The sequence below is a fragment of the Lagopus muta genome, chromosome 1 (assembly GCF_023343835.1).
Source record: "Lagopus muta isolate bLagMut1 chromosome 1, bLagMut1 primary, whole genome shotgun sequence".
Taxonomy (NCBI): domain Eukaryota; kingdom Metazoa; phylum Chordata; class Aves; order Galliformes; family Phasianidae; genus Lagopus; species Lagopus muta.
This window is the reverse complement of record NC_064433.1, coordinates 127,562,302-127,850,659: the sequence shown is the minus strand read 5'-3', so window position 1 is coordinate 127,850,659 and position 288,358 is coordinate 127,562,302. Positions and strand designations below refer to the sequence as shown.

The window sequence follows — 288,358 nt, the reverse complement described above, 5'->3', positions numbered from 1 at the left end:
AAACAACATAGCCTTCCTTTTCTCTTCCCTTTACCTGCCTCTGATATATGTAAGTCCTTATGCATTCCAAAGAATAAAAGGCTAGCAGTAAAGAGTATTATTTATTACCATCCGTGTTGAGTGACTTAAGGCTTTTTCAAGAGTATATTGCAACTGAACTACAATGTTATTAATTCTGGGGGAGTTGGGATGTTGCATGCTCGGAGTCACATTTACATACCCAGATTTTTCTTCCAGTATAATGACTTATTCCTAAGTAAAACCAGATCTTAGTAGCTGTGTCTGTACTGCAGAAGCTGGGAATATTCCCAGCCCCTAGGCCCAGGTGCAAGCACTGGCCAGATGCCAAGGCTATGTCAGGACAAGATCAAGGTAACCTCATCCATTCTCAGCCCACACCTTGCTTATTGGAGGAGGAAACCTGGGCAATCAGCATCTCCTTTTACATCCCTGTGTCCTATTTCCTTATATCCTTAATCAATATGCCAGAACAATGTAGTTTGTGTATCACTATCCACTGAAAACTGTGCAGTTTACTACCTGGACTTTTGTATGCTAGGAAAGAAATACTGTGCTTCCCAGGTGTGTGTCAGTACGTTAGAAATCACCTCTGATACAACAGACTCTTCTGAGGGGTAGCTTTTAGGCTGCAGACAAGGAATCAGGATGTGCTGTCTTTCTTCCACTGGGGAGGTGGGATTGTGTTCCATATGCTCTGTGAATTCAAGATGTATGTCTCATTTCTGGAGGCTTCACGTGTTTACAAAATGTTTACGAAATGAAGGCAGCTAGTATGCAGAATGGGATGAAGGTGAAGTTTTCAATTGTTCTCTGATTCTCATGTTACTTTTAAGACAAAGAAATCATCTCTGGCTGTTATGTGAAAGGAGTACAGTGCAGAAATAAGTGCTTGAACTCAGGGACAGATTGAAACAATCCCCTTGAGCAGGAGATCACTCCTTCAATTAGTGGGTGCTGGATCAGAAGCCAAAAGACATTGCTACTGACAGTATTATCAGTACCTGGCTTTTCTTACTGCAGACCCAAAGTGCTGAATTCAAGAAAGCAAATTAGAGACATTTCCCACTGTTGTGGTAACATGAAGATATCAAATAGGATTTTCCTAATGACTATAAAGCCAAAAATCAAGTAAATAAAAGTTGTAGATTTTTTTGGCAAAAGATAAGGAAGGGCATCAGCTGAGAATTTAACAAAAAAATAGAATAGGCCATCTGGCCACATTTCTAACTGTTTCACTGAAGTTCTCAGAAGAGAGAAGCCTTTTCATCTACAGCAGAGCTCTGGGAGTATTTTCCTGTAAGTAATTCAACTTTCCAAGTTCAAAACCTGAAGCCTTAATTTTCATCCTTGAATTAATTAAGAAACAAGCATTAATATCCAGCTTACTCAGATTTTCCTCAGCCTGTTTTTAGACCTCTCTTCACTTTTGTTAGTCTTTCTGGGACTTTATGCCTGGGAAGCTTTCCAAATGGTTCCTATCTTCTTCGAATTTCATTGCTCAATGCTCAACATTGCTGTACTTCATCAGAGGTCAGTACTGAAAGGAACAGGATTACTTCAAAATTCTTGTTAGGTATGATAGTTTATTAATTACTACGGGTGATTAATCATATGGGGTTTGCCTTTACAGAATCCTTCGACTCCTGTTCAAACTATGAATCACAATTCTAAGTATAGTTCTGCAGAGTTCTGACTAAATCCTTTGTTCCATGTTCTATATTTGTGCAGTTAATTATTCTTACCTGAGCTCGTGGTCTGGCATTTGCCCTTATTTTATAGTACTTTTTCTATTTTTATAACATTTCTCTGTGCACCAGGATCCCATTGAACTCTGATCCTGCTTTCTTATCAACACTGTCAGCTTACCAGTGTCTTTAAATATAACAAGCACATTATTTATTCAATCCCCTACATCACTTAAAAAAATTACTGATAATATCACTCACTTGGGACTGATCCCATTAATCAATCCCAAAGTAGAGTCTTCCCATGAGTTTGACAACCATCGTATTTTCACCTAAATATTCCTTTGGTTATGTGAACTCTATGTGGCATTGTGCTAAAAGTTTCCTATAAGTCAAGCTATATGCCACGTATTGCTTCACTGTTACCTGTGGCAGAAAGAATTATTCTGATTTCATATGTTTTATTTTTATGGAATTCCCTCTGGGAATCACTCTTCTCCATGTTTCCTCTTAGGTGCCTGGCACCTCACAGCACAAACAAACAAGAACTAGGAGCCACGGTAGCAGAACCAGGTTTTATTGACTTAGATGGTGCACATTAAAACTGCTACTGATACAGCAAACCTTGCTGATTACAAATGTAGAAACAATTGCCTACTGGGTATGGCTGCATTGTGAGCAGAGCTAAAACAGTTAAAAAAAGGACTAGCAACTCCCACCTAAATTTATGTTTTGTTTAAATTGTAGCAATCGAAGAAGTTTGCTGCTGCATTGCCATTGGTGGCCTTAAAACAAAATCTTCTAACTACAGATAAAATCTCAGCTGGACCAGTCCTCCAATCCTGTCTGTGCTCTGTAACAGTTCTGGTCAGTCTTCCTATCCATAGACTGATGATTATTGTACTTCCACTAGGAAATATATGGTCAAGTCATTGTCAGAATGAATGATAACATCTTCTAAGGCTGTTTTGTGAGTGAAATATGTTATTCTGATAAAGGCCATTCTCTTAGCCCATATGGTGAATAGTGATTATATAGACATAAGATCAAGGCCTGGTGGTAATTTCACTTTCCAGCCTTTTTTATGTAGCAAAGTGATATACAGAATTTTTAAAATAAAAATTAAGATGGTCATCCACAAATTCAAAACTCACATATTTAAGTTTCAGCTGATTTTATTTTGTGTTTTTCTTTTAAGATGTAAGTTTTAATAAAATGAGAAAAAATTGCTCACCCAGAAGCATACCATGTTCAAGGACAGCAGATGAAACAAAGGCAAGCAAATGAAGCAGGATGTGGCAGAGGAGAGATAGAGTCTTGTTTCAGGAGTCCGGACTAGGATATAAAATTAATGGAATTTTCTCTTTTTTAACATCACTGATTTTCTCTCTGATGACAAAAACATTTCTTATGATGCACATGGAAAATTTCAGTCTTAATGGTGGCATTTTTTATCTTCTGAATGCTTGCTGAGACTGCCTACTTTTCTTTTAGAATGAACTTTATTTTTTTTTATTTAGTTAGTTCTGTTTTTATTTTATCTTTTTTTATTATTATTTTTTTTACCTGTGGGTTATTACTTGTAAGGAAAAAGATTCTTCAAAACAGTGTTAGAATTCCACCTGCCTCTATGGAGCTGCTGAATTTATAACTTCATCTTGCTCAGCACAATATCTCAATATGTCCTCTATACTTACAGAATAATTTTGTTTATAAAATGTTCTAGAAGTATATGCTAGAGAAATATATTCCAGGCTCATATTAACAATGATAAAATTTCCAAGCTCACAGCTATCTTTGTCTCATTTGTAAGAAAATAAGATCATTTTCAATCTCTGATATTTTCAGTAATTTTAAAAGTGCATTCTATTGTGTTAAGGTATGCCATGGGATCTGACAGTCTACATCCCAAATGAAACTTGGTGTTTATAATATCCCTGAACAACTGTGACAAGATTTACTGCATCTATTTATTTATGCATTTATTTTTCAAGTGTTCCCAGCTGGAGAAAAGAGTATTTCTATATTTTTGATGCTACTGATTATAGGTTTTCTAATGCTGTTTATGCTGAATTTTGCAAAATACTGAGCTAGAATTCTGGTACTCAGAAATGAAAGTTTGTTGTTTTAATATAAATATCATTTCCACAACACGAGTAACTCTGAGAATTATAATTTTAAGGAACTTCATATGGTACACAACAGAGTGGTATATATGACTTACTTAGATGCTCAATGTATAGGTTCAACTTAATGCTTTTACTAAACATGAGAAAAATGTTTTATTTTCATTATGACACTGGAATGAATACTTTTAGCTGTAAGAACTCAGAATATGGTGTTGCATTGTATTGGCTTGATAAGACTTGTCAGAGTAGTAAAATACATTCGTTGCTCTTTAGTAATTTCAGAAAATGCTGGGAGGTTACCTGGCAGACAGGAGATTATACGTACACATCTTACTAAATCTGCCTTCTCAGCATTCATCATTATGGCTGTACATTGGCCAACTTTTGTTACATTGGCACTGTTCAGATTCACTGCTTCTGCTTTTCCTGCAGCTTTTTTTGTTATAAGGCAACCAGAAAAGCTTATTTTTCCTGTCACCTTAAATAATAAGTTATCTACAGAGGTACAGAATATTCCAGTGCAAAAAGAGGGAGAGAATGCCATGTTTGTATAACTTGCCTTCTTCAGTCTGGTCAATTCCACAATACATATGGACCATGTTGTCATTAAAGTAAAGACCTCTTTACAGTAAACTGATTATAGGATTTACATCCATTTTCACTGACCCTTACATGGTTTTGATGGCTCAAAGCTTGCAATTGGACTTCTGGCCTCCTGTTCACCTTCAGATATTGCCAGGTGCCAGCACATGACAACTGAAACTGCTGCTATCTCATCATCTGCCTGAACTGACAGAAAAGTAAGTACCAGTTCATGCTTTTGTATGATGTTGAAATCACCAGAGAGAAAAAAAATATACTGGAAACCCCTACAAATATTCCCTCACCATAATAGAGAGCTATTCCAGTCCAATGCAGCAGAAGCCTTCACCAAGTATTCTTGAGTGCAGCACATGGCTCAGGCTCCCTCCAGATGTTCAGTGTCCAAGTAAAGGCTTCAAAGTAGATCTAGTAGCCTGCTTGGAAGTTAAATCTCAATTAGTAATCATAGAACCATACAGATTGGAAAAGACTTCAAGATCATCAAGTCCAATCATCAGTCTGACCTATCAAGTCCCATCACTAAATTGTGTTCCTTTATTTGGAGCTGGGAGTCTTTCTAAGAGCTGACATACCAAATTATTTACATATTTACAATTTTGTGTTGGCAGTTCCCCTGGATTTGTGACATACCTATCCATTTCTTTTGTACCAGTGTACCATATTCCATGTTCTTACTATTGTTGTTGGGAGCAAACATACAAATAGCCCTTGAAGTATAGAAAGAAATAATTATCAGGGACAGATGTACAAAAACAATCCTCTTGCTTACCTAGGTCACTATGAATGGATACCACACTCTTATGATCACACAGGCATGAGGCAAAACTTGTTCTCCTACTGCCTTTCCGAAGCAAGTGTATTAGGCTCAGCACCTTTGCATACTTTTTAAGAGTTTGTCATACTGTGTTTGACTGAAGAGACAAGTGTTCAAAGAATATGTCAACATTTAAAGAACAGCATTTCTTCAGCATCCTATGTTAAAGCAAACAGGATTACTGTGATTCCCTGTGGACATCTCCACACATTTGAGCTGGTTCAGGGTAAGCAGGATGCATCTGTGATGTATGCTTGCAAACACACAGGGGTTTATGTCTTGCAGAATGTCAGTGTAGCTCAGTTATGTGTCCTACTCTTTTTAAGATAGTCCCCAAAAGAAATATGACACATCCTTCAGACTTCCTGCTGTCCTGATGCAAATTAGCCATCACTGGCTTCAGCAGAGATTTTGTGTGCACAGAAAAGTCTCATGTCTGTACCAAGAAAGCAAAAACAGCACACAAACAGCACACCTTCTCTTGCCTTCTCATCTTCTTTCTCTTAGAATCATAGAATCATCGGATTTCTCAGATTGAAGAAGACCTTAAAGATCATCAAGTCCAATCACAACCTCACCATACCACCCTAACTCAACAACCCTCCACTAAATCATATCCCTGAGCACCACATCCAAATGGATTTTAAACACATCCAGGGATGGTGACTCACCCACCTCCCTGGGGAGCCTATTCCAGTGCTTAACAACCCTTTCTGTACAGAAGTGTTTCCTGATATCCAATCTAAACTTACCCTGGTGCAACTTGAGGCCATTTCCTCTTGTCCTGTCACCTGCCATCAGTGAAAAGAAATGAACCCCACTCTCTCACTGTAAGCACCTTCCAGGTATTTGAAGAGAGCAATAAGGTCTCCCCTCAGCCTCCTCTTCCCCAGACTAAACAGTCCCAATTCCCTCAGTCACTTGTAATAGGGCATATTCGCCAAGTCCTTCACAAGCCTTGATGCCCTTCTTTGGATTTGCTCCAGCATCTTGATATTCTTTCTGTACCGAGGTGCCCAAAACAGAACACAGTACTCAAGGTGGGGCCTCACCAGTGCCGAGTACAGGGATAGGATTACTTCCCTAGTGCTGCTCACCACACCATTACAAGCCATGACTACAAAGCACAGACCACCACTGACTCTTTGTCTGAACATCTGTCACTGTGCGATCCCTCCATCAGTCCTGCTGCCTGGGTCTGCTGATGGTTCTGTAGGAATACCATGTGGTCAAAGATGCCTGTCAGCTTAGACAGCATTTACATTTGGCATTTTGTCTTCAGTGTTTGTGCAAGATTTTCATGTCTATGTGAAAACAATGCTGTTATTTTTCATTTTCAGAGATGCAGGTAGGATTCTTTTAAGATAGATTCACTCCATGAATCTACATAGCTGTGAAGTAAAATTCTGTCTGTTATACTTCAGTGTTAATAATGTACCTTCACACCTATCTTCTAATCACTTTTCCATATCCTCCTTACTGCATGCAATGGAAGAGATGGTAAATCTTTGATGTCACCTTTGCATTGCTTAACAGGCTCCAAAACTGGCCAATTTCCAGAAATACTGAAATGTTCTCTCTTTGTTTCTAGAATGGTGTTTGCACCATTTTGGTGAGTGTAATTATGTCCCAAGCCAACTGTTTGTGTTTTTCTGTCTGCCTAATACATTGGATTTTATTGTATGCAGGAAATTCAATTTTGTCTCCTGCGTTTCATCTTCAGAGGTACACATGCAGTTTTAGTGTGTATTCATGTGACTAAATTAACATCAAGGGGCTAAATGTTCAGTTACTGTTAGTCATTTCAAGATCTGAAAGGAAAAATCAGAAGATAATTGTGGGTTACAAGAACACATTCCCTGTAATGGAGGTATGAAACAGATAAATATATTAATTTGCAGCGTGTTATTAGAAAGATTAGTATTCACTTTCTTCTTTAGAACACTTCCTTACTGTCTGCTCTGTCCCATTTGGAGCAAAAAAAGTACTGTAAGAGTAAACACTGCACCTCACAGAAAACAGAATAAATGTGAATAGACTTTTTTCAGCAAGCAGACGGAAATAGTTACTAAACCACTTACACAAATGGAGGCAGAAGTTCAGATTTGTTTGCTGTCATAATTCCAAAGGTTTCAAGGAGGTTATGATCACTTTGACCTCAAGAGATTCTGCTTCATTACCTTAACTGCAATGTGTTCATCTGAGTTTTCCCTTAACACTCTGTACCTTCTGTGGTAAGATCTGAAGGAGCAAGCCTCATTTGCCAGTTTGTCCTGTATCTCACTTTCTATGTTGTCGTTTGCTTTTTGTTTGTTTTATTTGTTTGTTCTGGGGAGTGATGGGGGAAGCAGGAGATATTTTTTACAGCAAAAGGAAAAGACCAGAGCTGATGATGTCAGGTAGCCAGAGATGAATGATGCTGTAGAATGCTGTGGCCTTTGAAGACATCCTCGGATTCATAAGTCTCAGGGTGTAAAAGAGCTTCCTTAGAAAAACAAGTGAAAAGCACTTAACTGCAGGCAATCCAAATCTTTTTTTTTCTTTTTTTTCTTCCCCATTTTCATATACTCTTGTGTAAGTAAAAAACCTGCTCTATTGAAACGTGTTATTTTACTATCATCTAGCTAATATATTTTAAAATAAAATTTCTTTACCAAAATGCAACCCACAGAAGTTAAAGAATGATCATATACCCAGGTAGTTTTTTTATAGCCAAATCAGATAGGAGACCAGTGGATGCAAATAATATCTAATATAAAACATAGTCTCATCAACATAGCGACATCACATAGGATGTTACTGCAAACTAATAATTCAACTTATAGAACAGAGGCCAAACAAAGAAGAAAACTAACTAAAAGAGTTAATGTCATCAGTGATTGCAAATTAATTTTAATGCTTTTATTATTTTCTATCCATATAATTGAGTTTTATGTAATCAGGCTTCAATCTCTGCTGCTGCCTTGGATTGTCCTTTCGATTTGACATTTGTGTCTCCAATCAGCATCATTCCGTGATCAATTCCTTCCTCCTTTCAGAGAGTCAAACTGGAATGATGTTCGACTGGATGTTGATGATTTCTTGGGAGGAAATTTTTCAGTCAAATGGCAATGAGGCACTAGCACGGGCTGTCCAGAGAAGAAGTGGGTGCCCCATTCTTAGAGGCACTCAAGGCCATGTTGGATGAGGCCCTGGACAACCTAAGCTGGTGGGGATCAGCCCTGCCCACTGCCTGGAGCTGGAACAGATTGGACTTCAAGGTCCCTACCACTCTAAGCCATTCTGTGATTCTTTGATTGATTCCTGACAGTGTAGGGTCCTCCCTGCATGGTTGAGCGGGCTCTGAGGCCATGCAGTGTGGGGTGCTCATAGAAAGGGTCTCATCTCTGTTGAGACATTCATGCAGAGTCTGCATGTGTATGGAGTCTGCATGCATTGGCAAGATTCACATAAATCATTCAAACCACTGCATTTTTAATATTTATTGTTTACACTTAGTTTGCCTTCTGCATCAAGCTGTTTTGATGCACTTCCTCAGAAGTATTATATTGCATTAAGTTTAATGAAGACTCAGTTTAAAAAAAGAGGAATAGAAGCGAAGATTCACAATGTGTGCTGAAAATGGGTACAATTAATATCTCACATTAAAGTAAAGCAATTATGTCTACAGGGACCCTCATTTAGAGGAGTACTTGCAAGTCATGTGGGAGCATTTGATCTCTTCATCTGAAGAAGGACAGGACACTGTTAATTTCAAGCAGAGACAATCACGTAATTAATTTTCCCAGCAGGAAAACAGAGTTCATTGAGCAAGTGAGCCCAGAGCTGTTAGTGCCAGGGAATAACCTCTGACATTTGATGTTACACTCTAACAACTAATGGCCCAGCTCTCTGCAATTACATCTTCATTCAGTACGCTTAGGAGTACACTTACTTCGAACCATAGCTTATATTTTGTTCTTCCAAAAATACCTGTATCTGTCACAGTGCAGGATCAGAAATGTTCATTTCAGCACTTTCAATGCTCATGTTTCCAAAATCTGGCTAAGTGGATAGAGTCAGCAATGTGTCCTCTCCTGAAAAAATGTTGAAAATACTGGGGAAGTTTCTGAAGGTTTTATTTGGCTTGTTTTTTATTTTCTGTGTTGTTGGGGTTTTTTTCATCTTTTTTTTTTCCCTCTCTTTAGACCCTATTTTCTCCAGAAAGATGATTCCTTTTTCACTCTTCATTACTTTCTGAACCATGCTAGATTTTCTTCCCTTTCCTGAGAAGGAAATTCTTGCAAATAATTCTGATTTCATCTTATTTTGTCCCAGAAAGCCATCATTTATTTGGTGCCATCATCATCTTCAGGAGCACTGAGCAAGAATAGAGCTGCTTCCTACCACCACAGTCTTTCAAAGTGATGTAACAGGAGGACACTGTTCTGACCTTTCTCTCCCATGCTCTACTTTCAGTACATTTTACAATAATGAGACTGGGACTATATGCAGCTAGCCTACAGCTGCATATAGCTGCTGATCACCTCAAAGTTCTACATGGCTTGTGTTTTTACTTCATCTCCTTTAAATGTGTTGGTACACAGTCCGTAGATTTAGTGCTATGACATTAATCTTATTTATGGTCTTCTTTAGAAAACAGCATTTCTGCAAGTTCAGAGTAATAGTAATGACAGTTCACACACAGAGCTAGGAAAGAGCAATCCTCCTCAGAGAAGTAGCTTTTTCACATAAATATTTTAATTTTTATGTGATACAATAACTGAGTGAAAACCAATACAAAAAGCATGTAAAGAAACAATAAATAAACAAGTACAAATGTATTACAGCTTACATCCATTGATAACAGTTATGCAAAGCAAAATGACTTTTCAAAATCCTAATTCTTACTTTTAAAGATCACTAACATGTAGCCAGTCCATTAATGCAGAAATATTTTCTAGGTTACCTAAGATTCAGTGCTCAGTTTTTAAAGGTTTCAGGCAACCAAAGTGAAAACTGCCTCAGGACTCTTCTTTTAATGTCTCTAATAATACGATAAACTGTAAGTGATAAATTACAGTTTACAGTTGAAGCTGGTTTTGCTTAGCTAATAGAAAGAATCAGCAGAGTTATCTATCTGACCCTTTCCCTTTATTTAATACCTTATTAATACTTATGGCTCTTGTATTCAAAGACATCTAAAATTATGTTTGTATTGAACAAAACTACTTTTAAAGTTATCTTATTCTCTAAAGTTGTGTGCTAAAATTCTCCTCCTGTGCTTCTGTAAGCCCATTTCCACTTAGCATCTTCTTCAAACCTTCATATTCAGTGAGATGGCTGTGAGATGTGAGGAGATGATGTGCCCTCTGAAAGATGGGATAATGAAAATCTTCATGCTGGAAAATGCTACTGATGAAAGATACTTCTTTGACATGCAGTATGATGTTGTTTTGCCATATTGAACAACTGTGTCTTTCTACAAAGAACTTAACAAATACTAATATAACATGTCCAATCAACCAGATTTTCATACTAACACATATTGTAGAACATATTTTAATGAAAAATTGTGAAAATCAGGCTGTTTTTGGAAATGATATTAGAGATTCACCCAAAAATTCACATATAGTCACTGAGTTTATGTCTGCAGTAGTTGATTAAACGGTGCCAGAGGATACTCCCAGACACTGAAACTTGAGAACCACTCTCTTGGGTAGTTCCAAGGTGCCTGTGGAGCTGGCATAGACCAAACAGCATTTTCAGTAGACAACAGGATCTTACCACTTTCTTTTAGAGAATGAGAGAGTTCAATGGGCCACCCCTTGCCAGCAGTTTTCAGAGCTGTGCCTTTAATGCAGTCTGTAGACATTTTCTGGAAATCTCCGTTTGTCTATTGGTTTGCCTGATAATTGTAAGTATTTGGGAAAGATTTATTCCAGATCTTAATGTGACAGACAGAGAAACAACTTTTCAGTCTTTTCGCTAAGAGCATCTTTCCTTTCAGGAGAAAATCCACATGCAGCAAGCAGCCTGGATGGACCAAGTATCTGTAGTGCTGAGTACTACAAGCTCACTTAAAAATTTAAGTCACTTCCCAAGCACAGTGACTCCAAATATAACCAAATCTGCACCCTCAGTGAAGGTTTCAATTGCAGAAAGCCATATCTTTGGTAAATCTGTCTGAGTTTTGAAGCTTTTGCTTCTAACCCCAGCAGTAACCCAACACACATACATACATGTTTTCATATCAGAGAAAAAATAAGGAAGATGTACGCAGGTTTCACAGAAAGATCCATGCCTTTATCCATGGTACAAGAACTGACTCTGTTGGTCTAAACTTGGGGTTTAGTAACAGCTGTCAGGGACATGGGGAAGAGGACCCTACTCCTGTCAGCATCTTCATGCTTAAAAGGTTTTGTTTTTTTTTTCTACTGGAGAGTACTCTCAATGACTGGATAGCAACAACAGGGGAAATGTATAAAGAACAAAAACATATCCTTTTAACTTCCTTTTGGTTGAAAAGTGCAGCACTGATCCATCAATGGCCATTACTCTTCTCCTTGTGATTTCAGTTTTGGGGTCATCTGAAGACGCTCATTCCACAGGTAATACAGGCAATGTCAGAGGGATGGTAAGACGCGACTTCAGTGAATTATAACAGCCACATAAAAATGACAGATTGCAATGACAAGCTGGTATCAGTAGCTGGGGAGAAAGTAAAATGAAATCCCTTTAGAAAACAGATTGCACAGAGCAGTTATACTGGAAGCTGCCAGTACCACAGGATGGCTTCACACATCTGATACTCCACCAGCAGAGGCAGATGGAGCTACGTGGTGTGCTGTGGGCACTAGATTGTTTCCCTTGCATGATCAAATGCATGGTCTGAAGCAGATAATTGTACGACACAGCTCTTTCTATCTCCCAACCTTCTACAGATGATCTTATGAAAAATAAATGATCAGGAGGAAACAGGATGGTATAAATGAAGATAACAGTGGTGATTTCTTTTGTAACATTCTTTCAGATCGATGAGTAAAAGAAAAAGCACTGTGTGAAAGCTAATTGCAATAATATATTAACACAACTGGCACACTGATGCATTGCAAGGTTTGAACAAGGATATTTTATAGTGATTGCAACTTTTAAAGGCAAAAAGACTTCCCAAAAGACAAGTATGGAGTTGGCTCTTGCTTGCAGAAGAAGCAGGATTAGGCAACCCTTCAGAAGTTTGCCTAAAGTGTTCTTTAGTACTCCAGTAACTCGATTGATTTTTATATTTTGTCTTCTAACTTTAAAATCATCTTTGAAAGAAAGTGACATCATGTCTATGTCAGCTGGAGAATGGCACAAATGTACCAGAACAGGAGTGACAGACTGCAGGGCAGTTCTAATTAATAAATAGCTTGCCTCTCCAGGCACAAAGTGGTTGGGCATTGACCCACCAAAGAAATGAAGCCCTTCTGTGGGTAATAATGTACTAATTAAAGCTGTGTATACATGTTTTGAGAAAGGACATAGCAGGCAGCAGTCTGGGAGAAGGAAGATTGCTAGAGCTTTTTTTGTTTTTGCTTTTTTTTTTTTTACTGCTTCTTCCTTTCTCCCTTTGCTGTGCAATTTTCAACCTGAGACTGAAGGGGAGCTGGCAGTGAGCAACTCTGCTGTAGCAATAATGAACACCATCACAGCCTTCGCTCCTGCAACACAAACACTTCTCTGGGCATCACTAGTACTTCTTTGGTATAACTATGCAACTTTTCTAGTATGTAGACAGCACCAATTAGAAATGGGGAGTGACTAAGAGCAAGATGGATGCTAAGCTTGATGGAAGCTGGGAAACAGAGGTGGTTTAACTACTGCACAGTGCAAACCAGCTATTCAGCACCTTCGATTCAAACCTGTTGTTCACTGCCATGGCTTCTGGGATCTTGCAGTCTGGAAAGTCTGGAGTCTACACCATGGGAGCACTAGGACACCTATTTCCAGAGTTTCCTTACAATCTGTTGTTTTATTTACTATTATTCAATATTTCTTTCACAAAGTTTCAGAAGGCTGACTCTCCTGTTCTGTGGTCCTCTTTGCTCTGTATAATTCCGTGAGCTCCTTAAAGATAGTGCATACACCAAATCTTTTACCTTGGCTTGTGCTCACATAGATTTCTGTCAATATTGGGTTTGTCATTGGCTTCCGCAGAGCAGAAGACATGACACACATGTCCACATCTCTCAAGTACGTTCACATCCTGGCAGTATTCATGTTTACAGTACTGTTCTCATGTCCAGCTGGTTTGGAAATTACCTGGTCAGGGAGACAGTAATGGAGGAAAATTGGTACACAAATAAGGAGCACATGGTACAAGCAAAATAGTAATTATTATTTGAAATTTGATCCCATCTGGTCTCCTTTTATTCATATGTATTCTTTGAGTTTCGATCAATCTTCTTTCATGATTCTCGATCCTACTGCTCCGAGGTTGCTCAAATATTTATCTGGTGCTTAGGGTTGTTTTTGCTTTGGTTTGATTTCAGTGTGTGTGTCTGGGCACAGTTTGCCCTTTGTCCCACCTCTAGCCAGCTTGCTTTGTCTGCCAGAGCAATTAATTCAGTAGTTCCACTGCAGCCAGAAACAGGCTGCTTTTCTTTCAAACTAAATATACCATTTCTTGGGAACAATGGATATCTGCTTCCTTCCTTTATCATTTCATTCTTGTACCAGATTTCCTGGCAAAGCTGGATTCCACCTGGACACACGTTTACCTTAGAGCCAGACCAAAAGATACTTAGTGCAAATAGTATGTTTTGCTTATTCTGGAGTTTTTATCAGAGAGAACAAAAAGGCAAATTTCCAAGGACCAGTGTTGATTTATTTCAAATTAAAGGTTTAAGTTATATATGAAATTTACAATCAAATTGATAGATTATAAACAAATTGATAAATTGCTCTCAAAGACAAAACTTCCCCTTCAAATCAAATTAACACACGCACACAGTAATAAGTAGAGTGGTGCAATAGAAACCAATTTCCATGGCAAAAGTTGTTCCTGTAGACCTAACATCCAAGCTGCATGTCGTTCAAAAAAATTTTTTTATTTGGATTAGTTCTAGTTTGGTCATGGAGTCTGAACATGCACTGAAGAGTGCTTTAGGCTCATCTTTCGTTTTCATTTCACTTGAAAATATGTGTAAATGCTAAGAACAATTTATTGACAAGAACCAGTATTCAGTATGTGGGAAAATTAGAAAATTCAATTCCTGTGTTTTGAACTCAAATGCTAATACAGTTGTACCCACTAAGTATTGTGTAACAAAATTGAGGAGATCCTTCCACCCCCTCAACTACTTCTACAATAAACAGAGTAAGATAGAAATTAAAAATGGTCTTAACATTTCTTCCTGACTTTACCAGTCACATTTTCTTCTTCGTAGGGAGAGCAGGACAGTTATGGCTCAGTACATGCAGAATACTACCAAAGCCATGTAAATATAATAGGTAGTTAAAAACTAGCTGGCATTTAATTGTTTTGCTGGATTCGTCTTGATTGCATCAGCACAGTCTTCAAGATAGGATTTTGGACAGACTAACACACCATGAAGAAGCACCACACATTCCAAGCTCACAACAGGTAGATAGATTCTGTTTTCATTGTGCCATGTCCCAAAGATGTTCAGGCTGTTCTGGTTCTCACTTTTGGATAGCGTGTACAGAATTAGAGAGCTCTCATGTTCAAATTTGTCACAGGCAATGGAGATGGAGATGTTTTAAGCTTTTTTCCATATGAAGACAGAGGAAGATCCTCAGTGATGCAGGACTTAGAATCATAGAATCATAGAACTTAGAATCATAGACTTAGTGCTACTGAAGCTCTAATGATGAGAAAGCTGTCCATTGAAACACAAATCTTTTGGAATCAATATCCTGTTTGATGATGTTTTCCTGTTAAAACTGAACATAAGAATTTCTGGATGCATTTTAGTGTATATTAAAACTAATTTACTTGCTTTAGTATTCTGTATTTTTTTTTATCTTTTTGAGACGCATTCTTTCTAATGGGAGGTGTCTCTGTCCCTGACTGTAGCAGGGGAGTTGGAACTAGATGACCTTATAGGTCTCTTTCAACTCAAACAATCCTATGATTCTATGAAATCTTTGTTTTCTGAACAGAGATATTTTGGAATTTCTTTTGGCTCAGCAAAAGTTTAGAATGTCAACTTTTTCTTTAATTTAGAGAGGAAACAGAGTCTGAAACAGATTTTCCATGAGAAAAAAATGCCTCTCATTAGTCCATCTCTGGTCTGTAACTTTCTATTAATAAATTTATTCAAAATAATGTTTCATTATGACTGGCTTTGGTGTTCTGAATTCTTCCTCTTTATATTGTATTTATCTCTCACCTCTATTTCTTCTTATGTACTTTATATGACTTTGGGCTCATACTGCAGCCTTTGAAGGCAATGGTAAGAGCAAAGCTCAAGACTGAGGTTCACAGTACTTGAAATTACAGCATACGGACTGATTGATTCATCCTCAGATTACCCTTTTGATTCAAGGACACTCCACTTAGGGAAAACATTCCTCCTTTGTGCTATCAATGGTAGGACCATGCCCATGGGCTTTCTGTAAGTGCTTTGGGCAGGGATATGTCTCCTTGCATTTGTCTAAAAATGACAATAAAACACAAGGATGTTGTGGCTGGCAGTGAAGTAATAATAATTCTGGATTTTAACTAGAGCGCACGTTTTGCATCCTTTCCCCTCTGAATTGAGTGCACACTTTCAAATGCATAATGTGCAGTCAAGTTCAAGCCACTAAAACCTGCCCTTTTAGAAATGTCTGTCTCAGTAAATTTACTTACAGAAATATAGATCATAAAGATGTTGCTTTCTTTAATATGTTTGAATTCCCATGCACAATGAATCATAATGCTCTGGTATTACACCATTGTTTTATTTCATTCAAGTATTTTGCAATACTGATCAAATTGACCTGAGAGCGCTGAGATATGCTGTATTATGACATGGTTATTTATACATCCACCTTACAGTAATTCACAGGTTACTTTAAATTTGCCAACAGAAATAAGTGATTTGCACCATAAACAAAATTTTCATTCTGGAATACAAGTTGGCTGTCTTATCCAATTCACACAGGAACATAAGTACTTACAACATTAATTCTTTGCTCTCCATATAGATTAGTTAGAAACAAGAAGTTTAATAGAGATTGAATTATTATAACAATACAAAAATGGCCTGCACTGAACCAAAACAGATTTTCAGATCGCAAGTAAGTGAAAAAACAGGATTTGGAATGTTCAGTCAAACATGCAGATGCTATGATGCGTCACGGTCTTTTCACTTGGCTTACCCTGCAAAGCAACTGATTCTTAATCTCCCTCTAGTAAACTCTTTATCTAACAACACTTTAGTCAATTAGAAAGCATGGTCTTTGAAGGCTATCTTTCCCTTAATAAAGGAGGCTATGAAGCCTGCAAGAAGGGACCCATAAATGTTGTAATAGTTATCTCATGTTTAAAAAAAATAATAATAATAGTTTTCTATAAAGGTATTATAAAAACAGATGTAAATGCCTACTAGATTTTAACATATTTGAAAACTGAGTTTTAGGTGACTTTTGTCTCATGACAGACAGACGTAAAACGTTGGGAAAGAGGAGGGGCAGCACTGATTTCTGCTCCCCATTGACTGTGAAAGGACCTGAGGGAACAGCACAGAGCTGCATCAGGGGAGTGTCAGGTTGGAGATTAGAGAAAGGTTGTGCACCAGAGAATGGTCAGGCCCTGAAATAGGCTCCCTGGGGCAGTGGTGATGACACTGGACTCTAACAAGTGTTTGGTCATATGATCTGATTTTTGGGTGGAGCTAGGAATTGGATGTGATCATCCTTATGGGGTCCCTTCCAATTCAGGATACTGTATGATTCCGTGCTTCCGTGTTCTCTAACTACAGTTGAATGTTTCAAAATCTCAGAATAAACAAACATTAAAAGTTACCAAAAATGCAGATATCTACCTACCATGAGGTTAATGAATGCTGTAATATGAACTATATTGCCTGACATACTGGAGAATGGAAAAGGAGAGCTGGAAATGTGCATGCATTACTCAGTAGAGTTGGAAGTGATAAGTGTTTAGAGAGCTGAGGGACTTAAATGTTAGTATTCAATTTTGCAACTTCTACACACTGTGACTCAGATTGCTTCTGAGACCTCCTCAGTTTCAGGGGAGAGCTTTTTGCAATAAGTCCTACTCAGTTTAGTATGGATTACAAAACTGAGCGGCAACACCATTTCTCTTTTCTCATGAGGACCGTTGTTCCACACAATTTTTGTTACTAAAAATTACTGGCTATCCTTTATCCTGAGAAAATTCCATTGAGTGAGAGTGTAGATTTACATACTCTGAATTGCCCTCTGGAGGAAGATTTTTCTTTCCATCAGGCCAGTCAGGGAGGTGAGGCTTACAAAATTAAAGTAGTCTTTTAATTGAGCTCATAAGAAGCTTCACTTTCTAATTATTTGTCTCTGATTTCCTTTTGCTGAGGATGTCTTTTGGGACACATTCTTACTTTCTCATACAACTCTGACATAAATACTTGACTTGCAATAGAGTCTCCACCACTAGAAGGATCTCATGCAGTTCAGTTTCCTCTTAATATTTGCGTGGTCGACTGTCTGTAGGCAATATTGCCTAAGTGAATGCATGATTTGAAATGAGGCAATATCATTTTAAGAGAGATTCAGAAATGTCTGCTTTAATTTTCAAATGAAATATTTTTGGCAGTCTCAGTCTTCTTTTGTGTTTTGTGTATGAATATTCCAAAACCCAGGGTGGCACAAAGGCTAGCCAAACTAAGCAGATTGGAAATAAATAGCAAAATATGGGTGAAAATGATTATCATATTTTGATAAAGGGTATTTGCTCTGGAAATCCAAGTCTATGCACTGTATTTAGTTAGGAACATAAATATGCCAGATGATCAACGGAGCCAAACTAGATCTATCAAACTGCATATTAAATGCAACAAATGATTCTTCAGTTCAGGAATCTGTTCCAGAAATTGCTGAGGTGAGGTTCATCTTACTTGATGGTAGTCATCCAAAATGCAGATATATGTCTAACCAAGTGGATTGTCTCTATCCTAGCCAGAGGGGAAAAATAAAAGTCCTAGAGAGCAACTCTTCTGCCATAGACATCTGTGTGAGAAGATGATGGAATTCCTAGATAAAGCCTGCTATGACTGGTTCACATATACAAGTTTTAGAAACTATCATCAGTGGCTTCACCAGTAGCTCCCAGTAGCACGCTTTTATGAGTCCTGAAAACTGCATTTCACTAATGGTGAGCTACGACTCAAACAGTGTATCTGATCTCATACATAGATAATGAAAAGCTCTGATAAAGAAATAGAAAAGAAGTACAATCAAATAAGACATTGGAAAGCTAAAACAATAGCACTACAAATGATTTAAATCGGTATGATCCCTTTTCTTACATAAACCTGTCTTGCAGAGAGGTAGTGCTGCTACCATCATTAACATTGGTACCTTTTTTCTGTCCATGCACTGCTTCAGCATCAATCTTCAACACAGTTTCTGATTAGATTTTCATACTGAGGTACTGTTTATGACATAGCTACCAATGGAATTTTCTAACACATTTCTTCTGTTAATAAGTAGCCATCTGTCAAAAGTAAATATTTTGTAAACAATTTTATTTACAACAGTTACCACCACCTTCCCTCTCTTCCCCCCCCCAAAAAATCCCCCAAGAAAGTTTAAAAATTTTCATATCCATGTGCAGGATAGAAATATTGCCAGAAACATAATCATAGCGTAGCAAATTGTCCCTGACACACAGAACTCTCATGATATGAGGGGAGTAGTTTGGAACAGATGTAAATCTGGACCTCTAATTTAACAAGTGTTTAAAGTTACAGCTGCTTTGAGGTTTTAGAAGCATCTTTCATTCTTTCTGCATTCTCCCAGTTCACTCTGCCCTCACTTCTGCAGGCACTGGGGCTGCTTCAAACAGAACACAAATTTGTCATCTGTATTTTTGGTAAGCGCTTAGCTTTTGAATATTTCATTTTCCCTCTCTGAGTAATACTTATTCTGATCCTTTCCTGCATTTCAGAGGATTATTCTAGACTGGATTCAAAACCTGGAAATAATGTACATGCACAGCTGACAAGATATCGCTGGCCGGGATGTGTACTGCCCTTGATATGGGCAGACAGGCTAAAAAACCTTCAGAACTCTGATCACTATTACATTACTGAATTAAAAGTGCTGATCAGTTGTCAAAGAATCACTTTTCTGCAAGGTATTTGTTTTACTTTCAGCAGAAAGTATAAAAATAGGTGTAACTGTTCAGAATCTAACCCCATGGCTTTTCCATCTGATATGATCAGAACTGACAATGACTGGTGACAGATGTTTTGTATGAAGGTCCAATAATGTCTGCAGAATGGGTACTTTATTTGCTCACAGGATTAATCCTTTCCCACTTCTTCTTTATTGGTATTTAATTAATGTCTGATACATAAAGAATGCATCCTTGAGATTTTTCACTTTGATGACTGTTAAAGTGCTTGGGCATTCAGCTGCTTTCTGTTATGAAAGATAAGCACAATGTCTGAATCATACTCTTTGCTTGTGTGAGTTTTTTTATTCACTCTAAAGAGAAATAAAATCTTGTGAAAGAGTATGACCATACCTTAGGGACCAAAATTTATCCTAAAAGCTAAACTATCCAGCTGGCACAACCTTTCAATTGGGGAAGCTGGGAGCTTCCCCATGTGAATCCTTTGGGGACCTACTATATACCCAACAGGTATTTCAGAACAGTTGATCGTAGGCCGCTTCTATCTGCAAGAGATGATCCTGCATCTTCAAGTGCCATTCTTATTAACATACATCCAAAGAGATGTCTGGAAAAACCTCCATGCTGCATGGAAGTTATGGGATGTGGTCATGGTCATCCTTGCTACTTATGTAGAAGCCCTGAAAGGAGTGACAATCCATTATGCAAACCGTGGTCATTGATACACTTTTGTGACAATAATGTTTTCATATAATTTCACCAAATCTTATGTCTTTCCACCCCTGGCAGCCCTTCTATTGTTTTATCTTGCCAAGTTCAACTGCCACACACCAAAGCATGCTCAGCATCAGATCTTCCCAATGGCTTTCCCCTACAGCAATCAGAGAATCATAGTACAGCTTGGATTGGAAGGGACGTCAAGGATCAACAAGTGCCAATGTCCCTGCCACAGGTAGTGTTGCCAGCCACTAGATCAAGTACTAGGTCAGATTTCCCAGGGCTCCATCCAACCCAACCTAGAGCACCTCCAGGGACAGGGTATCTCAACCTCTCTGGGCAACCTGTTCCAGCACCTTGCCACCCTCTCAGTGAAAAACATCCCCCCCTCACATCTAATCTAAATCTTCTTTCCTTTCATTTAGTTCAGTTCTGGGGGCCTGACACTGACAGCCTTACTGGCATGAAGATACTTCTCACTGCTCAAGCAGTCTTCTTCTCTAATAACAAACTAATCTTGATACTTAGAAAACATATCTATGAAAAATCTTGTTATAACAGTTCAAGAATAAATGCAGAAAACCGAAGTGTATGTCAGTTTTCTCTTTTTCAGGAAAATTACAATTATGAGTATTACAGTATACAACATGGCAACATGTGTTGTAATGTTTATGGATGTACTATGAAACTTCAGACACTTTTTTTTTTTTTTTCGTTTAAATCTCAATAGCTCCATTGGAAGCAATGAGAACTACATGCTAATTTGACATGTCATTTCCTGTCATCACTAAGACAGTTTTTGTATGGTTTTAATTGAAGCAGTGGAGCAGAAATATCATTCTAAACTTCAGAGCCATTCATCTTCATTACTTTGTTAAGAATGCTGTGCCATTACCACATCTTCAATCAACCAAAAAATGTCCTGAATAATAATAAGAGGATCAGCACCTTCCAAAATAATTGTTTGATCAGGTATGAAGCGTCTCTTTCATGCAGAGTTTTTACATTAATGATTGGGTTTAATTAGACTAATCATAAATCAGAAAGAAGAGATTCATTCTCAGCATAATAAATTGCTAATTACTAACTGCACAAAAAAGGTTATGGATAACGAGAACTTTTGCTATTAAAGCACAGAGCAGAACAACTTCCATTCCCTGCACATTTCCTGCGTTTCTTACAAACAATTGCAAGGCTCCTTTCAAGGCTTATTAGTCTCTCTTCCATTACACTACTCTGAGATAAAGAGGCAGCGTTAACACCAACAGTGCCACTGCCATTTACATAAAGGGTGTGCTATTTTAAGCAACATTCTCAAGTCCAGTTACGACAGACCCTTTAGAATTTCTGTTTTCCCAGAAATTTATTTTTCTTACCTTTTGATAACTTCTTCTTATTAAAACCTAATTTTGCAAAAAATCTGCAGGTTGTACAGATATATGTCTAATATGGTGGAGGTAAACAGACTGTAATAAAGCTGTCATCTAGAGATGCTTCCAGTGTGAAAGCTGACAGTTCTGCCCTAATGTACCTAATCCCCTGTATCCTAAACTGTGAATGTTCTTTATTCTACATTTTTGTAGTGGTGTTCCAGGCTGCAGGAGCTCAAAGGTACGATTCTGATGGCTGAAACTGGGGGAAATGTTTCCACTGACTTCACTGGAAGTAGGCTTCAACTGATGTACATGAAAGAATAGTACTGGATGTAGAGAACTGAAGGACAGTAAGATTTTTTCAGATCTTTACATTTTGAAAAGTAAGGAACAAAAGATACACAATGTGAATGTTCCTTTGACACAATGGAGCTATGGAAGCAGTACACTAGGAAAGTATTTTTTCAATATAGGACTCTTCTCCTACTTCCATTTTTTCTCATTTCCATGTGTGTGAATCCCTTTCCCCATTCATACTTACATAGATAGCCATACAATACTATCCGCTTGCCTGTTGTCTGATGGATTTGTATATTTATATATATATTTGTATACATCCTGTGATGTATTTGTATATAATCATAGAAAAATTCAAAACAAGATGATGAATGCAGAAGAATTATTTATTCATTTGCATGTAAACCCTGCAGCTCACTGCAATGACCTTCAGTCTAGCTCAAAAGCTGAAGCACCCAAGCAGCACAGAGCCCTGCAGAAGCAATCCAACCCTACAGAAGGGATGGAAGACCCCATGACAGTTGTTCCTGTCCTTTTTGCATGGGACCATCACCCAGTTTGCATCCCAGCAAGGCAATGGCATTGTACCTGCCCAAAACTTGTCCATCTCTGGGATCAGACCAGCTACTGAAGATTTGGTTACAGTTTGAAATTTCCAAGTACAGAGATGGCACAACCTGGCAGGACAACCTGCTCCATAGGGGGAAGGTTTCTCTTCTTACCATCTGAACCTCTCTTATTTCAATCTGTGCCTGTTTTGTCTTGCCTTACATGCCCTGCCATGAGAGGCCTAGGTCTGCCAAAGACCTGGATGTCCAAAAGTCCTCTCACATTTCAGAAAGCTGTCATTGCTCCCATCCTGTGTCTTCTGCAGAGTGATAATGGAGAACATACAGACTGTAGTGAATCAGAGTCCATGTGTTATTGCTAGTATAAGTTCTGCTATCAAACCTTCAACATGATGATTTCCTGGCTGGGGAGGGGAGGCAACCCACTTAAACATAATGCAAAAAACAGGACTGTGAAAATATAGTTCTAAATTAAATCATTGTGCACATTGTCTTAGTATAGAAATACATTATTGCTATTAGGAAGAATACTGTGTGTCTGCACAAAAATACAAACATATTGCCTATGTCTCATTCTTTCGTGCTAAGATTCTTATGAACAGTACAGTAATGGATCTGTTTTTTCCCCTATGCCCATAAGCAGTTCAATGAGTTTAAACCTAATCAGAGAAAAATTCAAAACAGAATGATGAATGCAGAAGAATTATTGATGCTTCACAAGCATAGATTAATTACTTTGTGTAGTTTATTGTTCAACTATGAGTTCAGATAAAAAGCAGAAATAAATGTCAATTACCTTTACAAAATAATTGCAATACTGACACAAGGAAATGCATTTCAAATTGTTACTATTGCAAAGAACTACTCAAGGACAGACTTCATTTGGCCTATGAGATCCCGAGCAGAGAAGCTTTAACTTTTTTGTTTTCACTTGATGTTGACCTTAGTTCCTGGAAAAATCTTTGGCATAAATTAGAGCAAGATACCTCTTTCATACAGGTTCACTGTATTGGTTAAAATTTGCAAGCTCCAAGTATATACTCTCCTCTGCCTTCCTGATCCTCCACCCTATTAGGCTCCCACATGGGAGGAAAAATCTCAAGAAAAGAATCCCTAGAATCTTCCTTTGACAATAAAATTGTTTTCATTGTGCCTCTTTGACAGCTGCAGGTATATAGAGTCTGATTTGGTCAGGTTAGATTTCCTTTAGACAATCTTCATCCCCCGTATTTATTATGTCACTTTGCTAAGGGCTCCTTTAGGCAGATTCCTTGTGCTCTATAAATAATAGCCCAGTTAAATCCTAAGCAGTATGGTTTTTTTTTACATAGTATGAGGACAGTGGTTCACAGTTCATCATTTTAATTCACCACCAAATTCATATCTGAAACTGTCAGAGGATGTAAGATGAAAAATTCCTCAATTCCTGGTACTAACATGATTTAAACATATCTTCTCAAGCAATCGCTTTTATCTCATTGTCTTCATTAAACACATTGCTTAATTTAAAATGTAGTTCCTGTTCCAATTGTTGCATTTGTTTTGCTACTATAGTAATAAAAGCAAAAGAAAAGAAGAACAAAAGAATAGCAACCGGTCCTTTGTGTTCCCACGGCACCATAGCATAAAGTCACAAAAGGAAATCCAGAATATAAACTCCATTAGAGACTGCAAGCTGTATAGATCTATCTCCCACATGCTGTGTTAAAAATATAAGCTATTACAAAGTGCTTGAAATGAGCAGGAACTAATTATGTTGTTGTTGTCCAGGTACTTTAAATGACTGTAACACCCTCCCCACAAGACATCACATTCTTGCTCCCACCAGTGCATACTAGGAAGAGCGTATCCATGCATTTTCTTCAAGTTTTCTTATTTTTCAGTTGAATGCTGAAAACCATTCTCCATGGAAATGATGCAGGTGTTGGAAATATGATAAGCAGGTAGACAAGTGGGTAGATAAGATGTATTTAGAATTTGGTGCAGAACCTAATGGGCAAATAGATAAATGTTTAATAGCTAGTTAGAGGAACATACCAGTTATCTTCAACAAGCAAGACAGATATTTTTGCAATCATGAAGCACTCTGGTATGACAAGTGCATTACGTGGCAAGGTCGTGGCAGTGAGGGGGGCTGCAAGGGTGTTCTTTATGAGCAGAACCCAGCACTGCCCCATGTCAGTGCAGGGATCCACCACTGTCAGAGCTGAGCCACGAGCAATGCTGAATGTGCTCTGGGAGATAAGCACTGTGGACTTTAGCTGCCCATCATGGCAAAACCACCACAAGCTGCCTTCCTACTGCACATATATCAGTATAGATCAAACAACAAGCCTGGAAAAACTCTGTCTGCATCAGGTTTTAACTCAAATAGTCCATTAAAATCAACATAATGAGTGAAAACCTTTAAATATAATGTAACTACGATATTCCGGGTGATTTTATCACTTTGATGAACAAATAATGATGTTGAACTGCCTTATAGTAGATGAGGAATTCAGCCCATCTGTCTTCAAAAGGCCATGCAGTGATAAACAAAAAATTCTTCATTACATTCCTGTGATAACAGTTGCACAGAACACGCTTAATGAGCACCCATATGATCTGCAGCCAAGGGAGGAAAGCTGGTATCACACAGTGCTCCTATATGCCCATTGCAGGCTGAACAGCTTCAGTGAGCATCTCTCAATAGCCAGCCTGGTCTTGATTTGATTTTACTGATACCATGGCAGTGCACTTATGTTGAGCTGCCCATTTCAGAGGAAATGTGAAAAGACTGTTTCACACCTATCTACATGCACACATCTATATACATGTATATTTATAGACACGTATAGAAATTGTACGGATATTTTTTTACGGATGAGAAAGCTGCTTTCTCTAAATAAATATGAATTTAAGTGAGAGTAAATTCTAATTTCTATTTTCTCATGCCTGTTTAATTTAGTACAATTTTCTTGAAATGATGATGCTTGTAAAATATTACCTTGTTTAGCATGCTTTAATTCACTGAATCATAGGATGCCTGAGGTTGGAGGGGGCTTCCGGGTCTCTCCAGGAGGCCACCCAGAGCAGTGTGCCCAGAGCCATGTCCAGATGGCTTTTGGAGACCTTCCAGGAGGAGACCCCACAGCCTCTGGGCAGCCTGTGCCACTGCTCCGTCACCCGCACAGCAAAGGAGTGCTCCTGATGTTCAGAGGAAACCTCCTTTGCTCAAATTTGTGCCTCTTGTCCTGGCCCTGGGCACCACTAGAAAAGCCTGGCTGCATTTTCATACATTTTGTTCAGGAATTTGTATGTACTGATAAGATTTCCCTGAGCCTGTTCTTCAGGATGAACCATCCAAGTTCTCTCAGTCATGATTTACTGGAGAGTTTCTCCAGTCCCTAATCGAAATTAGAATTTGCCCCTGTATCATCTAGTATTAACCTTAAACTTCAAGACATACATTTCTCACAAGTTGGCTGAGTCTTAGGGGTCTTTCTTATGGGATTGTTCACATTATACACAGTATGATTTACCAAGGGAGAGATGCCCCTTCACCTTTGACATTCACCCAGAGTAATGGTGAATCATTTTGTGGCAGCAGGCCCTCAAAGGGACATCTCCTGTGAAAAGGACAGTTTGTTCCAGTCAAACTTCAAATGGGCAACGTGGATTTTTTTTCCTACCAAATGTAGACTATTTTTTTTCTTCTTTTTAGTGCATGGCAAAAAATAGCTCTATCCTTGATCTGGAAGCCATTCAATTGCACCATGAATTTTAGGAATCTTTATCCAAACAGTGCAGTTCTTCTAGCACAGGAATTTAAAATCTCTGTTTGTGTATCTTCCACTGACCACCACTGCAGTGCAGAGATTTTGACTCTGCTATGGAAATGGGACATGGGGGTGTCCTGTTTGAAGAAGAGTGGTTGCAGTGCAGTCTAGCACAGATACCTCAAACTGTAGATATTTCCTATTCAACCTCTATTTCTTCTTTGGCCAATAACTTGCTGAGTGCCATTTGTTTTCCCCTTGGTGCATGGTGCATCCAGGAGAAGACTGCTTGTCTTCAGAGCCCCAAAGCCTCCACAGTTTTCTCCAGGGGAACTGTGACTGTTGTGCAGCCATGTCAGCTCCTCTTCCCTCAATACACTCTTCTTTTTCCTTGTGGCTTTGTCTGTATCTTTCTCTACATATTTTATTCCATATAAATGTGATACATTACAGTTTTCTAGCAGTTGTCAAGTACAGACCACAGGACATAGTAAAGAATCACACGCAAGAAGAATGGGAGCAGGCACAAAAAAAGGCAAATAGGTCCATGACAGAAAAAAATTACCAAGAATGCTAAGCACACTTCTCTTCAAGAAGTATGATATTAAATTCATGAAGGGTATGTTTGGAATCCTGATCCCACTGAGATTAGCAATGAGTTCCAATTCACCGAAGCAAAAGTTGATTTAATTTTTGAAGACGGCTATGTTGTTTATGCTTCGGAAGAACTTCAGGCCATTTTTGTTCTAGGTAGTTCTCAACAATATTTTTACTGAGCAAAAATTATTCTCTTTAGCTGCTTACATTGATTACAGATGTCAGCAATTTTCTGGATCTCCTCAAATACCTCTAATGTGAATAATATGATACGAAAAATATGACTATAAAATGATATCATGATATCCCTTCCTCATTTTCTCTCCTGATTTCTAACATTTCTATGGTTTCTATGCTTAATGAATAATAATAAAAAAAAAACCCTAAATCTCACATCTTCAAAAATGAGAGGGTTTACTGTACCCAGTAAAAGCATAATCAGTAGAACAAAAATGTATATTGCAACTCACAGAGAAACTGCTAAGCTCTGTTTATTTGTTCACATTATTTTTTTCTCAAACCTGTTCAAAGATGAGTTAGCCTTTTCTTGCTTTCAGAAAATTTTCCTAATAATAGCAGTCACAAAAACAAAAAACAAAACAAAACAAAAGAAAAAAACAAAAACAAAAAAAAAAAACAAGGAATAGATGGAACTAGTCTATGAAAAGAAAAAAGTAAAAAAGCTTTTTCTTTTTTCCTGAGTATCAGTTTCCTTCTTTGTAACTTTAACCTGCTGGAGAAATTACTACAGTTTTTCCAAAGAAAAGAAATCTAAGAAGATCATGCTGATGAAATTGGTTTAGTTCTGTTACCTCCACCAGATTTCAGTTTCCTTGTGTGGAGGAAAAAACAATTCACAACACGTAATGTGCACAGTATAGAAATTGCTTTGTCTTCTTTACCCATACACATTCTCACATCAAGATGAAGCCTTAGATGATCATGAAATACAAGGGAACAATAGACATCAGAAAATTCATTCCAATCTATCTAGCATGTTTCTTAATAGTAATTACAGCCAACTGCATTTTTCTTCTTTCTTTCTTCAATACAAAAATCCTGTCCTACGTTATTGACTGCAAGACAACTTTGTTGTGGCAGGGTAGTGATGATTTCAATTCAGAAATACAACAACTCAGATAGCATCAGCTATTACTAAGCTGCTCATTTCTGCTACAGAAAGCATTAACATTTACAAAAATCAACCCAAATCTTAGGTAGTTATAGGCAATATAGTTCCATAGTTTGAAGTGCAATGTAAAGAATTACATTCAGGTGTTTTGAAGGCCCAGAGGCCTGAATCTCTGGCATAAATCAGAAGAAATTCTACTTAAGAGCATAGATTTCTGCTTAAGTTAAAGTGACACTCAGACTTTTAATATTTATATCTCTGTTCTAAAAATGACAGCGGAAGATAGCTGGACATTGGTTGTCATTGCATCGGATTTTCTGCTTCCTTCATTGTTTTTTCATGCCTGGTTGCGTGGGCTGCAAAATCTGTTGTGAGTGTCTCACACTAATTCATCCTGATGACACCGGACATAATTTGCATTTTCCACATGACACGTAGTAGTTTTGTTTTAAATAGAGAAACCAGATTCATCTGACAAAATAGTGTTATTGATGCTAACTTTATAAACCAAGTATTTCTTGGTATGTATGACAGTGTGTTCCATGCATTATGGAGGACTGCTGTTTATCAGTACAATTTTGGTTTGCTGGAGAAGTTAAACATGACATAAAATAGAAAGCTATGGGAGCCTTTGTTATCATGCAAAGCTAAGTAAATTGGAAATTATTTATTTCCCCAAAGAGACCAGTGAATTGTCAAAGGTAATAGTGAATGTTCCAGAGAGCCAGTCAATCAGGAAAAATTATTTATAGCACTTACTGACTGCAAAAAATAGCGTGTTTTTGCTGCCCCCAAGATGATTGAAACCATGAAGGATCAATTTCACAAAGAGCCATAGTGGGGCATAATTTAAACAACTAAATCTCCTGCTGTATCTTTCCCATATATTGAACTATGGACTTCATTTTTACATCTCTCCACTATCATTTTTAACGTATTCAACATAAAACTGTAAGAAAAGTTAGTCCAAAAAAGTCCAGCCAACACTGTGTCCTCCAACAGTGCCAACCCAGGAGGGCTGGCTGCATAAAACCATTATAAGAATAAGCAATATTAGCATACTCAGAAACACTTCCTTAAAATGCTTGACCAGTCTTGTAGTTCAGAGACTTGCAGAGCAGGGGTGCTCTCTTTGCCTCTGATGATCACTCATGAATTTTTGGACCCTTAATTTGTCTAACTGCTTTTTGACTTCATGCAAACTTATAAACTGATAACATCCAGTTGTAAGATTAATGGGTTACATAAGCAATGTGTGAAGAACAGTCTCCTCTTATTTGTTTCATTATCTCCCCCTTGGATCTTCCACTGAAATAATAGTGAAAATGCATTTCCAGTTGATGTTCAGGTCACTAGACATATTACCTGTCTCAGATCTCCCTCAATTGTCTCTTTTCCCATCTCAGTCTATTTAGTCACTCCCCATTTAGAACCTCTCCCTTCCTATGGTCATTCTTGTAGCTGTCACTTGGTCTGTCTAGTATGCAATTTACCTGCTCTGAAATAGAAACGTAAGATCTTTATTAAGTGAATTCAAGACTCAAACACCCCATAGATTTGCGTTAAGCCATTATGAAGTTGCTTTGCTTCTTCTTTCCTAATATGCCTGTCATTAGATATACTTTCTGGCTACTGCTTCATGAGACAGTCATCCTTGCAGCCCTAGGGACAGCAGTCATCTCAGAGCAGCCTGAGGCTGTGGTGATCTTTGTATTTAAGCAAGAACTTACTGGATGACAGTATCAAAAATTCTGTATGTAGGACTTGATATCAGCATCATAGAAATCACTGGCAGTCTTACAGCAAGAAGATCAGTTTTTTTGTCATACAGATTTCTCTGAAGAAATTCTAGGACTCTATTTTTGGGCAGTTTTGGCCATGTCAGTAAATTTTCCCCATCTTCACCAACATACTTGCCTTGATGGCAGTGTAGTCCACAGCATAAGGCTCTTTCAGACTGCTGCTGCAGTTCTGATGTAAAATGTTTTGCATTGGAGACATGTTTAATGTTTTATACCCTAGTTACACTGGCTGAAGTGTTGTTGAGCACAGTGTGACACTTATTGTTTTAATCGCATTAGGCGCCATTTGAGAACTAAATTGTGTGCAGTTATTGAGGGCTCTTTATCTCTGAGGTTTGATTTTCCCACCTTCTTTCGGAGAATAAAAGGTTTAAATGAAGTAACCTGTGCAGAAAGCACTATGATAGGTGCTAGCAGAACATCATGGTTCCTTTTTAGAGAAACAGCCACCAAGTGAGTAGTTGTTTTTTTAATCTAAAGAAGCACATTTTTATACCTCACACTCTACTTTCAGGAAACCTGGATATGCATATGTATCTATTTTGCAATGTGAAGATATAATCAAATTTCCTTCTAAAAGCATTCAAAGTGCTGGGCCCTGAAGAAGAAGAATGTGGGACCAGTTGAAGGCTGAAATTTAGAAATAAGGTGCATAAAGGAAACATACTATAGACACGTTGTTTTATTTTAGCATGGTATTATATTGTTTTAATTTTTTTAATAAACAGAAACCCCATAAATCTCAGTCTATTTTCAAATAAATGAAAATAAAATAAAATACAAAAGGAATGGCAGCGTTTTGTTATTTTTGCTTTCTTCTTTGTGCATACAGCTGATCAAAAGTAACATAAAAACATAGCTTTGGCAGAATGGGTCTAAATTTTTATGTGTTCCATTACTGTAGGTAAAATCAGTGAAAGCGCATCATTTTCAAAGGACTGACTTAGAGGACTCAATGAGGTATCCAGAAAACTCATTATTATTGTCCTCGACTGTCAGAGAAAGTGTTAAACAAAAGCATAGAAAAGAGAGGAATGAGGTACACTGTTGTATGTGATTTCAAGAATACTTAAATTTTTTAAGCCAGATGTTGCTTTCCTTACTTGGCTCAAGTGCTTTGCTTCAAAGCTCCAGTGAAGACATTTGGAGAGGTAGTTACATCTGACCCTAAGTAAAGCTTGTTGCTGTTTCCAAAACTAGTAACATGTTGGGCTTTTTTCTCTTCATATTCTTATATCTTGTTTTCTTATTGACATCATTTTTATTTTCTTGAGTTAGTCCATATGATAACCTGTAACCATGTGGACAGTAAAGAGGAAGGATTGTAATGAAGGAGGAAGGATCCAGCATTCTCTACAAGTACCACTTGCCATCAGTGTATATTCATGCAGCCAGTCTCTTTCCAGAATTCAGGTGAAAGAAGAAGACATATGTTAGGAGAATCACATGGGAAAAGAGCCTTATCTCTCTGTCTATCCACCTTAACATTTTCCCATAGCATCAGTTGCTAAGCATTTCTAAATTAATTGGAACTGGCACTGATACTTCTAATAATTTATAGAGGAATGTTAGCAGCACCCTCAAAGCAGCTGCATGTACTTGTATCACCCCAGAAACTCATGGGAAGTGGTGCCTCTTTTCTTTTAAATTCTGAAGTTGGTTCAATTTCTTATTTATAATGGACAGTTTGATTAGATGCCCTGAAAAATAAAGTTGAAATGGTTGACTTCTGTTGGAAGCGTCTTTTAATGAAAAAAACAGCAACCTGCATCAGACTGAACTGTGGGCAGGAAGGCCTGAAGCCTACACCTGCAGAGGGACTTTAGGCAGTCAGGATGAGGGTTAGTGAAGCAAAATCGGGGCTCAATCATTTGCCTTGGCAGCATTCCCTTGCTGCTTCAGATTCACTCACCTTTTTTTGTAAAATTAGGGAAGAGTAAGCAATAGTTTGGCTCAGCTTGTAAGTCTGATATAAATTACCTACTAATCTGAGAAAAAAAATGTTACCAGAGGATTTTTGGATGCAAAACAAAATAGGCATTGGATTGGTGAGCTGAGTTGGTTTCAGTTTCTGCAATAGCGTTAGGAAGAATAAAAAATCAGGTGAAATAAGCTCTGATAGCATTTTTACTTCTGCAACTACACACTTCAACAGTGAATAAAATTACTGTCCATTTAAATCTGAATTTCAATTGAAATATTTATGAATATGAGCAACCTAGCGTGGCAGAAAAATGTAAATGATCTGGGAGAATTTAATGTACTTTCAGAAGGAAAAAAAAATAGTATTTTATTTTGCTGTCACTTTAAAATACCTCTCATCCCTGTGACAGTCCTCCGTTTTTCTTTCACGAAATCATTGTAAGTATGTATCCAAGGCAGAAAAAGGCTCTCCAATGACTTCTAAATCTAGGGCACCTTATAATCTCTGAGACTTCCATTGTGAAAAAGGGACACTCGTGAAACTAGGACACCTGTTGACTTTACCAGAGATTTATATTGAAAATTGTAATGTTAGAAGCAGATAGACAAAAATGAAATACATTTTTAGAAAGCTAAAATTATTCAAGAGTGAGTGATGGTAGAAATGGAATTTAGAAAGTTATGCACATGTATTTGCATTCAGCAAATATGCAGATGTCTGCATACAAGCAAATTAGGTGTTTCCATAAGCCCATAGGCAGTAAGGCAACAGGCATTTGCAAATAATAAAGGAATCACTTCTGGGCTAGGAGAGCTGAAGCTGTCGTACCCAGGAAAGCCATTACTCAGACCATAGTTTCTTGGGAAGTCTCAGCAGCATGATTTGTTTAAGGAGCTCTTCCCCTCCTTCCTTACACTTCCTTAGCTCTTCAATCCTTCTCTGGGCAGCCCCTAAGCTGTATTCACACCAGTTCTTCGTGAGGAACCTTCTGAGGACTGCCTTTGTGCCACCTGGGTTGACCAGAAATACACCCCACTAGACAAGTTCACTGACACAGTCTTACATGCCAGCTCCACAAGCAGTAGTGATAGCACAACCAGGGGAGCCATGGGGAGCTCCACCATCTATGGTCACTGCTGTAGTCTCCAAATTGAGAAAATCTAATGTGAGGGAATATGCTGATTCCAAATGAGAGCTGGTCCTTCATGGAGATGTTCTGCTTCACCTGGGACACAAGCAAATTAGTGTGCCCATTACCTACCTGAGCCATGCCAGGCAACTGGGGAAGTGAGTACTGGGAATTCAAAGAATCAATATATAAGTCCTTCAGAGAAACTATTTCTGAGTTTAGCAGACTTATCTCCAGTTGGCCAAGGATTTAGAGAGTAGGCAAAATGATCTGAGGAAATCTGTGCAAGTAAAGCTTATGCATACCAAATCTTGTTAGAAAACTTCACCATCCTCAGTAAATATACAATTTGCACTCTGCTTGCAAGTGCTGTGATGCTAATCAGCCAGGCAGGAGATTATTTACTTATTCAACTGGCTGAGTAAGACATCTTGGTGGAGGGGAGAGGGCCACCCTGGGGACAAAAGACTTTCTCGCTTTAGTGCTATGAGAGGAAAGATGGAAAGAGAATGGAAAAACACTCAGCAGCAGAACAAAGAATCCTGTTAGTTTTAACGAAGGAGGAGAGAGTTTCTTTTTTTGGTCATACCTCTCTAATACTTCTGCTACAAGCTCAAAGACTTCACTGGTTTAAGTTGTATAACCTTATAACTTGTCTGTGCTGTGCTACACCTAAACAATGCTTCTACACAAGCTATTATAAACAGCACTGACATCCGTCAATCTTCCTTGAAAATAACATACTTAATTATTAAAGCATCTTGGAGTCCTCAGCTGATCCTGGACATCTGTGGAAACTTGCTTGGTTTTGATTCAGTCTGCTGTAGCCCCACTTAAGGGTTGCCCTAATGGATTTTTCTGCAATTCTGGGGGTAGAAGAACCTTGTGGGGGTGTGTGTGGAAGAGAAAGAGGAAAGCAAGCCTCTCTATCTGGGCTTATAGGGCAGTTGTAGAGAACAGCACATGCACTAGCTGTCTTTTAGAATATACATGCACATTACTGTAAAAGCTGAGCATGACTGCTGATGGTAATGGAAAAAAAAAAAAAAGGGAAAAGAAAAGCAGTTCCTGTTTTCTTGGGTACTTTGAAGTTTGGGGATCTTACCAAGAAACCACAGAGTTCATAATGTATGATCTCAACTCCTGCCTTTGCTCTGTCAGAAGATTTGGCATCAACAGTGAAGCGGGGATCCAGTGTTCACAACGCTAAGAAAAATTGCCTATTCAAAACTGAGCACAGGAATCCTTCTGTCAGTTCTTCCAGGTTGAAAATGGAGGGAGGTCATTGTTCATTTAATTTAAGGACAGACATATGGAGCAAACCAGAGTGGCTTAAATCAGAAGGTTTTCAGAAGCCACTGCATTGTGACTTTTTAATTAAAAGTAGTTACTGTGGGACAATGCAACAGAGCTGTGTCTGTGCACTCTGTGAAAATGAGGCAGTTTCATGATTACTTATTAACTTCTACTCAGTATGTAACATTAAGAAAAGTATGAGGCAAGAGTACTAGTTCTCTGCAGAGTTATCAGATACAAAATCTGCAGTGCTATAGCTATTAGTCATCAAACACATATGATTAACAGGGATTTTGAGATTGTCCATCATTGTTAATATGGTCCATATTCTGTTGGTGTTTATTAGAGTCTGCTGTCAGAGCGTAGCACCTGGAGCAGTTAATCTACCTCAAGACTTACTGCTGTTTACATCTTGGCATTGAGAGTATATGCTTTAGAGGACAGAAACTCTCTCCCTCTCAATTCTTGCAATAACCAGCATTTGAAACATTCATATTAATTCAGAAGTGCAAAGTAGAATCAATTTTACACATTCCGACATAAGAAAATTTATCTCATTGCCTTCTGTTTGACCCCTCTCTTTTTTTAGTTCTTATTGAAATGCACAGTCTTTATCACAAAGGTTATCCTATCGTTCGTCTTTTGTATTTGTCACTGGAACAACTTGTTCTTGTCTATTGTATGAATATAGCATTTGGTTCTCCTTGAAGATCTCCTTCTACAACTTTCTCCTTAACAAGAGGAAAAAGTGATTTTAGTGCTGTTCCTTAAAAAGAAATTAAAAGAAAAAAAGAAAAACAGAATAAAACCTCATCATTCAACAGAACTGAGGTCACAGCCAGGAATAGATTAAGAAAGTAACTAAACCAGACTTGATAAATCTGCAGAAGTACTATGATGAATACAATTTACAGAAGCTTGTTATTCTTAGATTATGACCATCACTGCAGTCAGGAATAGAGCATAATGGATTAAGTTGTTCCATGCTAATGACAGCTGATGACAAATTCTCAAACGAGAGATGTCCTGTTGATGTTGTGGATGACCAGCCACTTAATTTTAATTTTTTTAATTTGAGCAAAGTAAAGATTCATAAACAGTTTTTTAACTAATAAAACTTAGAGCTAAAAAATAAGAAAAAAAAATATTACCCTTCTTAAAATCATATGCTGCCAAATCTGGTCAAAGGTCTCATTTTGTCGTAGAGGATAAACAGAAAACAAACAACTAAAAAAAATATATTTTTTCTATTCAATAGACATGAATAATTGTTAAGCAATGAACTAAAAAAGCATTAGCGTGGATGGTAATTTCCAAGTTCCTGCGTTTATTGTTAAAGTGCTCAAATACAAAAACGATTCACTTTTCTTGTTCTCAGGTTCCTATCAAGTCACCTGGAAGTCTGTAGAGTACATGTTCAAGAAAAGCAGGGGAACCTGCCCTCAAGAGGTAACTATTTTTCTCCATTGACTGTAGAGGGAGCCTAGAAACTAACTTTGACATGGTGTCTAACACTTTCTCAGTGTGGTTGAGGTGCAATTCCTCTTGCTTGTACATGCAGCTTTGCACATTGCAAACAGAGCTGGAGGGGGTCTCAAAGTGCAGGAGACAACTGTGTCTTTGTGTGTCTTCTCCCCTGTGTCTTTATTAGCTTTGCTCAGCAAACGTCCACATTCAGATTTCTTTTCACTGCTGTTATATGACCAGTTTGTTCCACCCAGATCCTAAATCGTCCTGCTTGGTACATCGGTACAGATTTTCTTAACAAGAAAAAAGTTTAGATGCATTACATTTTCATTGATTATTATCTATTTTAAATTATCATTTTTTCTGTGACCCGAATGAAAAATATCCTGCAAGTACAGAAATATGACAGCAGATGTTAGTCTTGCAGATGTACAGATAAAAACACACAGAAAATGGAAGATTTATCTTACTTGCTGAGCACTTGACAGCTGTTTAACACACACAACAACAAAAGAATTTTTCATCTGTATCAAGACTACTTCAGGGACCAACAGTCTGATATTTTACTGCTTAAAATCAATTCATACCCTTCTGAGTGTGATGTTCTCCCCCTGCCCCAGCCCGAACTTTTTTTCCCATACCCCTGCTCAAGCAATAACCATCATTAGCAGCGATGATGGCTACATGCTGCTTGAAGTGGATTCATGTGAAATGTGACAGAACAGCCAGGGGCTAATTTGAGCAATATGCACACCTAACCACAGCGCTGGTCAGTGTCCAACTCCAGCCACATTTGGAAGAATGTCCAACTCATGCCAAATCTGGAAGAAATTAACATGTGCAGTCGGCATGCAAATATGACTGCCAATCAATCATCTTACCACATAAATAGCGAGCAGCCCTAGAGCCCACTGAGCTCCTCTGTACAACAACAGGCTGCCTGACAGGATCTTCTATCAGGTAGAAATGTCTCTAAAGGTTGCTCTTGCTGCAGAGATCCCTTATACTTTGACCTCAGGAGATTACTTGCCACTACAGATCCTTGGTGAGTGCCTAACAGCTTGCTAGGCTTTGTAAGTATAGCTAAGATGTGCACAATCAATCTAGGATAGTGCACGTATAATCCTTCAGACATAAACCATTGAAACAGTCTGAGACTAGTAGTGGATTCATCCACACCTAGGCTTCTTATCTCTGTGGTTCAAGGAGATTAGAAAGCAAGTGTGCTCACTCTTCCTAAACTCCGTGAGTCAACCAGGGGGCCTCCAAGATGAGTGTTTAACTCCACTCTCTATGCAGTACATAATCAAGCCTACCTAACCATCTTGTATCTTGTTAAGTCACTTCTTTACAATTAAAAGAAGTTTTTGTTAAATCACTCTTTAGAACAATAAAAATGTTGCTTCTCTCTTACAAAGGAAGTGTGTAATTACTTCAGCAAGAAAACTCACTGTTTGGATCTAACATGGCACAAGAATAGAACTAGGCAACAGTGATTATTAGATTGTATTTTTTCAGCCTGCAATCCTCCTCAAGGCTCTCTTTCAGACAGTAAAAGAAGTTCACCCAAGATACCCATGCAGAATGACACTTTGGTGGTGAAGAATAGTATGGAATAAGTTCATTCCCATTAATTCAAAGTAATTTTCCACTCCATAATGGAAATAAAGCTTCTGGAAATTCACTGTAACTTTCAAAATTATTTGGGGACTGATAAAAGACACTTCAAATTGAGAAGGGAAAACAAAATATTTCAGTATTTCAATTTCACCAGGTCTCTTACCCAGGCTATGCATTCTCATTGCTCAGTCCAGGCTCTTCCCAAGCAAGTTTCTGTTTGTTCCTTTAGGTTTCATAGTGACTCTTTCAGCATCTGCAGAGCAGCCTGAAACCTTGTACAGCCAGGACACAAGCCCATTCTGCAAACATCTTTGAAAAAAAATATTAGTTGTTGAGTATCTTCTGCTTTAAATGGCGGGGGAAAAAGAATGATACATTGATGCCTACAGAATTCCTTACTTTTCTGGCACAAAACCCCAAGATTCAGTCATTACCTGCAATAGGCAATCGCCTTTTTTGTATAGCATCCAGAGACCACAGTTCTTGGTTTGCAACTCCTGTCAACATGCTTTACACATGCTTTGCTCACTTTGCTGCCACTTGTTATAAAGTTTCTGTCTGGTTGTTGAGTGTTATCTCTGTATGCTGTCTGTCTCTTGGTGAGCACATCTAGATTGTGTACAAAAGCACTGAGGTCAACATGTCAGCTTTTATTCTTCTGGCCCACAGAAGACATGGACTGCATCTAATGCTGAGCAGATATTAACATAAGGTGAAATGCATTGCATGCACTGCTTCATTTCTTACAGTCAACATACATTTATTAATATCCATGGCATTATACCATGGTAAACTCAACTGGATTAACAGAGGTGAGGAGGAGGATGGAGGCACTGGGAAGGACTGTGTGGCTCCACAGCAGTGGGAAGGGATCACTGGACCATGGCTCCCCTGCCAATGACTAGACACTTCCGTCTTGTATGTTCCAGCAGGTGCAGGAGCACTGAACTGAAAACACATCTCTATTATCTGCCTTTTCTTCCCCATACTGTCGGTGATGCTGACTCTTTGATTTGGCTTTTACCAGAAAATTGCCCTCAAAACAATTGATTGAAGAAACTGTAATATGTGCTGTCACCCAGTTATAAACACCTGCTACCTCCACAGATACTGCCATGAAGCTCACAGGGTCATGCCCATAGAATGACAAATAGGCCTCGTCCACTCCCACCCCAGCTTTAACCCCAGGAAAAGTCAGCTATCCCAATCTTCATAATTTCACATGGTTTCAGCCATCACTACAGCAGCTCACTGTAAGATATTTTCACTAGAATCTCATTGTGATGGTATTTATGCCCTGGAAGTTTGCACAGTGTAGTTCTCTGTGCATTCAAGCAGGATAATATAGTACAAGCTGAGGTAAGGGAGTCAGAGTACACTCATTTTACAGAGATACATCCTGGAAAGAGGAAAACAGCAGTTCAAAGGTAGGCAAATCTGAGCAATGCCAAGATATCAGCTATTCTCTGGTCAAATTATAGCTTTAGTATTTATTTTAGAGGAGATTCAAGGTGGGTACCTCAGTCCTCTTGCATGCACAATTGGAGACCTTGAAAGAACTTCCTCAAAGTTCATTACTCTAAATTGCTGCCTTTCCAGAGAGGTACACAGAGTCACCAGTCACCTTTCAAAGTTTTGACATGTGTCTTATCACATCAGTTAAATCTATGCAAGAAAACCCTGGGTTAGAAAATCTGCAGCTGTGTGCAGTAACAGTTAACTCCTTCCTCCCCTGCCTCTGGCTTCGTGTTCACCTCGAACAATAAGCCCAGTAATACACTGATTAAGCATAAATTATTTATAAGAGCAGAAACATGAGAGAGCACTGGGAACCGGCCCTCAGAAGGTTGTGCTGGTATTTTGCTCTTCACAGCTCATTTCTGTCTGTAGGATGGCTCAGTAACCCTGACTGCACAAGCACTGCAGCATTACATAACAAAAAGCTGGCTTTAGGGTGACTTCTGGTGTTCCTTGTCTATGCTCTGCTGCATTCTTCCTGAGCATTGAAGTAAACAGGGCTATGTATGCTTTGAAAGGAGTATCATTTACCTCTTTAAAGGAGAATTAATGGCCTTATCCCTAACTGTTTTCCTGTGTAAGCAAGGAGCATCCTTGACTCTGCTCAGCTCAAGGCAGCCTTTCCAGAGCTGGTGAGCAGATGTAGGGGACTTTGTAGAACCAGAATGACTCAGGGGCTGAGTAATGAGGTCCTAACAGTTCTGGGCAAGGACCATTTGCATGGAGGGAAAGCCAGCTTGTGACCCCTGAGCAGCTTCTGTGGTGCAGGTGCCTGAAGTCTAGGAGCAGGATCATGAAATGTATCAGACATAGCACAGCAACCTGTGTGGGATGAATAAGCAAAGTGAGTCTCAAGGCAAACAGAGCTTAACTAATCCACATGAATGTTATGCACACTGCAGTCGTATAAAGTTACATGACACAATCCTGCCCTCTTCAATGGCGTCATTTGGATCAGCCGGTCAGATGCTCTGAATTTTGGCAAGAATTTGGTTAGAAGCCAGCTTTGGGACCAAAGCATGTGAAAGGATGCTTAGAACAAGAAGCCAGCAGCTATTCAACCATCATTACAGCTGTTCCCTGTGAGGGAGTGAATTTTCAACGGGTAGCTTTCCAGTCATTTCTGGAAATGGATATGCTGTATGTCAGAGCTAGTTCTCTGATAAGTGGCTTCCTTGGCTGAATTTTTCAATTTTTGCTCCCTTTTTTTGTTTGTTTGTTTGTTTTGCTTGTTTGCCTGTTTTGAACTGAAACTTATTGAAGCTACATTCAGAAGTGGAGCCTGTGTAATGAGGATCAGCTTTTATTTCTCTGGTCCTCCGTTTTGTAATTCTTAGGCATGAGAATTTCTTTTCTCAGATGTAACATCAAGGCAGCAGAACAGCACGGTTTGATCCACGTTTAGTGAAGCAGACCAGAGTGAGGTATGGAAAATATCACACGGTCTTTTTACCCTGAGATGATCCTGCAATTTGTGCTTTAGCTTGTGCATAGCTTCACTGAGTTGTTTCTTTACCTACTCCCTTTTCTCCCCTTTTTGCCATTATTAATAGCACAGAAGGCTTTATCCAGCAGAGACGTAAGCCTGACACCATGTGGTCCTGCAGCATGTGTATACGTACTTTGCTCATTTTTGTAAAGGTGATAAAGAAGGTGCTACAATCCCAATTTTCTCCATTTCTTCATTTTGCCAGGCAATCTGGTCTCTATTTTGTTCTATTGAATAAAACGTGGCGTGCCACCAGAGATGGAATCTGCCTGCAAGCAAATGTAACAATGAAAGCTACCTCACTGTCTCAGAGTATCCAGGGAAATGTTCAGTTGAAAGCATCAGGACTTAGTAGTTCAAAAATTAAAAGAAAATAATACAAAATCTGCTAAGATGTCAGAAATAATACAGTTCAGATTGTGCTTTGCTGCATCACATTATTTCCTCTGGCACTATGTAATTCCACAGCATCTTTATTAATTCCGCACAAACCATAGTAAGATATCTCACATTAGTGAGCTGGAAGAAAATGAGTAGGCAAAATATTCTGGTGAATCCCAGAGAATATCAATTTTTTCAAAATTTTAGAATTGCTTAATACTTTCTGGTATGCATCTCTCACCTCCATAAGGATGGAATAGGAAGAATTCCAGCACATGAAATAGAAAAGTGAGGGAATGAGCTCAGCAGATAGTACCGATGGGTGACAACAAAACGTGAAAGCTCTGATCTGGGATGACTTAAAGGATATTGCAAGGGGGGACTTTTAAAAATACTTTTTTTCTATGTTGATGCTTATTTCTTAAGTTCTGGAGGAAGTACTCTGAAAATTTAGGTTCTCTTCTGAATACCTAAGTATTAAATTCTACCTTTTCTTGAATAGATGTTATCTTCAAGATTTATAGAATCTTTTTCTTCATGGGTATTTTTATATTTAAAATGTCCAGAGAACATCTGCTTAATTTAGCAGAGAATTTAGACTTTTCTGAAACATAGAGAACTTCACTGAGGTGCCGGACTTTCTTTCTGTACTGAGACTCTTGACAATACCAGACTCCAGCTGGAACAGTAAATACATTAAGCTTAAAAGTTGACTAAATTAGGTATTAAGCCACGGGGAATTTCCTATTACCTTTGTAAATGTATGTTTATCCTGCTGATTAAATGCCCTGTAAACATTCTTAGACAGTTACTCACGCGGGCTGAAGGAACAGAGAAAAGCTCCTACTTAACTGAATAAGTTATTCTGGAAATATTTTTATAGTAATAGACAGGCTATAAGGACTATTGTAATCTTAACACTGAGGGGAAAAAACAGCAGGATGCTGCTGTAGGGGTGGCACATCTGTCCTGTTCACGCTTCCCTCACCCAGCACTACTGAAGCTTAACTTGTCTGGATCCTTTCCTCACACTTACCACATAATAAGGTATTCTGATAATAGTTAAAATAGCACCATTGTTTCATTTCTGAATAACACAAATAAATAGGAAAACGCAGTAAAATGTTCTGCACTAACTACATGGAAACAAATATGTTTGAATAAAATATGTGCATAAAAAATGGGTGTACATTTGAATTTAAAGTTGCATTTTATTTTACCATCAAGTTTTAAACACAAATCTTAGGATAGAATTCTTCATTGTATAAATGTGCTTATAGATTTAGCAAATGGTCTTTGTATCTCTTCAATTTTAGTTTCCTGTTTTGGTGCATCTAGATAAGTCTCTTTTGGTTATGTAAAGATTCTTTTTGGTAATGTAAAGATGCAGCAATTTATGACACTTCTGAAAACAAAAATTGCAGTGAATATTGTTTGTCTATAAAAAAATATTGTTTCCCTTATAGTGGTTTGAGGTTTCACTTTTTTTCTTTTTTTTTTTTTTTTGCTTGTTTGTATTGTTACAGTTCAGGAATTCATGCACTAACCTGCACAGCAATGACATCTTTGAGAAGTATTGATGATGACCTAATAACTTTTAAAGGAGTTCAAGAGTTTGATGTCACAGAATCATAGAATTACAGAATCACTAAGGTTGGAAGAGACTTCTCAGATCACCTAGCCTAACAGTCAGCCCACCCCCACCATGCCAACTAATGATGTCCCTCATGCCCCATCCACACAGCTCTTGAACACCTCCAGAGACATTGACTCCATCACCTCCCTGGCCAGCCTGTGCCACTGCCTCACCACTCCTTCTGAGAAGGAATTTTTCCTAATATCCAAACTGAACTTCCCTTGCTGCAACTTGAGACCACTCCCTCTTATCCTATTGCTGTTACCGGAGGGAAGAGGCCAACCCCCACCTCACCATGACCTCCTTTCAGGTCGCTATAGAGAGTAATAATGTCACCCCTGACCCTCCTCTTCTCCAGACTGAACGATCTCAGTTCCTTCATTCACTTCATAGAACCTTCCATAGAAAGGAAATATTGAGGAGGGGATTGAACAGGACAGTGATTAGCCATCTCCCATGAGTGGAGCACTTATCAGTGTTCTTCTAGCTCCCCACTGTTCCATGGAGACCCCACCGGGCCATGCAGGCAAATACTCTTTCAGCTCAGAGAGAGTATTCTGTGCCTTCTGCTGAGCCTACAGGAATAAGAACTCAGCCCTGCTCAACACAAAAAGCTGCTCCTGCCTTCTCCTAATAGGATCCTTAAGCTTCATCTCAAATAAAGTTATCTTTTCTAGAATTTTGTTTGATTTCTTAATCACTTACACGTCTTGCTCTGAGACAGCAAAAATTGGTTTGTGCAGCTAGAACTGTATTTGGTTGCACATTCTCCTTCAGTCACCATTTTCTCCTTGTCCTAAAGTTACCCTTAGGGTACCATCCTACTAAGCTTTAGCTAAATGTTTATATAGACAAGGACACTTTGTTCCTTTATGATTCATGAAGATGTACTGGTCCATTAGCATCAGCAAGGGTAAAATCTAATTTTCCTTTCATTTAAATAAATCTTTTGCATTTGTGTGACTACATCCATCTGACAATCTTAATGTTGATGTACCTTTCTTTAAGTACATAAGAATCAAAGCAGGAGGACAAAATGTACGGTACACAGAGAGTTCTATAATTCTTATAACTGCAGAATGGAAAATAAAACAGACTGAGATAACACAAGGTGTTGATATATTTAGGTTTCTGTAAGGCATTTGAAATGTTGTACTGAACTGAATCATTTAGGAGACTGAATGATATGAGAGAAACCTGTCTTTCATTAGAAAGTTGATTGGTATGTCTCTACCTATAATCATAAAGGGTAAATCACTTTCAAGGGACATTATTTCTAATGAGATCCTTCTAGCCCTTGGAAGACAGGAAGATAAACAGACTTGGAAGATAAAAACAATTTTCTTGTGTTATTATGCCACTTTCTGATATTCAAAGACTGAGAAAATTCAGATCATAATGAGAACATGATTTGGAGGTATTCTGATTTGCTCAGTAAACTGAAAATTTTAGCACCAACTGAAGTGCACAGCCAAAGCCAAGAAAATGAATAAGACTGTAGGATAAACAGGATAACAGCTGCTAGCCCAAAAAGAAATGATTCAGGAAGAAAAATAGAAGAGGCAAATATTAAGATTGATATAATTTCTCATGTGCTCTAATGATGAAGAGATCAACACAATAAAGTGGATGCTAATATTAACAGATGGACTGTACGTAGGGACACCATGGGTGAATCTCATCTGCCTGAATGGGTGCCTAGTGCCCATTGTTCAGTATCCAAAACATCCAAACAGGTCTACAAAGATGACAGGGGACCGGTGAGAGATGAAGATCCCTCTGAAGTGGCAGCTGGAAGCTAGACAAGATAAACTAGTGCATCTAAATTGCCTAAATGCCTACACTTAGACAATCAAATCTTTCCTATATTACTGCTACATTTTAGTATCTATGCAAGTACTGTCAGGATATTGCGTTATGGTCTGCTTTCAGCAGCTCACAATAGAGTGTAAATGTGGCTCAGAGAAACCTGAGAATCTTGCAATGTGTAAAGAAATGCATCTTATCACAATAGCTTCAAGGAACACAACAAATTTTTAGGAGACACAAAATTAAAAATCACGTCTAAGGATACACAGTTCTTTGATATAAAAGATGAAGTTTTGCTAATTGCAAGCCAAAGCTAGATAGATTCTTAGCAACAAAAATGAGATGGGAGTTTGCACAAGTTTTTGTCAAGACTTATCATGGAATCATAGAATGATTTGGGTTTGAAAGGACCTTAAAGATCACTCAGTATCAAACCCTTGCAGTGGACAGGGCTTTCACCCACTAGATCTGGCTGCCCAGAGCCAAATCCAATCTGGCCCTTATTGGGCATCCACATCTTCCCTGGGCAACCTGTTCCAGTTCTCACCACCCTCTGAGTAAAGACTTTCTTCCTAAGACCTAATCTAAATTTCCCCTCTTTTAACTTAAAACCTTTCCCTCTTGTCCTCTCTCTTATAGCCTAGGAGATAAGAGTTTTGTTTGGTTTTGCTTTATAACTGGAGAATTGTGTTTGAATATTTCTCTAAAAGAGCAGCTCTAGTTCAAACATGAATTTACTTTTAGTCTTTGTAATTAATATAGTTAGATTTTTATTTTTATTTTTTTTTAATCTTATGAGCCTGCTTCATTACATATTGCAGTGATTTGAAAAACTGTAGATCTGGGTTCATGTTGACAGCAACCTAGACAGGCTTGAAAAATCTGTCAATGGAAATCTCATTACATTTCAACAAAGGTAAAAACTATTACCTTCATCTGGAGAGGAATAAATCCATGCAACAGCAGAAACTGAGGACTCATGAGCTGTAATGCAGTTGACTGAAAAGATCCTGAAATCCTGGTGATTGGCAGGTTGACCCTTAGCTACTAACGTGTCCTTCCAGCAAGGGAGGTCAACAACCTCCTGGGGCTGCATTAGGAAGGACACTGCCAACAGGTTGGAGGAGATGATCCTTTTGTGCTGCTTAGACCTGATAAGACACACTTAGAGTAACAGTTCCAGTGATGGGCTTCCCAGTGCAGGAGAAAAATGTAAGTACTGGAGATAGTCCAGCAAAGGCTCTCAGAGAGAAAGGGATGGAGCATCTGTGATAGAAGAAGAGGCTGAGAGAGCTGGAACTCGTCAGCCTGGAGAGGAGAAGGCTCAGGGGGTCCATATCCATGTTTGCAAAAACATCATTAGAGGAACAGTGAAGAGAGAACTAGGCTTTTCTCACTTGTGCCCAACAATAAAACAAATAGTGGACAAAAAATGAAGCACAGAGAACTCCAGTTAAGCTCAAAAAAACCAAACAAACAAAAAAAAAAACCAACAACCAAAAACAAAACCAGAAACACTTATTTACTATGATGGTGGCCAAATACAAGAACAGGTTATCCAGAGAGACTGTAAAGTTCTTCAAGATATTCAAAAACCACTCATATGCAAAACGAAGTGCTCTAGTTGATCTTGCTCTGAGCAGAGATTGAGAGTAAATGGTCTTCAAAGATGCCTCCCAGCCTCAGACATTCTGATATTCTGTGAAGTTTTTAACAGTAATATGTGAATACATTGCACATGCACACACACACAGAAATGGTATTAATCTAGCTAAGAAAGGAAATAAAGAAGAGAGGAAAAAAATGGAGAAAAAAGAAGGGATGTCTTTGAAGAAAAATGCAACATTTGCAAACACAGATGTCTTGATTTAAAATATAACATTGGCTTTAAACTTCATTTGAAAAGCCTTACTCTTCATTCTACCCTTTTGTTAATTGATTTGACAATTAATGAGAAAATAGGTTTTTAAGGCATGTGCCCCCCATTCTTTCTTATCAGAATGCACTGCTTCTTGAAATTGGTTAGAATTAAACCTGAAGTGACACTTTTAAAACACAGAAATTAGGTTAAAGAGTAAACAAATGCATTAATGTGTTCCTATGATGCCTTTCAGAAAAACAGAGTGTTCTGGAGAATCTTTGGAAAAGAATGCAAATAAATAAATAATTAAAAATATATATATTAAAAAAATTAAACAAAAAAAAAACATGCAAAGCACAACAAAGCTCATAAAGCACAACAAAGCTCTTTTAATCATTTGGACTACTGGCAGAACTTTTGACCTTTCTCTCATCACTGAACTTTCTGGTGTCAAAAGGAAAGGTCCAGTCCTAGGAGAACTTCAGCCAAATAAAGACATTTTAGAGGGCAGAAGCCATTTCCGGACAATCCTTTTTATAGACAGACTGAATTATATTCAGCACAAAGCTCACTTTTGTGGTTTATATAAATGGTGATTCATCGTTCTTGTGATTTACAGTTCTTCACATCTGAGTTAAGTACTCTCTAGTGCCCAGTCATTGTGAAACTACTTTACACTACCCACAAGTGAATCAAGGGTAAACTTAATTTGCACACGGCGTGAAAAAATGTGGATGACATACTTCATCCACTGACTTCTTGAGCAATCTAGAGAGTGTAACCGCAGGAGTGATTACCACGTGCTAGCAGGAAGAAAAAATGGGACCAGGAACCAGTCTATCCAACTCGTATAACTAACACGCCGCCAGCATGCAGTCCAGTGATGCAGCCTATTCCTGTTATTTGTGACCTTCAGAGGTGCTTCTTTCTCCATTGCACCAAGGGAGCTGCCGTTTTTTAGGAGGGTACTTCCCTCTGTGCCCAAGATTTCAGTTTTCATTACATATTTAACCAATGTGCACTGGATCCCACCACCTTTAGTGTTGTTTTGTTATCATAACGTGAATTCCATATTCAATGTCCTAGCCTGCCTGAGTTGCTAAACAGTATATTCACTTTTATTTTATTTTATTTTATTTTATTTTATTTTATTTTATTTTATTTTATTTTATTTTATTTTATTTTATCTATGATTACTGATCCAAGAAGTTGATGACTCTATCTACTGTGAAATCAAACCCTGCACTTACCTACCCCACACTCCCCAAGCTGTCTCCTCTACTGTAACTTCCAACAAACTTCCCAGCGTATTTACACTGTGGTCAGCATTGTCATCCTTGTGTACCGAGGACTCAAACTGACAACCCTTTTTACACTAGGGGTATTGGACTCACACTATTCACTTAAAACAAATTTTAACCATTTGGAGGTCAAAAACTCAAACTTTGGTAATTCCAGTTACAAGTCATTTGCTATGCAACAGAGATATATGTGTATTGTGCCAGAACACAGCTGTTTAATTTAAAATTAACTGTATGTTCAGCCAGGAGGAAGATATTTTCATGGGTACCTTTAGAGTAAGGGGTTGAGAAAATAAAATCACTGAGATGTTTCATGTGTCAGGAGAGGAAGAAAACTTCATTATGAATTAAATAATCATCCCAGCTGCCCTTTTTCCATACATTTCACACTCTCGGGTATAAATTAGGGATGCTCACTGGTTTGGATAAAATAAAAATAGATATTCACAAAGTTTTCATTATATTTCAAATCAACTAATTCAGAAATTTAAAAAGTACGAAGAGTCTTTGATTCAGATTGCTTTTTTAATTCTGTGGATTTTCTTGGGGTTGTATAATTCTGTGGGGATGTGCAGTATATTTTTATATTTGTACACCTCCATGTGCTCGGAAGTTCTCTTTAGATGAGAATGAATCTACAACTACATCAGACTATTTCAAGGTTTGCCCTTTTCCTGTGAAAGCTGTGGGAGAAATAGAAGTTCAAGTTAAAAGAGGAAAATCTGGAAAACCGGAAGGACTTCAGAGACTAGTGGGTGTATTTCTTGCCTGTTTTTCATGCCTGCAATAATTTTGCCAGTATCTGCAATAAAGCGAAGAGATGTTCTCTGACAATGTTTTGCTGCTGTCGTTGTTCTCTGGTTCTCTGCCTCTTGCACAAGGTCTCAGGTTCTTTCCCCCCCCCCCCCTCCCCCCCCCTAAAATTTACTTGTCATTTACTGTTGGCCATTAAGCTGACAAATGACACCACCACAACCGAGATACCTCTACCAGGCAAAATTTCTGGATTCATCATTAAGCCTTTGTATCCTATTCTCAATTCATTAAAAAAAAAAAAAAAAAAAGAAAAAAAAAAGACAAGTAAGCACCCATCAGCTTCTTGTTTACACAACCCCCAAAGAGATGAGGGAGAAAATAAGAAGCAAAAAAATGAGAATTTATAGTAAGCTCCTATGCTGCTTCCTGTTCACCAAGCCTTAACTTTCTTGTTGACTGAATGATATAGTAATATTGCATGTATTTGTCAAATAATGGAAAATTACATTCAGTTTTCTTCCACTACATTTGTCAGGAACATCTCAGAAATCACAACTGCAACACATAGGAAGAAGACTGGGGACTGAGTAGACACAGACAACCATCTTATCCTTAAGGCCATTTCTATGTCAGAATTTAGAATATCAATTGCAGCTCATGGAGACTTTTGAAAGTTGTTTGGGTATTGACACCAGTAAAGCCAAGGTAACGAGAGACTTAGGGCAGAATACAGAACCCATCAGGAGCCAAAAAAAAATTTTTGTTCAGTCAGTATCAAATTAGTATCTCTGCAACTCAAAGTATCAAAGTATCTCTGGAACTCGGAAGTTTTCAATGTGGTGGTTCCTTTCTACAGCTTTCTTCTTCCACACTGTACAAAGCAATGACTACATTGAAAATGCCATCACTGTTCTGCCTGAGAGGCTGGAGGCTGTACTAGAGGGCACATGCAACAAAGAAATAAAAACTGTTTGAATGAAGAAAAATTGAAGTTCTCATCCGAGATATATAGAAAATCAGACTGTTGTGAGAAGTATCTAGGAAAATTGTTGGAAGAATCCACAAGTATATAAGATCTAAGAAAAAACCTTCCTGATGTCACATCCAATGAATTTACCCCAAAGCCTTGTAACCATGCAGAAGAGGAATAGTGGGACATGCAGAGTTCTGAGTTGAGTAAAAGTCACCTCTGAATTGGTGCGCTCTTTTTCCTCTGCACTAGCATCCATACCTGGTGAAATGAAATTGAGCAGCATTTTATTATTTGGACACGAGCTATATATATAATATATATATGTATATATATAATATTATATAATCTTATTTATTATGCTATAACATATATATATTATTTTTAAAAAAACATCTCATTTAAATGTCTTTTCATACTTCCATGCCATTTGTTTCAGGGCTGTTTTTATTTCCACTAACCTATCTTCCTGGATAAACTGGGCATCTCCTCCAAATAGCTGGGCTCCATTATGAGCTGACACAAAAGACATCCCCATAGTTGATACAAACCTGCAGATACAGTGGAGACATATGGGGAGATATGGGCAGTCCTGGTATTTGCTTCGAGTAGAAGCAATAGGGATGAGGCTTGGCAAGATGCCTCCTTTGTGTGACACATTAACATCTGCATTCCTCTATTAGCGTGCAATATAACAAGTTGTGTCAAAGTAATTATTCTTCCCATATGTTTCTCATAGTATATCACCTATACAAATCTTTGCCAGACCACATACAGGATCTTAAATGCTCTTGAGAGAACATATCTGGATTTCTGAAACAAAACATCGAGTCCTTGCAGTTGTCAGAAATCATTTGCTCTCTTGACCTTTTTTTTTGCTTTTGCTTTTACTTCTTCCAGTCCTGGTTAAACAAAAAGATTTAATGAAGATGTCTTCAAAATCTTTTTCACTCCTTGTCAGTTCCCTCTACAACCAACTGTCATGTATCTTATCATGGCATGTTTCACTTCCAGTTTTGAAGGCACATATTTTTGTAGAGAATGAAGGCAATTATTCTATACATGGCAAGTTCCATGGCACTTTACTTTTCTTAAGGAAATAATCTGCATGAAAGAAAGGTCATTTGTAGCTCAAAAAGTTTTCTAAAGGTATTGATCACGCTTTTTAATTTATTTTTTCTTATGTTCTACAGAAAAGTATCTGAACATTCATCTAAATGGCGACACAGTTTCATTGCACACACAAGAATCAATTTGTATATGCACAGTGCTAAATATTTACTGAAGATGGATCATTCAGTGAGAGCTATTTAGGATTTCTAAAGCTTAATGGCCAATCAAGAAACACCTCAGCAATATTTTTGTGAAGCTTCCCTACATCTTGTTGCTGAAATTGTTGTGAAACTCAGGGGAATAAATTAGAGCAGTCTATGCTGACATGATTTGCCTTTTCTCTCCTCATCTCCAGGGCCACTGAAGTCAGGGCAGGAGTACCAGGTGCCAGAACCTGTTGTTTACTACTAGCAAAGACACAGATGATGGAAAACCTTAGTGCATCTTCCATCACAGCAAGGAAACACATACATGCATTGGTTTGCCAAAGTGACTTCTTTGAGCTTCTTGTTCTGTCATTCAGCAATAAACTTAAGAATGAGGACACAAAAGTTACTAGACTCCCTTGGAAAAATTCCCATTTGGAGCAGCAGCTGGAGTGGAGATCTCTGAGGAAGAGCTTTTGCAGTTTATACGCTAGGAAAGTGGATGTTGACCATTTACTCCTCTCCTGAATTTCTCTGTAGTGTTGGTAGGATGCAAGGTCAGTAATAAAAAAAGTGCTTAGCTTAGATATTGCTCTTCAGGCCTTTCAGATAGAATCACTAATATCTGGACTGACTAGAAGAAGTATAAGCTGTCAACAACTTAATCATACTGCAAACATGCAGTGTTAGATTTAGTTCCCCCCTCGATCCATTGAGAAAAGTGGTCCTCCTATTTATTTCCATGGAAACTATACAGATGCTAACAGCTCAATGACTCTATTTAATAGAGCAAATTCCCAGTTACACTTTTCAACACAGTCACCACCATTAGCTACGCATTTTCACCAGCAATGAACAAGAGCTGCATGCTACACTCCTCAAAACTCTGCATCAGCCTCTGCTGACAGTAGTGACTCACTTTCACCACTGCTGAAATGCACTAACCAATGCCTCACTGTGCTCACATCTGTTGTTTGGTCTCCCAATAAACATTCAGTAAGAACTGATGAATGTTAATGGGTGCCATTTTTTCTGCATGCAGGAATTCAGTGAAATACCTTTGCCTCATCTGTATGTCAGATGCCATTTTGTTCGACTACCCCTTTTTTGCTATGTGTGTCATGGCAACAAAATGTAATGAGATATTAATGAGAAGGTTCAACCTCTACTGTCATACTATTGACATCCACGTCTGACGTGGGCCAACACAGTAAAATAGGAGGTATTATTTTTGGAGCAGCCGTAGTACTTTGACATCCTGAATTTCCCAACATATGCTTTCTTTAGTTTAGAGGAAGAGGTGTTTTAGATGCCAGACATGGGGATTTGATTACCCCTTCAATACAAAAAAAAAAAAAAAAAAAAGCCAAGAGGAAAGATCTGTGTGGCTTCCATGACTTCAGTGAGTAGCCAATCAGGTCTTCTGCAGCCATTACACAGCTGTGACACTGAATCTCAACAGTCAAGAAAAATTTTATGAGTGCTTAGTGCTAAAGCAAAATTGCAGGGAAAACTAATATTTCACATTTGGATAACATGCAGCACAATAAACATTTGCCTGACATTCCGTAACTTGATGTGCAACAACAACAAACGTATCTTTTTATTGGTAATTTAAAATAAAGCAGGAGAAATGAAGACATAAAAGTGCTAAAATGAAGCATCTATCTGAAAGTTTGTCTACTGTTTTAATATATCATTAAAATCTACTATTCTCTAGTCTATTTTGATCTTTTAACATGAACAGCTTCAAACCTTTCTTTAATCCTAGTCACCCTCAGCCAGCTTGAGGTATTTATTGCTTTTTGCATTATTCATTATTTTATTTTACATACATTCATTAAAACAACAACAAAAAGTTTTGCACAGTAAAATTCACTTTTCCTGAACAAAACATGCAACTTGGGAAATGAAGAAGAGGAGCTGGAAGACACAATGCTACTAGAAAGCCATGACATAGTTGCTGCCACTGAAACCTGGTGGGATGATTCCTATGACTAAATTGTGGCTGTTGGCAACTATAAGCTGTTCAGAAGGGACATCTGAGGAAGAAAGGGAACAAGTGTTTCCCTCTACATCAAAGAACAGAGGGTGAAGAGCTGCCCAAGCCCCATGATCAAGCAGAACCTGTTGACAAAATCTTCTTCCTCCAGCTACAGAACAGCTATGATCACAGGTTCTTATCCTGCTGGGAGATTTCAACCACCTTCACATCTGCTGGAAAAGTAGCACTGAGAGCTGTAGGCAATCCAGGAGACCAAAATTGTAATGCGTTTACTTCTTAATTTCACATTTTACTGTTATTTCCTCTTCTCTGTATTCTTTCTTTTTAATGCCTATGTATGATCCTAGTTAAATATAACTACGTGTTTAAGCTTACAGTTATCTTATTACATACTTTAATTATTCTGTTTGCCAGAATAAATCCAGCCACATGTTGAACATAAAGCACCTGTACAAATGACTGGCAGCTTTCAACCTGTGCATAGCATCCATGACATCAACAGGGAACATAGGCTTGTTTGTATGGAGGTAAAGCCTCAAAGTGCCAAGATGAAAGGATGGCCAAATGAACTACAAAATGTTACAATATCATTAAGGACTGAGCAGCTAAATGTTTCCACATGATTATTCTGAAATGTTTCACCGATCAATATTTGCAAGTTTAAGGGCCAAACTGTAATTAGAGGTTAAGGGAAAGGAGCCAGGTGCCATGTGGTAACTGTGATTAGCTCTGTACCTAGCTGAAACCACCAGCAGCATGCTTGAGACAGCCCTCACACTGCCAGTTATGTGCTCAAAAGGCAGGGAAGTCAGGAAAGAAAACCAGAAGTACACTGTGCACTTAAAATCATGTGATATAAAATATTTGTCCAGTGTACTGGAATTTGGATTGTCAATATATGCTCTTTAACTTCATATTCACTCACAAGAAAAATGGTAAACTGAGTAAAATGAAAACAAATGACAGCAAGACTTTCTGTTCAGGTGTTGCCGTTTGTTTTTGTTGTTTGTTGTTTTTATTTTATTTTATTTTAAAATATTTGTCTCTTTATGCTTAGAAGGACTGGAAATGTAAACAATATCAAAAAATGAACATCACAGAGATCTGTGATTCACAGTTATCGAGCACTCATCCAGACGCTGCTGCCATGGAGAAAACTATTTTTTTTTTTGCATTTCTGAACTTCAAAAACAGGGAAAAGTTCCCAAATTATTTAATTTTTACCTCCTGCAGAGTCTAGCAGCAGCAGACCTACAGTCAAATCTGAAGTGGTTAGTAAGAAGAAAGGAGCACTTTTATTTAAACATAAAAGTTTCTTCTTCTTTTTTGCTGTCTCGCTTAACCCATCCTCCTTTGTACCTTGCCCTGCATGGTAGGGTAGCAATCACAGAATAATGAGCACTAATGAATTTTTGAAATGAATGCTGTGACTTGGCTGAACCATTTAAATATTAAAAGCATCCATTTGAATAATGAATGACAAAGAAAATGAAGGCAACCTACTCCTAGCACTTTGGCCTTTGAATGTCTTAAGTCTTATCATTTGGCAAAGGTGCAGTAGCATAGCTGACAAAAATTAGCAGACAGTAAAAATGAAGAACGTCATCTCAACGCATAATGTATTACACACTTTGAAAACCATCTGTTCTCCACTGGTTTTGCAGTAAATTTTTATTCCTGACACTGCTATATAGCTAAATAGACTGCTTTGAGTATTTATCTACATAGGCGTGTAGGAAGAGCATTCCAAAATCAACTTCTCCAGGACTATTTTAGTTGTTTTCCTTTTCAGGAACAGCTGTGAAATTTTTGGATGTGGTGTTAAATACAAGCAGGAAAAGTGACTTGTCTTGAACAGAGTTATGTGATTTTAAAATTTCCCACAAAAATACTATTTTGGTTGATTCAAAGCCAATTTAAAATTTTAGTCAGATTTTCCAAACAATAATTATTCCAAAAGTGAAATTTTGAACGACACCATCCTGATTTTTTTTTCATAAAACAGTTCCAAAGGAATTTCAATGCTTGCTTGATAACCTTGGAGGCAAGATGAAAGAAGAAATACCAAGGAATTTATTTAATGTCTTTTAAAATGTTAAAATGCTTGTCTGGAAAGTGAGAAATTATTTTTTCAAGTTCATATTCCCATTGCAGTTAAATGTTTAATGAACAACTAAAAAGCTCAATTTGAAAGGAATGAAAAAGCCTTAATATATAATTTCATATGGTCCAACAATTACAATCTTCAATCATTTACCTATTTTAAAACCAGTTTTTATTTTTATTAAAAGAGTTCTTTGTCAATTATTTTGCAAATCCACGTTGGTTTTGTCTGATAACTATATTGATAAAGTTGTTAGAGGTCAATCTGAAAATGTATATATAGATATTATTTGCGATGTAACAAAAAGATTGTCACTGTCATATCCTTAGTTGTATAATATATTCTTAGTAAGAAAACAATTCTTTGTCTTCCCACAAAGAAGAAATCAGAGTTATTAGAAGAAATAGATTTTTTTGTTGTTGTTGTCCAAGTATATAGAATCTAATTATCTCATTACTTACCAGAACTTGAAATCAGAGATTTTATGCCAGTTCACAGACGTAGAAAATCATAGCCAAGCACAGCTGCTTTCATAGGCAGTACTAGTATGATTTAACTTCTTTAATACATCAGCTTTTTTTCAGGTTAGGGGGCTTGAGAGAGTTGAGGTTTTCTTTAATATTGGGCTTTGTTGTGCTGTTTTGACTCTTTTCCTCATAAAATTTCAAACTGACAAAGGAGCATTTATCCATCAGAATGAAATAAATCTGAAGTCATTTTATTTAGACAAATTTAGACAAAAATATTTTCAAAGAGCTTTGCTTTTACTCAGAAGCAATATATTTTGAGGGAAAGTTAGTTATTTGTCATTTCTTCCAGAGGAAGAAATCTCTGTTAGTTTGGGGAGTAAAAAAAGGCATTAAATTTACTTTAGTATCTCTTCACGTTTCTCTCTCAAGTTTCATTATCTTCCACACCTTCCCACTATGTTTCCTGTCTGCTTTTTTCATGTTCTTTTACCAGTTTTAGAACCATTTTCTTCCTATGTTTTTCACTCTCAAGCTAATCCTGAAGGAAGCTTCTGTCTAACTAGCTCTCTGTCTTCTGTTCAAATAAAAATTCTTAGTATTCATTATTATCCACGAAGGATATGGTTTTTTACCTGTACTCTGAATGTGCAGTGGTATTTTTTACTATATCAGCCTCTTATTTATAAATGTATTAGAATCTGTTTCACATACTCGTGTTATAGTTTAGTATGAGCATTTTCCTTTACGTAACTATTTAAGATTCCTTAATTATCACCTAACACTGTCAATATATAATATTGACAGTAATAGCAATAGCACTTCTTTCTGGTCAGGAAATTACTACCAGTACTGGAACACTTTCTGGTATGGTCTTTGTATTGGAAGGAAGTGCTGGGAAGAGTCAAAATGCTTGGTCCTTAGAGGAATGCAAAGAAGAATAAATGCATGGTTGCCTTTCTCTGCCAGTAATCTTGCTGATGCTGATTGGGCCATTAAAAAAAAATAATAATAATTCCAATCAACTTCCTTTCAATTGAGAAATTAGTGTGACAGAGAAAAATACGAATACATAAATCATCCAACAGAGCACTATCCTGAACTTTTGCTCTTCTTTTTAAATATGATTTACACATGATAAACACAGGAGGAATGAAAATCAACCTGCCTTACACAGCTCCTGTCACTCAAATACAAACTTAGCCACTTGTTTGCAAACTTGCCTTTTGATGTCTCCGCCCAACTTCTGATAGGGAGAAAATGGTTTAACTTAATCTTGAAATTTGTATGGCTATGTGGCTTTGTCACTAGTTTATTCTTTTTCCAGCTAGCAAAGACATCTTGTGGGAGAAACATGAAAGAAATCATGTCTCAGAAATGTCCCCTGGACAAGACAAAGAAATGCAGTTGGCAGTTTACTTGCTTTCTTTCAAATATTCTTATACACTCTCCTAGGTTCAGGCAAATCTTCACTGTATGGGTGAAGAACTTTTTCTAATCGCGTGAGTGTCTGTGATGTGTAATTCAGCTTGACTTTCAGCATTTCTCACATTTCTCAGCCTCAGGTTATCTACATTTAGGAATTAAAATCTCTCATTAAGGGCATAACTTGCAGTATTAATTTGTCTTTCCAGTTGCATTACAGAAATCCTTCATCTATGCATTTCACCTTCAGGGTTTATCACTTATTCCTCAGTTTGTCTAAGAAGAATTTTTCAAGACTTTTTTCTTCTGGACTGTCCAACATCCCTTAATCCGCTACCATATCTTCATCCACCCAAGCTGTCTTCTGCTAGACTGTAACAGTATGGCAGTTCAGAAGTGTCTCCAGATCATCTTGTTTCTCCACTCTTCCGTTTCTCACTTCCAAGTCATCCACATCTCACCTTAGTATCCCAGCCACCTCTACGGCTTTAATCCTTTAAGAAAAATTGTTTCTACTTGATTGTGTACCTGCAAATGGAAGTTAAATCTTACTACCACCCACTCCTGTTACTATCATCAGTCCCTGTTTTACTTTTTTTTGCTATGCTTTTACTTTTCTCTGTTGGGAATGGAATAGGATAAATTCTATATATGTAAGTTAAATGTTCTCTTTGAGCATCCTAGACAGAAGGTGTAGAAAACTTTGATCCACTCCTGCGTAAGTTAAGCATGTGTGCTTGTCACAGTCAGTAGGGTTCTTCCTGCTATATTTGAGACCTTCTTAGTTTCAAGCCCATCTCTCAGTAGTGTGCATTCTTTGAACCAGCTCCTGTGTTGGAAATTTCTTTTTCTTTTTCCTAACAAGTATAATAAGGATGAGCCTCTTTCTAGTACCACCTTTATTTTTATTTGTAGCAGCTGCCAATGGCTACCTGGCTGTTTGCTCCTCTCTCTTTGGTGAACTAAACATGCCCTTGCCAACATATCTTCTGCCCTCACAAATACATTTTTTTCTTCTCTGAAGCAAAATTGTTCTCCAGCTCTGGTCTCTAGCAGCCTACATTTTCCTGTGTAGGCCACATAGACATGTTTCCAGGTTCAGTCTCTTATACCGGAGTTTGCTCTGCAGTGATGTTATGCTGAACTTAAATATGCCTGGAAGTCAAAATATCCATAACATTTTGCTGAGTATTACACAGTCCTCCTCTTGCACATCCTCAAATCCTGATGTAAATGCTTCCAGCCCATGTGCTGCTGACAAGGGAAGGGGAGAAAGTGATACCACTGGAGGATTTAGTAAAGTAAGTGTAATTCAGCAGACCTGAGGTTTTTTGACAGACCTTTCCTTTTTTCTTACAGAAGGATCTGTCAGGCTCACAAATTTACAATATGTTGTGGAGTCCTGAAGTAACTTAACTCATTATCAGCACAAGTGCATAAAGCTTTAACTATATCTTTAATTTTCATTACAGATGCACTTTTTGTATCTCTCTGTGGGCAAGAGGTTAAAAATAACTTGGATTTTTTCCCCTTCGCTTTATTTCTCTTTCCTGCTTCAAAAAGAACTAGTATCAGGTTAAGATCTGTGTAGCAATAAACCTTTGCCACTGGCAGGAATCTAGCAGTCACAAACAATTAGTTCTTTCTGTGAATGGTCCAAGGTTAATTTTAGCCTCCTAAACTGTCTCCTGCCAGATCTGATAAGTTTTCTCCTTTAGCTCCAGCTGTCTGGTCCCTGATGGGATTTGGCTACAAGGAGGATGGCATTATCAGCCCATTAACCATCACTAGCAGGGGAACTGTGATGCTGATGACTATTGATCACCTGTTCAACGGGGTTACCAGATGATGCTGAGCAAACCTGACACTTGGTTGTTTCTGTGGGCAGCTTTTATTTTTCGCAGCTGATGGCACTTTGCTCTGTGGCCTTGTCCATGGTGGAGAGAGCAATGCAGTGGGGCATCTCAACCTTTGCCACCAATAGTTTATGTCTGACTGCAGGAAAGCATCTGAATGAACATTTTGCCTCATCTGGGTCAAAGGATGCATATGATCCATGCAGTTGTCAGTTTTCCTAATCACGTGGCTTTGCAAATGCTTTTATTGGCAAAACAAGGAAAGGTTCCGCAGCTCTAAGCTGAACCAGGAACACCAGGAGTGAGCTTTCAAGCTCTGGAGGGATCTGCATAATTCTCCCTAAACTATGCACGGCTTGCACTGGAGCTGTGAGTTCGCTGTTTTCTTTTTCACAGCAGATAATTATGAAAGAAACTAAATAATGCCAGCGTTTCCTTCCTAGTCAAAGCAATATTACTCAGGCCTCTGGAGGCCAAACAACACTTGTTTGTTTTCTCTAAAACAAGCAGTCTGGAAAAAATAAATATTATGTTTCGTTTTAAGGCACAGTGACAGAGATTCTGAGTCTGAAACTGGGACCAATGCAACGTTTATTAAATAATTATTAAAATGTTCAATCAATTGACCAAATTAAAAATTAATTTTTTTGGTAGTATTTACCAGTTTATTTTCTTATTTTTGTACACGTAATGAATTTAAGAAGAATTTGGGAAGAGAAAAGAAGCAGCAGGATGATGATATTAAAACTGGTTTAACATACATATTTCTGAGGAGGAAGCTGTACCTTGAAATAAAGATTAAAGAAAAAGAGGTGGTTTAATATCACCTTATGGAAAGAAAATGAAAGAAAATGAGTTGCTTTGAAATATTCCTACTGTATCCTTTTTGTTTGTCTTGTCCTATGCATAACAAAACATAAGTAGATTTTCTTTTGAAAATATCTGTTTTCCCTTTTAATTTCAAGGTAAATTATGAACTTTAAAAAAAAATCTTAGTAAGACCTGCTGCCATTTAATTTCACAATTTTATCAGTGGTTGGAATAATATCCTACTTTATTTTTCAACATGTACTCTTCTTCTATAAGCATTCAGAATTTCTATATGAATACCTTCTCTAAATCACAGGGAAATATGTAATGAATCAACATTTTCCTGGTTGATCCAGAAAGATTTGGCGAAAAAAAAAAAATCCAACTTAGAAAGAAAAGTTATTGTTTCATGCCTTTCATCAGAATTGAAATGCATGCCAGTTTTCTGAAGAGAGCTCCAAGTCCTGGGTGATGGATGCCAAACTGGCTTTTAGATCAGACGTGCTTTAATAACAAAAAATAACAATAAATAAGAAGAGAAACATAGAAAATAGAAAAGAAATTAAAAAAATAAGTAAAAGAGGAAGGACTGTTTTCCTGTTTATGTGTTTGTTTGTTTATCTTAAACTGAAGATCAACATGACTGTAATGGTTTGGCTACTCAGTAAAAATTGTTTGAGGAAAGCATGAAAGTGTAAACTGAAATGTTCAGCCACCAGTTACAAATGTGTTTCCCTTGACTGCCAATTATTTTCATGCCTATATATTTGTGAACACTGCTTAGCTGGACTTCTCATCTCCCTGATTCTGGCTTTAGTTAGCAAAACTAAAATAAATAAGAATCAATTTGCAGTAAAATGCTGAAAGGATGAAATAATTCTAAACTAATTTTTATTAACTTCTATGCAAAACCTTCTTCCTTGCTACCTACAGACTGAAAGACTTTTCCCAATTTGTATAGTCTGCAGTTTCTACAAGATCTAAACACAATTCCTGAAAGCCTGAAAATCACAAAAGACCTTTTTGATCATGCACCATCTGCCATAAAGAAAGAAATGTGAAAGAAATAAAGAAATTTTGTTTCTGACAGAAATGCAATAGATGAATCCCAATCTTTCCTGCTTTGCTTTTTTGACAGCTGATTTCTGAAGGTATAATGCAGTAATGCTGGTAGGATCCTAACTGCTTCCATGCCACCGCTTTAAAATTCACTGATCTGCGTTCCTCTGTGAACTGCAAAAAGCTGTATAATCATTCCAGAATTGCCTAGTGCTGTAAAAATAAAAATAAATTTAAAAGTAATACTTCCCTTTATATTCTAGAGCTTTCATGTATGTTGACTTTCATTACCAAGAAAACCACCACTACTCTAGTAATAAGCCCATAAGTTTCATGCTATAAATTGTCCTGTAATCTACATTTAGATCAAGTACCTCACCTCACATAAAGCCTGTGAGAAAAGCTTGAAATGGTCAGTAATCAATGCAAACCTTCAATAGAAGCTGGTTCATTATGTATCTGGGGACTCAAGGGTCCCAAAGGGTAGGGGGAGGTGAATGGAGATCCTGGCTTAGTGGTTAAGGCTGGGTATAAAAGCTATGCTTTCAGACCCAGCAATTTTGAGGCTGTTTGTATGGGACTGATGTCTAACAGTTCTCACAGGAAGGACTGGAGCACCATACCTCATTCTCTGTTACAACCGAGTGTAGAATTGTCTCATGGGACATAACACAAAAGGGTTAGAAAGGGAAGGGACCAGAGGGCAGGCAAGGCAAGGCAAAGATAAAAAACTGTCACTCTTCTGTTTCTGAAATAAAGAGTACAACTTTCTTTTGCCTGACTGTGCTCATTTCCAGCTACTCCTATACAAGGAATGGCAGTTTGGCTGTACTTATGAAAATATTCATATCGTATCTTCCATATCTGCCTTACTCTATCTGGACTCAGTCCAACTTGCAACTGAGCAGGAGCAATTCGATCATTCTGGAAAAACATCATGTACCTTATGGTGCGATTCAGAAGTAGTAATTGTGCTTTGAATTCATAATTTATTTGAATGTGACAGCTTTCAACAGGAAAGAAGAACCAATGCATGAGAAATCACAGAAAAAAAAAATGCAGGGAAAGTTGACTGAAGATTACTGTGCTGATTTTGCATTCTTGTGGATATCACTTTAGTTCAGAAGATTCAGGGAAAACACTTAATCATAGTTTATTTTCAGGAAAAAGCTTTCCTTAGGCTTTTTAACATTCTGTTTGGAAGATCTGAAGCTGTGTCATGGTCTCACGCTGAGCATGGTAGGGAATGAATGTGCATACTGACTTTCTTGCCTGTAAACATTACGCATTTCTCCTTAAACATTACGTATGTTTACATGGTTATTGTTTTTGAAAAGCCACCAGAAAGCCTGTTAGACACAACAGCTCAAGACATGGCCACAGAATATAGACTTCAACTTTGCATTGAACATCACAAGGCTCTGAAAAAAACTGAATCAGGCCAAGTAAAATACAGTTACAAAGAGGTACTGCATTTCTCTGTAACCTCATATGTCCCTGTTCAACAGGCAAAAGGGGTGTACAGTAAAATCATGTTAAATGAATGATTGGAACACCTATCAGCGTCAACGCATTTTGTAACCTCTACAAATGCATTCTGGACTTCTCAACACTTCGTTTCTGATAAAATTATCCATTCTGTCTTACTAGACAAAGAAAACAAGATATAACTTGTAGTACAAGATGTAATTCAACAACTTTTAAACACACATGTTTTTGCCATGCAGAAAAAGGCAGCTGTACACAACTTCTTCAAGCTGTCATTCTGCGATCTGTTTCCCTTTCGTGATGGTTAAGTTCAGCGTAATCAATTTTGCACATAACTCAGGCAAGTGAAGTGAGCAAGCAACCATGGGCATGTCACTCACTAATTCTTATTCACTGACATTAGCATGGTAAATCAATGCTGATTTCAGAGTTGAATATTTTGCCTGTTTAACCTTTATGTTTCCTATCTATCTGTCTGCTGTCAGTTCTTGCCTCCTTTCTTTCCACTTTGTCATTAAAGTTTGTTGCACAGTGTTTAATTCTGGACACAGAGGAGTTATCTGTTAGCAAAATCTTCTGCCTTTTAGTTTTGTGGGGTTTATTGTGAATAAACAGTGAGGAAGTTATAGGGAATAGTAGGAGTGACCACTCTGTAAAGAGCATTTCAGAACGGTTGATATAAAAGCTATTCTGCACAATGCATTAGATGGAACAGTGAAAACTGTGATTCAGACAGTCCCTTCTGAGAAATTAGGAAAGAGCAAAGACAAAATGACTTCTGACAGCACATAAAATATTGAAGAACTGGCACAGAAATATATAACTCATGTTATGCCTTAGATGCCTTCGAAAGACATCCAAGAGAAATTACTGACAAATTAAAATGTTCTTTGAAGTGCTGGAAGACTTGGACAAGAGAAAATCCATCCTACATACACTGCCATCAACTGATAAAGGTTCACTTGGAGACTTTTTCAGGTTTTAAAGTTGAAGAGCACCTTACCTTCCTCCAGGCTGTGTAACAATAAAAAACTTCAGTGAGTATGTAGCAATCAAATCAGTGCAAATATGTTAGGTGGAAGTTTCAGGTTCTGACTCAGTAAGGAAGATTGAATCCTGGAGTCCTAGTTTCCTTGTTCCAGTGCCCCAAACATTTATCACAGTCTTTTACCAGAAGTCCATTCTACCCTAAGAAGTCCTTCTGAAAGCATTTAATTGCAACCATATGTTCCCATTAAGGCTTGCACAAGCCAACATTTCCATGTCTTGTCATCAATACTTTATCACCTTGCTATAACTGCCAAAATTATCAGAAGCACTTCTAGGCACAGCTAAAAGTACACTGCTCATCCCCAATTAAACCTTAGCCTTGGAACCAGTTGCAGGGCACAGGCAATGTGGCAAAGTAGCTGTGAATCCTTCCTGCTCCACTACAGGAAAGACATTGAGGCCCTGGAGCACGTCCAGAGAAGGACAACGGAACTGGTGAGAGGTCTGGAGCACAAGTCTTATGAGGAGCAGCTGAGGGAGCTGGGATTGGAGAAGAGGAGGCTCAGGGGAGACCTGATCACACTCTACAACTTCCTGAAGGGAGGTTGGGGTGAAGAGGGGTTTGGCCTCTTCTCCTGGGCAACAAACAGGACCCCGGGAAATGGCCGCAAGTTGTACCAGAGGAGGTTTAGGTTGGACATAAGGAAGAACTTTTTCTCTCAGAGAGTGGTCAGGCACTGGAATGGCTGCCCAGGAAGGTGGTGGAGTCGCCATCCCTGGCAGTATTCAAGAGGCATCTGGATGAGGATCTGTGTGATATGGTTTAGTAGCTTGTGATAGCAATGGTAATGGGAAGACAGTTAGACTAGATGATCTTAAGGTCGTTTCCAACCTTGTGATTCTATGATTCTATGATTCTACTACTTAAGGAGCACTGACCCCAAGTAGTCAGATTATTTTGCTCATCAACTCCTGCTATCATCTTCTCTTTCCCCAGTATTGCTTAACTTCTGTGGAATGCAGATGAACATGTTTTCTCTTGTGTTAGATTAGATTTGTCCTGCATGATACAAAACTAGACTTACTATAGATCAATAACAAATACTTGAAAACATTTTGGTTTCATTTCTGACCATTAGCAGTAACTGCTTTTCATATCCATGTATAATAGCCACCTTTATGAAAGTCCCTAGTTCTTGCTGTGCGTTCTCTAAGTAATTCCATGTATATCACAATCCCTCTCAGACTTTACAACTGTCACATCATAATAATTTACTGAAGCCCATAAAACCTTTCCATTAATTATATCTGCAGCCATAGAACTGCAGCTTTTCCTTCTGCATCAGCAATTCTGATTGCTTTGCCATAAGCACAACTGGGGGACAATTTTGTCCAATGGTACTTTGCCAATGAATTATGTGATTCTCACCTATGGAGCAGAATCAGTAAGAATAAAAAGAAAATATGGTATATGAAATAAAGAAAAACATTGAAATATGAGATATTTTGTGGTATATAACATTTGTTCTCCTTTGTAATGCAGTACTTCAAACAAGAACAATCATTTGATAGAGGGATGAATGTCACCTACTTCAACAGAAGGCTTCTAGGCATCATGGCAATCATATTATCCAATATTCATAAAAAGACATCATAAGTACATCACTTCATATACACTCCTCCATGAAAAAAAAATGCATCTGCTTTTTTTTAAGGTCTGTGTGTATTTCTGTCATCCTGTTGCAGTTTGCTTTGAAGTCGATTCAGATATTTCTACCATGATAAATATGCTGCTAGGCACTATGTAACAACCAGAGGTTTACTGTGAATGTTATGTGTAAATAGATAGTGCCTGTCCCATGATCAATAACAAGAGGACCAAAGGTAGTTACAAGAAACAGATGGAGAAAACACATAAGAGGCAATCTGGTCAGTAATGAAAAGCAGCAATTACAACATGCCAGCTGTCTGACTGCCAGACTTGTGGCACTGCAATAGAGTCAATTGTTGAGGAGAAACCTGCATACGGGCAATGAAATTGCTTTGACTATAGAACTTTCCACCATACACAGAGAGCAACATGGATGAAAAATCATCTGATACAGATCCCAGTATGTAGCTTTGAAAGGTGTCATCTTACTTGAAGAAAAAAATAAAAATTGATGAAGTGGATAACCAATATTTAAAATCACACATGGTTTGGGCTGCTGAGTCTAATTATGATGTACCTGGCCAAATGCGAAAGGAGAATGATGAGATTTTTCTAACTGTTTAATACAGAAAAGTTGTCATGAAACTGAGATGAAGAATGTGAGAAAATAAAAAATACCATGTCATGGCAAGGAATTTTTGGCAAGGCTATGAAGATTCAGACAGATTACTTCATTTCAAAGTTTTGTGTGAGACAACTTTTACCATAAAGGCTTGGATGATGTTGTGTTTTGAATTTTTTTTTTAATGAAAATAGTGTTGATAACACACTGATGAGCAGTGCTTACACAGAATTAAGGACTTATCAGTTTCTCATGCTGCCCTGACAGCCAGGATCTGGGGGGTACAAGGAGGTGGGAGCGGACAAAACCAGGATAGGTGACATAAACTGCCCACAGGAATGCCCCGTACCAGATGACATTATGCTTAGCAATAGAATCTAAGGTGAAGAAGGAAAAAAGGGGGATTTTTGGAGTGATGACATTTGTCTTCCCAAGAAAGCATGACTCCTGATGAGCTCTGCTTTCCTGGGAGTGGCTGAACATCTGCCTACTAATGGGAAGTAATGAATTCCTTGTTTTGCTTTGCTTGTATGAACAGCTTTTGCTTTTCCTAGTAAACTCTTACCTCAACCCATGAGTTCTCACACACACAAAAAAAAAGTCTGCAATTTCCATTTTATTTTTTTACAACAAAATAGAAATGCTGACTAAGGAAATGGCCAAGAAGATAAATTAATCTTTGTATCCTTATACGGGAAGTAGAGTACAGACATAATTGTCTGCTTTGGACTTACCAGTCTACAATAGTAAATAGTATTCATTTATATTCTCTCTTATCACTAACAGTAACTCGTCACAGAAAATGTCCCTGCAAGAATCAGAAGGACAGGGCAAAACTTTGTACTGTGGTCACTAAAAAGAAGAACCCTCAGTAAACACTTCTCCATACTTTTAAAGTTATGCACAGGATACCAAACCATCCATATGTAAATTCTCCAAAGCTTTCTCAGATGCTGCCTATGTACAAGTTTTTCTTTCCCCAGATGCATGAGGATATGGTCTACACTTAAATACAGAAATCTTGGCTAGCTACATCTTACTCCCCTGAACACACAAATGCAGAGACAGAAGCACAGTGCCATCCAATCTTGTGATTTTGAAAAACACCAGATGACACTAGGGGCACCTTGTTCTTTATAGTTACGCTTTGTTACATGTCCAGAAATGTCCCAGTTTTAACTAGACTGGGCAAAACAAAGCTGTATTTATGCCTACACTTAGTTACAATCCAAAAAACTTGTATTCCTCCATCTGAATTGGTTCTATAGCTGTCTCCCAAATGTCTGCCACAGTGGGTTTGCACCCAGTGCAGCTAAAGGTATGGATTTCAATACAAAGGGGAACAGGATGACTCACACCCTACCTGCTCAGTATCGTAACACAATGATGTTACAAAACATCTTAGAGCAGACCTCATCCCATCCTAACGGATTTCCAGCCCATATCAGCCTCTTCTTAGGACACTGTCCATCTCAGGAGGCCACATATGGACTGGACTGCTTAAACCCGCAGGTGAGGATACCAGCCTCCTCCAAACACATGAGGAAGCAATAGCTCCCAGCCTGGTGGTTTGGGTTCCCCATTGCTGTCTACTTCAAAAACAGGTTTTTTATGGTGTTGTGTTTTTTTCTGTTTGTTTGTTTTTTTAATTGGCAATGGTGGTTTGTGTGTATGTGCGTGTGTATGCTTATTTTGAGACACAAAACAGTGCGGGAAGCAAGACATGCGTGTTTCTTTCTTCCATCCCTCTGAGTCTAGACAGTGCAAAACACTCCCTTCATGTCTCATTTGTCCCCTCAGCAATACTTGTCTCCTATACTTTTCTCTCTGGTTCCATAAAATAAATATCTCTAAGCATATACTTATATTTGAAAAAAATCCTTACGGCTAAATATCACATATACAGGTACAGGTCAGCGCAACTTCATTCCAAAGTGATCCTATTGCTGTCAAGCATGCAATGAAATACTTGAATGATGATATATTTCCAATCAAATGGTGATGACTTGACATCAGTCAGGACTGTGGTCCATGCTATTTGATTGCTACATAAGAAAATGGAACCTTCAAGGTATATTAAAATGGCTTCCAAAATGTTGTGTACAGGTGCAGCAATGCAGTTAGAAATAAAACTGGAAAATCACACATCACATTTTATTTCTCGGAAGTATTTTTTGTGAGATCTCCCATTATGCCTCCTAGGAATGTTGCTTTGCAGATCAACAGCAGTGAGAAGACAGGATGCATCTTGTTAGCTGCATAATTTCCATTTAAAATTAAAATAAAACCAGTACTGACTAAGTTGTTCCTGGAACTTGTAAACATTTTCCAACCCAGCTGACAACAAACTTCAGCTCTGTTATGCTTCTGTGATCTCTCTTTTATTAAAATATGTAAATAAATGATGTGGTAAATTATCTCATGTCTAACTCTTGTCTTGTTATTAATCTAGAGGGAGATGAAGTTCTTGGAATGAGACAGGAAAGACGGAGAATACGAGACAATTAACTTATCTTCAATTCCACTGAAAACAGGAACTTTTTTAAAGTTAATATATATTTACTCATTGAAATATGTTTTTCTAATTGCAGAGGAGAGATCCCTTTATGATAATAATTTTTTGGTTCTTGAAGTGGTAAAGTAAAACATCCTGTCTTAGAGATTCCCGCAGACTGGAATTAGTCCTGAAGAAGCTCTCCAGAAGCATTACAGGCAGTAAAGGAATTTTGTCGTTTTACCCTTAACTCTCAAGGAAAAAATAAATATTTCTCACCTCTAAATAAAATTTTAAAAAACATATTAACTATTTATTCATTTCTCACCCCAAATGTTGTTGTTGCCCATAGGCACTTCCTGTCCCAAAGAGCTTGTAATTTATGTTTGCATATGATGGATGGGATGGGAGAGAAATAGGAAAAATGGAAGAATAATGCCTACAGGAAAAGATTCTTGTGAGCCCTTCGGTTTATTTTGCATATGTCAGAATAACATGACATACAAACATACATCTGTGTGCATGTTGAATTAAATACATGGAGTATGAATATTAGCTGTGGTTTGTCTAAATCTGTGTGTTAGTGCTACTTCTGCCAGCCTTGTTTGCGGGCAGAGGACTCACAGCAAGAGTGGAGAGGTGATGGAGCTGGTGCAACAAAAAGTTCATGTGAAGCAAACAGAAGATACTGGGGAGGAGGAGGAGGAGTGGATGGGACTGGGTCCAAGGAGCTGGGTCACAGGACAGGGAGACAGATAAATGGCAGAGGGAGAAAAATGGGGATACCTTCCTATGAGGCAAGAGCAAGGAGAGCAGGATACTCTGATTTTCTCTCAGAGCCTACAGCCATCGAATGCTCCCAGCATGTTGAGAAGTTGTACAGAAAAGGATCTCACGAAGCAATCACTAAAAGTTATTTCAGACAGAAGGATATGTGTGCTATGACTATCAATAAAATGCCAATTAAATAATACAATATAGTCAAGTCACACACAGTGCACTCAATAAAATCTTCTTAGGTGATGGGAGAACAGACAAAAATATTCATGCTGGCAGACCAAATGAAAAAGTGAAAATGAAATCCCAGCATATTTCTTCTCTAGTTACACAGGCTTGGTGTCTTTCATTAGGAATCTCTTTGCTCTCAAATGAAAGGGAGCTCATGAGAGCAGGGGAGCCAGGCTTCATTTCAGAAAAATGCTCCTCTGTGTCATTGAAAAACGATGGTTACGTGCATACACACATACACACAAACAGTTTCCAGCCATGTTGCCTACAAGAGCAGACATCTGCCTTTACATCTGAAAATGACCAAATAGTGCCAGTTGGCATTTTAGTTGGCAAAATGTGCACAAGTAGGGCACAGGCTCTGAATGGTTGTTAGCCCATTGAAAATGTGATGAAAATGTGTGCGCACGGGTGGCAGGAAAATATTTAATCATGATGGTTAAATACAAAATGCCTGTAGTTTGAGAGACCACCTAAGGGAGCATATTTAACCTAGTAAAAAATCCACAGTGCTTTGTAGCTTCAAAGGAGCAAATAAGGGGCTGGTTGTGCCGGCTGGATGAGTGGGAAGGATCACAAAGAAAGGTGTTTCATCCTCTCAGTGTCCACCACAGAAATAAGCAACACATTCCATTTGTGCTGGGTCAAGGAAATCTTGTTCAGCCACCAGCACCCACACTGGTAACCCAGGTCGCCATGGATGGAGAAGGGCCTTTCCTCCTTCCTTCCTGATGTGAGCTTCTGCGTGCGTCTGCAAAACACTCCAGCCTCTTCCTCTACGCAGTTTCTTTGACTACTGGGGCTTTCTAAGAGCAGTTCAGAAAAGCGGGAAGGGAAATAAGAACAGTTATTTTTCCTTCCATAATGTAGTGATGACAACCCAAGGCAACTGTTGCATGTCTGTGGGTGACTGCATCACTCCATAGCCTCTCTCGGCTGTAGCAGTCTCTTTCTATAATGGTCTCTCTTGACCAGCCCTGCTGCATTTTGCAGCTACCAGGAGCATTTCAGTATTCCCCTGGTGAGACAGACACTTCTGCATCGCATGAAATGCTGTAGCAATACTTCTACGAGGTATGACAGCAAATAAATGCATTCTCTTGTTTATTCTCTTGACACAGATTGTAAGAAGACAAAATGGCATGATGCTAAATTAATATATTTTAATGATTCTGATTATAACAAATAGGGGAAATGACACAAGCACAGTCCTATGTAATTAGACAGCAATCTTGTGCTCTTCTCCAAGTGCTGCAGCCTGCCTCTGAGATGAAGAATAATTTCTGTTTCCAGAGGCCTAAAATTATTTTTCAAGACACAAATCAAAATAATTTTCTCTTGTGCCTAATGTTTTTCAATTCTATGCAACATTAATATGAAGTTATTTATAAAGCTCCTTATCTGCAACCAGCTCTGCAAAAGCATTTTGGATAATACTCAAAACACGTTAAAACATAAAGCACTATTAAAAGTGCCCATCAAAGAGCTGCAGTAAATGTTTAGTTGTTGGGGATCGGTATCGATTTCACTGGAAACCATGAAGCTGACTATGTATCAAAGCAGTGAAAATTTTAAGCAACTAAAATGAAAACCTGAAATGGCATCAAAATGTCACCATTATGGAATTAAGGGCAGTGATTTCTAAGCACATGAGAAAAAGAATATTTCCAGAGGGTTTCAGGTATATCGAATGCTACTGTAGAGAGCCTGCCAGTTCACTGGCAGTTCACTGCTGTCAGAGCATTTTAAAGATGAGAGAATTTAAAATAGAACTGTTTTTTATTGTTGTCATTACTGGTGGTTGTGGTTTTTCTAGTTGGTTTGGGGTTTTGTTGGTTTGATTGGTATGTTTTGGTGCTTTGTTTAGTTCAATATTTCATTTCTTTCTGGTTCTGAGCTGAAAAACTCAAATTTGAAAAACTGTCATTGGGTTTGCCCCTATTTCTTCATTCTTTCTTAATTCTCTTTTAGAAAGCAAAATTCAAGACAGAAGCAAGAAAAAGCATGAGAATTGTAATAATAATAATAATATTAAGAATGAAATTAAAATGAATTATTTAAAAAGGCCCTCCACAAAAGCCTAGAGCATGCAGACAAAAAGATATTTAAGTTTTGAATGAAAAAAAATGAAATGGTTAAGAAAAATTTAAGGGATCGAAAATATTCACAATGTGACACTTTTGATCATTTTTGGAAGTCTTTTTTTTTTTTTTTTTTTCTTTATTTTCCCCCATTCTGATAGTGTAAGAAACAGATATCATTTTACTACTCATGCCTTCTCTTCTCTGTGCAGGCAGCTAATCAGACCCCTATTCAGCCAAGCACTGCATGCGTGGTTGCAAAGTTGTTTTAATTTGTAAATTTGACAGTAAAATAGGGAGTTCTTTTTGCAGATTGGACAGAAAGGACACAAGAAGGGCAAAACACAAATCTGTAGAGAGACTTGCAGCAGGCAAGTCAAGGGCAACCCCTTCAGAGGCAAATTTAATCATTCATCATCAATCCAATTTAGGTTGTGTGGAATATTAGGAGAGAGCAGTCACTTCTATTATATGGAGGCAAAGAAATTCATTCAAATCAAGCTCGCTTAAAAACAAGAAGTAAATGATTGTTTCCATCCTGTCTAATTCTAAAGATCCATTCACATCATGTAGCACCAGCTCACTGGATAAAGGAGATTCGGAGTTCAAATGATACCATGACTCTTGCAGATAGGTGATGGTTTTACCACCATCACTAACCTTACCTCACAAAGAGATTTCACCACATTAGGTTGCTACTTATATTTCACAGTTTTAGGGAATTTAATAGCCATGAGGAACCTGTGACTATGAAGAATGCATGGGTCTTCACCAAGTCCCTTTGCCAGAACAGATCATTGGTTTTGGTTACTTTCTTGGCAATTTCTCCACTGGCTTGAATTGACTTTTACTTCTAATCATTGTTCAGCTAACAATGGAGGGAAGTGGCTTGGTTGATTTCACCCTTCTAAGGCTTCTGTAGAAATCAAATTTGCAGCTGAGCCAGCGTAAGGCATATTCCTTACTTTGTATTCTTCACTTCCATCCCTTTCCTGCTCTGCTCTGAGGATTAGCATGCAATTCTGCTGGTGCATCGGCTTTCTGCTGATCTTCTCCTTAGGGAGAAATTTCCTGAATAAACCTCTTAAAATACAAGCAGGAACGGTCTCATTTCAAGGATCAGTGACAATTCTGAAAAGACTAGTGAGAGAAATTCTTCAGGACTGCTTAATTGTGTTACAGAGAATCTGAACCAGCCACTCACTTCAAGCTACTACTTTTTGCTGAATAATTTCACATGCAAGTAATTTTAAATGTGACCTCCAGTCTCTCAAAGTACCCCAGGCTCTTCTGCTTTTATATTACAAACATCCTACTTCTTGAAGACAACACAGTTACACACTTGTTTGAACCACAGTGAAAAAAAATATTAAGGCAAGCAACCTGCAAATGGAGCTACTTTGTCACCAGAGGAAGCCTGCACAAAATCGGTAGATCTGATCACTTCAGATGTGAGGTGGTTGTTTATTCACAGAGTCTAAGGACTGGCAGTGGTAGAAATTGGAAGTGCCAGTTTTTCTTTCCAAATGTGCCTTTAATGTGCAGCGTGCTTCTGTATATAGAAGACATTAGCATGCGTGTAGCCTCAAGAAAACAGTATAGGGGGAGCTTGGATATTCACTGCAAATTATTTCCTAACACTACAAAGGTCTGGGATTTTTTTGGCACCAAAGTATTGCTATGCAACCCTATGATTTGCCTTTTCCCCTCAGTGATTCAAAGTGACAGACTTTTAAACAGAATTACATCCCCGTAAGCAGTCTCCCGTGCTCTGGAGATGGGCAGGATGGCACAGACAATAAGGAAACATGACTGGAATACAGACACTACTGTCCTTGCTGTTTGGCTTCCACACACAGATAGGTGTTCAGCTTTTTTCCAGCAATGAAAGAACACTGTGTGCTCTCAATGCACTTTATTTCTGAAGCAAAACAGTATGTTTTTGAGTATGCAACAAAAACAGGGAAAAGGCTTAGAAAGGAAAATCTGAATAGGCCATTTCTTCTCAAAGGATGAAGTTTTCTGTTCTTGTGAGATTGGACCTTTAAGGCAGCTCAGCTCTTTCACAAGCCTATTGTTGCTATGCAAGAATGCTCCCATTATGGGCAAGTATTATTCTATCCAGTCTCATTCTGTACTCCTCTGCGGTGAATTCATAAATGAGAAGCAATATACCAATATGATTTTTGTAAGGAGGTTTCAGAATAGAAAGTCCTACTGTCACCACATGACTGCAATAGAATGAAAACATCAAACTCTTTTTGAGCATCAAACCTTCTGGAGGGGCAGAAAGATTTAGGTTAACACATAGCCTGGGACCATAGACACCTCTCTGCAAAATCAGTGTGTCTATAGGGAAGATAACTTGGTTGTTTTGTGTCCTTTACAGATAAAAACACTTTTCATGGCTACAGTAAGGATGAAATAGATAATCTTTCAGATGCCCAGAAGCCCATCTGTGACATTCATTGACATTCCATATTAAAGAACTGCTGAATGTTTGGTGTCTTTTGGGGTGTTTGTTCCATGCCCTCTATATACATATAGAACCAGAAAAAAATCCTGGTATCAAATTATGCACTGATATAGGTTCATCTGCTTCTCTGACAGGACTGGCCATTTATAAATTTATGAGACAATCAATTTCAAGCCTTAAATCTTTTCCTACCTTGCTTCCTGATCTAGGATGTCACAGACTTTCCACAATGCCAGCCAACTAACTGAGTGAGAAGTGTGGAGTGAGTTCAACACAGAGAATTTGTAATTAGCCTCTGTGGCTCTATTGCCAACAAGGCTTTAATCATCAAAGATTCTTTCTGAAGAAATTTGGATTTTACCTTTGGTGCACAAGATGAAAGATCTTCTTGCACTCATAAAATTTATAAGATTGTATTATTAATTTATTTTCCGTTTTTTTCCATTGTCAAGGAGTTGATTAGATCAATCTATGCCCGTGAGAGGGGGGCAGTAGGCCGCTAGCCTCCTCCTCCTCCCTGTCCCACCGGCCCCACAAAATGAGAAGGAAAAGGGATAGGGAGATGGGGAGATGGAAGCTGGACTCAAGGAAGGAAAAAAAACCCCACAAAAAACAGTGGCAACGATCTATGGAGGAAAACTTATTTTACTTAATGTGATATCAGAATGCAAAATAACACAATATAATACAACCTAATTGAAATTGAGACTAATAAATCAAATAAGATAGGAGAGAGTTCCTGAGACCGAGTCAAACCTGAAAAGCTTGGAACGGATAGGAAAGCACTCTCCAGCACCCACTGCAAGGCAGTAAGAGACCACCTCACCCAGAAGAGCCAGATCCCATGACTTCTGTAATGTACAGGGACAGGTACCTGGAATTGGAGCATTAACACATTAACTCCCAGTGCACTACATGATGTTATGATGTGGAATACCAAAAATCGGAAAACACAAAACCATGACATTCATGATTCAAATGTGAACTCACCTATGGTTAAACACACTGTGGCTTGTACTGCAATAGCGTGGAAAGATCACTAGTGAAAAAAGAAAAGGGGCAGGATGGATGCTTTTGACACCACAGCACCTTCCATGAGGAGAGGATTAACAGAAATCTCTGAGGTATGTTTGTCTTTGTATGGAGAGTGTGAAGCCAGGCTCCTAGGCTTGGATCTGACTAAAGACCTTGGTCCAATCATAGAATCACTCAGGATGGAAAAGACCTTAAAGATCATTGAGTCCAACCATGACCTCACCATACTACCCTGACTCCAACAAGCCTCTGCTAAATCATGTCCCTGAGCATCACATCCAAATGGATTTTAAACACATTCAGGGATGGTGACTCAACCACCTCCCTGGGGAGCCTATTCCAGTGCTTAACAACCCTTTCTGTAAAGTTCTTCCAACCTAAACTTATGCTAGCACAACTTGAGGCCATTTCCCCTCATCCTGTCACCTGTCACCGATGAGACATGGTCACAGTTCTGAGGGCCTTGGTCCTCCAGAGCTGAATCCAGGAATAAGTGAGCTTTTGTCATTGGGCATCTTCCAAAGGAACCCCAAAAGGTCAGTTTGTTTGATCCAGGAGCTCTCTAAAATTTTCATGAATCAAATGTTGAGCCTGATCTCAGGCCTTTGAAAAAGTAAGAAGAGCATATACCTAAATTTATTTTATGTGGTACATACAGCTCAAGATCAACTCCTTTTGTATTGCTCTTGGAGGACATAAAGACTTCATGAACAAATGTCTTACCTAGGCTAAAGACCAGGCAGATCTCCTGTCTCCATAAACTCCTGGACAGGTCTCCATAAACAGGTGTTGCACACAATTCAAGAATTCTTGGCTACGTTTTCACTGTTCTTAGCATACATTTCCCTTCTTGCTCTAAACTTAATGACTAACTGAAGATAAGGTAAAAAAGGAGTGGAAGCGATCTAGAATCTAGGATTTCTCTTTGTAAATAAGTGGACCACAAGCAATGCTCTCCTTGACCCATAGAACTCAGAGAACACAGAGAGTGAGATTCATTCTGTCTAAAACCTGAACATCTGAACTTGACCTCAGAAACTTTCAGTTACGAAAAAATAGGTGCTCTTAAAATTGAATTGTTTGCTTTTTCTCTCACTCGATACTGGCAGCAGCAGCCAGCAGAGTTCCTATTTAACTCTTACAGGAAAGCTTCTGTCCCAGTTCAGGAGTTTCAGTCTAGGTCAAGTGAGAAGACATCTATTTCTTCAGCCTGCTTAAGGACAGAATGTGGACACATAAATAATTCAAGGCTTCCAAGGAATTAGTAAGCTATTTCATCAGAGTAAAGTGGCACCAAATTTGAGGAGGTAACCTGCAAATCACAATTTTAAACTACAACTAAAATCTGAAAATAAGCACAAATTTTTAAAAAAATGCCCCAGTACTGAGTTGCGGTTTGGTTTACCATGTTCAGTTAAATGACTCTTAGTCATTGGATCTTCATTTTTTCTCTAAGTCTCTGAGGCACAAATCCAGACAGACCATGTTCACGTCAGTTCTCCCTTTCAAAAATTATGCTAAGAAGATCAAGATAGTCATTTACAAATGCCTCAAGCAAACAGAACATATGAGGAATTTATTTCCAAGACAAACAGGAAATCATAAATAATCAGAATCTCACTTTCTTGCACTTAAATAGAGACAAGTCAAAGATGTGACTCTCCAGGTAGTGATGTCTAAAATACCCTTTAAAAATAAATAGAAGGTTTCTACTAGCTTATTCCATTTTCCTCAAGCTGCTTAGCTGGGATTATGTTATTATTTCTTCTGCAGCTGCTTTCTCTATGGTGAATTTCTCCTTGAAGATTTCCTTTTTCCTGTGTATCTTCTATCATTCATATTTCATTGTCTCACTTTCTGTTTGAAATTGTCCCATTTCTTGTTATTTTTCTTAGAAGGTTTATTCCACCTCTGCCTCTCCTTTCTGTTCCTCCTTTTTCCACTTTGCTATTGTAATCTTGCCCTTGGTAAACTCCTACTACCAAAGCTCAGATGGACAAGATCTCCCACTGGGAAACTGCAAACACACTTTCTACTGTCCATTAACACTATGGTGAATGACAGAGTTACTGAAGTTCAGAGGACAGTTTCTCTAGGACCCTAAAATTTAGAAGCAAACTGGATGAGTGAGATTAACATTTATCCTTTTCAGTTTCCTTGTGGTTTAATCCCTTCACTCTACACTGTTTAGCTGTATCCTCTGGCTTCTTCTGGATCTTTTTTTCCAATAGTTTTTTCCTCCCTTTTAAGACTGGAGAAGTGGCAAAGACCCTCTCAAACATTATGGGTTTTAATGCCCCACATCAACATGAAACTTGTTCTTTCTTATGAAGCATATCTGGGTGAGTGCTTCATCTCTGGCCCTACCAAATACCAAGACACCGTAAGGAGGGTAGAGTCTGTGCTACTCTTCCTGCATTCATTATGAGCATCTCCTAATCTTCCTGTGTTCACAGAAAAGTCAGGTGCAGAAGTGAAACATTTATGTAAACAACCTGCTCCTGCAGTTTTTCCTAAATCTTACCTATTTTGCCCAGTCTTAAGAAAGACTCAAACACCCATGTCCACTCCCAAGGACATTTTTGCGCTGTCAGCTTCTACTTTTATGTCTACAGACACGTTTTTTCCTCCAACATCCAATAACAGCAAAAGTTAAAATGGTAAAGGTTGTCTCCAAAATAAAATATCCTCCTGCATGAACTCATATGACCTGTTCTGACAAGCAAAAGTCCATCACTCATTGCTCTTGTCTGTGTACATAAACCTGCTGAAGGTGAGCAGGGACACCAGCAGCTTCTGGACAGCCCAAGCTTCCCAGAATGCTTGCTGGCAGCACTGTGCTCACCATTATCTGTGCCTCATCTGAGAATACATCGTTAAGAAAAACAATCTATCATGTATCAGGAAGTGTGGGAGGAGAAGTATTTTTAAATAAAATTAGTCAAAAAAAGTCCTCAGAAGTGTTTGGCTGAAGTTAGTAGGAAAGCTGGTAGTTTATTAACCATGGGAGGTTTCCCCAGCTCTTGGAAGAGAGAGAATCAGGCTTGTGAAGCACTATGTATGTCAGCCTGGGAGCCACCAGTCCCCAGAGAATCACTACCACAGTGATCAGCCCAAATCCACAAAAATCAGTGTTGTGCAGACATGAATTTAAAGCGCTGAAAACAAGAAAGTGAACTCAATTACTGCTTGAAGGAATGAAGGAAGGTTAATCCAGACAATTACTCATTACTGCACATAGATGCATGCAGGCATGAAAAAATGAGGAATCAACACAGAGAAAGAAGGACTGGACTGTCCATTTGAGAGCAGATTTTTGTAATGCCAGAGACCTAGTTCTCTTAGAAAGAGACAAGCTCCTGAGGAGGCAGAAGGGAATTCCTCATTCCTCACACTGCACTGCAGCACAAGCCCATGCTGTGGTCTTAAGCTAGAGAGTCTTAATTGCTTCCTGAATTACACTTATTATAAAAGCCCTTATTCATTTCTCCTTTGTGTTGCAATTCAAGTCAGTGCACAGTTTTTGCTAGTGGCAGGCTCGCCTGGGGCTGTCAGACCTAAAACCCTTCTACAGTCTTTGTAGCTAGCCAGCATTCACTGGAACACAAAGCACACTCTCCAGAAATCCATGATGCACCAAGGGAATTTATTTCTGCAACAATCCATTCTGGTCACCACACTCACGTCCACTACTTTCTATATAACTGTCCTTGTCTAATGGGGATCCTATTTTAAAAATAATTCAATTATTTCTTTAATCCCTCTAATCCCATGAAAATTATTTCTGAGCCCAGCCCTGGATGGTAAGAAAATTTCTCTTGATGTTCCACCTAATTTATTCATCACTGGATTATTCCTCTTTGTGTCATCCCTCGCTCTGAGCTTTATCAGTGTTTTCTTTCTCAGTGTTTGCAGATAATAACTAGCACCTCTCTAGAGAGAACCAAAACTGGACTGCTTTAAAGAGAAAGTGCTGTACTGGCTGCATGCACATGGGATATATTCGGGCATTTAATATCTGGGTCTTACCTTACATAGGTACTGTTTGCAACTGCATCTGTCTCATATTCTCTTGGAGGAGAGACATCTGGGAAGGCTGGAGAGTTAGGCAGAGAGAAATGTTATGAGGTTCTACAAGGGCAAATGTAGTTCTACACTGGGGGAGGAATAACTGCATGCATCAATACAGGTAGCCTGCTCTGGTGAGGCCACATGTGAAGTCCTACTTCCAGTTCTGTGCTCCTCGGTTCAAGAAAGACAGAGAAATACTGGGGTGCTTCTGGGAGGGCTGCAAAGATGAGTAGGGGACTGGAGCAACTCCCTTGTGAGGAAAGGCTGAGAGACCTGGGGCTGTTCAGTCTGGAGAAGGCTGAGAGGAAATCTTATCAGTGCTTATAAATATCTAAAGTGCAGGTGACAAGTGCATGGGGCCAGGCTCTTTTCAACAATGCCCAGTGACAGAACAAGGGGAAATAGGAACAAACTGGAACACAGGAAATTCTGTACAAGCATGAGAAAGAGCTTCTTTCCTTGAGGGTGACAGAACACTGGATCAGGCTGCCCAGAGAAACTGTGGAATCTCCTTCTCTTGCAGATATTCAAAACCTTTTTGGACCCTTTCCTGTGCAATTGGCTTTAGGAAACCTGCTTTAGCAGGGGATTGGACTAGGTGATCTCCAGAGGCCCCTTCCACCCCCTGTAATTCTGTGGCTCTATGAGAGCAAAGGATAAATATGCAAATGTATGCACAAAAGTGCATACCAGCCATTGTCTGCAACTGCATAGCTTTCATTTTAAAATTATACCTCTGCTCAATGTTCTTCTGTCTCTTTGGAGGAGCTCAGTTTATTATTGGTTTTCTTTTTCATGTCCTACCTAAGAATTTATGATGCCCAGGACAGGCATCTGCTCTTTGGCCCTCCACCAGCTTGTGCCCTGGGCTGCTTTCCCAACAGGTGAGCAAAGTATCTCAGAGCTATACCAGTGCTGTGTTCTCCAGATGGGCATTCCCCATTCTTTTCTCTAATGAATATGAATCAGCAAGGTTCCAATTTAAAACAAGCCAAAACTCTAAAGCAGAAGAGGAATTAATACTGTAATATCAAAATATCCCAACAAAAATTTCTTGCTCAGCACTTGCCTAACCTTAGGAGAACCTGAATTCACTGAACTCACCTGAACTCACCCTGTCTCTTCTGCAGTTCCTTCAAGTGCCCCAAAAATTGCTGCTGTGCGCTATGGAGATCTTCTGCACCTTAACAGTTGATGCTTTTCTCCTGTACTATCTCTTTTCTGCCAGAAGCAGGCAGAGCCATGCTTAAACCTTATCAAGATCTGAGCCCCATTCTGAGTCCTTTTAACACCCAGTAGTAGGGCTGTGACTCCACCTAAGACAATGGGAGCCATTGGGCTTGTCAAACACTACATTCAGTGCTTGTTCAGTGCTAGGGCAGTGAGTGTGGTCCTTCCTCTACAGGTTCCCTCCAGTTCATCTTCCTCCTTCTCAAGCTTCCTCCTTCCCAGCCAGTGCAGCTGCTCTGTCAGGCTGCAGCAGGAGACTGATCCTGCAGAATAAAAGCAAGCTGGAAACCCCATGCTTCTACAGCCCCATGAAAGCACGCTCATACACAGCAGGGAGGGGCAGCCCTGCTGCACTCTGGACAAGGGATCCACTTCAACTCGTGCTCAATTTAGACGCTTGCATTGCTGCTGCTAAGAGCACTTGTATGCTATATTACCCACAGCCATTGTCTTATAATGTCTATAAGGGAGCTCTTTAATTTCTGTTTCATCTCAAGCAGCACCCAGGCCACCAAAATCCCATGAAAACACATCGCAGTACTCAGTTTCCTTCATGCATTTCTCTTTGCCTCCTGGGATCTAAATCCCTGACCTTCCTTGCCAAAACCCTCAGGCCCAGTGGTGTCAGTCACCCTTCTCTCCAGCTATCTAATGGACTGCCATAACAAAGTTAAGCTGACAGCAATTACTCTCAGGATCACTACTTGTGCTTTTTTTTTAGACCCATGGAAGAGTTTATGAGCTGCAAGGCTGCCATTTTCCCCACAGCTATACCATCTGGTCTAGTGAGTGATGCAGACCTTGTCTCGCTCATGTTCAGAAGGCACTGACAGCTACAATACAGGCTCGTCTAAAGTACACAAGTAATTGTCAACTGTGTTTAGTAACTTTGTATGAATTTTGGAGAAGGTAGATGGAAAATATGGAACAGGAAATTATTGTTGTGACTAGAAACTCAGAGCTGAAAGGCAGGCAGCTGTAGGTAATCAGGATGGAAAGCTACTGCTGTGCCATTTTAGAATTGGCAATTTGCAATCGAGAGATACATTTTTCTATCCTGCCAGCTGGAGCCTCTTGGCAAAGTGGCTATGTTTTTTGAAACTAAACAAATTAATCTTTCTTATTTTTCCCCAGAGTTTTGGGTTTTACCTCAAGAGGTTTGATCTAAATCTTTCTCTTACATCTGACTAACAAAAGACTTATTAAAAATGAAAGAGAACACAAGAAAAATAGGAAGAAATACAAGCATTCCTCTGTATTCAGCACATCAACTGCTTTTTGAACATATGAAATCTGATTTTCCTTATTTTCCATTAATGAAAATAAACAATTTTACATCAACACAGTTGATTGACTCCAGTTTACATTCCTATGAAGAAGTGCAGAGCTTTGATTTGTCTCGTCACACCGTATATAATCAAGTAATAGAAAAAATAGTTATCTTATTTGTAATACTCTGACAAAGGTCTTCTCCAAAAAACATCTTTTATTTTTAGTGAGTTTTGATACATGGTTTGAACTTACAACATATGATTGTTAAGCAGCATAGGCTTATTTTTGATTGTCCGTTTTAAAATATAATGTGATGTCACTATTGTTTTTCTCAGTAGATTATGTAGACAAAATAATTTTCTGATTAAGATGTGTTGAACAAAAAGTCTTAATGTTTGAATATATATTTCCCTTGGTGTTGGTGTCTATGAGAAACTCTTTCAGACATGGAAATCCTTTGCCTTTACTACAGATAAATACTAGTCTTCACCTCATGCTCTGTATGGTACCAGCTGTGTGTGATTTCACAACCTTTTTGTCACCTGTACCACCAGACTTTAGCCCTGAGTCTCTAAAGCACATGCTAAAATTTGGAGGAGCATGTTTAAAAGCAATTTCCTTACTACACCACTATGTTCAAATACATGCTTTTATACTAATGTAGTTTCCTGAATGGATGTGATGAGTAGTCTGACTGCAACGTCCCAAAACATCTGTTCTCAGGAGAATTAGGTCATGTAGGTTTATAGAGCTTAAGGGAAAGGAAAAAATTACAAATGTAGTCTAACCTATTACCCAGACCTGATGTTTGCTTTAGAAGAATGCAGGATACACAGGACTTAATGGGATCAGAACCTTTCTAAAAGTACTCTGGGGATACTTAAGTGTCAAGATTGTTCAGATGACCATGGAGATCTTTCCTGACCTCTGAGCCTTTGAAAAATAACAAAAATGAGTCTGCATGAATTTGCCAATGAATTAAGAGGTTGGCACTGCAAAAGGGTAACACCCAGAATTTGACTATTCCAACTGTACTGAACACAGTAGTGACCTTGTGTTACCAGCTATTGTGAAATGGAGTTTGGACAATCATGGAAACTATGAATCTCTTATGTTAAGAGGGGGTAAGTCATACAGCTGAGACTGAATTTCCCAAGTCCTGTGACCTGTAAGGCTGCTCTTCAAGGACCTCTTCAAAACTGATGTGAAGAGCTTTTTCTAAATAAGATTTGGATACCTGTTCTTTCCTTTTTTGCTCTGTTCAATTGGAAGCATGCTTTCCCATATGTTTCCTTCTCTTATTCTCATGTAGCCATCATAACTGAAAATAGTGAAGAGAGAGAAGAAAAAAACCCCACATGTTCTGTATCTTTCTATACAATCCAGGGGGGAGAGAGGGAGTTACAGTGTCATGATCAGAGCTGTCATGCCAAGTTGATGGGTGGAAAAACAACTTGTTTCCATCAGCTTTGGGAGGCATCTTCCACAAGCACAGAGGAGCAAAGAAGCTGGTTATGAAAGAGAAAGAGAGATGAAAAGCAAAGATGGGGAATTAGATTAGAAAGGAGATCTCCGAGATCCGAATTTGCTTCTCAAAATCATTGCTAGGGCCAGAGTTTGTAGCCAAGCTGCTGAAGCTTCAGCGCTGTGCTGAAGTGTTGTGCAATTGAGATCACTTCACCTCACAGGTGCAGAGAAATGTGCACTTACACAGCAAATCCTGCTGGGATAAGAGAAATATCTTCAGGGAAATTCTGTCAGAGTGAGAAATAAGAGAAGTAATCATAAAAATGAATAAAATGGCTGATTCAGTGAAATTATTTATGTTCCAGATAAGGCAGGACTATTCCTTTATCTATGGCTTTAATTGCTGAACTATGGCATATTTTCATGATGTCAGTGCTCTGATGCTCAATCCCTGTTGCACCTCCTGAATCAACAGCTCCAAAACCCGCTCAAGCATTCTTTAGTGCAGATTTAGGGCTTTAACTGTGGAAATAAATCATGATAAAAGAAGTGTTCTGAGTTCTATGAGACCATACATCTTGAAACAAATAAAGTGGGTTGTATTTATTGGGCTTTATGGGCCTGAAAAAAACTTAAAGCTCTACTGAAGTGTTTTAGGCAAGAAAGTTTGTATGGCTTGGAGTGTAGGAACAGAGAAAAAATAGACTGACTAGTGTGGTTATACTACCCATGTATGCCAAAAATAGCCTTTCAGGTCCCGAAGGCAGGAAGCTGAAAAATTGTACCAGGTTCATAAAGAGACAATAAAATGATTATAAGATAATGTATAAAGCATGATTTCTAATGAAAGATTCAAGGAGCTTAATCGTTTGATTATCAAAAAATGCCACAAGATGACTTCTTCCCTCTCAAGCCATCTCCACAGGGATGAGAATATAGGTTCTACAGCCCAGCAAGTGAAAGTGTAAGTGGATTAAATAAATAGCTGAAAAGCTACCTCTGCCCAGATGTGAAATAAAGCTCAAGTTTTTAAACTGGGCACAATTTATGACTGGAAAAACATATCCAAGGTGATATATTTCGCTGGAAACCTTCAAACACTTTTGACTAGAAGAGATGACCCAAATCAGAATTAGCAGATCTTTGTCCCATTGAAGATCACAACAGAAGATTGCTACTGTACCTTTTGAGCTACGAAACTACGGAAGAAACAGCCCTAGAAATGAAAACCTATATTCTCAGGCAATTAGGTTCCAATTAAAGCTGCCTGAGCCAACAAGATTTCGACAATTTACAGGTGCTAGGTGTTTACTTTAGACCACTTGTCTATTTTCTATCTGTGGTCAGCCACAAAGATGGCATCTCTAGCACGTGTCTCATTTAACACTAAAACAGATCAGAGGAATTGTCCCTTAGAAGTATTACATTCAATATAATCAGAGATGGAGCCTGTCTGGCTATCTATCCTGCTTTTAGATGATTTAGTGTAAGTGAAATGAATGCTATGCTCTTCTCTCAATATACTTGTACGAGAGGAATTTTTAGATTGCACATTTTCTTAGATTAATCTCTTTGAGACAAAGAGAGAGCTTTAATACATCAATAGAAGCATGAAGGTGCTTTCACTCAAGAGATAATGTTCCATGGCATTATCAAATTTAAATGATACAAGGTTTTTATAGCTTATTCTGCTATTAAGTGACATGTCTTTCTCCAGTGACTCTGGGGTGTCTCATTAACTTCAGCAGAGATGTACAGCGCAGCTGAGGGAAAAGTTCTCTGTAAATATTTTACATGAACTTTATTGAACGTAGTTTGGGTTTTCTTCTAAAGAACTGAGACTGACTTCAATAGATTTCCCTGGGAAAATAATGAACTATTTGGGCAATTCTCAAAAACAATGTTTTTCACTTTTTTTCTTATTAAAGATGCCTTAGACACATCATACATATTTAACATATGCAGGTCAGTATGGACTGTACCATGAGTTCCATAGACACGGCAAGCTGAAACTAGTTTTGTTAGTGGTTTCAGAAAAGGGAAGATAAATATATAAAATGAATCTGCTTTGTAGTGAAGGTACTTGAAGTCTTATCGAGACTTTCAAGCAGTGAAAAGATAGAAGGTGGGCTGTTTCCTGTTTTATACTCCTTAGGAAAGAAGTAGCCTGCTTACCATCATAATGTTGTTTGCTTTGCATTCTATATGTAAAATGGTGAACAGGTAAAATATCACTCAAGAAATGATACAGCCTTTTTTTCTTTTTTCCTCCTGGGATGAAGTCATCTTTCACTTTAAAGTGATTGGTTTCAATCTGCATGGCTTTTGTCAAAATACATAAAGGTCACTGCTATCTTTTGATTCTTCTGTGGCTCTTAAGTGCTTGTGAGAAAGGAATTCTTGGCTTGGCTCCATTTCCAAAAAGAGAGATGCTAACAAGCACTGATGGGTGCAATACGGAAGCTAACAACTACACAGATCTGGAAACAGCACACTTGGCTGCTGCTATGTTTTCTTCTTGGCAATGCTCAAGACTACTTTGCAGGCAAGCTAAGAGAAATGTGCTAAATCCCAAGTCTGCTCTAGTGTCTCAATAGACAAGGATTCTACTAGTTGTGAGTCCCATACCTACATCTTTGCTGACTTTTTAATAATATCAGTGACAATGTGTTTCAATTCTGCACACTCACCATCTTCAAATTGTTTCACCCTTCTCAGAAATCTGGTATTTGCTCATCTATGGTTTTTATTTAAAAGACTTTACATGTGATGTGGAATATTGTTTGGTTAAGCCCTCAAATAGACATGTCAGGGATACTCTTCAAAATATAAAGTAGTACTTCTACATATTTTTTGAATCTACAGAGTTTCTCTCTCAATACTTTGTCTCCTGTACCCAGTGTGCCTCACAGCTACTTCAGTGTATTGCTGAAGCACAGTTTTGTTTTAAGAAGGAATACAATTACCTTCAGTTATTCTTAAAATGTCTTATTGTCTTGCCTGGCCTTATATTGTGCAATTCACATTTTGCATTGACCTCTTCTGCTGATGCAGATTGGTCAATTCCCTCAACCTCCAACACTTTAAAATCATATCTCAGGGAACTCAGATATTTATCCATGTCTTATCTGTGACAGATTTCATGTTAATTTTACTGGGCTCTGATTTTGTCTTTCTGTGGTGACAGCATAGACCATGTCATGGAATGAGCAAGGACATTCTAATGCCTGAACTGTACAAAAGCCAAAGTTTGCATGATCACAGTTTATTTAGGATGAGGACTTAATTAAATATCTGCCATGTATTTTTGTATTTAGCACTAATATCACTGTGCATTTGGAAGATGCAATAGTAATTTTGAGGGCAAGCAATAGGGTTCCTTTTTTATATGGTATACCATAGCAATTGTGCAAAAACTGAACAATAGTTTTAAAATATTTACAAAACATTGTGGAAGTGTGGCTAGAGGTACTACATTTAGGGCTTCAATCAATTTTAAACTTGAAGCAAAGATTCATCTACCTTGTTTTGTGTGAATAACAGCACTTATTCTTTCAGTACATAGTTTCCCCACAGTTTGCAGATGAACTAGTTAATTGACATAAAAGTTAACACATTTATTACCTATGCAGGTTCACTCTTTAAGTAACGTTGTTTAAATAGCATCAGTACAGGTTAGGGGCTGAGCTGCTGGAGAGGATCTCTGCAGAGAGGGATCTGGGTGTCCTGGTGGGCAGCAGGTTGGCCATGAGCCAGCAGTGTGCCCTTGTGGCCAAGGTTAGTGGTATCCCAGGGTACATTAAAAAGCACATGGCCAGCAGGTCAAGGAAAGTGATCCTCCCTCTCCCTCCAAGGTGAGACTACATATGGATTTTTGAATTATACATTATTTTGAGTGAGTACTGATATGGAAATATCCATTCTAAAAGTGTGAGCAACGGGCCACCTTCATACAAGTAGAAATAAGTGCTCTCGCTTTGGACCTGAGGGAAATCTATGTATGACTTGTATGTGACTGACCTACTTTGCTTAGAAGCCTACCTGGCCTCCTTGCCTTTTAAGGAAAAGAGATGTCCTTTCATTATCTTCAGTTATCAGATCTATGTGTTCCAATATGAAATTACTCTCACAGAAAGATGATCTATTTTCCTGTTGTAAGGTTAGTTTGTCCAACTTCAGTTTACAATTACTGAAGTCTGATTTACCTTTCTTTGCAAGATTGAAAAGTTCTCAGGTTGGGTTTTGTTTGTTTGTTTGTTGCATATATATATATGCGCATCTCCCATAAGGACAGAAGCCATCTCTAAGCCATATTTTCTATGAAACCAGTCTTCAAAAATTCCATGCTCTTGAAATGTGAAGTGTCAAGGAATTCTTAGCACTGCTGTACGCAGCGGTAAAATCATTTTCTTGCTTCTACGTGTAGAAGAATCTACATATATATACGTGTTTATCTCTAAATAGATATGCTAAGGATTAAGTTGGATTTTTCCAGATGTCAGAGGGGAGGACTCACAGTGACATGCAAGGCTTTATAACAACACTGGATTTTGCTCAAGACAAGCTTATATGCCTGTATGACACTGCAAAGTAGACACAGTTCACCACTTCTAGTTCTTAAGATAATGCTTTTACAATTAGCTCAACTACAACTTCATGGCGCTGCACTGTTCTAGAAATCTCTGATTTTAGGACTTAGTTTTCCCTCTTTCAGGCATGATCTGTAATCTGTATTCCTGTATTCAGTATATATATCTGTATTCAGTTCACACAAATCGTTTTCAATGCCATTAAAACAGATTTCATGGGACTGAGACCACTAACAGAGTGGTTCAGAGTACACTGAAAGAGTGGCTAATTCCCTTTAGTATTTGCTATTTTACCATTCCTTATGCTACTCTGTTCTTTACAGAGAGGGTGATGAGGTCTTGCCCAGAGAGGCTGTGGATACTCGGTCTCTGGAGGTGCACAAGACCAGGTCAGATGGGGCCCTGGGCAACCTGGTCTAGTACCAGATCTGGAGATTGGTGGTCCTGCCTGTGGCAGTGGGGTTGGAACTTGATGATCCTTGGGATGCCTTCCAACCCAAGCCATTTTATGATTCTATGAAACTGGTTGTTTAAATATTGTGTAGCTTTGATAGAGTTAATCTTGAAGGTAATTTGGTTCTATCTAATTTGAGTAATCCTAGACATACTTCTAGCAGCAGTGATGCTCTGTGGGAATGCTATGGCAACATGAAAACGTTGGCTGTCTAGCAGGCTTAGTGCATCCTGTGCACGATCCGTGAATAAACAGAGGATTTTAGTTCCCAGGGTGTCAGTCTGGCACATTTCACAAACACTACATTCAGTTACCAAAAAAAGTCAGCCAGTCATACGGAGAAAGTGCTATAGTGAGTGAGTGATAAACTTCCTGCTGCTAACCCACGTACATACTAACTCTAAGGAGACAGAAATAAATCATGCATTACTTATTTCAGAGGGGAGATATGCTCTCCTTCAGATTTTTATTATTTTCATTCTTATCTGCTTTTCCTTGTTCATACTATTTTTTGTCTTGGCATCTCCTTGCTATTCTATGGGCATGTCAGTATGCTTTCTTTCTGTCAGATGTGTTTTCTCTCTAAACCAAAGACTGGAGATATGGTCAGTGAAACACCAGGTCTGAGCAAAAATAGAGCAAAGGGGATATTATTTTGGGGTTCAGTGCATAGAAACACATTTATAATGTTTATAATCTGCTGCAAATGAGAGCACAACAGTATTTTTGCATTTAGTTCTGTCATTCAGTGAATATAAGCTTTACATCCACCTATTGCTTTCCATCATCGTGTGTATCTTAAAAAAGGAAACGTGATGGAATTTATAGGATTGTGCTGCTTTTCCAGACAATATCTAAAATTAATGACATGGGAGAAGGCTGTTAACTGCAAGAGTTCAGGTTCCCTAGTCACAGAGTCCATACATGGTTGGAAAGTTTTTTCTGCCGAGGAGAGAAATTTGGGGGCAACTTCTAAACTTGACAGGAAGTTATTCCAATACTTTATCACATTCATGGTTAAAATGTTGAGAATCCAGTTCTTTTAGTTATTTGAGCTTGTAAAATCTCAAACTGTATTCACATATCAGTTTTGTTCCTCACTTCATAGATGTGAACATCCTTCTTGAATGGCATATACAGGTAGAACTGAACTCACTGTTCAAAATAAGCAGTATCTGAGCTCTCTATCACCCAGAAAAGAAATTTGCGGTTTATCAAATATAGCTCCATAAAAAATATCAGTTCCACTCTCAGTAACAGTAAAAAAAAGCCAATTATCTGTTAGGAATTCTTAGGAGAGAGATGCGTAATTAAATGAAAAATATCCTGTCACTTCTGTGTAAGTAACTCAAGTGGGTAAGCATGGACTACTTTTCAGTACGGAACAGAAACAACCTAAAGAAGACACTGGAAGTCTCAAACTCCAAAACCCTTAACAACACAGATGAGGTGGACAGCACTGTTCGATGTCTTTTGCAAATCACCAACTTTAGTCTTGAAACTCATATGAACCAGGTTTAACACTAACCAAAGGAAATGACTCTTCATCTAAGAAGGAATAGATGAGTGAACCTCCTTGCTAAGGAAAAGGCAAGAAATAAGTTTACATAGGCTCAGGAGAAATTGAGACAAGTAATCTATGCCCACTGCAGAGACAACAAGCTAACTGCACCCTCTGCCACAATGCATGCCAGCATTTTGACATTTGATCCCTTCCTCGTTCTTCAGATTCTTATTTAAACCTTATCTGAAAACATTTAAATTCCACATCCTGTCTTAAGACCATATTTTTCTAGATTTTACATATATTTTTTTTGTTGTTCTCATTTTTACTTAAAACCTCTGGATAAATTTTGACATATAAAACTAATGTTATGATAGAAACAATATAATTATAATGAATGCCAAATGTCTGAATTAGAATGAACTGACATTCAGTATAAAGAGTCTTAAAGATTAATGAAGCTTAAGGAAAGAAGCTGCAAGTTTTAAAACTGATTATGAAAGAGTAAACTGTATGTACAAAGGTGGCTTAAGTTCAAGATGCCATAGATACAGAGTGCTCACCAGGGAAAGTATTGTCTTGTTGAACAAAAAATGAAAACTCAACTCCGCACAAGGTTAAAGATTGTATTTTAATCACGGACTGAAACATCATGATTTACAAAACTGATGGTTAGATTTAAAACCAACCACGTACATCTTTCTGTGGGAATACTCCCCCTACACCCTAGCAGACTAGGGGTTTCAGTGAAGAACAGAGCTGTTCATGTTTGCCTTTGGGACTGAACGGTGATTTCCAGGATGATGACTGATGCTGCAAGAATTCACCTTAGATGCTTGCCAATATATTTCATTTACTCAGCTGGAAGTGGCTTCTTCTAGGGAGCTCTGCTGGATTCATCAGAAATCCCAACCATCTTGCAGCTTTCTGTCCAGAGCCTTCTTTGCAGCTCCTCATCATATGCTACGTCAGCTGATTTTGTCCTTTCCTCATTGTAAAGGTAACAGCCGCCAACTCCTTCCATCTCAGGTGATACTGCTGCATAGATGGTTGTAGAGGCTCCTTCTTCTGGAGTCTGCAGAACAAACAACAAAAAACAAATTCAGGAGAGGTACAAGACTTTTGTTTTGCCATAGGGTCTTACCAGTGACAATTAGTTTCCCTCGTTTTTCAACATAACCTCAAGCTGGTAATGATGAGAATGCCATCTATCAAACCAGCAGAGTACAGGTTCATTTTTGCCATAGCACTATTTTGTTATAGCTTAAATCCACAGAACAGGTACATGAAAACTGGTCTATTTTTTCAAGACCTCGTCAGATGCAGCACACAAAATTACTGAGTTTTCACAGTTAGAGCGAATAAACCCTAAAAGCAAACACAAATATTAAAATCCAAGTGCAATTACTCATTCTTTTCAAGGAAGAAAAGGCCTGTACTCTGCCTTAAGAAGATGAACACTGTGCTGTATGCACAATATGTTCACTACAACAGTATGACATGAGCAAAGTATGGTAAAAACCACAATAGCAATTTAAGCTTCGCCAGTTCAATCCAAGCAGGCAGGTAAACCAGGGAATTACATTTTATACAGAGCATAATTAGAGTTCTGCAGTGTCATAAAGTAAAATAGTGAAAGATTTATGATGTCTGATATAGCATAAGTATTAAATGAACATTATCAAACAAATAGCTGAGAGTGATAACTCCTTTCATCCCAAGGATATGTAAAACATTCCTTCCCATTCTGTGCTCAGAAGGATGATGTAGCTTATCAGTGAATTGATTTCAATGGCATTTATTTTCCTTCAGTGGAGAACATATTTACAACACATTTGATGTGTTTTGTTTTTATAAATCATACCGTTATGATCAGTGTCTGCTAGATAATACGGTGTCATTTTACAATCCTTGCAATATCATTCTATGAGTCATTAATAGTACCAGTGCTGTTTGTTGCTTTGTCTGCTGCACCTGACAGGATGTCTTTACGTGAAGAACTCACTTGATGAATGAGACAGTATTGAATAGGTTACTCAGTGACTAATTAAAAAAAAAAAAAGATCATTTGAAGCTTTTTGTGACAAAGTTCAGATAATTTTAAGAGGAAACAACCCATCTGTTTTCTCACTGCACACTAAATAGAGCACAGTTTTTCAGTAATCATTAGTTTATATGATGCATCTGGCATTTGGCCTCATTTACAGTTAAATCAGAGCCATGTCAAACAACACAGTAAGGCAAGGTTGCCCAAATGGAGACCTCCCTGGATGCCACTGGGGCACAGCACCCCCAGCACCTCTGAGGAAAACAAGTTCCCTGCACGAAGAGAGGTACATCATTACCCAAAATGTGAACTGCTGAAGAAGAAACTAACTCTGTTGAGGCACTTCCATGCCCAGAGCCACACTCTGTTTCAATACACATGTCCCACGGGTTACATGCCAAGCCCTGTCCAAAGGTGTTTGAGCTGAAGGAAAAACTACTGATGCCAACAGGCTGCTAAGAAATATTAAACCACCATACGTTCCTTCAGAGGCATATAACAGACAGTTTAGTTTCTACTATCAATTATCACACAAACAGAGTATCTCCCATTTCAAATACCATCTAATGAAATAAAATGATGAATCATTCTATGATTCTATGATCATCTATCCAGAGGTCTATTCTCTCAGCAAAATATCAGTCGGTATGTTACGAAAACAGTATGTTAGGTCCAGGTGACTTCTGAAGTATTTTTTTTTTGAGAAGAATGCTATATTGTGAAATTCCATCTAGAGAAACTGAACATTTACAAAGTGCTTCTTTATCTCAGTTTAGTACTCTGTTGCTACTACTTCACTCTTCTTTATTATATGGAAAATAGTGCTATTCACATCCAGCAGATTATTTAAACAACATAAAGTTATATGCATGCATACATCTTTTTAGGGTTAGGATGTCTCTAAAAAGTGGCTTCTGCGTGTTGACAAAAACATACACTGGCTACTATCATAATCAGTTACGGTGAGATATAAAATATCTTAATATTGTAAAGAAGAAGAGCAAAGGTGAATATAAGCATTCTTACTTTATTTCATTTATTCTAGATGACAGAAAAAACCCCAAAGTTTGTAACGTTCTGCTGTGCTTTAATTAAAAATCCAGTGACACAGATAAACCATTATTTCATGCAATGGTTCACTGGACATTATGTTCCTGACTTCAACAGCTCTCCAGCACAAACAAGTATAAATGTCAATGTCAATGACTTGCAAATTTTAATGACAGCAGCTCATAACCAAGATGCTTTAAAAAAAAATTGTGAATGTCTGTGGGCAGAATTCTGTGATTATGGTATTATAAGCAGAGTGTCATCTATATGTATCTTCCCATAGTGTCAGAAATACCATGTGCCCTTACTAATTCACTGGAAAGGGTCTCACAGGTTTTTCAAGACATATAAAGATTTTAATTTTCTTTGTATGTCAGGTAAGTTTTCCACCAAAAGGTTAAGTAAAGATTATACGTGCATTGAAAGTCTGTCGTTGGTTTTGTTCATGCAGCTGTAGTAGATATTTACCAAACTATTTTGTACTGCAAATTCTTTCTTATTCTTCAATATAAAGAAAATACAGAGGAGTCTCAGATGATGCTGGGTCCTCAGCACAAGTAAGACATAGAGCTGTTGGTGCGTGTCCAGAGGAGGGCCATGGAGATGATCAGAGGGATGGAGAAGCATTCCTGTGAAGACAGGCTGACGGACTTGGGCTTGTTCAACTTGGAGAAGAGAAAGCTCCAAGCAGACCTAATTGCAGCCTTCCAGTACTTAAAGGTATCTTATAAACACAACAGAGACCAACTTTTTATATGGGGAGATAGTGATAGGTAGGACAAGGGGGATCACTTTTAAACTAAAAGAGATTGGATTAGATTGGATATTAGGAGAAAATTTTTCACACATAGTATGGTGAGGCAGTGGCACAGGCTGTCCAGAGAAACTGTGGTGCCCCATCCCTGGAGGCATTCAAGGCCGGGTTGGACAGACAACCTGAGCTGGTAGGGGGCAGCCCTACCCATGGCAGGGGACTCCCCTTCCAACCCAAGATATTTTAAGATTCTATGGAATATCAAATGTGCTTACATGGACACTGCAAACAGTCTTATAAGCATAGTGATATCATCACCATCCATTAAGGTCAGTTTATGCAAGTTTTCACAAGATTTGTTTTTCATCCTGTGCACCATATCCATTATGCTGAGTATGAGGTCCAGTGCAAACTTTCAATTTACAGGGTATACAGGTACTGTTCTGGGAACCTTCTACCAGCTGTTGCTGACAGTAATTATCTAAACACATAGGGGAAAACATACTACAATATATCAAGTAATTAGTGCATACTAATTTAAGTTAGAGGAAAACAATATTTCCAGTACAAAGGGGAACAGAATTGCATATGTATGATTAATTAATTGTCTTATCCCATTTTTGGAGTGCTCAATTAATGATGAAAAATTTAATGTTAACTTACTTGAAGACCTCTCTGCTGTTTTGGCATCCTTTTTATTTTAATAAAGGTAAAAAGGAAGTGGTAAAAAGGAATGGCCAGAAGTGCCCCGGACATTTTGCTGCGTGGATGACCTATCTGTTTTCAGAGGCTGGAAGTGTAACTTCACACTACCTATGTACAGCCAAGTGTTAGATCTAGTGCACACCTACACGACAACAGCAACAAACAGAGACACACAGGTACATGCACAGGTCCTGCCTTTTTATGGGTTCCTGAGAAACTCATGGGAAGAAAGAAATGTGGAACAATGTACAGCTACTGTAGCATTTCATGTGTATCCAGACAGGGAGCAGAATTAGTTGTTCCAGCAGTGGAAACACTACTCTTAGTTGCCAACTCTTCTGGGAACCTCATAGGTTTTATTTTATGTGATATCTCAGTAAAAGATGAACTATAAAGCTCTTGAAAAGAAAATGGAAACACAAGCAAGAGACTAGAAACACATCTAACCTATGCTTAGGTACCTTCTAGAACAGAGAACATCTGATGGAAGGCTAGAGAAATTGCCCGCTACTGGTTGAACACTATAACCTATGAAATCCAGGATGTTTGCTATGATGCCCTACACAGACAGGAAAGAGTTCCTATCTTTGTGACTATGAAGTATTACTAAAATTTTAATTTTAAAATTACTAAAATCCTTTACTTTTCTCAAAGTTGCTCGTTCTGGGGATGTTTTTGCAATGTTGGCATTTTGCTGACTTGCCTCTGCACTGAAAAGCTGAACATACACCTCATCAGATGGATCATCTGGGATCATGGAGCACTACTACCAATACACATAGTGGGGCTTATCAACAGGAAGGAGAACATGAAATTACTGCTACTTAGCTTAAAAAAGTCATTTACCTACTTGCTGGCAGTTAATGGTGGGGTGAGATCCACTCATCTTTAATGCATCATTTGACTCTCAAGAATTAAGGCAAAGCACAACATGGAATAGTTAGAAAATATTAAAAAATGGGAAAGCTGGGATAGTGTTCCCACACAAAGAAACAGTGAAAAACAAATTTTGTTCCAGGTAGCACTGATTACCAGGATCTGTGAATTAGCCAATCAATGCAAGAAGAGATTACTTAAGGATGCAAGACTGGGGGGTGAAATAACAAAAGTTGCTCTAATGTCACAGGGTATGGACTAAGCACTCTTAACACACTTCTTGTAACTTTGGCAGTGTCTAAATCTCCTAAAGCAATACCTGCTTTGGAAATTTAAGCAAAAACTAATCAGCTAAAATGTATCATCTGAAACATGGAGTACTGAAAACAAAGAGTAGAATGGAAATCATTACAAGGGTGCAAGGTGTGCTCAGCAATCTTTGGTAAATAATGTGTAACAGCTGGATGTAGGTCCTGTGGCCAGGATCAACTGTCAGATCTCCAGGAGGTCAATGCCACCAAAAGTCTGCAGCACAGCTTTTGAGAGCTCTCTGCTGTCACTAGATGTCCTGGTTGCCATCTGTGTTCTTTCTTCCTATTCTTTCCTACATAGCTCACTATTATTCCATTTCTATCTGATTTCTGCCTTGATTATAGACCCACAAGAGATAAAGACGTTTTATAGAATATATGGCTCTCCCTGGAGAGTCTGCCAGCACCATCAAATTAATTTCTCCCCGGACCATAACTTGCAAATTCATGCCATAATAAAACTCTCTAGATTTCATCTTTAAAAAAGACAGCAACTACAAACAGAAATGGCAAGGGTAAAACGTAAAGCCTTTCTCCTGTCAGTGCTGTGGCTATATAGTAATCATTTTGAAACATGGATATTAATATATAACAGAAAGTGAAACACTGATGAATTAAGAACACAAAGCAGTTTTCAAACAAACAACAACAACAAAATAAAAGCTGAAGGAGCTTTTATAATATAAATAATTCATACATTTTCTGGGAAAGAGAGAAGCTTTTCTCTGAGCACCCTAGTATGAGCTGCTATAAAGAAAAGAAGCAGAGATGCCTGGCAAATAGACGCAAGAGTATCAAATCCTGAATCTCTCATTTTCTTCCTATTGAACCCAATTTTCCTGGAAAGATATTTCCAAAAAATCCAGATACACTGAGGGACTCAGAAGGCCCTCCTCTTCTTCGCATCAGACCCAAGGTAGGTGGCTGAGAGGCCAAGAGACAACGTAGCCCATGGAAGAAAGAAACCCTCTTGGTTGGACTGGGGTCACACTGCTGGGGTCAGCCTTTGGACCTAAGAAACAAGCAGGGATGCAGGCTTGAATGCTCGATTTCCAGTGAATCTTTTGATGGCGTCATCGGTGGAAGGTCTCACTTTGTTTTTGTATCAGGGCAATGCTTTCCGAGAAATCTGCTTTGCTGGAAAATTGCCAAGCAGCTCTGCTCTGAAGCCCTGGGATGGCTCTTCTGTCAGACTCAAAGCACGAGCAAAGGTTTACTGAGGACAACAGCAGCTGCAGCCCTGAGCCCGCCTCTTCCAATGCAGCTGCTCCAGACTGAGCAGGACCTCGCGTGTCACCTCAAGTAGCATCAGATGCTTATGCTATAAGGCAGCATAACAAAGCCCTTGTTGGCTGGCCAGCTTTCCGGGCTCTACTGAAAGAAATCTACACTGGCTGCAAATATCAGCTTCAACACCGAATTCACTTGCAGATGCCTAAATGAACAAAAATAAATTTAGAGGTCTTAATTTCAAATGGAATCTCTCTAACCTACAAGTGCAACATTGCCCCAGTGATTTTGAGTGAGCGTTTTTTGATTTACACCTTGCGTTTTCTAAGCCACTGGAATGAAGAACTAGAAGAACAATGTTTAATTTTAAGCAGTTTTCAAGCCAGAAGCAAGAACTCAACTTTACATAACTGCAGGGAGTTGAAATTTCAGGTCAAAGTCATTAATCATAACTGAATCCTTTGTTCACTTTGTCAAGTGCACTGAGGAAGCTTACTCCACCTGCATGTTGATTTCTAAGCTCATTTTGCAACAGACAGCAAGGTCTTCAAAGTCAGAAATGAGAAAGCACCAAAGCCACTCAAGTTACATTACACTTGTTACTTTCCTGAGCTCGGTAATAGCAAGCAAAGTTTGACAAATAGGACCCTGTTGCCCCAGGCACTGTGTGAGTATCCAGCAGAGACAGCCACTTGCTGGAAAGAAGTCAGGCAACAGCAGGAGGAAAGAGCCAGGAGACTTCACAAAATGCTGAAGATGCTTCTGGGGGTGTGGCACTCCATCTGGAATTACCTACTGACGAGGATGGGCTTAAATCACTCTGAATTATCCTGGGTACGTTTACATCATCTGACATTTTCTGCAATATCCCTATGAACAGACAGCCAGAGTGATCTACTGGTCAGGACAAATCTTACTCTAGACTGGAGATGGTTTCTTTGTTTAACACCAGTTCTACAGCCATTACAGCATCATGTGAGCAATTCAATATAATCTTCTTCATTCCTAAATGCAGACTGATCTATCATTAACTAAGAATGCTTCATTACAGCTTAGTATTCATGCTAGGAAAAAAGCTAAGGAACCATCTTGTTATTTTTTATCAGCTATGCAAGGCTTTAGTTCTGCTGGGTTTTGAACTATTACTATCTGAGAAATATAAATTAGAATGTAAGACTACTCCTCCCTCCAACAACTCTCTTACAGAAGCAAGCTCTTTGATAGGTAGTGGCCTCATTTAATAACATGCAACCAATTTCTTTTAGTTGGAAACACAATTTAAATATGAATCAAGATGTAAATATATCAAAATTAAAGAGGACGTACAACAACAAACAACCATGAAGACTGTAGAGCTTTCATTCCCTAATGCATTATTTCATACCAGCACATGGGTCATCTTCAGTTTGTTGAATTCTTACAAAAGAGGCCAGCTTTTGGGGAACATAGAAAAGCACTCAAAAGTGTTTGCTTATATTTGAAATGGCAGCTGCCTTTTTAATCAGATGTTGGCAGTGGAAGACACAACTTCAGATGCTGAAGATGATGGTCCTGGGAGCGTACACTTTTGAAAAACTTATTTTCATACCCAAATGCTAATGCAAAGTAAGTGTCTTGGATTTTGCAGAAAACAAATCTTTTAAGCACGGGAATAGGCTCCCCAGGGAGGTGGCTGAGTCACCATCCCTGAATGTGTTTAAAATCCATTTGGATGTGGTGCTCAGGGACATGATTTAGCAGAGGCTTGTTGGAGTCAGGGTAGTATGGTGAGGTCGTGGTTGGACTCAATGATCTTTAAGGTCTTTTCCATCCTGAGCAATTCTATGATCATATGATTCTACACATGGCTACTTCTGACATGTAGGCCCCTACCTTTACCTTAAATCTTTCACCTTCTGTTTAATTTTTGACGAGTCACTCTGCCCTTCTATGAAAATGGAAGCTGACACTTTTATCATCGACTTTACAAGTTTTTTTTTTTTTTAAATCAGGATTGCTAATTTTATTTTTACTGCTTATGAGCACTCTGGACAGAAGTGAATGGAACTCCTGAATCTTTAAAAGAACCACAACACAGAAATTCTTTACAAGCTGTGATGAGATCAAAAAGCTTAAGACTGTACAAAGCACAGATGGAATGAGATAAACCCAAATTAAACAGACTAATGTCTGTTTCACAGGCTCTGGTCTGTAGAAGGGATACAGAACAGCCCTGTGCCCAGTGCAGTTATAGAAGTCAAGTATTTCCCAGGGCTCCTGCTGGCACTGAGGTTGTGGTGAGAAGGTGCAAATTCCTTCCTGGATAAGCACAACAGGGAATATTTCTCCACATGTCCTGTCCTCATCCTGGATCGCAGCCATCACTTCCCTTCTGCTTTTACTGATTCCTTTCTGCAGGACTGATGTGAGATATTCCTGCAAGAACCTGTTCTGGCTGAAGGAAAAAGTTTCAAGCAGATATCCAAATGCCATTTAGAATCACAGAATCACCAAGGCTGGAAAAGACCTCTGAGATCATCCAGTCCAACCATCCACCTATCACTAATACTTCCCATGATAACATGTCTCTCAATACAAGATCTACACGTTTCTCGAAATGTTTTTTTTAGCACTGTTCATGCTCCAACTGGTCTGAGTTTCAATTTTACAATATTTCTTAAGTTAGGAAATAGAATAGAAAGGGAAGAAATCTAAACTGGAAGACAAACAAATGTGGGGAAGAAAGGGATTTTGTTCTGCAAACAAATGTTTCCTATAATTCCAGTTGCTGTCAACTTCAGCATTTAATCTGGAACAATAAACTGAAAAAAATATAATCAAGGGAGTTATTTGTTACAAACAAGGAAAACAGGAAGAGTTGACTTATCTTCTACAGAAATGTTACAATATAAATAAGAGAGAGTGGCTCATATTTTCTTTCTGACACAAACAGAATACAGAATCAATAAATAATTACAGATTATACATCCTGTGTTTTGATGAAAAATATGAACCCAGTAAGTTCAAGATATTCCTGTTTAAGTAATAAAACCCTTTAAAAAATGACAGTTATCTTCATTTTAATTGCACTCATCTTTCACCTGATAGAGCTTGTAAAATAAAGAATTACTCATCTCATAAACAAAACTAGCATTTCCTATTTTCTATCAGAACAGAATGCGTGAAATCACAGATATATTCTGAGGCCATACAATTATGGAGATGTCTACATAGCTCATCCTCCTTTTGGTTACCCAAGAGAAGTACTAAATTTAAAGGCGAAAACTATATTCAGTTGCAAATCAGCATAACATAAAGCTTACTAACCCACCAGAGTCAACCTGCTTTCAACAAACTAAAAAAGCAAACGCAAAGGAAGACTGAATTTGATTATTCAAATCAAGCCTCTTGGTGTGTGTGAGTGAAGGTGGATGTAAGCTCTGCAACATAAGTGGCTTTGTTTAAATCAGTCCACCCGAGGCTCTTTATTGTGCACTAAGGAACCTGCCAATGGTTGGAAATGTGAAGTGCCCAAAAACTGTGTATAACTTCAGACATGCAAATAGTGCTATTGATTTCAGTGAGATTAGTCATGTTTCTAAAATTACGTCAAACCAGATTTGAGGCATCTCATCTTTTGCCGTGGAGCTAAATGGAGAAAATATGCAAATTCTCAGTTACCTAAGGTCTGAAATGGAATCAGAAAGCTTCCATCTTGAAAACAGTTCCTTGTGAGCTTGAATCCATCACATTTAATTGGCTAAACAATCTGAAAGAAGGGAAAATTGTTGTATCGCAGAGGAAGATGTTAGCCTTGGGAGCCTTTGTATAAATTTACAAATTGGAAAAAAGAGAAAAAAAAGCAGTTCTTGCCAATGGAATAAATAAAGGGAAGCAAGGAAGTGGGATGTCCTGAAGGCTGCTTATTACTAACAAGTAGGAAGACTCAGACTTTTACTATCCAGTAAGGTTGTTCATTTTAATATCCAGATTTATTTCTAAGATATTTGGTAAATCACTGTTAAAGTAGCACATGGAGCCATTACTTTATGAAAAGCTTGGGGTTTTGGTACTGGATTGACTAAGGGCAGAGGCAGCTTATGGCCTGAGATACCGCAAAATAACCCAGAGACTTTTACGTTTGTGGAATTATCAATAGCCAGAGTAACGTGGTGAGAATTAACCTTTTTGTTTTATTAAGAGCTCCAGGAGAGTTTCTATTGTGCTTTTATTTACAGGTCTTACTATGAGGTTAGAGCAGTTGTTTAGAGTGGGAAACAAATACTGCCAGGTTCTCTGGTTCAATAAATACACTCTACAGACTCATCTGGTGTTGAAGTACTTTGCTTTGTTTAGGGAGCTCATACTGAATTCTTTGGTCTTTTAGCTGCACGTGCAAGTTTGCCTTGCGATTCCAATCGAAGAGCTGTCCCTGCCCGTGCTCGGTGATGCGCTGCAAACGGCAATGTTGCAGATTATGAAACTTGTTTTCTGGGAAAATTTCCAGTGGAATTAATGCAGAAACCTGCTGGGGTTTACTCGCAGCTTTTAACTCCCTGAAATAAAGGCTGAGGTCTGAGCAGAGACTTGGCTGCCAGCACAGACTGACAGAGCTGGGTAGCCCTGCCCCAGTCCTCTTGCACTTCCCGCGGCTTGCTTAAAATTCTGCTCTTCCCCTGCAAGTCTGCACAGCTCTGAAGCTGTCTATTGTTATTAAATACGTGCTCTGCTGTGGAATCGAGTTGTTCCAGCCGAGACCAGGGCTCTGATTCCCGGGTGGTATGCAAAACACATCTGCAGTCTAAACTTCCACCCATTTCTCCACCAGCCCTTCCACCATGCTCTGCGAAGGCCTGGCTGCTCCAGCCACAGCACGACGCATGCAAGGCTGCAGGGCTGGTGGCAGTGTGTGGTGGCAGAGTATGGGGACCACCTGCACATGCCAGCATCTCTCTGAGTTGCTGCCCTTCCTGAGGTGTGAGAGGCCCAGCCTGCCTTGCTCTTCAAGCTGACTGTGGGCTGCTGTGACTGCTGCTCAGTCCCTGAGCTCGGTAACAGAGCCACGATGGAGGAGCAACAGTTTTCCAGGCAACAAGGATACTTTTTATATAAAAATAATCTCAACTCTTAAAAATAACCTAAACACTTGGTCTTCAGCAATTGTACAAACTCCTTAGTGGCCAAAACATAACTGACCTTTACTTTCAAATCCATGCTCAATAAAAGAGGATTACAGTTGTTTGTGAACTTTGCAAAGTCTGTACCATGGCTGGGGGCAGGGGAAAACTTAATTTATATTTGTCTAATCCCTAATAGCTGCTGACAGCCTGTGCGAAACAAATAGTTTTAATTATTTTCTCCTTGCTGAATCTCAGGACTCTTCATTTAACCAAAAAAATAAAATGGCATATTAACCACCAATAAGATTAAAAGGAGAGTCATATAGTAGGAAAAACAGGAAATTGCAGTAACACCAAACAGTGACAAATATGTCCACTTCATTGCAGCACTGTCCTCAAAGAGCAGAACGTTTATAACCTCCCCATCAAAACAAATAAGAAAAACAAAACACCATCAGCAAAAAAAGCACCCTTAATGACTTTTGTGTTTATTCCGCGATCTATTCCTACTGAAAATGTCAATGTGGTCTGTGCAATAACTGTAAAATAAAAAATAATAAAGACCCCTTTCAGTTATTAATGAGCAATGTACGAAGCTTATGCAGTGGTATAAAATAAGTGTTACTTATTTTTATTGTATCCACTGACTCTTGAAAATGACCACAGAGCTAATTGATAGGTAGTGGCTGTATCTGAAAAGTCACGCTCTGTTTTGAGGGAAAAATGACTCCAATTCACAAATAATTATTGACACCCCAGAAGGTGTCAATAGGAAGAAGTTTTTCACACAGAGGGTGGTGACACACTGGAACAGGTTGCCCAAGGAGGCTGTGGATGCCCCATCCCTGGAGGCATTCAAGGCCAGGCTGGATGTGGCTCTGGGCAGCCTGGTCTGGTGGTTGGCGACCCTGCACATAGCAGGGGGTTGTAAACTCAGTGATCATTGTGGTCCTTTTCAACCCAGGCCATTCTATGATTTTATGACCATGCAGCCCATGAATCAATGCCCACAAGAAAACTTCACCTTATTCAATATTAATTAAAACAGTAACATCTGCTTTTGTTCCTTTGTCCCAGCATATTTTTTCACGCCCCTCTGTGAATGTACTAAGGGCTCGCTCTCTCTTACCTAAGAGATTTGCCAGCCACAACATGTTTAATTCCTTACCTCCTGTCGGCCTGCAATATCCCTCCAGGTCTTCAGATGAGTGAAGTCCCCCTGGTTCCATTTTCAGTAAATACTGGGGTGCTGCTCAGTCCATAAGGGACAGCATTTTGCACTTGCTCCTTAGACACAGAAAAGAGCACTAGGACTCACAGGGAAGGGGAGAAGACAGCTTCCCAGTGTTCTCAGTCTCCTACTTTTTGGGTCAAGGGTGGTTGGTTTATAGACTCACATGACATACCTTTAGTTTTAAGTAAGTTTGCTCCCTCCAGAACAAGCGTCTACTCTTTATTTAGAAAATGAACAGCTCCACACTTGCCATTAGAGCTGCTCCAACATCTGACAGCAGTTACAAGCAGTGTCTTATTTGAGGGAGACTTTCAAAGGAACACAGCCAGCTGCAACTAGAAAGCACCAGGCTTGGGCAGTCTACTAACCCTTCTGCAGGAGAATATGTCAATATTTTTTAATCACTAATGTAATAAAATGGAGAAAAATAGTTTTGGTTTTTTTTTTTTTCTCCAAAATTGCTCAAATTGTGGAAAAAACCACAACCTGTAAAACCAACCAACCAAAGAAATCAATCTATAACCACAGTAAGAAAATAGCGCTGAGGAACACATTCTTACAGAAAATGTTTCTCTAAGCAAAAACAGATTGCTAGCCTTCGTATGTTCTTTACCTCCTTCTCTGAACATGCTTTTCCTTTCAGGAAAGCTCACTCAGTTTGTTATTACTTTTATTCAGGTGAATATGAGAAATTACAAAAAGGAGGCTGAATACTTTCTCAACACTCAACTCAGCTGCAAGTAATGCAGAGCTTCTCTCACTCGCAGAGTTCACTACTGTGTAGAAAAGGAAATAAAATCTAAAAACACTTCTCTGTCCCGCTGTAACTGCCTCTCTAAAATACATCCTGATGTAATTACTTAAAAACTACAAAGAGAGACGGAAGCTCAATGAAATGGGAATGAGAATATAACCCAGATTATATATATATATATGTATAAAATATCTATGTTAATATATATATTAAGTTTGTATATATATATATATATATATGAACTTAAAAAATGTACTTATGGTGTGAGGAGCAGAAAAGCTGCTATCCCAAAGCTTACGAACAGAGAGCACTGCAGTGCCCACCCCCAGGTTACAATTTTAATTTTAAGAAAAGGTTACAGTCATCGATCATGTTCCACGTGTTGTCAGAAACCCCAGCCTTGCCTATTTTATCACTAAGAAGCCGTATTGAAGAGGTTCTTCAAGCGCCTGCAATGGAGGCTAACTGATTGCTCACCAGCTGCACCCCAGCTCTGTCCTTTCTTCCAATTCAAAAGTGTATTAACAGAGGATAATTGCAGGGGCTCTCATCCATAATATACACTGACAACAATAAATTGCAGATCATATGCAGTGGGTAAAATGCAGTACTAAAAATATTCTGTGTTTTGTATTTTATGCAAGAAATTAATCTATATTTTCTTATAATTACTAGGTATTGCAGGCAGTTGACATGGTTGAAATTAAGAGTGAAAGAATATTATTTAAAACTACATGATAATATCTGTATAACGTGCAAAGTTATGATGTTACATTTTTGTTTAGTACACAATTTAAAAATAATAATTTATTAATATACTTTTGTAAATGATAAGGTTCTATATTTGAAGGCAACTGATATTTTAACAAAGCAATTATCTGGTCTCCAAAGATTTTAGTAAAGAGACTCCAAAAATGAAAGCTATGCCAGGCTCTCACAATCTTGGTATATTTGTTTTTCTGCCATGAAGGCAGTATGTAACTGTAATAAGAAAATACCTGCAAAAACCTGTTAATATCCACCATCAGATGTTTTACAGAAAGAGGTACTGGTAATGAAATAAGGAAAAAAACCCAAAAAGTTCATATGCGCTTGCTTTACAGAAATACCTTTCACCTACCACACATAAAAATGAGCTTTTAATGCAAGAAAGACATTTGCATAAGGAAGTGCCTCTTGATAGAAATGATCCAGGAATGAGGTGTTCTTTACCAGAGAAACTATGCACTGTTTGCTAATCCTTGAAGTGGCAAAAAACCATAATCGCAATGGCATGATTCACTGGCAGACATTTCCATCATAAACATAAAAGAAACTCTGCAGGCTGCTGACAGCAATGAAAAGTGAAAGAGAGATTACTGAAACATAGCTAAATTTAGGATAGTTTAAGAGACCTATGTTTCAGTTCACCACACCATTTATTTCTTGACAGTTCAGATTTTTTGTATAATCCAAAAGATTTATTTTTAAAGCTAGGCATCCAGATCAGAGGGCAAAGGTTTAACTCAGTAATTTGGAGCATTAACAAGTTTTAGCTCTCATAATGCATCCATGATCAGCAGTTTGCAGCTGGACTGTTGATGTCATTTGAAGAAATGGGCTCCAGCCCTGAGCCCAGCTTTCCCTGTCTAAACTAGCATATCAGGGTTTTAAAAGTCAATAAAAACTAAAAACAAGTCAGCTCCTTTTTTTTCCAAATTTTTAAATGCACAGTCTAACTTTTCCATGAGAAAAACTATGGCAAGTAGTAGAGAAAACACCAGTGCAGGTGAGGCAGATTTGCCATTACCAAAAAGGGACGTAATAATTCCTCTTTCTTCCCCTCCAACAAAATCCCAAGCAAAGCTCTCTGCTCAGGCTGTTTTATGAATGCAACTCCTTGGCATGAAAACCCTGCTGCCTATTGCCAGTTGGAGCTCCTCACCTGACTTCCAGCTGGGATACAAGCCATCCCGAAGTTCTTTATCTCTCAGGGTCTTTAGGTGCAGACCACACAGCCAGGAAGGCACAAGACGATGGCCTTGATCAGCTGGCAGAAACACAGGGAAGCCATGGCCTCTCCAGAAATGTTACCCATTACCTGCTGCCACCCCAGCAGAGATTAACACAGTAACTATGCCAACTATCTCTACTGTTCTGTTTTCACTTTGGATAGGCTAATTTATTTTTCAACAGTACACACTACTTTCTTGACCAGAACAATAAAGAACCTACCCATCAGGGAGAGCATGGGACAGATTGCAAATCACATGTGCTGGTGCTGCTTCTGAGCACTGGAGGTGCTTTGCATGCAGTTCTCCTGGCTCCTCTGAGTAAACTGCTGTGTAGTGACCAGGACATGACAAATCCAGTTACCTTGGTGAAAACATTTTATATTTTCTCCCTTTTTCAACAAGCTGGAAACAGATGACTCACCAGCAATCTGTCTTTGACCCAGTGCTGTGCAGAGTGAGTGGAAACTCTGATAAGAGAAGTTCTCCTGTCAGAAGTTCTACAGACAAGGCACTAAGTGTTGAATGCACATAAAATAGTATTAACAGAGCAACAGCATTTATAAAAACAAAAGACCATGTAAAACTCTCTGCTTTCTGACTTCCAGATACACTTTCTGAATGGATTTCAAGCAGTACCAGCTGAATCTAGCAGTATCAACATTTGAAGTACTTACTGCCTCTAGAGACCTGCAGGCCCTCTAAAGGGATTAAGGTTCAGTGAATCTGTGCCAGCCTTAATCCACTTCTCTATATAATAGGCAGATAAAACAGGACACACATGCCACAAGCCCAAACCAAGCAGGAAATATAAAAGGCCAGCCCGAGATCAAGGAGAATCCCTAAGGAGCAGGAATGTACATTTGAAATACTTCACTAGGACAGTCCTCCATAAGGAGGATGTAAAGCCTGATCAGATAATCTCTGCTACAAGAACACACAACAAGAATGAGACCTGCATGCTTTTAGGTTTGGGCATCATTTACTTGTTTAGTGGTTCACTTGTGCAAAGCCACTGATGAAGTTCTCCCCCTCTACTCAGCTCTTGTGAGGCCCCATCTGGAGTACTGCATCCAGTCCTGGGGCCTCCACTAAAGGAAGGACGTGGATCTCTTGGAGTGGGTCCAGAGGAGGGCCACTAAGATGATCCAAGGGCTGGAGCACCTCTCCTGTGAGGAAAGGTTGAGGGAACTGGGATTGTTTAGCTTGGAGAAGAGAAGGCTCTGGGACATCTCATTGTGAGCTTCCAATACTTGAAGGCAGCGTATAAATAGGAGCGGGAATGGTTGTTTACAAGGATGGATAGTGACAGGACAAGGGGGAACAGTCCTAAACTGAGACAGGGAAGTGTGGGTTAGATATCAGGAGGAAGTTTTTCACTCAGAGGGTGGTGACACACAGGAACAGGTTGCCCAAGAAGGCTGTGGATGCCCCATCCCTGGAGGCATTCAAGGCCAGGCTGGATGTGGCTCTGGGCAGCCTGGTCTGGTGGTTGGTGACCCTGCATACAGCAGGGGGATTGAAACTAGATGACCATTGTGGTCCTTTTCAACCCAGGCCATTCTGTGATTCTATGATTCTATGAAGTACCAAAATTGTCCTGGAAGTCATCGACTTACATGCAAAGGAAAATGGGGATTATTTCACAACGGGGTTTTTTTCACTTTTCATGACTCATGAGAGTGGAGACAACTGAACGCCCCTCTGAGAAATGAACAAGTTAAATTCATAGGTTGGGTAGTCATAAAATTACCCTTTGCACCTGGGTGATGCACAACCTTGACAAAAAAAAATAAACGTGCTGCCCCATGGTGCCTTTTTTATGTTCATTCTTAGACCAACTCCACTTGTCAGAATCTTCGTAGTGTCTAATTTTGTTTTCAACACTGAGCTCCAAAAACAATGGCACAGCTTTTCTCTCTCTACATTTTTAATCATCTCAGGATAGTCTGAGACAAGTGGCAGACGTTTTGGAAGACTGCATTTTGCATCTCAAGAGCTTGGCAGGCAAAACTATTGAATAAGTCAGTCAGTGCTGCTCTCCATTCCCAGGATACATGCAGCCTCAGCGTGCTGCTGCCGGCTGCAGGAATACAGTTTTCTCAGTTTTACCCATTAAAATCCCCAACATCCCAAATATTTAACTGAGAACATAATCAGAATAAAATGAGTCACATGAACTGTATCTTGCAGTATGTCAGGGCTCTTTCTAAAAAAGCAAACACAAACGTTTAGAGATGGCAATTACAATTGCTGTCTTTACAAAATCTTTATTAAAGCCAGAGTTATTTAAGCGACCTTTGAATTGAAACTTCAAAATTCGAAATTGGGTGCCGGATGATCTGCTTATTAAAAAATACAAAAAACACTATTTCCAGTTATTTTTCAAATGGTTGATGCTGTTTGCTTTTCATGGTTCTCTCTCTTAAGTCTCTTGTTATGCATATGAAACTATTATAAATGGATATAGAAAACATATAACTGCCTATTTAAATGCCCATTATGTATGTGATAGTGGAAGCACAAGATGGATCATAAACATATATGAGAAATACATTTCATAAGCAACTGGGATTACCTCATCTATGGCTGCCTATGAATACATTTATCATTTGTTTGGTAAACTGTCTAATATTCTGAACACCTAGATGTTGCCATTTGAAGAACCAACGTGCCTACAAATTACTTCTTCTCTGAATATGTGAACACACATTTCTAGTTCCTACTCTCTTCTGTGCACAGCCAAACATGCGCTGTCTTCAGTCCTTTAAAAGTACCTCTAGTTTTTAAAGTATGACAGATTTAATATCCTGTATTTTGGGATAGGATTCATCTCAATTAAATTAATGACTTTTAATGATGTTATACAGCAGAGATGTCTACAGCTGAGCTAGTCACCAAAGGGCCCCTTTGTAGCTCACAGGGATAAACAAGCACTCAAAAGACTTGATTCATGTGTCCAACTGTGGGGTACCCTTTATCTAAAGGATAAAACAGATCTAATATTAGAAATGACTCCACTAATGTATGGAGATCACCGGGTGAAGAGCCCTGATGATGTGGGCATTCATGTTGCAGCCATTCATGAACTCCAGGCTCTGTCAGAGGTGGCTTCCAAGCTGCCTTAATCCATGGGAAAAGGCTATGTCTGCAGTTTCTTGGCAGAACTCTGCACATTCTGACAATTTTTGAAAGCTCAGGATAAGCACTAGAAACTGTGTCTGTGTTGTTCATAGAAGTTTCCTTACTTCACACTGAAAGATTGTATCAGTCTCCTTAGATTACTGATTAATTAAGGAATGCCACGTTTGGAGAGTGGGAGAAGAGTGGCTGTAAAACACCAATCTTCAAAACACTCCTAAGATTCTTTCTTTTGTAGTAAGAGGGGCTGAAGGTGATAGGGCTCTGCAATATAAATTTTTATCAGAATTTTTTTTTAATGAATCCATTACTCACAAACAGTAACAAAACAGCAATAAATTCAGGCGGGTCACCCCCAGGTAGATACTAACCGATCTGTAATGAATGAACACCTGCTGGTAAGCTCTGTGTGTATCAGTGCGAATACGCACTCCCACAATATCTTCCTCTCCATCTCCTTGTTTTATTGATCTACTATTTCCAAACTTCTGCTCACTTGCACCATCAGTGGCAGCATTTTCCATGGCTAAGCCAGTGGTCCTTCTCCTTAACTCAGTGTTATGGCTCTTTGATATGGAAGAGGCAAACTGCCTGTAACTCCTGTTACTATCCCTGCAGCGTGGCTCACGTCAATGGGCTCTGGGGTGTTCACCTCTCTTTTGCTCTCTCTCCCTCAGAAAGGTATCTCAGAGTTACTTGTATGAGAAAGGCTAGCAACTAGCCTGCATTCTGCTGCTCAAGTTTCAAACACCATTCTGTTATCTGGCAGAAGGAAAAATGCAATTTTAATTACGTTGTGATGGAGCTGGAACTTCCCCAGGTGCGTAAAGGAGAATTAAGAGTAGTGAGAGACTGTGCATGCTGAGATTTATGGGGTGAACAACCCCTAATTATAGATATTATGAATTGAAAACTGAAAGGCTAATAGTCTAGTTGAAATTTTAAGAATTCCCCAATCTTTCAACCTCTTTTTGAGGCCTCTACATTAGAAGTACTAAAGTACACTAGAAGTACTCTAAATTAGAAGTGATTTTCTCCCTCTTAACTGATAGGAATCCATACCAAGTTCCTGATACATATTTGGTACGCAGCAAATTATCCTTTTCTTTATTTTTGCTCCATTTTTATCAATACATTTAAGTGAGTATAGATTACCATATACACTTATTAGCTACATAGAAGGGAAAGTAGTATAAGAAGTGTTAGCAAGAAATAAACTGAAAATAGAAAATGTCCTCCCTAGCTAACTCTGTGGGTTCTGAATATGAAAATACTCAGTGCAGACACATCCACCCTGTGGCCCATTGGCCACAAGTAGTCTGGCCTAGCTCTCACTGTGGCTTGCATCGCCTGCTGCTGTGCCATCATGGCAGCAGCTCTTCCCTGTCACTCAACACCAACGAAACATGGGTCAGCTATTAACCCAATCTGGACTGAAACCAGGGCATGGGGTGCAGTGCAGTGCCAGCTCAAATGATGGCAAATAATGTTACGCATTTTGATACACTGGTAAAACACAGCCCTGTGAGCAGAGAATCATAGAATCGTTGAATGACTTGGGTGGAAGGGACCTCAAGGATCATTAAGCTCCAAACCTCCTGCCACCAACCTCCACATTTAATACTAGACCAGGCTGCTCAGGGCCCCATCCAATCTGGCCTTGAACATCTCCAGGGATGGGGCATCCACGACCCCTCTGGGCAGCCTGTTCCAGCACCTCGTCACTTTGTGAAGAACTTCCCCCTGACATCCAATCTAAATCTTCCCTCCTTCAACTTAAAACCACTTCCCCTTGTCCTGCCATTATCAACCCTTGTAAACAGTTGACTCTCCTCCTAAAGAATATGCAGCTGTGCTTTTCGTTTTGATAAAGGAATTTGAGAGGAAGTTTCAGGATTGCTGAAAAAATCATGATTTTTTTCGGTATATTTGTGACTTCATTTTCAGTCAACATAAATGCATTACCTATAAATTTTAAAATGGAATGTACAGAATTTCAATCAAATATTTGATTGTATTTCTTTACTGGATATTTATAAACCACCAGAGAGAAATACCTCTTACTTCACATTCATGTCTTAATCATGTCATCACTTTTTTGGTAGCACATACGTTTGCTAGCAATTATTTTCAAACATGAAGCACAGGAAGAGTAAAATTTCATCAAAAATCTCCAACAAACACCTTGAGAGCTCTACTAAGAATTGTGACTGCTGCCATTGAACAAGGGTGATGCGTTAGTTTCATAAAAACAAGGTCAAATATCTCACAAAATTTACGATTTTGTTGTTGTTTTGTCTGTTTTAATAAAAACCATTACAAATTATTATTTTTTTATTACTTACATACATTAACTGTATTATATAATTTATAAGTGCTGCTCCAAAAATAATGCCTCCTGTTGTATTACATTGGCTCTCAACATCAGAGGTGGATCTTGGTGGTATGGCAGTAGAGACTGAACCTTTCCACCAATATTCTATTACATGTCATTGCTGTGTGACAGATGGCAGCAGAGGGGCAGTCTCACACAACGGCATCTGACATGAAAGTGCAGATGAAGCAAAGGTGTGGAATTGCATTCCTCTATGCAGAAAATATGACACCCATTGACATTCGTAGATGCTTGCTTAATGTTTCTGTTGTCCAAGCAGTGTACGTGAGTACAGTGAGGCAGTGGGTGGTGCGTTTCAGCAATAGTGACAGCAGGTCATCTCCACTGGAGCAGATTGTTACAAGAGCAGCATACAGGCTCTTGTTCATCACTGGTGAAAATGAATAACTAATGGCAGCGACTGTGTTGCCAAAAAGTGCTTTATGGCTGAGAACTTGCTCTATTAAACAGTGTTATTGTGCTCTTTTCATCTCTTGTACTTTCCCTGGAAATAATTTGGAGACATTACTTTTGGAGCAACCTTCACAGGTATGGCCCTTGACAATTCTTTTTCACTCACTGTGGCCCAGGCAAGCTTAAGGGCTGGACATCTGCTGACGCACTAACAATGGGTGGGCTCACTTTTTTTTCATGAATTAACTGCTTACTTACTGCTTTTCCATTGCAGCAATCAAGAAAGTATTTTTTAAACTCCTGGACATAAACTGAATTATTTTCAGACAGAATGAAAAAATCTGCCTGAGTTGTCAAGATAAATCAGCAGTCCTTCACCATGCAGGAGACAGGAATAAACACTTGCTCACTCAATATAAACATCCTTTTTCAGTGTACTTCTCACCTGTTGGTAAAATCTGTTATAAAATTTTATTTATTTCACTCCAATTCTACATAAGCAAGTCTGGATTTTTACTGTATAAATACACACTGTATGGTGTAGGTTTACCCTGTGTTTCTTTATACCATTTCGCAAACTAAGTCAGTCCTTCAGGCAGGATTAGCTGTGGAAATAATTTTCTTGTCCTGTGAACATTGGAAAGATGGAAGATAAGTCTTCCAAATTCTCACTGTTAGGGAAAAAAAATCAAAAAGGATTACTTTCTCTTTTTAACTAAATGACTAAAACTGTGGGAGAGGACATGAGATGGATCTCTGCGCTTACTGCTTCACTTTTAGCATGCTCCATAGCCCTGTTTCAGCCTGTTCTAACCAGCTTCCTCCAAAAGGAAGCTGGGTGTGGTTTGGGGATAGATCACTCCAGCGGCTGCTCCAAATAGGTTGTATAAACAACTTCAATAGCCTTGACTCCCTCTGAAGTTCTCCAGCACAATCCCACCAGTTCTGCACTCCCCTGTGCAGCACCCTTACCCATTCACAAGCCGCACAACAAGACATGCAACACAAATCCTTCACTTTCATGTCACCAAAGCACCCTGTGGCAACTCTCAGTACATCTCATAAATGTTCCAGCTACTTTGACTTGAGAACACGCATAGAACCCACAGGAAAACCTCAGTTTTTCCCCACTGGGAAACAGGTTCAAATGCTATGTGGGTGTGCACTTACAATCAGTCTACTTCAGAAGGGTCTAACACTTATTAGAACAGCAAACACTCTGTGCTCCTTACCCTTCTAATTTAATAGTTTAAATAAAGCATCCACATATCCCCTAAAAAGCAGTAACTGGGTACCTACCCATGTCTAGGCATCAACATATGAGAAAAATTCCCAGATCACCAGGATTTGGTAACTTAAAGGCAGCCTGCTCATTTTCCTTTTCAGGTGAGTCTCTCCATCTTTCCCCCTAAAACTAACTGTTCTATGGTTGTACAATCAAATGTTTCCTAGACAAAAAAGAAGTCCTATGTCTCTAATAAGGAATGAAAGGCCCGAAGCTTAAATCCCTGAATGTTATGTACAAAAACAGAACCTGTTTTTTAAGTACTGGGATAATGTGGACTGCTTCCATCTCTCTGAGTCTGATCAGAATCCCCACTTTTGATCTGAAAAGCCTTTTGCAAAAATTAGCCATAATTAACAAGTTTATGCAAGGAGTTTTCGATTTCTGAGAAACTTCCAGACTACCTTTACATGACGACCACACACTCACATGGACTAAAGATGCTGGTGCTGATGAATTGCTGCTTTCAGCTGCAGAATTTAATTATTCTAGTTCTGTAGAGCTGGTGTTATTGTGTGGTGATGCTTTTGTCTTCTGACACCTCAGGGAAGAAGATGAAATGAAATTTGTACATTCAGAGTGCCAAAGGGACAGTCTGGATAAGAAATGCTGCAATAAGACCTGCATGACTATGTCATCTGGAATGAATGATGAATTCCGGTACTTTAGATCCTGTTTTCTAGTAGCAGATTGAAAATATTCTTTTTAAAAATGTTATGGGAAAATCACAAGCAAGCTTATTTTGACAGATGAAAGAAATGAGCTGGTTTATATTGCTTGATTTCTAGCCTGTATTCTTGATTCTGCCTTTTCCCTTCACTTTCACAGGCTCGTGGGTCACTCATCTAACTCATTTTCAGTTTGTCAGTCAGTAGTCACTCATATGGCTCTATATCTTTGTAAATGACAGCTGACACAAGACCCGATATCTTCTTTCCGCAATGCCTTCTAAATACCGATCTGAAGGAGTTGAAAGGACTCACTATATTTGATAACAGCACATTCACCAAGCATGTCATAAAGAAGATTTTGGAGTTTACAATACTGCTGTGCAAGAAATATTTCTCCATCAATAGCGTAATGAAGCCTTAAGTCGCAAAACAGTTCCTAATATTGGACATTATGACAGTCAACGTTTTTGTTTCTTTATTTATTTTCTAAGGCATTTTAATTGTATCAGAAGCAGAGGTCATCTGGCTTAAAAAATGAATATCCAGCATCTATAGCCAAACAAGTATCTGAGAAGGAAATGGTACCTTCTAGGCTTCCAGTTTGGACGCTACACATCACTAAAACTGGTGTGTTGCACAGCTGTCTGCATTTCAATTTGATGCCTGATGAATGTCTTTTTGGTCAGCTTCTATTTACTGAGCAGTCGTGGGGTAGAAATCAATTTGCTTTTTGAAGAATAAACAGAATTTCTCTCTTGCATGCAACGAATGGAACTCCCTTTTATTAAAAATGTAGAAAAAATGTTTTCAAAATGGAATTTTAATAAGCAAGTATCACTATCACTTTCCTGAGGAAGAGCAGTCCCACCACTTCTAAAAGGCAAGTGATAGCTTTGCAATTTTTATGACAACCACCAGCTCCTGTATCTTGGCCTATCATATTTCCACAGGATGCTTCTCATTCCAGTTTGTCAGGGCAAAACAGCAGAACAAAACAACAACTAAACAAAAACCAACAAACACATTTGGCGAAAGGTTCTTCCGAGCTGTTATGAAGAGCAGAAGACAATGTTCTGAAGTTCTGAGAAACCTAAGCTGTTAATACTTTGAGTAAATTACATGTATATATCGTGGCCTATTTGTAAAGCTGTAGGTTTATTTGCTTAGGCATCTAAATATCTCAAGGCAGCTCCGAGGTGGATGTTGTTGAGCTGACAGCCCTGCCTGCCACACCAAGCCATCTCACCGACAACACGAGTCAGGGCCATGCTGTAATCCCAAAGTAGTATTTGATTTGAATGCCACAGGGACCAAAGTGTAGGAAGAAACAGATTTAAAGGTAGTGGAGGCTCTGACACAATTTGGAATGAAATCAAACAACATGTTGACTCTCTCTTGAGAGAATGTGATATGATAAATCCATGATGCATTTCCTCACCAGTGTGATCTGGGCTATGTTTACTGTCAAGAGTGCCAGGTTGCAGCAGGTGAAGCAATTTCCTGTGCACATTTAGAAACCACTTTGGAATACTTCAGGGTGATAACAGTTGGTTTAGCCAATATGATTAAAGAGATATCACCTCCTTTTCACTGTTTTGCAGCCGTAATCCTAGAAGAAATACTCATATAAGCGCATTCGGGAATGAAATTCCAGGGGAGAAGAAATCTGTAACACCTACTCACAGCTAGCATTATCAGACAGGTGAATTTTTCTATACTTGCTTTCTCATTTTTCTCAAGGCGAATTTACTCTAGTGCAGGAGACCAACAGCAGACACCTGAATGCCTGTTCACAAAAGTGAGAATACTGGACACCATGCACTTACGGAGAACATAGTAAATCCTGAGCACATAAACATATCTTAAGCAAGAAGAGTAGAAGTTAGAGCTGTAAGTCCAAAGCCTGAGGGAGTAAAACAGTGAAAGAGAAGAGTGCCAGTAAAAGTTTCCCTCTTTCTTCTCTTAGACATACGGGAAAAATAGAACAAGTTTTATATAGAAATATAAAGATCTCAGCCTTCTTAACTGAAGCCTTAAGGATACACATCCTGACTTAAAGAAACAGTAGATGCATTTGATTTTCAGGATGTACAGACTTACTGCTTCCACTCAAGTCAGTATATCTGTCCTTCACCCATTGCAATGCAGTATTCCTTCTGACTGGTATCACACATAAAAAAATACAAAATGATCAGGAACTGTAGTCAGCATTACTAGTACAACTTTAAGTACCTGAGTCCTTCTTGTGATAAATCCACTCTTGTTTTATGTGTTCAGTGACACCCCATTTAGTTTCTAAACACGGTCGGTATAATACAAAAATGTCTCCCTTGGCACACCAATAAAACTGAACGGACTTAAGTGCAATAAACAAGACATTCAATTCTCACCCTCACCTGACACACAGGGTTTTGTCAGAATTTTGTGGCTCTCCAGTAAATGCTGCAGACCATCAAAACACCTACGTCAAACATTAGCAAAGTGAAGTTGGTCCGATTAAAAAACAACACCATTACTAGAGACTGCTATTTAAAATGGCATTCACAAGAGGCAAAACAAGTTTAGCACATACATTTTGGCAATGCTGTATTCTGATTCTTTAAGAATGCACTACATACTATGAGCATTCCTATTACAATTTTACTGCAATCTTCAAGGTGTTCTCAGAAGATACTATTCTTTTTTTTAAAATATGGACTTGTTTGCATCTTATTTTACAGCCACTCTTCCACCCTCCAGTTTCATTTCTGAAATTAAAGCTAGTGACATTTCCATATCAAAGTTTAAAATTAATTTGCTTTGTGGAACATGCCCCTTGATCTAAAATACTTCATCCTAATTAGGATATTTAATTTGCTGTAATGGAATCAGCTTCCATTCACTTAATCCAAAACTGTGTTCTGAAAGAGTACATTTTCTCAGCACAAGTCCTTGTAAGGCTTTTTCACATCAGAACAGTGCACCTGTGCAGCTAAACTGATTTCAGATTGAATCTACTTATACCAGTACAAAACATTATTTGAAGTTAACCTTGAATGGGTTTGCCTCACTTTTGAATGAGTTTTATAAACAATGTTCAGTTTTCTAATGTAGATTAGGAACAGAAGACAGAAAGTAATATACTGTTACAAATACATTTTAGAGCGGAAGACCAAAATGAACATTCCTCCATATTCCTTAGCTCAAATGCCCATCATGGAGTACATCCAATTCCCACCAACAGTTTTTGTCATTTGTACATCTTCCTTCTTTCCTGTGCCCTTTTCTCTATAACATGTTGCATACATGCAGATCGTGCCAGATCGTGCCTGCTTCTCATAACAGGACGTATGAGGTATTTCCTTGGAACACTTTGCATATTCTGGCTCTGTGTTAGAATGCAGTTTTGTTACCATGCATGCAGCAACAGGGACAGATCAGTGGAGAGAGTCAGTGCATGGGCAGAGCTACAGACAAAGGGGTACGACTCCTCTCACTGTGAGCTTTCTTTCCACATAAGCATTTGTTCTGGGCAAGGCTTGTCTTTGTCAATGTTACATGTCTCATCAGTGCAGAAAAGTGCAATAAATATAACATCATAACACACTCTGAAACATATTCAGCTCCATGCTGACTGCAGCATTCATGATGTAGAGATTCGGCAACGAAACGATGGGAAAAAATAAATAAATGTGTACCTTGAAAAATAGCCAGGCAGTCATCCATTTGACCACTTTTACAACCCAAAAGACATGCTTGTAGAGCTCAGTATTCACTACTCCAGGGTCTACTACATTAGCAGTCACATGGCTTCCATTTGCAGTCAGAAGATGCTGTAGTCGATAGGTAAATAACACAAGGGCAAGTTTGCTTTGGGCATAGGCTCCATGGGGTGAATACGAACATCTGTATATGAGAGAAAAAGAAGGAGGGTGGGATATGCATATGAAAAGGAAAGAATCATGAACAAAACAGAATTGCACAAACATCCAACATACTGCACTTGGCAATAGCCAGCAAGCTTTACACTGAGTCTTCTTCCACAAGAAAGAGCTTGTCAGTAGCAGGAGTGCTGTTTGCTGCAATTCCAATGATTATTCCATAAGATACCAAGTTTGATTTATGAAAAAAAATAATACAAATTTACACAGTACCTGCCAGAATCACTGGCAGAAAGCACTGAGGTGCCAATCTGCAAAATACCTCCACAAGTACCCTCCCATTCCTCACCACGCTGTTCCTACACACGCACACACCATATTCCCACCAATAAATCCATCCCCATCATACTGCTTCTGGTTATTTTTTTTTGTGTTGCAGCATGACCTGCTAGCTTCTGATTAAGGCTCCCATACTGGACACAGCACAGATGATTAAGGCAGTGGTTGCACCTGCCCTGGTGACACCAGGTTACGCACAGCTAGAAATGGATGTGAAGATGGGGCAAAGAGAGTGGCTGTCAGCATGACCAGAGTTATGTCATACGTAGCCCTTACAGCAAAGGTGGCTGCCTCACTCTGCCAGATAAGGTACAGCAAAGGCACACAAACACACAAGGAGTTAGGGCAAAACCACCTGCTGAGCATCCTGTTTGTCTATGATCTGGATGCTAAATCTGCCTCTCTTTCAAGTCCAACTTTTCAAGAACCACTGATTAGATAGTTTCACTTCATGCAGACAGCAATATATATTTTTTTTAAATAAGCAGCCTAGCTCCAGAAAAATTAGCTGGTATGTCACTTAAAACACTCCTCCCAATAGGGGCCTCATCATCATTCCTACAAATTCCTGTGCATTAGTAATTCCCTCTCCAAATTACTATGGGCCTTTCATTTAGCCTTATTTTGTGCATGTGTGCTTGTCAGAACCAGAGGTAGCTCCTAACGTTACATCCATCTCATAGGTAAAGCGGGCAGGTGCCTAAAACAGTAGTCTCCTGGGGGCAGCAAAACTGCAACAGGCTCCATACTCATCCCCATGCCCATCTCCATCTGCATCCCCATCCCTGTGCCCATTTCCATCCCCATCCCCGTCCCTTCCTGCTCTGCAGGAAGACCTGCAGAGCAGTAACACTGCTGCTGCTGTCCCTGTGCAGACAGATGTAGCACCTGCTACTGTTGCTGATTTTCTGTGATTGTTATTACATGCAGTTTTATTTTGAATTAATAGAAAATTCACCCTGGCCTTTTTGTTGCTGTTGTTGTTTTTTGTTACCTCATTCTTGTTTAACACCAAATTCAGAATATCTTGTACACCTCACAGAAGCCACTGCATGCTTGCTAACAGGCTGACTCTGCAGAGCTAAGAAGCAATTTAACTGTTAGGCTGTCTTAATGGATTCAGAAACTGTGCGACACGATGGTAAATCTTACAGCTCAGCTGTAGGAAGTAAAAGACAACAGTGCTGAACTTCAAGTGCATCCTGCTCTTTTTATTTATTTTTTGGGCTTTTTTTTTTTTCCCTAGTCTATTTTTTTTTTTTTTTTTTTTTTTTTTTTTTTTTTTAAGCAAAACACCAACAGGCTGCAAAAGCATTATGTAATTTGAGAGAGGATGAAAACAGACAGCTGATCATGACCAGCCCTTGCACCAACCAACTGCCCCAGCTGGGTAATGCAGCTCCATCATTATAAAGATATCACCTGTGCCTCGTGGAAAAGTGGCTATTTTTGGGATAAAGAACAGTCACTGCACAAATATACGTAAATGTGACTCGGCATTAGTCAGGAAATTGCAATTACCTTTTAAATTCAGAGATGTCCATGCTCTGATCTGAGGTACTCAAAATGTCACCCCCCTCAGGCACATTTCGGCCCCTGCAACTCAAAGGGCCAGATGCTCAGCCACCACCTTCTGTCTCATGCAGCATAACAGTCTCACACTCCCCACAGGAAGCCCTCTCAGCTGCAGCCACCTCTGGCAGCCAACTGGCAGCAGCTGCCACCAGGATGATGGCAAACCCCAAGCCAGGGCTCAGGACAAACTACTATATCAAATTAGAGTGATCTTGCACAGCAGCTCACAGGGAAGCAGGGCCAAGACTGCTTGGACTTGTTCTACCTGGGTCACACCTGGCTATCAGTAATCTTCAGAAGGCAGTCCCCATGACTTCATGTTCCCACATTTTGTGCCACTGCTGTTTTCCTTACCTTGTGGCAATGAAGCACGAGCTACAAGGGCCGGATCCTCAAAAGCCTTGTACTTTGCATAGATAACTATGTCGGAGAAACACAAGCGCTCAGAAGATATAAAAAGCTACGCAATCAGTACGGAAGCCTTTTATATCCCAGAGCAGAGATGCAAATGATTTTCAAGGCAGCAGGAAATCAGACTTCAGTACCATACTATAGATAGAAAGGACACAAAATTGGATATTAGGAGCAGACACTTTGATAGAACTCCTACAATGTTTACCAGCTATCTTTCCATTTCCTCAGTGTGTGTGTGCTCTTGGCTTTCCAGGAATCTGGCACCACAGGACTATTCAAGACAGAAATAACCTGTGGCACATAATTGGCTGTTTTAGTTGTACTTACACTGAACAACTGTTTTGCTCATGAGACTTTGTCTTACTAGGTTCATTTTGATAAAACATCACGTTGGGAGAAAAAAAATCAATGCTGCTCACTTGACTTCATTAGATTTAGTCTTGACTTCATGAGTCAGAAAAAGAGAAAGGAATATGCTCCTGTACCTGTATCATAATTGCATCTCTCATGCACATACATGTAGTCCATGCATAGAATAATATCAATTTAAACTCCATACATCTGAAAGTAGTCTCTCTTGGTGCTTTATGTTCTCCATGTACATTTTCTACACTGAATGATATTATAGTTGTCTATTAAACAAAACAATAGTGTTGACACTGTGCATTTCCACATTGCTTTCCTATTCTGAAGGCTATAAAGGTTGTCTGAAAAAAATGTTTTTATGAGAAGCTAACTGAGGCACAGCAGGAGGCAGCTTACCAGCAGACTGCACTGGCACACCATTGCCCAAGGGATACTAGGTGATGCTGGAACTCCTGAGAACTCAGGGTTCCACTACTTAACAGCAAGGTAGGCTGGCACTCAGTATGCGAAAATCTGCCTCCTAACTGGATGGCCTGACAGGTAGAATCATACAGACATAGAATCACAAAATGTTTTAGGTGGGAAGGAAGATCAAAGCTTACCCAACCCCAACCCCTGCCATGGGCAGGGCTGCCCCCCACCAGCTCAGGCTTCCCAGAGCCCCATCCAACCTGGCCTTGTGTACCTCCAGAGATGGGGCACCACAGCTTCTCTGGGCAGCTGTGCCAGCACCTCGCCACTCTCCAAGTAAAGAATTTATTTCTAACATCTAACTTAAATCTACCCTCTTTTGGTTTAAAGCCATTCCCCCTTGTACTATCACTGTCTGCCTGTGTAAGAAGACTAGTAGCTGTGTCTGGAATTGAGAACCTGGAAGAGCTCATGCCCACCCACTTGTGTGAGCAGGGCTGTCTGTGGACCACTCTTCCCACAACAGAAAACAGTCTCCCCTTGGAGTTGCTGCCCTGCAGCATTTTGCCATGTTGATGCAGATAAAATAGGGCAAAGCCCAACTCACTTAATGGAAAACCATAGGAAGAGCTAAGGCAGACAGAATTTAATTAGTTGCTTTGAAATCCAGCCAAGAGAGTAGCAATGCACAAGACCTTCTTCTTCCTTTTAAAATAATATATCATCAACAATTCCGTAGTGATGAATTAAGAATTGGGATAAGGCAGGGTATGCGTTTTCTTGCGGGTCGATTTTTAACAGATTATTATTTGTGGCTTAAGAATTTTTTGCAACGTAGGCTGAAAAGTTTATAATTGCAAAAAAATTGAGAGAAGAAGAGAAAAGGATTGGTTTGCATTTCTGCCAGAACAAAATAAATAGGTATTAAGTTGTGGAGTGAGAGAATGCCTTGTGGTGTGCTGATTTTATTCTTTATTTCCACCAGAAGCTGATTTTACTGCTCATCCCCATGGTGCTTTCTTCAGTAGCAGTCTCCTTAGCATTGCTGGGTCAATGTACTTGTAAAAAGTAATGAGAAGCCAAATTTCAAACCGGAGCCTGCAGTGGCTAATTAGATATTTAAGCACGGAGTCTGTTGCTCTCCAGTTCCGAAAACCGGATCCATGTTTAGCACTTCCCCTGGCAGCTAGGCTTACTCTGGTTTCTTTTTTTGGCTTGCTATAGTCAATCTGTGTGCTGTAAAGGTCTCCCATTCATCTTGAGAGATACCAGGTTTAGTCAAGGACATGAAGTCAGATCAAGTTCCCTAGTGAGTATACAGGGAAGCAAAACTGCTGCTGTGCACAGGCCACTGCCTTCACGCCCGCTGCATGCAGGCTTCCCAAGCTGCATTCCGCTTTTTCTCATTCACTAGCAGTTGCTTTGGCACTGTGCACACATGTGGAAGGGAACAGATGCAGCATCTTTTCCCTTCCACGGAGCACCTTGCTTCAGCAATAGGCTCAAAGAACCAGTGGCTGCCCTGAGCAGCACACAGCTATGTGTAACCCGGCTGCAGCTAGCAGTGTGGTGTGACTTGTACCTCGCTCACACCGCACTGCTCTTGCATGTGTCATCTTCCCCTCAGCTGTCACCACGCTCCCCAATTTCCCGTGTGTTAATTCGCCTGGAGGGCAGAGTGTGTTAAGATCCAACTGCAGAACAACCAGACTGCAATGCGCTCCATTAGAAGACAAGTGATGCAAAATGTGGGTGACATGCTGGGGCTTATAATGAAAGGCCACACAAAATTTCAATGTATGCCTTAGGATGAATCAGTGAATTAAGCAAAACACAGACTTGATGTATTGAAATGACTTAAGTCTCCTAATGATTTATGTATTAATCTTGCAATATATCATCACCACTACTTAGTCAAGAATATAAAAGACTATTATTAAGCACTCATAAAGATTTCACAGTCTTAAATTTCCTTTCTCTGGGGAGTGCAGCACAAGGTTTTTAAAAGATTTTGCAGTTTATGTTAAAACAACTGGAGAAATATAATGCAGAATACAGGTATGTCTTTTCTGATTATCATAAGTAGTTTTTTTTTCTCTAACAAACCAAAGCTTGAGTCCTAAATATAAATCAATAGATTTAAGCAGACTTCCTGACAGTACTATATATATTTAAGCCAGGAACATATTCGCTGAGCCTCATCAACTGTGATTTTTCCTTCGTCAAAAAAAATAATACAGAGAGATGGAAAAAAGAGAAATGACCAAGTTACCACCAAAAAACTGTATCTTGCAAATTGAAAGAAACACACATGCATTAATAAAACAGAACTAAAACATAGAATGCTTACATGCCCACTGGGGAGATACTGGTTGTAGATGGACAGTTGGACTAGATGATCTTGGAGGTCTTTTCCAACTTTGATGATTCTATTATTCTACTTACTTGTATTTTATTAGAGTTATGTTTTGTACATAGTTGTCCTGTTAACAATTGATGCTACTATGACCTACCTTATAGTTACCCCTCAGCATACTCCCACTGAATGCTCTAGCACTTATAATTGGAATGAATATAGGTTCAAGCATTAGGGCCTCCAGGAACCTCTGATGTTGGAAAGGAAGAAGACAGGTCTAGTAAATGAAATGGTTAGCTGTACGAATACGCAGCATCCAGTGACCAGCTCCTTGGAACAGCATGTAGGAAATGCAGAGTGAACATAAATTAGCCTATTGTCTTTGAAGGACTGTGTTTACTGAAGAAAGGTCTTTATTGTACAAATATTTATAAAAAGCAAAACAACCAGGAGCTTGTCATTCTGGGCATTACTGTCATCCTGATGGAATCAAAACATAATTGACATTTGGCTGATCCCTCCTCTTAATGGCAGGCAGGTAAGAGCCCTCCTGATCTGTTCACTGCCTTGCTGCAAGCAGCTCCACTCTCTGTGCTTAACACACTTCTAAAATGTATGAAGCATTGACTCAGAGGCTGGTCATCTCAAAGCCTGAGCAGAATCACTACATTTAAAAGAACCTCATTTTTCTGTTTGTGAATAACGGGCGTTAATTTTTTGTTGTTGTTGTTGATTTTAAATATTGATGATCAGTTCAAGTTGCAATTACTGTAATTCCATTCTCTCAGAAATAATAGTGCTTTATAAAGGAGGAAATAAATTGCCCCTTCTGAAGCATTTTTTGAAGTCCGTTCATAAGGTGCAGAGTTAAGTACTGGCTAATATCTGAAGTGATATTTGAGCATAATGATTTCTCTTCATTCTGTTAAAAATCTCCATTGAATGAATGAATAAATAAGTAGAAGTAAGCAAGTTGTTGCATTGCTGCAGTCAGAAAACAGAACAAGGCTCAAAGACCTACATTCTGTGTCCTTGTGCCTCTCTTGAGTGATTGGGAAATATCACTGGCACGTATCTTTTCATACTATATCTTGGATAACATGGATCTTAGGTTATTAAATATTGTCACGTGTCTTTCAACATTATCTCTTGGATTTATATCAAGAAGAGCTCTGTGGCACCCTCTACACATTTGTGCAGAAAGATTTTCAGTTCTCCTGCAACAGTGCTTTCAAACTGAAGGGAGTGAGGGGTATTCCTGTGATTTTTTGCTTCTACAACAGTGCACATAGGGCTCAAAAATGGACCAGTAATAACTTAATTCCAAATCTTATTTCTATTTTGATAAAATCACATTAAACTTGGGGTAGCCTTCTGCAGACCAGCTTTTCATTCTGGGACTGAAAGGGAATTCTAGAGAGTGGTTATGCATACTAAAGTGCTGGCATTTCAAATCCTGCACAGCTTATGAAATGTAGCTAGCAGATTTTAGGTATATTGCATAAAACTTATTGGTCCATATATGAAGATAAAGTTCCATTCTGTGATGGGCTGAACACACTGCACCACCTTGCACTTGGGAAAGTGATGTGTTCTGCAAGAGCAAATATTTGACGTGATGCAGGACAGATCTGCCTTACAGGGGAAAAGTGGCTTGGATGTGCACTCAGACAGCAAAGTACATATTCACCACCAAGATGAGGACAATGTTGTGTAGGAAATCTTGTGTCATCACAGTCAAAACAGAGGAGCAACACAACAGTAGCAACTCTGGCACTCAAAAATAATTTCAAAATTGTTTTTTTGTTTGTTGAAACAATCTTACAACTTCTACTTCTCACAGGTTTTTTATGTGCTGACAAGAAGAACATCAGAGATTCAAACAGAGAGGTTAAACTTACCAGCACTCAGTGCATAAATTAAAACATTGTGAGAAACAACCTCACAAAGACTGTCAGCTATTCATCATGAAAAGTCTCTGTTGGAAGTCAGCTAGGTTAAAGAAGAAATACAGCTGAAATGCCAACAGGTATAGGAGAGATTAAAAAGTTGAAGTTTTCTGCACCCATGGTATGGCAAGGCAGAAGATGGAGGGCCTCAGCCACGAGAATTTCTTCATACAGTAAAAGCAGTCCTGTGAATCATCTCTTTCAACTGCATGAGGATTGCTGTGCCACAGTCTTTTTTCACTGTGTTAGCTTGGATTCCCCTTAAGCTACAATAGCTACAGAAACCTCTCCCCAAACTGCAAGAAACTAGGAATGTACTAATATCCAAAGTGGCCCATAGTCAGCATTACAGAGTGGTTATCTCAAAGCTCCATAAGACATAAAGACAGCAATCACTTTCTCTGTCATGTTGCCTTACAGTTCTTTGGTTTGGTTTGGAATCTATTTATTTATCTATTTATTTGATCTCCCAATGTTACATCACTCTGGAACACCATGAACAGAGTTCTGTAATCAAAATCAGACTCCAACTCCCTACTTTGTGCCAATGAAAGAAAAGTTGCAAAGGAGAAGAGCCCCTACTTTCACGTGGACATTTCTGTAGCGATGTCTTCCAGCTGGCATCACTGTTAAGGGCTCCTACACTACACTGCAATCCGCAGGCACATCGGTCATCTCCTTGTGTGGCTGGAATAGTGCTGTGTGCAGCCAGTCTCAATGAAGCTACGACGACTGTAAGGCATTCTGGCAATGCTAAAACTGCTGGGGGCTACAATATTTGACTTTTACAATGCCTTATCTAATTTAGGAAGTATATTTTTCATAGAAATCAAGTTTTTTAAAGAAAACTCTTTAAACAAAAGACTGGTGTTTCTGCACAGATGTATTCAAGTAATTATGCTGCTTTTGGACAGAGAATGTTTTGCTTCACTGAAAGAATAGAGCCTAGGATGAAGACTAGAGTAAAGTTTAAGCGTTATCATATTTAACTACGGAGGCAGAAATCTGCCTTTGTCTCCTATTTCACTTTTTAATCCTTAATGCGTGTTGTGGTATCAGAGATGTGTGCTCGTGAAGAACCATCAGCAATAGCAGATGTGAACCCAGACAAGAAGCGTGCGTGGCACACTGTGCATTTTGTCTGATTCCCTTAACACATCATTCTGGGGGTTCACAGGCAGTTGTACCACCCTCCCCAGGTACACCATGCAGCTCCAAGGACAGTACTGCTGAAAAGGTATTATGAGGCTGGTGGCGTTTAGAGCAATTGAGAGGAATGCTAAAAGAAATAATTGCCCACAACCTGAACTCCAAAGCTTTTAAGGTTCACTTCGCTTTCATCAGTGGTTTTGCTCAGAGGGAGATGTTAAACTAACCTTCACCTCTCAAGAGTGACAATCTGTCTCCACTCTGTCCTCTCTGCAATTCCCTTTCGCCTTCTCTGTCACACTGGTGCAGTCCATTAACTTTCACATTATCACTGAACCGTCCCGACGTTCTGGAAAACAATGTGCCTATGAGATCCTTGTTCTGTGCACTGCATGGAAGAGTTTTCATCTGCTCAGCCCACCAAAGAGAGAGAGGTTGAATAGCAGGAACACCCATACATCTAATATCTTCGAGCGTGTCACAGTTTTGAACTAGTTCAGAAACACTTTGTCCTATTAAATCATTAAGCATTATTAACAATGCATTGCTAAGACCATTAATCCCTTTTAGACAAGGAGTTTAACATTTTGACACATAAAGTAGCTACATTTAATTTCCCTGAAGACATTGAAGTCGGGCATGATAGTAGTCAGACAATATTATTGTTCTTCAAAAACCAGTGAACCTTAAAAGTATTTTGATTAAATGGAATGGAAATATACCAATAAATGTAAATAAATCTTTCTAAAGCTGGCATCTCAAATTAGATATTTCTTCATTACCAGCTGCAGGAATGGATTGGAACCACCTGTGATCTGCAACATGAGGAAGAGATATGCTGTTTGTGAACTAAAACTATCTCTCAACTGAAGAGAGAATTGGTCTTCTAATCTAATAGCTATTTTTTAATTATTATTTTTAATTAACTTACAGTATTTGAGATGTGAGCCTTCGCCAGTACTCATGCAATTGAGCAAAGAATCATTTGACAAATCAGCAAATCCTTTTGCGTTTACAGCGCAAGGTTTTTGCAAAGAAAGACTGAAATGCACTTACATGGATGTATTAAGCACTGGAATACTTACTGCCACGCTGTAGGCGTGAAAAGTAGGAAACCTGAAGAAGAAATTATACTTCTAACTGAAAACAGCAGTGTACTGTAATTGGTATTGGTTTCTGTCAAGGGAATGTGATTTATTTTGCAAATAGAGCAAGAATATGCAATAGAAGTCATTGTGGGGCAGCTGTTTTAACAATACAACTCAAAAAAAACCCACCCATATATTTCCCTAATGAAATAAAATCTAAAATTACATATATCTATCATTTTGACTAGAATAATCCTTTATGATTACAATATCTGTTGTTTTCATAGCATTTTATTAAGCATCAGTGCAGTAACATTGCTCTTTATGTGTAACTGTACTGCATAAAATGGATTAACAAATAAAAGGGTAATATTTAAAATCCCTCCTGCTTCCTCTTTCAAATTTTCCTTTATCATTAAAGAACTGGAAAACAAAGAGTACTACCATGCTATTACTATAATATATCAGCTTCATGTTTGCTTTTGTTTGATTTGAAGATATATTACATATATAATGTCTTCCAGCCAGAGAATTAAGAAACTACTAGTGATAGATCAGTCATGAAAAGGTATGGAAGGAACCAACTGGGAAGTTAACAAAACAGTTATGAAAAAATGTTGACTCATCAAACCATTCTTAAGAAGAAAAGCAAACCAAAGCTAAAACCAAAACAAGCTAACAAACAAGCAGACAAACAAAAGAAAGATTTAAACTCATGTTCATCTTTAAAAAAATGGCATTTGAAACCATGAAGATGCTTTACTCTCAGAGAATGGCTTAGAAATTGAAGGTTTGCAATTTCAGTTTGATTCAACAATATATCAACAATGTGAATGACAGTGTACATTTAAGGGTAATTACAGAGAAACTGGAAATAAAACACTATTTGGCCTGAAAAATGATCCATATTTTCAAAAATAATGTGAGATTTTAATTTTTTGTTGCTATCTGAGGACAACATTTTCAAAATCTCTGCAATCTCTATGTCATAACCCTAAACTTAATTGCAACTTCATTTACCAGCAAATACCACGTATGCTCAAGAAGAGATGAAGGACACTACTGAAGAATAGGAAGCCTTCAGACACTTTGCAGGACAGATTTTCCACACTGTGTGACAGTTTCTCTGAAACGCTTTGCAAGAGGAGATTAACTGGAACTGCCTCATCTCCCCAGCATCCTCCCAGGTCCTGCACAGGTTCTTTTTTGCCCAATTTTTACACCAGTTAGGACACAAATGTGACAGCTGGGAATTTTCGCAATTCTTATCACTTCAATCTCAGTTGTCTCTGACATGACTCACGCACTAAGGTTACAGTGAAGAAACACAGACATCATCTGGGGACTGAACCAGCTTGGAGAGTTACAAAAAAAATGTCATCTCCTTTCATAGTAACAGAGCAGAAAAAAAGAGAGCAGAAAAAAGTGTGACTAACTGTTCCTAAATATACAGGCGACGTGAACCAGAAAAGTAGCTGTATTACTATGGCTGGGGAGTTCATAAATTTATGATTCACAGCATTACAGAGCCTATTTGGCATGCAAAAAGAGAAGATGATGAAAGGAGTCGTTAGTCATGGAGAAAGAGCTAGACAGAACACACAGTGATGCTAACCGCTGGGAAAGGATGCGTGTTCAAGTATGACCAACAACCTGGGAAAGGGAGTAAGGTCTTTTTTTGCTCACTTTCCAGAAGATCCTTCTTACTTTGGTAGGTAGAATACTTGAAAGAGTGCCTTCCTTCCTAGCCTGGTAAGAGCACCGTGAACTCCTGTGCTCTGTTCAAGCCTACCTCAAATGGAGGGGATGGCACAACATTCTTCACACGTTTTCTGAAGCCAGATGACCATATTTTGTCATGGCCATACTTTTTTCTTTCCTCATTTTAGAAAGCATTTTAAGCAGGCAAAGGAGGAGAAAAGGACATAACAGCTAAGGTGTTCCACTGTTGTGGTGCAAAATGTCAGCATGCAATTGCTTAGATTACCACCACTGAAATGCTTGCAGATAGCTTTTCTGTTAAACTTTCACCTCCTCAAAAACAGCAGTGTTCGAAGTAGGGATGAAGGAGAATGATTTGCCTTAGGGATGCCCTTGTCAACTCACGTGATTTCTGTTGAAAATGGTCTGGATCTAAAAGACCACAAAGGTGTTTGATGTTCTTCGTATAACCTTCAGCAAAAGAACTGGGAGAACAGTCATTGCTCTTGTGCTTTTGCATTTTCAATAACACACATGAAACAAGCTATGCCTTGCCAGTTTGGAACAAGCTCTGTCCTGCCTTGATGTACCCATGCTGTGTCTCTTTCACTAGTGTGTGTGGGAAGAGGATAGGTGGGAAAGAGGGAAAATGACACAGGTGAGAAATGGGACTGGGGCTGGAGGATAAGATAAGCAGAAAAGAAATGGAGAGTCGTATATGATCTGTTGAGCACAAATAAGATGAAGAAGGAAGAGAAAAAGATGAGACAGAGAGGGAAAAGGCAATGGAGAGGAAAAAAAGCTGACAAGATACAGGTGAAAGTGAAACTGCAAACTCAGAAATCAAGCAGGCAAGCATGAAAAGAGATAAGAAAGGAAGAAAATAATTGAGCGTGCAAGGAAAATCAAGGAACATTTAAAATAATGTTTCCACCAAAAAGGATCTGAAAAGAGAAAACAGAGGATAAATGAGACTGATAAGATGGCAGAATGCAAACAAAAGAGGAAACATGGAGCAGAAAACTGCCTTTAATGCTGTTCCCGGGTAAGATATTTTGACAATTATTTGTTTTGATGTGGCCCTGTAGTTACTGTGATACAGTTGACTTCTGGCTTCAGATCAAAATGCTGGACATTAAGCAAAAGCAAGGCAAGCTGGGAGCAATGGCCACAACTGTGATTGTCAACCCGGAGTCTTCTGAGTGGGAGAATGACTGCACAGAAAATCTGTGGTAAAGCAGACAACTGCACCAGTTTATTTTCTCCTTCATGTTAAAAGTCCTTTTGCCTTTCCTTCTTTGCCATATGTGATGGATAGATCCCTCCTCTGCCACCATTACTCACCTCCAGTTTGGATACTAGCCCAACCAAAATCTAGAAATAATGGGACAAGAGTATGGTAAAAATTCAGTCTGCTGCCACTGGTAATTTCTCCAACACCGAGTATAGCTCCCTTTCTCCAATGTGAACAAATGACTCCAAATTGTTTGGCTGCCTTCCTGCAAGGTAAGGACTTCCCATCAATCAAGGAACATAGACCCAAGTTACAAAATGAACTACAGCCAATAAGTCAATACAAGTCAAGATAAGGAAAAGCCAGTGCAATTTTTTTAAGGAAGATTTTGCATTTAAAAGGATACAAAAATGAGGGATGCTATCACTGGAAAACTGTGTCAGTCCATGGGATGCTGTCATATCACAGTGCTTGCCATGAACGTCCTTACTGCATCCATCAGAGTTTCTAAATGCTACTCTAAATCACAAGGCGACTCCAAGGCTTCACAGTGTCAGCAATGCCTTGATACTCTGCAGCATCCTTCCAGAGCTGCCAAACCACTCACTCATGCTGTGAAAATGTACCTGAATGCACCAGCAATCCCACTGAATGCAGCAGGACCACTTATGAAATAGCAAGCTATTCACCCGCGCAGGGGCATATCAACAGCTAGGTTAAAAACTTCAGGACTGTCTTCTTCCATCTGAACAAAGAAGAGGTTTGAAGTTGAGTTCACAGTCCTTTCTGGAAGCCACTGAGGTGCGTGGTGCCTGAGGGAGCACGTATTGCTGCCTCCTGCAAAGCACTGAAAGTACCCACATGGGAAAGAGAACACAATATTAGCCAGTCTGCCCTCCTCTGTGTCTGGAATTCAGAAGGGAAAGATTTGGCACAAAAGCTGCAAATCTCACCGGTGCGTATTTTTTTCTTCTCATAAGATTGGTCATGTTCACGCTCAGCCTGAATTTTTCTAATTAAAACATCTCTGGTTCCCTTATAATATGAGTTAATAATAATGAATCGCAGATAAGGATGATCCTAGTCTAAAGAGGCACAGTACAAGGCTTTGCTATAATCAAAGAAACTACTGTTATCTAGAGCCATGGAACAACCACATTTAATTTTGCATTCTGCACTTTACCCCAAAGAAATACTAATTACACTCCTCCTTAGTCCCCTTGCATGGTGCCATTCAACACATGCACATCAGAAATGATGAATATAGACATCAAGTGAAGAGTAAGGATAATTTCCTGCAGTTGTTTTACAAGCAAGAGATTAAACTGCCACAACCCTGCAGAGTTTAAGCAGTGTGCTTGTAATAAAACTGATGCTGTAGTATGCAATCAGAAGTCTAACACAAAGTTTTACATGCTTAGTGCAGCATTCATATGTAAAATGTATGCATTGAAAACAGCCCGGCCCTCTAATTTCAGTCTTTGTTCCAAAGGCCAGGTGCCTCTACAGACTTGCTGAAGTCCTTGTCAAAGGACTGAGACAGATTTTCTGCAGGGAGATGACGCAAAATCCAGGGTACCTTCATGCAAGTAGCAACTCTTTGGAGTCCATCAGAAGAGAGATCTAATCTGAGGTCAGGTCAGATCAGCACATCACTTCCACATGTGACTGCATGTGACAATCATAAAATGTATTATCTCAGCTATCCTGCTCATTCCTCATTTTGTTAAATAATTCTGCACAGAGATATCTACCACATCATTTGATGTATTCCTTATGTTACCAGCATCCCACAGATATTACTTCACAGTTTTCCTACATGAAAGTAGTTGGGAAGAATAGAGCCATGCAGCTCCATGGACCTTTGCTAGGCCACATGTAAAGTGCTGGGATCTCAATGATCTCCCTGTTTTCTGTTCTCTCAGGGAAGTGCAGAGGGCAACACAGGCAAAAAGCAGGACTTGAGCGCAGAATCCTTTGAGGTGGAAGGGATCTTTGAATGTCATCTACTCCAATTCTCCTGCAATGAACAAGGACATCTAGCATCTGCAGTGCTTCACCTTCGCTAGCCTGTGAGGGCTGAGGATAGCAGGGGAGATTGGAGAAGGGCCATGGCAGAGGAGGGGGACCAGGAGATGACGAATGAGGGATGTGAGGATGGAGCAGGGTGCATCAGGTGCCAGCTGGCAAGGATGCCCAGCAGGAAGAAGTGGCAGACTGGATGTGGGCTTGGGGAAGCTGCAAGGCAGACAGGCAGGTGTGTCCAGGCAGCCCTGCCATAGCCCGGCCCCTTGGACCTCTCACAGCCCCACACTCAGCCAGCCCCAGGTAGGCAGCCACAGGCATCTGCCTGTACCCTTCAGGGGGCAGGATGAGAGCTCTGCACCTGCTCAGTCCAGGAGAGAACTCACACGTCATGATGAAGCCTGTTAGCATTCACCCCAGCCATTTTAAAACATCCCACTTACTCTACCTCCATGATTAGGCAATGAGGAATCCAGGCAGCACCATAGCCATTGCTGCAATGCGAGCACTGGGAAGGAAACAAGGTTTCAAGGTTCATAATAAGAGACTGCAAGCTTTGCTCAAGTTGTAAGCAATTGCTTGAGAAGCACTGTTAATTAAAAACAAAACAAAAAAATTCAGCACTAAAAATCCCACAGTTTATCCTGGAAATCACTAAGTACCTGACATGGATTGGTACCTGCTTTGTAAGTCGTCCAGGTGCAATTCGCCTACATAATGGGTGGCTGATGAGACAGTGACGATCCTAGCGCTGTGACTGTGCGTTCCTGATTGCTTCAGCGTATCCAAGAGGAGGTTAGTCAGCAGGAAGTGTCCCAAGTAGTTCAAGCCGAAGTGCTCCTCAAACCCATCCTCTGTCTGCCTTTCAGGGACCAGCATCACCCCCGCTGGAGGAGAGAGGGAAAAACAGTTGATTTATTTGAGAGGAGAAGCTAGACAGAAGGAGCACGGATCTCCTGCTGCACAAGATAAACATGGCATTTAGAGCAGTGAACGACTGCTGATGGCATGTGAGGTGTAAAGCTGACACTGACTGATTTCTGCTGAGAAAAATGTCAAAATCCCCACTTGCATTCCTTTTGCCAGAAGTCGGGTAGAACAGCTCTTTCCCTCCCTACCTGCAGGACTACAGGGATAAACAAAAGGTGTGAAAGGGTTGTGAAAACATTAAAAGCTGGTTTAACCCTCTGCTGACATGCCAGAATTCAACACTGCAGGTCTTCAACAGTAATAATTCCACCTGGAAGAGGAGGGTGATCCCAACAACTCTCCCTCCATCAAAGAGCTCAGGGGAGCAGGGACAAGACCAAGCCGAGCAGCAGATCTGGTCTCCCAGACAGCTTTCTGCTGAGCCCTGGCTGCAGTTTAAAGATCTGCTGAGTCTTTGTCTGAAATCTGCAACTTCAATCTCACTGTTGTGAGTGAGAAAAGATGTTGTAAATTTACCCAGTATATATTAATTACTGTGTTTATATGCAGCTGCATATTGAAACAACTTTCTGAATGCTTATTTTGGCAATAGTTTTGCATATATTTCTAGAAACCACAATTTTCTAACTCAATGCTTAAAATAGGCACCCACATCCCTCACATGCAATGTTGATTTCAGCATTTTGCAGAAAATCTTGAGCTAATGTGTGAACTGTACCGTGTACTGAAGCTGTGTGGGGGTTAGCTATCTCACTCAATTATAAAGTGGATTTTAATGTTATAAATTATTCCTATTTCATTAAAATTTCATTATCACACGAGTGGACCTCACTTCTGTAATTTAAATGCAGATATACGTGGTTCATAGAGAATAATGTTGCCAGCCATTTATCTTCTCACTAATGCACATGACTGTGATACAGAAGAATGGCTTCCTCTGCTCACAGACATAAAAGGATCTCAGCTTCATCCTCACACTACTTCATATGCCCATTAAAAACCCTTTAACTTACCTCTGCTTGACATCAGACTGATATTAAATTCCCTCTTAAAATTACTCATGCTGTCTGTCTGCATCTCTCCTTCTTTAAGAGGATTCAACCATCAGACGGCTTTGCTGAGCCACTGCAGCTCAGGTTGAACAGGTTGTACTTTCAAGATCTCTTTAGCATGGCTAATACCTATAGTTTCACCTGTAGATTCATCTATGGACTGCCAGCTGCTTAATGGACACGCATGTCAAAAATTGCTGGCACTGTGAGGAAGCGCAGTCCAGAGGAAAAGAAGAACATTTTGTAGGAGTGGAGATTAGCCATGCTGTTGTTGTGCTGCATTATGCAGTCAGGGGAGAGAATGAGCATGAAAAACTGGGAAAATTAAATGGTTAAAGGACATAAAGAAAATGCATAAACCTATGTTATGCATCTGTAAGATGGAAAAGAAAATGCAAGTGAGGAAGGGAGCATAAGACAACTGGAGAAACAGAGTGAGTGAGTGAGGAGAAGGAAGGAGAGAAAGCATAGGGGCAGAAAGGAAATAGTACAAGTGAAAGGCTTGGGTGCAACACAGCACACATGAACAAAGCCCTTCCTCCACTCCGCCGGCTGATGAAATCAATGAGAGAAACAAAGTGCAGATTACACGCCTGGCCTCGATGCAAGCTCTGACTGGTGTTATCTCTGTCATCACAGCCACTTTCCCAGGTCCCTCAGAACGATGGGAAAACCCAGTCACCGGATGCGGCGTCTCTGCATGACAAACCTCATCTTTAATAATGGAGAGACACAAATTAGAGGCTGTCTGTCTGGGTGTCCCACAGTATTCTCATTCCTCAGCAGCACTTACTCTGATGTATGGTGCAACTGCTCACAGAGCTGTGGAACAAAAACACTTCCTTTTCCTCCAAAACCTGCAGATGTAGCATACAATGACATCTGAAACAGAGGCCTGGACTAAACACTGGTGTGAAGCTTATGGATGAACAGATACTGAGGCAAGCTCTGTTGGAACTTGGAGCTGTCCTTTTTTCTGGGATGAGGAAAGGAAGGAAAGGCTGGGAGGGAACCAAAGTCTCAGCCGGCTGCAGTGTGAGTTTTAGCAGAGATGGAGTTTGGCATGAGCTGCTGGAAGGCAGATGGGAGCAGCACTGCATCTGTGAGTACTGGGGCTGGTACAAGGAAATGATTTGCACCTTTCTGGGGCTCATCCTGCCTTCCAAAGCTCTAAAACTTGGAAAAGGAGGAAAACAGTTTGTAAGATGTATATTAGCAGCAACACAGATCAACTGGAAGTCCAAGACAGAAAAAGAACAAAGAACAGCCCTTGCACAGCAAAGCAGATGTGATCCCCAAATGCTGCCTCTTGGTCTCCCTGAGCTTTGGGTCACTATAAGGCCTTCCAGTAAGCATACAAATTTCTGCTGGCAGAGTCAGACAGAGGGATAGAGGAATTTGTCCAGGGAGAAATGCTGCAGGTGGGTGCTACAGCTATTCAGCTGTACCACAGAACCATTAGGGTTGGAGAAGACCTTCAAGATCATCTAGTCTAACCATCAACCCAACACCACCATGTACACTAACCATGTCCCTCAGTGACACATCTACACGTTTCTTGAGCACTTCCATGGACAGACTCTACCACCTCCCTGGGCAGCTTGTGCCACAGCCTCATCGTGTTTTTCGAGAAGAAGTTGTTCCTAATGACCAACCTAAACTTTCCATGGTGCAAAGCACAGCCAGCAAGCAATGGCTGTACAGACCACCATTGCTCCCACTGGCCCTATTCTGCACTGACTCCCCTGAGCAGAAATATGGTCAAGTGCTTGAGCAAGCACAACCACTCTCGCTTGGGTTTGCTGCTGGTACAATTCCCGTTTTCTCTTCAAGAGCAGATCAAATACTATTAATAATAAAATCTTTGAAAGACAGAGATTTTTCTGAACACCTTTGACGTGGTTCATATCAAGGCTTTCAAAAAATGATGCTCTGCAATTTGAAGGCACTTTCTCTCAGTTGAGGAGAAGCCATTTTAGTTCTCTGAGAGTGAGTGTGCAAAGCAATACCCAACAGAAAACTGAACTTGGCTGCTTTTCTGACACAAGGAAAAAATATTCTTCTTCTTCTTCTTTTTTTTTTTTAATTATTAACTACCTAACATTCAGTAGGTACTAAAAGTGGTATGCTATTGATTTTCCTTTGTCCAGAAATGTCATCAGCTTTACTCAAGGGCCTGAAAGGTAACTCAAAGAATGAAAGCTGCTTCTATTTTTAATTCTTTAAATTAATCCAATACTATTTTGTATGTATTTTTCTTTTTCTTTTTTTTTTTTTTTCCATCTTACCTATTCACTGTGAACTAAGAATGGTTTTGCTTATTCTTCCAGTGCAGAATAGTACCAAATATCTGTCTGATTTTAATTACCATTAGTCTCCGTGGTTTTTTTGGAGTGCATGTGAAGTTTGAAGAGGCAGCATGTAGGCCATTAATTCCAAATGCCTCAGTTCTGATACAACCTTTCTTTATACTCTTTCCTCAGATTTAGTTAGGTTGTTTTCAGACAAAAAAAGTGTCACTGATAGGACCATGGCATTAGGAAATAAATTAATAAGTAATTGATTAGCTGTTACTGAAATGTTCAGGAAAGAGGCTGACAGCATGCATGTAGAAAACTGCCAGAATGACACACTGGTGTGAGATTTTGCAACTATGCTGAGTGACTGTTCTTATTACAAAGTAATACGTTTCAATGTGCCACAGTTATTTATGTATTGTAATTTGTAACTTAATTAATAAGCTATAACATTTAAAAAAAAAAAACAAAAAACTTATCATTTTATTAAAATGAGTAGGCAACAGAGAATGGAGGATATTTTTTCTTGAAGAATGAATGTAACTCCAGAGAACTGTCTCTGCAATCATTCATCTATCATGACTGCCTATAAAAATTTCCAATGAAGCTATCTGGGATCCATCAATGAACAAGTCTTATGTGATTTTAACAGTATAATGAATCTAAAAAGTATAAGTTTATGAGAGATGAAAGCATTACTGCCCAGGCATACCACATTTTTATTGGCTTATATAAGAAGATTTGTATCATGCTTGCTTATGCTGGAGATGAAGGTAAACACTGTTGTAATTCCTGTATCTCCAGCTGCACAAAACATCCTTCAACTCTACTGTAGATTTAAAAATACAAGCATTCTATTCGTTAAGATTTATTTACAGTGAGCTACTTGGAGGTTTTAAAGCTACTTCTCTCAAGAACACTTAAATGAAAAATAACATGGTTAAGATTTAAAATCTCTCTTCCAGATGCAGATCAAAATGCCTTTCTTCCTAGACAGCTCATAGAGCTACATTTGGATGCAGCATCCCCACATGTCAGCCTGTATGTCAGCCTGTTATTCCCGGCAACCCAGAGGGCTGGTCAGCAGTACAAGAGATCAGTTCTATGAGTGATGTCTTCACAGCAGAAGAAGAACCTATGTAACCACATTTACCTAATTCTTGCTGTTTGCAGGAGACACATTCTCAAGGTTAAAAATGAAGAGAAAGCATTACTCCAAATGAAAGAGCAAAGCCTTTTCTACGAACAGATTTTGTGTTTTTCCCTCCACGAGTGCAGGCACACAGGGCAAACCTCCGCACTAACAGAGTTCTCAAATTGCACTAGCTTGCACATGCATACACCAAAAGTTCTACCAGTGGATCTTTCTAGCTATACATCAGCACAGTCTAGTTCTCTCCTAAATATGCTATAGTGAACACCACCACCTAAATTTTATGCTGTAGTATAGTGATCTGGATGGCACCTAGAGTCCTACCAGGGGACCAGACCCTCAGACACCAGGGCATCTGTCTGTTCTCAGTGGTGGGACATAGTCTTAGCATGCATGGACATACCTTGGAGGTGACTGGACACCTAAATGTAGTTTTGTTCACTGCTGCTAGAACTGAGACCTGGGCTGCAGAGCAGAAGTGTCCCCAGGTTTCCCTTGCCTCTTCCTAGAATCACAGAATCATAGAATGGCCTGGATTGAAAAGGACTTCAAAGATCATCTAGTTTCAACGCCCCTGCTGTATGAAGGGTCACCAACCAGTAGACCAGGCTGCCCAGAGCCACATCCAGCCTGGCTTTGAATGCCTCCAGGGATGGGGCATCCACAACCTCTCTGGACAGTCAGTTCCAGTGCACCACCACCGAGAAGAAGTCCCTGCCTGCATTCTGCTCTCTCCTCTATCCCAACATCAGGTGACCCAACATCAATCTCATCAAGGAGCAGCATGTGTGCATTGGGAAGGGGGGAGGTTCAGCCCCAGACATTCTCACCAGTTTCATCTGCCTCTCCCCTGCAAATAGTGAGTTCACTGTCCCTAATTTTCTTACCTAGCTATCCTAGTCCTTTGTGCCTGATCCCATGGGATCTCACCGTGCCTCCTGCATGTGCTTCCACTCACACACCACTCTCTGTTCCCTCCGGTCCAAGTCTGATTTCCTTATGAGGCTGGGAATCTCCAACCAGCCTCCCCTTCCTTGGCTCAGCTTCCACCACAGGTGACACGGGAACAGGTGGAAGTTAATTTGTAAAAGTTTTATGATTAGTCAGAGGCTAAACAAAAGAGAGAGATTATAATGAGGTCCCAAATAAAGTGTGTGTTTCTTCATCCTCACTACCAATCCCAACTTCTCCCTTGCTACTTGCTCCCTTTGTATTCCTTGATTGAGTAATATATGCTACATTCATAGTTTAAAAGTCTTTCAATTAGAAAACACCAATGTTCTGCCATTGGGTGTTTCCCCATCCTAAAGGTTCTCATCTGACTCTTCACTCTTCACTCACTCTTCTGCCATCTTTCCCTATTAACCTCTCAGCCTGACTGTTCTAAACCCTCAAATCCTCAGCTGACACTCTTCTAGTTCAGTTCTCCACACCCTGGCTTCTTGTATAAATCTCTCTCTTGCAAGTTACAGTCTTGACCCATCTGCATTCAGACTGGCTCTTCCCTTTACCACAGCTAAACAAGCAGCAGCCAGCATGTGCAGAGAGATATGGGCAGCAGCAATGCGAGGTCACTAGCTACACCAGCTCATCAGCCATGTCTGTGAGACATTTAGGTCCAGAGAGTGTAGAAATCACCTTCCTTCTCCACAGCTGTGCCTCAGCTATGAATCAAAGCAAGACCTGCGCAGTCCCAAGTAAGGACATGCTTGGTACAGGCAACTCTTTAGCTGTTAGAAAGTTAAAAACAGTTTTCACACTGAAATGCTTAACATGTTTCTGTTTCAATGCAGCATGGGAATGTTCTACTGGTGCTGAAGATTTCATCCATCTCTGACACAAAGGCAGCATCGTGCCAGTAATCAAGTCCCAATTCCAAAATATGATAACATGTGAAGAGCTTTTTTAAAGAAACTTGCCATCAGTTTTGGCATCATAAAAAAAATACATGATGTTTTTTCTTGCTCTTATCTGAAAACACATAAACTCTCTTATCTAGCATTACAAATATTAAATAAAAATAAATCAGCCTAAGACAAATAGCTGGCATCAAAACTTTTAGCCTACACATTTGAAATTGTTCTAACTGGTGAGGAACTGAAAAGTGAGCAGTGCCAGCTGATAGTGTTCATGCATTACTATACAACTGAGAAGTGGACTGCATTGGTTACGCCAACAGAGTTAAACAATTGTGTATTTCCGGCAAAGACAAGTTAAAGGGGAAAAAAAGAAAGGAAGATGTAGTCCAGAGGAGGGCCACTAAGGTGATCAAGGGCTGGAGCACCTCTTCTACAAGGAAAGGTTGAGGGAACTGGGACGGTTTAGCTTGAAGAAGAGAAGGCTCCAAGGAGACCTCATTGTGACCCTTCAGTACCTGAAGAGAGAGTATAAACAGGAGGGGGAACAGCTCTTTACAAGGGTGGATAGTGATAGGACAAGGGGGAATGGTTTTAAACCAGACTGAGGGGGTTTAGTTTGAATATTAAGAGGAAGTTTTTCACACAGAGGGTGGTGACACACTGGAACAGGTTGCCCAAGGAGGCTGTGGATGCCCCATCCCTGGAGGCATTCAAGGCCAGGCTGGATGTGGCTCTGGGCAGCCTGGTCTGGTGGTTGGTGACTCTGCACATAGCAGGGGGGTTGAAACCCCCTGATCTTTGATCTTTGAGGTCTTTTTCAACCCAGGCATTCTATGATTCTATGATTTTAAGATTCTATGGGATTGTCTCTATTCAAGGATGATAACAGCAAAAATTCAAACCTTACAGGGTTCAGCAGAAAACAGGGTATATAATACCTCTGATTCGCTTCTGGATTTAGTGTCATGCTGCAACACAGTGGATATACAAGAATACACGCTAGTTCCCCAGAAAAGGTATCAGCTTTGAAAAGAAAATATGATCCATAAGTGAGGTTTTGGTTTTACACTAAAATAAATCCAAGCATATGTTATCATTTCTGGCTAGAAAAAAGTAAATAAATCCTAAGTATATGCTCAGTAAATTATTTGTTATTTGTGGTGGCACAGTGGTGAGTTATCCCACTCACAACCTGAAAATAGGAAAGTCAATCATAGTTTTTTAATTCAATAGAAAGTTCTCCTAGAATTAAAATACCTTGTTTTGCACTTTGTGTAAAAAATATTTTACCCAAAAGCTATAAAAAGATTAAGTTAGAATAAACCATGGCCTATTCCTGCCTCTCAGAAAAGCCAGTGGCAAATGTCCCAAACACTAAAGCAGAACCAGTTGGGTTTCCTAATCCATCAATAGCTGAATTTTGTATCTGTCTTCTACTGATAAAAAAATCGTATTCAGGACATAAAAGGAAGTGGGTCAAGAACCTGCAGCATATGGAGCCTGAGATATTTCCTTTTTCATAAAACGTTTGATATCCCAGACACAGAAAAAGCTTTGGAAATAACTAGAAAGACAGAGATAACATCAAACAAAAGTCAAGATTTTAATGAATACAATCCTTACAGACTGACACTCGGAAGTAACCCAAAGGTGCTCTTCTGACATATTAGTAATTCAAATAACAAATAAACCTCTTACAAGAAATCTGATATCTTTATATAGGATACGTTTCGTTGTGGCAGACAGCAGTGCTATCCAAGCACAACAAAAGCTCTAGCTGATGACTGTAGCTAAAAATCTGGGTGCTAAGTAGATGTGAGCATTGAATGACTCTTGGTGGCTCTGGACTAGCAGGGCTGGGTACTGTCAGCAGGAGCACAGTGATGTGATACCTGTGCCCAGGCAAGCTGCCTCCGGTACCCAAGGCAGCTAACACCTGTAAAGTGCAGTGTGATTAGCAAACCTCCACATAATTTCCAGTCATCTCTCTAATAAAGATAGCGCTGCTGAGAAATCTGGCTGAATGCTTCATCGGTCTTAAAAAAAATCTGGTTATAGAACAAATTAATATTGTACGTTACTGTTCATACGACTCTTCTAGTTTTTCCCATCATCTGTGGGAAATTCATTTTAAACCAAATTCAGAGGACCTTTTTCAGCTCTAAACATGTCCCAAAGGCCCAGCTCTCATGATGTCTACTATCACCCACCACATACGGGCAAAGGACCAGCTGTCTTTCTGCTTATTTTCCACTATTTCTCCCTGTTCTCCCTGCCTGTCCTCCTTTTTCTTCTCTTTCACCTCATCTTCAATTAAATATTGCTCTAATTTGTCTTCATGGCAGTGTACAGATAAAAAATGATCCTGCAATCAAGACACTGGAATAAGATTCATGTGAGACCAGTTCCTGAGTTCACCATAGCCTCCTGTATGACTGGAGGAAAAGCATTATTTCTGGTGAAATCCAAGTTCCGCTGGAGTCAACAGCAATCCTCCTCAATAACTTTCCCTCGGGGAAAGTTCCCCAGTGATTTTCCACTTCTCTGGGTTGGTTTCTCTTCTCTCCATTCTATAGTCTTAGCAGCCTGCAGCTGCTACTGAGAGGGGAGCTGGATCTTATCAGCGGGCCAGGATCTTTTCAGGATCTCACTGCCATAACATAAGTAATCATGTTTAAACCTAACCAATCCACAACATCTGTAAGTAAGTAAGAACCTACAAAACTGCTTACTTTTGTTACCTTTCCTTGTTCCTAACCCTCAAATCTCACATTTATTCTGAAGATTTGTTCTTACAAATACTCTGTCACAACAATAATTTTATGTGTGACCAACCATGACAGCATCCATGGGACTTCTCCATGCACATGGTTCAATGCAAGGGATTTGCCCACACTCCACATGGCTGAACTGCAGGTAGGTAGCACAAAGTAATATATCGATATTTCACAAGCTTACCTACAGATACAGCTTTTATTCTGCAGTAGACACTAAAGAGGGAAGATTATAGAGACTTATGCAACCTGTCAAGAGACTGAGATTTCTCAGACGATCTACAAATTATGGATTATGGACCTCTGAATTATTCACTAGCTCAGAATTATTGATTTTAAATTGGCTCATACAGATTTCAAACCAAAACGTATTAAATGTAATCTGCTTACAATTGGCTAATAATATACTGAAATCTCTAATTTTTTTTCTGTTTGTGTGCATGCCAAGACATTCGCTAAATGTAATTGCATTTCAGTCTTTTTCTGTTCTGTAGGCCAAACTACAAACCATTTGGTAAACTGCAACAGAGAAAGTAGTTGCTATGTCGTTTTTAATGAATTAGACAGCATTGCATTTGGTACTGTTGTCGCTAAAGATGTGATTTTAGTATTAGCTCACGTGGTTTTAAGGTCATTAAGTACTGCAAAGAACACATAAGTAAAAGCATTATCTGAAGGACATCTGGAAATTTCTAGCACACAGAAAAAAATGATTGATTCAATTTAGAAAAACTATCTCTCACATGAATCAGTGACTACTGTTTATGGAATTTTACATGATGTTTACATCTGTTCCTTCCGCAGCTTCATGTAGATAGAAGTCTTTTCAATAAATCCTAACACTATTTTAATGACTGTATTAGATGATTACACTACTGTAATGCTGTAACATGCTAAATGCTCTTAAAACAAACAAACAAACAAAAAAACACAAAGAACAACAACAAAAATTGACATCAGTTGCAAATTAGTGAACTAGAAGATGCATTATTCTGACTTTTTGTCAGGTTAAGTTTTCTAAACTGTATCCATCCTTCTGTAGCTATTTAGCTAACCTCTTTTTCACTTTTTTTTTCCCTGTGCAGAAAATGTATTATATTTTGGTGTCACAACATTTTTTCCCTTTTTACCACTAGCACATTTTGTTTTTTTTAAAGGATGTTTATGCAATGCCATATTTGCATCTTTAAACATGTTTTGTTTATTTAAAAAAAAAACAAGAGCTGAGCATGCACATTACTGATGCAGAAAGCAAAGCAATGGAACATCAGGCTTTTATTTGTCAGCTGAAATCATGTGTGCATTCAACCAAATTTTTCCTTTCAAATTAGAAATTAGAAAGTTAAATGTATATGCTAAAGTCAACTATAACAAAAAGAGAAGAGGTGACTACAGTGCACTAATCTCCCCTTTGAAAGCCCTGAATGTTCATGTTAGACTTCTTAAAAGGCCTGAAGCAATTGGATACCTAAACCTTACTGAAGTTCTTGTGGGATCTGAATGTCTTGCTCTGGGAGAATATTTTGCAACTCAGGAGTTTGGCATTAAATTAATTTCCAACTAGATCTTGAGCCAAGCAAGTGATGGAGAGCAGATACATTTTTCTTTTTTAAATCACCAGCAACCTCAGAAATTGCAGAATTCCATCATGTAGTACTGATTATTTACCTAACATAGTAATTCATTCCAAATCACCTATATTTAATAACATTTCAATGTTAATTACATAATTTGCATTATTGCATAACGTTAGAACTCTCCTCTGTTCATCCTGAAATGACCGTGTTTTTGTTAGGCTCACGAAAGCCCACATAAAATATCATGTACTGTCACAAAAATAAATATTCATGCAGATATGATGTGGACAGATCACTAACATAGAGACAAGATTGTATACATCAATAAAAGATTTTAACTTAAAGCAATTAAATAACACTCATATATTGTGAAGAGAAACGCAATGTAACAGTTCATGTTGTTTTTACATTAAAAACAATAAAAGAATACAGTCTTTATTAATAGAACTCTTGGTCCTGTGAAGACAGGAACATATTTGTTAGATTTCCAGTGTTGTGATTCAGAAATCATGGATCCCACACAAAGTCCATTTTCAAAACCTAACAGAAACTTTCTATTACACCCAACAGACTTCGGGTCAGGCTCTTAAAAATATATGACTTCCTACAAATATACTGACCAGATGTCTGGCCTGAAGGCTCTACCTTCAGAAAACAAATATTCTTGAAATCAAGAGCGCTAGAGCTTCAAGTTTGGTACGCAATAACAAAGTACTACACGATACTAACAAGTCTACAATTCCAGGTGCATACATTGAAACAGAAAATCCATCACGTCTTTTCGGGAATTCTCTAAGCCATGTATTAGCCATGACAATTGTCTTGCTATTTACAAAGTTTTCTGACAGAAAGCATACATGCTTCTGACAAACATACTCAATAACTTGTCTGTATAAAGAAAAGCTACTGCAAGCCCTGTCCTCCTGGGGACCCAGATTCGTTTCTAGAGGATTGCACAATGGAGGCAGAGAAGCTGGTGACTGCAATGAGTTTTTTGAGTGGGTAGTGCCTCTAGCTCTGCAGCCCACAATGGTCTGAATCTGCTTCCTCCATGCATTGCATAACAGTGAACAAGCTGCATAAAAGAGAAGGAGAAGTGACAAGAACAAGACTACTAATTAGCCCAAATAACAGCATTTTTCTTGTATGTGCTCAGTACCGATGGAAAGTCAAGACAAGATGCAAAGGTTTTTGCCTCAGGCCATTGCATACCAATTAGATTTTTTTTTCCTTATATATACCTTGAGAACACACGGATTTTCACCTTAACACTAGGAATAAAATGGAATGCTACAGATTATTTATAGCAGCAAACAAAAACGGCCATAAAATGGGGAAAAGAGCTTTTCAAAGTGGAGGATGGTGATATGCCAGTTAATGGTCTGAAACCAACTTAATTGTAAGGGAGTCTTTACAGCAGCTTTGGATGGGATCACTTCCTTGATTCTGTTAAAGTCTGAGTAAATAACAGGGCCAGACCATTCATTTCAGTCTTGCTTCTAAAAAGATTTTATTTTTTTTAACAATTGAATCCCTTTCAAGCTTTAAGTAGTTTTTAACCAAGCATTAAGTGAAATCACGTTTTTCCAGTAGGTCATGAAAATCACAGAATCCTACAATCATTTGAGTTGGATGAGACCTTTAAATGACACTTGGTCCAACCCCCCTGCAATGAGCAGGGACTCCTACAGCAAGATCAGTGCTCAGAGTTCTGCCCAGCCTGACCTTGAATGTCTCCAGGAACAAGGAATCCAGCACCTCTCTGGGCAACCTATTCCAGTGCCTCACCATCCTGATCATAAAGAAACTTTTATCTTATATCCAATCTAAATATCCTCTGTTTTAGAAATAATTTCCCTTTGTCCTATCATAACAGACCCTGCTAAAGAGTTTGATTCAGAAAAATATTAGTCTGGAACTTCCTTCCCAAAAGAAGCTTTGGGTCTTTGGCCTTCTATTAAGCATATCATGAGATCTATTTTTATCTAACTTAGTTTCTTGACTAAGAAGATTCATCTAACTGCGATTTTGTTCTTCCCGCTTCAGCAGCAGCTAGGGCAGAAGCTAGCCCTTTACTTCAGAAGGATTTCCATCCATGCTGTTATTTTAGGCCCATCATTTCTCCCACGCTGTCCCAAGCCCTATAACAAAGCCCTGCCCTTGCTCTGGTAGGAAACTAATAGAGGTTAGGGGCTGCCCTCAAAGGTCACAGACACTTTTGTTCCACAAAATTGTACGTGTTCAAGATGCAGTTTTGTTCCTATCTGTGTAACAGCCTGCACTGTGCATCTTTAAAAGAAGGCATGTACAACAAGGGAAATTTTGTAGCCAGGATTAGATATCCATTACTGTTAAGTTCTTCACAGTTAAAATAAAAATGATAGGGCTTTTTGGCTAGTGACATAAAAATGAACACTTCCTTGAATATTTCATAAATGTTTCATATCAATCATGAAATATTCTTGAATTTTTATTGCAATAGTTGCCTTATTGAGAGCTCTTCAAGGCATCAACAGATGTAACAAAATCATTTATTTTGCAGCACGTTTGCCCTCACCTGGACTGAAGGGTGCACAAGGAAAAAGAAAGTGTTCTTTGGGATGCCTTAATAAAAACACATGCAAATAACTGGGAAAACAAGAGCAGTGGCATATAACAGCAGAAAGTTTCTATAAGAAGCCTAAACTGTTGCTGGAAGGTTTTTCCCCCAGTTAAACACATAGGAGAAAATTCCCCTTTAGGAAAGTGCACATTAGGCATACAGGGCTTCGGTGGAAAATTATTGTATGGGCTAGTTTCCAAAAAATATTGTGGCTGCAAAGAATAATTAGATGGCAAGTATTTGCATAACAAAGTTTAAGTCCCTAAGAGTAATGAGATTCATTTGATAATTGTATGACTGTAAGATAAATATCGTCCTTTTAATTTGTTCTGTGACCACTGAGGATGCATCTTGATGGACAACCTTCCAGCAGCAGCTTGATCTGAGCAGTGACTGCTCTGAGGCCTCTGGATACTTTACTAGATCGTATTTTAAACAGACTGACCCCAAATCCAGTTCACCACAAAGACACATTGAACGCATGTGTTCATACAGGGAAAACACAAAGGGACTAAAGGTCCAAAGGTGAAAAAGCTGCTTTTCTACAGCCATGAAGTACATTTTTCCTTTGCTTTGCTTCGTTTTAAGCAATGCTCAGATTCTGCTGCCACTGCATGAGTTTTAGTGCTGGAAAGCTAAGCAACACAGCAAGCAGCCTGTGATAACCTCATAAGGAGACGTGGCACCCAGGTGCTCAATGTGCTCAGCTGATGCTCATACATACATTGCAATTTAACTCCTAGAAGGACATCCCTGTTAATGCAGCAGTGCTGTAACCTGCTGTTTGGTTCAGACAATCAATCCAAAATGTGAAGAGATAGCAGAAAGGCCTGTTTGTCACATTCCCCCCATGCAGATGTGTTAAAGAGGAATGGAACTCACCATTATTCACCAGCACATGGAGTGGACAATTCTTTGCTCTAAACTGCTGCACAAATTGCCGAATAGACTTCATGGAAGCCAAATCACAGTATAAAAACTCCACTAGGAGAAAAGAGAAGACAAACAAACCAGAGTTAGGACAGTTACAAAAATAAGAAAACACTTACATACATTATCAAAGACTCCTGGAAAGTAAAGATTTTAAAACTGAAACTAGGTTTTGAAAATTATTAGTAAGGCTGTCTGGTCTCAGAGGATTCCTTTCTTCTCTTTCTTCCTTCCACTTGTTTACCAACAATTTGATAAACAGACTACAGCACAGCACAGGCTGTAAGAAGGGACCTTTCTCACTACTCTTATCTCCAGTACATCAGTGATGTTCACCAGATTGTTTCATCCAGACACAATCAAGGCTGGAAGCTGCACCTATAATGGTTCTGTGTAACATATTTGTACAATACGGGTTGAGGCAGGCTGCAGGCACAATTCCAAGCTAAATAACAGAACGATCACAGTTCTTATTAAAATCCTTTACAGAAAAACATCTCCTTCAAATCCCTTTGGTTTTTCACAGTACGGATACATCCTGAATCTAGACAGCACTAGTCTGTGGCAATGCTCTTAGTGAATTTATATAATTTTTTCAGTAGCACTTCCAGAAACAGGGAGAGTAGATTCCAGCTTAAAAACACTTTAAATTCACTTTTTTTTCCTAAATGATTGTAAAGTCACATCATTTCAACAACCCTGACTCATGTGAATAAGACTGAATAACTTAAGTTCCCTACAGACCTTTAGGAAGTTTGCAATTTTTCTTAATTTTACCAACATCCTACAAGTGGAGGTGGCAAGGAAATGCAAAAGTCATTAGCTCCTGTTAAAGAACAGAAGTGATCAAGTCACTCCTCTTGAGGGCTGGAGGCTATGTGAAACTGTCACTGCAACTGCTCAGATACACACAACTTGGCTGTAATAATTTATTAGTAAATAATATACTGGAATAATCCTTTCTAATACAAAATACTCATCTTGGTACAGAAAACATTGGGTTTCTGTCAGCTGCAGTATTTGGTGGCACAGTGCAGGATCCAACCAGCCTTTTAACATTTGTATGGATTGTGGCAGTGTTGGTTACTCTTCTGTTTTTTGTTAATGCCACTATATACTGGAGGGGAGCAGGACCCTGAGAACAACTAATACATTTTAATTTCTCCCACCATCCAATTTCAAAATTCTCTTTTCTGCACCACCAACAGCACTTTGGTGAGATAACCGAACTAAGGTAAGTGCATTTCAGACTGACCACTACGACCTCATCCTTCCTGGAAATTCACTTTTGCTACACCTGTCCCATCTGTCCTCCCTTAATCCTGTGATTTTGCAGGGAAAGAGCTGTCGTCTGTTGTGACTGTACAGTGACTAGATCAATGGGTGTGACTATCATTACTAAGCTTATTTATTTGCTTACTTGGGAAGTGTGTGCTCCTATTTTATATTCGTAAAGTACTTTCCATCAAGATATCAGAACCTGCTTTTGAAAGGAAAACAAACAGAAGCCCCAGACTCTTCTTTTTCTCACAAGGCAGAAATCTTAATAGCCAAAGTTCTTATTCATGGTCATTCATGGATGGTGGGCCTTCCCCAGCTTCACCAGAGGCAGCACCAGGCTGCCTGAGATGTCACCCCACTCGGCAAAGTGGGTCAGAGAAGCTATTCTAAGTCAATCTCTGCAGGGCTATGAATAGGAACTGAGTTTCTTCTTTGTCTCACAGTCTCAGTACTTTGTTTTAATATTGTGACGAAGAATTATACATGTGGAAGCTAAAGATAACAATTAGTATTTGCATTAATTCAAAGTGTATACAAAAATACTAAGTAAACCATTAAGAAAAATGCCTTTATTAAAGACCAGCATTTAACAGTGTGAATGAATGACCAAACCTGAACTTGAACTCAGAATGAGCAATAGGCTTTCTGTGTAAGTCAGGTATGAGCAAGGAAAATAAAAATGCATAATAACAGCAAGCAAACTGAAGTATAAGCCGAAATTAATGTTTAGACATGTCACTTTTTATCGTTTTAGTCTGTCTGCCAATAGACTAAATTATTCAAGTGCCTATCACTCAGCCTTTGTGTTTAATGGTATACTAAGTCTTAAACATTAACCATTTGTTTCTTTGCTGCACATCATTAAGAATAAAAACAGAGAATATGATATATAGTTAGAATATCAGAATATCTATATTTATAAAGTATCAGAACTAAATATATAGAATATCTGCAGCTAATTGTACTGAAATATCCTAATTTATAACTTCTCCGATTTTATCTCCTCCTATTCTTCCCCTTTCTTTCAGATACTTCTAGAATGACAGAGGTATGTTTCTTTCTTCTGAAGGATATGTTCCTTATTCTTATGTAAACAATCTCTCCAGTGAAAGCGAGTCGATATTTGTCAAACACCAGTGAAAATATTCACTGTTAAAAATACCTTACCATTGTTGTGCTGTGATGACTCAGTTGTCTGAAAATTATTATTTAATAAAATATAAAAGGAGAAGAATTTCCCAAAAGACATCTAGAGTTACCAATGTTATTATCTGCAGACGGGCAGATACATATATGATGGTGCTGCAATTGCTTTCTTTTAAACATGCATCTGTCGCAGCATGTTTTCAGCAGCCGTTTTTCTGGCTCCTCCTCAGTAGATGTGTACGAATCCCACAACATTATGGTGGTTCACAACACATGGTACCACTGTGTGCCTACACAGCTCAGTGTCTGTTCCTCCTCTGAGCACTCTCAGCTCACACCATGAGCCCCACGAGAGCCTGATCACAGAATCTCAGAATCACGCTTCCCCACGTTTCTCCCTTAGGGTCAGCTTCCCACTCTGCATTTCAGTTCGGCTGCTTCTACATGTTATTAGCATGGGATTCATTCAAAGGAAAGCCACAACTCTGCGCAGAGTGGCAGGGAGTGACAGTTCCTCCTTCCTAATGGGAAGACGACTATGGAAAGGATTGCTTTGCCCATTTGCCACCTATCTACCCAGTGTCTGAAGGTGCAAGTGGGAGCAGCTACTCCTCCAGCTACACACAAGGAATGGTTCCTCAACAAGGTCAACACAAATGCTCAGGAGCCACAAATCTGTGCTGCAGAACATGTTGCAAAAGCTCCACATGGGCACGCTATTTTGTGGATGCTGTATCCCAAGGGTGCATGGAGGAGTTCAGCTGATCATCTGCTCTTCTGCCTCACTGTTATATTTTAGCATATACACAGGGCAAAGAGAAACTTTGTCCTGCTCATAACAGAACAGACTATGCTTCTGAGCACCTGCATGGTTGCTGTTTATTAGAAACTGCTTTTAATGAGGTGAATATCAGCTGGTGCTGTGTCGTAAAGCTGAAGAAGCAATGTCAGCAAGGTGGCAGGTGGAGAAAGAAGTGGAGCAAACACCAGCAGGGATAAAGCATGAATCAGGAGGAGAAGACATAAAATGGTTCTGGCTGAAGCCTCCTTTGCTTTGGTCACTGTACCACCATTGCTGACACTAATAAACAGTGTCCTTGGCTGGCCCAGTCTTCAAAGACAAGCTTGGTATCTCCTTTCTCCATTTCTGAGGTCCTAGGGACCTCTTTCCCTAAAGCAAGGTGTCCTAGAATCAACCCATCTTTCTGATCAAGTCCTGTTCATCTGCATGTTTATTTGCATGCCTTCCAGCCAAGAGAAAAGCCATTCTCAATCAAAACAGGGCTGCCAAGAGCTGGGGGTGAACTCCTGAGCAGCTGTAAATCCTGACCAGCTGAGCTCAAAAACTGCAGCCAGAAACCTGGCACTATATGACAACACCGCAAGTGGAAAATGCAAAAGCAGTTCAACACTGTTAACACACCTCTGGAATCTATCAGTCACAACCTGGGTGCATGTGTAAGCACACAAGCCCCTGTCAGCAGAATGTATCTCTTCTTAACAGAATATTCCTGTTATCCGGGATTCGCTCAGGGGATGGGGTGCAAGTCTGCACAGATGTACATGATGACAGACTGTTTCCAAATGTCTGCAGAACTCTTACTTTAAAAGGATTGCTAGGAAAAAAACAAGAAGCAAAAACAGGAAAATGAAGTGTGTACCATCCAGCTGTGTATCAGTGAGACAATCATCACAAATCCAGCCAGCACAGCATCTCCTATTGATGCTGTGTTCCTGCCCTTGTGCACTTGATGATCTCTCCGGCTTCTGCACCACAGGCAGTAGCACTTAAGATTCTGCCCTGCTCTGCATAAGGAGCCAAGATTCACAGAAATTAAACATTAAAGTGATTAATGCATAGCAAATTCTATTGTGCACAGTGCTACCTGTGCACTGGTTCAGGTTCACCCTTAATTCCAGCCGCACTAATGGTGACAATTCACAGAACTCTGACTCCTATTTTCCAAATTACTTTTAGCATTTATTGTACCAAAAATGTTGCCTGTTGCTTGCTGGACACCTTATAAGTCTCCCCCTCTTCCTCTCTGTCCTTTATTGGTCAGAATAACACTGTGGCATTTATCCAGATCACTGATCATTCATGGACTTTGACAGATGATGAAAAAAATTATCGACCATAGCTAACCCCTGTGCAGATTTAATGTCTGAGGTAATGTTTTTGATAAGCCATTGAAGAAAAGGACAGATGGAACACATCCATCTGGCAAAGTGTGTAAATGCAGTGCCATGGATTAAAATAGTGAGCATATTTAAAGACATACAGCTAGGGTATGATCATTAAAAGCTACATTCATAACTCAAGTTATACTAGTTTGTCTGCAGCCTTCCAGAAAGTAAGCGAGAACACCTACATTCAGCTGCAAATTCTCTGAGTCACTCATTTGAGTGCCACCAAGTTTAGAACCACAGAATCAGAGAATAATTTGAGTTGGAAGGGACCATTAAAGGTCATCTAGTCCAACTCTTCTGCAATGAACAGGGACACCTACAGCTAGACCATGTTGCTCACAGCCCTGTCCAGCCCAAATCTGTCTCTGAATATGCCCAGGGAAATGGGGTATCCACCACGTCTCTGGACAACCTCTTACCGTGCTTCATTATTCCTTATTGTAAAAAAATTTTTCTTTATATTCAATCTAAGTCTTCTCTGTTCTAATTTGAAACCATTTCCCCATGTTCTATCACAACTGACCCCGCTAAAGAGTCTGTCCCTTTCCTTCTTATAGCACCAAAAGGCTGCTATCCAGTCACCTTGGAGCCTTCTCTTCTCCATGTTGAACAGCCCCAGCTTTCTTAGGGGAGGTGTTCCATCCCTTGGATCATTTTTTTGCCTTCTTCCATACATGCTCCAACAGATCTATGTCTCTCCTATACTGAGGACTCTGCATATGAACACAGTACTCCAAGTAAGGTCTCACCAGTGCAGAGCTGAGGGGCAGGATCACTTCCCTCGTCTTGCTGGTCATGCATCTTTTGATGTAGCCCAGGATATGGTTGGCCTTCTGTGCTGCCAGGGAACAGTGCTGGCTCATGTCCAGTTTGCCATCCATCAGTACCCTCTGGTTCTTTTCTCTATCCTTACATTCCAAATTGTATTGATAGATTAAAGGTAGTCTGAAGACCTATCTTGGGCCTCATGCTACTGTTTGTGAGCAGGCCCTGGCTGCCATTCTCCAGACAATTCAGTAAATAAAGAGCTTAGCACTGGTGTTCATGATATAAAGGAAAATTCACACTGAGCAAATGTTAGAAGTTCATGCTTCCCCCTCCCCCAGGGTGATTTGAACACTGTCTGCTCAAAGAGGTATTAAAAAAGAGGCGTTTTGTGGTGCTATTACTTAACTGTGTAGCTTTAACCTACTGTACTAAGAGAAATGAGGAACAAAAATATTCAGCCTTCCAAAAGATACTTTTTCTTTCAGACATGGAAGAGTAAAATAAAAAAGAAATTTGTCCTCAGAAACCAAGTGAACAATCTTTCACCTTCATAGCAATGTTTTCACCTTCATAAGAGAAGTGTGTGTCTAGTCCAGTAATCCTCTAAATTGTTAAATTCAACAAACACTCTGATAACTCTTTTGCACTGGTTAATCAAAGTAAGCCAATTTTCAGGGTAAGAGCAGTGTTCCAGTTCCATTACTGCTAGTTTCTTCAATTATTTCTGGATTATTAGATCACTACAGGAGGGTTCCCTGAGCAGCTTCACTGTTCATGCTGCCAGAGAATTGGGATGTAACAGCAATGCTAAAAGGAGGCAATCCATGTAAAACACCAGAACAGCTTGTCTGTGACTGATAATTGCAGCACAAGATGACATGTTACTTAAATGTATGATCATTTTAGCAGAATTCCTACACTGCAGTATAGCATTATCAAGGTTTTCCAAAAATAATTTAAAAAAGTAGTTCTTTGTTGTATAATATTCAGTATTTTCAGTTCAGCAAGTAAAAGAAATGAGCTGCAATCAATTTGTAAGAAAATTTTAGATGATGGTGGAAGCAGGACAAGATTAGTGAGATCCATAGCCAGCTCTCAGAGTGAGAAAGGTTATCTCAGTTTCCTGTGGGTAAAATTTCTTCCAGATTATTGAATGGGGAAGCTTTATTCTTCTATAAATAGCAAATGCAATCATAGATACATGGAACATTTCCTCAAATGCCTGATGGAAATTACATTCCATCTCCCTCTTTCTCTCTTGAGTTTAGGTGCTCGTCATCCAGATTTATGACTGCAGAGAAACAAAGTCCTCTGATAGCCTCCCTTGTTGCTATAGGAAGATTTTCTTTGGTTCTACCCCACCAAACAATGGTTTCGGGAACCTTTCTGCCATAATTTATAGTACCTGCTCTTCTATCTTCACGCAGGTTGAAAGCAACTGTAAGTTCAGCGGCTTCATAGCCCCATTCAGAAACTTCTGAAAAAATGGTGGGAAAATGATGTGCCCTCATCTGTCTTGAGCTAGGCTGTTATTTGGAAAAAAAATAAGATGTGATGCAGTGGAAATGCTTTTCAAATCTCTTTTCAGAGCTGAGGAAGGCAGCACTGATCCTGCTCAATGTTAAGTATGTTTTCTTCCCTCCATGAGGAGCCAAAACAGGAGGACAAAATCAGGTAAATGCCCTCTGCTGCAAAGGGATAGGTGAGCTCACAGTGGGCTTTGGAAGAGTCGTCATTTAAGGACAGAAGAATAGATGGTATAGAATAACCCCATTCCTATTATATATACTTCAAGGTCTATTTTCCTGGTAAACAGATTTTTATATTACATTTCAGTGATGTATTTTGTGAATTGCAGATATGTTACTTTTTCTCCTTGGATGACATTTATTCCTTGCAGTGACTTAACACTACACTGTGACTTATTTCTCATTTAAAATCCCAAAATACACAGTGTGTATTCGAGACACACATTCTAGCGTCCCTATATTGACACTCCATTGGGACTGAATTTCAAGTGAAGAGTTGTTTGGGAGTAATACTGTGTCAAGATATTAAAGAAGATAAAAACCAGCAAGGCTTTTACAAGGTGACAAAATGGAAAGGTACTGTAGAGTGAGCTAGGAGTACGAATTTCCCTAGAAAAGACACTGAGTCCTCAACTGATTTAAACTGACATAGTTCTGTAAGTAAAAGGAGGTATCGTTTCTTTCCTATTTCTAAATTCTGGACTTGCATACTACCAATGTATCTTTCAGGTGGTGTAACTTAAATTTAAGACATTGAATCACTTTCATAATTTGATGATCAGGATTTCCTGGACACCTACATAGAATCATAGAAAGAGCAACAGTGAGGACCAAACAAATCCTAGCAATCTTTTGTTGGCAGCCTTCTTCAAAATATTTTATTGAACATGCTCCCTGACTAAAACATGCTCCAGCGCTCCTCATGAGTTTTTATCCCCTTGGATTGCAGCATTTCTTCTCTGTATGAAGGGTACTGTTCACAAGCAAGTGTAATTTATTTATTCAAAATAATTTCTCCAAGGTAGCCGAACCCTTTAATTTAGTTTCAAATCAGCTACCTTGTTCATGACATTGCATCCTTAAATCTTTCTTCCCTCAGACTCCCTAATTATTTTTTTTAGTGAAAGTTGACTTTCTTCACCTTATATAAGTCATGAAAGAAACCTTCAGCATTCCGAATACGGAGAATAAGAAAGACAGAGAGAAGAGAAAGGAAAGGGAAGGGAAGGGAAGGGAAGGGAAGGGAAGGGAAGGGAAGGGAAGGGAAGGGAAGGGAAGGGAAGGGAAGGGAAGGGAAGGGAAGGGAAGGGAAGGGAAGGGAAGGGAAGGGAAGGGAAAAGAGCTTCAGTGAAATACAGAACTTTTAAAAAACAAAGGGGTCACTTAAACAGGGCTACCTTAATTATGGGCGTGCCTACAACCATGCTATTTGTAGAACAGATTTCTTTTAGTTACTACAGCAAAGAAACTACAATTCCAATTAGCCTGGTTTATGGAAATAGTTCAGATATAGTTCAGAATAGTTCAGAGCTGACAATATTCCTGTACTTATAGTGGCCTAGAACCTACCCTGGTTTTAGGCCACTAAGATCACTTGATCATCACTGATGTGGATCTGGCTTCTTCTGTCCCATTCTGAATGCAAATGTCTAGAGAAATGAGCTGTATGAGTTGTAACATTCAGTCACTTAATTTTTACCTGCTGGCACAGAATTTTTTTAACATAGATTAAGACCTTCTGTGCTACCTTAGGGTAAATACCAAAGGTTTCTATCAAAACTCACAACTTGCCTGTCTTAGTTTACTGTGCAGGTACTTCTCTCCATGAGCCAATACCAAGTATATACTTGAGGACTGGAAAACAAATCAGTCTCAGTAGGATTGCTGGTCAGCACTGCACCTAGATACTTCATAATAAATCACATTTTCAATTCTTGACCAAAGTTTAATAGCAGAGAATCATTAAGTGATGGCAAACAACTCTCCTATTGGCTACATTTCCTGAGAAGAGCTGGCATTTTCTGTGTATGACTATTTATCATTTCAGAACAACCATAATATAAGCTTCCAGCGTAAAGAATAATCTTTGTAGTATGCTTTGGTATTACCATGAAAGTATTTCAGCAAATATTCTGTTCTACCCCCTCTGAGTAAACAGGCAGAGGCTGATAGTGTCTCTTCATTGGAATTCTTAAGGACAAAAAGCTCACAAAGTCAAGTGAAATAACACAAAGAAGAAGGGAATAGTATTTCCAAGCTTCAAACAAGAACAGCTTAGAATACAACATCTTTTGTTCTGGCCATTAGAAGTGCCCATAATTCATATTTCAGAAAACACCACCATCTCTTTCCACACCAGTCTTCTGCTGTTTTTCTTGTGTCAGTTCCAGCAACAAAGTGCTGTGTCAGAGCAGATCACAGTTTACGCCTCAACTAGCTTCATTCTTCACTCCTTCTACACAGCTCTGCTAGTACAACTGTTTGCCCTGGCTCCTGCCAACCAACACCTGGGATGTTATCTGTACTATAGCAAAGGAACATAAATTGCCTTGGGCGGCACTGCTGTCATACCTTCCTACTTCTCCAAGAATCAGGAGGCCTGGGCTTGCTTTCCCCTTTTCCCCACATCTGATACTAGGTAGTTTCAAGCTTAAGAAGCCTTTAGGACTGTGGAGGGCTTCTAAGGAGTGATTCATCTGACCTGTTTCACAGATCTAGTTTAAGATGAGATGAATCATGTCCCACATCTACTTATTGCTCTCCACAGACTGCAAAGAGAGCTTGGGGACACTGACTCAGATTTAAACCTCTGAGTTATAAACCTCAAAAATTAGGTGATTTGAATCCCAGCCTTCAGATTCAATTAATAATGAGCAATAAAGAGAGAAAAATCAGAGAACTGGGCATGCATGCAGATGACTCAGTGTTATTCACTGTACACAAGATTAGGAAAAATAGAATGAGAACTTTCAGGAGAAACTTGCCAAAACATCTCAGATAGCTGGGTAACACAGTGAAAAGTCTTACTTCAAAAAGATAAGGAGTCTTGCAGGGAGTGTTTGAATTCTTTTCATAGCATGAATGCCTCTGAAATAACTCTGACTTCTCAACATAAAAACTGAAATATTATTACAGACCCTAATTGATGAGCACATCTTGAGAGTGGAAGAAGGTAAATATAATTGTGGTGTGTGGGTCTGGAGTCATTATGTGTATACAAGTGTATAACTGAGACTGAGCTTAAGTAAACTGAGCAACACGTTACCATTTCTAAAATAATGACAGTATAACTTTGCATCCCAGGTAAGCACTGGCAGTTTTGCTGCTGCTGTATAAACCATACAGCTCTCAGAGATACTAATCTTCAGCAGAGATCTTACAACTTAGCTAAGTTATAGGAAAAGGAGGTGCAGAAGGATAAAATGTCAAGAGCAGAACCAGAGCTTCTTGAGTTTCTTGATTTCTGTTTCAGAAGCTGCCCTGTACACTGGATTCCACCTCCTTTCTCTCCTTATTTCCATACTAAGAGATCAGTCTTATTACTTGCAGGATTGTATTCATACAATAAAAGCTGTTTTTCTGTGGGTTTGTTGCTGTTGGGTTTCTTCTTTTGTTTTGTTGTTTGTTTATCTTTAAGAAACCTTAGAACCTTTTTCACTGTAGCCTTGTTCTGTTATTTACTTTGCTATTCTTCTTATCTCTTTTGCTGGTCCTAAAATGACTTCTACCAGGATCATTCTAATGCAGTGTCTCTGTTGAGTGATGGATCTTTAAATAAATCCTCTTTTATAGCAGTTTCCCGTTAATGCTGACCTGACCTGAAATTTCAGGCAATGTAATTCAGAGCAGTTGTGCGAGAAGTCACAATGCTCTTCTTCTGCAACTCAATATTTAGTGTTATAGTCATTTTCTTTTCCTCCTGAAGACAGACTGGCTTTTGGACATCTTAATAATTCTTTTAAGCTCAAGGACGGAAGGTTTAGATTGGATATTTGGGGGAAGTTCTTTACTCTGTGAGTAGTGAGGTGCTGGAACAGAATGCCCAGAGGGGCTGCAGATGCCCTGTCCCTGGAGGTGTTCAAGGCCAGGTTGGATGGGGCCCTGGGCAGCCTGGTTTAGTTCCAGATCTGGAGGTCAATAGCCCTGCCTGTGGGAGGGGGGCTGGAATTTGATGATCCTTGGGGTACCTTCCAACAAAAGCCAATCTGTGATTGGGCGATTCTATGATTCTTGCTTTCAGGAAATGCTCATCCTGTGGATTTTCCAGCATCAGCTCATGCTGATAACCCTTTTCATGAAACATGATGTGGAATTTTTTCCCTTCATTAAAAAAAAAAAAAAAAAAAAAAAAAAAAAAAAAAAAAAAAGAACTCTGGGAATGAAATGTCAGCCTGAAAAGAGTCCAATGTCATTTAGAGGTTATTTGGGAAAGAAATGGGTACTTTTGACCACGTAAAAGGCTATTTTCTTAGGAAGAACAAAACAGAACGTTTTTCCCTGAAAGTTCAGGAGCAGTACCAGATGAACAAAAAATGGTGATTTAGTTATACAGGAATGATGTTAGAAGCAACCACTATGCCTAACGCTCTTGAAACCAGGTCTCAGTAACCAACAACAGATGTCACAGAGATGGCTGTGCCTGAAGTTTCACCTTTATCTCTTCTAGGTGTTTGTCTCTTTACCTCTGATTTAAATCTCTGAACATCGGGAAGCATTACTGTGTTGTGCGGCCCTAAATTTTCTCCCATCTCCAGTATGAAGAAGCACAGCTGAGAGGTCCAGCTTTGACATTTTAAACACTACCAGAAAATACATTCTGTAAGTGTGGTGGTCCTATCACCGCTGCTGATAGAACATAGAAAATCTGGCTTGTGGGTTATCTGAGCCTCAAAAGCTCCCTAACTCCTAGGTCCCACTGCAGTAGCTAGCAGGTTAGAGGAGAAGCTGGGGCAAAGCGCCCTCAGTCCCTGCAGCTGAAGCTGTGCCACTTTGTGAAAAGGATGGCTTGATTACCATGGAGCAGAGGAAAGCAGAAGAGCAGCCACAACGCAGGTGATGCCAGGGTTCTTCTGAACAGGAGAGCTGTGATTTTGCAGCCTCAGTCTTAGAGCTGCTTATGAATTTTACGTTAAACAATCCTTGGCTGGACCACTTCCCATCCCAGCTGATTAGATGTCTGACACTGGGCTCCGAATTGCCCTTTGTAGATCTAATTTCAAGTTATTTCTGCAAGTTGCATTTGGATGAGTGAGTCCAGTAGGTGCTTTGGGAAATATCTCTAATCACAGAAAAGGTCACTAATGGGAGAATGGAGAGCAATATTCATAGTTATGGTTATTGTTGACCTCAGAAAAAGTTAAACTGCAATCTCAAAACTTCAGAGACCTTTCCCCTGACCTATCTAATCCTGCAAGTATATTATTGAGTAACTCCTGAAAGAAATTCTTGAGTTTTCTTTTTTTTTGTTTGAGCTGCTACTAAAAAGCTATCTCAGAACCCAATCATGTTGATTCAGTGGAGCTGCTGGTTATTTTAGCTATGACTATTTTATTTTTGTTTGGATCTGCTTGGATCGCTATAGATAGAAAGCAGCTTACAGGGAGGCATAGTCAGGACCACATCCACAAGTACATGCTAGAATTAACATATGAATTGGCTCAAAGGTTCTGACCTCTTGAGAAGCCTCTCTTTCCAACATAAACAGGGAAAACATTCCAACTCAGGCACCTGCAGTAAAGGAGGAGAAAGCTCCTCCTCCAGACCTGAATTTCTCTTCTGTGGAAGGGCACAAGGTGAGGGAAACTGCTAATGATACCACAGTGACAGCAGCTGAGTTTGCCACGTTGAGTTCAAGAAAGAAGTTCAAGAAAGAAGTATACAGTAGAAAGTATGAGAAGCATATGAGTATATTTCTGTGAGCAGCTGTTCTCCAGTTAGCAAGGGGGAAACCAGCAGTAGGAAGAAGAGTATATTTTTTGAAGTGATAGTCACAGCACCACCGTTTCCTCCAGGGACAAACTTTTAAATGGGAGGAATGAGAGAAAATAGTTTCTCATTAGTCTGTTTTATAACCAAGTACAACTTAAATATAGGCAAACTGGATTTTTCTAGTTTTTCGTTCTTTTACCCAAGAAACATAAACTCAGAATTCTTAGCAGGGAATTAATAATGTATGAAATTATTCTCCCTACCCTTTCTGATGTATGATCAGTTTGGTAAATGAAGGAGCTAGAAATTCACCACAGACCACTATTTCCAGTAAGGTGACAGCTGTACTCCTGACACTGTGAAGAGAGAGCACGGCAGCTGGCAGGACTTGGGAAGGGTTGTTTTTTTTTTTTCTTCCTAGTGTTTAAGCAGCAATTTTGGGGAAGAAAACCTCCTTTCCTCTCTGTAATGGGAAAAAAATTAGGCAATAATTGTTATGCAATCAGGTATGCTCATCTAGCAGACTGACTCTGGCAGTACTGCTGATCTGAATACTGCGTTTCAAATACGTTTTGAATTGCTGCAGAGCTCCAGACGAGCTGAGCCGCAAGATCAAAAGGCTGCAATGCAAAATGTTGGTGCAGCATGCTGCAACATATAAAAACCACACTAATGGAGCTCAGCAGATGTCCACCCATCATAATACATCCTTCAGCCCAGGTTTAGGGCCCAGCTCAACTTGCACACGCAGAGGGCTGACTCAGGCTTCCAGCTCCAGAATGTGCATTGAAGGGCCCACCCAGGCACGGTCAGAAGAGAAGGCCCCATGCCTCACCCAGGAAAGGGCAGCTCAGCTGGGCCAGTGCCTATCCAGGAATTTGTGTCAGGAGAAGGGAAAAAAGGGGAAGCAGGTGCACAGCAAGATCCTGAGCAACCACTGGCACCAGAGCTGTGCACTTCTTCCGGCTGCTCTACCAGCACATCACTGATCTCTCCAACCACTGCTCAGGGAACCAAATTAAATTTGGTTAGCTTTGTACAAAGCTTGGGAACAACACATTTTTAATGGGCAGGTAAAATGCTAATTTAAGGATAAATTATATATTTGGGTTAGCAGCTTGGCTGTTTTGTTGTTTCATTCTTTCAGACTACTTGGACAGCAGCCATCAACACTCTGTGATTTATCTCCGTTTAATTTTTCCACTTTTTCAGACCCTTGGCTGTTGATAATTCAATTTTTGGCAACTGCAGCCCTTCACTTCCTATTACAAGTTATACCCCAAGGCAGACATACTGCCATCTGTCCTGTAATGGTGGTGGTAGCTAGTGGATATGAAGAGGCAAATGTCCAGATGCCGCCTGGGCTCTGAGGCAGCTCTAAAATGCAAATAATTCTTGGATTAAAAGTACTTTTTGAATTCAAATATTAGCCACTCAGAAACATTAGGATACTTGCCCCAGGGACTCCCTCCATCCTGTCGTCTGCATATTGCTCATCCCAAGAGTTCTAGTGGCTGCAGAAACCTAAACAATTCCCTCCGCCTACTCTCCAAAGTCATCAAAGGACAAACTGGTCTTCATCCAGCCATCCTTCAAACACACTTCACTTCCTCCCTCATCCTCTCCTCCCAGTCTTCATGCCCTCCAGAAGAAATCTCTCTTCAAGAGGTTTGTGCCTATAGCAAGCCACAAACTTGTGCTTTGCCAAGATGCGCTCCTTGCCCAGCTACTGGCAGCAGCTCTCCGCCACCAGCACAAGGTGCTAGGCTGGGTTTCAGACCTGGGAGGCAACATTCTCTCACTAGAAAGACCCACAGCCATTCAAGTCTTGATCTGAATTGAAGGAGGACGAGCAGTTTGTGGACAGAAAGTTGGACAGGAGCCAGCAGTGTGTGCTTGCAGCCTGGAAGGCCTACAGTATTCTGAGCTGTAACAGAACAGGGGTGGCCAGCAGGGAGAGGGAGGGGATTGTCCCTGTCCACTCTGCCCCCATCTGGAGTTCTGAGTCCAGGCATGGGGACTTCAGCAAAGAAAAAACATAGAGCGGTTGGAGTAGGTCCAGAAAAGGACCAGAAACACAGACAAAGGGCTGGAGCACTTCTGTGAAGACAGAATGGAAGAGCTGGGCATGTTTAGTGAGGATAAAAGAAGACTGAGTGCTGCACAGGTCAGCACCAGGGTAACCCATCTTTCTGACTTTCTGTGCAACGTCAGGCCTGACCCAACAGTTACTCATTCTGAGTTAAACTCATAATTTCACGATGAGCTACAGCAGACCTTTATAAGCTAGCAGCAGGGATAAAGTAGCGCTGAACATGGATGCTATGTTTTCTCCACAGGGCTGGTTGTCCTGAGATACAGAAAACACACGTGGCCAAGGCTGCATTTTCCTGTTCTCTGATAAGAAAGGAAGACCAGAGTGATCAGACCTACATGATCACCAACGCAGTAGAGGGTTGTTCATGACATCACAGGATAATTCCTTTGTTCCCTTCTATACCTCTTCTTGGATAAATATTAAGATGTATTGCAAGTATTTTGGTATTTCCTGAGCCCACCTAATACCATCCAGGCAGAGTTTCATCTTGCTCCACCAAAATGGCTCAGTATCTGTCTAATAACTTATCTCAAAAGCTCATGGACTTTTCAGTGAGAAAGCTGTAATTTTTCTCCCTTCTCATAGGCATAATACACATCCAGCCCATGTGGATGATCTCTCATGGTACACAGTCCTCATTACCTTTCCAAAGAGAATGAGTTGAAGCAGAAAAAATTCAGGCTCACAAACATCCATTTTCTATTCCAAAAGTCACGAAGAAAAAGGTAAAATGATTACAGATAGTTCTTATAACTATTCTGGAAACTACTGTGTTGGTTTTTTTTCTTTGAAGAAATCTATTTGCCATCTCCTGAGCCAAGTAAATGAGGAAGAAAGGGTAGCCTGAGCCAAAGAAGAGAGAACAATTTAATACATTTGGGCAACCTGGAATGTAATTTTGCTGGAGGGCAATATTCTCTTCCCACATCATTTCATTTTTGTGAAATCAAGGACTTGGTACAGCTTGGGAAGGCTTTTTAAGGTATTTTAATTTCTAACAGAAAAAAATAATCATCACTCTTTAAGATGCCTGACTTGCATCTTAGAGCTAAAAGAAAAAAATAATGTAGTTCCAAATTGCTATTTTTTTTCTTTAATCAACCCTATCTTGATATTTATATTCCCTTAATATATGCAGAAGTTACGTTTTCTCTGCATAAGCTGTGACTCACACTCATGATTTTATACTGCTTTACATTAGGACTGTTTTCAGATCTGTCTCAAAGAAGCATGCATTCAATGAGCACATCAGCAAAGAAAAACTTATAAAAACTGGAAATATTCGGTAAGAATTATCAGTGCTGCCATCTATTTTACTGCTGGCAACTGTGGCTACAATACCAGCCTATGCATTTTCACTTCAGTAGGAGTAAGCTGCAACCATTAAAAGGCAAAAAGGGTGCAAGAAAGGGTGCACTCCAAATTCATTTCAAAAGCTACAGGTTATGTTTCACCTATGAATTTGAAACAAAAACATTTGTACTCTATGCAAAGAGCCCTTCCGCACTCCTTGAGGTTGATGTAGTTTGCCCACAGTGGCAGCAGTTTCTTATTCTCCTTGACCCCTGGCTTATTGTTCTGAGTGAAGTGAGCCCCTATTTAGAAACAGCTGGTTAATCTTCCTCATCTTTTTCCCAGGAGTAGGAAGGTGGGACACACTGGGAAACAGAAATGTGAGGCAGTATCCTTCCCACTCCATGTCACTTCTCCTCCACTTCCTTTCACTAGTTTCCTATTTCCATTCTTTCAATCCCTCTTTAAAATCTTTTTTTGTTTGTTTGTTTTTTGCTTCTGGTAATAGAAACAACAGTGTAAATTATCCTCTTCCTCTTCCCAACTATGTGCTCTCTTCTGCAGCTCTTGAATGAAAGCAGAATGAAAAGAGGTCGAAGAAGATGTGTCTAGTACAAAGCAGTTGGAGCAATCTTCCTAGTAGCTGGAAGTACATATTTCAAGAAAAAAAATGTGTCATTCCTGGCAGAAAAATCAAATCAATCACTTTAAGATTTTGTTTTAACTACACGAATGAAATAAGACCAAGCTATTAGTGGGAAAGTGACAAAACTAATGACTGACACAAGTGAAAAACTTACCCTCTACTTGTACAATTTAAAGAACACGTCCGTGCTCTCTAAAAGGTTATCTGAATACTCTTTCTGTTACATGCTGATAAGCTTTTGATTGTCACTTATTAAAAACAGTTGGACTCAGAAACCAAGAATTTCCAGGGAAATTCTTTGTATTAAAAAAAAAAAAAAAAAAAAAGAATAATTATATATATAGTAAAATACATAAAATTTATATAAAAGAATAATTATATAATAACATTTTTTAAAAAAGATATTAGTTCCGTAAACCTCTAAAAGCTGTGGTGCTCTTTAAAAGCACAAGCAAGGTGGAAGAAGGAAATTTTAATCTGAAATGAAAATCCAATGGCTTAATAAGAGTTCTATCCATATATCTAAAAAAAATACACACCAAAAAAAGCCCAACAAATCACAGCACACACACACACACAAAAAAAAAAACAACAAAATTGCAACAGAAACAAAGAACAACAGAAAAAAAACCAACACAGGTCAAACAGCATATCTGAGTTAGTGGAATCTTAAGTATGCTGGTCGTAGTAGCATCACATATAGACCTACCAATTTCATTTCCTTAGGATATAAATTAATAAGAAAAAAATACTTCCAAAATGTATTTTTCTCAAAATCATTTAACAATTTCTAGAAACAGCAGCAAAACCTTCACTATTATACAGTTGACCAAAACTTACTGCTTTCACATTTATCTGCTTTCACTCAAACACTTGGAGAGGGAAACACAGACTACAGATGCTCATAAGAGAACGTCTTAAAAAAGACATAAGTCACAAAAAGCCCTGACCCAAGTATGTAGGTGACTTGGGAAAGGTTACCCTGCTAATCCTGCAATATGGTTTATGTATTTAAAACATCACACTATTAGAAGAGCCATAGAAAAGGGTTGCTGTGTCCCATCAACAGATAAACCTCTGTAGACCCTTACTGCAGTTACTGCTTAGTGGGATCCCTTTGAAGCTAAAGGATGAGCTGTCCTGTGGGAAAACATCAAAGTAGCCAAATAAGGATGCATTAGTGTGGCAAATTTTCACTATCAGTTTGCAGCTCTGCTTTCCTGCAAGGCAACTTGGACAGCACACCAACGTGCATGAGAGTGGCCCAGCAGATACAAACGATGTAGGTCATGATGGTAACAAATGGTGAAACTATTAGATCATAAGCAAAGCATAGAACTGAAAAAAATCTATTTCATATCACATTATCAAATCTACCTGAAAAGAATGCAGTGGGAAAAATGCTATGAATTTTGAAAAAGCACTGAATTATCAGACCATGCAGAAGACATCTCTGTAACCTATGAGCTATTTCCTGGTCATTTATCACATTTATTCCAGCACTCTGTCCTTGAGTCATTAAAATGTAGCACCAGTTTTGGTAATACCTGGGAAAGCACCCAGTGCCATTTGAGCTACCAGAGCTCAAACTACAAGAGCAGTTTGAGACCAAGGTTTCAAACAGTTTTGTAAAATTGCAGGAGTATTCCTAGAAGGGTTAAATACTGCAAAATAATTATATACCTTTGTAATAAATTCTTTCTCTTGAAATGCTAAAATTGATCTGTGACAAATAATTATTAAGAAATCTTATGAGTGGAAGTACAAGGGTGATTTTCTAAATCAATTTAATGGCTGGCTTATTTTAATTAGTGGTAAGTTATTTACTGCAAGTTCTTTAATCACCTTCTATTTACACAAGGGAGTCCCAGTCTTGCCTGAGCTATAGAAATCACTGCAATAATAAACAACAAAGACATTATCTAATCCTTATGGTTTTTGTCTGCTATTGTAGAAGAGAGAGCAAAAGAACTGAAAGACTCATTTTTGCTTTACTCAATAAAGTTAACAAGTAAGCTCTCTGCAGTTGAAGACAGGAAGCATGGATTGAACAGACCATCACAAACCACGGGTATATCCACATGCACTGGGTCATATCCCTTCATAAACCCATCGGTTGCTGTTTCAGAAATGAGCCTTTTCCCTGGCATTTAAGGGAAGGATGACTTGTCGTCTCCCTGCTCCAAATGGTGGGAAACTTCTTCTAACCTGCAGCCTAAATCTGTTCAAGGCTTATTTATACATCACTATTTTTGTAAATTTTATTTACTGTAAATACATGTGTACCATTTTACTATGTGGCCCACTGATATATCCATGGGCAGCAAAAGTACCCTTGCATTTAAGTATTTTTGGACAAAATCAGCCTAATTCACCTGGTCTTTCTTGCTGTTGTTTTAACTCTGAAAGCCTCTATGTCAGCCTGTGCTCACCTTAACTAAACATGCAGAGCTCTGCACTGTATAGGTTCTGATATTTTCCAATTTTCTGTATATCAAAACAACTTAGGGTCATTTATCTTTTTCAGAGATGTATGAAAGTACAAGCTGCTATACCGGTGGCTTATATTTGTTACCTTTAGTCATGTTAATAACTCTGAAAACACCAATGTCCTCCTTTTCTTCAGCTGTTTTTAACGGATGAGCTCTGAGTTTACAGCTGTGAAGATATTTTACATTACAGTTTAGGGAAACCTTTTGATACCAGACAGACGAAAAGTATTAACAGTATGAAGATTACTAGGATTGCATACTCTGCTGAATTTCATTACACCACATAAAACTTCATTTGAAATGATTACAATTTAATATCAGTGCAGTCAACTAAAGCATGCTGAAAAATCTGCGTTAAAAATCTTTAAAGTCGCATCATACCAATCCAGGGAAAAATCAGCTATGACAGGCTGGGAAAAGTTCACATTTAAATAATGCTCTTTGTCATCCACACAGGGCAAAGTCACCACCAAATATCACAGTGACTTTAATACATTGTCTCTTCCTTTTTTTGCTCAATCTTTGGGGGTATATAGGAAGCAAAATGGAAAGGCAGAAGAAAGGAGAGTGTTTGTAGGTAAAAGCTGCTGAACTTCTCACAAAATTGGTAAAACCAGATAAAACATGTCAAGAATGAAAAAGAAAATGAAGGCAGCTTTCACAGGAATAAAAGCTACAGTCATGCAAAGAACGCAACAGGAGTAGTTAGTTGGACTTGATTTAGTTGAAAGAAGGTAAATTAGCAAAGTTCTGAGCAACTTTTTTCAAAAACATTTCAGGTGCCACCAAGAGCTACTAGAAAAGATAAGCACAAATTGTTAAATAGTTTTTTTTTTTGAGTTGGAGTGCCTGAATTTATATGAGGTGGAGTTCTTTTCTTTTTTTCCTCTTTTTTAGTAATAAAAGATTTCAAACTTTGTCATGTTACAACATGTAAATGGTACATAGCTAATGAAGGGCTGTGCCTCCATTTCTAACTTGCATTCTAATCAGAGAAATCAAAACGCTTTTGATGCAACATCCCAGCCACCAGTAGCACACTGCATCTGGAGATGCTCTGGCCTGGCCAAACTCCTCAAGTAAACACCAATCCTGGGTCTATGTAGCCTTGAAAATAAATCTTACTTTCCTGACTGCAAGTTTCTTTAAGCAATGATTTATTTGTATCATTCCTATCTTCCTGTTGATAAACAATACGAACACAAGTATGTATAACACTTCTACATTTTGTGTGCTTCCTTCTCTGTCATTATCATAAATGGTCCTACTGATACGTCCTATCACAATTTCCATTCATACATTACATCTCTTTTGACAGATGACTGTTCCAATTTCCTACCACATCCTTTCCTATTACACTCCCAGGTACAATGGGGAACAAACAGATAATTCAAAAGCTCCATCATGCTACTCCTTCATATTTTGCAGTTCTTACTGAAAGCACTTGCTTCTTCCAGTGTTCAGAAGTTCCTGCCCTGGTTTTCTGTGCAGGCTTCCTTGATTTTACCCAGGGTGGTTAATGAAATCCATCAGCCCATGACTGATGGCTACATCAACATCCTCATGTCCTCCAGTTACCTATAGAGTCAAATGGCCCCTTTTTGTTGCCCTAGTCTCTATCCAGTTATTTAAACATACATACATCTTGCTATATATTCCGTCTCCAGCATATCAGAACTTGGGCAGTCACAGCAAGCAGTGGAGCATTACAGAGGCCATCATTACCTCCTCTGACCCAGGACCAATGCTCAGCATGGAAAAACTTGCTTTTATCCTGCCCCCTCAAAGGCTATGAGCACAATCCAGAGCTTGTGTAAGACTCACTAGACAACAGTGCTGCCACTCATGAATATATTCTTATTCTACTGTAATGCTTATGGACTCAAACACACAAGGTTAATTTAAATGGATGAACAGCAAGTAGATTGTGTAAGAGTGTTTTTTGTTTTCTGCTTTTCCCTTATGAAATTCCATTACGTTGGAAAGCATCTTAATGAAATGCATACAGGAAACAAGCATAAGTTGCTTGAAAATTTGTGTTAATTATACATTAAATGCAAGTTGAGTATGCAGCAGTCTGATCACAGCACTTAAGACATCTATCATCTGACGTTTGATGATAAAGACAACAAAACACAACGTTTTTGTCCTTCTTATGGTCTTATAAGAACATTAACTGGCTCACTGATAGGTATGAAGTCATAGAATTATAGGATATCCTAAGCTGCAAGGAACCCACCAGGATCAACAAGTCCACATCCAAACCTAAGTGGGGTATTCAGAGTTGAGGTATTTCTGTATTTTATCTCATACTTCAATTCATTTGGACCACTTTCCCAACACACTCAGCACTGGCACTATTTCTACTAATTAACAAATATTTTACCCTAGGTATGGACATAATTAAAAAAATGATGAGGAAATTTACAATAAAACTTCAATCTATAAAGAGAATTTGGCAGTAAAGAATCTACACTCCAAACTTCACTGCTTTGGAGAGCTCTTCAGCATCCTTATGGCGTGATCTTTCAAAGGAAAAACTAGAAAACTGGAGGGCGACCTTATTTGACTGGTGTATTAGGAGTAAGAGAATATGAATATTTACCGAGACTGTAAGAATAAGTAAGTGTGACAAAAAAAATTATATTTCCCACCTCTTTTGTTCAGTGATATTGATTTCTAGCGGTGATGTGGATCTACTTTCTTAGTTCTCATGAGTTAGCCAGTTTTACATCTGTCATTTATCTTGATGAGGAATAGACAGCGATGTTAGTGTTCATTGTCTCCTGTAAAAGCAGTGTCCAAATTTAATGCCATTTATTCACAGGAGACCACATGCTTTGTGCCTGCCATTCTACTTCTATTATGATGTTGAAAAATGATACTGATTTATCTGTTCATTTATCTTATCCTTTGTGTTTTTTTCCTAAAAACTCCACTGACCCATCTAACTATCTTGGTCTCTGTCTTTTCTTGTTTACATCACAAGTTTTCACAGAGACACTGTGAACTCATTGATTTATATTTCAAAGCAAGAACACTCTCAGAAAGACTAGAAAACACGAAAAATCTTCTCTTCTGGAAAATTTCTGTACATATTTTATCCTTGTTATTAAAGTCAATTTCTCATTTGACTTGTTCTGCCTTTCACTGGTGGACAGAGGTCAGATAATAGCTGCTTGAGTTTTCACAAGAGACTACGAATCATACAGTCACCTTTATAACCACAAAAAAAAAGAAAAAAGAAAAAAAAAAAAGTATTTAAACTGGTTAGATTTCAACTCTATCTAACATGTTTTTGTTCTTTTTGTTATGCTTTCTTCCCCACTACTGTTAACAGCCCTTTGGTTTCAGTACCTTTCGAATTTTTTTCTTCCAATTTACAGCAATGGACTGTGCTGTTCCAGGAAAATCTACAGGGTCAGACAGAAACTGAACACAGATTTTTTGCCTGGGGTCTAAACTGGCAGCATGCAAGCTTGCTCTGGTCTGAAATCTGATGTAGAGCTGTGCTTAAGCAAATACACTTGGCAAATACCTGGGTAACACTTCAGTTTCCCTCTAAGGCACTTTATCCAGTCATTTCCTTGATCCACCCTTACACTTTCCCCAGTTTTTCCAATACCTTATGTGTGTGTATACCTTTATGTATATATTTTATTTCATCACATCTGATTTTCTGAATGTCCTATAAAAAGGAATGCATATGAATGGAATGAAGTGTTTTAATGTGTTTCTCATTTCTTAATTTTATACTAGCCTGCATAAAGTGTGCATTCTTGATTTCTTTAATCCTAGTTTTTTTTATCTTTTTTTTTTTTTTTAATAGAAAGAAAGAGATTGGTGCATAAAATTAATGGGCATAAATGAAAAAAAAAAAAAAAAAAAAAAAAAAGAGTTAAGGCAAGTCCTTGACTTGCCTACTTACTTTAGTGCAGCCTATGGGCCAGCCCAGTTTAATAAGGTTAATAGTGAAATTTTTCTAATGCAAAGCAAGCAATTTAACAGGTATGTAATTTGGGGGGAGGTGATAATTTTTTCTTTCTTTTCCAGGCCAAATGTAGCCCTGCCAACTGGAGCCACTTCTGCCCCTGAGAAGATGAGTACTTCCAGTGAAACATCAGGAGACCATTTTCTATCCAGAAATTTGCATCCACATCATTTACGCAGCTCAGAAACAGTTGACCACAATTTTCATGAGCATTTCCAAGTAATCTTCCTTGGCATGGGATCAAGAGCTAGGAAGATACGAAGCAGTTGAAAAAGAGAGGAGGTGACAGGATTAAAACAGAAACCAACTCGCTCTGGCTGCTACAGGGAGTGCCTGGATAATGCCTTGTTCTACATCCGGATTGGTGAGGTGACATATTATTCTTTGAGCAATTCTTCCCCACATGGTTTCTGCTCTTGCAATGAAATTACCTGCGTGCCCACAGCTCACCACATGCTGGATGGGCAAAACAATACCCATGACATGAAGGTGGCCAGGATGCTGTCTCAGATGGTTACAGCCACAGAGACATTAGCACTCACGGCACCAGGAAGGCCGCAGGAGGGTATCATGTAGTCCAAAAGCAATGCTTTTTGGAAATGCCATGCTGTTACAAAACCAAGAATATAGTTTTATAGGTAAATGAGTTGTCGTAGACAACTACTGCAAGGAAATAGCTATGAAAAATATGTCAGAGCTGTACTGCAGGGTTTCAGTGGCATTTTCCTCATACTCATTATTGAAATTAATTCACAAGACTTGCCACAATATGCTGATAGGATATAGCTGTAATACTTTAAGCTGCTGTTAAGAATTCAGAACATGACAATCAAACCAGACTACTTTATGTATGATTAGAACATTTATTTGCTTGTTCAACGCAAAATTAAGTAGTAAAAGCAACCAGGAGCTGGGAAGGCAGCCAAGCAATAAAATTGATTGATTGCCCAAATACAAAAAAATCACATCTACCACTTTCAAACATTCTCTCAAAAGCAGAAAATCATCTGTTCAAGGTTACCTAACAACCTGGTTAGACAGGACAGTGAATCTGCTGTTAAACAGAAGACAAAGGCTTGTCTATGAGGTATATCGAATGGCTGCTCAAAATTGCATGCACCTCCATAAATTTGTCTCTGTTTAAGCTGATCACCAGAAACTATTCAGGAATGTCATTTTTTTGTTATTTTTTGACAATGTCAGATACATGGTTGTGTCTCGAGGAAAAACATACCAGTCATATAATCCATGTTATTTGCACAAAAAAAATGAAATCTCAGACTTCATTTTGCTTTGCTATTCCTTCTTTCATAAGAACATAGATCATTTTAACACATCATAGATTTTCTTGTTTGTATGTTACCACCATCCACAATAGTATTCAGCTTTCAAATTGTAACTCTTCCTCCTGTGCTACCATCCTACTCTCAAAGTCAACACTTCCAAATCAAGTGTTAAACATGTTTATGTTAAAGACAAACTGAAGAAAACTAATCAGGTTTCGGTACACTCACAAGTAGACTTTGCCTGGCTGGTATTTTCAGTCTCTAGTTATCACCAGAAGAATAAAAATCACTTCATAATGTGTTTATATATCATCTTAGAAATAAAATATTTTCATTAACACAATTAACCTGTTTTTCATTGAAAGATCACAGCTAAGAAACCTGAATTCAATCTCAGAGAGGGCAATCCACCTTTCAGTCACAGTCAGATCAGAAGTGTCTTATCTCCATGGACTGCACCAAGACCTTAGCTGTGCATGCCAAATTCTCTTTGCTCTTTATTATTACTTGTGATAGGTATAGCCAATTTGAGTCAATTCATGGCAGGCAGCATTCAAAAGGATTCGGTGCCTCATTTTTGCAGGAGCCATTGCAACTCCAAGCTATAAATCTGCTTTTGCAGGTTCTGATTAGAAAAAAAAAAAGTACTGCTGACAGGTCCAGAAAGTTGCAAGAATGTTTTTCACGAGAGAGGTTGCTTATGAGATAAAAGGATGTCATTCTTGAAGCTGTACGAACAAAATCTAACATACATATGGCAATAAATATCTTCAAAGGCTTTTGTCAGTCTTACATAACCAAAATTAATTTCACTAAAACTTCTACTTGACTCTTAAGTGGTTGGTTAAACAAAACACTGAAATAAACCTCCTACCTGCCTGCTTAAAGTAAAGAATGATGTCTGAAATAGATCTGATTCACATTAATTACTTAAAATAATAAAGCATCGTGAATTTCACCTCTGTTTTGAATGGCCACCTTTGTATCGAATGGCCATTACTCAGCAATCTGAACTGTAAGAGCTGCAATGGTCCTTTTGGTTTTCAAATTACGGTTCAGCTTTCCATACCACTGTAATTACTGCAGCTGCACTGCTGCCAACAAAATCCTAGACTTAGAGCTCAGGGCTATGACAGCACATCTAAGTAATCACCATGGGATACTGGGCTAAACTCAAACAGGTTTCTTTTTTATGAGCTGTATACATGAGCAAAAGCCAGAGCATGTTTAAACAAAGCAAATCAATTCAAGTCAAGTCTCCCTACTTAACAGATTCACACAGCTTATTAAGATGAGCAAACATGCCTTAATGAAGAACACCCATCTTCTAAATGAGAGGAACAAGGCCTCAGTTATACTACTTAGGCAGAGCAGGCCTAGCCTCAGTTTCAGACTGTCTCAGCACTCAGGGAAGTCAATCCACTACAAAGCGAGTTCACTGCTGACTCTTTACTCCTCTTCCAATCTGTTTTAGTATTGCTTTGCTACCCAGCAGAATTGTCATGGTTACATCACGACGCCCCAGTGTGATGCACCCTTTGCAGGACAGCACAAGTAATGGCAATGGTGAGTAAGCCTTCAGCTGGACTTTCCAAATGATGGATTGGCTTCTTTCACTTTCACCTATGTCAGCGTCTAGAAAATCTAAGAATACTTCAGAAGCTCCAAAAGTGTGGACAAATACCAACTCTACGGGAAGATTTAGATTAATATCATTATTTAGTAGAAACCGCCACCATCATTTCCTATAATGAAAATTATTCCCTTCATTTTTGCCTTCCCACTCCAGGACAACTTCTCCAAGTTGTCAGTCTAAGTTGGTTAATGTTGGTGTCATCACTGGACCGTGCCATCTCATATTCTATAGATATCTACTATATATTGATCAGTTCTCAAATAAAACTGTAATATCTCTAAGTTGACTACAAGGTACCATTGCCACACTATGAGCAGTGAATTCTCCTTAATACTATAAATGTTTCACAACCAAAAAATACTCACGTGCATAGATCTGGAGGTAACAGTTCCCAAAACAGGGACAATTTTTTCCCTTAGATTAGACTGCAATTGTGTATGAATGTAGCCAGGATATTCTTCCATATTCTGCCTTTGACAACACACAGCTGATCTCCTTTTCCTTGTCTTTCTGGCCCAGTTGTGACTGTAGACAGTATATGCAACAGATGTTGGGCTCAATGATTCTTGTGAGTCCCTTCCAACTCAGGGTACCCTATCGTTTTTTTAGTCTAATAGCATAAAAATGCTACCATTTTGATTTGTACCACAGAGACATCTTACCCATGGTAAATTTGCCTAGATGAGTGACTAAAGCTAAGTGGAAAACTCTAAAACAGGAATTGAGAAATCCCTGTCATGGGCACTGGCATGGGTATGTGGTTTATAAACACAGACACCTTACATTGACATACATCACAATCATAAATGAACTAGTTAATTCATTATGCAAATTTTTGCAATTAATTATGAAATACATGCTAAAAAGTGCTTCATACTCCAAGGAATTTCAATCTCTATGAAAATGATTAATTATGGAATTGATAACTAGATTCATCACTTACTGGGAAATTAAATAGGAAAATACAGGAAAGGAAAAAACAATTATTACATGACACAGCAGCTTCATGCAGAACAGAATCAAGGTAGAATTTCAAACAAAAAGTCCATTTCGCTTTAGAGGTTTTTATGTTTATCTTTGTTAAAAAAATCTGACATCATCATTTACTGTGAACAGTACGTGTGCAATCTTTCACGTTCCCTCTCCGGTTGCATCATCTCTCTGACCACAATACCTGAAGATATATAATTATGTATTATATATTTAATAAAGAGAATTTAAATGAAGAATATGCTAAGATGAAGTTGTACTGAATGACATTAGAAAGCTCACCAATATTCCTGAACAGATAAAATTAGCATTTTTTTTCCACAACATTAAGACTCTGTCATGGAACGCAGCTCACAGTATATGCATTTCTCTGTCTTGTATTCAAATTATCTCAGGGCTTTTTCTTGCATTGTGGCTTTATGCTTACAGATAATCATGACAGAATAGACAGCTGTTGCCCAGGTAATATCACTAACAGGAGCCCTGAACCCCACCAGGCAATCAAAATGTACGATGAATGTAATGCTCTATCTGCCACATGAATAACTGATTCTATCATGCACAGAAATATTTTAATACTTTATTTTCCCCTCATCTGTTAAGAGATACTCTCTTTTGCTGTAGATACACATGGTTTTGTGGTTATTGCCATATACTGTCATGCTCTATTGCATATAATTCATCCACAGACCATGAAAAGAGAACTTCTCAGGTACACATGGATTGACTTCTGGAACAAGCCACAGAAATACAAAGGCTAACTGCTGTATATCATATATGACAAAAACCCTGGTTCAGTCTACCTTCTTGAAGCAAAGACATGTAACACAATGGCATCGCAGAATCTTCCACTTCAAACATCTTAGATGTAAAAAGTAGCTTTTTCCTCGATGAGACAAGCCTACATCACTAAGTATTCTCTTCCCCATGTGTTTCCCCTTGACTTGTTTTCTTTCCTTCCTGTTCAGACTTCCTCTTGCACCAGGAAATTCTATGCAATTTCCTTTATAATTTTGTGCACCATAAACGAAGCAGAGATTCACTGGCAAAATAAGCCTGGAACTTTTCTTTTTCCAGATATTTCATGCAAAACACTATCTTCTCTCTCATGGCAATAAGAAAGCTAAGATCCTACAGTTTGTCTCACATCTTCCCCAGATGGATTTCTGCCACATATCTTTTCTGTCTGTACTGGTTTCAGAAGAATTATTTTAATAAAGTACAGGTAACAACATATCTGAACTGCAGCCTTGCATCTATGGCTTATTGGAACTCTTTTCACAACATACAAGCTCTCACTAACATGTCAGATAACTATGATGATGGTTTTGGATGCAAAGAAAAATTAAACAAAAAGCTCTTCTTTATAAGTTTTCACCTTTTATAAGTTTTCACTGCTCACAGGTGATCTTCCCTCTCAGTATTGAGTTGCCAGGGGTTAGTTCAGGTGAGTAGTAGCCTATATTATTGGAAGTATTTACAAAGCACAAACTAATTCCTTATCACGTGTGCAAGTCCTGAAGTGACACACATAGAGCTTGGCATTCTTTGTGCTGAAGTTGATAAGTACATTTACTTCAGGGGGAGGAAAAAAAAAATCCCGTATTGCCCAGTTTCTAAGCAGAATACTTCTGACTCCCTTAAGTGTCATAAAGGCGAGAATGATGCCTCTGCAACACATATAGGGGTTTCTTTTTAGATATAACTGCACCTCTTGGATACAGCCAAATAAGAAAGAAACTGATAAAAGAATCTGAAAAATGAAATAGAAAGAAAAACACTGTAATTCACAAGACCTTTTGGAATGAAGCCTCCTGCTGTAAGAAACAGGACAGAGAATAGAGAAACGTTTGTTTCTGTTTCTGCAGGCTTCCAACAGTGTGGTTCAGGCTGGTCAAACTGATTTGCCACTTTGTCTTGTCAGTCAGTTGTGTGAGACGGAGGATGAGGATTTCCACCAGCTGGATGCAGCACAACAAAAGACTAGCAGGAACTTTACCAACAACAACAAAAAAATAGGTATTAAAGGCACTAAACAATTGAACTAAGAGCTTCCTTCAGAGATGAAACTGAGAAAGAAGAACTGCTGTGGAGAGAAGAGGGAAACAGAAAGTTCTTTTCTGAACCAGCAAGGATGGAGAAATCAAGAATGCACACAGAGAATGGTCTCCTAGTAGGAAGTACCACAGTGAGTGTATGGCACACAGTTTCATCAAAAGAAAGAGCCAACATTGATCACTGCATGGTGTTTCCTTTAGGAAAGCAGAATAAAAGTATCTTTGCACTTGCAATAGAAACATCAGCATTTAGTGAGAATAGCATATGTTGATACTCCCCCTGCAACATCCTTTGGAACGTTCAAAAGATGAAATAATCTCAGGGAATCTGAAAGCACACAGTATGGAAGTGGTGCGATGAACTAATAGTTGCACAGAGATACTAGAGAAAGCCACCCAAGGGAAATGCTACGTGGCTGCTCCACAGGCTGAGAAAGAGGTCACAGATCAGTGAGTATAAGACAGAGAAATGTAAATTGCTTTCAATTTAAAACAATGACATTGGAGCTGCTTAACCTGGCAGTGGAAATTCTGTGGGTTTATGGTTTTCATGACAATTCTGTGTCATCCAGAAGCTCTGGGAACGATTCTGCAAATTCTGGCATGATCAATAATTTTCAAAAGGTGACTAAAATAACAGAAGTGTAATAAAATACAGCACTGGGGAGGATTAGCTTGTTTGGAGAAAGTGCGTTTGCCCTGCTTGGTCAAACGAATATTCTTGATGTTGTCCAAAAAGAAAAAGAGATTGAGCCAACAAACAATTGCCTTTCTAGAACAAACTAATTCTAGCTGGCCAACATCCTTGTCAGTACTGGAGAAATAAATATTTAGTAAGTGATTTTTGCAGTAGTACCTCGAAGCTGTAAGTATATGCCCAATAGCCTGAGAAAAAAACATTCATCTATCAAGAATATTACTGATCTTGCATAAGGATACTGAAATTTAACCAAGATATCTAAATTACACTTTCAAATTATAATGCTTTCGCAAAACATACATTGCAGTGAAAAACAAAAACATACTCTCATTATAATTTCATTAATGCCAGTGGTAACTTTGGCACTGCTACAATGCATCACTAAAAGGATTTGCTTAAGCATAGTGTACAGCACAACCAGTAGAGAAAACTCACTCACACAGCTGCTCCTTAGAAAATACTCAGAGAGGAAAATATGAGATATTAATAGAGAGGAAAATAGAGAGGGAAATACGAGATATTAATTTGCTTTGTAAAGCTAATAAAGCGTATTGTGTGAGGAACTCCTCTACTCAAAATTTACTCTTATTTAAGCTTGTTGCTCTTATTCTTTTGTTGAAACCTGAAGATCTATTCTGTCATTCACATTCAATCAGTCTACTCACATTGAGAAAAGTACCATTCAAACAATTTGGACACTGAGTACATCATTTTACAAAGATAGCTCAGCCTTCCTGAATTAATGCTTCTCCTTTGTCTTCATACAAGACTGCTATTGTCGTATGTATAGTGTATTCAAAGACAGTCTTTGAATCTCTGCTGTACTTACAATACTACTGTATTGGGAATATATGGTGTTATTTATTAATTGAGTCATTCAGTACTGTAAAAGGGATAACACTATTGGTGATAGGTGGACGGTTGGACTGGATGATTTTGTAGGTCTTTTCTAACCTTGGTGTTTCTGTGATTCAGTGATTCTGTGACAGGCCGTCCTTTCGATCCACAAACCTCCTACACAGTGCATGAGATTTCTCCAAGGTTGAATTTTCAGGCTTCATGCACTACTAGAATGATAGAAGAAAAGAAAGAAGCTAGAGGCATTTGAAGAGCATGACAGCTCAGAGGAGCGAGCAATCTGCAGATCATCTTTATGACACAGCTAGAATAAGTCCAGGAGTGCTCACCCAGCTGCAGCCTAAGGGATCTGCCAAGCAGCCAGCTGCTGCTATCTGGCATCTGGGATCTGCGACGGCCATCACAAAGCACAAGAAAGGGGAAGAGAAGTGAAGAGTGATGTGAGGTCACCACCAAAAAATAAAAAAATCAGCTCTCTTTCACCCCAGTCCTAATGTGATTTCTTAAGAAAGAAAATTCATTGCAGTCAAAAAAAAGATGAGGAAGTCTCTGTGCAGTGCACAAACACAAGGTAAAGTAAGACCTTGCAAATGATGGTAAAGTCATACAACTATTAGAGAAACATTATTACTACTAAAAGCAACGTGGTATGCCCCTATCTGACCTGCAGTTTTGTTGCTTACTGTTCTGTTTGCAAAGATTACCATGGCTAATTCGCGCCGGGGGAATAAGCGCGCCTCATTTCCATGGCTAAGTCGTGCTCTGAAGCATTACAGCCCAGGAACACAGTTCTTCCCTCAGAGAAAGCCTCAATCTGGTTTTCCCTGCCCACCCACCAGTATTTACAGTGCATGGACAGAGCTGCAAGCAGAGAAGTGATCTGCATGAGAACACACAGCACACGGTCAGCCAATCTGGGGAGGGAGAAAGCAGCCCCCGCTGCATCAGGACAATGCCCCTCACACAAAGACAGGACCTCTGACTCCATGTGAGACCAGGTGCTTGGGATCCATGCACTGATGCAAATTCTGGGTATCAGTGTTTTTCAGATCTCTGTGAGATGCAACAAAAGAAGCAGGGAGGGCTTCCAGATCACTGCACAGAGCTGCTGACAGCAGCTTTGTATGGCTTATTCACCTCACCTAGGGTTACTCCATACATCTCGATATCTGCTCATCCTCATGTGACCCCCCTCATTCTCCCATGACGGAGAGCATTTCAGATAGGAGTGATTCAGATATGTCTGACACAAACTCTCAAAAGCTTTAGTAACTGTAATTTTGTAGAAGCAAATTGCCTGCCTGCTCCTCTAAGCTAGATCAGCAATGTGTCCCCTTAGTCACTCCATGATGGTAATGAAGCTCTGAACTGTGGCAGTCATTCGCTGCAGGAGACTTTGTGGGGAAAGATCATGGATGGAGAAAGATGTCTGTACCCCGCATCTGTCTCTGTGGCAGTTTCTACATTTACATTTATTGGGAACTAGCTTTGGGCCAGATTTTGTCATTCCTATTCAGAGCAAATAGCATCTCACTGCATGCCTAGTCCCAGGGGGCTAGGTTGAGGCAATCTGGATCGTTCTGCAGTGCTCTTCCCGGTATGAGGGATTATTTTTTCTGTCTGGCTTAAAAATGATTTCAGCTGCACTGCTCACAGACGAAGGCAGTGTCCATGGTGGTGGCATACTATGACCTTTGCATGGGAAGGAACATCTCTTAAACAAGCCCTCTGCTTGCAGAAGGGGCAGACTGCGTTGCTATGAGACTTGGAGCATCCTCATGAAACAGAGAGAGAGGGAAAGAGAGAGAGAGAGCAGTAAAGCACGTCCGCATTGTATGGATGTTTCTATGCTGCTCACACACAGCTCACCAGTCAGTACAGACAGACAATCTCTCTACAACAAACAGAAGTATGAAAGATGAATACTTGGTCTTTGTGTTGGCATCAGACAACTCACTGTTGCACTGAATTACATTTCTGGAAATTCCAGAACTGATCACTATAGGTAACATATGCAGTGATCGAGACTGGATGCTTGCACAAGGAGCACCTCTCTGAATTCAGCCTTGACCATGAAGCCATGACCAGCATCCCTGCAGTCCTTCATAGAGCTCAGGACGACTTCCTGAGGCAGTAAGGAATACTCCACTGCAAAAAATCAAGTGCATGCAATATTGGTACATAAGCTCTAACTAGACATATTCATAGATAATGGGCCAACAGATCAACCACAGAAGTAATTCCTTTTTGTAATTATTTTCTATTTTTTGCCTTTCCTCTTCAGTTTTCCTACAAGTTCTTCTCAGAGTTCCATATAGAACAGTACCTCATTGATGCATAGTTGCTACTTAACACAACTACAAGGCAGCCTATGAGATTTTACCAGGTCCATAGATTAAACAAAAATAAACACACCTCTCCTTGAAACAACAATCAAGCCTAAAACTTTAGAGCTTTGGTGCAGTTCTTAACTCCTACATCATATACTCTGACACATTTACCTGACGGAAGAGAAGCAAAAGGAATGGAAGGGAAGCTTTGCTGGCCTATTTCAGAAGTCCATGAGGGAACTAAAAGAGGTCACCAGACACAAAGAAAAGTATAAAATGTGTAATTTCAGTACCTTCAGAAAAATAATAATAAATTTGTTCTTGTTATAGCTTCATCGGATTTAAATCTCTATGATGGATCCTTACCTAAGCCATGTATTCCATACATTGCAAAACTGATTTCATGCCCTTTATTTCTGCTTTCAATGCCCCAAGTCCTCCCCCTCACTGCCATGAAGTAAACCCAAAGCTACAAAAACAGAAAATATAAATCTTAGCATTATAAATGTGAAGCCTGGCCTTCTGTGACTTTGGCAAAAATACTCTCATTCTGGAGGATCCAGCAGTGTTACCACCAGAGGAAACTGCTCTCTCTTCCCATGAATGATGGCTGTGCTAGTCTAGGCAGACAGGTCCAAGTCCCTGGGAGTTTGACCTCAGCCCTGACAAAAATGAATGAATGGGGACTGGTGTGTAACATACAGAAAACACTGAACGGGAAAACTCTTTGGGTCTGGAATGGGAAAACGTTTGCCTGGTTGGTTTGTTTTTTCTGGGGGAGGAGAAGGGTGATGGTTTAATAGAACATTGAACCACACTGTGATTTTTCTCTTGTGGATCTTCCGGCTCTCCAGCACAATGGGCTTAATGGATCAAAACAGGATCAATGCCTCAAAAAGCAAAAGAAGGGGGAGTTCAGTGGATTCCTTTTTGTAACAGTTACCCATGGCTAATGGCTTTGCTGGACTGAGGCCAGCTACCTCATCGTATCACTTGAGCTCGTCTAGTAGCAGTACGGATAATGTTTGTTACTCTCTCCCTTATTTCATAATGATAATAATAATAGAAGAACATTTATATTACAGACACAAACTCCTGTTCAGCAAATTGAAATACTTCATTATATGTTTCTGACAAGATTCAAATTGTTGTTTCATTAATTCCAACCACTTGTCTTCTCTCCAAAGAAATAAATTATGCAATGCACCAAAGGAACAGAAGGAGAACAGGAGTGACATGTCACCTACAGCTGTTTAAATCTGCCTAGTTCCAGCTAGTCACTGACACTGCCCTCCTTAAAGCAGGTGTCTGAGGTGAATAAAATTGTCCTTTCCATGTTCTGACCTCTCTCCTTTCACTAGCGAAGGTGTTTGGGTGAAGAACTTGCAGCACCCAACCAACCCTACAGCTGGCCACATGAGCAAGGCAGCGTTAAGGAGATGGGTGGATAAGATACCATGCACAAACCTCTAAAATATACCTCTTCCTCTGGAACAACCTACCTCCACAAATTTCCTTCAACTTACATTATACTCATTTTTCCCCCTTGAGCACCAATTTTAAGAAAATCAAAGCTCTCAATAATATTTCATAAAATGTATTTTAACAGTATTTTAATCCTACTCTGTTTCATAAGGAATGATTAAAAAACATGTTCTTAATGGGCTCGACTTGATGATCCCTTCTGACCCAAGTAATTCCATGACAGCATGCCCTGAATTTTGTTCACTATCCAAAACTTACAAGATTTTCTCTCAGTACAAATTAAGGCAATGGTTAGTATTGATGAGTGCCACCTGTCTCACCTCACCAGTACGTTGCACCTCCTGGACCAATTAGTTTACATACAGCCCTTCAAGGAGAGAGGGAAAAAAAAAAAGCAATGTGGGTAAATGGGAAAGTAGCAAAAACATAGCTAAATCCCCACTTCTGTTGTCTTAAAATCCCACGTCTGAGCTATTACTACTGCACAGTTTGAAAGGCTCTACTTAGAAACCACATTTTTGTTACAAATAAAATCATTGCTTTAGCTAAGCATCTGCGTCTTTCCCTCTGTGCGTGGCATCGGAGGGAGTATATCTAAGGATATAGAAGTTCTAATGCATGTTAAAGGATCTTATTTCCGATTACCTCCAGACTCCTGCCTTCCAAAGCCTTTCTGCAAATCTGTAGAAAAAAAGGCAGGGAAAAATATGTTTCTGGTACACAGGTTCTGCACACGAACACCGCTGCCTTTATTTTGAAGCTGCATAACAAAACAAATGGGTATTATTCAAGCATGGAAAATACAATTAATATCCTGCAACATTTTAGGCAGGAGCTATGTGCTACAGGTGGATCAAGGAATCCAGGTGCTTGGAAAGCTGTCCTCTGCCTTCTTCAAAGTTTCCAAAACCACACATAACTTTGGAGCTTTTTCAAACCGCTGCTTTAAAACACCTGGGCTGTCTCAGCTCCTTTTGCTAGATACTGCCACAGGGGACTATTGCATATTCCTTATACATGCCCTGATATAATGCAGAAGAAAAAAAAAAGTGATCAGTGACAATGTGAGAGCCAGGAACTCTCAATTAAGATCATATCAGCTCAGAAACAACTCATTTTTTCTCTTTTATCCCTGCCAGTTCTTAATTAAAACAGGTAAGTAAGTACATAAGATTGCTAGAACTGAATTTGGAAAAGCTGAAATTCCAAAAGATGAGTTGTTATTGACTTGTTGTAGAAGAAACAAAATATTACTTATTTTGTGAATCTTCATTTTCAGCTTGTGTAAGATTAATTCCTAACTGAAATAAACCTTGATTTATGGTTCTGCCTGAATCACTTAGTGAATTGAAGCTTTCAGATGTTCACTGTAACAATAAATAGTACTTTGAAAAACAAAAACACCAAACAAAACATACTCATTAATTGAGAGTCTGAAATGACTGTAATCAACAAGATCAACCTTCACTCATCTTCAGAAACAGTTTCTATGTTTCATTCGTCCTTCTCCCCTTTCTGATACTTTAACAAAATGCACCAGGACTCTGAAGTGACCTTTAATCAACAATTTAAATCACTCATGAGGCTTAATATAGAGTTCCAATACAAACTATTATTTATCTATCATACTAAAAAAGTGAAGAATCTAGGACTACTCAGTTAATGTGCCCTGCAGAGACAGCATCACTCCAGCTGCAGTTGGCATCCTACAGCTGTTGTGCGCTCATTCATCACTACTGCTTCTCAAAACTTCACACTGTTTCTTGGAACAACACACTGCATGAAAAAGCAAGTCATAAATCTTGAATTTATCTAACACTGCATGCTCACAGGTATATGCATCACGTTCAGCTCAGTTCAGCTTCATTCCCTCTGGTCCTATCACTAATGACACGAGAGAAGAGGCCGAACCTCAGCTCACTACAACCTCCCTTCAGGTAGTTATAGAACTAGTGAGGTCTGCCCTGAGCCTCCTCTTCTCCAGACTGAACATTCCCAGCTCCCTCAGCCGCTCCCCATAAGCCCTGTGCTCCAGACCCCTCACCAGCTTTGTCGCTCTCCTTTGAACCCGCTCCAGAGCCTCAATGTCTTTCTTGCAGCGAGGGGCCCAAAACTGCACACAGTGCTCGAGGTGCGGCCTCACCAGAGCTGAGCACAGGGGGACAATCATTTCACTGCCCTGCTCCTGCTGGCAACACCGTTCTGATGCAAGTCAGGATGCCATTGGCCTTCTTGGCCACCCGGGCACACTGCTAGCTCGTGTCCAGCCGAGCATCAATCAATACCCCCAGGTCCATTTCCTCTACACAGTCTTCCAGTCACTCCGCCTCAAGCCTGTAGCGTCGCCTGGGGTTGTTGTGGCCGAAGTGCAGGACCTGGCATTTGGCCTTGTTGAAACTCATCCCATTGGCTTCAGCCCAGCTCTCCAGCCTGTCCAGATCCCTCTGTGGGGCCTCGCTACCCCCAGGCAGATCCACACTTCCAGCCAACTTGGTGTTATCTGCAAACTTACCAAGGGTGCATTCATCCAGGTCATCAATAAAGATAGTGAAGAAAACAGGCCCCAGCACTGAGCCCTGGGGAACACCATTCAAGACAGGTCACCAGCTGGATTTAGCTCCATTCACTACCACTCTCTGGGCCCAGCCTTCCAGCCAGACCCTTACCCAGCCAAGCCACAGGCCACCAGCTTCTGCACTCACTCCTTCACTTACTCCGACAAAAAGGAGAAAGACACAATCTAATTGATCCATATTTTTTCTTACATGCCGTAACATTTACTTAGCTTTACTTCCTAAAGCTGATGATCACACAATACAGCTTTCCCATTCTCTGCCCTGCCACAACAGCTACTTGCTCTGCATCTAACTGCTTGTTCTATCATCCTATCAGTGGAACTAAGACACATGGATGCTGATGTAGGCAATGCATAGGATGCCTTCTGAATAAAATGTCCTGCATCCAAATACACTACACAGCAGCAGCATATACCTGCGTTCTTTATGCCTCCAGCTTCTTGTTCTTGCAACCTGCAAGTTCCATTCTTCTGCTTTAATAGGTTCAGTTCAATTATTACCATAAGATGGTTGATTTCAGGCAACAGATCACTTCCAAATCATGCCTGTTTGTCATATTTTAGCATTTACTGTTCTGCTGATGCACTTCTGAAAACAACTCAGATTTTCAGCATCAAATCTGTTTGGGCTCTGAGGAGAACCCTTTCCTATGCCCCTGATCTAGAGGCCAACTGATGGCACTGTTTATCAGGAGCAGAGCCATTGCCTCCACATACTGCCAACTCTCAGGAGAAACGCAGTGGTTCCTTTGCTTTCTATCCAAACAACTGGTAGGTGCCAGGTGCAGTGAATTTTCTGTAAAACAGGCTGAATAGACAGGTGGTGGAAGTTGCTGACTATACAGAAATGTTTAGCTTATCCAAGGCTTGGGAGGATCATTAGGAATTTCCCGAAAGACCAAGCAAAAATATGCAATTAGGCAACACTTAACAGAGGAATGATTACAGATAAATGCAAAGTGTAACACGAAAGTGAGAGGAAATAAACATTCTGGATGAATGTGACCTCTGTAAAACAAGAAGCTCATTAAAGAAAGAACTGCAAAATGTCTTCGACTGAGGAGAGGGCAATATGGTATACAGCAGTTAAGAACTCTCACTTGTTGCCTGTAACTGCCATGCATTAAAGATAACAGACAATTATTTGCTTGAATATAGAGACATTTTTTGCTTGAATTCACCCCCTAATAAGAAAAATGCAGTTCAGACTAATCACACCAGGAGCATCATTGGCTTACGCCCTTTCAAGACACAGAGATTCAAATTCTCTGTCAGCCAGCACGAAGACAAAAGATAACTGAATTCTATTAATGACCAACCTTCACAGTCTATTCTCTCTAAAAACTGGAGCCCAGTGCTGTATGTTCTCTAAGCAGTAAAAAAGATTAGCATATATGAACCCTAGCATATATCGAAATCAGAGCACTACACACAGAGCTACGCAGGCTAAATAAGAGCTTAGAAGCCTTCAAAAAATCCTTGCAAATAACCATAAATTCACTGAAAATAAAAACATGAAGAGGTACATATTTTAAAATGTGCAGCTCATTTACTGTTCTTACTGACTGAAGAAATAAAGAAAATTAATTGCTGGGATTTTTACAGGAGTTAAGCACATACATGGACAGAGATGGCATCTATATGCACAGCTGTTGTGATGCAGAGTTGAATGGCCCTGAGATTCTGGGCACAAATGGATAGCCTACTGCAGTAAAAGTACTGGCCTTCCTGGGATACCTCAGTTGAGACACCTCAGAGTAATTGCCTAGGTGAATTGCTGGAATTGTCCCTGCACTACTAAGGCTGGAGCAAGCCTCCAATTATGATAGTACACTGAAAAAAAAGCAGCAGAAATGGGTGGTATTCTTCAAAATTAAGAGGTTGAATCCTTGGTTCTGTTCAAAGTAATTGAAGTTTTGCTACTGTTTCCAAGAGCTGATAGAACTGGAGCCCCAAAATTTATTTAGAAGGCTACGATACTCCAGAAAGGTTGGAAATGTTTAGATGGAATAATCAAGCAGCTTTGTGATTCATGTTTATTGAATGTAATCATTCAAACTGTTAGATGTAGAATCCTTGACATTTCTTCTTAGTGTTGAGTCAATATGAAGTTCTGTTCTGGCCATATTATTATGCTTAGCTTTGTTTAGTGCTCACTTTATAAGGAGGAGGACTTCTTGACTTTCTGGGTCCCTAACAGTGGAGGGATAACTGAAAAAATAATGTGAAGAAAAGAATGATAACATTAAGGCTTTTTTCTCTGTCTATTTTCCTAACATTCCAATGTGGTTTCACAGGTTTCTACCTGCTTGTTGTTCATGTTCCACATGAACATAAAACCACTAAAAGAACTTCCAGGATTTTAATAATGCTTGAGAACTGGGTCAATATGTGCTGATACAAGCACTTCAAATGCGTACACCAGCATTTGCCACAGAAAAGGGAGAAAAACAATGAACAGAGCTTTAGAACTTCAATAGTGGTAATCTGTAATTCCTTTCAAGTTCTCATCTTACCAAATACACCAAATACCAGACGTTGGCAGTACAATGAAGGGCTGTGTCTCCACACCACTGCATGGACACATGACTGCCCTCTGTGGCTCATGCTCTCTTGAGCAAGCCTTGTGTCCCCTCTGCTCTTTTAAGATGCTTCAGCTTTTCTGACAACTGGAAGACCTCTGTACTTAAGCCAATGGCCTTTATTATCATTGACAAATCCATCCAGCTGCACTGGGGCAACAGACTGCCATACTTTCGCCATTTCCTTGGAAGCTGTTGAGTGTGTGTACTTACAGTCACGTGGTGACATGTGTGGAGCACTGCTTCTCTGAGAATAGTCAGTACATGGAGGGCTCTGGAGCTTCCCAATGCAATGCTCTCCAGACAAGACTGCTTTCCTGTCATTGATTTCTTTCAGCATTACTCAGTGCCTCTGCCAGCAGGGAATATAAAGGTGCTTGACAGCAATGGATGAGCCAACAGCTCTCATAACAAAAGCAAACAAGTTCCACGTGAAGGAGGAACTGGCTGGGGACAGTGATGGAAAGTCATAGATGGATAGCTCAAGATTAAGCTCATACTCTTAAATTGTTGTCTCCAGTCACTGGTACCTATTTTTCCTTTGAAAGTCAAATTCAAAATATATAATTTTCAAGTTTATTAAATAAAAAAAAAAAGTAAACAAGAAACAGTTAGAAATACATAGAATTGGGACTAAAGAAGAAAGGTTTGGGGAAAGGATAGAGGAATGATTCAGTGGGAAGAGAGAAGCCAAGGAGACGTGGGGACAGAGGGCAGGAAGATGTTATTTCCTTCCATTCTGAAAAAAAAAAATACTTAATGATTCAGCCATTCTTTTTCTGGTTTGCAGTTGAATAATAATGAAATATATCTATCAGGCTTTTCCCAAGGCTAGCGTGATACCTCTTCTTAGGACAATAACAGCCACTGGTTCTAACATGTCACTCTTACTTTGTGGTTTTTTTTTATTTGACTGCTTTGAAACTAATTTAACAGAAGAGTTTCCAGAGAAAAGATATCATGCAGTACAGATACACAGTGTGTACTCTTCCAATCCCCTACAAAATCAATGAAGAAGTCTGTTTTTTCTGGTTCAGCAATAGGTTTATGTCTCCCTCTCAAAGACCAGCAAAGAGAAACAAAATAGACTTAACATATTAGATGAAAAGTGTAGACTAGCAAATCACACTTTCTTTAAAAATATCCAGCTTTTCTGACCGTGTGAGCACCATTAACCTGAGATCAATTTTTAAACTGAAAATGTAAAGGTACAATAAAAGCACAGGCTGTTCCCATTGATACTTACCATAGTATGCAAACCAGACATTGTGAAGAAATTGCTAGCAAACCCCATGTTAGGCAGAATATGAAGGCAGAAGCAAGTTGTGTGGTACAAAGATGTATTTTTCATTTTTAAGAAAAGAAAAAGAGGATGAAAGAGAGACTGGGGGGAAAGGAGAGGTAGAGTAAAGATGGGAGGGAAAGGTGGGGAGAAAATACAAAGGGAGAAGGTGAGAGAGAGACAGAGATGGAAATGCAATTATGCCAGGAACGCTAAATGATTTGGAAGACCTTCAGAGAAGATTAGGAAAGTTATGTACACAGAAGAGAAAGGGAAAAAAAGCAATTTTCCTTGATGGAAGGGTATGGGAAAGCATGTAAGCTGAGGGCTAGACCAAAGCCAATACCTTGTTAAATACTGCCTGAAGAATATAAATGAGACTTAAAGCATCAGCCTCTTGTATTCTTTTTCAGTCCAGCCCTTTGTTGCCATGCTTGTGCACTGCAAACTAGCATGGCTCAAAAAGTTGTGTCACTGTTAACAGGGGCACGATTGTGTGAGAGTTTCTCCACTGTTTTAGTGTGATGAATGCAACTCTGAACAACTAAGTCCTGAAGTGTGAAGTGACTCCAGCTGTTTCCTCACGGACTCATCTACTACAGTCTGATTAACATATAAGGTAAACAACAAACCAGACACTGCACCTCGTATTTTCTGAGCATAATCATACATGTCCCCAGACTCAACATGGCTGTAACTTCTTTCCAGGTTCTTCATCACAGTATTCAGATGATTCTCAGTCCTTTTCCACCGCTGCTTTTCTCCCTAGCCTTCCTTTTCTCTCTCTCTTTAGCATCTCTCAGTTTTGTTGATCTTATTAATTTGGATTCAATGTGTTAAACACCTATTCCAGTTTAAATATAACTGTACATTTAAAAAATATGGCTATTCAGAAAGAAAATGGAATACAGAATCTGGAATTTGCATTGCGTTTTGTTTCCTCCTGTCATTCTGACCTTTGTTTTCCTTTTTCCCCTATTTTCTCCGATTATACCTGTCACATCCATCTGTTCTTTGAGAGTACATTATATCTTCCTTTTCATAGCAGGATGCTGATTTTTATTTTATTCAAATAGTAAACTATACAGACTAATGATAACCTGAAAATAGTCTGCAAAACAAAGACGTTTTAAAACCACAGAGGGTCAAATAAAAAGTCTATTTTTAAAGTCAGATAACAATTTATTGTTAATTGCTTGTAAATGTATACAAACCCACTGAGACTTAATTCTTGCTATATCATCAGTTACAAATAATCTTACTTGGCGCTAAAAAGAATACAAACACTAACTTTGTCTTCTTTGACTACTAGAAGATGTTGTGTTTGTAAAAATCCCATTCTAATCTTTTATTTTACAGTAAAATTTAACAACTTGGTCAATGCAGAATCAAAGTGGAAAAAAATTACTTGTGATTATTCCTTTTTAGATAACGCATATCCCTTGGTAATTTGTACTGCTTGCCCAAGGTGTTCAGGTAACAGTGCCTCTCCTTCTCAGCTGTGAGGGAATATGCTGTGCCCTAGATGGCCGAGGATGTACTAGCTGGGTTGATGTGATGCCAGCTGGGGCAGTGGGGCCATGAAGTCCATCCACAGGATGAGCACACCCTCAAAAGGGTTATACAAGATAATGGCTACTGGGCTGTGGAAGATAGCAGACAGCAGACCAAGCTGCACATAGGGACAGACCCCCAACTGTTCTATTCCCTTTTGTCTCTGACCTATTACTTACACAACTGTCCCCTGCAAGTCCTCATGTCACCCTGAGCCCTGGCTCCCCATGGCACATGCTGCTTCTTGCCGTGGGCTGTAGGAAATTAATTAATTGCTGTCCTGATCTAGTTCTGCTGCCTTACCAATCCCTACACATCAGGCTGGCTGTAGTGTTCTGCTGAGCAAAGCACTGGTCGGCCCCTTTACTTCCAGCCTCTGAAAACAGCCTACATGCAGAGCCTTTGGTGGCATAAAAGCATGGGTTTTCAATGTGCACAAATATTGCAAAATGTTATCTTCAGAAAATAAGGTAAATTTATGCTTAAGAGACCGCAGCATACTGATGCTAGATTTTCATACAGCATAAGAATGGTGTTTCTGGCCTACCCTTGTGAAGTTAATCTTAATGCCAGTAATGCCAGAGTTTGATGAGATCTTCTGCATCTAAAAGGAAAAGCACTCTGCCACAGACACCCACTGAAGCCCGTGTAAATGGCACTCATCCTGTATAAATAATAAGCTTCAGTAAGAGCACAACAGCACTCCCTTTAGGGCTCAAATTCCCACTGACAAATACAAACCTGAACTTAAATTCTCCACCACCCCTCAGCACTTTTCCCTGCACTGAGATGAAGAAAAATCCCAGCAGCTGTGCTCCGCAGCACACAGCTAATGTGGGTGCTTTGTCCCGTGCCCTTCCTTCAGTGCAAGCCACACGTTCTGCTCATCAAAGGGGAAAAGGACAGAATTATCCACTCAGCAATGTCATTTTGGTAACCTGCACCTCAGGATTTATTCAGTTTTAATTTGTAGATATACTCATGCTGGTTAATATGAACACACCAATCAAATTTATACAAAAAGTCCCTATTTAGCAGATGCTACATGAATGCTGCCACATTGTTCTCCTATACAAGCAAAGACAAATGTAGTGCTTTATCCTGCTAAGAGGACACATAGGAAAAGATGCTGCTTTCTGAACAGCATGTGTTCAGCGTTACAATTCAAGCAAAAACGGGAAAAATCTATACTCTGTCTGCTGGGCTGGCTGAAGGGGCATCTGGAGAAGCAAACACAGTATAGTTATACAGCACTAGTAGTTGTCACGGTAACAACCGGATGATGATTACGGACTAAAAATTCACACCATATATCTTTCAAGACCCCAGTCTTTAGCCAACCATTTGAGATCCCATTAACCTAAGCAAGACTGTCAAAGAGAACTACTTGCAGTAGCTTTATAAGATGCACCATTTCAACATCAAATGAGATTCTCTGACATCTCTTTCTGGCCTGCCGTTTCAAGGCATAACCTCATCCTGGCACTTGGGGCTTGCATCGCCTTCTGCATTCAGAAGGAAATCCTACTTGAAGACTTCTTTTATTTTGGCAATAAACAATTTCGTATCATCTCAAAGACGGAAAATATGCCAGACTGATAAAATATGCCAGTCTTATCTACAGGAAATTTCCTATTTGTGGCTGCTTTAAAACAAAAGCTTGTTTTTAACAAAAGCTTTGCAAAATTCTGTTTACAAAAAACAGTAATAATAATTAGTATAGTATGCATTTGGTAATCAACACTAAACATTGATAAGCAGCAACATATCAATTCCGGAAGATAATGACTGCCTTTTAATAGTACAGTAGTCTGAATATCGAAACTCAAAATGTGTTGGAATGAAAACCATTTGATCTGGATTGACCTGATCACAAACTATCATGCTTCAAGTTAATCCCTCCTTCTTGGCAGGGGCACTTTTCTCTCCTCTCTCCTTCCCTTATTTTGCAGAAACAAGGGCCAAAATGTTTTCTCTTTCCACAATAAATACTCCCATCAAAACAGATACCACCTCTAGGAAATATTGTCATTAAAATTGGTTTCAATTAAAGTCACAAATTTTTTGCAAGCATTGGCAGGTCTTGAATTGTAAAATACAATCTAGTAGCAATATTGCACGATTTTGGGTCGGAAACAGAACATTTCACACACCTTTAGTTCAGAAGCCATCAGCTACTGTGATAGTTGTGAACAAGAGGAATTGGTTTTATCCTTTTCACTTTCCTACCCTGCAATACATATGTGTTTATTTTTTTTCCCTGTCATAAAAAGAAACCATCCTGAGATCCATGTTCCAGGAAGTGCAGTAGCTGAAAACTGTTCAAAAAAGCAAAAGTATGTGAACATAATTGAGCGTGGAGTACAGTGAGATGAAATACGAAACAACAGAATATCCTGCCCAGAGCCATGGAGATCTCTCCTAGCATAGGCCCACAGATTGTCCATGCTTGGAAGGCAAAACAATGACAAGGGTTATCTTTCTGCTAGGTTGAACTAAATGTTGGAAAGATAATTATATTTGCTTTGTTTCCTCAAGTTATACTGGTTGTGAAGAGCTACTCCGAACCAGCCTGAAATCAACTGTAATGTTGGTAAGAGAAAACTGTAGCAGAGATCATGTTTAAAAGAGGACTTAATACACAGCCAGTTATCTTGGGGAAATTAATCAGATGCTGGTAACATTTCATATCACATGGCGGAGAAATACCACCTCAATTTAAAATCCAAATCCAGACATGATTATCAGACATCTAATGATTCTCATGTTAGATGCCTTGATTAATTCACGTGTTTATCCATCTCCTGAGGAAGATTTCTTTTTCTCTTACAAGCAAGACTTTATAGCACAAAGCAGCAGAAAAGACTATAAAAGTGCTCTGGCACTACACGTTTCATTCAAGCCTTTAATTAGGCTGAGATGCATTCTGAAGTACACGGGCATGCTAATTTCCATTCTGAATGTGAAGATGTGGCAGAGATGTCACACATTATGTATTCTTAAACACATTTTATTCACATTTTATTTGAAACTTAGGTAAAATATATCAGTCTATGCCCTGGGAAAAGAAAAATAAAAAAGGGGCAAGCTATTCCAGATGCATGGGCAATGTTTTCAGGCCTTTTTACACAGACTATTGCTCTCAAAATCAAAGTTACTTCAGTCTTCCTTCTTTTCTTTAATATTTTATCTGCTCAGACAGTGGTTTGTTGTTTTGTTGGGGTTTTCTTGTTTGTTTGGATGTTTTCTAATGCTGCTCTCAAATTTTTCTCAAATAGGTATTTTTCTCAAATACCTATTTTCTAAGACTGCATTACTGCCACATTATTGCTGATCTTTCCATTATTTGTGAGTAAGAGTCTTATTATGGGCACTGCATGTAGACTGATGTAATTCCTGGATGAGTTTGCATTCTAGAAATGGGTATCAGTTCCAGTTCTTATACTCAGGGCATCACAAGCAGTGCTTTATACCACAAAGATAGAAGGTAAAGACTGGTAGCCAGCCAACAGGGTTTCACATATTTCTGGATGCTAAAATTTCACAGACTCACAGAGCACCGCTGAGAAGCTCCTTCATCTTTAGTTCCCCTGTGGGGTATGAATAAGCACAGATAAGGTTCTCCTAAGCCTCCTCTCCCCTAGGCTGAAGGTTCCCAGCTCTCTCAGCCTCCCCTCACAGGAGAGGTGCTCCAGGTGTGTTCAGTCAGCCACCTTTACTACCTTCCACTGGGGCCTCCTTACAAACAGAGCTCACAACCCATTTCAGAACTGAAACCCCTATTTCAAAGCTACTGTTCTTTGTTGTTGAAAAATGACCCTTGAAGCACAAGTTAAGCATGGACTCACTAGTATTCTCCATTCAGAAGTGCAGAGGCCTCAGGAAAAAGCTCAGGGCTCCTTCTGGAGCCTTGCTGTCCAGCCACTGTGATGCCTGTGCTTCCTACACCTGAGTGCTCCCTATCTGGGCAGTTTCTTTTCAAGTCAAAGGTCACTGTGCTTTCCAACATTGGAAGCTTCCACTGATTGCTTCCACTGCTACTCACAAGCCCAAAAAGCAGCTAGGAAGGGGACACTGCACCATGACTGGAAGAATTTGGAGCCAGCAATGAAACACTGGCATTGTCTGCACGCTCAGGTCTACCGATTTACATTCAATTCACCTTTGGAAGGTCATGTGTGCAGTCCGTAAGCGCTTCAAATATAGCTCTGATTTCCCAGTGTTTACTTCAAGCCACGAGTTTTCCACAGTTCTGACAGCTGGATCCCTTATGCAGAAGTTGATGGTATTTGCACAGAAAATATTCTACTTCCTATAAGAAAATTAACTTCTGAAGTCCTACATATAGCCCATGGAAGATAGGATTATATAAAGTAGATCTTGGAGAAGAGATACGAAAGCATTCCAGAGAGAAAACAAATTGCTTTTTTCTTGGCTTTATCTTTCAGCATTCTTTGGCAGCTTTCTCGAGGCCAGAGACAAGGTCTGGAAATAGCTCACAGAACCTGCCTGTAACTACTGCTCGTGAGTGAAAAAATAATGGCACGTTATGGCAGGTGTCAGACCCAGGAGCACCTCTATCAGGCCGCTGCTTGGCACCATGACTCTAGTTACACAAAAAAAGATCAAAATCATGACAAAGGGTGAAATGGAAGTATTTTCAGGCTTTGCAGAGGCAATTTCGTTTTAAAATCCCTGTTCTCTACCTTTCCTTTCAGTAAGAAAGCACAATCAGCAGAATTCTAACCTCAGAACTCTGGTCCCATTAGTCACACAAAGCATAGGTGATTTATAGTCAGAAAATCATTTCAAAACAGCTGAAAGCATTTTGCTATTCTGCCTACAGCGACACCGGTGCACTTCTTTGTCTCTAAATTTCAATTAGAAATAATTTAAATAAGAAAAAATCATGTTTCCTAGTGGCTGAGCCTGTTAATGAAATGTGTTTTATACTTGCAATGGAAATGGGAACTTAGGAAGCTAACAGGCAGAGCTTGTGTCTGTATTATGAATACATTTTATGTTTGAAAGACTTTATCTTCATCGCGCTAATGAGATCTTCAGCTTTTTTTTTAAACCATATTTGTATTGCTGTTAATGTCTGAATTACCACCCTGTTAACATGACAACTCATATTCTAAGGTGTCTCAAGAATCACCAAAAGTAGGGGATTCTGTATTGTTTTAAATATCAACAAACACTGAGATGAAAAGACTTCTAACATGTTATGTTATGTCAACAGGAGAACAAAAAAGACAGGAACAAGCAACAATGTTTTTGCACTGAAATATTACGTAAAGCAAACAGAAAAGATTGACAATTGATTTGTGAACAATTCACCTAGATGGTTTTATCAAAGGGCTTTGGAGATACCTTTTTATGGATTAATACAGAGCAAAGAGGCACCTGCTTCACTGGGTAAAGGATGTAAATGGTATGAGTACTCTTATTTGCTGTGTTACTTTATCTGACTCTAGAAAAGGGTCTTCTGTCCCTCGTGCACATGGAGGACCCAGTCCTTACAGACTTGGATTAAGCTTAACACATAAAATACTATTCAAGATTTAGGCATTTTCATATAGCTTGAATATACTTGAAATAACCTTAGACTAGCCCATAGGAAGAAAACTAATCTTGATCCTTAGGCAAGAATCTTCGAGTGACAAGACAGAAGTGCTCTGTAGTTCCATACAGGTCTCTGCAAAGTGACACGCTGTCAGATAGAGACTTCGTTACTCCTCTCTCATATTGTCACCCTGTCTTTCAAGATACATCCATGAACCCAGAATTCAGTCACACAACTGTAACAAGGGCAGAGCTTGACCTGACAATGCTAAGTACTGATGATAATACATCAGCAGGAAAAATGAAAACATGTAGATGAAAGCTGTTACTGCTGTTGCTAAAAATCACTTTAAGACATCCTTGCAGGTCTTTCAGCATCGGCAGTGGTAGAAAAACAATACACCAGAGGAGGGATGTGGTAGAAGGGACAGAGCAGCCACATTAGATATTGCCATGAACACGGCGTGTCACACTTTAATAACTGCTACACCACTGAAAACAAATTGGACATGAGCAAGCATAAATCACACAAGCTTATGCACATTTTGAGGTAGATAACATATCTCAACCACAGATATCTTCTACTCATTTTCACCAGCTGGATGCACTCTTCCATAACGACATCTTTACACTGTCCTGGCCCATGCAACCACAAAAACAAAATCTAAAAGTCTGGACAAAAACAAATCTAAAAGTTTGGAAATCTGGGAGCTCTAGGCACCTAACTTCTGTCCTGCAGGGAAAGCCAACAACAAACAGCTATAAAAAAAATTAAAATTGGTACTTCACAGACAAGGAAGCCCCAGTGGAGCAACCACCCATGAGGAATTCTGCAATTACGCTTGGCACCTATTGACTAGATGAACCCCCTCCTCTTTTGGGCAAACTCTTTGTTCCCAGATCTCCGATAATAAGGAAGGTCTTCTTGCTCACTAGAAGGCTGTATACCAAAAGGGAGCAAATGACCTTGTCCTCTCCTTATTCCCTGGCTGAGCCATACATAGTGCAGACATCCCTAGAGAAAGCTTTGGGAAAAGGCCAGGCTCGTTGAATGCATGCGAACTGCAGTGTTTCCAAGATGATATCGTTCCACCTACTGCCTGGCCCACACTACCTTGATGTGGGTCAGACTGTGAATGACACAATTTGGTTGCCTCCATGCTAACCTCTGCATTCCTCTGACTCTCAGTGAGAAAGTCTCCTCTTCCTTTCTCACTAGCTTCAAATGGAAGCCTCATGAATGCTGTAAATTTAGTGCTTAGTTTTATAATTGTGGTTTTATTTGAATAGCCACAGAAATGTTGGGTGAGATTAAACACAGGCCTCTCCTTTTGAAGAGGTCTTTGTTTAATATGACTTTTACACCCCATTTTCTAACTTTTAATTTTTTCTCCTTTGAGTCTAGCTGCAACTCCAGCTCCTACACAGCAGTTGTGAGAGCATTTCCTTGCTACTATGCTAAGTAATATTTGTGCAAAAACTTTTGCTAATTGCTGAACCTATGCTGGAATGAATAAAGCCTTCATTCATGTTTATATATTAGTTTCCAATATTTGTATGTGTGTAATCATCAGGCTAAACCCAGCTTTCATTTGCAGAGATGGTAATTGAGACACACTACTTAAGTGCATTGAAAGGTGTTTTTTTTTTCTAGTATCATTCACAGATATGGTTATCAAAGAAATTTCCAGATCCTGTAAGTCAATGCGATTTGTTCAGAGCTAGTAACTGTGGTAATGGCTGCAACAACAGGTAATCAACAGGTAATTTTGATCAACAGAAGTGAAGCTAGAGCACATTTTGTGCTGGAGACCTGACAAGTTGCTAGGGCTCTTATTTCAAAGAAGCTTTGAGCTTGCTCCTGTGGGCTAATGCTTTTTTACTGCTGCAGCTCATCTCCCACTCAGGTTAGTTCTGTGCAACGAGAATCCACAGCCTGTTGCACCCTTCATTATGCAGACAAGAGCTCAGCAAGCAGGCAACAACTGAGTGTTGCCTGAAAAGTGCTCTCCTGGTCTGAACTCTCTCACTAATACAGACAGGCACACCCTACGCGTACGTTTGAAACCTATGTAATTAGAATATCTCTGTGGTGATTCCTGGCCATCAAAAACTTTCCCAGACAAAACTGCTACTATTAACAGTAGAAGTTCCCAATTTAACAAATGGAAACAAGATAAATAAATACCCACATCATTCTGGTTTCACCCAGCTTTACCTTTCACATTGTAGCAATCTGTTACCCTCAGTCAGCTGGAAATAGTACCAAAAGTGATAATTATTTTCATGACAATGCAGCACTTCCCATGGTCTCTTCTGGATATCTGATGGCTTCAACTGCTTTATAGTGGAGCAGTCTATGACGGTCAAACAACCTAGGTCTACCATGCCTCCCAGGATCCATGCTTTATTCCCCCCCTGTTCATCTGCCTACCTCCCTTCCTCATCGTTTAAGTTTAGCAACAGGTAACTCAGCACAGAAACCAAAACTGAGAGGTGCACCTGAAGAATCTGGAGTCAACAGGAATGGGGAATAAGGAACCAAGGAGGTTTCTGGCGTAGTAGCATGGGAGAGAATGTGCAGTATTAGAGGTGATATGACATATTGCTTAGATTTTATATGTCCTATTAGCATTATCACCTCATAGAGGAACTACCAGAACTTCCTCCTTCTCCAACACTCTTCCATCTCTGTGGTACTGGCTCTAGTTTCAGTGCCTGCAGCATGGGAAACCAGGCTTCCTGCCTCCCTTTACCCAAAACTACTACCAATTGTCTCTTCATGTCTTGCTCAGCTGCTGCAAAAAAAGCATAACCTCTGTTACTGCTCATCAGCTGCTTCATAAGGAACCATTCACATACATGCTTTGAATCTCACTTGTTCTTGAAGTGAGTGCAAATTATGTCAAGTAGACTTACTTACCTTTAGAGAGCAGACAGAGCTCTAGACAGACAGTGGGGCAAGAAGTAGAAGGATAGTATCACCTCTGATAACACTATAATTACATGCATTCAACAAGCCTTTTCCCAGAGCTGTCTCTGGTGATGTCTGTGTTCTGCTCAGGGAGTCAGTAAGGAGCGGACAAGATCTGCTTATTTTTGCTGTATAACAAGTATGCTGTGGCCTGTGTGCTATGTACTAAAAATGCTCCAAAAAGAAAGAAAAAAAAAAGGAAAACAGTCAAGGCAATTGATCATGTTTTTATGCAGTGACTAAAATGATGTTGAACAGTTAGCTGCCTTTGAAAAGGTGGCATGTTCCCACAGCTCAATCCTGTAAAATACCTGCATATGTCTTTCAACAACATGCAAATTCACTGATTATCAAGAACACAGGACTGCTTCCCAGACTTACATAAATCCTTTATTCAGTGTAATGCACTTGCAAATATAAATACCACTCAATTGGAGGCACATTCTGCAAAGGCAATACTCCTCCAGTTTGTTTTCAGGTCAAATATATCAAGACCTGAAACCATTCAAAGTTTCATAGTGTTAAAGAGGTATTTGGACAATGCCTTTAGTAGTATGTTTTAATTTTTGTGTAGCCCTGCAGCAGTCAGGACTTCATGATCTTTTAGGTCCCTTCCATCTGAACTACATGATCCTATTGCAGTCATAATTATAATGGGGAACAACTTCAGTCAAGTTACATGCAGTTTCAGCTTCCTCAAACTGCGAGCCAGATATGGACAAAATTTCTAAATGAAGGTTAAAGCCCATTTTCTTCAGAACGATCAGGTAAATCTGTTATCACAGAAATGTGAGCAAGCAAGTTTATTCAACTTCATGCAAGTCACATGATGTAATTAATTCCAAATGTTTTTGGTCTCTGTACAGAAACTTCCAGCAAAATATTTAAATGATGTAATAATTATCTTTTTGCTTTCATGATCCTTCTGACTATGCCTTAATTTATGATGCTTTCAACTAGCATACATGTATCCTGAGGCTACCATTGGTGCACATTTATTTAAGTCAAAAGATAAATCTTAATGAAAGGTTTTTTTTTAACACAATAATTACCTTATTTTGATCATCATAACAGTAGTTATTAGAGGCACAAAAACAGAATCAGATCTCAGAAGAAGTCATGAAGATACTAAATTGGGTGGAGTACCAGTACTGCCCTATTATTTTGCCAAGAAATGATACATCAAAGTGGCAGCAATGAATCATCACACACTACTAGGAACTACACCCAAGGAACCCAAGAGATGGAAATACTAGATGTACTAACCTCCATGATAAATTGCAAGTTATAATTGCACAGCAGATACTTTGCAATATATCTTTTCTCAGATATGAAGCCATGCTCTCCTTATGTCTCCCTCAACATGATCTCTCATCAGAATAAACTACAACAAATTCAAAAGAACCACAAAAACACAGGAATTTTGGACTGATATGATACGTCCATCTTTTTAAGAAAACTGCTTTTTTTTGTAAAGGATTAAAAACCCAACGTGCCAAATTACACAGTTAGGCATCCCTGCTCTTTTACTAACATCTTCCCTAAAATCACCATATTACAGGATAATGCACACCGTGAGAGGTGAGGATAGCAATAAAAAAGAGCACTCCTTCCCCTGCTCTCAATCTCTCTGTAGTACAAATGACTACTAGTCTGATCTTATGCCAGACACAGAACCATCGCAGGCACATACACGTGCTCCAGAAAAAAATACAGGCATAAAGAGTTCCCTGAAGAAGAGGATACAGTGTGTTACCTTTTCCAGTCAAAGTTTCTTCTTTTATTTTCCTCACCGCTTCTTGGCCTTCTCTCTCGCTGTTTCCAGCTGTCACAATATAGAAAATACAAAATTAGTGATGCAAACCAGGAACAGTTAATTGTATGCCAGCCATTGTTATGGGTTAACCACAGTGTAAAAGTTAACCAGGAAAAAAGTTTTAAATGAAAATGCATGATTCGTGACTGTCAGAGCAGTAGAAGTCTTCAACACCCCACTGTTCACATGAGTTCTGCTTGTTCGTCTCATTCATTCACACAAGCTATGACCACTTGCTGGTTGGACCAGCTGAACGTGGATGTCAGTCTGAGAGCCAGGTGAGTTACATCACATTCAGATTCTAAGACATATTTTCTGCAAATGAGAGCAGACCACTCTCTGTCCTTCTCCAAATGAAGAACTTCACAGCCAGAGGAAAGGCCCCGCAAACCTGGTCTGAATGCAAAGGAAAAACCCCATCAGTGCTAACAGAAAACATGATTAAACACCAAATAAAGGGTTTTCTGCCACTCAGCCGAGGGGGACAGTTGTACACTTGTTTGGCAATTGTTTTTTGATAATTTATATCAGAGGGAAAAAGACAAGCGCAAGAAAAATATTCTGTTTGCAAGTACAAGTTAAAGTTTTTACACAAAGTTTGACATTCCATTTATAAATCCAGAAACATTTTTCCATAGTATGAAGCATAAAAATATCTAATTATTTATTATGTAAATTGGATACTAACACTGATATCTACTTTGCACTTCATGCAGTTGTCTTTTTTCCTAACTATACAAAACTCTTCCCTGGTTACTGCACAGCCTTTATTTATACTGTAACCCTTTACAATTATCCTGTCCTCTCATTCTCCTGTTAGATCCGTAGCAGGGAAAGAATCACAGCACACAATCCATTGAGATTGGAAAGGACCTCAAGACAAAGCTCAGGGGTGATCTCACTGTGACCTTCCAATGTTCAAAGGGAGTTTATAAGCAGGGGGGAAATCAACTTTTTACATGGGCTGACAGTGACAGGACAAGGGCAAATATAGTTTTAAGATAAAAGAGGGGAGATTTAGATTAGATGTCAGAGGCAGATTTTTCACTGAGAGGATGATGATGCACTGGCACAGGCTGCTCAGAAAGGTTGTAAATGCCCCATCCTTGGGGGTTTTCAAGGCCAGGTTGGATGGGGTCCTGGGCAGCCTGAGCTGGTGCCTGATTTGGAAGTTGGCAGCACTGCACCTGGCAGAAGGGCTGGAACTTGATGATCTTTGAGGTTTCTTCCAACCCAAGCCATTCTATGATTCCGTGATTCTAAGATTCTATGAAATAGGTCATCTGGCTCAACCTCTTGCTCATATTAGTTGGTACGGGCTTGTTAGATCTAAATTTATAAAATGAGAACATGCTTTATATTGACATATTTTATCTATTAATCTGCATTAACACGATCTCATAAAGAATGTTCCAAAAGTGGGACTGACCCTTTGAGACTGATCACATGCTATCCATTGGTTGCACTAGCTGAAGGTACAGAGCACTGGAATGAGATTTTTGGGACAAGTTGGCCGCTGAGGAGGTAGACAAATGCATTATTTTGAGAATGGACAGTTTGCTGTGCATCTGTATTTGAGCAGTAAAAAACACTGATTTGCAACACTGGTAACTGAAGGAAATATGTATCTTTATCTTGATGATATGCAAGAAGACTCAGTATTTAAATATATGTAAGCAAAATAATAATATTTAACATTCCAGATACCGAAGAGAAGACATAAAACCTAGGGTCATTCTGGCCTATAACTGTTCTTTATAAATTACATTAACACTGGAATTATATTACTCAGACAGATAATAATAATAACAGATAATAATAGAATAAAGCAGACCTTCTCAGTATTTCTGTCTGTTTTTTTTTTCCCTTGAAATATCCAGGGTTTTACAGAACAAAAATATTCAGCTTGATGCTAATTTCTATAAAGGGATGCAGTGTCAACAAACAAACCCTCCGGTAAAATTGCCACATCTGGGGGAATCAGGGCAGATGTGTGATGGGCAAGGGATCAGTTTTCCTCATCGTATCGTCCAAAGTGATTTACAAGAGTAAGGCCTCAAACTCAGTGTGTTATCACACGAGGTAGATGGTTGGTTTTGAAAACAAACGTACTTTGGTGCCAATTCCATGAAGGACTGATGTGATTTCTCTTTCACTCAGCTCTCCTTGTGCAGAGAACACGCTTATTTAGGCTTCAGTGACTTGATTTGACTTTACTCTCAGTATGTTCACTTAATTTGTTCTTTTAAGAGAGCTTGTATTCACAACAGATTTTAATTTGCTTTATTTTGCTGTTATATAAATGGTTATTCATTAAAGCTCAGCACCCTCCAAATGAGTTCATTTTATTCATATTTGCATGTTTTTCATTCTAGACCACTGGGATAAAATAATTACTTTGTTAAACAGTCATCTCAAATGTCTGTTTCCAGCCTGATTCAACAGAGAGTTTAAAAACTAGGCCCTGGAAGCCTGAGTATCTTAGAATCAAAACTGCCTCAGCTACTGTGATAGAGGCTTTTGAAACACGTCTTTCAAAGAAGAATCTGTAAGAGAGACTGAGCAGATGACCAAAATCCTCACAAAAATTCAAAAACACGATCACAAAGATACCATAAGACTGGGAGAGAGATCTACACCTCTACGTTTGCTTAAAATGATCAGTGTCCCCTTGCTGAGGATGGATGGAAGAATTAAGGGAGACTGAATAACTGTACTGCTCCTCTTTGAGTACATCCTTGTGGGATCCACTAAGTAAAATGAATGAAAAAGGTATGAAAAATAGAAACCTCCTCTTCAGTGCTACATTAATTATTCTAAATTAGAAGTAATTAAAAATAATAGTAATAACTTGTAAAGACACAAAGACAGCAAAATTGGTTTTAGGGCTGTAAAAATCAAACATAATTTGGATATCGTTTTGACAGTGATGGCCTGCTGAGGGACTCAGCTTCCAAGCCCACTGAACAGGAATGAGTACAGTGCTGTAAACTAAGGAGAGTGACAGTTTGTTAAATGAGGGTAAAATTCTTAATGTCATCAGGTCCTCAGCAATATAATTGTAACAAATGTTTAGAAAACTTTGTGATACGCAGGAGTAGCCACTTGCTGGACTTTCTGCCCATGATTCAACATAATTTTCATACCTTCAACATGACAGATTTGTCTAACTCAAAATGTATCCATGTCAAACTCAGTAGCATCTACAGCATGAGATCTGCCTACTAAGGATTCAAGTGGAATGGAGGGTAGGATGAGAAAGGAAGATAGATCATGTTTTAGTGCAGTGAGAAAATCAAAACAAAAGCTTTAAGAAAAAGATATTACATGCCTTGAAAGCTTAGATTATCACAGGACTTAAAACTGCAATAACACTGTTTTGTTTTGTTTTTTCATGCAAATGTAAAGTGTCTATGGGGAGCTCAAAGTGGTTACAGTTGTCTCAAGAATTGCTTATGTACGTAAGCTGTTCAATGCCATGCCTGAGGTTTTCCTTATCTGTCCCACAGAACAGTGAAAAATGCAGGTGCAACTGATTCAGTAACAACACTAACTACCATCAAGTCTGAAAATAAAACTAATAACATAAATTCCAGCCTCAATGGACAGACATCATACCAATGGAATGAAAAATTCTAGTCCTTAGTAAAGTATAAAGACTCATATTGGAAAACAAACAAACAAACAAACAAACAAAAAAAAAAAAAAAAAAAAAAAAACCCATAAATTTAAATACATCTTTTAGTCCAAAATTGATTCCCCTCTTCAACATTTGCCTACACAGGTGTCACAAGGCAAAGCACACTGAACTAAAGACACCATAGAAGTAAACCAAAAAATACTTATCAGAAATAGGAGGCTTTGGATCTTACCCTAGAGATCAGACCCTGACATCTTAACAAGTTTAAGCAGATTCTAACTGAGAGTTACTTCAGAGATTTTAACACAACTGTCACAGAGCATGGCCCAGTTTGAATTGGATGGCAGTGACAAAGCCCTTAGAAACCTAACACGGCTGAATGAATCTGTGCATTAGAGGAGCACTATCACTATCACTAGATAAGGAGACCTGATACATTTATAAGCATTCTTTATAAAACATTCCTAATTCTTCTGAGGATGAAAATCTCTCCAAAAGGACAATTACTAATCACACTCATAACTGATGTACAGAATCGATCCTGGTAGAAAGCAAGGCTTTTTCCAATTCTTTTAATAGAAAGGGAGTTTGCCATCTTGACCTTTCAAGGCAATGTACAGCAGGCATTAGCAAGAAATTTAAGATACTCTCCGAACAATGACACAGCCTGTAATGCATAAGGTTGCTTGGAAAGAATAAAAGCACAAATTCAAAAAGCCAGATTTAGCAAAGGGAGAATTTCACAACTTTCAGCAAATGAACACCAAAACAAAACACAAATAAAGAGCTCCTGAGACAGACAATAAGCAGATCCAAAATGCTCAGGACGTTGTGGTGCAGAGATACGTGGAGGCTGAGGCCACCTTTGAGGCAGTGTGGCTCTCAACTGACAGCAACCTCCTCTCTTAGTTACCCATAATTATACACCACTTAATCCCTAAATAGCTTTTCAGAATTAGCAGCCTCTCCACTTCTGCTATGATACTTGGGGAAGGGGAGGGAAGGAAAAGTGGACTTGCAGATGTGATAATCACAATGTAAAGATCTTAACTGATCTCTTCAAGTAATCCAAGTTTATGGCGTCTATAAACTCTAATGCATATACACACTTACAGGAGAAGCTTGGCACTATGGTAATTAACTGTATATAAATATACCATGTGATTAAGAAGATGTGTACAGCGATCCTTAGGTGCCTTTGTGCATGATATTGTGCAAGATACAGAAGTAGTTCCAACTGTGAATTTGAATTAAGGAGACTCTTCAGTGCAGCATAATCCTCATTATGACTGAAAGGGAACTGATACAAGTGGAGCACAGGCCAAAAGACAGGGTTTGCCAGGGCACCCAAAGCCTCCAGAGAAAAACAAAGTAGTATCAGCTCATGTTATAAGGGTTATGGTTTTATCAGCGTGTTTGGTATGGTACTGCATAATAAATACAGTGTGTCTAGGAAAGAATGACTGTCCCCAAAAGCTCTGAGGGTGACAAACACGAACTCAGAACAACATGAAGGTTTTAATGCTTTTTTTTTTTTTTTTTTTAATTAAATAAATTTATCAAAGAGTCTTAGGTCTCACCCATAAAACTTCCAAGTCATAAATTTCTTATTCAATGCTTGAACTTGTTGTTTAGGTATAAGGATATGTCCTGGTATCAAAAGGCATTAAGAAAGTGATACAAAGGATATACACATCCTTTGCCAGTCACTGAACAGTAGTCACAATTGAATACTTGACTTCTTGATGTTAAAGGCAAAAATATCACAGCAAGAATTCCATTTAGAAAAGAAGCAAAACTGAGTAAGGAGGATGACAGTTTGCAAACAGAAAACAAATTACCATTATCACCTCAGGTTTCATCAACCCCAGCAGTAACAATGAGAAGATGAGAAAGCCCCTGTTCATCAAGCCCAAGATACATCCAGACAAGTGCCCTGTTTCCAACAGCATCAAACAACAAGTGTTTAAGGAAAAAGTTTCAGCGACACCATTAAGTGCAGAGCAAGGTTTCTTAATACATCCTTCCAGATGCAAGTAGTTTAAGAGGCTTCCTGAATCAAACCTAGCCTCTCCATGAACTATCCTCCATTTCATCTAACTGCATTTTCAATGTGTTCAAGCCCTTGGCCTACAGAGGGTTCTGAGACAACAAGCTGCACGACTTACGACACATTTAACTGCATTAGAAAGTTTGTGCTTTCGTTATTTTTGTCTGTTTTTAATTGTTGAATGTTCGCTACTTTGTTTACAAGAAAGAACATAACCCCTTCTTATTCACTTTTTCTATACCATACATAATTGTATAAAGCTGTATGATATCATACCTCAGTCATCTGTTTGCAAGCAGAAGAACCTTTGTTCATCAGCCCCACCTTGCACAAAGCCACCCCATATCCCAGTTTTTTCCAGTTCTACCAGACTCATTTGAGTATTCACAACAGGTTCAGCCAATCATGCCTACAAAGGAAGAGGGACACTTCATGTCCTGTTTTTGTTTTCCTTCCTGCTAAGTAGTAACATTTTATTGGTTTTTATGACTGGCGGCGAATATTAAAGATGTTCTGCAGAGAAGTTTCAAAAATCACTGGGCTTTTTTCTTTTCATTTTTTGGAGCGACAGCAGTTGATTTGGATGTTATTCCTGTAAATATTTGTGGCCAAGAGGGCCAATGGCATCCTGGGATGCATTAAAAAGAGCGTGTCCAGCAGGTCGAGGGAGGTGACCCTTCCCCTCTACTCTGCCCTGGTAAGGCCTCATCTGGAGTACTGCGTCCAGTTCTGGGCTCCCCAGTACAAAAAAGACAGGGATCTCTTGGAAAGAGTCCAGCGGAGGGCCACAAAGATGGTGAAGGGCCTGGAGCATCTCCTCTATGAAGAAAGGCTGAGTGAACTGGGTCTGTTCAACCTTGAGAAAAGGAGACTGAGAGGGGACCTGATCCAGGTCTATAAATATCTAAGGTGTGGGGGGCAGAATGGCGAGGCCGGACTCTTTTCAGTGGTGAGTGGAGACAGGACAAGGGGAAATGGCCGGAAACTGCAGCATAGGAAGTTCTGCACAAATGTGTGCAAGAACTTCTTTACAGTGAGGTGACAGAGCACTGGAACAGGCTGCCCAGGGAGGTGGTGGAGTCTCCTTCTCTGGAGATGTTCAAGACCTGCCTGGATGCCTACCTGTGCGACCTGCTGTAGGGAACCTGCTTTGGCAGGGGGGTTGGACTTGATGATCTCTGGAGGTCCCTTCCAACCCCTACAGTTCTGTGATTCTGTGATTCTGTAATATACAACTATATATTCTATCCATCCTGTCATCACCCAGCCACTCAGTATTATGCGATTCTCACTGCTATTTGTGGCTGTCAGGACTCACAAGCTGACATACTGACTGGGGCAAGAATGCTCCTCTTCACCTCCTGCTCGGAGCAGGGTCAGCTACAGCAGGTTGCTTAGGTCCATGTCCTGTCAAGCTCTGAGTATTTCCCAGATTGGAGGCTCCAACACCATTTGGGAATCTGTGCCAGCGTCTGGCCATCCTCAGTGTGAACAAGTACTTGATCATACTTCAGAAGAATTTCCTGCATTCCGTTTTGTACCCATTGCATCTTGGCCTGTCACCACACACTGCAGAGAACAGCCTGGCTTAATTTTCTTTACTGCTCCCATCAGGTGTTTATACACACAGCTAAGATCCCCCTGAGACTTCCCCTCCCCAGGCTGAACAGTCCGTGCTCCCTCAGCCTTTCCTGGTGGGCCAGATCTTCAAGCCCCTTCCTCACCAGTAATCAGATCAGTTTGACTGTCCTAAATTCATTTGTGCAAAATGCATCATCTTACTGTTCAGCCTTTTTCTGTAACAATGTTTTATAAATACACTGAACATACCTCTACAGGATCAGGTCCCTCTGTTTCATCCCAGACCTTATAAATGATTCCAGAATGTTAATTTCTGTTTCCTAATCAGCTACTAAACTGCAAGAACTACTAAACTACTAAACTCTCTCTTATCTACTTTAAAATCTCTTGGCAGGAGACTTGCCAAAAGCTTTTGAAAATCAACATTTAATTAATTCACACAGTTCTTGACTATTTCAAAGCATTTAATTAATTGACGTGTTGAAAAAAGCTGCGCCAACTTTTCCAAAGTTTATCACCACATATTTAACTGTACTTATTATAATGCCTGCCAATAACTGAAGCAAACAGTTACAATCTTTAAAGCCACTTATTAAAATGAGGCTGCTTTTTTTTTTTTCCCCCTCAAAACTTGTGAAAGAACTTCATGCAGTGATCCACTCTGTGTCACTTTGTTAATTGATACACTTTGGATAAGCTTCTTTACCACTGGAGAACATTATTCCAAAATCCCAGCAGGAAGGTGCATTTTCTTCTCTCTGGTTTCACTTCAAAGCAGATTTATAGAAGGTCTACATCACTAAACTACAGAGAGTTTATATAACTTCATATCTTTAAAAAAAATGCATACAATGTACATAGATCATCTTGAACACAATGCCTCCTATTGCTTTCCATGGAAACTATGATAGAAAGAGCATAATAGCACTATCTGATAGATCAATTTTTCAGCTACAAAACACCTTTTTTCAACTCCATTTGTTATGCATTTTCACTAGTGATAAACAGGAGTCTGCATGCCATGCATTCTCTGTATCTTTGATAAGCTTGTTGCTCTCTAAGCCTCTTCAATTTTTATGCTATCCATTTTTAAATAAGCAGATAGGAACTCGGGCCAGTTCTTCTGGTGTTAGCACATGAAGGATTTATACAGCCTCAAATTCACAGTTTGTTTTGTTTGTTCATTTTTTAGTAACTTCTAATATTAGATTTTTCACCTGCAATTGAGCATTGACATTTCATAGAGCAGTCAATTGTAGCCCCAAGATCTTCCTCTGAAGTGATGATGGTCAGCACACAAGCCATCATTTCAAAACTTCTCCTTTTGCAATTTTCTCTGTGTCTATCACACCATATTTGTCTGCATTGAATTTCATGTGCCTTTGAACACCAGGTATTCAGCCTCTTCTGGCCTTTCTGCAATTCTTCACAGATAGCACTGGTCTTTACCACCCTGAATAATCTAATACAATGGGAAAGACTTGATGCTTCACTATTTGTCTTTTCTCTACAATTACACATCAAAAGCCTGGGCTCTAATATTGGACTCCATGGGTACACATCCTCTACTGTGAAAACAGACATTTATGTTTGTGTTCTGTATATCACACAATCTATGAACATTACAATATTTCCTCTTATCCTCTGAAATGTGCTGTTCCTTAAGAACCTGAAGGTATTCTGCCTCAAGGCTTCTACAAATCCAAACAAACTATATTAACCTGAATCTCATCCACTTACCTTTTTACAAACTCAGTTAATCTGAGCACTTTATAATCTAATATTTGATTGAAATACATTTCTAATTAAGACCTGGTGTAGGGAACCTGCTTTGGCAGGGCGGTTGGTCTCAACGATCTCTACAGGTCCCTTCCAACCCCTACAATTCTGTGATTCTGTGTGATTCTGTGATTACTAGCCAAAAGTGAATTCCTGTGCTCTAAATGTCTTTTCAAATGCTTCTCACTATATGAATATAATTTTTAAATGTCCCAATAAATGCTGTAGTAAGTTTGTTATACGTAAGTAGCCTTAAAATGTTGCTAAAAATTTTACAGGTGAAATGTTTAGAATGAAGAAACATAAAATAAGACTTCTTAAAGCAAAGACGGTGACAGTCTTCAGACTGAAATTAGAGAGTAACGCATTCCACAGAATTCTTACAGACCTGGGAGGCTCTATGTGGCAGCGTACCATTTTAAGCAGAGTTTTTCATAACCCTGGTAACAGTGTACTAAAATGTAAAAAAACTGAACTGAAAGCCAATTACAAGACAATTTGCCTGCATTTCTGCACTCTTCACACTGAGTAAAGGAAAACATCCAGTCCAAAAGGCTGCTGACTTCTGGATGTTTCCCGACTACTCCTACAACCCATTCAGGCCTAACAAAACACAGCAAAAATTAGGAAGACAATACTTTCCTAGAAATAATTATACATTTTATACTTCTATCTACTGTAAGAAAAGACTATTAAAGTCTCCCACACAAAATCTGAGCAACTAAAATTAAATCAAACTGTCTTTGTAAGGAATAATTGCACCATCTCAATAGGGTTTAATTATCCTTCTGAAGTCACTTTGTAGTATTATATCATATAAAAATTGTCTGATATCTGGCACAGAGAGTCCAGCTCGAAAATTGGAAACTAATCTGAACCAAAAAGATGACAAAAACATCTCCTGCTTGGTCTCTTGCAGAGTTTACAGAGATGACAAAGTGCTGATTCTGGCTGTGGAAGTACATGTATTTATGCCAAAATTTCCTTGCTAAGATAATTCACTCAAATGTATATACATAAATTGATGTACATAATGAGATTATTGCCTTTAGACTGTGAGACAGTGATATACTCAGACACCAAAGACTGATTGCACTGCCACAAAACTGGTGATTTATACCGGGTAGCACATGTACAACACTGTCAAGTGCAAAAGCATGTGATTTTCATTCACCATTTACAAACAGAAACATCAAAGCTTCTCTATGAGATGTCACCACTCTTTTTTTTCCCCAAGTTTTCTCTTATTAATTTACAGAGGGGGAAAAAAAATAAACATAAAAGGAAAAATCAACCTAAAGCTCTTCTTTAAGTCAGAACTTTTAACATGCACTCACTTCAGTGATGAAGGATGGAAGGGATGCAAAGAATCCCTTTGTCAGCAAGTTTGCTGACGACACCAAGCTGAGTGGTGCGGTTGATACGGTGGAAGGAAGGGATGCCATTCAGAGGGACCTCGACAGGCTGGAGGGCTGGGCTCAGGTGAACCTAATGAGGTTCAACACGGCAAAGTGCAAGGTTTTGCATTTGGGCCGGAAGAACCCCAGGCACCTGTACAGGCTGGGAGGAGTGGTCCTTGAGAGCAGCTCGGCAGAGAAGGACCTGGGGGTCCTGATGGACGAGAGACTGAATATGAGCCAGCAGTGCGCTCTGGCAGCTCGAAAGGCAAATGGGATCCTGGGCTCCATCAGGAGAGGGGTGGCCAGCAGGGACAGGGAGGTGATTGTCCCTCTCTACTCGGCTCTTGTGAGGCCCCATCTGGAGTACTGTGTCCAGGTGTGGAGCCCTCAGTACAAGAAAGACATTGAGATTTTGGAAAGGGTCCAGAGGAGGGCGACTAAGATGATCAGGGGGCTGGAGCACCTCCCCTATGAGGACAGGCTGAGGGAGTTGGGCTTGTTCAGCCTGGAGAAGAGAAGGCTGCGGGGTGACCTCATTGCAGCCTATCAATACCTGAAGGGAACCTACACCCAGGAGGGGAGTAAACTCTTCAAAAGGGCTGACAATAGCAGGACTAGGGGAAATGGATCCAAGTTGAAGGAGGGAAGATTTAGGTTGGATGTTAGGGGGAAGTTCTTTACTAGGAGAGTGGTTAGGCCCTGGAACGGGCTGCCCAGGGAGGTTGTGGATGCCCCGTCCTTGGACGTGTTTAAGGCCAGGTTGGACGGGGTCCTGGGCAACCTGATCTGAATGTGTATGTTTGGTGGCCCTGCCAGGCAGGGGGGTTGGAACTACATGATCCTTGAGGTCCCTTCCAACCCGGGTGATTCTGGGATTCTGTTAATTCATGCCTCCGATCAATCTAAATTCAGACTCACAGAACCACGGCCAATACCATGAACCAGAACTGGACTAGGCTGGTGGTCATTAAAATACCTATGACATCTTGATTTTCAATGTCCTTACTGATAAGAGAATATTTATTTGGAATCCACACAAAACACCATCTTCAGTATCAGCTACAGATCAATAAGTACCAAAAACAGCATGTCATTTGCCTCCTCTGAAGAAGGAAATGCAAGCTTATTTATCGAGTAGTAAGTTGTGTAACAGAGCAGGAACTCTCAGCACAGCTGACTCTGAAAGCCCACCACTGGCAGCTTCCTTGCCATGGGTCCCGTGCTTTCCTGCAGTAAAAACCTTGCTCACTGTGAGAAATGGTACTGCTGTCTGCCAGAAAGCCTCAATGAAATCTATCAAAATAACTCACAGAAAATTACTTTCATCATTTCAGCATTTGTGCTGACCTTTTTCCCAGCAAGTGGCTGAGGACAGGGCTAGTGGCACTTTGCAGACCAGCCCTGTGCAGCGGTGCTGAGATTGGAAAGTAAGAAGCTGTGAAAGCACTCTGCTGGCTGTAAATGCTCTGAGGGAGACCGCTGCCCTTTTGTATTGTGACTAAGCATATTCCATCAGGTAGAATGCTTTCCACTTCTATTTGTCTTGATCATTTCATTGTTAGATTGGATTTAAATGTAAATTACTCAAACACTAACTCCACTAAAAAGTGAAATGGAGTCAAAATCACATCCATCACAAATGGTGAATCATCTTCGCATTAGACATTCAGGTTTAACTCATTTGCCCGCTGCAGGGATATCATTCTTTACTGCTAAACTTTCCCATTATTTAGTCTCTGCAATGGGAGAAAAGCTTTCAGTGAATGAGTACAGTTAACCGTGAGCAAAAACATAAGTGTGATCCCCTTCCTGACCCCAAATTCGCCTAACATCCATACTTCTTTTCACATCAGCTCATATTTACATACAAACATATGGTGAAAACATTCCTACACTAGAAAGCTCAAGCACACTTCACAAAATCACAAGAAATCGTAGGTGTTGGAAGGGACCTCTGGAGATCATCACATCCAACCCTCGGATGGAGGTTCTTCCCTACTGTAGGTCGCACAGCCTGGAGCTGAGAGTGCTCACATACCAGCAGGCATACTCTGAACACATTTGTCCTACTATAAGCAACAGGGATGGAAGGTCATTGCATTTAATAAGTTTTTGAGACTGTTTTAATCTTGTAGCTGGAACAAACCTTGAGACTACCCATCCTACTGAGAGGGCTTGCTTGCTCTGAAGAATTTCACAGGCAAAGAAGATGGCTCTGACTCACTAGACTCGGTGTTGAGGTCAGAGTTTGGCTGAAAGAATTAAATCAGTTGAAAATCTTACTCATCAACTGCTTCCTATAATTAATTTCATTAATTTACACTTCTAGAGATTCATAATGCAATTATTAAGGCTGGTACAAATTAAGAGTTAATGGAAATGCGTACATCTGTCAGCACCAGAAGAAACAGCAGAGCAAGGAGTTGAACGAATGCCCTTTATTCATAATAAAGGGCACATTTCAAGGATGTTGTTTATGTCAAGATGATCGTACAGTGGACTTGCCAGCAGATGACCATGCTCTTTGACACCAGGAGTACAGCACTGAGGTTGTAGCATATCACCTATTTCATTACTTTTCCTGCTAGTACAGACCAGAAAACAGACCATGAGATAACGCCTCCAAAAGGCATAAAAGATCTGTCCATGAACTAGCTTGTTATTTCCAACCAAGAACCACAGATTAAAGAGGACTCGGCAGCTGACACACTTTGTCCCAGGCTGCACATGAGTGAGGCCCATCAGACCACATATTTTTGTGCTTGTGAGAGCGTTGCTGTGAGTGTGACTAAATGAAATCTATGAGATGGTGATGGTGAATAGGTAAGATCAGTTTGCTTGTAGATTCTGTAAAAACGATGTAAATATTCCCTTCCCTTTCCAAAACGTTTTGCTTTGAATTTCGCTACACAAAATCTAAATATTAAACATTACATGCTATGAAGTCTTCAAAAAAGTAGCAATGTTCTGCACTTCCCCAACTCTACGCAAAGAGGAGAAAATTGGCCTTTTTGTTTCCTCACCAAGTCCATTCTGCAGTCCACCTTCAAGATGAAAAATGACTTCTTTATTGAAATATTAATGCCAACATTAGCTACATCTCACTACATTAGCTGTGCCTAGCATCTAGCTACGTATAGCAGCATCTGTTTGCCTCTTACAGACGCTTAGTTCTGACACATCTATTAAAATTTGTATGAGTAAGTGGTATTCTGCATTACACCTGCGCACTTCCAGGGCAAGTCCATTAGTGTTACTTACTACAGAACACTGAAAATACATGGCTAGTATGTACTTATGTGCTTGTGTTTGTTTGTTTGTTTTTCATTTTCTTTCAAAAGATATGTATACAGGACCTTAGAGAAAGAGAGCATGTTCTGAATAAAATTTAAATAGAATGCCATCACCAGCTTGCCATTGTGATACAAAGCTAAACTTCAGAAGACTTACAGCGTAGAAGTTGCAGTGTTTTCTTGAAGTTAAAGAAAAATATCTCACTAGCATTGTAGCAGAGAGAGGAAATTCTGAATTCTGGGCTCTTTTTGGAGTTCCTATGGGAATGCACCTATTCTAAGTTCAGATACCTAATGACTTCTTAAACTAACACAGCCACCGTACAAACACTTTAAAATTTATGAGGAGAAACAAGCACTTCCAAAAGATGACTTGTCCATCCTATTTCAGGCTGAGACGAATGAACCTCTGAGAAGTAAATGTGAGATTTTTACATGTTTGTTCCTCTGCTCTAGACAAAAGAACACAGATCATCCACCGCTAAACAGTGGAATATTCCTTGGAGGTTTTCATTAGTTTACTTCTTACTGAAAATGTGAACCCTAAAGTTCAAGTTCATCCTTAGTTAAGTTCAGAAATGAGTTATTATTTACATAGTGTCCACATTTTAAAGTCTTTTCCATGACCTTCTTGTTGACTTTTCACATAAAGTACTTCAAGTCTTCCAAGTTTTGTATTTAAAAAAACAAAAACACTTTTCTTTAAAATCTTGCAAAACAAAATATAAATCAAATTTTCATTTGTGCTAAAAGTCGACTCTTCCCCTTGCCATCTTTCCTCTTCCATACTTATGCTTATACTGGAAAGAAAATACTCCATAAAAGACACAGAAAATACTTTCTAAAACAAACAAAAAATATATATTAATATCTTGGAAATAATGACTGTACCTATTATAACGTGCATGCCAAGTCTTGCCAAATGCTTCACAGTATGGTAACCAATTCCTTTAGCACCTCCAGTCACTATAGCAACTTTTCCATTTTGTGTAGGGAAAACTATAGGAAGAAAAAGAAATAATGCAAAGTTAGGTCATAGCAGTAACATGATGAAGAACTTAAGATGCAGCTGAAAGAGACGCACACTTAACAATCTGTCCATCAAAAATATTGCCTTAACTTTGTTAAGGAGCAGCCTGTCAGCTGTTAGAAGTCAGCTTTGGGACTGTTTACTTCATGTAAAAATTCAATTGGCAGCATGAAATCCTGCAAAGTTCTTGCATGACAAAGAGCAGAGTCCAACATTTGCTCCACTAGGAGCACGGAACACAGTGAAGAGCTCAGCCAAAGCAGACACGTCCACGCAAAGGGCAGAAACCAGTCCACCTAATTTAATTGCATAACTGAATACTCTGCTTGTGGAAAATCACAGACTTCTGGTCCCCGAAGAGATGAGAACATAATTTTTGCATTATACCACAGATCCGCTTTTTCCATCCACCACAGCCCTCACTGCAGAAGCCATTTCTGACACTCACAAAGGATTCCCCTATCCACACACCTTTGAGCACAAGAGAAGAGATGGTCAGGTGGGGCACAGGCCCTATCCCCATTGTGTACCCTTCTGCCCTATTAACCCTTCTGCCCCCAAAGGAACCAAAAGGTGGTGAAATGCCCATGTCCTGTACTGACGCTGGGAGCGAGGTGCTTTGGCCCTTGTCCCAGTGCTAATGATGGGCAGGAGTGTTGCAGCCTTGCTCAGATGGGACCTTGTGAGGAGGTCAGGAAAGTAGAATCCCAGAGTCCTGCAGGTTGGGAAAGACCTTCAGGATCACCAAGTCTACCCTCCCTCCAATCCACCAGGTTGCAATACTATAACTCCATTCCTCAGTGCCACAAAGGTGAGCGGGGCACGGATGCAGGCTGCACAGCTCAGCCTGGCAGGAAGCCTTCCTGCTGTACAGGAAAGCAGGATCACTCCAGCCATGTGGGAGCAGAGGCTGTCATCTGTGAGAGGTTTAATTGAACTGTTTGGGTAGGCATAAATCAGGTCAAATATCAAATATGGTTTTTGAGGAGGTGGCAGATCTTTCATGTGAATCCCCTGTGCTCTTTGTGCTACTGAGGTGAGCTCCTGTTTGGTTTTTAGAACAAGCTGCTAGATACTTGTACAGGGAAAACGGCGCTGAATATTTCCTTTTGCCACGGAATAGTGGCTGCAGGCAATATTATAGATAACAAATGTTAAATAGATGCTGACTTTCATCTATCAAAGGATTTTCTATTTTGATTTCTAGGTTTTTAGGGGGGTTCTTTGTTGTACAACATAAACCCGTATTTCGCATAGTTATAAAAAACAGAACTAGCATGGATACAAGCTGCTTTCTTCACAGCAACTCCCAAATTTCATCTTTCCTTAATCACACAGCTATTTTTAGTGCAATTCAACATGAATTCCTGTTCTCTTCAGGTAACTGTTTGATTCTTTCCCATGTAGACTGTGAATTATTTGCAATTATTTGAATGTTAATTCCTACTGCAATGACATCCATGCATGCTTTGTCCTAACAAATATAGTTTGCGCTCAACAAACCATGGTGAAGAGTTTTCCTAAATGTTTCCAATTAGATACATTAGCAGCCCTGCAATTTCTACCAAAAACATTGATCATAATGAACTCGATATAAAAGGCCTACATTTTTTCAATAGTTAGGTTTAGATATCAAGGCTATACCTGCTATTAAATACTTGGCTAGATTTCCCATTCTGTGAAGTCTTTTCCAATTGTTTACTACTTCACCAATCTTAGCTTTTTTTAGATGATGTTTGTCTGGTCTGTCTTCTGTCAGCAACACATACAAAAATAAAACAACAACAAAAAATGCGTTTGCAACAGAAAATAAATTCTTTTAAAGAGTAAGAAAAATAAAATGCTTGTAGTGTGATCCAAGCTGTCATCACCTCTATGTGACTAGTCCTTGTATGTGACTGAATACATTTTAAATTTGGCAAGGACATAACCTTCAGTCCCTTTTGCAGTGCTCCAATGATCCAAGACCTGAAAAAGGGAGGAGAATATGCTTGTGTTGTTCAACTTAGATGGAGTTTTAGACTATAAGAAAACACAATCTCTTGTACCACTGGTGAAGGGGACAGGTCTTTTACCCAGCAACAAGCCATATTCGTCACAACAGGCAACTCCAAAACCAATGAAAAGACCAGAAACAATATGGAAAAGAGAAAAAATGGCCTCAGAGCTAATGAGATTGTGAGGAGGAAAACAGCAAAGAGGCTTTTCTTTAAGCAGTCTGGCAGATACTCCAATGTCTGGGTTCTCCACGATGCTTCTTCAGCAAGAAGGATGTCTATCATTTCACTGAGAAAAAAAGGTGAAATACATCCTTCCCAATACCCACATTTCTTATAACCCAGGTTTGTTAGCTCAGAAAGTTAAAGGCACTTAATAAGCACCTCTTACAAAGCAAACACTCCTCAGTCCACCTTAGTCCACACCATAAAACCCATTCTAAGGTGCTTCCTGAAGGATTGAAGAGGTGTAAACACAGACAAGGAGCATTAGCATTGCTTTCTTGCTAAAACAGGAAAGGTTATTTGCGGCCGAGACAGTAACGTGTACAAATCTTGCACGTAGCAAAAGTGTATATACTCACAGAGAAAATGCCCACTAGAAAGCAAAAATGTAAGCTTAATAATCCACCAAGCAGTTATCTCCTGAGTATTAATTAATCCAATCATAAACTGTATTGATAATTGAGCTATGACAGCTTGTAAAGCAAGCTGCATAAACAGAAGGCTTGCTTCCTTCCCCATATCTTGTCCTTCCCGCTTATTTTTTAATCCTGTTTTGCATGTGTGAACTGGAGCAAAAAGGACAATGAAATCATTCTCAATTCTGTTTCTTTCACTATAGCTGAAAAACAGCAACAACAAAAACACTCACTCAATCAAGTATATATCAAGAAAATAAATTACTTTCATGTAGATCTGAGTATCTTCTCTCCCAACTCCCTGTATTTCTTCTTGCTTTTCCCCTCTAACCACCTTGTCGCCATGAGATTCGGATTTTACATGTTGCATGTACATGCTATTGCTCATTTTCAACTACTGCTCCACTATATCTATCTATTGCATAAAAGCTGTATTTCATTCCGGTGCAAAACTAATCCTTTTAAAACAAAATGTGGAAAGAAAAGGAGAAAAAGCAGTTAGGAATGGGGAGGAGCTGATAAGGTGAAGGAAAGGGGAAGCCAGAAAAGCAAAGTGACAGCAGGTACTGCTATGACAAAGTAGTGTTTAGCAGAGGATAGTGAAAGAAAATGTTTGGTCCTATCCTGTTCATGAGGGCTGCAAAGAAAATGACAATGTTTGCTCCCAACAGCCACTCAAACCAGGTACATTAGCAGCTTGCAAGGAAAATCACAACAGAAACACAGCCTTCACTGAAAAAATAACAGAGATCATCACAGAGCATTTTATAATAAGGCTGTTTGTATCATATAGCTTCAAAGACTTAGGAAGCACCCAGGGAAGAAAAAATGAGAGCTGCAGACACATATGTAAATGGCCAGTATCCATTTTATTTACATGTATGATATACAACTTCCAGAGAACTTGGTTTTGAATAGCCGGAACAGTACATCTGAGATCATTAAATTCCAAATGGGAAACGTAAAGAGTCCACTGAAAACTGAAATACGAAGTCTGGGGAAAAAAAAATTAACTCTCCCCAATTCTTAGGTTTAATTTATTAGATTGATCTTAAGTTCATTTTAATCTATGTAAAAGGTGTACCGTTTCCAACCAGACAGATAGTTTAATGTACAAAGAATCAGCATGAGGACAAAGCGCTGCTCATGTTACAACATCTACAGCCAAGGTCAGACGCAGGCTGAACGTGCAAGCCCAGTATACAGCCCCAGTACAAACCAGTCAGTGTGTGCTTTCCACTTGAACACAACCATCACACAGAATTTGAGAAACACCTTTTCATTGTGAAAACACATTTTCCATAGTGAATCACAATATAGAACTTCCAAAACAGCCCCGGGCGCTGCTGGTTTCCCAGCAGATGTTGCTTTATGTTGTGTGCCAGCTGAAGCTGAGCTTGGCCAGAGGCAGGTGAGACCCTAAGGGACCCCACTGCCTAAGCATTCTTTGGCAGTTTCTTCACCTCATTTAAAACATGTAATCAAAACACCCCAGCTCTCCTTCTGCTTCTGTTCCTGGTAAGCAGGTAGATACTGATCTCAATTACAGGCCTGCATCTCCAGCAATTTCACTGTGGGACATGAGAACTGCACAGTCCTGGTGCTAATGGGAAACCCTGACCAAGCACTCGCTGCTCATTTCCCTCTGTGTTCGAAGAAACTAGCCTGAGGTCTTTAAGCTCTTATTTATCAAGCCAAATTCTGACAGTCTTCTCCCAGGCTGATGTTCTGTCTACACCTCAAAGCATTCAGAAGAAATAAGCTTATCTACTTTGCAAGTGGATTAAGCTAAAGCAGAAAAAGGCAGGGTTATTCTGTAATGAATATGTCCCAATATGAAGCTATCTTAAAATAGCCAATGTCATTTTAAAATATGACATTTTCCCTAATCTGAAATAACTTCCTTGCACAGACAAGTCTTCACACACAGTTGATGACACCATGAATTTAAGGCAATTCTGTAATTTTAAAAAAATACTAACTTTTGAGAGGCTCCTAAAGAGGGTGGTCTGTGCAAGTGCTAAGACCAAGGAGGAAAAAATAGGATGCAGACCTTCATTACCAGCAAAATTCAGCTGAGGCAGAGGTGGAAGTAATGATGCAGACAAATCAAAATAGAGGCATTAAACCAACTGTCTTCTTTGCAGAAAAGTGCTATGTTAACACAGATAAATCCCCCCTCAAAAGAGCTCTTCTTTCTAAGTCCTTTGCCTGTTTGAGGCAATATCCATGTATATATATAAACTTCACTATGAAGTACAAAGCAAATTGCATCAAGTTTTTATCTAAGTCCTGTCTTCTAACCTATTAATCCGGCATCTGCTTTTGTGGAAAATGATGAGTCATGTGGACATCAAAATACAATATCTTTATATTAGCCTCTTCATTAAAACCTCTCCTTAAGACACTGGGGCCAAAGGCGGAATTCAGATTGTCTGAATGAATCTCCTGTCCTTATCAGGCCAGAAAGACGAGTGCTGAGGAAGGATGGTCAGAGGGGCTACCTGAGGGCCTGCCTCCCAGCTGGGCACAGGGACCCTGGGGGCATTTATGCTGAGGAGACCCTACAGACAAATCCTAACAGTTATTTTTTTTTCCTTCTTCCTATAACTGAATAACTTCTATGCAAATGTTATCCCTGAAGGTAACTGGCAGAACCACAGATAGAAAAAAAAACTAAAAGAGAAAAAGGAAAAAGAAAGAAGCCATTATTCAGTGAATATTCAGTTTGATGACAGCGTAACAAGGACCAGGTTTGGAGCTGTTCCTCTAGAGCAACTCTGGGTAAAACAAAGGGTGAACTGTAATTGTCAGTCCTCATTTAACGCCACAAGACATGGCACAGGCAAGTTTTTCTTGATGGCTTAAGAATTCAAATAGTTAAATCTGCAAATGAATTACTGAGCAGGTTTTCCTGTTCCAAAATACTCCAAGTCTTTCTCCACAGTTTACAACATGGTGGTGCCGAGAAAATTTCTACGGAGTCTAATAGTGATAGGACAGGAGGCACTGCCTTTACACTAACAGAGGGAAGACTTAGGTTAGATGTTAAGAAACTCTTCACTTAGAGGGCAGTGAGGCACTGGCCCAGAGCAGCTGTGGTGCCCCATCCCTGAGGCACTCAAGGCCAGGTTGGATGTGGCCCTGGGCAGCCTGAGCTGGTGGAGGGAAGCTCAGTCCAAAGCAGGGGTTTAGAACTAGGTGATCTGTGGTGTCCCTTCTAATCTAAGCCATTCTATGATTCTGAGGAATAAACTGGCCAATATTTTTTGTAAGACATGAGCTCTCATCAGCAGGAAAGCTGTGAGCCTGAGCCTGTGCAGACAATCTTTCAAATGCAAATGGATCTCCTGAATTTGCACACCAAAATCTTTTCTGCCTCTGCTGCTTCCTATCACTTTTCTATGGAATATCAGTATGCAATCAAGATTGAAGGCTTTTAAGATGGGAAACCAGGTAGGTGGCAACCAGCCTGACTAGTCCTTGTGTGCAATGGCATCATGCTGGTTTCAGCAGTTCCACGCCATCAGACTTTCTGCTCACAACTGCCTTGTGCACATGCAGATCCACAGGCACATGACTGATGGATCCAACATAATTGAAATCATTTGGCTTATTTGTATAAAGGTGACCGGTTTGCCCAGGAAGAGCACTTGTTTCTATGCACAACTGAAAATTTGCACCAGCTATAGGACAAGCCTCCAAGCTTTTGTCTTACTCAGTTTTCAGAGAACTAATAGTTGGGAATCATTAACAAACAGAGGCATCAGAGAGGCTGGTACTGACTGTACGGATGGGAAGCGAAAGGTGTTGAAGAACCAGAACAGCCAGAGAAACTAAATCATGGAAATATGTCCCTTGTCCCATAGAGGAAGAGTATCTCAGAGTGCTATTCATGGAAGAACAGGAGCCAGGTGGCTGTAAGAACTTCAGCAGCCAGGGGAAGACCTAATTTAAGAAGCCACCCACATAGTACCAGATAGGGAAGGCAGATTGTGAATAAGCACTCACAAAAACACAGTAAAAACCCTGGATTCGTATGACCAGGTTTCTTGTTTAACCACTGCACAAGGTTCACATGAGTTGTAAGAGACTGCAGCAGCAATTTGCCTGGGCTGCCTAGGCATTTGGGAATCCCATCAGTGCTGCAATTCATGCCAAGCCAGGTATCCTGACAGCACATCACAAAGTCACCAAAAGGCAGGAGGGCAGCAAATGGCACAAAAGCAGGAAAGCGGGAGTTACGCCAGCTAGAAAAGTGATGTGCTCACTTAGCTATGAAGCTGATGTGTATCCTCATCTCTTTCCAACCTCATCAACACATGAATAGGTGGTATTTCTTCAGATTTAGCAGTAAAATCAGCTGAACCAAACTCATGCAATTATTTACTTTGTCAATGGAAACAACCAAGAAAAACAAATTAAGCCTGATGTAAGGCTATGGCATTAGCTTTTTTACTAAGATGTCAGCTTCCTTACAGGGACAAAGCAAGATTTCCAAGCAAGATGACAAGTCTTTCATCGAAGCCAGAGGGAGAAGTTTCTGAAATCTATTTCAGGATTTGTTCCCAGACATTTAATTTCTTTAGCGCACAGGAAAGCTGTGCTACACAGTGCTATAAGCAGAACGGCTCCTTCTCCCTCCAGTTCTACCTTTCATGAACACACTGGGGAGCTTTGTGAGGTATTACATAGACAACAGGTATTATTACAGCTCACTATCATAACATCATACGAAAACTATCCACAGCAAGAATAAATTGTACTAAAAAATCCCCATGTTAAGAAAGATGCAAGATAAACTGAAGCAGTAGTAAGAAGAGAGTTATGACACAAGCAGGACGAAGGAGCTTGTCTTCTGCTAAAAAATAAAATAAATAAATAATGCTACCCAAAATAAGGCAGCTTTTCAGAGCAACAGCTCTAAGCATTCTATAGCCTAAGTCCCATGATAAGAGATCTCTGCAGCAACAATGGGGAGGTGGAATGCGGCACTCAAAAATTCATTTGCATGACACACCTATCTGCATTTCTACCACCGATTCCTGGAAAGCCGGGATTAAAGCAGTACAGTGTGTGTGGAACGCAGTGTGGGGGAAGGAGAAGGGAGTATCCGCCTCTCCAGGTTCTCTTTTTTGTGGAGAGGAGGTTGTTTTCAAGTAATTCAACACTCTCTTCACCTTCCCCGTTGCTTTCAAGTATTTAGCTCGAAGAAACACATCTCTAATGTATTTAATTTATCCTTTAATATACCTGAATTATAAATCTCTGTATGATGGTATTATCCTTACGGCAGGAAAAAAAACCCCGAAACACAACAAGTCCAGAAAAGAGACCTGCTTTGGTCACAGCTTGGCCAGCAGTATGGATCCAAATCCCCTGAAGTTTGGTGTTGGGAGGGTGGTGTGAGTCAAGGCACTGTAACCAATGACTGGACTACTACTGCCAAAGTCAAGAGAAAAATATTTCCTCTGCACTTGCAGATGTGTTTTCAGTGCTTTGTTTTCTGGGGCTCTTGCCTGGAGCGTTGGCCAGTGTAAGGGTTCTGCTTGGTAAGAAGAGCCAAGGGAAGCTGCACTTGCACATATTTTTCAGGTGGAGCCCAAGTGCTTTTGGTGTACTTGTCAAGTAGTAGTATTGATCCAGGTCTTTTGGCAACTGCTAGACTTGCCAGAAGGGCTGCACAGAGATACAGATAATTGCAGTTTTCAAAAACAATATATATGGTAATTCTCTGAACTAATTTAAGCTGACTGTCTTCACTCTGACTGTGAAGAACTTTTTCCTCCAATAAACCTAGTGCAGACCTTCTGCAGTCAGCATCATTTATCATGCCAGAAAATTCTGAATGTTGCTCCCTTCCTTAAGAAGTGAGAGGCTGAGAATGGAGAAAAGCAAAAAGAATGGTTAATCTGGGATATTTTCTTGTCAATTCTGAATTGAGTTTCTCTAAGGCAAAGGGCTACAAGGCTGCAGTGAAGAATGGTCTGAGGAAGAATACATCTGATCTTTTCACAATACAAGTTCAGGCTGATTTTGACAGAGTTAATAGGAAATCTGATCCCAACCAAAATGGAGCTGCCCTAAGGTAGAAGAAAGAAAAGAAGAAGAGAAGGTGTAGTTTTTGAGTCCTAGATCTCACTTCTGGATGTGTTTGCCATTCTAGGGTACTTTGTTCCTTTAGCCAAAACTCACCTAAAGATAACAGAATTGAAATTAATTTTTACAGGTGCCAAATTGATTACACACACCATCATACAAATCAAACAGTTGGAAAATAATTTGGTACATTATTAAAATCTTTAAAAAGAATTTAGCAGGAATTCAGGTTTGCCCAGAAACTGCTATAGGAGAAAAATTTCCAACTACACATAGGAAGAGGAGAGCCCTAGAACACTGAGAAGGGAAGAAGGAAGAAAGGTGTGAGAGGGAATCAGAAATAACAGACAGAAATACCACATTACATCTACAGGTATATCAGCAAAGTTACAGCTCTTCAAGGTTTATGTATACATCAAGCAGCATCTGTCATTACATGCTAGTCATTACCTTAAACATATATGCTGTTTCAGGCCTGAACCAGTTTTTGCTGGAGAAACACTAGTCTCATGTAGCAAGGATATTTCACGTAAAGGCTGATATGTGTTGACAAACTTGTGCAAGAATATTTGGCACAGAAACACTCACTGTGCAATAGACTGCACATGGCATATTTTCTTGAACTGTGCAATCATTTTGTCTTGAGGACAGAGGCCAAGTGGGGACTAGGATGAGGCCATGAAACTGCTTCTCTTGGAAGAGAATGGAGAGCATTAAGGACAAGGTCATTGCAATAATGTGAGGAAATACTGATAATTAATTACAAACGCTGAACAGTCACACCCTGCATGTTTAAGATCAATGGATTTATTAAAAATATCAAGGAAAGAAATTTGGCTCCCAACAGAAAGTAACTGTTCCCTGCATGTTCATACATTAAAAGAATCTGCTTACCCGTATCACTTCTTACATGGGAAAATGCTATCACAAGAATAGAAGAAGACGCATTTCCATTTGCCATGTATTCTCTGCCCTGCTTATCTTTCATTTCTTTTACATATTTACCTATTAAATCGTACTCTTTGGCTTTCTTCTCTTTCACTCCAGTCACACTAAAGATAGAGATGTTATATACGGCTGTATCTTTAATTTAAGAAAAAGCATCTGTTATCTCTTGAATAGATTTACTGATACTTTCTCCCATACTCCCTCCCTCTAGGCAAATGTAACTGTGCAATACCTTAGGCAATGTCATTTTATGTAAAACTTGCCAATGCTCTTTAAGTTATGTCATCTTACATTTTTTCCTGTTGTGAAATAAGAGATGAAAAAGAAGAGCTCATCCCAGAAGATTTAAATAGGGATAATGGCTCTGCATAGTCTAGTACCTGTACAACAATTTTTCCCATCCTGCAAAAGTAACAGGCATTAGAAATTTTTTTCATTCTCTATCAAGAACCAAAAATTCTCCACCTTTCAAGCTGTTACCAACAACTAGATAGATGCAACTCTCTTTCAGAACAGTATGAACTGTTTGCATTCCTTAGGATGTAAGAAACAGTTTCAAGTCCTTGCTCTCGGTCAGGCCTGACTGCCTCAGCAGTTAAGCCCCTGAGCATAAAGAAGCCTTCCTATTTCCAGTGTCATCGAACACTTGACATTTAAAGACCTTCTTGCGCTTCGTAAGTTCCCAATAAATGTAATATTTTTCCTTGCCATGCTCAGAAAGCTGGTGGTCAATTTCTAAGGATCAATAAACAGAAGATAAACAAAAACATAACAGCATCAGAAAATGTCTTCTCTCAAAAGATCACATCCCAGCTAATTCAAAAAACTGACAATGCCGTTGTTATCTGCATAAAAAGTGCCACAAAATTGTAAAGTACTAAAATTTCATGCCTACCTGTGAAAAATTAGCATTTGGTTTGTAGTGTTTACCTAAAACCCAGGCTGACAACAGTGACTTTGAAATGATTAAGAAATAGAAAGAATCTGCAAAGGGCTAATTGTCTGTTACTCCATTATGATCAGAGTAGATGTAACAATCTGATGCAATGCAGAAACATCACCTAAGAACACTGTAAACACTGGACTGATTGTTTCAAAGCAAAGAGTCCTCCACAGGAACAACAAAACAAAAACAAACAAACAAGCCCAACCAACTGCAACTCTTGATTTAATATCAAACCATGCAGAAATCAACCTGGGCCAGTCATGCCCTTTGGCAAAGAAGGGGTTCTGTTATAAACACTGAAGTCTGGACAACATTTACTACCCAAAGGTCTGAAAATGCCAAAATTTGAATACTAATTAACACTTTGTGTAGAAACCGAAGCAAAGAGTCATCTACTTCTTATGGTCAACATGGAAATCCATACCAAAAACAAAATACAGCTATCTGCTTTTTAGCATCTCACCACAAGAGTTATAAAGTCAGAAGGGAACAATTAATGCTTTGCAGTATGACATATGCTTGTCAAAAGATCAAATATTTTTAGTTTTCAAAACAGTATTGACAGTACTGTTATACTCCTAGACAGTACAGGATACTCTACCACAAACACCAATATCTTCTTTATAGCTCCTACTTTTATTGTCTGTAAATTCTAACGCCTCTTCTTCTGACTACATGCTATTAAAAGATTGAATTAATTATTCCATCTCTTCTTGCTCAGAGCATAGATAGAAAGATACAGCTGAGCAACAAATATATCAGAAAAGTCAATTCTTTAAATATTTCCTTAATATATTACATTCTGGGGGGACAAAAAAAATTTAGCAAGATCATTAAGAGTAGTTTTAACTGCACCTTTTCTCTTTCAGAGACAGGGAACATAGTTTCCATATTCCAATAAAGCTTAAGAGCTGAAGGTCACATTCAGATCTGCTTCTTCCAAAAGGTTAAATGATCTGATACCACTTCAGCCACCCCTTTCACTTCCCACGGTATTTCCATAAAACACAAATAAGTAAGCAGAAGTCATGAATTAGTATACAGGACTTTGACATTGAAATTTTTGTAATTGAAAGTTTTTGGAGCACATCACTTAAGAAAACCATGCAATCACTTCTGAACTGAAGTGCTTGTTATCGTACACAAAGTTCCAGTAATTAGAATCAAGAAGAGAAGTAAAAGGTGATTAGAGATTATTGGGAAAAATCTGGTTAACAGGAAGCGTAGCAGATGAACCAATTGGTATTTAAAGTTACCCTGAGATACCCTCAATTAATTAAAATGCATGTTAAAAAACACATTTCCATATTATTAAAATCTTCTAACGATCAGACCCGCTACAGCATCAACAGTAACTCAAGTAAACTCTCAGGTAATACTAGGTTAACAAAAAAGATGGAAAATAGCTTCAACATCTCTCCCTCTCAGCTCTATACTTCCCTGAGCACTGGTTTCACATCTTCCCAAGCAGTCTCTCGATTCATTCTTTCAGATATCCTGCACCAGGTGATGAGAACATCACTCGTTTGGATATTCTCTTGGCCTGTCATCTACACACCCAAAATGGCGATCCTGAAGACCCCACAGCAGATCTCACAGCCATCTACTGAGCTCTGTGCTGGTACCAAGCCTTCCAGAGTTCATGTCTGGAGAATGCTCTCAGACATAGGGTTTGTATTTTGGGTGGTCCTGCGTGGAGCCGAGAGTTGAACTCGATAATCCTTATGGGTCCCTTACAACTTGAGATATTCTATGATTCTACAATTCTGTGTGCTGCCATGTAGCATCTCAAGGCCACCACTTCTCCTCCAGAAGCACAGATTGGCAACGGAAGATACCCTGCATGCTTTTTGTCATTCTTTCTATTTTTAAGAGAGCTCTTCTTTTAGATCAGAGCTTAACTGAAACACCTGAGCCTCTGGATGGGACAGTTTTCCTTATGTGAAACTGCTTAAAAAAAACACAGTTTGGAACTTGGAAGAAGAAAGCACTAATGACATACTTTTTTTTTTTTTTTTTTTTGGTCTTTAAGACAGCTGTAACATTCATTTTCCAAAGACAGAATTTTATTTATGTTTCTCTTTGATTATATGAGAAGGTCAGGGGTGTTAATTAGAGTATAAAAGTCCAAATACAGAAAGGTCTCACCTGTAATAGATATACCTGCCTAGTTCTCTAACAATAATTCTGTTCTAGGAAAAGAGTTATTTCCTTTCAGACTCTTGTTCTCTTTCTTCGCGCTCTCTTAAGTGACCTAATGCTCGTGCATTTTCCTTCATTTTTTTCTTATTCCTCATAAAATATGCACCAAAGTTTTCACAAGGAAGTTACCAACTCTGCAGCAGGGAGCTATTCGTTGGGAAAGATTTTCAATGAAATTGGAAATTTTTATTCCTTAGTGAAATTCTTATTTTCAAATGAAATTTTATAGGCCATTAATCTAATGCCTATTCACGGGATTCAGGGAATTAGTTAACTTAGAGAAGCAGCTACTGTGCTTGCTCTATAATTGCTCTTTGTCAAAATTGTCAAAGATTTTTAACATGCCAAGTTACCCCATAGAATAAAAGCTTTTGAAGTATGTCTCAATTTAAGAGGCCATCATTCCATAGTATCATTATCTGCTATTAATTTTGCAATTAGAGACTATCACATGCTGCTCTGAAGAAACGCAACTGTTCACAAAATGAGTCCCATTATTGATAATGCTCCGGGAATATGACACAACGTCCTATTTTCAGTTGTACACTTAATTACCTTCTATAAATAGATTGCCACATTTTTAAGGGAAAAGTGCATTTCTTACAGAGATACGTGACCTTGTTGACTGAAAGCTCCCAGCACTGGTTCCAGAAATGAGGGCTACAGTTCCACAGGCACTGCTAGCTCTGCATAGGCAGGCTGTGATGTCACTCAGGAAGCAGCTGGCAGGGAGAGCATCCAGCAGTGTCTGTCCATCCTTCCATGGTCCCAGCACAAGCACCAGCACCCTTCACATGCCGGCCTGAGCACCAGCAGGTCTCTCGTCTGCACTCTGCTTTTCCATCTCAGCCGTGGATCCAGCCCGAATCAAACACTGATTCACTTTGTAGGAAATAATTAAGGTGTGATGTAGCCTTTCAAGGAGAGATTTCTTTTTCTGCTTTTGTTTTGTTTTTGTTTACTGAAGAAAAGCTACTTTGCTCATTCTGTTATGGAGCCACCACTCAGGACTGCAGTCCCTGTCTGCAGCACTCCCTTACATTACTTCCCTTACATTAAACAGCAAAGGTACCCCAGCACCTAACTTCTGTTTGATGCTCAGTCATTGAAATCATTTGACTAAGGCTTTGCTTTTGAGATGCATAAAGCAATTTAGGACTTAAAACTTATCATCAAATAAAAAAATAGAGCTTGAGGAATAAAAGACTACAAGCTTGTGCTGGCTTGTTCGGCAGCTGTCTGCTGTTTCCAGTATTTCTGTCTAAGGCTTTTTCCATGAACTCAGGATGCCTGCACTTCAAGCACAGGCCTATTGCTGAGCACAGGTGCCTGTGTCCCCAGAGGCAGCAGTGCTTGGAGATGCGAGCCCTACATCCCACAGGTAGCACGATGTGACAGTTGTCAGTCTGAGGCTGCTTGGCTTTCCACTGGGGCTTCCTGGCCAGGCAAGCCCCCTTAGAAGGGAGGCCATGAGGAGGCAAAGCCAGACTACGCTTGCAATTTTTATTGCAATCCTGTTCCACACAGGAAATAGGGCAGCTCTGTGGTTACCATACCATTGCTCCAGCCAGAGCCATTGGCTTATGCAGGCCTACCACAGCTCTGGCTAAGTGCCCACCTCCTGTGGCATGCTGTGGCCACTGCTCTTGTACCCACAGAACATGCAGCTGCAGGTATTCCCTGGTGTTCTGCCTGGGGAAGCTGAAGAAGTGTTTTACTGAACAGGCTGTGCTTCTGCAAGTGTTGTTCTGCTAATACACATAGTAATGACATGCAGCACACAGGGGCTGTCTCCATGCAAACAGAGCCAAGACCATGAAGGTTCAGCCCAAGGAAGATCCGTGTTCTCATAGAGCTGATGCCATGACAGTCCAGCAGAGCTAGGCAGTACCCAGGTGAGCAGGAAGATGAAGGCAGAACAGCCCACCAGCCACCCCACCAGCTCTTCCTTGGAAACAATGACAATTCCCCAGCAGAGTGAGTGAATCAATCAGCCTTACGTTTCCACACCCCGTTTGCTGTTTCAGGCACAATGAATGGACTGCTGACCTCTGCATCTGCTCCTCCACAGCATCACCACTCATCTCAAGAAGTTACTACAGACTTTGATGCAGACCCTGATTCACTTGCAGGTGGCAGATCACTGCAGATACGCTGCAGACAGCCATTTCCCAGAATCGCAGAATCACATAACTGTAGGAGTTCAAAGGGACCTCTGGAGATCATCGAGTCATCCAAGCCAGAGCTAAAGCAGGTTCCCAACAGCAGGTAGGTTACCATGCACAGGTGAGCATCCAGACAGATCTTTAGTATCTCCAGAGGAGACTCCGCAGCCTCTCTGGGCAGCCTATTCCAGTGCTCCATCACCCTCACAGTAAAGTTCTTGTGCTTGTATGGAACTACCTGTGTTCCAGTTTCTGCCCCTTGCCCCCGTGTTCTACTGCTGCACGCCACCAAAAAGGCTTCATATGTAGATATAAATATATACATTTATTTTTTTGTTTTTAAGGAAGAAAAAGAATTCTTGGAAAATTCAATTAGAAGACTGGAAAAAAGTCTTGTTTTTCACTTGTATCTCCCTGGAATATTTATTGACTGGTTTCAATTAGCAAATATTGAGGAAAAAAAATTTTTTTTAGATCACCTTAAAGATGGAAGGGATGGAAAAGATACATTGCATTTAAAAGTAAAAATACAAGTAGAGGTGATTAAATTTGTGCACAGATAAGCACGAAAGATTGTCACTGTACGATAACTCTAATGGCCATGCTGAAGATGAAGTGCATGCTAAAATATTGCCCACCTATTTCATTGTTTTACATTCTCTTGTCTGCATCCTACAATATTTTTTCTTTCTCTCCCTGCTGGATGATTTCACGTAACGACAATGAAAGACCAACTGACAAAATGAATGCATGAAAAACTACATAATGAGTAAAGTTACATGTCCAAAATTAAGTCCAAAGAACTCAGGTCTTAGGAGATATTCATCTTAAGTACGGATGACATTGCGCTCGACTTTTTAAACTGGCTTCTGAGTTGGATTAGTTGCTCTTTAAATATATACATCATGTAATTAGGAAGTCAAACATCATCCAGTTAACATGGATTTTGCATTTCTTGACCTTTTTCTTGCTAATTTTAACGTTAAAATCACATGCCATGTAATGCAGTGAATTCAGCTATGAATGCACAAGTAAGACTGGCACTTAGGTGCTGACATTAATTAGCACGAAAACACTCTAACAGGCAGAAGATTAGATGACATCTGTATTCACACTGGATTACTTTGTTCATTAACAATATGTTATTTTGGAAAAATACATCCAAGAAGCACTTGTATATCTGCTGTCATATCCTGTTGTCAAAAATCTACCATTTCCTGCTCTGGAGGCATTCTGTTCACTGTGACATATTCAATAAAAAAATTACAAACTCATCTCTCCACTGTGTCAGTCCTGGCTTGTGAAACATGTAGTGCCAGTAATGTCATATTTATATTTAGAAAGTCACTTTCATTCTGTGCAGTATGTAGACTGTTACATCCTTTTTAAGCCATGTGCAGTGGTACCACAGAACTTTTTTTTAAAGGAACAGGTTTTTGACCCCAACTCACTAATACTTTACTTAGCCAGGGCCAGTTAGGATGTTTGTTAAAATACTGTTATCCAGCACTGTCTGGTTTAAGTTTGAAAACCATCTGCTTAGGACAGAAAGCATCATCTGTGTTGGCTTTGTAAAGCACTTGGTGTAAGGACCCTAATCTCTGCTTCTTTCACTATGAATCCTCATCATGGAGCATTTCTCCCCTTTCACACACCATGCATGGGCAGCTGTAGGTGGCAATCAAACAATTGTCCGGATCACTCAATTTAGAAACATGGTAGTAGATTAAAAACTTCATTCTGAATTCACTGAACACTCATAAAGCTCATTAAATTAAATCCCTGCTTGGTGTGTGAGAGAAGCACAGGCTGGAGATCCAAGGTCAGGAGGTGGCTGAGCTTTGTTTTAATCCCATAGGATTGGGCTGTATCACACCCCCAAACCTAACACATCCTTGCCATTGGGAAATCTGTGCAGAATTCATAGGAGATGAGTATTTTCTTGTATATTTTGGGGGTGCTCCATTATATCACCACATCATCAATGTGTTAAAAAAAAAAAAAAAAAAAAAGTTTTTCATAGAATCATAGAATGACCTGGATTGAAAAGGACCACAGTAATGCTCATCCAGTTCCAACCCCCTGCTGTGTGCAGGGTTGCCAACCACCAGACCAGGCTGCCCAGAGCCACATCCAGCCTGGCCTTGAAAGCCTCCAGGGATGGGGCATCCACAGCCTCCTTGGGCAACCTGTTCCTGTGTGTCACCACCCTGAGTGAAAAACTTCCTCCTAGTATCTAAACTAACCTCCCCTGTCTCAGTTTAAAACCATTCCCCCTTGTCCTATCACTATCAACCCATGTAGCCAGTCATTCCTCCTCCTGTGTATACACTCCCTGTAAGTACAGGAAGGTCACAGTGAGGTCTCCCCAGAGCCTTCTCTTTTCTAAACAAGCCCAGTTCCCTCAACCTTTCTCTGTAATAGAGGTGTTCCAGCCCTCTGATCATCTTAGTGGCCCTTCTCTGGACCTGTTCCAAGAGCTCTGCATCTTTCTTGTGCTGGTGGCCCCAGGCCTGGATGCAGCACTCCAGATGGGGCCTCACAAGAGCTGAGTAGAGGGGGACAATCACCTCCCTCTCCCTGCTGGCCACCCGTTTAATGCAGCCCAGAACACAGGTGGCCTTCTGCGCTGCAAACGCACACTGCTGCCAGCTGTCCAGCTTCTCATCCACCAGGACCCCCAAGTTCCTTCTCCACAGGGCTGCTCTCAAGGGGGTTCGTCTCCCAGTTTGTATAAATACCTGGGATTACCCTGGCCCAAATGCAACATCCTGCACTTGAACCTCTTAAGGTTTTCATGGGCTCACTTCTCCAGCCTGTCCAGGTCCCTCTGGATGGTTTCCCTTCCTTCCAATGCATCAACCACACTAACTGGTTAACTGAGCCTTCAACAATCTCCTTTAGAAACAAGTCCAGGACTTTTCTTTTTAGGTTGAAGTTTCCTTTTTTTTTCTTCTCATTTACAATATTGTGCAACATTAACAACCGTGTTTGAACATTCCCTCAAACAGTGATGTTTACTCTCTGCCTGTGTAAAAAGCTGGTCTTCCTCCTGTTTGTTTAAAAGCTCCCTTTAAGTATTGGTAGGCCACAATGAGGTCTCCTCAGAACCTCCTCTTCTCCAAGCTGAACAATCCCAGCCTTCATCACAAGAGAGATACTCCAGCCCTCTGACCATCTTCACGGTCCCCTCTGCACCTTTTCCGAGAGCTGTATGTCTTCCTTGTGGTGGGATCCCCAGTTGGGGACTCCTGATTGTGCAACTTATCCTACATGGGCAGACTCACAATGCACATCTACTGACCTCTATCCAAAATGCCCTCCCCACAGCAAGCCCCTGTGCTCCCCCTTCCACAGTCTTCAGAACCAACAAGTAGATACTTAAGTGAAGGCCAGATAACAACTCTTGCCATGGTACTGTGGGAGAACTGCACCTCATAGCTTATTTTTTGGAGCTCTGGCATTAGCTGCATTCTAATAGAGCTTTTTCAGTCTCCTAAATGAGCAGATCCCATCCTAAACAGCCTCCTTAAAGCAGTGGCACTGAGTTACTGCAGAAGTTTCTAACTGCTTGGGGTGAAGTATCACATTCCCTGGCAGAGTGCTGAGCTGAAAGCAGTGCCCACATTAAAGCTTTAGCTAGAAGCAGGAAGATGGAAGAAACCTAGAAATGTTGAACAAACCAGAAAGAATGATAGTCAACTAACTCTAAATAAGAAATATTAAATAGCACCAAGAGGAAAAGATGAAGGAAGAAAAAAGAAGTACATAACCAGAAAGAAAATGGGAAGAAATGATGCTACAATAGGGAAATGTTGTTTTTATTAAAGCCCAGCAAAATTTAGTATCTGAAGTGCTAGAATAACTCGTTGAGATGTAATGATCCTATAGGCACTAACATTTGAGGCACAAATGAAGACAAAATGGATATCACAGAATCGTAGGGGTTGGAAGGGACCTCCAGAGATCATCGAGTCCAACCCCCGTGCCAAAGCAGGTTCCCTACAGCAGATCACACAAGTAGGCATACAGGCAGGTCTTGAACATCTCCAGAGAAGGAGACTCCACCACCTCCCTGGGCAGCCTGTTCCAGTGAACATGCATTTGGTTTTTGCATCTAAAAAAAAAAAAGCAATGCATACAAAAGCCCACATCAAAATACTGTTATTTAAAAGATATTTAAAGAGAGCTATGCTTGTGATGCAAGCATTTCTAGTGGTTCAGAAGGTAGGTATGTAAAATGGATTGCTTTAATGATAAAATCTCTGAATATATTTGGGCACCTAACTCCAGGAACTATGTTTTCTGAACATAGTTCCTTTTTAGGCTACATTTTATATCATTTTAATTTTAACCTAAGAAAACATGAAAGAATGAATCATTCTGTAGCCCTGGCTCTAGCAAAGGGATCAGCCGGCAGTGCTGTTCTGTTGAAGGCAGGAACAACATAATGGAGAAAGCCCTGACCCTTCTCCTTCAGGCATGCACAGACAGAAAATAGACCCTGCAACACACAAAAGTACAGAAAACATTACAGAGGTATCTGGATCCCATCCTGTACAGATCCTGCAGAGCATAGCAGCTCTCCTAAACAGCCTGAAGAAGCAAAACCAGCAGACCCAAGTTGCGTATGGAGTCAAACCACTCACAGAAGGAAGAATTTACAAGCTTACATGCACTACATGCTACTTGATACATTTGTGGATCTTGTCTCTGGGTTTGAAAAAAAAAAAAAAAAAAAAAAAAGTTTTCTCTTCCAACTCTTCATATCTTATAAATAATGCCAAAAAAAGGCACAAAGAGTATGCAATACTCTTAACTACTGACAAATAGTTCCTCCTATTATCTGTGAATTTTTCTCTGCAAGTACTGTACAATCTTAGTAAAACTAGCTGAAATAATATAGGGGAGGCGAGGCAGGATGGGGAGGGCATGAACAAGGTTGTGGTAGTGTTTGTAGGGCTACAAAGATCCAGCTGATCTGAGTGCTATAGATGCACCTGAGGAATGTTTCATGCTTTCACAGTAGGCACAAGGCTGCAGTTCCTCATGTCGTACCTCTAACCAGGGGCACAGATGTCTCTCAGCAGCAATTACATTCTTGTGCTCATAGCACTATAGGGTAAACCAAGTACCATCCTCATCTTGCTTTTCATGCAAAGCAGTTGGAAAACCACATACAACGCATGTGAGCCTCCACAGTATGCACACAAGTATGCAGATAATATTTTTCTTTTCCTACACTTTGAATATAAGAGCGAATAACACAGCACACACCAGCGCTGAAAGGGAAATTAAACAGGACTTAAAATGAGAGACAAGAAAATAGACGCACCAGGCTCAGCCCAAGCCATCCACCCTCCCCAGGACTACCTCATTCTCACTGCAGTGCTGGTTCCCTTGAGACCTCCGAGGTTTACCATCAGCAAGGCAACCTTTTGTTGTTCTCTTTTGTTAAGCAGAGAAGCTGTGTCAAAGTATCATTCAGAAAAAAACGTTTCAACCTGGGCTTCCACGTGCTAAGCAATTGATTACAAGAAGTTCTTCCCTTTTTCCCACCATTCCCTTCCTCAATGCCCTGGGGCCCTTGCAGAGAGCAGAGCTTGGAGCTGGCAGAGCTCACAGCCCGCAGCATGAAAACACTGAGAAACGTGCAAAGCTTTTCTTTCACGTGGGCCTGAAATGGCAAACTATGAGCGGATTAGTAATTTCATATTTTTAAACACTGTCATGATTTCAGAGTCTATATGAACAGAAGCACAGAATGAGTAAGGACAGTTTCCTTACACGCTCTCATGTAGGCAAGTGCAGCAAAAGAGAGCAACAGTTACGAGCGGAATGATGCTACGAGTCTGACATGTAGGTCAGTGAAAGAGAACTGCTTTACTTCTCAAAAGAACAGATTTGTCCTTAAAAGCCTCACATATGCCAGTTTAGATTATAAAAAATAGCATGAATTGCAGCCTTCTGCTGCATTTTCATGACTCTTCCTATTACCCTCTTCCCTTAGCTTGAACAGAGAAGCAAGACGGACCCACTTCCTACTTGTTCTCATTAGTGCAAAAATTAAGCTTTTAGATTTTATTATTATTAAATTCTTGCTGCCCATATATATTCTACCATGTGCCCAAGAAACGCAAATCTGGGTTTTATCCAGTGAGTAAACTCACAGCAGAATAGACTGGCACCTAACAGAATAGGGCATTGTGTATACAAGCACTTCATTTTTCTCTCTCACGCATACAAACAGCAGAAAACCACATGGAGAAAATGAAGATTTTGTTCAGAACAGAGTGTTTCTGACGCTGTTCTGCTTGCTTCTGGCATGAGCTCTCCTGACGCTGACTCGACGTCTTGTTAGGCCTCTAACATCAGAGTAAACCTCACTCCTGACTCATGAGAAAAAGCACACCAAAGAAAACAGAGAATGAAACCCTCTCGATTATGATGTCTCTAAAGGCAGGGCAAAAAACAGAGGCATATAACATCAAAAATTTACAAGCGAGGGAGCAGCCATCAGTTAAATAAAAGATCAATCTCTCATTCGTGACCGCAGGCATCTGGGGAAAACGACATATTCAGGAATTCACATGGAATTGAAGAAACTACTTCTTTAAAAATAACCTAATTCTGCTTTGCTTGGGGAATCGCAGTTCAACATGACATTGTGCACACGCAGCTACGGACAAATACAGAAAGACTTCCAGACTTCCAGAGCACTGAGTAAACCAAGGATGCTCACTCCCTTAGATACATCTAGGTAAATTATTATGGCATCATATTTTTGGCACATTTTAGTAAGTATTCTACCTAAGAGTGTTAGTAAATGCAACGTTTTTAATTCATTTGCAAATAAAAGCATCTCCTTTTGATTCTGGTATAGCTAAAAACAACCAGGCTGCCTCCTGACGGCTGAATGTGTCTGCCCCAGCTACGGCTTTTTTAACAGTAAAACCCCTGCAGATGTTATCCCAAAATATCTACTGACAAGGAACTGCAGCTTTACTGTGCACCAGTGTAAGTGAACTCCTGCACAAGAACAGTTTGCAATGCTGGGAGGGGATATCAATCACACATATCTATGGGCACACCTCTACATGTTTCCTTTACACAGCTGGAAGAGAGGCAGAGGAGATTAAGAAAGATACAGTGGATTTTTAAAGTCACTGGAGATAAGAACCAGTTTAAAGTCATGGCAACCAGCATCTGCACATGCAGCAGGGAACAGCCTTTCCAACTTCTCTGAACAAAACACCCACCCTACATCTTATCTCTTCTAAGCAAGACGGATGGCAGCATCGTCTTTTCGAGCAGTAACCTTTTCTTCCAGCAGCCAGGTAAATCAATACCACCTTGTGTGGAAATGTCAATATAAACGCTCAAAATTCACAATATTAACATTTCAGAGTCTGGAGGCCTCTCGTTTGAAAGCGGTTTCTGCAGTAGCCTTTGATCTAAATCAAATTTCATGGTTAAGAAAGATTTAAAACAGAAGATAAGCTGAAAGATAGTGCTTTGTCTTCTTCAGGTAAACTTAATTCCCGAGGGGCAGTTCAACCCAATTGCAGTGGCACTGAGAATTACTGTGGAAACAGGAGAAATCTACTTAATCAATTTTTATTGTTTAACCTAAGGAAATGCTTTTGTATGTAAAATTATACAGCAAGTGCAGGGATATCTTGAAATTCCAGTTTCAACAACAGGAAATCATTAGAAGGGGTCTAATAATATACTTTTAAGGCAGATATAAATTTACACTGCATCTTTAAATCCCAGCTACTGCACCAAATAATACCTCTTTTAAAAGAGTAAAAAAAATATATCATTTCCCTACACCCTCCAGAAACAAAATACACATTGAATTTAACAGAAGACCAGCAGTTCAGAGGAAATATGACAGATCATACAGTTGTGGCCTGCAAAAACAAAAAAAAAAATGAGAATTGGAAAAAGCCACAAAATGTATCCCTCTAGGAGCCAAAGCCTGGGAGAGTTCCCAATGTACTGAGAGGACTGCTGTGCCACAAAGTGCTGTGCTGACAGAGCCAGCTCTTCAGAAGTAAAAGTATTGCAGGTATCCCCCTTCCACTGCTCTGGAAAGCTATGTAAGTAATTAATTTAGGGGCAGGAAACATTTTGTTCAGAAGCCTTAGCAATACAGTGCCCTAATTTCAGCAGGATTCTTGATACGTTGCTGCAACAGAAACTTAACGTGCCCTTTCCACGAACAATCCAGAACTTTATGCTCTTACATAATTTAAACCAAGGAATCTAAAATACAGTCTAGCTGGAAAGATTCGCTTTTTTAACTTGTTTTTGTTCCGGGTCATAATCCCTGATGGCACAGAAAGACTGGTCAGTCAACAAAACTGGTGACGTTGCTGGCCCTCAGAACCCACACCTGACGCATCAAGTTTTAACCCTGAGCTGCAGAATGAGTAATTCTTCTTCTTCCAATTTAATATATGCACTTGAAAGCATACTTCCAAATTCACATTTCCAGCATGGAAGTATTCAGAAGTTGAAGTCCCTCTATTGCTTCTCCATAAAAACACCTCAGTTGTACCAGAAATTAGACAGTGGATTCCAATTCATTGTCAAAAAACTGAATATAAATCTGATGTAATAGCCTAATTTGGAAGTGTACCCTAGGCCCACCCTTGGCAATAACAACAGCTTAACTCACGTTGCAGAAATACATAAATAGCTCCGCAACTTTGTTTCTCCACCCAATCAAACAACAGATGATGGTATCTTAAATGAGAAACACCACACATATTTAAGTAAGAGAAACTGTCTAAACTTCTGACATTTTTCATTTCCATATTTTTTTTTAATCCAAAAGATAATAACTTACAGGATCAAAAGAAAAAATAAATGCATAGCTTCCAAAGCTTAGACTATAACCTCCCCACTGCTGCAGAAGAGTTCAAAGTCATAAAGTGCTGCAGATATGAACGCACGTCAGACAAATACTCTAGTAACTAACATATTTTTTTCTGGTTTATTTAACAATATTCCAAGCTTCGAACATTAAATAAAAATCTCACAGACAATGAGTAGGACTAACAATGGCTTTGTTGGTTTGGGTTTTTTTCTTTTTGTTTTTTTTTTCTTTTTTTTTAAAAAAAGAATGCTGAGACATCTCCATTGACCCAACTAGTTTTATTTTGGATACCAAAAAAATAAATAAAAGGATGCAAGGCAGAAGGGAACAGTGCCCCACACAGCTCAGCAGATTCACACAGGAGCAGGCCACAAGCCTTGCTGTGTGCTCAGGTCTCACACTGGCACAGCAGGCCATGCATACTTTGTGACAGCTGTCTGAAGCTCCCCAGTGGCTAGCAGCGATGAAAATAAACCCAGCCAGGCGTTCTTACATGATGCAGGGTGACATGAAGGAGGAGGCAGAAAAGAGGAACCTGCTGCACCTCACTCCTTTCCCTGGTTTGACTCTGTGGCCCTCACACACACATCTGTCACACCATGTCTTCATTTGGCATCATGGCCAGTCATACCCAGCTACCCCATCTTGCCACGGAAGGCTCCGATCTGTAATAACTACTAAGCCAACACATAAATACGTGGTTTGGTGATATAAACGATGGTGTAATTGAATACATTTTCACACGTTCCTTCTGGCCAGTCTCCTTCTACAGGCACACGTCTGCAGATGCCACGGTGATGACAAAAATCGAGCTGTCTTCTCAGTGTACGACCATCTTCCACGCACCTCTCTCCAGACGGGCCGCGCTCAGCGTGCTCACAGACACTCACTGCCATGTACAACATCGGTGTCTCCCACTGCCACCCCAGTCACCACACACGCGTTTCTTTGGCAGCACGGTCCTTGAGACCACAGTGGGGCAGCAGGGCAGAGGCAGCTCTTCAAAGCTGGGCACAGAACTTCAGAATTGGTCTCAGTGGCGTTTTTCGGCTCCTTTAAGCACCTGTAGGAACTGGTGCTAACCAGGCAAGAGCAACCCTCCCAGCACAGCTCTAGCAGGAGACTGAGCGGGGTACAAGAGACCTGCCACACAAATACAGCCATCAACTCCTCCCACACCTCACAAAGAAGTGCTGGCTACCATCACGCTCAGTGCCAAGTCAAAAGATCACCGTGTTTGACCTGCAGTATTTCATAAGAGACACACGGTTCTCATTGTTGGGCTTTTTTCCTTTTTTCTTTCTTTTTTCTTTTTTCTTTTTTTTTTTTTTCCAATTTCTCAGAAGGGCTGAAAAACACTTAGGCCCAGAGACACACAGGAAGCAATTGCAATACATAACAACTAATCAGAAACAGCACTCAAACGTTTGACTTCACTCTACAAACTGAATCAAAAAAAGAAAAAGAAAGAAAAGTTTTAAGTGCTAACATAACAAGAAACAACCCTAGAGACTCACTAAATACATGTGGGGAAATGGAAGGTCTCCCTCTTTTAAATATATTTACATAATATTAAAGTTTTTATATTGCTTTTTTCATCAACAAAATTCTCTATACTACCCTGGACAAAATCTCCGTTTAAATTAAAAGGTTAATTTATAACACACACACACAGTTAGACCTATGGCTCTGGCATGCCTCCTGCCACCTTTGTCCCCTCTCTCCATCCCTAGGGCCAGATGCCTTTGATGCTTTGCAGCTCTGGCATCAACTGCCACATCTGCACAGCAACCTTGCCTGGACCCAACTCACTTTCTAAAAGCAGGACAGACTACAGCCAGGGCTTGCCTGGACAAAAAGGGCTTTGCCATTTAGCCATTACAGCTCAATGGTAAAACCTGAGCAACGTGGACACAGCAGTACCAGTCTGGAAGCATTTATACCATTTACACCACACTGGAGAGCCAAACAAATTCTCCAAGTATAACTGCATCCACACTACAGCCTATGCCAGCACAATGCCAGTTAAAATAGTAGCACAGTCCCTTAACTGACAGAATCATACCAGCCGAACTTTTCTAGCATAGACCAAGCCTAAGACATGAGGTAGTAAAAAAGAAAATCAGGCTCGTGACCTTTTTTTCATTTTTTATCATTAATACACTCTAAAAATCCTGGCTGCTCTGATTTATGGAATTTAAAAATAACATTTTAAAATCCAAAATTTAAAGCTAACACCCTAAGTCTCATGGGATTTATAATGAGAGGCATAAATCTTAAAAATTCCCTTGCTTAGGGTCCTAACTCAGGATAAATATTTTCATTATAGAAAGCACATGAACATGTATTCCTCTTCCAGTGAAGTAAGCGGAAGGGAAGCACAAGGCTAAGTGTTCTCTGAGATCTGGGCCACAGTCAGAAATCACGGTCTTTGCAGAATTTATTTCCTCATTCATTTCAGTGCTGTTTAATCACAAGTCATTCATGTTTTAAGACAGTGGGAAAAACACAGACAATGGAAGCTATCAAATTTGAGACAACTGTTCAATATTTACAGCATTCATAGCATAAACAAGTATTTTTGGTAACTTGTGACAAACACCTTTCTATTTGTTATTAAACGTACTGCAGCAGTCCTGTTAAACAAACCCACTGTCTCGGATATTAAAGAAATTGTTGTTTACATTTACCGAGTCATTTAAATTAAAAATCTGTTCCTGTTCCAAACCCCACTCTCCTTCATCTTCATCTTCTGGTTCTGCCTCCGACCCATTCCGAGTGTTTTCATACAAAAAGATCTGCTCGTCCACATGCGCTGGGGCCAACCGGTTTCTCTTTGCACTGACAACGTTAGCAGAAGAACCAAAGAGGCGCTCGGGAAAGACCCTTGTGGCCAAAATACACCAGTATTTTTGAAGAACCTTTGGTAAAACTGGAAACAGCGCTAGTCTGTCAGACCACCACTTTAGTGGGTCTTCGTTCAACCCAAGGACTTTTTGAGACTTAAAGTTGCTCAATTCCTCAACAATCTGAGCGTGCCACTCCTCTTGGTCCTCTACACCTCCTGTCTGGCAGAAGATCTCCGCAAGCATGTTGTTGATCACGCTAGTAGGAGGAGGAGTGGAGGAGATGATTATTTTTTTCACTGGAGGCTCTTCCGAAACCGTGAAGAACTTTTCCTCAGTCCGAAAAGTGTTTTCTTTGACTTTCTCCAGCAGGCTTTTTGCTTCTTCCACCACTCTGTTTTCCACCTGCTGCCTCTCAAAGGCTGAAAGAAAAGGCAGTTTTTTGTAGCGAGGATCCAGGAAAGTGGCAACATTGAGGAACATGTCTATTTCTGGGGTGTGCTGGTAGGTAGTTGACAGCTCCTTAGCTATTACCTCCTTCGCCATGCTGATTTCTTTCAAATCGTTCTCCTTGATGTTCAGGGTAGTGTTGAGAAGCATGTGGAGAAGGGGCTTCACCATACTTATTGTCGGGTACTTGGAAGCAGACATCATCTCTGCGACCTGTTTAAAAGGCTGCAGCAGCTCCACCAGCCCTTCGATTGTATTCCACTCGCTGGCTTCCAGCATGAGGTGGTGGTTGTTGCTGTCCTCCACGAGGACGGCAGCGATGACGAACTGCTGCTCCTTGAGGCGCTGCAACATGGCCAGTGTGCTGCCCCACCAGGAAACGCGATCGCTCACCAGCATGCAGTGCAGAATATTCTGCTGCTTCTGCTTCTCACTCAGCATATACATTGCTACCGTAGACTGCTGAAAATACTCCACCAGTTTTCGGCACCTGGCAAGAAGGCTGCAGAGCTTTGGGAGCTGAAAAGCTTGTTGTATTCCGGCATTGAAAGTGTGCCCCAAGCAAGGCATCTGCACTGGAATATCGAGCAGAGAGCAAGCTTTCACAATGTCTTTGCTGTAGTCTGTGGTAGCACCAAAGACTTTTGTATTGATCCCCCATTCGATGAATGTTTCATAAAGGACTCGTGTAATAGTCTCTGCAGTATTATCCTCTGGTACTTCAAACGTTTTTAAGCAACGTGAGTTGACCACCAGGCAGTTGGAATGACTACTGCTGAGAAAGTGAACTGCGACAGTTACGTATGACCTGTTCTGGTTTTCACTCCTCCACATGTCTGTGGATATGCCACACCACAGGACGTCAGTGAGCTCTTTTAACACAATCTCTCTAATGGTGTTGTATTTTTCAGGAATAGCTTTTGTACAGAAATACTTCCGGCTAGGAAGTTCATACCTGGGATCAGCTGTTCTCAAGAGAGCCTTGAAAGTGGGTTCGTCGACAATAGAAGCAGGATACATGCCCTCACAGATCAAGCTGATGACTGCAGACGTCAGCTCCTGATGCTTTTTGTTTTCGTAGTTCTGGTAAGTCTTCATGATGAGACTATCTTGAACAACCTGCTGCGACGATTCTGGCTTGATTTTTGAAAATGCAGTTGCAAAGGCCTCCCTCATTTGCTCGGTGTTACTTTTCACAAATTCACAGAATTCGTCGGGGTGGTTTTTCTCGAGGTGGTAGGAAAGGTTGGAAGTGTTTCCCGAATAGGCGATCTGTGCCATGCAAATACGGCAGTAGATTTTCTTCCACTGTAATATGCATCCTTCCGCATTGGTATCAAACCCAAAGTACTTCCACACTTTACTCTTTGCTCTTGGGTGAGCCACTAACTTTAGATCTGACGGGGAACCTTCTAAACTTTTATTCTCCATTGCTTCTTGGCCACCGTCCCACCTTTTGATCCTTCACTCATTAATGAGTACCTGATAAAGGCAGTAAGATAAAGATACAATGAGAAAGCACAAGTTTGACCACACTCAACTACGTGAAATCACTGTTTCTGTGAATATATATCAAGAAGCCTACCTCAGTAATTACATTTGCTTTTTAAAGATGAGATTTGCAGGAAGCGTGACCTACAAGAAGCCCATTAGAATGTCAAAAATTTAAAAGGTTTTAAATACAGCACATTCTGCTGTGAAATTGACCTAAAAGATCTGAGTACATCTTGTTTCTGGAATTATATAATTCTTGGTAGAAGACATGTAACATCTGCCACAGAGTTCACACGTTATTGTCACACAAGCCAGAAGTGTGCTGTAGCAATTTCTTGTCCCCAAAGTTATAGCTAAGGCTAGACTAACATTATCTAACATCCTCTAGCCTAACAGTTAGCAAACTTCACTGTGAATATTTATTTCAAACGAAACTTGATACTGAAGGAGCAAAGGTTTTACTGCTTGTTTATTTCAAAATAGTCTCTGTTAGCTTGAACTAACTGTTCCAGGACTCGCCTTAAGAGGAAAATAAGCTGAGATGCAAATTACGGCATTAATCTGCTCCTCTGAAGTGTAAAGAAGTTTTATAACAAAAACAAAAGGAAGTGGAATTTGAACCTGCATGCAGATCAGCAATATGCTTCTGACACCTTTCCTGTCCTTCTATTTCAGAAACCAAAGCAACTTTCTGAAGTGCCAGTTCATAGTCTTAGTTCCTAGAATAAACAGTATGTTATAATGACAGGAAGAGGTAGACAGTGAAGCACTAATAAAAGTTATTAACCACACCAGGTAGGAAATAATTTTGCTCTCTTTTCTTCTAAAGACTAAAGAAGATCATGGGAGTGGTGACATACTGGAAAAGAACACAGCAAGAAGGCAAAGCTTAGCAAACTGTACCTAAATATCTGTACAGGGAAACTCTTCTTGTGCAAACACAGTATCCCTGCACACACTGCAGGTAACAACCACCTACCAGAGCTTACTCCTCTGAACCAAAAAGCCATGCAACAGCACCACTGTACTTCTGCACTTCTCCACTCCTCGTGCAACACCAGCACAGCCGCAGCAAGCAGCAGCCCCTCACTGAGGTAGCAGGGAGAAGGAAGCCATCAGCCAACACTGATGTGACCTCCTCCATACAGAAACAAGGAAAGAGCAGAAGAGGAATTGAAAGAGCATTCCAGCAGCCATCCCAAAAGCAATGGGACTTCTCCCTTGCTCAGGAGGAGCTGCCTCTATGCCAAAACGCATGAATCCCCAGGCAATAAAACCAGCTGGCTGGCAAAGGAAGAAAGGATCTGCTTTTTTTTTTTTTTAAATTTGCTTGAGGGGAACATCCCCAAAAATTTTATGGATGCAGCTCCTCCAGCATGTTCTCCACTGTCGATAAACATTCCCAAGAAAAGGTGTAACTGCAGCAGGTATTTTGCAGCACTTTGTGAATTGCTTCAGTGAAAGAGCAAATACAGGTTTACCAGGACTAAATATATTTATTTAAACACAGCTGTTGGTTTAGACTTAGAATGAGAGGTACAAGGCATGTGTTTAAATTATTAGATTTGTTTTCAGTATTCATATATCTGAAGATTTACTTCTGTGTGCAAACTTCTTCTGACTTGGAAGGGGGAATGTTTTGACTATTGTATGCCCTCTTGTATGACTCATTCAGTGCTTTTTTAGTTGCCAGGATAAACAACTGATTCAACATGGTAATGGCTCTGTAATTCTGAAACAGCACCAAGGTATGCAATCTCACCAAAACTGGTGATTTTGAAAGACAAAGTGGTGTAACATATACTGATGTAACCCTGCTATAACATATGATCGTGTATTGATAAAACACTCCAGTGTGTATTACTACTGCTTTTGGTTTCCCCTGTTTCACTCCATGACAAGCAGTCTCAAGGAGGCAGAGGCTCCTGGCATTTCATTAAATCTTGCAGTTTCCTTTGCAATTACATGGCAGTTCCTGAAAGCAAGGAGGAAGGAACTGCAATAACAGAGTTGATGCATCTCTGAAGTTAGTAGGACACACCTTGGATCATAAAAGGTTCATCACAGACTGATAGAGGACAAGTTATTTCAGAACAGAGGAGCGTTACAGACACTTTCATTCTTATGTTACAGCATTACCATTATTTTTAGATGGATCTGGCCCTGGTGGTGGTGGCACTGAGTAGCAATGCCATAGTTAAGGACACATCAGTTAGCATAGATTAAGTTATAACACTATAAACCACATTTCAACTTATTGTAACAGCTCTGATACAAACTGTTAACCACCCCTGCCTCTCCTTGTGTAGCGTATAGCGTAACTTATTTTTCTCAAGGAGGAGGAGGTGAGTGTTCCCTCTCCATTGCAACAGCTGCAGCATCCACAGCCCAGGCCTGGCAAAAAGCAGAGAGGAGTGCAACCTGTTGCACAGTAGCTGGCAGAAACTCTCTCCTTCAGCTCACTCGACTACTCACTATAAAAAAAAACTGCCACTTGGGTCCACTGCAAACCCTTTCACAATAAGAAAGCCTTAAGGCTACAGAAGCGCCTTTCTTTTCTTCCTTGAACTCCCACCCCCGCCATGGCAGAGCACACATTTGGAGGAGCAGTTGGGCTCCTCCTGTACGTACAACTGGCCCAAACCACCACCACACACCAGGGTCAAGGACTTCAGCACGGATGGCCTGTTGACAGCTCTGCAACCTCTCCTGGCCTATGGGATGACATCAGGAGGAGGAGGACTAAGAACAGAAAGTGGAGAAGGAGGTAGGACTGTGCTTCCTGGGCATGCTCCATCATGCTCTGTGCTTCCCATGGCCCTGCTCTTCAGCCCCAGATTGCTCTCATCCTCCTGAAGGTGACAGGGCTGAAGGCCAAAGGCCCATGATGGAGGCACAGCTGCCTTTTCCCACTGACAGAGAAGTCACATCCAAAACCCACACAAACTGAGTTGTGAAAGCAGGGATTTGGCTGTTGGGACACGCCAGGTGCACAGCCACCTTCCCTCTGCCCCCTTGTGCACATGCAGCAGTGACACAGGCTGCAGTTACATGCTATCATTTCTGCAGTGCTCTTGCCTCATTCAGCACAGAAGCAACTCCAAAACATGTGTTTTCTGACTTTTGAAAGTATCTAAATAATTCTCTAACATGCCTGAGTGATGGGAGGGATCAAGCATCAGGCACGATTTTGTTTTTCCCTGCATTCAGTCTTCCCTGCACGATGGTTTGCCCATTACTGGAACGAGGTGCTTTACATCCCACAGTTGGTACAACTTCAAGGAGGTTGGTCTGTCCTTAAGCTTTAGGCACACAAAGTAAAAGCCCTCAGTAAAGCAATTAAAATTAGACAGATGTTCTCAAATAAAGTAACATTTCATGATCAATTACAATTGAACTCTGTACAAAATATGACACTGATTAACTAGAAATCGAGGCAAGTTATATATATGTTTCATTCGCTTTTAGAAAGAACGTGAGTCAGCTTTAAGGTCTGGATGTGGCTCTGGGCAGCCTGGTCTGGTGGCTGGCAACCCTGCACATAGCAGGGAAGTTGAAACCTAATGATCACTGAGGTACTTTTCAACCCAGGCCACTCTATGATTCTTCTGCTCTTCACTCACACTACAGCCCTCCCCAAAGACAGTCTTCTACACATCAGATACCGCACTTAACTGCCAAATTTCAACCAAATCACACACGCAGAAGACAAAATGCAGGAAGAAGATGCCTCCTCGAGAAGCTTTTTAAAATACCAAAAAACCATCAGTACATGAAAAAATGTTATCGGTGAGATGACTTTCGGAGACCACACTTCTAGTGTTATAGGCTGGTGTCACAAAGTGAGTTCATCTTTTAGCAATTCACTGATTACATGCTTTCTGCATTAGAAGCTGATTACATCAAGATCTTTACGTACGCTGGGCATTTATGCTTTTTTCCCCTCCTATTAATTAAGTTGAATTTCAACTGTAAGAAACATCAAGGCAGTAATTCCTAATGAACCTATTTTTCAGTCCACTGAACACTTGTTATATGACAAGGGTTTTTTGGACAATGAACAATGAAATGATAGGTGAGGCAATACCAGACTTGCAGCGATTTATTGTGGAAACAGAAGACCAGTTTTTGCCAGCAATAAGCAGAGCATAATGAGATATCAAAGAGGAAAAGTAAGGCATGAAGCAGCTGCCGAAGCTCTGCTTGGTTAGCTCCTTACCCCACAAAAATCCAAAGCCCCACATTTCCCTGCTGCGACATCACGAAGATTCAGTGCTGGGCAGCCCCACCATCCTGCCACCAAAGAACTACCACTGGCAGGCTCACCAGCGAACTCTGTCACCTGGTTATTTTGTGTCCGAGGAGCAGACATGCTGCCTCTCAGAACATGTCTTGTTTCAGGTCGATGCACCCAATTTGAAGAGAACAGTGCAATCCCATACTGTGAAGAGGAGCTGGGCGTTGTGCAGTGAGCGGGTGCACCTGGCAACCTGCACAACTGCGTTTGTTCTGGAATCCGTGAGTTGCTTCCCCTGCTGAGCCTTGGCAGCAGAGGGTCCAGCCACAGCACTAATGCAGTTCACCCCATGCAATCAGTATCTAGAGAATTGTTTGTAACATAAATGGCCTTTCCCCCTTTACTTCCACACACTGATTCTGCTCTGTGATAAAATCACTGACTGTGCCACACTTGAGCTTCCAACTTCGGACTCGCCTTCCCTGTGCTTCAAGGTCAGAATTTCAGTCAAACTCCCACTCTGGATCGGTAGCTGCAGCGTCAGGATAAAGAGTTGGATCCTTTCAGCTCACAGCTCCAAGAAATTACTAACCAGGCTTACTAACCTTACCCTCAATCTAGATTTCAGTGCTGAAACTGTCCTCTTTCCCCAAAAGCTGTCTCGAATCCTACCTACAAAAACTAGATGAACTCCAGGAGGATGCAACAGAATAGACGCTAAATAAAGCATACGTGTCAAGAACATGCAACTTTTGACTTACTTTGGATTTAAATCCTCAAAATTTCTCTGCTAAGAGTGAAAAAATAAGCTTTCCTTGGAAAATGAACTGCACACCTTGGAGACAGAAGGGCTGCGCTTACAATGGGTGTCAACAGCGCCTTTGCTCACCTGCACAGTGCCTGAGGTCGAGCAACAGCTGTGCCCCCACCATGCTATAGAGCTGTACCCAGGAAATGGGAACCCCAACAGGGAGCAGCAGCCAAGCAGTCAGCATGAGAGACATTCCTTCACCACCAGTGCCAGCCCTGCTCCCCTCTTGGCCTTTCATTGCTCAGGCAATGGCCGCTGCCAGTGAGCATTTTTCCAGGCTGCAAGGTCAGTGCCTCGGAAAGACACAGGCGGTTTTAAACACGGGCACTGCAACACATTCTAGATTCCTGCCTCAAAAAGTTACTCAGTTACTTCCCACAGCAAGCATAGTTCACCGATCCAAGCTTTATTTAAGAACATCGTAACCAACACTTCCACCTTTTGTCATGCTGTAGTCACGGTTCTGAAATTATTGCATGAGAACAAGGCTAATCTAGGCAAAAACCCTCCCACTGATAGGCTAGTTGGTTTCTGAAGCCCTGACAAGCCAAAGCAAGGCAGCAGGTTATTGCTGAGAATGCGAGTGTGCCTAATAGTCCTGTTCCAAGGAAGCTGCTCTCCTTGGATAGAGCCACTCTGAACTGGGACCAGAGGAAAGCTTTCCAAATCCATCAGATCTGCCACAGACCTGCTAAGGCCAGCTGACGTCTCTCCGATGCTACATGCACTGCCTTGGTCTGTTATTTCCAAATTCATATTTTATTTTTTTTTTCATAGGAGAATGTAACGCATCAAAACATTCGGGTCACATTTTCATCGTGGTGCTTCTCCTTGATTCAGAAAAGATTTGGAAAGCGTTACACACCCTAGGCACAATACCCGCCTTCACCCTGCCAAGAAAAACTAATGCTACAAAAATGCTCAGATGACTTCAAACTGTACGCACATCTGCCTCTTTGTCGTTGGGGTTCTTCTACTTGTTTTCCATGTTCTATGCTTGCATTTTGAGATTAAACAGGAGAATGCAAACTTACTGTAGAACTATCAAGAGCGAAGAAAAGCAGAGGTGCTGCCCATGAAGCCACGTGTGGTGGAACACAGCTTCCTCGGCCATCGGCCTCCAGTGCCCCACACACCTCTATCCCCACCTACTCCTGCCCCATCTCTTGCCTTGGATTTTTACTGTGACCCCTGTTACAACTTCCCACAGATCCAAAGCTGCCAGAGGATGGCAAAGGCACTGTCCTGTAGCAGGGTTATGCTGAGATCTGACGATATAGCACGCATCCAGTCAGACCGTACTTTGCTGTAAGTTCGCAAAATCAGAAGCGTTCTAAAGTCCTAAAGAGAAACGTAAGAAAAGAGGAAATTCAGATACTTTTTTCCTGCTAAACTCAAAGTTTCCATAGTCAACGTTACGGGACTAAAAAGAATCATTACCAAGCACTTGCTGATCAAAAATCAGAAAGAAAAAAAAAAAAGCAGCAAAAAAGTAACTTCTCAAGCACGTAGCTGATCTGGGGAAAAGTACGAGTCCCTCTCACCAACTTGGCTGGTGATAGCAGGGCTACAGGGACGAGGAACGAGGGGCAGGCTGGGCTACTGAGGCAGTGCGGCGGGCACGGACTAAGCGAGGCCCGGGCAGGTGCCCTGCAGGAGCCCGGCCGCATCCCCCCTACGCAGCCCACCCTCCGAGCACCTACCTGGGCCGGAAGGCGCTCCGCCCCGTCTGTCTCCGGACCTGAGGTCTGAGGCAGAGCGGCCAAGAGCGAGAAGAGGAAGGAAGGAGAAGAGCGAAGAGGCGAAGCGCCCGCGGACTCCCCACGCCGCCTGCGAGGCCGCTCTCAGGCCGGCGTGCAGCCAGGCAAACAAGCGGCCGCCCCGGGCCCGGCACCCCGCCCCGCCCCGCCCCGCGTCCGGGGCGGCCGCGTCCCGCGCTCCGGACGGAGCGGTGGGGCCGGGGGCGGCGGCGAGGGCGGGGCGGTGGGAGCGGGAGGGCGCAACGGGCCGCGGCCCCCGCAGCCCAAAGCCCTCCGGGCCGCGGGGGAGGAGCGCGGGACCAGGCGGCGGCGGGCGAGCGGCGCCCCCAAGGTCGCGGTCGCCCCGTCCGGGGGCTGCAGCCGCCCTCCCCCCTCGGCGGGAAGCGGCGGCGAAGTTTCCCCCGCGGGCGGCGGCGCTGCCCCCGCCCCGCTCCGCGCCCCCGGCAGCGCCGGGCGCGATGCTCACCTGGGGTCGGGGGGCAACGCGAGCGGAGGCGGCGGCGTAGCTGGTGCAGGATGACGGCGAGGCCGGAGTAGTACACCCTCAGCAAGGGCACCAGCGGAGACAATAGCGACATGGCTGCCTCCGCCCCTCGGCGGAGCGGGGAGCACAAGTACCGCTCCCGATGCGCGCGGCGCGGAGGTTCCGCCGGCGGCGGGCCAGGGGGCGCGGCTCGGGGCGGCCCCCACCCAGCGGAAGGGACGGGACGGCAAGCGGGGAGGGGAGGGGAGGGGACGAGACGGGAGGGAGGCGCTGCCGCTGTCACGGCGGCGCTCGGCCCGCCGCGGCTCCCGCCCTTCTGGGCATGTGCGGCGGGGGAAGGGCTACGCGCGGCCGGCGCGGGCGGCTCTGCGACGGGGCCGAGTGCAGGGCTGCGGGCGGGAGGTCCGGCGGAAGGTGGATGTTGGGGGCGCGCCGCAGCCTTAAGGCTGGCGGGAGGGTCTGAGCGCGGCGTCAGCCGTCGGCCCTCGCCGGACGACTTTCAGTGCGGTGTCCCGTAACGGGGCTGGGCCACAGCCGGGGCTGTGATCGGCAAAGCTTCTCTCGGAACGGCTGGAGGACGGAGCCCGTTCGGGCGGCCGGAGGCAGCCCCGCGGAGTGCAGCTGCGTAGACAGAGCCTGAACTTCACACGGACGCTTTTACAGCCGCTGCAAGTCATGCCTTTCATCTCACAAGTTTTGTCGGTTTAAAATACTTATTTTTAAGATGACGAGTACTTGAGACAGAACAGTAAGTCCTAGCCATCGGTTCTGGTAAGTTCTGGTTCAGGCTATGGGAAGTATCTTGCCTTGTGCTTACACTGAGTTTCTCATTCACAGAAACAGTTTTGCAAATACAGATGGGCTTGAGCATTGATACACAGCAAAAGGGTGAGCAGTAGTTTCACAAGAGGAAGCATTTACCCACCTATTCAATATCAGGAATGCATTTGAAGTGCAATATCCTATTAAAAAAATAGAGAGAGAGAGAGTTGAATAATGGTTTGGGTTGGAAGAGATCTTAAAGATCATGTAGTTCCAACTCCTGTTCCATGGGCTGGGCTGCTACCTACTAGATCAGGCTGCCCAGGGACCCATCCAGTATGACATCAAATGCCTCAAGTGCTTCACTCCCCTCTGAAAAACATCCACAGCATCTAATCTAAATAGCCCTTTTTAGTTTAAAGCAATTCCCCTTGTCCTGTCACTGCCTGCCCATGTTAAAAGGTGGTCTCCCTTCTGTTTATAAGCTCCCTTCGTGTACTGGAAGGCTGCAGTGAGGTCTCCCATGAGCCTTCTCCATGCTGAATAAGCCCAACTCCCTCAGCTTCCCCTCATAGGAGAGGTGCTCCAATTCTTGGATCATCTCTGCAGCCTTCCTATGGACCTACTCCAACAGCTCCACATCCTTCTTGAGATGGGGCCCCTGGCCTGGATGCAGTACTCGAGAAGGGGCTTCACAAGGGCAGAGCAGAGGGGGACAATCCCCTTCCTCTCCCTGCTGGCCGCTCCTCTTCTGATGTAGACCAGGATACCATTGGCCTTTTAGGCTGAAAGCAACACTGATGACTCATGTTAATTTTTTCAATCTACCAGGACCCCAAAGTCTCCACAGGGAAGGAGTTCTCCCAGTCTGTACTATTTCTGGGATTTCCCTACCCCACGTACAACACCTGCATTTGGCTTCATTGAATCTGCACGTGTGCCCACCTTTCAAGTTTACCAAGGTCCCTTTGGATGGTATCCTTTCCTTCTGCTGTATCAACTGCATCACTCAGCTTGGTGTCATCAGCAAACTTGCTGAAGGCGCACTGTGGTCATCTGTGTCATTGATAAAGAGCACTGGTCCTAAGATAGACCCCTGGATGACACCACTCATCACTGGCCTTCATCTGGACAGAGATCTGTTGACAAGCACCCTTTAGCTGCAATTATCCAAACAATTCATTATCCACCGAATAGTCCAGCCTTTTTAAGCTGTCTCTCTCCAATTCAGAGATAAGGATATGGTGTGGGACCAAATCAAAGGCCTTGCACAAGTCCGGTAGATGACAAACCACCTGTCCTTAGATTAGGTAGACAAAATCAGTTGAAACTGATGTTCATTTTCACAAAAAAAGCAGCTACCAATCTAACTTCTATTGGAAAGCTCACCAGAACCGACTTTGTCTGCTCTCAGGAATATGCATCAAGTCAAAGCAGGCCGCATAGTTGCTCCGGGACAAAAACAATCATTTTATGTTATGTATCTTTGAATTTCTTCTCTTTTTATTAATGCATGGAATTATGCAAACATAAATAATAAACAGAAAATCATGCAGTCACATCAATGAAAATTTTGTTCCTAATGTATATTGTTCTCAGCCATGCATGTAATGCTAGGAAAAGCATCACAGACATGAAAGAAAAAACACTGATGTTTAGAGAAGGTGTATTATTCTTTCCACTTATCTCAGTAAAAATCAAATCCCGACTCCTCCATGCTGAGCAGTCCTTACGTGCTTTCTCAGAACTGCAGCATTAATGAATGCTCTTTGTAACTTTAAGCTGTGAAACTTGCCTACAGTGGATTTACACGATCTGGGTATAAATGCTCTGTACTTTCTCAAGTTTTCTAGTATAAGAAAGTCAATGTATATTCAAGCTGTGGAAATAAATGTTCTCCTATCCTTTCACGGGCAGCACTTAGCAAAGAATTAGACCGAGGGTGAACAACTGATGAGCTAAGATTAAGCTCTTATTGGTTCCAATACTTTTTCTCTATGTTACAATTATTTTCAATCCTCTGTGATTCATAAAAAGAAAGAGGTAAATTTGTTTGAGCACCGTTTTTTTTCTAAAGGCTGGTGGGATTCAAACGAGCAGAGAGAAGCATTAAGATCATACATATGTTTTAGGTTCTTTTCAAATCGTATCTTATGATACATTCTACTTTTAATTTGTATTTCCATAGTTTTCATTTGTCACCATCATTACTTCTTACTGATATGCTGTTGGTTTATTTTCTTATAGTCATTAGCTGCAAAGCTCTGAGTATTTGGGCTAGAGTCTTGCCCATCTACTTCAGACACCTCACTGAGACGTTACTACCTTGGTGAAATGTTGAATATCTGATCCCTGGAAGGGACACGGTAGTAATCTAATCATCTCAGCTTTCTGACACAGGCAGTGGCCAGAAAGAGGCACTTCTGAAGATCTGCAGAAGATGTCTGCTGCCTCTGAGGTGCGCCAGGTTCTTCCTTCTTTCTGCTGACTGCAGAAGTGAACTCACACCAGCAGCGAGCGAGGCCAGCCTGTGGCTAGAGCCCAGACAGCCTCCTGGAAAGCCATTGGAAAAACCAGGAATGCTCCATCCACACATGCCACAGCTGATCCATCCCTCCTGTGGGACTGGCGCTAATGAAGCGCTATATGATCACAGCTCTTCCACCCACATTTTGCATAAAGATGCATAAAGCCATAGGAACGGAAGTGGGTGATGTTTCTAGACTCTTAATTAAATACTGAGCTCCAACTCCCCAGCAGAATGGCATAATCAGCAGCCATGAGGTATCGCGGGTGCTAGGTATTGCAGCTGAAAGCTTGTGCAGGCAGGAAGGCAGAGGCACAGGGCTGTGGCAGAGTAGGCACAAGCCAACTCAATGCTAGCTTCACAGTTCCAAGACTGGCAAGGGGCAGAGAATGTGGGGAGTAAAGGAGGCTATAACCTGTTGTTACTCACTTTGTTCCATGACAGTCTTCCATTCAGCACATCCTGCCCCAGTTTTGGCCTCTCGATTTTGCTTCCTTTCAGAGAAGAATGGGTTTCATTGCTTTGTGTATTGACCTTGCAGAGGTGCGGGATCAGTGAGAGACGCTGGCCACACTTTGTACACAAGCATGGCACAGCAGTCGGGGAGACATGCGCTTGAGGAGCAGGCAGTGTCACATCGGTCCCTTTCAATTCCACTTCCTCCCTCAGTTTAAGACGTGCGCTTTGCACTTCGCACGTACGTCAAAGCCGGTGGCCCACACCGGAAGAAGTGAGACATAATTCTTAATGCTGCTAATTTTTCAGGCTTCTAAAAGAGATTTAAATGCCTGTCTTCCTAAGCTGGATTGCAGTAGAACTTGAGGCAAGAGATAAGTGCCTATCTTCCCAAACATGTGTGGGTGAATAAAGTTAAATGCCCGAGGAACTTTCATGTTCAGAAGGGAGGTGCTCTTAAGATTAGGCCACGCTGGGAAATAGTTGGGATTGCTGTCTGCAATTCATGTGGGTTTCTGAGCACCTGCATACCATTTTGACAGGCTGCATTCCCCTCTTTTTCTTTCTCTATGCAAAAAAGTGTCCTTTTAGGTACCCCCAAACTAGGTGTCATCTTGCTTGCTATTAAGCACTTGGGCAAGCAGGATCATTGAGAGCACTCAGCTCTCAGGGAGCTCTTCAGCAGTTTGGGAGGGTTGCTTACCTGGAAAAATAGGCAACTTTGCCAAGGGGAAAGCTGTCTGCAGCTATGCATTAGGAAGTCTCCAGGACTGCGAGCATACACCTCTATTATGGGCAATCGTCTCGTGGGACACAGTTACGTATCTAGTAATGCTGCGGCATTAATTGTGCATAAGGCCACAGGAGAATCTAAGAACAGCCTTCTATGTACTTGTGTTGGTGCTACAACATTTGCCCATGAAGATGAAAGGCTTTTGACCCCTCTCACTTTTCATAGATCTTTCACTCTTTGAGAAATTGGTCTAATGAGGAGAAACTAGCCCTTGTCGGTGTGGCTACAGAGATAAGGAAGAGAATAAGCCAAAGAGATTTGAGCTTTGTAGCCTGAAGTTCAATTAATAGTAAAGAGGGGTCAGAGTCTCAGTTCATATTCTCTAAACAGCATACGTTTTTTAGGATGGAAGAAAACCTGATGAAGATTTGGGCTATTTAGCACCAAGGAGTCCTGGAACAGGGACAACTTCCCCTCCAGACAAATGCCCTAACCACCAACCTATTATGCAAGGAGCACAATGTGCTGGATCTTCTTGCAGAGTTTTCTTAAATGACTGCCCCTGCAGTGACTATTATATTTGTGCATCGGAATACTTGGCATATTTCCCGCTGTCAGGATGTGCCTGCTCTGTAAAGCCTGCAGCATGAGCTGCCTCAAGCACACCTGCTCCCTATCAGGTAGGCTCTGAGCACCTTCCCCTGCTGCTACCCACCTGCAACTCAGGGAAGACTAAGAAACTGAAGACACAGAAGGCAGAAAAAAGCAGATAGTTTAGAACAAAATAACATCTAAAACACATGTGCGTGCATACAGTACTTCTGCAGGAACCTAAGTATAATGCAGACGAAGCATAACAGAAATACATGAGCTTTTGTTAAAAACAGTTTCTGCCACAAAATAGCAGATTCACTTAGGAACTTCACTGGGGAACATATACTATATGCCCACTATAGAACTGGCTTTGTTGACAGTGAAGTTGTGGAAAAAGACAGCCTGTGTCATACCTGCAGTGTGGTTATTTCAGTGTTTGTACAGCAATGCCTGCATGCACCTGTGGAATACCATACACAACACTGTCCAGCTCCACTAAGAGGACTTTGTTAAAGTGCAGCAAAAAATCAAGAAGACAAATAGAGTTTTCCATGGTGCCTGGCACCTTCAGAAGTCTATGATCTCTTCCTTAACAATGCTGTGAGATAAACGTGGCTTTCATCAGAAACTTGATTAACAACATTCTCATGTAGGGGAAATAAAAAGCAGAATCACCACTCACAAGCTGGATGTTGTGAGTTGATCTGCACCTCTATTTCTGTTGCTCTTTTTTCTCAACAATACTTTGCTACCATGTACAGAGCAGATGGACTTCCAGGTGCACATAACCTTGCCTGTGACCTTAGACAGGCACGGCTATGACACTGCTGCTGCCAGTCATGCTCATGGTACAGCACCACAGTTCACTGGTCCCACCTGTGCTGGCAGTTCCCTGAAGACTGCTCTCACCTTATCATGGCCAACCAGCCATAGACAATTGGATGGAGCCCTGAGGGCATGAGGAGCTTTGGCTCTGAGGACGCCAGTTGTTCTGCACCCTACATGCCACAGACAAATGGGAGTCATCACACCACAACCTGGGTGTGGGCAGACAGCCACGTGAAGGAAAGTGTGAGGGCTTGCCTGTCAACTTTTTCAGGGGCACGGGAGTGACAAAGTGTCCAAGATTGTGCCACACAGAGAGACTTGCATTGTTGGGGCTGCTCTAAGGGAAGGCGTCTGCTGCTGCCAAAATAATGCAATAAATTAACTGGTTTGAACTCTTCACACAGCTTGAGTTTGTGCCCTGGTCTGTCCATGTGTATGTATTTTCCTTTGTATTCCCACTTTACCTATTGATTCTTGGACTGGTGCCGATATGTGTCATTTTTAGCTGTGCTGCTTTTGTGCTCCACTGTACAAACATCCTGGATAGGAATCCAGGCATTGCTCACCCATGGCACTCTGCAGTGAGCAGAGGGACAGCAATTCCTTTACTTTTGTCAAAGGATGCCTGCGGAGTTTCAGGCTGCCTGGCTCTACACTGCTGCCGATAAGAAAAAGCAGTGGGTAAAGAGACACAGAGCACCAGCTGCAGGGAAGATGATCAGCCCAAAATATGATGCAAATGCTGAGAAAAGAAGTTATGCAAACGCCACAAAATAAGGTTTATAAGCAAGGCTAGAGATGGGTTAGCCTTTGGTTTAGCACCACTGAAATTGGCCCAGCTCACTGGTAATGCATGCCACAGTGCAGTGGTGGGATGAAGATGGGCAACTCAGTCTCAGCAATGTCAGACAGCGTGGAGACATGTCCAGAGCCCTTGCTGCTACCTCTCCCTTCCATACCAAATGTGCTGGGGGCTGCTGAGGGCCAAGGGAACCCAGCAGTACTTCATGCCCGCACTGCCCTTGTCAACCTTTTGTCCCTGCCCTGGCACAGCTGTCACCACCACCTCTCCTCATCCTGCAGCACTCGATGCCGCTCCATTCTTCTCAATTCCACTTCACTTTCTAATCACCCTGACAAACCTGTCTCTGTATCTGCCTACAAACACTGGATTCTCCACTCTCTTGATCACACCTGCCTGTCAGTTGTCCAAAAGATTATGTATGTCTCATAATTTCCACTTACTTTAATAAACGAGCGGTTGCAGTGTTATATAACTTGTTTATGTTTGGCTTGTGCAGCAGTCGTTTGGATTTTGGCTATTCTATAGCATTACATTCATTTACTAAGCACAAAGCACAACTGTGTAAAAAGCTAGTGAGGCCAGAAGAAGAACAGACTCAAAATGGGAGGATTAAAAAATGTAGAAGGAAAAGATAAAAGAATAAAGTGGTCCTGCCATCCTTGAGGACAAGTTCACATAGATGACGTAGATGAGGTAAAAACAGACATCTGAAAAACAAAAAAGCCTTCTCATTTCTTGTCCTTATGATGATCCATGTCCCTGTAAGCACTGAGCTTTGCTTTTTGTTCTTCAAATCATTTCTGTTGGTACAAAAGAAAACCGTGATGTGATCAAAGTGCTGAATTGCTTTAAGAACCACTGCAGAGAGGATTCAGCGAGGCACAGACCTTACACTTTCTTCTCTAACAGTTGCCTGTGATGAGCCATAAAATGTCCAAGAATTATACTTTAACCCCCTAAAATATATGCACTGGAAATTATCTGATACAATTCATTCTGCTGATAGGAAGAATTTAAACACTGGAGAAAGCCAAGAGCTCATCAAGAGAGTTATTAAGAACACCCCGAATTACCTAAAGATGTCTGATTCCAATTATATAAATGATACTAGCCTTTAGTTTATTGAAAGGTAATAAACTATTTTTATTATACATAATATATTATTTCTGATAGTGTAATTCCAAGACTATTAAGGCAGCAGTTTAATTCAACATCATCATCACATCGCAGTGTGCTGAGATAGAGCAGAATGAAAGATCAGATTATTATTTTTTTTTTTAAATCTGACACTGGAGACTCACAAATAAGTAACAAATTGGTTACTGCTCACTGCACTGGCTGCTCCAGCCAGATCAATGATGCCAAGGTTCCCAGGAGTCGTGCTGGTTAGGAACAGAGCTTGTAAGATTGCTCACCATGCTAGATTTTGTATTGTGTCCTAACCTGCTGCTGCTGTTTGAGTAGTATCAGCTTCTTGTATTCAGTATTTAATGGCAATAAGAACTCAGATATCACTGCTTGTGATAATGATACATCTATTTTTATGTTCTTGGTTTGGATTATTTTGTGTGTGTGTGTAAAAGTACATTTTTAAGTACCAGCATGACATTATAAAATGACATAGGTGGTTCACATGCCTAAGAAGCTTTTAGAACTAAGATTTAAGCCTGTTTTGTAACGAGTATTTTTCATCTAATAAAAGGCCTTAATCCAAACCAACCAATAACTGAAGTGAACAGTTACTATCTTAAAAGCTACTTCTTAAAATGAGGCTGCTTTTTTTTTTCCCCTCAGAACTTGCAGAAGGCCATCACATAGTGATCCACTCTATGTCACACTGAATGTTAACTGTTACATTTTGAATAAGCTTCTTTACCACTGCAGAATATTTTATTCCAAAATCCCAGCAGGAAACGGTGCTTCCGCTCTCTGACTTGCTTCAAAGTGGATTTATGGAAGCTCTAGATCCCTAAACTATAGAGAGTTTATGTAACATCACATAATAATAATAAAAAAGGCATCTACTGTAACTGTATATGCATATTTATGTGTACAGACAGATTAAATGACATTCTGAAATGTCATTAAGCTTGCAGGAGGGGAGTGGCATTTCCCGCACCCAGGACTTAACATGGAAGTGTTTGAAGGGAGTGGCTGATGCTGTTACTTCTTTCCTCAAAAGAGTATGGATTTTTATCTGTGTAAATCACATTACAGAATTGTTTCTGATTTGAAAAGATTTGGAAAATATTGATACAGCATGCACTTGTTACACAACGAAAATTATAGGTGGACAGCAAATTCTCCCAGTAACTGCGCACTGAAGTCACCAGCCTCAGCAAGCAGGTTTAATCTATCAGACATGTAAAGCCATGAGACTTTGTTACTGTTTCAGATTAAAGAAAACAACCAAAAATATGCATTATATACAAGATAAATGGTCTTATGCTCATGATTTTGCAGGCTGAGTTTCTGATTGCAAAACAAGGGGGTTTCCTGCAACTGCTGTGTTGGGTCTGGTGCCCATCTCGCTGGCGTCAGCCTGTCCTTTGTTGGGTTTTTGCTTTCTAGTAGTAAGACTGAACATCCAGTGCACTACCTTTAAGGTCTTTTTCTCAAGGAGGAATGAAGGTAAAAACCGGTTTCTCTTTAACTAAATTCTGCATCCGACGTTCCTTGCTGTTTTGTTTCTCACAACATCAATCATGCCCTTGTTCTGCATTGTCTTTCCACAAGCTGTTTACAGTATGCTATCAATAGCAATCAAGGATCTGATTCTATCTCTCCTATTACTGTTGATTAAATAGAAAGACTAAATACAAGAGAACTTGCTTGCTTAATCAGAATAGAGTTTATTTACACACAGAGGCATACATTTGCCTGTAGTCAGGCCCAAAGAAATCACTGCTTTTATGTACAGGTTTAGTTTTGCCCTCAATTTAATCATTAACTCCTTCCGTTCTAATCAAGAGGTTCATTTAATTCATGATGTTACAAAGGAAAGCTTTACTCAGCTTCAGAAATGCATGTGGATGAACTTGTGTGCTGCAGCTCGGGGAAGACACTGAGCACTGAACAGCCACATCGTGTGAGATCCAAGATCAGCATAGGTCTGTATACAGCCATTAAAATGACCAGCACCTGATATCTTAGAGGGAAATTTAACATCTTACTAGACAATTTCCTATATGGTAAATCCTACCTTCCTCCTCATCTTCACTTATTATACCGAGATTAAATAATGATTGGATTAAAATTCTGAAGCTGCAATATCCATTTTTTTGTCTTACCACTATTAACGGTCTCTTTAGATATAGCAGATATAACTACTCAATTAAATTTCAGTTTAATTCATTCTCTTCTAGTTGTGCTGCATTTCACAGCCTAACAACACACATTCAGTGACAAAATATTTCAAGTTTTTTAATATTCCACCTTCTAACTTCATTGCTTATCCCCTTACTCATGTATTATATTAGAAAAAAAATCCCAGCTGTTCTTTAAAGTAGTTAACTATTTTATATACTTCTTTTTTTGTCTCTTACTCATTTCCTGTTTAGCATGAGAGATCTTTTCCATCTCTTCAGAGGGAGTTCACAAGACACCACAATCTGTCACGATTTCTTTAGATACTCTGTGTTTGAAGCGTGTGATAGTGTGTCTCAAAGAATTGTTAAGGTTGGTTGGAAAAGACTGCTAAGATCATCTAATCCAACTGTAGTTGACCAAACTAGACCAATCTAGAGTCCAAGTCTCAGTGTAACCAAGACTGCTGCACAGAAAGAAGTGCTGATACAGAGGACATCTCATGTATTTACAGTGCAAAACCGCAGATGTAAACTAGGAAGAGATTAAAGCACTAAGCAAACAGGATGATGTTTGTGTTAAGGCCTGCACAGAACTGGTTGGCCCCATGGCTTTCTTCCCTGCCCCAAGCAGGCCTGGTAGCCATATGAAGCCATGGGTGGTGATGACTGCACCAGCCTTGGTGCACCTCTCTAAGGGAGCAGCAGGATAAGCACATCTGATGGACCTGGATCATGACCAGGAGCAGTCTGCTGCCTGCCCTGTTTTGGGTAACATCTGCCTTCCCTCCAACCCAAACATTTTCTTGACAGATGCTTACCCTGGGACCACATCCTCTCCTCCTTGATTAGATCCCCGCTCTGCTGAGGGTGCTTTGTAAGTCATTTTTGTTCTGCACTTCCCTTTTCTCAGATCACTGTTCCATGACACTCGAAAGAGGGAGTGAGAGAGGGAGGGAGAAAAAAAAATAAAGAAAACAAAGGTTTTGCAATGGGTCCTTGAAACTTTTTAAATGTAAAGCTTGGTCTCAACCCAGACCTTTTCTCTTTAATTATCTGCCACTGCTGCTTGGAATTTTCAGAGCCATTTGAGCCCTGTAATAACTTCTTTGATTTATAGTTACAATGATTTATTCCTGCTGGGGGAAAACCACACTGATTACTTCTCCCTTGCTTTTGCTGAGTCATTCTGCACGCTCACATTAGCTATTACAATGGGTTTCTAAAAAGACATAATACCAGTCATCATAATGTTCTGAAAGCAAAGCCTTGGTGTACACACACACAGTTAGACATCCTGCAGAATGTATCATAAGGGAAACTGAACCCACCTTTGCAGTGTGCAGACACTTCAGGTTCTTCCAAGCAAAATATTTTTGCCATGCTACTAGAACCAGACGTGCTCTCTGTTATTTTCTTGCTCACCTGAAGCTACCATTTCATTTTATATTCTATGTGCTGCTACAATGTGTTACCTTGTTTGCTTTTCTTTGCTATGTTCTAGGCTGATAGTTTCAACAATTTTTCTTCTACAAATCTCAAGTCTTTTTTTCTGATCATTGTGCTGGATGATGGTCCTACTTAACACATACATTTTGTGGGTTTTTTTTTTAACTCCCAGACCAACTAGTTTCCATTTATATATCCTGAAGCTCTTCCAATAGAAAGCACAAACAATTTATATATGGTTGCTTTGCTTCCTGTAAATGAAATCATTCACCCCCTTGCAGAGGGTCCATCCCATATCATTCTTAGTACTCAACAAGAAGTTATTTTTTACTGCTTTCAGACCTCTTGCACAAAGGGGAATTTTGCTCTTCTTGCAGTATCAGCATCATATCCGCAAAATAAATAATTTTACCTTCAATTAAGCTTGCTACTCATCAATGGAACATCGCTAACTTAAAATTTATTACAAATCTTCCAGAGAGACAATAAATTTCAATACCCCAAAGATACATTTCTTGATAGCCTGCAGCCACTAATCACGAACTGATCTAGATTATTAGTGCACAGTACCTCGTCTATCTAGTCATTTACTGTATTGTTTTCTTACCTCTGTCAGCTCTCTTCAGAGCTTTTGTTCATATTTCTTTCCCCTGTACTTAGTATCCTCACAAGCCTACTCTGCAGTGACTCCTCAGGGCAGAGGTGTCCCTGCCGGGATCACTGTTCCATAAAGCAGAGAAAAGTCTCTTCATTTTATGATACTGATTTATTTGCAAACTTTTAGGCTTTGCCTACTTGCCAGCATTCTTTTAATTTACACACCAAAGAAACTCATTGAAAATATTCGCATCCAAGAAACATCTAGAAGCAAATATATCTATTAAGGTCAGTGGAAATTATCTGACAATACTTCTCTGGACAAATTAGTAGTCAGCAAACAGACTTTGGCTTCCTGACAGTAATCTTAATTTTCTGACTCTTTTTTTCCCTGAGATTCTTCCAGTTCCTTCAGTGTATTTCTTCACCTCCTAATATTGTGAAGACATCATTACTCTCTTCTGCATCCTTAGCACCTACAGATTCCAATCAAAATATCAGCAATGAAGATGGATACCTGCTGTCAAGCTTTTTTTTTTGTCTCACAGCAGTACAGAAGGCAAAACCCCTACGAATCATTTCCCTTCCATTGATGTGGCCAAGTACAAGAGAAATTATAGCTTTGAAATGAAGTCCCATCTCCACCTGTCACTATTTGTGTCACTGTGCCATAAAAGAAGATGAGAATGGCTGTACAAAGTGCCTCCATGACCATGTGTTCTGGTGCCATATGAAGGATACAGACTTGCTGCCATTTGCAGCAGCTGATACATGCAAGAGATGTATGTAAAGTGCTCAAGCTGAGAGTATTCTCTGCTAACTTGCTGAGGACAAGGCTCAAAGCCTAGCAAAACTATGAGACACATCTCTGTAGGCTTTGGATATTTTTGGATGCCTTTCTGCAGAATGAAAAGAAAGGGCAGAGAAGTGATTATCTTCATAAGAGAAGGCTGGGGAGGGAGGCCAGGCTGGAGAAACTTAGCACCTCTCTGGATCTGCACAAACAGCAAACAAAACCGCAGCTATATTCTATGTTTATTGTAACAAAAGGGCCTTGTTTCTGTTCAGTGGTCTCTCTGAGGGATTTGAGAGTGGACTTCCACCTTCTGAATCCCCATGGTTCTTCCTGGTGCTCTGACCTCCCTGTGTGCAGCTGGGGCAGACTTCATGAGAATGAAAAGAAAGAAGCTGTAACTAAAATGCAAATGCTGCAGATGCCTCTTCTATTCCATCAGCAATGTCTGCAACACCACCTTTGAGTCTCAGATTTAATTACTGATGTTAGTCCTTCAAGTGTTACAGTCCCACTGCAGCAAAGCCATGGTTTTTCTGGGAAAGTGACTTCAGAAACAGCAAGAAAGAAATAAAAAGTATCATGTGATTCCATATAACTGCAGGCAGATTATATCCTCAATTACACTTGTACAACTCTATTAAACAACAGTGGGGTTGCACAGGTGTAACTGGAAGCACGACTGCCCTCACAATCTGAAACACCACAGGGCAGAAGAAGAGCATGCCACCAACCTCCACAGCCCCGGCCGAGCAGGCAGGCACAACTACAGCACCACAAAAATGGGCCAGATGTCTGGGTTTCAGCCTTCAACATTTCAGCTCTGACCTGGGGACATGACTAGGGACTATCTCTGGACACAGGCGGTTCTGATTCTATGATAACACAGATGAGAAAAAAAAGAAAAAGATTTGAGCTTATTCTTGAATGGTTTATGGGAAAAGTTACAAATTTCCATACCTATTTTTGTTTGCACATCTGTGGGTTTTTTTTCTCCACACTCACAGCCTAACCAACGAGGAACATGTAAAACAAATGTTAGCTTATAAAATTAGAGACACTCTTACTAAGATGTCGCTGCTGAGATGTGTGATGTACAAAACAATAGAGCACAGGATTTAAATAACCGAAAGCTATTTAGAATAAATGTGACTTGTTTCAGTGGTGCACACAAGAAGAAAATAAAATTAAGGAAAATTACTCAAATGGAAAGCATAAGTTATGAATATCAACAGACCACTCTACATAGGCTTGCACTCTGTAGCTGCCATTGCTCTATCTGCCTTCACAGCTGGTAAGAACTTCCATGTTCAGGGAAACTCTAACATTCCAGGATTTTTTTTTAATGCTGAATCAGAATTAAAATTTCACATTCCTCTCGGAGAAAATTCTGAAAACTTGCTGCTCTTAGATATTAAATAGAGGTAATGTCAAAATACTGTCCTACATATATCATATCAGTCTCCACAGCATCTAGCAGGAGCATACTTTAATATTTAATTTGGTATTCTAATATGATTACAAAGTCAACATGAAAGGAATGGGAAAATTAAACACTTCAATTCACAAAGCAGAATGTTTGGATGATGAACATAGATGTTGGGGTGAGATTTTCAGCGCTGTGGAAATGTTTGCATTTTGAAAAAAAAATTATTTGCTGGCAGCAAACTTTCTCACCCACTATTATTCTACCAGCTAAGTTTTCACACCTCTCATACCTTCTTCTCTCAGACTGTATCCAGATAAAGCAGTTTGTCTTTTCCTTCCTTCCTTCCTTCCTGCCTTCCTGCCTTCCTGCCTGCCTTCCTGCCTGCCTTCCTGCCTTCTTTCCTTCCTTCCTTTCCTTTCCTTCCTTCTTTCCTTCCTTCCTTCTTTCCTTCCTTCTTTCCTGCCTTCCTGCCTTCTTTCCTACCTTCCTTTCCTTCCTTCCTTTCCTTCCTTCTTTCCTTCCTTCCTTCTTTCCTTCCTTCCTTCCCCCTTCCATCCCTCCCTCCCTCACTACCTCCTTCACTCTCTCCCTTCCTCCCTCCTTCACCCCCTTCCTCCCTCCCTCCAATCTGTGATGGATGACGAAAAGTGCACCTTGAAACAGGGGACGCCCTGCTGGCACTGCCTGTCACATTCGTCACCACCATGTTTTCTCTGTCTTTTTCTGCAGGTTGTTGTTTCTCAAAGGTAAGTAATAATGCCTCTAGTGATACTTTACCATGTTTGCCCACTTATATTGATTCTATCTGACATGCAAAAAGTTGTACGACCATTAATTTTCTATTAGCCCAAAGGCAATGATCATGAGCACTCTAAAAGCATCTGTTGTACAAGTTTTAGTGATCATTCAAAATCAATATATCAAAATATACGAAAGTTGAAGACTTCTTTCTAACCAGTTAGAGATTAACACAGAACAGGACCTTCAGGGATTTATTTCCAGGCTGCAGAAACTTGAGTTGCAGGCCAAACACGTGTTTGTTCTTCTTAGTTGATTAATAGTATTTCTTGTCATTATGCTATGTTTGCCTTGTCTCCTTTCTCACATTTAGAGTATTGTCAATCAAGGCCTTGATTGAGTTATAATGATTACTTTATCAATATAGTGTTATTATTTTATAGTATGGTAGTAGTTTGCTAATAAACAAAAAAGGGGGAATTGTGGGAATACAAGAAAAACTGTTCAGAGCAGCAGCTGTGGAGCAAGATAAACAGCATGAGAACCAAGGACACCTCTGTAAGAAGAAAGAATGTCTCACGGCTCTGATTGGATAAGTGCCTGTGTGAAGGGTTGAAGAGTGTTTTGTAGAATGCTCTGTTAACATGTACAAAGAGCAGTGCTTAACAATAAAGCAGACTAAGAGCTTTTAACCACATTAGTGTGCTGTTGTGTCTCCAGCGGATCCCAAGAGTCCAGAGACTTCCCCACACCTACCTACCTACCTTCCTTTCTTCTTTCCTTCTTTCTTTCTTCCTTCCTTCCTCCCTTCTTTCCAGCAGAGCGATGAGAGAGAAGCTTTATTACTACAATTCTTTTTTTTTTTTCTAAAGTGCCTTGTTACACAGAGACCTTCACATCTCTGGGCTGATGTGCAGAACTGAATTCTCATTGGTGAGGCAGGAAACAGGTGAGGCAAGGAAACAGATTAAATTATTGATAGCAAGACATACACATTTAAGGGGAGAGCTGGTATTAGAGTCAACACAGGCCTGAATTGTGCTCTGTTCCTTAGGCTCTCTTGTCTCTTGAGAACATTTGGTGGGAGGACAGGCTGCCTGGCTGCAGTACCATGCACAACACCAGATGTTCAGTAGATTCTTGAAAACGCAATGCCTGCACATGGGAATGCAGGTAGAGGGTGCACCTTCACTGGTGCTGCCATCCGGACCATGGAGTGGTCCTCTGGATGCAGCCCACCTGACACTGTGCAAAACCGTGCCTGAGAAGACATCCTCCAAGCTCCCCTGATCTCACAGCCATGCCATCAAATGAGACATAGTCCCAAGTGGTTCCTGCAGCCTGTTCCTGTGGAGGTACACTACTACTAGAGCAGGTACAGCCATAAAAATCTACAAGCCAGGTGACCATTTAACAATGGATGTTTTCCAAAAGCACTTGCAGATCATAATATGTAAGAAAGGTGGTTAAGAATCTATAGAAACACACATGCTCTATGTCAGAACTCAGTGTAGAACACAGTGGTGCACCGTGCCATCTACCTGAAAGAGCAACAATGAATCTCAGAGAGATAAAGAGGTAGAGAAGCACTGCTGCATCCCTTCATCTGCTTCTGCACGTCAGATTATTCTGCTGCTGCTGTTCTGACAGTCAGCAGCGTTGAAAACTTCACAGGAAGGAAAGAGAAATGCTGTGTGGCAACAAAGTGCGCATTACCCAACAGCGTGAACTGCAGCATGCCCTTAACTGAAGGAGAGGTGCCCGGTAATGCTGTGCCCAGGCTCCTTCATTCCACCTTGTGACCAAGTGGTGGATTTCAGCAGCATGGCCTCCAAACCAGGCTTGGGGCTGCAATGATTTCAGAATCTCAAAAAACAAGCTCTTTTAATCTTTAGAAACAAGAGCTTGTATAGTGCACAGCATGAGTGTTCTGCCATCCCTATAAACATTCGGTGTTTTTTTCAGATACTACAAATCTGGGTATCCTGTCCCCTTACAGTTAATGGAAAGACCTGGGAAAAAATGCTGACTTGTTTTTTAAAACAACAGATAGATCAATGGATGTATTCTGTTCTGAAGCTTTCTTTTAAGGTTTGATTGCTTAATTGATTGTCATTTTTTGTAGTAGGAGAAAGCAAGTCAGTGTTGAAAGATGTTTCTTACTATCCACATTACAAGATCTTTCATCTTCCTTCCTATTTTTCATGCCTCAAAAATTGAACATTTTCAGACTCTCAAACAAAATCTTTCTCAAGCCTTTTCATACCTTTTTTTTTTGTATATGTGTGTGTGCTATATTCTTGGGAAGCAGCAATGACCAGAACAGACTGGCTTCTGAGAATCAGCACGTTATTTCTATGGTGCCATTTTAGTATCCCAAGAATTAAGGGTCTAAATAATTAATCTCCACTGTGAACAGTCTCAAAAGGGTGGCAATGTTGAATAGTACTGGGAAATGGCTAAGAGAAGGCCCGATCCTTCTTGTACTGCTGTCAGTGGGAATTTTGCCAAGCAAGCTCAGCATGAGCGGGTTGAGCCCAAAGTAATCAGTTACACAGACGAGTAACTGAAAAGCCCTTAATTATAGCATGATGATTGAGTATTATTACAGTCATGAGATACCGACATCTTCTGGAACCAACGCGAAGAACAGGAACGTATCAAGAGCTTCCCAGCTCCAAGCCGTGCCCCGGCGGAGCCTTCTGCCAGGCAGTGTTGGCAGGCCACTGCAGCTGTCCTCGTCTGGGCCATAGCCTGACGTGTACAGTGGAAACAGAACAGGCATCCTGCCCAAAGCTCCTCTCAGCCTGTGAAAGCCATGCCGTTTGCTAAGCAAAAAGAAGCTGATGGCCCTGTGTGCAGCCTGCCATCATGGTGAACGTACCAACTACACACACACTCACAGAGTACACCACACCATGTGGCAGCTCATGGGATGCAGTCATAGGCGCTGTGAGGATCTCCATGCGCCTCCATGCAGCACCCACTGCTGGGAAGATGCACAGCTTTGCAGAGTTCATCAGAGGATGGGGAGCTTGAATGGCCCCCTGCTAAAGCTTACTAAATCACCGTCATACTAAATCATTAACAGTGTTTGGTTCCTTACTGTTCCTTACTGTCAAAGCCACAGGAAGCTGCAGTGATGACAAAGGGAAAACACACCCACTACAATTTTTAGGTACATTCTGTGGGGGATTTTTGTTTTGTTTTGTTTTTTCAGTAAGTTACTTACAAGACAATTTTTTATGCTGCGTTTTAATTTAATTTCCACATCTGCGTTTTGCTTATGCTTCTTATCTGAAAGAAACTGTGAAACTCTTCCCACTGCTTCCTGCCTGAAAATGCTCTTTCTGGATGCAGCTCTATCTCCCTGTCATGATATGTGTTGTCAGTCTTTGTCTCCTCCTGAAATTACCATTAAAATGGTACACTGGCAGGCAGTCTCATTTGTAACGGTGGGGGATTCTGAAATATTTTCAGTTATTCTCATAATAGCAGTCGGTAATTTCCTGAAGCTATGCGTTTTGATTAAGTATTTTCTTTCCTTCCACAGCCTTCTGAAGCAGTAGTAAGAAATCACTGCTGCTTCATTTTAACCTCTTGAGAGATGAGCAAAAATCAGTTGGCAGAAGTGCCACTGCCTTTATTAAAAGGTCAGACAAAAACGTGCTGAAAACTTTTTTGGATATTTGTATGAAGTGATGATTTATGACTCAGAGTTGTTTACTGCACAAAGGATTTTTATGTGACCATGTGCATCTTGCTATCACATACTTAATGTCATTTACAGGAGAGGAGGATCTGTATTCCTCAGACAAGCATTCTGACATTTCAAAAAGATAACAGCTACCTCTCTGCTTAAATAATATGCCTGGGAATTCATTTGTCATTGGTTGTAGAAATGTCAGATTTCCAGATTAAGTGATAGAAGAATTAAATTCTTTTCACTCTAAAATACCCAACAAAGTAAAAGCTATTGTTCTTATTTTCTAAGGGCAACTACTGCATTTGGTAATATCTTCCATGCAAATCCATAACACAATATACTTATTATTCCTGAATATTCCACCTACTCTAACCAGTGCTATGCTTCAGTTCTCAAGGTTTATGTACACTGCAGTTCATGCTCCATCTCAGACAACAAATACTCTGCACCGCTCAGTCGGGTGGCTACATTTCTGGCGTGCTGCAAACTCAGACAATTAAAGTGCAGCTTTGATTTCATACAGAAACCTGTGGAAGGAAGAGTTCATTCTGAATGTGGACTTTGTGCAGAGCCAAGGGTGGGAGTGAATACAGGGAATGTGTTTTTTAACAGAGAAGCTTGTCATGCCTACAGCATGTACAGTCTGGAAGTGCAGTAACTACAGAGCTATCAACGTTTTTAAGGCATTGGGAGGAGGTGGAGCCGCAGCTGCCTTTCTTGTGATTTGAAAGAGAGGTAATATCTCTGGGAAAATCAAGAGAGAGCACCTCTACCACATACAGTAGAAAGATATTCTATCAGCCACAAAGTATGCCAGAAGGCATCGCTGCAATCTGCATTTCCTACAGCATAACCAAAAATATCTCTTAGATTGGGTTTTCACACTACTACTCATACCCTGTAAGAGATCACTCTGGATTGGCAATCAGGACAAAGCAAAATGCTTCCTGCTCCTGATGCTGTATAGGCACGGTAAGTGGATCGCTTATAGTGGAGAGAGAAAGAAGCTTCCTTACTTTCCTAAGCACCACAGAAACTAGAATCTTCTGGAGAAAATTAGCATTTATCTCTTTCCCTGCGTAAATCATTCTAACCCATTTTTCCACTTTGTCTGATGGTAAAGAATAGCTAGGCAACTTGTGGGTCAGCTGCCACTTCATGACTATGCCCACGTCAAAGTTTTGAGACACGCACTGAATTTCTTCAAAGATTATGTTGCCACTGAAGATTAAGAAAATTCAAAAATACTTGACTAATCTTCCTTCTGTAATATTAGTTCTTGCTTATTCTAAAGCTGTGTTGCTATAGCTGAATATTACTTGCAGTGTCTAAATATTTGGAAGTAAAAACTGCTATTTTCTTCAGTAGTCTAATGAAGTAAGGCATAAGATAAAGCTTGATTTTAATTATAAGGTGTCCTTCCTCTTAGTCTGCCTGCCTTCCCTGTTTTACATGCCAACAGCAACTGTTTGATTTGACTTGAAGTGCAACTGAGCTGCCATCCTGAAGTAGCAGATGAATCATTCTAATATCTGATAACTCTCCCAAATAAAGGCAGCTCTCTACAGGAGCAAATGTCAGTCTCCATAGCTTAACAAGCTTATCTGAGCAAATGCATTTAGTGAGGACACACTCACATTGAAAAGCTGACTGCTGATGGTGGGATTTTCAGCATTTTGCCAAACGACTGAGTAGGCAATGATATTCCTGCTTCTGAGCAGAACTTCAGCAAACAGCTCACACCTGAGGAAAACATAAATAGCAGACACATGCTCCACTGCAAAGATTCTCAGTGACACAATCCCCAAAAACATAGACGGTATTCCTCAGAGAGCAGGTGCTCCTCAGTAGGCCACCATGGGGCAGAGAGCTGGGCACACCCCACACCATGCTGCAGAGATCCTCTTTGCAGAGGGAACCGATACACTGACTTGTCTTGATTACCAGTTGCATCCAGATGTTCAGCTACTTCAAAGAAGTGCCACTTTAAAGTGTTTTTGCTTTTTGTGGCCAAAGCCATCATTCAAAGCGGCACTTTGCTCATGCCTAGACCTCGGCAGTCTGCCAAAGCCATCTCCCTAAAGGACAGGACCTCACTGACCATCTTGAGGGGAGCACAGAGGCTCGGTGTCCACAGGTGTGTTCCTGAGGAGGGCAGCCTTTCTGTGGGGCAGCATCTCCCTCTGGAGGCTCTGTCGGGCACCTGCTCCTCTCGCCCTCCCCGTGCTTCCCTGCAGCAGCTGGCTTGAGTGGGCAGCCGAAACCCAAGGGAAGCTGGATGTCTGTTGTAAGGAGAGCCCACTCTTCACCATCCTCTGAATATCAGACTGAGTAAGTCTTTTCAATGCAACAGGCTTAGCTGCCTTCTATTCTGTGCATTAGAGAAACAAACTAACAGCAGGTAGGGAGATCTTAGCTGTTGGCTTGCTTAGTGCATCCCGTGTTAAAGCATCATCATTCTTTGTGTGAATTTTTATTTCAGAAATAAGGAGGCAAAAAAGGAAGTATGTGCCATGCTCTCATACCCATGCCCAGCTCCCGACAGTCTTCTGCTGACTTTTTTGGGGCAATGTACAACAGGAAGCTTGCTCCACTGCCCTCTACAGACACTTGCAGCGGTGTTTCAATTGCTAAATGTTTTATCCCTTGAAGAGAAAAGAGTCTGAAAAGCCTTTTCCTCCTCTGTGTTATTCACATCTTTTGAGGCAGATGACCTGTTTAACATACTTTTACTTTAAGGCCTAGCATACTTTCACCTTTTAGTTAGTTTACACATTTAATATTAAAATGTATGTTGTTGGGTCCTTTGTAATCTTTGTTCTTACTACACATACAAGACTGACAGAGTATACGTGGCCAAGAATCCTCCACTGCAGACAGATACGTGGGTACAAGGACAATGTCATGATCTTATCAATGTCTTCAAAAAACAGCCTTTCTAGAACTCTGGACGCCGATTTATAAAGCCCAAGTCCTGGAGGCTTTGGTGACGGTCCCCAGAGCAGTCACTGTTATTCTAAGCATCTTCATCTTTCTGTTCTGGGCTCATGTAACATCATTTGTACAAGCTGATATTCAAAAATCTTTAGTTTTCTCTGTGCCAGACAGCTATCTTATCAGCAAGTAATGTTGATGGTTGTGACTTTTCTTGGGTTGATATTAAAGTCCTGTGGACAAGTGGGCTCCCTAGGGATCTTTTTTGTTTGTCTAGTCATGCAGTGATGTTAAGTCATTATTATTTTGTGTTCCCAAGTCATTCCATGCTCTTATCACTTGCCACCTCTACAGAGATGCTGTTATTGACACATTCTGCTGCAGGTATGAGACACTTGATTATGCTTGCCTTTTTATTTTATTTAATCACCAAGCAACCGCTGATGCAAAACGGCTATCTAATACAGTCACAGCTCAGGCACTGCATCTTTCCACTTTGCATTTTTCATCAGTGCCAAAGGATGATAACGGCAGTAGACAGTGTGAATAACCTGGTTTTTTGACTGCTTCACAGAATACTATGGAGGATAGTTTTCACTTCTGCCAGAGCCCAATCTACTACACCAGCTTGAGATATTGATTGCCTGGAAATGTTTATTTACTCTCTGCTTGAACTTCAGGAGTTGACAACCTCTGCATTTGAAGGCAGCTGAAGTTTTCCTATCAGTTCTGCTGATGGACGCAGGCCATAAAAAGCTGTGTCCTTACATATTTCTGCAAAGAATAACAGGTAACCTCCTCCTTTTGATGTTAAATTCAGACCATTTCATAGAACTCAGCCCCTGTGAGTTATCTCAGTGTTGCAGAACTGTGTCACATTTACCCAAACCTCAATCGGATTTAATCTGAGAAGGTTTTAACTTACTTCATCAACTCTAGAACTCATTTAACTGACTTTGATTAGCCTAAAAGTAACATCTCCAAGCTGCTTAGCTGCTGGAGAGTGGCAGACTTGTCTAGATGGTGACCCAAAGCAGATAAATTAGATGATTAATAGAAACCTCCTGTTTTCACTCAAAATACATCTTAGGAAGAGTCGCCTTCCTAAACACAGTCTTTCTAAATCTCACATCAGAGATCCATTAGAAGAATACTCTGAACATTAATATTAGAGATGAAACAAAATTAAATGCTACAAAATCGGACTTGCAAATAGGGAGAGACAAATTTGCAAAATATCTCCTCATTTTTTTAATCATTTTTTATTACTACCATGCAGGCAACAAAGTCTACCACAGACCAAGAAGATACGAGACAGAGTAGGTTCATGTCCAGAGGAATCTGTAATCAAAGAGAGACATCTATGATACGTTACACAAAGTATGCTCTGTAATTTCTCTTCAGATATTTCACTGAAAATGTGCCTCTCCCTTTTCTCCCACCTGTCACATCCTTATACAGGCCTCCAGTAAGCTGCTTGTCAGTGTTGGTACAAATGTCTGCTGTCTTCTGAATCCTGTCTTTTCTGCAACATAATGTTTTGTGATGCACAGTATCAAATGCTTCTTGTACTCTAGACATACTTAATCTCTAGCAATATTTTGTGATACCTTCAGAAAATGAGATTGCATTATCTGTCATGATTTTATTTTTTTGTAAGTTCCTATGTGTGCTAGTCATCATTCCTTCATACTTCAGGTATTCAAGGACATCCCTTTCTACCACAGCTAAATATGTGACTTACTGAGTAGATGTTTAAGGTGAGATCCTTATTTTTTTAAAGAACTGAATCCTTTCTCCATTAAATCTCTCTTGTTTATCAGGGTTTTTTTCAGCTCTTTAGCTAGCCACACAGGCATTCCTCTGCACCTGTTTCCCAACTGCTTACAACCTTTTAAAATGAATTAGGGATAAGACTCGGATTCTGACATATAAATAATCTGGGCCTAAAGATAACTTATTACTTTTTATAATAAGATAACGTAATACAATCATTACTCAGTTCTCTCATTACTAAATCACCCTACTTCTTTCCTCTTTCTGCTGGACCGTATAAAAATTACTTTTAAATCCTCAGTAATTTGCTGTCCATCACTGTTCTTTTTCTGCCTGATGCACTGGGATGCCTAAAGCATCTTGACATTGTTTGGCATCAGTTTCCTTTGAAGTTCATTGAGATGTGCGTGACTACTGCCCTCTTCACAGCTGCACCCACAGAATGCTGTACATCTGTAAGAAGCTAAAAAAGAAGAGTCATTTGGTGGAATAACAGTAATCCAAAAGGCACTTCTTTGTCCCTAATATTTGGCCACGCTTGGTGAAAAACAATGATCACTGAAATATTTTATCTAATAATTGAAAGAGAAATAAATTGTAGAACGTAATGAAAAAAAATCAGGGGAAAACCTTCAGCTAATGTGAGTTGTTGGCAAATATCCAAATGCTTTGTAAATTACAGCTACAGACTCATGCAGAAAAGAATTACAGTTATCTATATCTGTGAAGATAGAAATTCCCAAATTATAAGAACAAAAATATTAAAATTTTAATACTTTCCTGATACCAATCTTAATTAAATTAGATTTGCACAGCTACTTCTCCACATGCATTTCTCAAGTTAAATATATTATCAAATGTAGGATGCTACTAGATAGAGAGCAGCCATCAAACATCCCTTAAGACAACCGTGATGAGGGGCTTCAGTCGGTGGTACACGAGCTGCAGAAATGTCATCATCAGACAGAGTTTAAAGACTGACATTTCTGTAGAACACCAATGACTGCTTCATAAAGCAAAAAAGAAAAACCTACAAAACACAGGGAAATCATTTTTGTAGCTTCAGTCCTAAGCAACATTCTTCAGTAGTTCTAAGCTATTTAGAGCTTGAAACACAGCCGAAGTTTTTGGAAAAATCTGTGACTGCTGGAACACAGCTATATTTTTGTGACCAGTACCCCTAGCAAATGATGGCTGGAGCACACGGTGAGGGCTTCTGGACTGCATCCCACGCTGCAGAGAAAAGGCCCCACCATGCTTACCATATTTGTTATCATAAAGCTGTCAGGACTGAGGAAGATGTCACGCATCAATCAGGAGGCCTTGCTACAACGGTTGCCTGTCCATGGTCAGTACCCCAACCCCAGCTGGGCTGCCTTAGAACTTCTTCTTCATTTTGCTTAGTGTCCACCCACACCACAGCTCCTCAAGCCTCTTCCTGGTTTCTCCCATTCCCTGCCAGAGCCTCAGGGGGAGGAAGGCAGACGTGTTGACGTACATGCTGGAAATTCAGTGGAGCTGGGCTAAATGTAGACCTGAGTGAGGAGAGGGAAGGGCTGAGCAGTCCCATTTACTGACATCTCAGCAATCCTGTGTGCCCTTATAGCCCACTGTGACTCTCCAGCCTTGACACTTCAAAACAGCTCTCTAAAGCAGTGTGTGCTCTTTTACCACCCCAACAGTCCTCCTGGGCTCTTCCATCCAACTGTCCTGTTCCAGACTTTAACACAGTAGTGGTATTCTACTGTATCAACCTCTCAACTGCTGTTGTTCACTACTTTGTGAAAACATGCTTTGAATAGATTTCAGTGGGTATTCCCAATGGTTATAAATAAGTTTGGGGCAAGAACAGGAAAAAAAAAATTACACTTCCTCAGATAAATCTTTTCCTCCACTAAAAGAGCCCAAAGTTAGGCGTTGTAACCCTGTACTTTGGAACAGACAGTTTAATAAATTCCACTGAAACGATGTTAGAGGATAAATGTAAAGTTCTAAAGGATAAATGTAAAATTCAAGCATAAACATTTTCTGCCATGTTAATTTATTTATTTATTTATTTACTTATTTATTTCATACAAAAAAATTAATGCATAAAAGGCTGTTTTCCCCACAAGACAGAAGAACAAACCCGAAAGTGCTAGCTGTAAAAATACGCAAATGCACAGAGCCAAGTTTACCCAGGAGGTAACTCTGCTTTAAGATGGATTAATTCATTCATGATGGATTCTTTTTGTATTAGGGACCTTGCAGGAACCCTAACTAACCTAAGAGTTGTGTTTTCACTGTCAGTATGCTCACACAAAAAAAAACAAGCAAAAAACAAAAACAAAAAACAAACCTATTGGCCAAACAATAGGCCACCTTCATAAGGCCAAGGTTATCCTTCTTCTACATAATTTTCAATGTCAAAATGGTAGGAAAGCTACAATTATTTTTAAACAGCTAGAGGATATCACCAATGGTGAAGTACAGAAATATAACTATAAACATCATTATTCAAGTAGGCTCTGTTAACTAACACAAAGATTTTGAAGGACTAACACAGAGCTCTCTAAGTATTTTTTTCCTGATAAGTGAGGCTGACAGCAAATTAACAACTAAGGTGATCTTCTGTGTAAACTAACCGACAGCAGCAATATAACAAAGTTGTGTTGTTTTCCAGCAGAACACAAAGGCAAGACCTGATGCCCTTTTTTTTTTTTTAATTCCACTTCTTCAGAATCCCTACTGGATATTTTGTTCAGCACTACTTTCTGAACAAATCCTCCTGAAATCAAATTCTCATTATCATTTCAGAATTCCGTGGAAAAGTTGCAGGTATGAAAGTCCTCAGTCATCTAAAAGAAGAGGAGTATTATTCTGCAGTATTTTTTTCTTTATAATAAGAAAATTCCCAAAGTCCAACTCATGAGCTGTAACAGGCCCTCAGCCTATCTCAAAATTTAGGAGTGTGAGAAGAGCCAGGTGTCCATTGCTGAGATGGCACCTGTGCTTTGTCTGCTGCTCTTCCAGGTACAGGGCAAAAGAGGGCAGTGGAGCACTGTACATTTCCATAGATTACAATAATGACCCCTGCCGATCTTTTATCTACATTTCTCTGCTTCAAAAATTATTACAATGCCTAAAAAAGTCATCATGCTGTACTAATAATATCCGGATAGCTTAAGCTGAATATCCCTTAAGCTTTCATTGAAAATGGGATTTCTCTGCTAGCAGGATCTTTAATCAATTGATTGAAGCCTCTCTAAATTGCGTAAGTTACCTATTGAACCTCCTATTCACAGCAGGTACTGCATTTTTACTCACTGCCATGTTTCTGCGCATTGGCTGCATCTCAATCACTCCCTTCAGCAGCCCAGAGAAGCTGGCATTTCTGCCTATAACAACTCCCCAAGCATAAAGAGGCCACTTATCAGTTTAGGTGTCTTCATGCAAGATAGATGAGGCTCGTTGCCTTTTCTGTCACTGTTAACAAAATATTTTGTTTGGGTTTTCTGTTTGGGTTTTGTATTGTTTTGTTTTGCCAACATGCCATCGCCAATCGCTGTTTTTGAGTGCTTTATTTATTGTGCAGTTCTGCCTTCTGAAGTCTTCCCAAGTGTTTCACGACTTTATCTGCATTACGTCCATGTCTAAATGTGTTTGTTCATGCAACTTCAAACATTATGCAACACCATCTGCTGTTCCCATCTTTAAGAAAAGAGCTTGAAGGTCAAAGAGATCTTCAAACGTCTCTGGTTTTACATCTTAAAATCAATTTGAATTTTGAGTTTGGTTTGGTTTTCAAGTCTGAGTTTGAGATGCTGTTTCAGTTTGAGCTGAAAACACGGTCATCCCCACTTCTGCATAAGCTAACATGGGTAATACATCATTAAAAGTAATGACTTGTTATTTAAGGGGGATGGTTGCAAAGAAGAATCCTGGCCTCTCAATCCACCAAGATCCTTTCATCTTGTCATCAGCTGCCTTTTCTTTAAAACTGACACAGGTTTCCAGCATCAATAAGCTCCTCCAGCTGTCTTCAGGATGTCAGCACTCTAACCAGATTTATGGCAGTGTTCTAACTTTCCTATTGTAGCCAAAGTCTGCTTCTCTAATGTCATCCACGTCAAAATGCTGTGTTTTATTTAATGGCTATAACATGTCAGTACTGCCTCCAGCGCTCCTTTGATGTAAAAAGACAAGGGGATGTGACAAGATACCTTTGATGAGCCACATCCAACCTGAAGTTTGAATTATTTATAAATGTTGGGAAAATTACATAAAATGATAGTGTAGTGATGCACAACCCGTTACCACTGTACTCTCAGATCAAAACACAGTAATCACCAACACCATTACCTTATTGCAGAGTGGTTCTGAGGGCTGGCAGTCGGAGCTGGATGCACAGCCCTGGTCACCAGGAGGGGTGCCAAAACTGATCCTTTTCATGGTGCCTGGACATCACAGTACTCCGTAGTTATTAATGTTTACAGCAGAGAAGCTGGGTATTACTCTTGTTATTACAATTTTCTTACATTTTTACAGTGGTTCTATACCCACTACTATGGCATTCTGGCTCCAGGTGCCAACTCCTGGCAAACACACACACAGGCTGGTCACTGCCCACTGCTGCTTACATTCTAAAAACGCTTTGGAAGTGTGAGATCATACTTTCCACATCAATGCACTTAAACTGATGGGAAAATCAATCATTTTCTCCACAAATTGACCAGCCCTTTTCCAGTGCTTCTTGCTTTGTGAAAAAAGGCGCACACCATCCTCAAACACAAATAAAAAAATCCTGCAATACTGCTAACCCTATGGATGCCTCTGTTTTTCTGTGAGATGTTTATAGAAATACTTTTCTGTTTTGCTGAACACTACGAGACACAAAATAGTAGCCTTCTTAATGGCAGAAACATTGTTTATTCTTTGCTTTTATTTACTTATTTTGTCCCTAACTGCATACCAAAATAATGTAATATTTCAGTGATCAATCTGATACGTGATCTAAAATTAATTAAATCTCCCTTTCTCCTTTTTTTAAATAGTTCCTCATTTCCTGATTTGTGTTTTCGTACAAACGTGAACGTAGACTCATTTTTTATAGAGAACTGTGTATAATGTTTTATTGTTTACATTTTATATTTAAAGCTAAAATGCACATAAAGGCATATATACACATCACTATCAAAAAAAGTAAGAGCTGAGGATGTCCAGATCCAGAGCAAACAAAGAGATGTTCCCAACTGAGCCATGTCAGTCTCAGCACCAGTTCTCCAGCTGTGCTCAGGGACTGTGCTCTGTCAGTCGGTCAGCCCTGAGAAAAGTCTTCAGTGGCCATTTTGGATGCTGGGGGCTCTCCTGGCATAGAAAACCTCCAGCCTAAAGCTGCTTGAAACGAGATCGACAGGCACAGGCCATGTTTTTGACCAGGGAAGATCAATTGAGCTGCATCCCTAATGTGTGACAGAGGCTATTTCCATTCCTACCCCATCCTCATTAAAAAGCTGCCGCAAAGGTAATGAAGAGCCACAAACATTTCACTTTGCTAGACAAGCCAGGAGCTGCATTTACAAACCAAAGGATCCAAACCTTCCCTTCCGGGTCACTGGCCTAGCCCACACAGCAAACTAAAACTAAACAAAACAAGGAAATTAAGGGCTGCTCAGGGGAAATGGGCAAATGGGAAGTGACCTTTTTTTATTTCGAGCACCATTACATGTTCATCAGCAATGAATGTACATGCATGTGTTTGTGCGTACGTGTAACATTTCTTTAAACTAATAATGAATTCCTTTGGTGTAAGAGACGCTGTAAAACATATCACAGCTCTAAAAAATGGAAGCATTTTTATTGGTAAAAAGATAAGCAGCAAAATACTGGAAAAAGTAAGATCTCATTCTGCTTTTGAATTTAAAAAACAAAAAAAATCACTTTTTTACACATGGAGAAAAAAAAACAAGTGCTGCTATTCAAAGGACAGTGTTTTCCGGGCCACTAATGCCATCTTCTACTATTACAGCAAGAGATGGAAAATGCAGTGATTTTCTGTATTGAAAGAGTTTATTCTCCCATCTCATTATACTCACAGGTGATGGTAATTTCATGTTTTTCAGCCTGTACCCCATTATGGCACAAAATCCACTTTCCAACTGTCAATATGGAAGTCAAGCACAGGTTTCCAGCTCCAACAGGAGTAGGACTAGGCTGTTAAGTGGCTGCCGTGCTCTACACTAGGATTAAGAAGAATGAAAACACCACAACAGAACTGAAAGCAAGTAGTAAGCGCCTCCCAGCTGATTACGAATGCAGAGTTGAATCTATCCAATTAAAATATTATGAGGAAAATAAGTGGAGTTCACAGTTCAAACATCTGTCCCACTCACAGAACTAGCTCTGAGAGAAACACTTATTGTAGTAGCGCAAACATCACAGGAACTTAAGATGCCAAATCAGAAAACACATTTACTACCCAGCTGAAGGTATTATTTAATAAAATATTAATGAATCACATTGACACAAGCCCATTCTGCTTCATCACACTGTGTTGTTAAGGCACACCGCTACAAATTCACCAGCGTGCAGTTCTCAAGCCTCTACTAAAGGGTAGAGTGCAACAATACAGCATGTCCAGAAATCACAGTCTAGTTCTACACTTCCTCTCCTCACCAGACACTGGATTACTCCTGTCACAGCACAATTGTTGGAAATATCCACATAATTTATCAGGACGGTATCTCTGATAAAGCAGATTGTATTTGCAATATTAAAAAGGGGAAATTGATCTGAAGAAGTAGAGCACAATGTATTTGTATTTTGTAACTTGTCCTTTGCAATAGCTGACGTGAAAAATGAGAAATACCATATATGTTAGTAACATACTTCAGAAATATAGTTGCTGAATTATGTGATTAATTCCAGCTTGCAAAACTGCAATAATTTTTAAATGTTCCAAATAGTACAGGCATAGTATGATGGACTAGAAAGCATATTGTAGGCCTATTCTGTTTGGATAAGAGACCCTCAGCAAAAGAAAAACTGACTTAGCAAACATCAAAGAAGCCATGGCCTCTACACAGGGCTGGATTGCCTTGCTCTGTGGGTAAGTTGGGATGCAACAGGCAGGCATCGAGATACTCCCTCTATCCTCCTTCCAAGCTTACCTCTACACAAGGATGAGCAGATGTCCAGAAACACTGATCGAGTGTTGAGTGAGCAAGTGTGAGAAGTTAACTAATTAGCCATATATGCTTAGCTAGCAAAAATTGATGATTATCCAGTATCCGTATGTTTAGTGGAGCACCAGGAAGACTGAAACTGAAGTACTCAGCCAATGAGGAACCAGGAGAGAAAGAGATAAGCATTGAGTAATAGGGCATAAACGATGTATTGCTGTTTTCTGCATGCTCTCCTGCTTGCAGGAGGCCCGCCATTGCAATTGCAAATAAAATCTGCTTTATCAGAGATACCATCCTGATAAATTATTTGGATATTTCCAACAGACTCTTCTGGCTTCAAAGCAGATCGTGTGAGAAATGTATCACAAGGCCTGGCATTCCCAGACTTTTCCTAGTTTTTTAAGTTTGCAAAGGATTTGTCAGAGACATCCATCCATCCATCCATCCTACAGTACCAATCAGTTTCTCATTCCACCTATCAATGCTGTCCTCCAAAACTGCTATCACACAACACAGCTACCACTACACTACATCCAATTTGAGGTATTTTTGAGCTAGTCCTCTGCTTTCTGAATCTCAAGATACTTTTAGCTATTTTTAAAGTTACCATAAGAAACATTTCTTTAATGATCTAGAGGATTAAACTGTAAAATTTAGTTCACCTTGCTGATATTCATAAAAACATCATTAACATACTATTAGACTGATCCAGGAATGACTCCTTGTCGATACATTAAACAGGTTCAGGGAGTGCTGATTTTTTTTTCTTTTCTTTGTTTTCTTTAATGAAATCTACTGCACAAGCCATGCATTACATGGCTATATGTTTCAACTCTAAACCATAATTTTTTCTCATGCATAGCAGTCTGATTATTGATTTAGCAACCCTTTACATTGAGCAACCGGTGGCCAAACACCAGATCAAGTTTCTTAGAGGTGTAGTCAATGCCCAATGACTGTCAGCGTTCAAGAGGCATTTGGACATTGCTCTTAATAAAATACTTCAACTTTAGTTATCTTAGAAGTGATCACATAGTTGAATTCAAATCTTTGACGGTCCCTTCCAACAATTCTGTTCTATAAAACACACTGCATTTTATTTAAAAATTCCATTAGTTTTTAGGGTTAGGATTAGAGTTAGATTAAAAAAAAGGGATAATTGACTATATAGGCTGAAGAACCAGAAAGATGGCTGGATGTTATCCTAGCTGCATCACTTCTTTGCGTGCTTCTGTTTGCAAACTGAAGGACTCCTCAGAACCAGATCCTTTGCTAACATCAGTTGGCACTGCTTCACAGAAATCAGCTGAATGTTTGTACCAAATGAACAGCTCCCCCACAGCAAGCAAATTTTTGCCTTCGTTTATGTATCATCCCACATGCCCATTAGATTTTGCCTACGTGATTAAAAGAGAATGACTCACAACAGTATTTGCAGCTTCTTCCAAGACTGTTTCAACCTCCTCTGTCACTGTACCTTCCAGATGACCTTACTGGTACAGTGAGAAAAGAAACCTCTGGTGTACCAAAACAGTAATACCATTTTATAGTACTTTCACACTGTTATCCTTGGAATTCCTATCAGCTCTAACACAGAGACTCACATCAAATGGGCTTTGTTTTCAGTCTTCTTTCTGGGACAAGAACAGTCAAATATTTAGTTCCTAAAGACAGTATGTTCACAGAAGTTCTTGAATAAATACATTAGATACAATATGTATACCCAGCTCATTCACCTTACTACTTTTTAAAGAGAATTTTCATGTGAATTTAATATACAATACAGGATCTCACTGCTTCATTCATAATTTAGTTAGCAGAATACATGCAGCTTTCATGCACTCACCTAAAAAGCTAGGTTTTTCTTCTCTTCTACCTTCAATTTAAAAGCTCTCCAGGCTTGTTAGCCACATGAGAGAAAAATTAATGTCATCTCAGAAATACCCAATGTAACAGCTTACATACTCAAATATGTAAGAGTCTTTTATTTTCCGAGGCTCAAAATGTTTTTGATATTGACATATCTTCAAGTAAAAAAAAAAATCAACTGAGTTATACAAATATCGCTTTTCATGAGTTTAATGGGAGGATGGCAGTGAGTCTATCTCCTAATGTGAGAAAATCAAAAAATCTCTGACAAAACATACATTGCAGCTCTCATCTGTTTTGGATTTGCATAGAAAATAATTACTGTGGATAGCTTTGTCTTATAATTTTGGAATAAAGTTTGGTGTACTTTATGTCAGAAATGTCAGAATTAAGTTAAAAAACCTTTAAAAGCCTCCTGAACATGACCCTGGGCTACATGGCTCTGCTTGAGCAGGGGTTGAACCAAGAGACCCCTGCCAACCTCAGCCATTCTGCATCATTGGAGTCTTGTGGAAATTCCCTGCTCTCACCAGGTCGAGCCAGGATTCAGTATGGCAAGAAACAGTAACAGAAAAATGCAGAGCACTACAAACAAGGCTTTCTCTACCTGGGAAAAAAAAAAATAAAGTACAATGACCTTTTGCATTAAGTAGCCTTCTGCCCAGTTCATATTCCCCTCAGTACCTAAATATAAACTGCAAGTAGCCTGGGTATGAGATGGTAGGTTTGATGTTGAAGCTGGCAGTCTCCGTGGGATTTTTTTTCTCTTCAAAGCAGTTCATATTCAAGCTAGGCAGTACATGAAAATCCTACTGTACCACCTAACTGTACGGACCTTATAGTTACTATAACTTGCTTTGGGCAAATGAAGAACACAAAGATAGAAATTGGACCAGATACAGAAAACATCATATTGCACAAGAGTATGTTCAGCATGATTATATTATAGTCAGATCAATGTAACTGAATTAATTTCCAGTTCCTAGAATGTGCTAGAGTCCCCACAGAGGTGTAAGAATTAGACAGACTGTAAGTACACTGCGATTTTAGCCTTCAGCTTTCAGGCTGCTATTACATGAGAGGGCTTCATTCTCCATGCACACATCAACACAGTGGTCACTGCCCTGGTGCTGCACTGCTGTGCACCATGTCATCTCCTGAGCACAGCACACCCCAGAAGTGTTGTGTATTGGGCTACCAGCTATGAAGTGCAGAATGGTATAAAATGTAAAGGGTAGCCTGGACTACGGTTAATGGCTCCCCAGCCCAGAAGTCAGAGTTCTGGGCCTCCATGTTCTTGTTTCACCTGGCTGACAATGCTAAAAGTTAAAGGAGAGAGTACATTACAACGAGCAGGCCACTACTCATTCCAGTAGAAGACTCTCAAGAGTACGTAGCTCATAGGGTCACATAATCATGGGATAGTTCAAGTTGGAAGGAACCTCAGAAGGTCTCCATTCAAAGCAGATTCAGCTTTGAGGCCAGGCCATATTGATCAGGGAGTTCTGAAAACATCGAAGAACAGAGACCACACAAATTCTGTGGGCTATCTGCCCAACTGTCTCACTTTCAGCTGGGACAGAAGCAGAGTTAGGACAGCTGAGTTAAACTGAAAAAAGGGATGTTCCACACCATATGACATTGAGCAGAAGGAGTTTTTAAGGGGGTGGGTGTTCATCTCTCTTTCTTCCACTGCTCAAGGGGCCAGCTGGGCATCAGCTGTGAGCATGTGCATCACTTGCTATATACACACATCAATATGTACACATATATATGCTCATAACTATTATCCTTTTCCTTTTCTCACTCTTAGTAAATAGTTTTCTCTCAATTCACGAGTTCCTTTTTTTTTTTCTTTTTTTTTTCCTGATTCCCTCCCCCCATCCCACTGGGAAGGGAGGAAGTGAGTGATATCAACTGACTGGTACTCAGCCACCAGCCACGTTAAATCACAACACTGATAGCACTCATAAGGAAAGTGGTTTTCCTTATAACCAGACCAAACCACTCTTGCTTCAATTTATGACTACCATCCTTTCTTCTCTCACACATACATGCAGTAAAAATACATAAAAAAATACATAAGTGAGTGCTGCATAGCAGAGAAAAACAAAATGCTTAAGACTACCTTGTATATTGCCACTGAATTGCTAAGTAGTTTTTAAAAGTTATTGGATCTTCCCACAGCTTTCTTTCTCCATATGTAAAATGTGGATGAAAGATGTGGAATACTCTGGATGTTACACAAAAAGCCTTGGTATAAAACAGATCTTATTATCCTTACTGTCAGCACTGCTGCTTGCTTCCCAGAAGTCACATTAGTTCCCTGGAAGAGGTTAGGAGGTCTCATAAGAATTTAAGGCAATGCTCCGAGATGGCCTTGTAATGCTCTACACACATTCTGCTTTAACTCACTGAAAGCCTGGAAATGCTCAGACTCACACAAATCCTACAAATTCTGTCTTACCATAATCCTCAAACTACAGTGAAAACTCAGGATATGGTGGCCTGAGGGCAGAGGTTGATGCTGCTTCATCATGTCAGTGAACAAATGCATATTCCTTAGGCCCAAACTCCTATCACAGCTCAATTAGGTCATGTCAGTTACTAGAATCATATGAGCGTCTTTTCGTGTGCCCACAGTGTCTCCCCTTTAATCTTCCCTGATACCAAGACCTCATTAAACTCACTTTTAGTAATAGTTCTTATCAAGCTTTTTGGAATGGTATTACAGTACAAAACAAAAGCAAGCTGTAGAATGCAGACTGACTGTAAACAGTTTTAATTCCAGTTATACATACGTATCTCAAAAGGATCATGATGCTGATATGTTATCTTCAGAAGTACAGTCACTGAAATAAGCATGTCTTACCAGTTAGCTAACTGTGTCATGTATATTTCGCACAAGCACTCCACTTAACGAAGGCCTTGCTTAATTACTGCTGTAGGTATAATGACCAGTTTGTTGGGTATTCTCTAAACAGGGCTCACAGTGCATGCAACCAACCACTGAAATGGGTACATAATATCAAGTAAAATTTTCTTCACCTGCCCAAGCTTACTCCAAATGTGCAATTAATGCAGAAGAGGCTGTTCATACAAAAGGCTTTGCTCCTCTGCCCTTAGCACATGTATTTCCTTGTTCCACTCAAAAAACATTCTCTCAGGCAAGGTTTATACAGCATACTCATGAAGCTTCATAATCATGCAGCAGGTTTCACCACGTGTAACTTCAAGCACCCGTAACTTCAGGGGCTTTATATCTTGCTTTGCTCTCAAACGAAAGTACAAAACGTGCACAATAGAAGCTTGTACTTTTGGAGGAACTTGGCTATTACTGTTTTCAGCCAAAGAAAAAAGCCCACAGTTCTGCTATTTTCTGCCTGAAACATTCTTTTCTCATATATATACATTGGTCATAATAGGTTAATTACCTAATAGACTTTTTCCCTAGTGTATAAATGCTTTGTCTCTTGGAGATCAGTTTAAAGAAAGAGACATAAAATCTATTTGTTATTAATGTATTTCTTCCAGCACATACAGTCTGGACTCCTTTTTTTTTTTTTCAATGTGAATAGAGTGCTTGCATTTTCTATATAAAAGTGGTTCATTTATAATATTGGTGTACAATATCAATCATGCTTTATCCCAAAGTCCTCAGGAAAGCATCTTCAGCATGATCTGATTTGCAAGTTAATGTGCGTTGGGCAATAATGGAGCCAGGTTTCAAGGCTGAAGGAATAAAATAAATCCAGATTCTCAGCTTTTTCTAGAGATGCATGTTTCTAATGCAATCATTTATATTGTATGTATGTACACATACTATACTCATACACATGTATACACGTGCATACATACACTTTCTATAAGGAAAAGTGGCAATTTCTGTCCTGTGAGCTTAGCATTTTACTCCACGTCAGATTCACATTTTAAAATCTGAATGCTCTGGATTCCTTCTTCTTCCAACTTCACAAAATATTCTTCCATCTTTGCTTTCCCATTCTCTTCTCTTTCTTCCTCAATCACAATCAATTTTTTTCACATCTTTTTCTCGGCCATAATCCACATTCATCGTATGTTCTACAAAGGAACACTGAATGTCACCTTATTGGTATCCTTTAGAGATGATTTAATTTAATGGTGACTCGGGAAATCGCTGGAAGAATCTTTAATATTCAAGAGCGGTGCATCAAAACATCCAAAATGAGAACACAATTCTCAGCAGCAGCCAATGCTGTGAGCCTCTCCGAGTAGAAACTCGAATTTCCTCATTTGGATAAAATTTTGAAAGCCATCGGAGTGCCTTTAACAAGGACAGACACCGCTGTGCAGCTGAACCATACGCACCATATCAAGCACACACATTAAAAGCGGTACATTAAAATAAGAAAGGTTATTCTAAAGGCCATTTACTTCAAAAGCCAGCTTAATGCAGAACAACAAATAACCAAGTGTGTGCGGCTTTCCAATACACCCGTCACTTTGTCAGCCCACTTCAGGAAAATCAATCTGTGCAGTTTGTCTACAAACCGCGTTACGTGCTAAATAGTCACAGTCAAGATTACAGATGAGAAGAAAAAGCAGAAAACCCTTATGAAGCAAAGGAAAATTGGGGACTGGGGGGGGAGGGAGAAGGGGAAGCCATCCACTGAGAAATGGGTGACTGAGAAATGCTGAGAAGGGTGACTTCTCTGTATGGTGTAATAGTGAGCTGCGCCCTGTTGGCAGTGCCATGGTAAGCCAGTGCCTGGTGGCACATCACCAATGGGTCATGTCAGCACACGGGTATGGATCTTAAGAGAAGACCACATGGTTTGGTGCTTTAGAACATCCTGTAGCAACCAGCACTAACACCAATGCCAATGCCAGGCCATCATTACAACAACAAAGGAAAAAGCAACACAGCCTTCTCGTGCTCCAGGTTTAATACACTTGTTACAGTGACACAGCCCCCAGATTTACCTCTTTAAGGGCCATGCTAGTTTCATCATGTCATAAACACGACACAGTTAATTCTCACCACCTCACCTCATGTCAACACAGCAGCTACAGCGAGCACTTGCTGTGCCACAGGCAATAGAAGGCTCCCAGATCTGACAGCGTGAGGAATCACCACCAGACGATCCTGCTTCAGTCCTGCACAGAGCTCCAGAAATCCTTTGCAACCTTTTGAAACCCCCCTTCCAGAGGCCTGCAGTAAGCAGGGCACCGTGCAGGTGAGATGATGTGTCCTGGGGACAGCTCTGCTCACCTGGAGAGGAGACAGCCATGCAGGACATGGGGATGCCCGGCACAGTGTTGCCCTGCCCGGGATCTGAAGAGAGCCTCCTACATGGGGTGGGTGACCGACAGTGCATGTTTCAAGCCATTTTTAGGAAGTAGTGTAATGTGCAGAGAGGGCACACAATGACTCTGACTCTTTTAACCCATTTTTATATGGAGGGAATAAGAAAATTAGCAAATCTGAGATGTTCGTTTGTCTAGTTAGGCTTACATGCCACATGCAGAAAATATTCAATGAACTGTCTGGGAATTTGCCTGAACAGGGACTGAATGAAGTGTGACTTACCAGGAAGTAAGTGGCACGTTCCAGTCAGGTGTATTCTGCCTGCTGGGACCACACTGCAGCATGCTGCCTTGCAGTAAGGATTTACCATGTAACATTCGTTGCGCTTCTCAGGATGAAGCAGTGGTAACTCATTCACAGCACTTTTCATGCAAAGAGGCGAAGCTTTTAAATATCCTTCATACAGTGCCTGTACAGCCTATTACACTGCTTAGAGAACAGTAACACTTACTCAGCCTGCTGCACTGCTGATGTTTGCAGCGTGGTAATGATTTCTCATGGCCCAGGTAGAACCATGATAACAAGTTGTCCTTGCCTTGAACAGAGGTACCACTCACAACACTGCAGCCCACATTCTGATGGATAACACCCACAGGTGATCCTACAGCTAGCGTGCTCTGTATGCCAGCTATTTTAGATATCACCTCTGAAACACTCAGACATGCTAGGAGAGAGCAATCGGGGGAAAATCATCGAGTTGTGGCAGAGGCACATAATAAAACTGCATAGAAATAAAACTGAACAAGAAAATAACTACAAAAACAGCATTTTTAGATGCTCC

General features: G+C 40.0%; 2 protein-coding genes across 3 annotated transcripts; both read right to left on the bottom strand.

The window, feature by feature from the left end:
• Positions 1-89,009: 89,009 nt before the first annotated feature.
• On the bottom strand, positions 89,010-249,978 carry DHRSX (dehydrogenase/reductase X-linked). The gene is made up of 7 exons (XM_048934489.1): positions 249,749-249,978; positions 213,661-213,768; positions 198,967-199,035; positions 145,927-146,028; positions 131,480-131,687; positions 116,011-116,218; positions 89,010-89,472 (listed from the first exon to the last, which is right to left on the bottom strand). Exons 1-7 carry the CDS (start codon positions 249,858-249,860, stop codon positions 89,275-89,277), a joined length of 1,005 nt encoding a protein of 334 aa, XP_048790446.1. The 5' UTR covers positions 249,861-249,978; the 3' UTR covers positions 89,010-89,274.
• Positions 239,795-249,861, bottom strand: ZBED1 (zinc finger BED-type containing 1). 2 transcript variants are annotated; one of them, XM_048934449.1, is made up of 2 exons: positions 249,749-249,861; positions 239,795-242,462 (listed from the first exon to the last, which is right to left on the bottom strand). In XM_048934449.1, exon 2 carries the CDS (start codon positions 242,409-242,411, stop codon positions 240,324-240,326), a length of 2,088 nt encoding a protein of 695 aa, XP_048790406.1. In that variant the 5' UTR covers positions 242,412-242,462; positions 249,749-249,861; the 3' UTR covers positions 239,795-240,323. The 2 variants fall into 2 exon arrangements, with proteins under 2 accessions (XP_048790406.1, XP_048790407.1); XM_048934450.1 differs by lacking the exon at positions 249,749-249,861 and adding an exon at positions 249,226-249,337.
• Positions 249,979-288,358: the final 38,380 nt, after the last annotated feature.

Bases quoted from the DNA above. Each gene is read 5' to 3' on its own strand.
- ZBED1 (XM_048934449.1), bottom strand. From the start codon at position 242,411: ATGGAGAATAAAAGTTTAGAAGGTTCCCCGTCAGATCTAAAGTTAGTG.
- DHRSX (XM_048934489.1), bottom strand. From the start codon at position 249,860: ATGTCGCTATTGTCTCCGCTGGTGCCCTTGCTGAGGGTGTACTACTCC. The intron at 199,036-213,660 runs GTACAGTCATTA...ATATTGTGACAG, and splicing joins TGGCATGCACGTTATAATAG to CTGGAAACAGCGAGAGAGAA. The intron at 146,029-198,966 runs GTAACACACTGT...CTTTTCTCCTAG, and splicing joins AGAAACTTTGACTGGAAAAG to TGGAGTTTTTATACTGTGAT.